This window comes from Aedes albopictus, chromosome 2 (assembly GCF_035046485.1).
Source record: "Aedes albopictus strain Foshan chromosome 2, AalbF5, whole genome shotgun sequence".
NCBI classification, from domain to species: domain Eukaryota; kingdom Metazoa; phylum Arthropoda; class Insecta; order Diptera; family Culicidae; genus Aedes; species Aedes albopictus.
The window spans coordinates 493036593-493324950 of record NC_085137.1 but is presented as its reverse complement, the minus strand read 5'-3'; the positions used below and the strand labels follow the sequence as shown (position 1 = coordinate 493324950).

At 38.6% G+C, this 288358-nt stretch overlaps 3 protein-coding genes and 1 pseudogene across 9 annotated transcripts; all 4 read right to left on the bottom strand.

Annotated features, from left to right (window-relative positions):
• Positions 1-14757: 14757 nt before the first annotated feature.
• On the bottom strand, positions 14758-30454 carry LOC109423345 (DCN1-like protein 3). 6 transcript variants are annotated; one of them, XM_019698292.3, is made up of 4 exons: positions 30210-30454; positions 29174-29741; positions 28970-29107; positions 14758-17194 (listed from the first exon to the last, which is right to left on the bottom strand). In XM_019698292.3, exons 2-4 carry the CDS (start codon positions 29295-29297, stop codon positions 16488-16490), a joined length of 969 nt encoding a protein of 322 aa, XP_019553837.2. In that variant the 5' UTR covers positions 29298-29741; positions 30210-30454; the 3' UTR covers positions 14758-16487. The 6 variants fall into 6 exon arrangements, with proteins under 6 accessions (XP_019553837.2, XP_019553841.2, XP_019553843.2 ...); XM_019698296.3 differs by having other exon boundaries at positions 30258-30454; XM_019698298.3 differs by having other exon boundaries at positions 30285-30454.
• Positions 30455-50348: 19894 nt separating this feature from the next.
• Positions 50349-208698, bottom strand: LOC109423344 (syndecan). Of its 2 annotated transcripts, none has more exons than XM_019698290.3 (5): positions 207491-208698; positions 108864-108983; positions 89030-89357; positions 80770-80991; positions 50349-54501 (listed from the first exon to the last, which is right to left on the bottom strand). In XM_019698290.3, the coding sequence occupies exons 1-5, from the start codon at positions 207581-207583 to the stop codon at positions 54329-54331; spliced, it is 936 nt and encodes a 311-aa protein (XP_019553835.3). In that variant the 5' UTR covers positions 207584-208698; the 3' UTR covers positions 50349-54328. The 2 variants fall into 2 exon arrangements, with proteins under 2 accessions (XP_019553835.3, XP_019553836.3); XM_019698291.3 differs by having other exon boundaries at positions 89135-89357; positions 207491-208665.
• Positions 142104-144428, bottom strand: LOC134288940 (basic proline-rich protein-like; annotated as a pseudogene).
• Positions 208699-221350: 12652 nt separating the features above from the next.
• LOC115265439 (uncharacterized) lies at positions 221351-259856 on the bottom strand. The gene is made up of 4 exons (XM_029870560.2): positions 258620-259856; positions 231563-232136; positions 222900-223161; positions 221351-222773 (listed from the first exon to the last, which is right to left on the bottom strand). Exons 2-4 carry the CDS (start codon positions 231816-231818, stop codon positions 222038-222040), a joined length of 1254 nt encoding a protein of 417 aa, XP_029726420.2. The 5' UTR covers positions 231819-232136; positions 258620-259856; the 3' UTR covers positions 221351-222037.
• Between the last annotated feature and the right edge of the window lie 28502 nt (positions 259857-288358).

The following is a 288358-nucleotide window of genomic DNA, read 5'->3' as shown; positions in this document are numbered from 1 at the left end:
AAAATCAGATAACTGGAACGCCTGGCAATACCAACAAATCATCAACTGACGTTAAATGAACGTGAACTTCATCCGTCTTTTCATTTGGGCTAACATGGCGCACCATTTTGACATTTGGAGGGGCTTGCAGTTAAAAAGCATTGCAGTTATACCGCTTGCACTGACCGAACGTCTACTGTAATGACCTTACTGAAAGTAATCGTTTCCGCGATACTCGGAATTTAACTCCATGAGTCTCTCAATATGTAAGAAGATGCGCTATTTTCATAAGTTATTCGATGCTCCATCAACAACATTATGTTATTTCCAACATATTTGTATATTGGTATCACTCACACTCACACTCACAATCACTCACTTGATTGGACGAACAGTTCAAAAGTCATAGGAAGATTGTGAACTTCATTTTGTAGAAAAGATTGAAGTTTCTAACGTGAAATGATGATAATGGGTTGTTTTTATCGATAAACTCTAAGCAAGAGTAAAGAATTACAACTTTGGAATAAGTGTATTCTCAGTTTGTAAATCAACCATACGTTTTATTGTTTTAAACAAGCGTCATTTCTGCGTGAGCATTCCTATCAACCAGATTTGGATTTTCTTTATAGTGCTTTACTGCCCTTCTAAGCATATCTGTCCCATGTTGTTTTGCATTCTTACCGTGTTTTTCTCAGTAACAGAGCCATTTGAAGTTAATTTAATATTTTTTTCATTTTCCATCACAAATAAATATTCCACGATAACGACAAGCATCTTTCTGACATTGATTTTTAGTTGTCACTTAAGGGCGGACGGGACGATCGGGGAAATATCCGCCATTGCTCTGTTGCTACTAAGATGGTAATCTCAGATTCTACTTCATATTTTGCAACAAAAACCTATCACTGTGTATGCTCACTTGCAGTGCATATGCTGATTGTTTTTCAGCATCTTCAGTGCGATAGAACTCGAGATTACCATCTTCAAAATCGCGAGGCAAATTGTTAGAAAGAGAGGCAAGATAGGAAAAATAACACGGCGTCCCGTTTCACCTTAAGTTAGAGCGGTGGGACAGTATGCGTAGAAAAACAACATGGTACAGATATGCTTAGAACGGCAGTTTATCTGACGATAGTATTCGCCATCGATTCAATACAAATCGATATCTATCGATATCGAAAATCTCTCACTGGTTGACCGGCAATTTGGCCGATAAAACCCTTAAGACGAATAGAACAATCCTGTTGATAATACCCAAAGTCATCCTATCTAAAACGACGGATATTGCATGTGATGCAATTTACGACCGGACGAACGTTTCCGATACATGGAACTACGTTTTGTATACCATCCAATATTACTTTTGAGTTGAATTTTACACAAATGACGTATATTTACACGCGAAAACATTAGATCGATTACAATAAATATCTAAACAGTACTACTATTTCGCCAAAAAGTATACCAAGTAGTGAATGTTATTGAACATGGAGAAAGCAAAAGTGGAACTAAATAATTATAACACGGAATTTGTTTATTCTGCCTATTTTGCTTCGACCTTAGGGAGCTAGGGGCAAGACAATGTGCAAACGAGAGTAACTCTGAGAAATTCTGAGTAACTCTTTTCACCAATGATCGACGAAATTTGTTGAAAAACACCCCTAAAACTGCAAGAAGGGTGAGATATCGGGCAATATTGTTTTGATTTTGAGATGAATCAGGCAACACCCAAATAAAAACGGCAGCAATCCGGAGGAATTGTGAGTAACTCTGTGAAGGAAAATGTACTCTCCAGCACAGTGTCTTGCCCCAAGTTAGGGAGCATCTATTAAGTACGTCACGATAAAATTGGAAATTTTCAACCCTCCCTGCCTCCTCCAAAAGTGACGATAAATTTAATGGATGACCCCTTATGTGATAGATTCCATTTCATTGCATAAAATAAATAAAAAGTGGAATATAACTAAATTATATCTACAGCTGTTATCATATCTGTATATGATATAATTGTGATAGATTAAAACAAAATCACTAATGACAAATCAAGTCTATTACGTCACCGGGCTCAATGTGACGTCATACTACCCCGCTCGTGTCCGTCTGACAAACAAGGATTTGAATAAGGAAACTGGAAATACGTAGAACCAGTACAGCTTCTATCACCGCCCTCTTCTAGTGTTGTGATGGCCTCATTGGCAAAGGCGTCAGATTGCTACCGATGGTAGGTATCTTGGTTCAAATCCCGTTCGGATCCGAACATTTTATAACGTTCTGGAAACTATTTTTTTATGTTACCTACTTTTTCTAAAAATAGAATAACACACTTAAAAATACTTGCCCAAAAAATGAGTATAAAAATTAGTTTTTACCCTGAAAGGTTGCCAAGGAATTATAACACAATTTGTTATAATTTTGTTAAATTCTGTCATATTTCATGAAACAAGTTTTGTAATATTTTTGTTATGATCATAACAAAAGTTATTACATGTTTGTTCTTTTCTTGTGGGAACTTTGTTAGAATTTTTGTTATTTTAACTACTAGCGGTACATGTTTTATAACAACCCTTGTTATAAAAAATTATTGTAACAAAATAACACAGCTTGTTATAATTTTGTAATGTCCATCTAGTCGGGTTCTAATTACAAGTTTTTCGGCTGTTCGAGTCCGTATGAAGTTGATCATCAATATTAACTTCTTTTCTCGATCAGCCTAGATAGCTGTGTAGTGTCGGTAGCGATTGTCTCAATTGGCAAAGAATAACACTACGGACCGCCTGTTCCGGTGGTAAGAATCCACCAACAGGTGACCCCTAATTCATGGTGTGATGCGGCTTTATGCTTACCGTGCCTAGGAATGAATGGCTAGGGGGGTCTAATAAAAACCTAACCGCTAACGGAGCCTGTGGAGTACCAGGGCGCCCTCCACAGTATGTAGCCCTTACTGCGCTAACCGGAGCAATGGTGCAGTGGACCTTGTGTTTCTCCGAGACAATCAGCTGCCCTTCTTTAGTCTCACTTGAGGCTAAATAAGGGCGGGATTATGAAGATGTTGTTAATTAGTTTAAATTTTCACCTATATGGTTTCGCATTATGCGATTTACACAGTGTATTCTGTGTATCCTCGCCTTTGGCGTTTTCCAATCGATACCGATTTGGTTTTATTGTTGCTGTTCTTTGTTGTGCTGCTGTTGCGAAGAGTTTAATCTTACCTAGTTTGGGTAGTGGCTACGGTTAGGATAGTTCAGATCAATCTTCAGCATAAAAGAACAGCAACGATCAATCTTTGCAGACTTATGCAAAATGGTACAGCCCAAGTGGCCTTGATACAAGAACCTTACTTTCGTAAGGGAAATTTCTATCTAGGAAACCTTGTGAACCCGGTGTTTGCCACTTTCAGTAAACATGAAATGGCAAACTCACGTGTCATGCCTCGAGCCTGTGTGCTTGTCAACAACGCAATAGTTGCTACACTCATCTCTGAACTAACCACCAGAGATGTATGTGCTATCACAATTGATGTATCTGTTGGAAACCTCAACAGGAAATACGTCTATTGTTCTGTGTATTTACCACATGATGAACCATCCCCTACGGATGCTTTCAAACAAGTCATCGCATACTGCACTTCACAAGGCCTTCCGCTAATTGTTGGCAGTGATGCTAATGCTCACCATATCATCTGGGGCAGCTCAGACATTAACTTGAGAGGTTCCAGTTTGATGGAGTAGTTAAGTAGTACAGATCTTGCATTACTTAACATAGGCAACCGCCCAACCTTCATGGTATCTGCTAGAGAGGAAGTGTTAGATATAACGCTTTGCTCTAGCAGAATTAGTCACGAGCTGACCAATTGGTATGTGTCAGATGAAGAATCTTTATCTGACCATCGCTATATCTTTTTTGAACATTTAAATGTTACTTCGCAAACATTGCGTTTCAGGAATCCTCGGTCAACAAACTGGGATCTTTATACTGATTTGGTTGCAGCCAAATTTCATGGATATTCACCATCCATTGACACTCCAAGTGATTTAGATGATGCCGTTGATACTACAACGACCTTCATCATGGAAGCTTTTGAAGAAGCATGCCCTCTACGGTCTGTGAAGATCACAAGAGGAACCCCTTGGTGGAACTCTGATCTGGCGAAACTCAGGAAACAATGTAGAAAGAGTTGGAACAGACGACGTTCGGCTGGTTCGGAGGCTTTCAGGTCGGCTCGCAAGGCCTACAGGAAAGCTCTCCAGTCTGCTGAACGATCCGGCTGGAAAAACCTTTGTACAAATGTTTCCAGCTTGAGTGAAGTCAGTCGGTTAAACAAAATCCTTGCGAAATCTAAGGATTTCCGGGTGAACGAACTTCGTTTGCCAAATGGCGATCTGACTTCCTCTGATGAGGAAGTTCTGGAAAGCTTATTCAGCACACACTTCCCTGGATGTGTGGATATTACATCTTCGGGTGATCCTGATGTCTTTTCTTGTAGTTATGATTCTTTAGCTTCGGCTCGGAGTATTGTAACTATAGAATCGATGAAGTGGGCTCTTAATAGCTTTGCTCCTTTCAAATCTCCTGGGGCAGATGGGATTTATCCTATTTTGCTTCAGAAGGGATTTGATTATTTCAAACATGTTTTGAAAAAACTACTTGTTTGCAGTTTTGCTACAGGGTATATTCCCAAATCCTGGAGGGATATTACTGTAAAGTTTATTCCGAAAGTGGGTCGTGCGTCGTATGAAGAAGCAAAGAGTTTCAGACCTATCAGTTTGACCTCTTTTCTTCTGAAATGCTTAGAACGCATTGTGGATCATCATATCCGTGATGTTCATCTGGCCAACGTGCCTCTTCATGTGAACCAACATGCCTACCAATCTGGTAAGTCCACTGTGACTCTTTTACACAAGGTTGTTTACGATATCGAGAAAGCATTCGCTCAAAAGCAATCTTGTTTGGGTGTTTTCTTAGATATCGAGGGTGCCTTTGACAACGTGCCTTTCGATGCCATATTGGAAGCCGCACGGAGTCATGGTATATCTCCAATGATTTCCAATTGGATTCACCAAATGCTCAAAAACCGATATCTCTTCTCGACATTGCGTCTAGCAGGGATTAGGAAATTGAGTGTTTGTGTATGCCCCCAAGGGGGAGTCTTATCATCGCTTTTGTGGAATCTCGTAGCAGATACGCTATTGAGGCAACTCAATAATAGCGGTTTTCCTACTTATGGTTTTGCCGACGACTACCTAACATTGTTAGTTGGTATGTGCATCAGCACCCTTTTCGACCTGATGCAAAGCGCTCTTCAGGTAGTTGAGGGTTGGTGTCGCCAATATGGCCTTTCGGGTCATCCGAGTAAAACATCTATTGTTCTTTTCACGGAAAGGCGAAACCGTAATGGCGTTCGACCTTTGCGTCTCTTTGATTCTGAAATCGATGTGACTGAACAGGTAAAGTACGTTGGAGTCATTCTTGATTCCAAGCTTTCCTGGACACCTCACATTGAGTTCAGAATCAAGAAAGCTTGTATGGCCTTCGGGCAATGCCGGCGTGCTTTTGGTACAACTTGGGGTCTAAAACCCAAGTATATCAAATGGATTTACACAACTGTGGTTCGGCCAATATTGGCTTATGGATGTTTTGTGTGGTGGCAAAAGGGTGAAGTGAGAACTGTCCAATCAAAATTAGGCCATCTCCAAAGGATGTGCTTAATGGCGATGTCTGGAGCGTTCTCTTCAACTCCTACGGCAGCGCTAGAAGTTCTCTTTGACGTTGCCCCACTACACATTCATCTCAAACAAGAAGCCCTTTCTTGCACTTACCGGTTACGGGTACTCGGTCTACTAGAGGAAACTCCTGTGAACCGCAGTTCAACACACACCTCGTTGTTTCCACTTTTGGTGAATTGGGACAAAATTGTCCTTGCTCCAAGTGATCTTACAATTGCTTGTAATTTTCCATATAGGACATTTTCCACGAAATTCCCTTCCCGGGAAGAGTGGACATCTGGTTATCTGGAAAGAAGTATTTCAGACGGCATCGTATGTTACACTGATGGCTCCCTTCTCGAAGGTCGAGCAGGTGCTGGTGTTTATTCTCGTGAGCTAAGGCTGTATCAGTCTTATTCACTTGGTAGACACTGTACCGTTTTTCAGGCCGAAATCTTTGCTCTTATGTGCGGAGTGCAATCAGCACTTCAGCAGCACGTTATGGGCAAAGTAATATACTTCTGTTCAGATAGCCAGGCTGCTATTAAAGCACTTGCTTCGGCCAACTCCAGGTTGAAGATAGTTATCGCTTGTCGAACTCAAATCGAGGAGCTGAATTCAGCAAACGCTGTTCACCTTCTATGGGTACCTGGTCATTCTTCCATCGCTGGAAATGAATTGGCTGATGAGTTAGCTCGCTCTGGAGCATCACATGACTTCATTGGCCCTGAGCCAGCTATTCCGATATCGAAGTGTTGGATTAAGCTTCAGATTCACACCTGGGCTGTCACTCAACACAGACAATATTGGAATAGTTTGGAGTCATGTCGTCAAACCAAATTGTATAGTGCTGAGCCATCTCTACGGGTGGCGAAGTATCTAACTAATCTGTCTAAGCAGAATTGCAGCATGCTGGTCAAAGCATTGACTGGCCACTGCCGACTCAGCTATCACATGGCGAATATTCAGCAAGCTGATTCATTTGCCTGTGATAGCTGTGAATCCGATTATGGAACTTCGTATCATTTGATATGTAACTGTCCAGTTTTCGCGCAACTGCGTTTCCGAGTATTCGGTAAACACTTATTAAGTGAAACTGATTTCAGAAACCTGAATCTTCAGGATATTCTGTTGTTCTTAACCCGCTGTGGTAAAGAGCTATAGGCTCTCTTTCGCTTTATGCGTTATTACAGTGCCCTTTTCAGGGCGCTGTTTGAACCCATTGTGGTACGCTTGTGCGTTAGTACCCTCTTCCAGGGTATTTTTCCTATTTCCCTACCTGTCCCTATCCCCATCCAAATCCTTTTTCCTTCCTTTTCCCTCAGGTAGATGATGAAATAGGCTGTTATTTTGGCGATGGCACAAATGTCCCAAATGGAGGATAACGTGCCTCTGGAGCCGGCCTTCTGATACCTGATACCATTACCTGTTCTGTGGCTTAGTTGGTTAAAGCGCCGGTCTAGCGATTACGGAGTCGTGGGTTCGAATCCCACCAGAACGCGATTTTTTTTCACAAATTTCATCTCTCAATTTGCCAATTAGCAACATTTCGTGCCTTCTAATTACAAGTTTTTCCAGTAGTTATCATCGAACTTTTACAATAGTTTTTAAAAAATGAAATGTTTTGTAGTTCGTGACAGAAAAATAAAAACAATCGAGATATGGCTGTTGGCGCGAGTTTCTTCCAGAATAATGAACCACATCCTGAGAGCAGCGTATTTCACGGCAGCTTCAATGCTATATTAAAAATAATCCAATTTAGTGATTTTACATTGTGTTTTTTTCCTATAAATAACTTACATGATAGTTTCTTAATCTCTATCGAACTCTCCAACTCAACGCACAACTAAACATTAAATCGTATTACATGTGTTGTCCGTTGTCGAATGTTTGAAGTGTTCAGTCTGTAGAGGCCGCAAGGTCGAAGACGGTGTAATTGTCTTTCTAAAAAAATTGCCGTCGCAACAATGGCAATCTAAAGTTAACTAGATCTAGCATAACATGTGAAAAGGAAAGAAGTGCTTTTTGTGAACAAACATGCTTGGCGCTGTAGGGCCCAACTGCATCCACCCACGAACATCAGCACCCTTAACAGATAGCTCGAAGATTGTTCTTTCTCAAAAGGGAGTTTAGGTAGGGGAACTGCGGCCATAACGCCCATAGGGGCAAGATGCGCCACCCTTGTTTTAGCAAACCACGTTATTTTTTATACTTTTTTCAACTGGAACCGTTAACATAAGAATAAAAATGATTCTTAACATTTGAGTTTACATATTTTTACCATAAAAATTGTACAAAAATACCAAAAAATGTTTTTTTTTGTTTTTTAATGTAATTTTGACCTACCAAACTTTAACACGTTTTTACATAACTTAAAAGAAATTTCTTCTCGCTATCCCCATACATTGTTTTGTGTTTCAGGCGAAAAAAGTATGGAATTTGATCCTTGTAAGTTTTTTACAAGGGTCCAAACTTCTGAGACATATGCCCACCCCTAGTTTATTACATTAAAATAGCCACTTAAGTTCAAATTTAAGCATAAATTGTGTAGAACACAAACAAAAACCTAACAATAGCACATCCACGTTATAAATAAGTTCTCTAATCACACATCCGTGGGTCATTTTGTCGAAATTGTTGATAAAACAGCTCTTTGTGCATTTAAATGGACAAAGGTGATCCATAATTATGTAATGACTGTACCGTTCTCGAATAATGACACTTGACACGCACGCAAGTATATGTGCACAATTTGGCATCCTGGCGTTAGCTGTAACTAGTGGCGCGTATTACCCCGCATTAAAACTAAAATGCCGAAAAACAAACTTTTTTTTTCAAATTTAAATTTTTGAGTAGTTGAACATAAAACTGGTTGATGGTTTCTTCCATTTGGAAGGAAACATGTTGATGCTTCATATTTGTGTCAAAAAAGTGTGTATTATGAAGTGTTTCGTGGTCAAAATTGGACTCTTCCTTAACGTGGGCGTCTATCCCCCAGTTCCCCTACGTGGGTGGATGCAGTTGGGCCTTACAGTGACCAAAACATGTTTGTTTACAAAAAGCACTTAGGCCATTTTCACATATTATGCTAGAGTTTATATGGGAAAACGGCTTTGGTGCATTTCCAATGTCCGATACTGTACATGATGGTTTATGTGGGTCATTCGTTGCTATCGTAGATTGGATGTTTTCAGGCAATTCATTATCGTGAAACTTTAATCAAAAACTTCCACAGATCAACTTTAATCAACCCCTAATGATTTATTGTTGAGAAATTGTTGTTGTTTTTTTGCAGAAGAAAGCCACTGTCTACCAGGTATTTCATGAACTGTGTACTAGACTACTCACCTACCCCATTTACGGCTCGCTCGGGCTCGTTTACAAGTTGACCATCAATGTTAACTTCTTTTCCCGATCAGCTGGAAAGCTGTGTAGTGTCGGTAGCGGTTGTCTCAATTGGCTAAGAATAACACTACGGACTGCATGATCCAGTGGTAGCAGTCCACTAAACAGTTGACCCCTAATTCATGGTGTAATGCGGTTTATGCATACCGTGCTAAGGAATGAATGGTTAGGGGGGTCTAATAAAAACCCAACCAGAGAATTGGGGCGTCCACAGTATTACGCCCTTACTGCGCTAACCGGAGCAATAGTGCAGTGGACCTTGTGTTTCTCCGAGATAATCAGTTGTCCTTCTTAGGTCTCAAATTTGAGGCTAAATAAGAGCGAGATTATTCAAATGTTGTAAATTAGCTTACATTACTACCTGGTTGGACGGCCTCATGTGCCCAATCTACAGAGGTATAACCCTTTTAAATTCGGCGTATAAGATACTGTCGCGTGTCCTGTTTAACAGCCTGCGACCTTTTGAGGAGTCCTTCATTGGCGAATACCAGGCTGGTTTTCGTGAGGGCCGATCAACGACGGATCAAATGTTTGTCCTGCGGATGATCCTAGATAAATTTCGGAAATATAACTTGCAGATTCACCATCTGTTCATTGATTTTAAAGCAGCGTACGATTCAATAAAAAGAAATGAGCTTTGGCAGATAATGTCAGAACATGGTTTTCTGGCGAAACTAATTAGACTGATACGCGCAACGCTGGATGGATCAAAATCAAGTATTCGGATCGCGGACGAAGTGTCTACGTCGTTTATGACCTTGGATGGATTGAAGCAGGGGGATGCTCTTTCAAATTTATTGTTCAACATTGCACTCGAAGGAGCGATTAGGAGGTCAGGCGTGCAGAGAAATGGTTCTATCATCACACGGTCGCACATGCTCCTCGGTTTTGCGGACGATATTGATCTCATCGGCATCGATCGTAGGGCAATGGAGGAAGCTTATGCTCCTTTGAAGAGAGAGACAGCGAGGATAGGCTTGACGATTAACTCTACCAAGACGAAGTACATGATAGCGGGTAGAGACAGAAGCAGGCCTGGTGGCGTTAGTGCTGAGGTAGTGATTGATGGGGAAGTTGTTGAAGAATTTGCTTATCTTGGAACACTTGAGACATGTGACAATGACGTTTCCCGTGAAGTGAAAAGGCGTATTGCAGCTGCGAATAGGGCCTTTTACGGATTGCGTAGCCAGCTTAGGTCCCGTAACTTGCAAACGCAAACAAAATTCGCTCTGTATAAGACGCTGATTCTTCCGGTTGCCCTCCACGGTCATGAAGCGTGGACGTTAAAGGATGTGGATCGAAAAGCTTTTGGAGTTTTTGAGCGCAAAAAATGGAAAATGGAGTGTGGCGCAGACGCATGAATCACGAGTTGTACCAAGTGTACGAAGACACGAATATTGTGAAACGTATAAAATACGGCAGACTTCAGTGGGCTGGACACATAGTGCGAATGTCGGAAGAAAGAATAGCGAAAACAACATCCAGCAGAGAACCCGGTAGAGGTAGGCGACTTCGTGGGCGGCCGCGAACTCGCTGGCTGCACGCGGTTGAAGAAGATCTACGATCCCTACACGTTTGGGTAAACTGGAGGAACATCGCCCAAGACCGACGAAGATGGTGCTCTACTATACGCTCGGCGTTGGAGTAAAGTTACTTTGTAGCCAACAAGGTAAGGTAGGTACTACCTATATGGGTTCGCTTAAGGAGAAACATCAGAAAATACAAATATGGCTGCCACAATGGCCGACTTGGTCCCCTACACACGGTTTTAAGAGCACCAATCTTGAAAATTCGTAAACAAATGCTCTCGATTTGGAAAAGCTGCTTCTTTTTGCAAGTGAGCAAAGCCAGGATAAACTAGTGTGGCTTAGTTCGATGCTTGGTTCGTCAGATTTGTGCCTTTTAAGTTTGTATCGTGGTGGTTTGACAAAAATAAAACTGTATTTATGTTATTTTGGTACAAAATAACATAAATAGTGTTTTATTTTTGTCAAGACTGACAAGCCACCACGAAACAATTTCGTAAAACAGTCGAACACACCAACGGTTTTAAGTTTGTATGCAAAATTGCAATACGATTTGTTGATGTTTCACCTTAATGCGTTTTCGCCAATGGCGTTTTTCGATTGACATCGATTTGTTTTGTCGTTGATGTTTCCTTTTTGTGCTGTAATTGTGAAGAGTGTAATCCTGTCTAGTTTGGGTAGCGGCTACGGCTAGGAAGCCTCAGATCAATTTTCAGCGTAAAAATCGTGTGTAGCCTAAGTGGCTCTACTTCAGTAAGTTCATTTTCGTGGGGTAACTTCTGTATAGGTTACCTTGTGAACCTAATTTTGCATATTTCATTATAAATGAATTGTCGTGCCTTGAGCATGCTTTATTTTAGAATAAAGTAAACAGTATGTTTCAACCTTTCCTTATGGATGCCTTCAAGCAAGCTCTTGTTTTCAGCATCTTTTCGCTGATATTTGGCAGTATTGTCTCGATGATTATATCATCTGAAGTGGAGCGCCTGGTGTGATGGTTAAAGCACGTGACTATCACGCCGAGTACCTGGGATAAAATCCCACTCCCGACAAACTCACAAAATGTGAGATCTTTCTCCGGAAGGGAAGAAAAGCGTGGGACCCGAGATGAACTAGCCTAGGGATAAGAATCTCGTTAATACAGATCAAAAAAAATCTTCTTAAGTAGCTCAAACATTAATTAGAGATGCTTCAGTTTGATACAATGCTTAGGTAGTATAGTTTATGGATAACTTAACATAAGCTGTTTGTACACAAGGTTAAATATGTATTTGTCCGAAAAAATACCAATGCTCAAACATCTTGTTTGACTCGATCGAATTTTTATTAGTGTCAAACTGATGTTGTTTCTTGAGTTCTTTCGTTGTCAAATATTTGACTGTGTACTACTGGCCATGTGCACCTAACCCAACTCTGCATGAACAGAATTTGTCATGAGTTGACTGATTGGCAAGTATCAGATGAGGAGTCTCCATTTGAGTTCACTTTTGAGTTCTTTTTTTCCGCAAACTTTGCGTATTTAGGCGTCCCTGCTCAACACACTTGGGAACCTGTACTAATTGGTTGCTACTCCAAGAGAGTTTCATTGTGGTTTTGTTACTACAACACCCTGGCTGGCGTGGGCGAATTGGTTTTAGGTGGGATGGGGTGGTTTTAGTCTCTCACGTGTGCAAGTTAACGAAAAGCCTACTCATAAATTGTAATAAATTGTAATTATCATAAACTAGTTTATTTGTGGACGCAGTAGCGCCCGTGGTAAGTTTTTTTTAAATATAAACGGTTTATCTGTAATTCACGCTTGTAGATTTTAAATAAGAAAAACATTACCTTTTTCTACGTTTTGAATAGAGTTTTTTGTTGAATTCAATGCAGCTTATATTTACATCTGAAAATACTTCGGTGAAGTCACCGGACAGACAAACAGCGCTATCTGTGTTATTTCCAGTAACTGCTGCATTCGGTTGTCTAAGAGTGACAGATTATTTTCTGCATTAAAAAAAATCAAAATTTTCAGCGTCTGTTGTCTGTGTGTTTTTTTCTTCATCAAATGCTGTGTCTGGTTGTCAAAGGTTGTCACTGGTTTTGTTTTATGCATCCGATAGTAAGAAAGAATTAAAATGTCAAATATATAAAAACAAATAAAAAATTCCAACGTCTATTGTCTGTGATTTTTTAATGCTGTGTCTAGTTGTCACTGGTTTTGTTTTCTTCATCTGACAGTAAAAAAGCATTAAAGTGTCAAATTAAAAAAAAATTCAACGTCTGTTGTCTGTGATTTTTTTTTCATCAAATGCTGTGTGTGGTTGTCTTTGGATGTCACTGGTTTTGTTTTCTTCATCTGACAGTTAAAAAGCATAAAAGCGTCAAATTTAAAAAGAAAATCAAAAATGTCAACGTCTGTTGTCTGTGATTTTTTTCATCAAATGCTGTGTCTCGTTGTCTATGGTTGTCACTGGTTTTGTTTTCTTCATCTGACAGTAAAAAAGCATTAAAATGTCAAATTAAAAAAAAAATAAAAAATTTCAACGTCTGTTGTCTGTGGTTTTTTCATTAAATGCTGTGTCTGGTTGTCTTTAGTTGTCACTGATTTTGTTTTCTGGATCTGATAGTAAAAAAGGATTAAAATGCCAAGTATTAAAAAAAACAAAATTTCCAACGTCTATTGTCTGTGATTTTTTCCATCAAATGCTGTGTCTGGTTGTCTATGGTTGTCACTGGTTGGTATGGGTCCGGATAAGAGTTGAAGAGTCAAATATTTTATTTTTTGTGAGAATTTTGTGAGAATTTCCCCGCGTGCTGCGTCTGGTTTGCTAGTCACCGGACAGACAAACAGGGCTATTATATATATGACTAGTTTATTTGTGGACGCAGTAGCGCCCGTGGCAAGTGTTTTTTTACAATATAAATGGTTCATGTGTTATTCAAGCTTGTAGATTTTAAATAAGAAGAGCATTACATTTTTCTACGTTTTGAATAGAGTATTTTATTCGATGAATTCAATGCAGCTTATATTTACATCTGAAAAACTTCGGTCAAGACCACATTGAGTGTAAACTGATGATCATTCCTCAATAGGTCTCCTTGCTGTGAATTAGGTTCGATGGGAACTTTTACCTGATTAGGGCTCCGAGATCGTGACAAAGTAACGTATAGTTGCCCATTAAGCCGTCCCTATTTTTGCAAAAGTTGGAAATGTTAAAAGTTCAATATTGCAAAACGATCGTTTTAGCTAAAAAAGCATCATGCCAAAATTTGTAGTCCGTGTCTCAAGGCTAAGTGTTTCTCCAAGGGGGCCAAAGTTCTCAAAAATTGTATGGGGTCGGAAAAATCATGAAATTTTTTCGACGAAAAAATGTACTATTCTACTAAAATCGATGATTTTAGGACACTGAAGAGCCAAAAATGTGCTCAGAATTGCGATATTTTTGCGCGTCATGGGCAGAAGGAGCCACGTAAAGATGATAGGGAAGTGGATCTATCCCGGCAGGAATCCTATTTTGGGCATTTTTCTGCAATAACTCAGCCAATTCTGAACCAATTGACACAATATTTGGAACGCGATGAGATACGTGTAGTATCTAGCCGTGTACAAAATTTCAAGTCAATTGGTTTGGAATAGACTGAGTTATAGCAAAGAGTGCCCAAAATACCGGCCGCAGCCCAAGTGGTTCGCTACCCTAATCGTCCCTTAGTGAACCATGAATCATTTTACGTTGTCGTCGTCAGTATAACATTCTGAGAAGCTTATTATCTGCAATTTAGTTTATAACATTGTCATTGAGTTAATTTCCCTTTAAAAGACCTCATTGAAATAATCGATTTGAGTCTCTTCAGAACCGAACATCGACGAATAAAACGCTCACTAACGGTGACTTTCGGCAAAGAGCCCTATAATTTAAATCGAAAGCCCAATTGCAACGAACCCTGACAAAAGTTAGACGAATTATCGTTTCCAATATCCAATCTTTTGAAACGGTACGGTCCGTTCCATGCACATGTCTTGATTGATTTCACGAATAAAATTGATATGTCATCGGATGGATTTGCCGATTGCTCATCGCCATTCGTCATGTTCACTGCTCCGACGACGGAACTGATCAGGTTGCAGAGGAAGAAATGAATGAAACAACAGACCACGTGCTGAATTCTTTTGACATTTTTCGACTTTATTCATCCACTTTTTTTTTTGTCTAGAATAATCTTAAATAGAGGTTCAGTAGTGTTTTTTGTTGTTGTTGTTCGTTTTTCTCTCAATTTAGCCTAGTTGTTTTATCTTTTTTTGCGTTCACTGCTAGTTGTGTCTTCTTCATCTAACTAAGACATTCATCACACATTATCGAAAAATAAGGAGCGTTCTCGAGTATGTGTTCTATTCGATTAATTAGCTTAAATTTGTTTTACAATTTTATTTATTATACATTTGAGCTAAAATGTGAAAAGAAAATCTATCTGTTGATTTATTTAAAGTCGAATAATTAATTTCGATTCTTCGCCCGGAGTCCGGTTCGGTTCGAGCTGCGATGAGGAGCGCAGGAATCGAGTTTTTATTTAGTTGCCGAAAAGCTTGTACATAAATTTCTCTCGTAGAATTTTAAACGCTTCAGCGACTTGCTCCTTATCAGGTTAAGCATACGATCACATAAAATCTCCTCTTCTCTTATCGTCTTCATCAGTTGGCTGATATAAAGTTCATTTTTCTACAGAATGTAGAATAATTCCCGCTAAAATCAGGGCACGATCCACATAAAGCCTTCGAATGCAATTTTCATATACAATCTGTGTACGTCGCTAAACGAAAGAATTTTTTCGATTAATTTTTTTTAAAGAGTCCTAGCTTTTCCATGATTTGAATTATTTACCCTCTCCCGCATTGCCAACAATTTTCATTAGTTTTTCCTAAATTTCTTTGGTTTTCTTCTTCTGTTTGAAAAATGTGAACTAAAATTCTCTGTTTGAATTTACCAAGGTGGTCTGTCTAATGGTACAGGGGATGGAGAAAATGCGCCTCCCTTAAAAATGCAGTATTTTCGTTTTTGTCAAAAAAAACTTTAACTAATTTTAACTTTTGTTAAGAAGCACTGAAAATCTGTAAATATGTTTTGTTTGAAAAAATGAATTTTTTTTTGTCTATTCCTTGTATTCATTTTCAGTAACGTGCTACATTTTCACTAACTTTTAGACTCTTTGCGAGACAGGGGTTTCTATGTTTGATATTTTGAAAATTGGTTCCGTCCCTATTGTGCTTTTATCGAGTAGGCAGACAAATCTACCTACGTACTATTCGAAGTCTTCATGTAGATGCTAGACTCTGTTTCAGCGAGAATAACTCATAGCAAAACTTGGCTGTACTTGGAACGAACGCAGAAAAAATGCATGCTTTCTGCTGCTTTTAGCGATAAATGTTCATCGTTTTCTTTTATTCCAATTGTTACTGTGGATTACACTAAATTTCGATATCTATATGAGTATAAAAACAAATATAATAGTGTTAAATTTATTCATACTGCTTAAAAGTAGTAAAATTCGTTTCGTCGAACAACTGATCAACGTGCATTGCGGCTTTTTCATTATCTTCCTCTTCTTCGTCTGATTAAAAAAAAACTAAGGAACAGACTTTCTAAGCGACTTAAGTGTGTTCCAAATGCGACGGACTTGGGTGCGGAAAGAAAAACTTCAACTCAAGGCAGGTGAGAACATAAACAAGGATACACGATTATTGAATGCGCGCGCGAACACTACAAACTTTCAGCAAAAGGTAATAAATATTTTAAAACATGTGTGTGTGTTTGTGTCTGTGTGAGAGAGTTCGCCTGAATTGGAGCGTTGCGAGTCATCGTCGCTACCAGTCGGAAGGCACTGCTCTCGATTCGCAATACTATGAATTATTGTTGTCGTCCTCTAGGACCCCTACACCAGCGGTCGCTTCCTCGGAACCTTCCACTCCCCCATCACCCCCTTCCGATTCCCCTTTCAATCCAGCCTGCTTCAACCGTTCCTGCTCGTACTCGACAAAGTCGTCGAATAAGCTGGGCCACGCCTCGGTATCGTCGTACTGTGTAATATCACAGGTCTCCACAAAGTTCAGAAACATGTTCCAGGTGTCCTTCGGAATGCCCCGGATGTTCTGGTGCTGCTCGAGGAAGTGCAACCACCGTGGCAGGATGTCCGGGGTGTGCACCGTGAACACCAACCGCCACAGGCTAATGGCCATGTCGAGCGACAGGATCCGATGGCCCGGTTCCAGCCCGAACCGGAATGTGAATCTGTACAGCAGCTTGAACTCCTCCGAGTCGGTTTTGAGCTTCTCCACGATCTGCTCCAGCCGGAGCTTGATGTCGTCGATGCTGGCGGCGTTCATCTGCTGCAGACCCTGGATGAACTCCGACTTGGTGAACTGACACATCTGGGACGCGTCCAGACGCCAGGCCAGCACCAGGATGGCGAAGTCGTCCGGCTTATAACCTAGATCACAGCACAGCCGCTCGATGCCTTCGGAGAGAATTGCGTCCTCCTGGCCGTCCTTGTACTCCTCGAACAGTTTGTTCAGATCGTTGTCGGAGATTTGCGTCGCGAGATCTTTACCTATATGAAATACAAAAATGAAATACGTCAGTTAATATTTATTTTCTTGAGAAGTAATTTTGGTTGTCTCTCCAGATTTATAAGAGTTTTATAAAGGTTTTTCCAAGTACGTCCAAGAGTACGTCACTGAAATTCTTTTTAAGAGCCAGGGATATTTATTTATATCAAAAATTTTCCGACAATTTCGTTTTGTTCCATCACCAGTTATTCAAACGGTTTTTCCGTTACTGCATAAATACCATTTAGGTCATCTATCTAGGTATGTTTCTCTGATTGCAGCATACTCAGAATCACTTCCCCACATAATTTTTAACAAATCCCTTTAATTTATATAGAACTTTTAAAAATGTTATACACACTGGCGTATGCAGCTTTTCCTTTGCTTTCTCACTCATTCTCCTTGATAAAGAGCGAGATAAAAAAGGAGGCAAGTATCCCCACTTCCATCTTTATCTTTCTCGTGTTTATTCAGGAGAGTGAGTAAAGAAAAACAACAAGCTGACTACTAGGCTGCGGCTTATTTTTCAAAAGTTGTTGAAACCTGGAATTCGTAAGCTCTTTTGGATTCAAATGACACAAAAAGAGAAACCTCTGAGTTTAGGTCAAAAATATTGAGATTTAGAGGTCGCGCAATCGGTTCAAAGTTGAATTTTCGGGTAATAGAAAGGTGTTTTCACTTCAAGTGCCATAACTTTCTCAATTTTCATCCGATTTTTAATGTTTTTTTTTATTAATATCTCATAAATTAAATTTCGAATAAACTCGTAGAACATCTCTTTTTTCCAAAGTCACGCAAAATATGAGTTTTTGAAGATTTAATATATTTTTTTCTTCTTTTTACAAAAATTTTTAACTTTAAAGTTCTATGACTTTTTGACCGTTTGACCAATTTTAAATTTTTTTACTTGCTTTTGTAGATATTTTTGTTGCCTGAGAATGCTGTGAATAAACTGTACCTTTAAAAAACGTTTCAAAATAGATAAATACCAAAAACTGTTAAGAAAAACGTATTTTATTGGAAAAATCGGAAATTTTAACTGTTTTCATGCTTAATTTCGGGCTCAAAGTGAAAAATTTATTCTCAATAATAATATGGAAGCTTTAAACTGCAATTTTTGGAGTGTTCTGAATCAAAAAATATTTTCATGTTCGAAATGCGAGAAAAAAAATTTGAAAAAAAAAATCCTCCAATGTGTTCCACATCCCTAAATATGATGCTAAGTATCTGGTTTGGAGTGAAAAATTGCAAATAATCGTCAAAAACTCCATAAAAAAATCAAGTTTGGCATGTTTTGGCAGTTTTTGGTGAAAAGTATCATAAAAATGACTACTTTGATGAAAAGTTTGTTTAGGACAAAGATAGGCAACAAAAATATCTACAAAAGCAAGCTAAAAAATTTAACATTGGTCAAATGGTTGAAAAATTATATGACTTTAAAATAAACAATTTTGTAAAAAGAAGAAAAAAAAATCTTCAAAAACTCATATTTTGCGTGGAAAAAAACGATATTCTACGAGTTTATTTGAAATTTAATTTGTGAGAAATTCATAAAAAAGATTGAAAATCGGTTGAAAATTGAGAAAGTTATGACACTTGAAGTGAAAACACCTTTATGCAATTCAGTATCATAATTTACATTTTATATAACTCGTTTTGGTATCATAATGGTCAATTTTTCCGCACTGGCTCATTATGCAACTGAAATGAGTTGCATAATAAAAATAGTTGTATAATGTTCATAATGCAACTCATTTGAGTTGCATTATGAACATTATGCATTTCAAATGGGTTGCATAATGAAAAAAATCATGGCATAAAATTTTGTATGGAACTTGTTGCAAAACTCGATTTTTTCAGCACTCTTCGTATTTATCCAACTCGGCAAGCCTCGTTGGATAAATGTACGACTTGTGCTGAAAAAATCAACTTTTTGCAACTCGTTACATAAATAACTATTTCATTACTCGAAAATTCAACTTTGAAGCGATTGCACGACCTCTAAATCTCAATATGTTTGGCTTAAACTCAGAGGTTTCTCTTTTTGTGTCATTTGAATCCAAAAGAGCTTACGAATTTCAGGTTTCAACAAATTTTGAAAAATAAGCCGCAGCCTACTGACTACGCTAGTGGTTAACTGCCTGAGTCAATAGAGTTATTGATAACTAAATTACAATAAAACAAAGTGAAGAGGTGAGGTCAATATAGATAACATCGTAGCGTGTTCTGAATGGTTTTATTGAGAAACTGATTTCTAACTAAGGTACAACTGATGATCAACTCTCTGATACCAATCTCTCTGATACATCTGTACATTTGTACTCGATTCGGCATTGCCAGTGACCTCGCACGAAAAGCTTTGCGTCTGCTATTTTAAATAAGACACGTAAACAAATAGAAAAATATGGTCAAACAAAAAAATTCCCAAGTAGGTAACTAAAAGTTTAAATAAGATGGCACTTTATGAGCCCAGCTTGTTAGAAGTTTCTCATGACCGTTTTAGGCAACTTTATTTTTAAGCAGTTTTGCAATTTCAAAATATACACAAGGCAGTCGGACATCCTTTAAGCAGCTTATGATAAAGCTTTTTCAAAATGAGTGTAGATACCAAAATGTATTTTTTAAGTTTATCACAATCTGCTGGGTATTATGAAATCATACCCGAAATCGCTACCATTTTGTTAAACTTACACAAACTCCAACACTATTTTGTAGATTTGAACCGCTTCCTTCTGCGTGATGGCCTGCTGACTTGCCACTGTGGTACTGAAGATCATCATTTCTTAAACTTCTTTATCGCCGCGTGTATTTCTTATGGTCGCAACCCATAGTTTGAGAAAGGCGGTTGTAGATACTTGATAAACGCCAAGTCAACTTGATTCAAATAAGATCCACCCACTATGCACTTCTTTGTAGTGGTGGTGTTGTGGTAGAGCGTTGCGTTTTCACGCAACGGCTGCCGGTTCGATTCCGAAAGGTGACATTTTTTTTATTTAACCTTATTTTAATTGATTTTGTAACTTCAGATTTGTTTTCTATTCGAGTTTGCCCTCAAAGTTATATTTATATAAAAATGACAGTTCATCAAATGACAGTCTTCATCAGAACACCAAGCTACTGGAATAAACTTCTATTATATTGATATATTGAGAGTTCATACAAAGTTCTGCGTATCATCTTGAGCAGCTTTCAAGCTTAATGAATGCTAGGAAGAATATCAGAAGAATGAAATCGATATACCTCTGTAAATAATCCAAGAAAAAATACTTGAGAAATCAGGCCAAACATGTCCAAAGGTCCAATCTGCAGAAGAGAGGCTCTCTTTGGTTTCCCTCTCTTTCGCTGATATATTAAGCTGTTTATTTGCATTATGATTGTCTCCTTGCATTGAACAATGGTCAAAACAATCGTCTTTTGATTTGTACTGCAAAAATTGTTGAAAAGTGTACCATTACATTGCAATAATTTAAAGAGAAATTGAACAAAGAGAGCCTCTCAATTGCAAATAGGCCATATTGAAATGTTTGGCCTGAAACACCCAAAGGAACTCCAGTAGAAATTCCAAAAACAAATCTTTGGAAAAAGAATCGTAATCAATTCTCGAAATAATTTGTGCAGGAATTCGTGGAGATATCCTGGGAGGAATCCTAGAAGAACTCCTGCACAATTAGTTTCAGCTGGAGCTACTGAGAAAAACCCAGATTAATCCACCTAGTGGTGATAGTGCCTTTCTCGTCGAATATGCACTCAAAATTTTTCCGTCGCCATAACCCGAAGACCCGAAGTGTTCCTGAATCCTGAGAATTCTCTAGAACGGAATAAACCTCATTTTCTTCTTTTGTCACAGTGCTCGTTGACTCTTCAATTAAGGGGGGGGGGGGGTTGTAGTTGAGAAATAGTACATGTATTTGATGAAAAAATACTCAAACAATTAAGCAAAACCGCTTAACTCGTCGGATTTGATTAGAAATCTTCCGGAAGACTATAATTTCATCTTAACATTAAAAAAATATTGGTTTATTCAATTGTGCCCTTCCTCCAAAGGTTAAATTCCGACCAAAATTTCCAAGGGGGGACCCCTTTTGACTTGAGAGAAAATCGAAACTTGTGTCAGCCTTATTCAGAAATGCAAGAATTTTATCAAATCCATAATCGAATTTGGAAACTTATTGATGGCTCATAATCCGACGCTATGTTAAACGTATAGGCAGAGCTGAAAAATATCAAACCTCTCAGTTGACTGCTTGACCAGCTTCACTCACGGAGAAAAAACACTGTAGTTTGAAACAACAAACATGTTTGTTGAATGATGATCTAATAAAATAGCTAGCTAGCACTGGATGCCGATCATTATCGGCGATTTTTTTTCTGCACACTTTAGCCGATATTTTATTATCATTGATTATAAGATTCATGTAAAATTTGACAAAAAAAAGTGCAAGCAAGCGAAATTTCCCATACCCATTCAAATTTCAACCGTGTTACAGAGCGCGAGGGCTTAATCTGTTGCATCAAAATTGTTCTCAGTAATTTTAGACGCAAAAGGGGATTGGTGCTATAAAATTTAAATTGTATGTAAACACATTGATCCATCCTACTGTATAATGACGTCTCAGGAATCTAAAATGGTGTGATTTGACAAGATCGCTTAAATGTTTATCAAGATTTTGTTCTTTTACGCATATTAATTGCTTGCATCGATTTTGTTCATCTTAGTAATTTCAGCGATGCATCCAATCCTGATTCTGCAACACTGCCGGTTATCTTAGATGTGGTCAGAGTTTATTTTCTTGCTGCCCGTTTAGCTGGTTATCGAACATTTTTGATGATTAGATGTTTCGCATGCACGGGTTTGGTTCACTTTTTTAATTGGCATGTTCATCTGGTTATCGAAAAAGCCGCTCTTTGATGTGTAACATGCCTGGGTTTGGTCCACTTTTTTAATTGGCCACTTCCGGCACGACATCCGGAACCGGTTCCGGAACACAACCGGTCCAGATACGGTCTGATACTATTTTCCTGCTTACCGTTCATCTGGTTATCGAAAAAGCCGCTCTTTAATGTGTAACATGCCTGGGTTTGGTCCACTTTTTTAATTGGCCACTTCCGGCAGGACATCCGGAACCGGTTCCGGAACACAACCGGTCCAGATACGGTCTGATACTATTTTCCTGCTTACCGTTCATCTGGTTATCGAAAAAGCCGCTCTTTAATGTGTCGCATGCCGGGGTTTGGTTCACTTTTTTAATTGGCCACTTCCGGCAGGACATCCGGAACAGGTTCCGGAACACAACCGGTCCAGATACGGTCTGATACTATTTTCCTGCTTACCGTTCATCTGGTTATCGAAAAAGCCGCTCTTTAATGTGTCGCATGCCAGGGTTTGGTTCACTTTTTTTATTGGCCTCTTCCGACGGTACACCCGGAACCGGTTCCGGAACACTACCGGTTCAGATATAGTCTGAAACTATTTTCCTACTTCCCGTTCATCAGAAAATCAAAAATGCCGTGGTTTGATGGGTCGCATGCATGGGTTTGTTGCATTTTCATATCTGGCCCCTTCCTGGGGTACCGGTCCGGAACACCTAAATGGCCATAACTCCGGAACGGCTGGACCGATCTGAACCATTTTCAATAGGAAACAATGGGACAATGTACCCCGTCGAATGAACCATCGGTCGTTGAAATCGGTTCATATTTACTATCTAAAAATGAGGTGACCTTTTTGTACACATACACACACACATACATACATACACACACACACACACATACATACACACAGACATTATCTCAACTCGTCGAGCTGAGTCGATTGGTATATAACACTTGACCCCTCCGGGGGCTCTATCAGCTTTTCGTTTTTGGAGTGAACATATAGCCTTTCGGTACACCTTGGTGTACGAGAAAGGCAAAAAGATGCCAACATCTGTAGATGAGTTCTTAAAGAAATCCTGAGAACACTCCCACAGGAATTCACAATGACAGCTTTGAATAAATTCCTTAAGGATGCCTGTAGACGTTCACGAAATAATACCCAAAGAATTTCAGAAGATGAGTTTGGATAAATTTCCAGAATAAAAAAAAACTTTTAAGGAATAACTCGAAAACAATTTAAGACAATTTCTGGCAGAATTTCGGGAGACACCCGAGAGGAATTTTAGTAGTTTCAGAGTAGTTTCTAAGGAAATCCGTGTAAGAATTTTTGAAAAATCATAGAGAGCACCGCAAACGATGAGGCTCTTTCAACTATTATACAATTTGACTGTCGTTTGTGAGTGATACTTTCGGTTGGAGAGATAATTTTTCGGCAACAGCAGTCTGAGTGGTTGTTCACAAAAATACAAACTCTTATCCCCTTGAAGAGAAGATGGTTCAATATGGGAACCGAAACGTCGGACGTAGGAGCTACAACTGTGTTTGCTTACCACTCAGACTGCTGTTGCCGAAACAGTGGGCCTTTCAATTTTAGTAGCCGATCGTATCCAAAATGTGTCATGTGGAGTATCACAGTCCAGGATACCAGATGTCAAGACATGTCTTCAATTTGAGAACATTTGACGTTCTTTGAAGACATTTGACATTTTTCAAGGATCTTTCAAGAATATCCTTCAGAAATATCCACAAGGATTCTTTTATTTTTTATAGTGATTTATTAAGAAATTCTGCAATGGTTTCTTCAAGAAATCCTATAGACTCTTTTTTAGAAATTCCTCCAAGAATTCCTTTAGTAAATAATCCATGAATTTCTTTCCATATAGACTTGTTTAAAAAATCCTTTCAATTCGTTCCAGAAACTTACACGTTTTTCTTTTAGATTTTCGCCGGATTACTCTAGAAACTCTTTTTGAACTTTCTTCCGAAATTTCTCTAGATAATTCTAGGAAACCTTTCAAAAATCTTCTAGGAATTCCTTAACCTGGTCAGCACAACGCCAATGATGAGTACAAAAAGCGAGATTTTTTCAACGTGTTGTACAAAATACAACAGTGCAATGGCACGAGGGTTAATAAAAACCTGCAAAAAATCACTCAAAAATTCCCATTTAGTTATCTTCAGAAAACTTTTCAGAAATTTCTCCATGGATTCCCTCAGAAATTTAAGAAATTCCTGCAGTGGTTTCTCCAAAAATTCTTCCACGAAATTACTTAAGGAGTTGGTACGGATATGCCTGCACGAACTTTTTCCATCCCATTGTGATTACTCCAGAATGTTTCCGTAAGGTGAGTCTGGATGCATTTTCCTCATTTATTGATTTTGAATTTTGAATTAGGGAACAATATTTTAAAAATCGCATTATGTAAACATTTAGAGAAAGTTTCAATGTAACTTCTGAGTTTTTTTTTTCTGCTGGAAAATATTTTCCGTTTTTATATAAATCATATTCGTACAAAATAATGAAACAAAAACATTCTCAAAAAAAAAAAAAAAATATCCACAAGAAAAAAAAAATGGAGACACCTCAACCCTCTAATACCCAACCCCACCTTTAGACGGGGTATAGTTTGAGCATTTTTGTAATTTTTGTTTCCTGGGCAATCAAAATTTTTACATTTTTGGCGGATATTCAGGACTGTTATGTATACCTCACAATGGTTTTGGTGTCTTAAGCGTTGTTGCGGTCAGTTACCGACACGGAACCTCGGACTCTCTGTACAGCAAACTCGAATTAGGTGGAGAATGCTTTAAGCTATAATTAAGTTTCATTTAGTGTTGTGAACAGTCGTATTATTCTGTTGAAAATGCTTTGACATCCATGTGCACAACAGAACATGTGCTCGATGAACAAATTGAGATTTGAAATTATGAAAAGAAATCCACGTACTCCGGTGAGACTCGAACTCACGACTCCCAATTCGCTAGACGGGCGCTTCTATTCCTTCAAGCTACGGAGTCACTCGACTATCTCCGTCGCCAGCAGGCCTAGAACTGAACTCGATTCCACAATCGCACATGGTTATCTTCTTTTCACAATCCAAACCCCCTTCGGATGGGATTAGATGAACATCTAACACATTGTCTGTTGTGCACATGTATGTCAAAGCGGGAGTTCAGTTCTAGGCCTGCTGGCGACGGAGATAGTCGAGTGACTCCGTAGCTTGAAGGAATAGAAGCGCCCGTCTAGCGAATTGGGAGTCGTGAGTTCGAGTCTCACCGGAGTACGTGGATTTCTTTTCATAATTTCAAATCTCAATTTGTTCATCGAGCACATGTTCTGTTGTGCACATGGATGTCAAAGCATTTTCAACAGTGTAATTTCCCACATGGCTTGGTCAGCCAAAGCAAAATCAAGAAATTGACAGTCGTATTATTGTCTAGTTTACTTACAATTCTAAGTCCTTTTTTGTATACTGTCCGTGTCAAACTTGTCCTGCAACTTTGTCACTGTCCTGTAGTAATGAGTGTTTTATTTATTAAATTTGCATGAAGTTTAGGGTAATGTACTTACAAAGTGAAATTTTTGTATAATGGGCAAAATATGTGTATACACTTCATCCTTTTTTACGTCCATGCTTGGCTGATCGACAAAAAATTTTACCGCTAAGACAATGAGCAAACTCAACAGTTTTATATTTTTTTAAACATCTTGGTGATTGGGAGAAGTATACAAAAATATAAAAATGTGTATTTTGATCATTATTTTGCCAGTAGACATTTTTTTCGCTAAGCCAATAGTGGACGTAAAATAAGGTTTGGGTGTCATTCAATAAACTAATTCTTCGTTTGTCACGTGTGGTATGAATTCAATAGTACGTGTTTAACAATCAATTTGTTATCGTTTCGTGTAGTGTAGATAGTGTGTCTTTTTTTTTCCTCTCCTGTTGGGGAAATTAAGCCACTGCGTCCAATAGGCTGAACTATGTGTGTGTCTTACTGTATGTCAAACGTCTGTCACCGTGACGTTCTACAATGATGTCGAGTCCGGTCTGTCATCTGGGTTCAGTGTTGCCAGGTGATCAGTATCTTCAACAAGCGTATTTACATTTTGTATAAATCATTGAAAAATTGATGTTTTAGTCCCCTCTCAGAAGTCAATATAAAATGAATCGCTAAAATTAACAACTTTTTTTTCTAAATCATTCTATTGTAGTTAAATAGTTTAGAAGCGTCGAACGCACTCTAATTTTCTTTTCTTTAAACTACATAGAAAATAAAATTTCACATGTAAAACATTAAAAATAAAAATATTTCAACAATAACCATGAAATCTCGAGGAAAAATATAAAATTGTTGAAATGCTCAAAAAAAAAATAAAAACCAAAATTCACAAAATCGCGAATCCAGCAGAATTTTATATCGAATTCAAAGCGAATCCAAACATGTTTAAATCGAATTCAGAGAAAAGAAAAATGATATTTAGATCAAAATCATAAATTTGGGTATTAGAGGGTTAATCATTCCTCAAAATGCGTATGAAAACCGAATAAAAATATTTTCCCGTTATCTAATAAAAAATATCAAAAGTCAAAAAATTAGGAAATGCATACAGTTTCACTTCAATGTGGTTTATCAGAAATTCCTCCTTGATTTTCTTCAAGGATACCTTTATGAATTTCTATATATATACTTTCAGAAATTTTCCCAAGAATATTTTCTAGAGATTTCATCAGACATTCCTCGAGTATTATTTTTTCTGGATATTAGCAGAGGTTTATCCAGACATTACATATTTCTATACTTTTCACAAAAATCTGCCAATACGCACTTTAAAACTTGATTTTTCCATGCGAAATTGAAATTGAAAACGATTTTTGACAGTTTTTACTTTAGGAACATAGAATACAGTGGAAGATTTAAAAAATCTTGCAATTCAATCATGAGAATATTTTTCAACTCAGAACACTCCAAAAAAATGAAGTTTAAGGCTTTGATATAATTATATAGAATAATTTCACTTTAAACCCAAAACTTTGCATAAAAACAATAATTTTTTTCCAAATTTTTATTTGTTTTTGATGTGTGTCTATGTTGATACCAGTTTTTGAAGGTGCAGAGTATTCTTAATCTAAAGCAACAAAAATATCTAAAATAGCACGGTAAAAGATTTAAAATTGATCATGCGGTTTAAAAATTATCGGCCCCCAAAGTTATTTTTGTTTTGTTGAAAGAAGAAGAAATCTACGGAATTTTGTAAGAACTCATATTTTGCCTGACTTTGGAAAAAATGATGCTCTACAAGTTTATTCGAAACCAAACTTAACAGAGATTCATAAAAAAGATTGAAATTCGATGTAAATTAAAAAAGTTACGACACCTTTTTATCGTTGTAAGTTTCTCTTTTTATGTCATGTGAATCTAGAAACGCTTTCAAATGCCAGGTTTCAATTTTTTTTTTTTTGAAAAAATAAGTCGGAACCTAATGTGCACTATTTATTAGCATGGGACAGAAAAAGACACATCACTCCTGTACACTTTTTGAATTCCATTTTGGCCCCATATCAACTGTGCAAAAATTCAGCTCGATTGGAGAAACTATATTTTAGCGCCAGCCGTTTTTAGTTTTCATACAATTAACAGTGAGGGAAATCACGTTTTTAAAGAAAAATCGCCACAGGTTGCCCCTTAAGCCCTAACAATCAATCGATGAATGATTTCCGTTGGAAATTTTACGAGGAACCAACTCTCCGAAGATCGCGATCTAAGATATGTGGAAAAAGTTATTGACTGAAAACCGAATAGCATTACCCGAGCAGAAGAGAATACCTTGCACATACCATACAAAAAAACAGCCTGTTCTCTAATACCTAACATTGTTATTATTATATTATTCTTCAAAATGTTATGAGAACATATCAATAACAGTTGGAGATATTTGAGCAGATTTTGGTATTGATGTGGTATTTGTTGCTTTAGAAATGAAATAACTGAAGAATATGTTTTGCTATTACATCATGGAGCTATCGAATAAATGGGCAACTTTATAACAAAAAATGTTTTTACTTTGTTATTCAATACCTTTTGGATAACACATACACCACTTAAAATTTTAGATATGCATTCATTATTAAAATAACAGTACTTGTTATTATCTAGGTGTTATCTATACAACATTATGGTATTCGTTTTTGTTATTTTGCCTTTTATGTCCACCTAATGAAGGACATATCAAGGTAAGATAGTACTTAACATTAATACCTTGATATGTTATTCAGTAGCTATTTTCTTCTGCTCGGGTACAACGCTGATTAACATGTAAAGAATAACAATAAATAATAAAATATCGTAATTATCAGCCTGAAGTTCACAGGGTCAAATATTTGACAAGGAAAGAACTCAAGAAACAACATCAGTTTGACAATAATATGAAAATTCGATCGAGTCAGCCAAGATACCCTGTGCACCAACGGCTTAAGGCTTAATAACATTTTCCATGAACGTCGCATTGGTCTTTGAAGGTCTGATTCTAAGTTTAATGGAGAGACGAACCAGCCAAGGGATGAAAGTTTCTTAAATAAAGACAAATCAATCAATCAATAAGTTTAATGTGATTTTATTGCGTTCCAATACCTTTGTTTTGATGAGTAAATAAACAAAGCAGTTTTAATTTCCGTGGATATATAGAATGACAGTTCAATCAATTAAATGACAATTCGCCCCGAGCAAAAAAAAAACTATACAAACTTTAAATGCATTTTGAAAATAGTTCCCGGGCATCAATTATGAAATTCAGCATTAAAATTAAATTTTAACTAATTTTTAGACGGAGATCCCGACAAGAAAATAATCTGGATACCCCTAAGGAACCCAATTAAATGATCTAAGCTTATTTTACTCACCTGGCAAACTGCCACCATCCGGCAGTGCATTAATGTTCCCATTAAGTAATCCAGGCGTCTTCCTAAAACTACCACTTTTTCTCTCTGAGCCCAGCGAGGTCACCCTGGTCGGACTGGCCGCCAGCAGGTCGTCCGTTTCTAGCAAGTTAATAAAACACAAAATTATCCAATAGGAACTTATGTACCCAGCAAAACACCCCATACCATGTATAGCCGCTTCCGTATCTGTGATGGCCGTTTCTGGCCCAGTCACCATCCCGTCGATCGCCTCAACGTTATTCACCGTCGCATTCGGTGGCGATTTGAAGCACGTCAGACAACTTCCCATTCTACTGCCTGTTATGTCGTTCTAGTTTCCTCCAACCTCCGTTTCTGCGTCTACCCGGGGCCAGTGGCCCTCCCCCGTCTCCCGTCTTCGCGATTATCTCCTCCAAAACCGAATTGCACAGACTGTCCTCCAATTGGGCCCACCGTCGATAGAGCTCATTCTCTTGAGCCTACTGCGGAAACAACGTTCGGACATTTGACCGATCCGACTGTTTGGCAACCATTAGCAGCCCTCTGAATCGATCTGCACTATCCAGCTGGGATCATTGCAGTTCTTTTTTGGGTGTTTGGCACTGTGACGAACCTTGTACTGCTCAAGCAGTAGCCGCGGTTGATTCGTAATGTATGTGTGTGATTGGCACTTGAACAGTTATGATGGATTTAGGTATCGTTCTTCCTTTTCACTTTTGGTTATTGATGGTGTTGCTTCTCCTCTGTACGGTACCTAAAATGAAGAGAGATTCAGAACGATGTTAACATTGTTATTGTTGTTGTTGGTGCAGTTGTTAATGTGTTCTTCTATGCTCTTGCTCGTCTTTTTTCTAGCTTCTGAGTCATTGACACCTTCCATTGAACACTTTCTAAAATTTATTGAATTATAATTCAATTTCAAGGCAACATGTTACACTTTCGAACAGACTCGATTAGATTAACTTATGAACTGGTAAACATCACAAATATGGGAAATATTTATTTATTTTCACAACCCCCAGGAACAGGATTGTGCTTGCATGCACTAGTTTGACAGATGTTTTCGATCGAGTCGAATACAAAATATTGAAACATTTTCCAAACTTAAAACATCAATTACGCACGTATTACAACTCACGCGAACAATCGCACCCAAACCGATCAATTTATGCCCAAGTCAGGTACATCGTCGCCATAAAACCACACAAAATTTTCACTCTACCTTCCTGGCCAAATGCACCAGCTTCCAAAAAATCACTTCTTCCTATACCTCCTCTATCGAACTGCAGACACCTACTTCTTCTTTCTTCGTCTCTTCTCTCGGCACTCGGCTCGGTTCTCTACTTCGCATATAAATACACGAACAAACTGTTCGGTTGTTGGTTCATGGGTTAAATTGCGATGATTACAACAACTTTTGTTGAAGTTGGGTTCATCTCTTTTGACACAAGCTGAGCTGAGCTGACTGACAGGGTTTTTTGACTGACAGAACCAACCTCTTTCACACAGGCATGAGCTGATGGGTAAATACCTGCACATCGGTAAGCAACGTTTACGATGCATTTTATGAACATGTTGTTGTGTAAAAGCTATGAGCGAGGTATGACTTGCTATAGAAAAGTCTTCCACGATATTGTACGTGTTGGTATAGGTAGCCTAGAGACAGAAAATGCTTAAGGGAAAGGTTTTTTTTTTCATTAAATCTGATCTAATTTGAAGAAAAGTAATTTTATAATCAATCTTTTAATTACTTTTTCCATAATTTCCTTATTTCACGCCCTCGTACTTTCATAATCTGACAAATTTCGCAGATGTTAGCGGCCAAATTCGTTTTCACAGGTTCCAACTATGCAATAACAGTTCTGAGTCATTTTGCCGAAGTTCAGTTTGGCCGAATGTCGTTTGGCCGAAAAAGTTATGATGAACTTAAGTGCAAGGATGGGAACACTCACTTGGGGGCTGTCCATTAATTACGTAAGGGTTTATGGTGGGAGGGGGGCTTTGAAAAATCTTACGCGCCATACAAAAAATGTTGGGTTCTCATACAAAAAATCTTTCAAGGGGGGGGGGGGGAGGTGGTATCGAAAAATCGCTAAAATTCCCTTACGTAATTAATGGACAGCCCCTTGACATTATCACAGCTCAGGAGCATGCTTTCAACAAACAGTGTATGGAGCATTTTTACCTTGTGGTTTTATCTAAAATAATAATAACTTAACTTAAGATTCGTACACGCATACCAAAGTTGTGACGGAGCTAGCAATTCCCATCCCTGCCACAGATTCCTATATCAGTATAACTCGAAAGTACAGCCTATGATTCGAAAAAAATAAAAATCTAACAAAAAACATTCGCAACTTCTACGCCAACTAATCTCTGAATAGTAAAACTAGAAAGAAAAGCCTATGACTAAAAGAAAAAAAGTATTTCTGATGAACACATTGTCAGCTAGAATGTTGTCCAGAGTTTGTCTACGCCTCTACAGTCTACATTCTTTGATCATCTCTCTCTCTCTCTTCTTGGCGTAACGTCCTCACTGGGACAAAGCCTGCTTCTCAGCTTAGTGTTCTATGAGCACTTCCACAGTTTTTAACTGAGAGCTTCCTCTGCCAATGACCATTTTGCATGTGTATATCGTGTGGCAGGCACGAAGATACTCTATCCCCAAGGAAGTCAAGGAAATTTCCTTTACGAAAAGATCCTGGACCGACCGGGAATCGAACCCGTCACCCTCAGCATGGTCATGCTGAATACCCGTGCGTTTACCGCCTCGGCTATATGGGCCCTGATCATAATTGATCATAATTCGGCCTTACAGACAATTGACCAACTTTTCTGGGCATCAATATGCACATCATCTGCTAAGTTTTCCTCATCAACTAGGGTATTGGTTCCCTTTCCTATCATCTCATTCCTTTTTTCAACCTTCTAAAAAGAAAGAACTGAAGCGCTATTTGTTTTGTTTATTATTTTTGTATTTTTTGTTAGAAGTGAGCACCTATGAAAACAAAAAGAACGTAATTAATTGGTGCCGCTATCGCTCGAATAGGACGAATTTGGGAGCGTGAGATTACTGATGACACTCAAGCTCTACTTTGTTGTTTTTGAGCTAGTGTTGACGTTGTGTTTTCCGCCGTCATCTCAGTCATCCGTGCTTAAGTTCTCCGTGTTATTCAAATGTTCATTGAAGTACTGCTTCCACCTTTCAATCAACTGAAATCCATCCGTCAAGAGGCCGGCCGTGCATATTTTGGCTTCCTGTATGAAGTCGTTGCATCACATTGAGGTTCTGGTAGAACTTTTTTAATTCTTGAGACTGTCACAGAAGCTGTATTTACTCGCACTACTGCGTTTTTTCAGGATTTTTTTTTCTGATGAGAGATCCGAGTCTACTGATTCAGATACGTAGAGGGTTTGTCCATAAGCCACGTTGTCATTTTTTGGATATTCTGAACCTCCCCCTCCCCCCCTGCGTGAGCTTTGGTCCACACGAAAAAAAATGTATGGACTATGGTCCTTGGACGGCCCCATAGTTTATATACCTACTGCTGGATTCCATATTGTAGCGATGCACTACTTTCTTCTCCTAAAAAAAAATATGATTTATAACTGAATCCATTTCATTAAAATCTCAGAAGATTATTTTACAAAATTGCCATCAAAACCAATCCTGTGACATATTTTGCTGAATTATGTCGAACTTTTATTTAAAAAAATAGTAACAGTTTCGTTTATGTGGAGTTGATTTTACTGATGAATAAGGTTTGAAAAGTATTATGAAATGCCTGAAAAGGTGCTGTGTTTTTCTAAATAACACTTTAAAACATTCTTACGTAGCTACCAAGGAAATTTCTGACAAACAACCTGGCAGGATTGTAGAATTTGATTTTGATTTCTGAATAAATCCTATATATTTATAATTCCCACGGTCTTGCAGCGGTGGATTTTTAAAAGAAAATTCAGGTGGGAATGGTAAATTAGTTGCAAAGAGAATTTAGACCTTTGCGGTGAAACTTCATCAATACTTTTGAAGCAAGTTTTGTTTCAATTGCTTATCATAAAACTGAACTTCAGAACTTCAGAATATGGGATTTTTTAGAAATAAGCTTATTAGCATTTTAAGAAATTAAAAATTGGTATTCATTAACATTTCAGTCATTTTTGCCTTTCTCGTACACCAAGGTGTACCGAAAGGCTATATGTTCACTCCAAAAATGAAATTTTGATAGAACCCCCAGAGGGCCAAGTCTTATATACCAATCGACTCAGCTCGACGAGTTGAGATGATGTCTGTATGTATGTATGTGTGTGTGTATGTATGTGTGTGCGTGTGTATGTGTGTATGTGTACAAAAAGGTCACCTCACTTTTGGATAGTAAATATCATCCGATTTCAACGCTTTTATGTTCAATCGACGCGGAATATTGTCCCATTGTTTCCTATTGAAAATGGTTTGAATCGGTCCAGCCGTTCCGGAGTTATGGCCATTTAGGTGTTCCGGACCGGTACCCCAGGAAGGGGCCAGATATGAAATTGCAACAAACCCATGCATGCGACCCATCTAACCACGGCATTTTCGATTATCTGACGAACGGTAAGCAGGAAAATAGTCGCAGATTATATCTGAACCGGTAGTGTTCCGGAACCAGTTCTGTGTGTCCCGCCGGAAGTGGCCAAATATAAAAGTGAACCAAACCCATGCATGCGACACATCAAATTGCAGCTTTTTGTATAACCTGATGAACGGTAGACAGAAAAATAGTCTCGGACCATATCTAAACCGGTAGCATACCGGAACCTGTTCCGGGTGTCCCATTGTAAGTGGCCAAATGTAAAAGTGAAACAAACCCATGCATACGACACATCAAATCACCGCTTTTTATGTAACCTGATGAATGGTTAACAGGAAAATAGTCTCAGACCATATCTGATCCGGTAGTGTACCGGAACCGGTTCCGGGTATCCCGCCGGAAGTGACCAAATATAAAAGTGAACCAAACCCATGCATGCGACACATAAAATCGCAGCTTTTTCTATAACCTGATGAACGATAAATTGGAAAATAGTCGCAGACTATATCTGTACCGGTAGTGTTGCAGAACCGGTTCCGGGTGTCTCACCGGAAGTGGCCAAATATAAAAGTGAAACAAACCCATGCATGCGACACATCAAATCACCGCTTTTTATGTAACCTGATGAATGGAAAACAGGAAAATAGTCGCAGACCATATCTGATCCGGTAGAGTTCCGGAACTGGTTCCGGGTATCCCGCCGGAAGTGGCCAAATATAAAAGTGAACCAAACCCATGCATGTGATACATCAAATCGCTGCTTTTTCTATAACCTGAGGAACGGTAAGCAGGAAAATAGTCTCAGATCATATCTGAACCGGTAGCATCCCGGAACCGGCTCCTGGTGTCCCGCCGGAAGTGGCCTAATTCATACATGCGACACATCAAATCATGGCCTTTTCGATAACTTGTACGATCAGCAAGAAAATAAGCTATGCCCACATTAGAAACTACTGATAGTGTTCCGGAATCGATTTGAGGTATTTCGCTGAAAGTAGCCGAATGTAAAAGAGAACCAAAGAAATATTCGCGACACATCAAATGGCTTTTAAGGTATCCTGATGAACGGTTACCAAGAAAAAATATCTCAGATCATGCTTGGGAAAACTAGTAGTGTCCCGGAATCGGTTCCCGGTGTCCCTCTGGATGTGGTCAAATGTAGAAGGGAACCCAACTCCATGCATGCGCTTCATCAAACCGCGGTTTTTTCGATAAGCTGATGAAAGGTTTTCAGGAAAACCAGCTCAGATTACGTTAGAGACCACCGATAGTATTCCACAACCGGTTTCAGGTGTCCCGCCGGAATTGGTCAAATGTAAAAATGAGCCATGTTAATTTTCCGGAACCGGTTAAGGGCGTCCCACTGGAAGTGGACATACATAAAAGTGAATCAAACCCATGCTTGCGGTACATCAAATCGCTTTTTTGTCAGTAACCTGATGCATGGATGATAAGAAAATAGGCACAGTCCACAGAAGCTACTACCGGTAGTGTTTTTAGTTCCGGGTAACCTGATTAACAGTTTTCATAAATTCAGATCACATTTGAATATACCGGTAGTGTTACGAAATCAATTCCGGGGGTCTCGCCGGAAGCTACCGGTGGTGTTGCAGAAGCAGCGTTGGGTGCTTTAGCGAAATTACGAAAGTGAACCAAATGAATGCAAGCGATAGATATGTGTAAGAGAACCAAAAACCTAAAAAAAAAACTAAAGCGATCTCATCAAATCACACCATTTTAGATTCCTGAGGCGTAAATTTACAGTAGGATGGATCAACGTCATATGGAAAAATTAAAATTTAAGCGCATCAGCCCGGAACATTCTTTTAAATCTTTATTTGCGTCTAAAATTACTACGCAAAATTTTGATGTGGCTGGAGGGCGAGCTCTGTAATGTGGTTGATATTTGAATGTGATATAGCATTGGCAATTCAAATTACTACATTACAAATTCTACATGAATTTTGCAACCAATGATAATAAAATATAGCATTAAATGTGCAGATAAAACTTTGTCAAAGTGTTCTGTGGAAAAAGTTTAATCCTGGCTAGTAATTGTCATCTTGGTATGAATCAGCCTCCAGTGAAGGTGGTCAAGCAGTCAACTGAAAGGACTGATACTTTCAGCTCTGCCCATACGTTGAATATAACGTCGGAATAAGTGCCCCAATTCGATGATGACCTTGATAAAATTCTTGATTATCTAAATAAAGTATTCTCATGATTCAGAAATTCGTAGATGGTACAGTCCCAGATCGCTGTTATGAGCATTTCCCCCTTCTCGTCCATTACCAAAGCACAGAGATTTGGGGCTGATCACTGACTCTAAGGCAAGATTGATTGCGTCGACGGAAAGATCATGAGTACATATTTAACGAGAAAGGCACTATCACCACTAGGTGGATAAATCTGGGTTTTTTAATATTCAAATGAGTTTTAATTTCGCTTCTGCCTACATTTTCGAAAATTTTTCTAGCGGAATACGATTTTTAAGAATTACATACAAAAATTGTTATTATTATTCCAAAAATTATTATCCAGCATTTTTTTTTTCAAGAATTCCAAAAATGTATGCAGCAATCGTTTCAAAAATTTCCTGCAAGAATTCGATCAAAGTATTCTGTATTTCACCTTCTCATATTCTTTTAGAAATCTCATCAAGAACTTCTATATAAGCTCAACCATGTATTTTTTTTCCAAAATATCCTAAAAATTTCATAGATTCTGCAAAATTTCCCAAGGATTACCCTAGCAATATTTCTAGGAAGGCAAACTTGCAGAGGATCTCCCATAAAAAGTCGTATTCAGAAATCAATAAGAAAATTCTGAAAACTACACGTGACGTAAAAATTAGAACGCTAAAGTTTCCATTTCATTTCATTTGATTTTATAGACCAATTAACTAAAAAATCATAAAATTAATGAAATCGCTATAACTTTTTCTCTTGTTAATAATTTCAAGTTAAGTCAAAAGTTTTTCAAAGCTCATTATATAAGTCATAAATGGTCAAAATTTCCTCGCATTCGGTTCATTGAATCCGGAGATATAACAGCTCAATGTTGGCTATCGGATAATTACACCTTTTTCTAGAATCTTTATAACTTCGTGCAGAATAGTCCGATCTTTTTCCAAATTTTGCCCACTAATGCACAACCAATTGAACAGTGAAAATTTGATAATATTTAATGCACTTTTCGAAAAGTTACAACTATTTGAATTTTTTTTGGGAAGGGAAAATTTGGCCTGTCCCGATCATTTTGTCTATCCCCTATACTGCCGTTCTACGCATAGTTGTCCCATGTTGAAAAACTTGAAACTGAGAAAATCGCGATTGAAGTTTCAAACAGGTTTTTCATGTTTTTTGGCCAAATGGTACAACAAATCGGATTTAAGTTTTCATATTATCGTTAGAAATCTCTGATATTTTCATGCCTGAAGTATTTCCAATCAAATATTTTTAAAAATATAGTGTTTTAAGCAAAAAAAATGATTAGTGGGACTGTTATGCCTAGAAATGTGGTCCTGTTGGCGAAATTTCTACGCATATCAGTCCCACGATAATTAGTCGTCTCTTTTCACGCTCGATGTGGTCTGTTCTGTACTTTTTTGTTTTATTTTTTAATAACAAACAATGTTAACTTCTCTTATAACATTTTAAGACTCTCTTGCACAAGGCTCAAATGTCTCAAGGCAAAACGGAGCCGACAGACCACATAAGAGTGACATCACATTTTAACACTTTCTTAATAATCGGGTAAGTAGGAACTAGGTGAGTGAGTTGGTGAATAAGAAGTTGATTAAAGATTTGATGTGTGATTAGTGAATTAGTGAATGTGAGGTGCTCCAAGTTTAAGTGAGTTGGTGATTAAGTCAGTTACGAATTAGGAAAGTTACAGTTTATAGGGAGTTGCCCCGTTAATTTTAATGTGTTGGTAAGAGAATTGTTAAATTGGTGAGTGTGTGGAATAGTAAGTAAATGAGTTAGTGAGCACGGACAGAAAAGCGTTCACATTGAAACTAAAATAACGTTTGTTGAATTTGCACATTGAAATTCGTTTGAAAATATGTGAATTATTACAGTTTCAAACAGATTTGCTAATTTAAAATCCATGTGAAATTCTGTTTGATTTAACAATCCAGTGTTTTATGGCGACTCTTGTGGAAATTAACATATTTCTACTTTGTATCTAAGTCAATATAACTGACCGATCCCTCGGCGTCGAATAGGATTGTAAAAACCACAATATTGAACATGAAATCAAGCAGAGTATTTTGATGCAAATGTTTTACTGATGAATCCCTCGGTCATTTCTGTCAAACCTAGCAGAATGTTTTGTTTTGCAAAACATTCACTTCTTTGCTAATGCTGGAAAAGGGATAGTTTTCAAGTTAGCTGTTGTTAATGAAAAGCATAATTGAAAATTTCCTTTAATTAGGCGGCATGCGGAATACAAGGTAAGATTTTTTGAAAAGTTGTAAATTTGATTAATCAGGAGATTCCCTGATTTTTCTGTAAGCTTTTTTTTTCTTTTTTTTATAAATAAAAACAACCCAGAGAAAAAAACAAGCATGTTGTTTTCCAATGAATATATTTTTGAAAGTAAAAGAAAACTATTTTTGAAACTACCATAATATTGTAGATGTCAAGCTTGACAACCCACGTCAAAAGCCTGAAACTATTGTTATTTCAATCAGATTTCCGATTGAGGAACAAAAATACAGGATTGTAAAAACAATCATACCGGATTGTAGAAACAATCATACATTCTCATTGCGGCCAAATCAATGTCAAATTTCGTTTGATTTCACGTCGAATATGGTTATTTTTACCGTAGATTTTTCTGCGTGAGTCAGTGAGTGACATAGTGAATAAGTGAGTTTGTTGGTTTATGAGTATGTGAGATCTATTCCGTAGGAGTGAGTGTATTAGTAAGTGAATTAGTGAGTTAGTAAGTGAGTTATAAAGTATGGGTTTTGTGGCCGTGCGGTTAGCAGCGCCAGCCATTTAGGCGTATTGATATCCACCTAGTGTGACTTCGATTTTCACTCCAGTCTGAGGAAACTTTTCATCAAACGAAGAATTCTTTATTGGGCCACTGGGTGTCGTACACTCAAATCTCCATTAAATAAATAAGTCGGGGATATTTAAATGTATTCATTACGTAAATGGATCCATTTTTTTTAACTTAAATAGCTCTTTCATCGCAGTTTACGTCGAAATATATACAGTATTATCGAAATAAGCGATTAGAACGTAAGCCAAAAACGTTATAAGGTTGGGAAGGTCTTTAGCCGAAAAGGTCTTTAGGCCGAAAAGGTCTTTAGGCCGAAAAGATCTTTAGGCCGAAAAGGTCTTTAGGCCGAAAAGGTCTTTAGGCCGAAAAGGTCTTTAGGCCGAAAAGGTCTTTCGGCCGAAAAGGTCTTTAGGCCGAAAAGGTCTTTAGGCCGAAAAGGTCTTTAGGCCGAAAAGGTCTTTAGGCCGAAAAGGTCTTTAGGCCGAAAAGGTCTTTAGGCCGAAAAGGTCTTTAGGCCGAAAAGGTCTTTAGGCCGAAAAGGTCTTTAGGCCGAAAAGGTCTTTAGGCCGAAAAGGTCTTTAGGCCGAAAAGGTCTTTAGGCCGAAAAGGTCTTTAGGCCGAAAAGGTCTTTAGGCCGAAAAGGTCTTTAGGCCGAAAAGGTCTTTAGGCCGAAAAGGTCTTTAGGCCGAAAAGGTCTTTAGGCCGAAAAGGTCTTTAGGCCGAAAAGGTCTTTAGGCCGAAAAGGTCTTTAGGCCGAAAAGGTCTTTAGGCCGAAAAGGTCTTTAGGCCGAAAAGGTCTTTAGGCCGAAAAGGTCTTTAGGCCGAAAAGGTCTTTAGGCCGAAAAGGTCTTTAGGCCGAAAAGGTCTTTAGGCCGAAAAGGTCTTTAGGCCGAAAAGGTCTTTAGGCCGAAAAGGTCTTTAGGCCGAAAAGGTCTTTAGGCCGATAAGGTCTTTAGGCCGAAAAGGTCTTTAGGCCGAAAAGGTATTTTGGCCAGGTCTTGGCGAAATGACCTTGTTCAATACCTGAATTATTCGACCCTTACGTCCTTTTCGGCCTAATTACCTATTCGGCCTAATGAATTTTTCGGCCTAATGACCTTTTCGACCTAATGGCCTGTTTTGCTTAATGACCAACAAAGCATACAACTGATTAAGCTTTTGTATAAATTTTAAATGACAAGAAATATGTACATATTGCCCGTTGCGAAGATTTATAGATTCCAATGCAAAAAAATGATTAGGCCCATTTTCAGCGTAGGTGCATTATAAATGTTTGTTTAGAATGCAAAACTATTATTAAATGTGTACTTAACAACGTAGCGTAATATATTCACCAGGACGTGGTCTGTTTATAAATCTGTGGGCCCACGCAAGAAAAATCCACGCAACTAATTTTCGCGCAGGAGTCTGAACAGGTGGAATCTCCGCAATATCATTGAAATATGTACATCAACTTAAGTTTCAAAACATTCTCCACCATGCCTTCCTCTGCTTGTATGGGTCATATGAATAGGAACCCCTGTAAAGATTGGGAGTGATTTGCCATTAGAGGCTTCATGCTTTATGTATCTTTATTTGAATATGAAGGGTCAGAATGCCGTTGGTAATGGTACGGTTCCATATTCATCCTATTCGAAAACAAGCGGTTACGGTACTATGTTCACTTTTAATACAAATACAATAATAAGAATACAGGTCGGACTCGATTATCCGGAGTCGGGTTCTGATGCTTCCCACAATAATATCTCGCAAACGAAATGCTGTAAAAAGCTGAAATTTTGATTGATCAATAATCAAAGTTGGATTAACAAAATGTCAAAATTTCAGCTTTAAAGATCATTCCGTTCCCCAGATATAGGTTTGAGAAGCATCCGAACCCGACTCCGGATAATCGAGTCCGGCCTGTATAATGCTTTTGGGCTCTCTCATTTCTTTTGCATATACACAGAAAGCCGCTTCTCTACGACACAACTTACTAACAACAGTTTACTCAAAAATACACATACTCATCAAGTCTCTGAGCGTCTAGGTCACTTGTTTATAAAGTTACTCAATAACTCATTAACACATTCATTCAAAGCAGTCACTCACATACCCATCAACCCATTAATAAACCAACTCACTTATCAAATCACTCGCTTATCATCTTGCTCATTTACTCATCAACCCACACATTTACAAAATCTCGCTCACCAAGTCACTCACTTACTCTTCAATTCACTTACTCGGTTGATCTCTCATTATTTGATATATTGATTGCTTGTTCAGTACCTCCAGCAGTTCGTCTTCGATTTGGGTTTAACCCAAAAGTGTTCATTTTGTTTTCTAAATAGGCGATAACTAAGCCGATCACTTACCGACACACTAATTCAATCAAATTATTGGAATAACATATTGAAATAAAAAAGTGAAACTCATCAACTCACTTACCAACAATATTTTAAGCTTGCTTAAATTCTGAAAATTTTCACATACACCAGTCATTCAATTCAGCAACCTCTTTGTCATTATATTGGATCGGCTTCGTCATGCTTTACGACATTTGAGCCTCTTAATTAAGTTAAAATGTTTATGTTTGGTTTATGAGCTCAACACGCATTGCAGCAATATTTGAGTTTAGATTGAAACTGCAAGTTGCGAAGATATAACAGTTTTTGTTTAACTGAAAAACAAGTTTGGTTCCAGCTGGAGCGTAATGCCCACATAAAAGAAGAGTTTATACCATGCAGTATTGAAATAGCCATGCTATAAGGTGAAGTAAGTTACTAGAAATGCTTAATGTATCGGTTTTACGTAGAAATTTTATAGTGGGACTGTTATGCGTAGAATTTCAGTTATGGGACAGACATGCGTAGAAATTCAACAGTGGGACAATTTGACTTGACATGCTTTTTATTGAGTTTTCGAACAAAGTATGTTATTTTTTAATGTTATATGAAAATATACGTATAAATAAATTGCCTGGTGCAAAAAAGTCAAAATCGTAAAAAAGTAACATGGGACAACTATGCTTATAACGGCAGTAATAGTTCAAATACATTTTTAGAATAGCGGCTACAAAGCTTTGGTAAGAAGATCTTCTCAGGGATCTGCCAAAAGGAATTTTACAAGGAACTCCTCCAATAGCTGCAATATCCGCTGGAATCTATTCTTTCAACAAAACTCAAGTGGCATGTCATGGAGTTTTTTGTAAAACGCGAAACAAATGCTTGAAATTGGTAATTTGTTTCGAAAAAATATAATCGTTCTGATTCCCTAGAAAAACATAGCATGTATCCCTAAGAATCCAAATATCAACTTCTAGCTTTTGTTTCACGTTTTGCAAAAAACTCGTGTATGGAAAAGTTGTAGGTTTGGTAAAAACCTACTTTTTTTCCGAAGACAGTTTGACTCTGTCTTAAAAGTTTTATGAGTTATATGTAGTTTATTGATTTTTTCAATGAGATCTTTGGAGTATATTTATTCCTATTTAAAAAATTACGTTCTCGTAACTTTTGCTCCATATTTGGCTTTATATATAACCTTCCAAATGCCGCTTAAAGAACTTCTTTATCTTACCAACTCCATGAGATATGTGCATTTCCAGACATCGTTGTTTTAAGTCAAAACTGCCGAAAACATGTGAATGACAAGACATAGCAACATGTAATATTCAGAACAAATATGCGTCATTATCTGCTCTTCAAATACTCTGCATCTTCGAAAAAAAAATCAAGAAAAAAAAGGTATTGCAAAAAAAAAACCGTTTATGCAGGGGTCACCTCAAGTCAAAACTTAAAATTCACCTACAACGTTCAAATTAAGAGCTAGATAAAAGGTGTCTTCGGGCAAGTTGCTCATAATTGCATTGCCTACAACTTTGCTGAAGAAGTCGATCGCATATGACTCAAAATTAAAAAGTTGTATTCCAAATTCGAGTTAAGACGTGGATTACCCTAATCAATTTTGCTGGAAGAAAAATGCAGCTAACAAATGCAAACAACTTCTCTGAAGACACGAAACGCTTAAAATTAATGCAAACAGAGATCGGGATTTTTTTCCTGCTTGTCTAGTTACCATTTTTCGACTACCGACTTCGGACATCTCCATACAAAACATACCCCGTAACCTTAGCTTCGTAAAAATGTCACCATCTTTAGTTTTTGGCCGCCAACTTGACAGTTGGGCCGCCATATTGGACTTAACGGTCACCATTTATGGACTACAAACATTTTCTTCATACCTAATATACGATGCTGGGTCATTAGGCCAAAGGTCATTAGGCCGAATGGTCTTCAGGACGAATTGAAAGTAAACCGCTGTTTTTACCTTTTCCAACCATTTTTGCCAAAAACTAGTTTAACAATGAAACTAGAAAGAATAGCCTATGTTTTAAAGAAGGAAAAATTTATGAACTGAATATCAGCAGTTTTAGCGCCAAAAACTATTTTAGCAATGATACTAGAAAGAACAGCCTATATTTAAAAGAAGGAAAAATTCATAGGTAAAATATCAGTAGATTCAGCATCAATCAAGTATCTTCGTGCCTGTCACACGATACACACATGCAAAATGGTCATTTGCAGAGGAATCTCTCAGTTAATAACTGTGGAAGTGTTCATAGAACACTAAGCTGAGAAGCAGGCTTTGTCTCAGTGGGGACGTAACGGCAAGAAGAAGACCCAATGACCATTCGGCCTTATGACCTTCGGCCGAATGGCCTGACACCCTAATATACACATATTGCATAGCTTAGTTGATATTTTCGAATTGAACAGCTGCCATTTTGAACTTTTTCCATGAAACAGAAATCTTCAATTTTCGCCTTCCATCTTGGATTTCGAATCGCCATAACAAATATACATATTAAATTTATAGCACCGTTCGCTACGGTAAGTTGTAGTTATTGTATAATTTAGATCCTATTAAGATTCCTGCTCTTAGAGGAGCAACTCCTACCCCTACCTCGTGGCTCCTGGGAACATTCATGGGGCTGATCGTTTACCAAACCCCAGTGGAAATTTCGACCGTAGGCTGACAGAGAAGAGCCTTTTTATGCCTGATTTCAGTCTTTTCACTCAAGGGAAAGTCATAATACAAGGTATATGCGGTTTGCGATATAGGCTGGGGTGATCCAATCAGTGTACAATTTGTACAACAATGGCAACAATGGATCGATCGTTGGACACATGAAGAATTCCATGAGGTTACCTCTTTTCCCTTTTGTCAAAAGGTATCAACAGAATGTTCTTTCTGACGTGTGAAAAGAGCCCAGGCTCCACTCCCTCCGGCTCGTTTGTAGGCGTGGATTTTTTTTTACCACTTCATGTCAAGGTCAGAAGGAGTCGACGGGCTTGGTAGTCTAGTGGCTACCACTTCGGATTCGTATGCATAAGGTCCTGGGTACAATCCCTGGCCTGTCCCTTTCCTCATACTTTCTATAGTTCTATATACTTTCTCTTTCCTCTCTACATGTACAACTTATTTATAATATATATAATTGAAAACCCGTTTCTCTTTCTTTCACAGTACAGTATTTATCTATCAGATAACGCCTACGAGTTATGCAATCAAATCGAACTGTGCCGCATTAGCTTCACAAATCTATCACCTTACGCCTGGCATCCACGCACCAATGTGTGAACCCTGTGCCAACCATATCCCACCAACACTCCGACATCCGCATGAATTTGTGCAGACGCAGAAGTATATTCGGTCTGATGTGGATACAAACGATTGCGATCACTTTCTTCCACTGCCCCATACTGACCTGCAACCTGACGTGGCAGGCGGCATTGTCGCTTACAAATAGAAGATCACCAACCCTCACACACTGAAGATGTCTGCTAGTCCCCGGTAGAGATTTCATTGGTTCCTTTTGTGGTTGTAGCTGGTCTGGCGATACTGGAGTTGCATCCACGGGTGGTCAATCAAGCTCAAGCTCAAGCTTTATGTCAAAGTCAGAAGGAGTGAAATAAAGCGCTGGGTAGTAATAGTTACAACAGTATTGACTTACCTAACAGTGGAGCGGTGCAACATGAGCTTTTGTATAGCCTCTTCATCAGATCATGCAACACGGCCGTTCGCCGATTTGTCACACGCCGTGGTCCTCCAGCTAAAATCTACAGCGATAATGGTACGTGCTTCCAGGATGCTAAGACAAACAATGCCCTTCTATCGACCTTCACGAGTGCCCATACCAAATGATTGCCAAGTAACACAACTTGTTACATTAGTGTACGAAATACACGTTTCATACAAGAGCCTTTGTTATATTGCACATGTGCATAACTCATATTTATACACTTACAGGGGATGGCCAAAATGTTTGGGATAGGCAACTTTTTTTTCCCACAAAAAAAAAATCAACATGCTGTAACTTTTTATAGAGTGCATAAAAAAATCTCAAATTTTGAACGCTTGTCAACCTATTATATGTGCATCATTGGTACAAATTTGGGCTTGATTGATTAATGATTCGCAAAGTTAGAGCCGTTCGAGTAAAACACTATTTTTAAGACAACTCATTTTTGAGCTGTCATATCTCGGATACCAGTGAACCGAATTAAATGATTTTTTTAACGTTTATCAACAATATATTGATACTTAATACGACGTTATAAAATGTAATATTTTCTCACGGCGAATTAAGTTATACCGGGTTGGAATTTTGACCCATATAGAAGAAAATAGGTCAAATTTACAATACCACACAAAAATTACGAAATGTGTTCTTCCTTCAATCTAAATAGGCTCCAATATACACTACCCGTCATAAGTACGGACTCACAAAAAGTATTGCAACAATATTGCATCACCCTGACTCACCTCGATATCTCCAAAACCTGAGGACTTACAAAGATGCTGTCTTCAGGAAAGTTATTCAGAAGACCAAAAGCAACAACTTTTCTGAAGGCGGCATTTTTGTAGGTGTTTTGGTTTTAGAGATATCGAGGTGAGTCAGGGTGATGCAATATTGTTGCAATACTTTTTGTGAGTCCGTACTTATGACGGGTAGTGTATCTGATTAGTGATAGCTTGAGAACAGAAGTGAAAAATCTGTGGATATCAACACTAAAATTTAATGACATTGATGTAAAAAAATACATTATTTCGAGAAAAATCCAAAAATTGTCAATCCATGATAACTTTTTTCAACGTTTAAAAAGTACCTATGTTTAAATAGTTTGTGAAGCATTTGCATATTGTTAGTGTACGTTCAAAATTTAATTCAATTCGGTTCACTGGTTTCCGAGATATGACAGCTCAAAAATGAGTTGTCTAAAAAATAGTGTTTTACCCGAACGGTTCTAACTTTGCGAAACATTAATCAATCGAGCCCAAATTTGTACCAATGATGCACATATAATAGGTTGACAAGCAGTCAAAATTTGAGATTTTTTGATGCACTCTATGAAAAGTTATAGCATGTTGAAATTATTTGCGAGAGAAAAAAAAAAGTTGCCTATCCCAAACATTTTGGCCATCCCCTGTATATCACTGAAAAAGCGCAAAAAATGGCGGCTTGTGAAACATCATTGATGTTATAAAAGATGTTTTTCAATACAATAGTAGAATAAACGATGATGTATTCAAGATGTTTTCTCTAACATTCCAAATACAAAACCCGTTATAGCCAAGCTAGCATAAATCCTTCGCAAAATTGATTTTTTTTCACATCCATGTGATGACTAAAAATAATTTTCAATGATTGAATTTGCATAATAGGTAGTTAAAAATGTCCATGTTCGTTGATATGAAATTCATGTGCCGTTCCAAATTTATGGTGAAATGAGCACAATCAGTCTACAAAAATTCATGCGCTTCACCTCCGAATGGAGATGAGAATGGAAGTTGAATCATTTTTTGATGTTTCTGAAAGTTCCCCATGTTTTCCAAAATCCAAAATCCGGTCTAATACAGAGTCGTTAAAAAAAATGGGAATCTTCTTCAAAATCAAATGATATTCTTATTTTAAAAAACGATTGGCGTAGAAAAAAAAGCCTAAAATGGAAAATTAAACCAATTTGATTCGTTGAAATTCCATATTTTTTATGTGAGAACTAACACATTTTAAACACAACATGAAAGATTTTTTTTTGGAAATTGTACGGCATAATCAAATAGATGTGTTCGTACACATTTACGTACACAGTTTATGGTTGATGTTATATCTAACATATATTGATTTCTCTTTAAGTGACTAAAATATCTGATATTAGTTTTTGGATCCTCATAAAATATTGAGATGTATCAATAATTTTAGAAAACACTGTAATTTCTTCGGTCTGGAAAAGGAACTAACAGTTCAAACATACAGGGGATAGACAAAATGATCGGGACAGGCAAAATTTTCACTCTTCAAAAAATGTTCAACTAGCTGTAACTTTTCGAAAAGTGCATCAAATATTCTCAAATTTTTACTGTAAGTTCATCAACTGGTTGTATAGCAGTGGTTTAAATTTGGAAAAGATCGGGCCATTCTCCACGAAGTTATAAAGATTCTTGGAAAAGGTAAAATTATCCGATAGCCAACTTTGAGCTGTTATATCACCGGATTCAATGAACTAAATGCAATGAAATTTTGACCATTTATGACTTATATTATGAGCTATGAAAAACCGTTTACTTAACATAAAATTTTTAATACGGAAGAAAATTATAACGATTAGATTATTTTTCTAATAAAACACCAAATTATCCAAAACTTCAACATCGCTTCAAAATTCAAGATGCAAATTATAATTCATTTAATTTCCCTCTAATTGACTCATATATAAATGTGTTTTGAAGGAAAGTAACAACATAGCCGCCAATAAATTGGAAAAGCAAAGGAAATCATATTGAAAATAGACCAATTTGTTAAAAAATCGTGAAAAAAATAAAAACGCTATAACTTCTTCTCTTGTTAAAAATTTTAAGTAAGGTCAAATGTTTTCCAGGGTTCATTACATAAGTCATAAATGGTCAAAATTTCATTGCAATCGGTTCATTGAATCCGGAGATACAACCGCTCAAAGTTGGCTATCGGATAATTTTACCTTTGTCAAGAATCTTTATATTTTCGTGTAAAATGGTCCGATCTTTTCCAAATTTGGACCACTGATACACAACTAGTTGATGAATTTACAGTAAATATTTGAGAATATTCGATGCCCTTTTCGAAAAGTTACAGCTAGTTGAACATTTTTGAAAAGTGAAAATTTTACCCGTCCCGATCATTTTGTCTATCCCCTGTATATGTGTGCTATATTTCATATTTTGTGCATCTCATTAACATGTCTGCAGAACATAATTTCAATTGATAAAAATACATTGAAAAAAACATTACAGTAACGTATTTTGAACAACCTCTTGCGGGACAATTTACAATGTTGTGCCTTGGTTTGTTTTTGAATACCAGATTTCCACATCAGTAAAACAATAACAAATATTGCAGACGAGTGCGAGCTGCGCGTTCAAAAATTTTTTTTCTTCATTTCATGTGGTATAAATTGAAAAGAAGAGATTGCCACAGGTAAGTAAATGAGTTGCGTAACAATGTGAGATGAATATTACACCCGAGCTACCAGATCATTTTAAGGGTTGATTTAAACTAAACTAAATTATGGATCAATGAACTTTAAAACCAAAAAAAATGACCTGTTTCAAACATGTTTTAACATATTGGTGATAATTTTGTATTACTGGATGTTTACATAACATCTGTATCTGAAGGAAGATGAATATGTAAATAACTTGTTTTGTCGACGTCAATAATACATCATAAAATTGCCATATTACTGCTCAGTTTTTTTGCAGTTTGTTATCACCATACATTGCTTAAACAAAGATTCAACTAAAGATGTTTACATTTTCATTAATAATACTATACTATAACATCTTTTTGAACTTTCATTTCTGAAGATGTTTTCTGTGTTACTTGGGTTGTTCATTCCTCCCACGCATTCCACATAGACGAATCGTGGGACCATTTAGTACGGTCTTCAAGGTTACCATTAAAGCAGTATAGTATCAGACACTCCTAGAAAACCATATGATGAGACTCTGGAATCTATTCTAGTCGAGACCTCTCTTCCCTGGAGTCGGCAGACCAAGAATCACTAACACCTAACCATTTTCTCTTGAGTAACTCGAGCAAATAAAAAATTTCACCGTCTCCACCGATACCATAGCAAGGGGCTCTACGAAATAATCGGAAATAAGCGCAATCGATCACCGATTAGTTTTGGTATAGATAAGTGAAAGTACACCAACCAGTGCACCGGGTTTGCGAAAATGCGGGATCTAAAAGTGAATCAGAATCCATAGCCGTGTAGAGAAAACAGCAAAAGGAAGAGATGGACGAGTTTGTTAAGCGCTAGTAGGGACAAAAGTTTTCAGTAGACCCGTGGTAAATCTGGGCATCGCGTAGAGCAGTGAACCTGATGACACTTAACATGGTGGCTCCAGAGAGGATCCAAGACTTCATCCAGGTTCTCGGATGGGGGATGTTATGATACATTCTTACTTGAATTTTAAGGTGGGTAGATTCTGCACATATATCATTATGTATAAAACATTCAGTCAATTGCTATAAAGCTGTACCGAGGCCCGTGGTACAGTGGTTACACGTTTACTTCATAAGCGGGTGGTTTTATGGGTTCAATCCCAGTCCGGTACTTAGAATTCGTCAGTTGCTCTCCCCTGAATGCGTCTGACACTTGACCCTCAGCCTATAGCTCGTCGCTTACCAGTCTGTTGTCACCCCACTCTTCGTAGAACAATCGCAGCGTGATTGCAAGCAGTTGGGGGGTCGCGAAACGAAGGTTGGGAAACCATGCTATAGCTCTAACGGACCGAAAAACATGGATATCGGTGAACGGCAACTCATAATGGACAACCTACAATCGGACTGGAAAAGGAACAACGGCCACACGCCACACATCAACATCATTATGCTCATCATTCTACCATGGACAGGGTAAAAAAGTGACAGCATCACAAAGGCAATCTATATCTATATAGATATAGATATAGTTTGGAATTGCATAGTTCGATTAGCTTTCACAGCGGCTGTGTTAATATATAGAAAAAGTTAAGAAAATCATCTAAAAATACATGAAAATTGTGAAAATACTGAAATTATTATGAGCAGAACAGGAGTTCAACACGATCGCAGTAAAACCAATCTAGAGTGTGGTGCTTAAATGAACTCAAATTGTAAGCCACCCCAACAACGGCAGTACAAAGTTTTCCGGGACAGCTAGTTAGTTTGATAAAATAGGATAAAAACATTAAGGCGTTGTACAAAGTGAAGTGCGGCTGCCAATTGGAATCGCTCACGTAGTGCCCTAGTGGACAAAAGAGCTGTAAATTAGGTTTAGTGGTTAACCCTTTCCTTCCCACGACTTTGAACGACTATTTCTATGCCAAGAAAGCGTTTCCGAAAAAAGTGCTTGAACAAAAATTATTGCAAATTGGCCAAATTTTTCGAAATCAACATAAAAATTTTTAGTTGTAAATCAATAGCATTTCGATTGTTTATCAATAGTTGCACTATTGAAACAAGTAGTTGGGAGTTGGGTTTACCTAATGAGATTACAATCATATTTTAAAAACTATTGCATCATATTCATCTAATTTCGTTTGTCTCGAGTTCGTCGAAAATTGATGGTGCTCTAGAGCAACCATGGGAAGTAGAGGGTTAAGAATAAAAAAATGAGAATTGTTGTAGAATTGAATCAATTGCTGTAAAATTAACTAAGCTGTAAGTATGGCTTTCTTTCATCGTTTCCAAGTTACAAAAACGCAACTTTTTTTATTACACTGTAAAGACTTCTTTATTTACATTTGTCCCTTACATATGTGTGTCTGTGTGTTCGTCGGCGTCCAATGTTCTGTTTCTTCTCGTTCATATTTCGGTCTGTGAGTCTTCAGTATCTGTGTCCGTATTTCTGTGATGTAACTGTTTGTTTTTCTTTCTTGTATATTAAACTTATTCTTTAGATAATATTTCTAATGATTTCTGTTTTGCATCTTTCCTCTTCTGATTTGCAATAATTATCCTCTCTTCAATTATCGAGTTTTCCTCTTCTGAACTATCTTAATACATTCGATACAATTCTTGTATTTTTATTTTGTTTCTTCTTGTTTCCGATCATTCCGATCTTTTGTTCGCCTATTCGATATACTCTCTGTGTATCTATTTATTGTTTTGCTTTTACAATTTATACCGCACTTCTGATAGGGTTGCTAGTAGTTCCGGGTGCGGCATGAGCGCACTTTTGCATTTTAGATTTTTTCCAATAAATTTCTTGTCTATAATTCTATCGAAATCTTTCCAAACACTGAGAAGAGAAATGATAGCTGCAGTTTGGAAAATGAGTCGAGTTAGTGAGTGGAAACTGAATTTGAGAAAGAGTTTTGAAAATGTATTCATTCACCTTCGTTCGGAATGTTTTTATTTTTTCTCGCGGCTCTGATTTGTTTCGTTTGCTGATTTTGAAGCGATGCGAAAATAATAAATGCAATAATTCTATGAACTTCTTTGTTTTGCTGTTGCTACCGGGAGATTCCAAGCTGTTGGGATGTTGTTGGCGATTTTGCGTTCGCCGCTTGCTGTGGCGGAAGGAAGAGGGAAGTGTTACCAGCTAAACTTAAATCTTTCCCAATGGCACAAAAATAATAAATCGAGAGGGAAGGGATTAATATTAAATTAAAGATTTTCTTTCGAATTATCCTTTTCCTACAATCAGTCTCTAGTTAGCGCATGAAATTATATCAAGGAAAGGGAGATGTGTCAACGTAAAAAGTGAATTTTGAAAGAAATAGGAAAGAACATTGGAGGTTGCATTTCCTCAGTTTGTGGGAGTTCAGCTTTAGGCCTTAGAATCGTCGTTTACTCATCCTATTAGTGCGTTAGTTTGAGAGGGGTTAGTTTTTTGGTTTTTGTTTATTTTGCAATCATTTTCATCACTGGTTTAAGTTTGATTTGCAGCTTGAATCTATGTGATGGTTAGTGGAGTTTTTGGAGGTTACTGTGATTGGACGTGTCTGTGGGAGAAGCTGTCGTAACGGGTAGCTTCGGTAAGCTGCCGCAGCACCGATAGATGGCACTGCTGTGCGGGCGTTGGGTTTGCTCTTTGTTGTGGCGAGTTGCAATACAAAGCACATGTTAGTTGTAAGTGATCCATTTCCGAGTGATAAATTGTCCATCCAAATACGGCTTGTTTTCGGCGTATCTTACTAGTCAGCAGTATATAGGTTCGTTTGCTTGATATTACTCTATATATAGGATACATTTGCTTTTTCTCATCTGTAAGCGATATCTAAATAACGGGCAAAACAACGAAAACTGAGCATGGTTACAGATTTTCCTAAATATGAGTACATTTTTTCTTATTCTCGGGCACGTGCAAGGTTTGGCTGATCAAACAAGTAAAAATATAATCCTCTCTCGTTCTGATTGAGAGATTTTTTATCTGGTTACTATGGTAATACTTGTTTTCATTTTGGGAGCTTGCATGGTGAACACGCCTATTTTGATGGGTGAACATTAGGTTGGATCCATGGCGTCACATCTTGTTTTTTTTTTGTTGGTTTACTATGCTAATTACAATGATAATCATAATAGTAAATTTTGCGACCACTGGATTTATACATACGTTTTATTTGCAATAGTTCTGTTAATAATTTAGTAAAAAGCTAGTGTGTATGTGTGATATCAGTTCGATACATCTTTCACTTAATAGTGTTAAAAAACAAGTTGTCTTCCTCAAAGTCATCGAATCGCCCGATGTCTCCTGAGAAAGAGCCACCCAAAATCTTATTTCGTTTACCATTCCACACTGACGAAAAAACATCCCAAAAATAAAAAAAATATAACTTTCTAGTCATTATGCACTGATTCTCAGCCCATACCTTTTTCGAAAGGATATCGAATACCTTCAAACAATCCCACGAATTCTTCCGAATAAACCATTGATATTCTAGTGGGCCTCGTTACGAGAAAGTTAGTTTTTTTCACTTTTGGAATGTTTCCAATGTGCCAATTTTAACTCATTCAACCAAAATCAAAACGCCACGTTCTCTGCTGACGAATGGTGTCTACCTACAATGTACGAATTTTTAAAATCCAATCCATTTCAGCTTACGATTCCTCATGCCTATTTGGTTCAGTGTATTTGAATCTTCCTCAGATGGCTCAATTCCGTTGCATAACTTTAACCAACATAGGACTGTAACCGATCTTTGCTGAATTGGCAAATGTATTCCAAACCATTTTGTCCGAATTCACCCTAACTTATTCGCTTTGTTTGCACTTTTACCCGAGCTGAGACACACTGAAAAATATCTGTTGATCAATTCACCGTTAGTGTTTAAGTTGCACATTTCGCTAAAATCGTTCCTCCTCAAACCTGGATTTCCACGTTCTAAACAAAAAGGACGAGCCGAATAAAAACTCTGCTAGATCGAGCGTTATTGCTATCAGGATTAATTTGAACCGATCCTATTTCGTTTTCATTAGACTGTTTACTGATTTTAACTGTTTCTTATTGAGTGTTAAAAAAGTGTTATAAGTAATTGTATAAATAATAATAGTTTTATATATACTTTTGTCCTATACAAAGATTTCTCATTTTTCTCCGATACTTTTTTTTTGCATTTTAATTGCCATACTTTAACAATAAAGTATCAATTGTTTTCCTCCGTATACGGATGAAAAGTTCAGTGTTTTAGATTTTCCTATATGTGATTCTCAAAATTTTGTTCGAAAATAAAATTGCCGTGACGCTAGAACAGAAAAGAAGGCGACCAGAATCAAAAAAAAATAAAATAAACTTTATTTCCTCTCTATAGTGCCTCCCACTTCTCCATCGCTAAGCATTCCATTATAAATATGTAACATCTATTTACTCCTATATAAACGATTTTAGCCTTTTCCTTACACGTTAAAACTTTGCCTGTTTTCAATCTTCAGCGTTATTCCACTGCGTATGAGAATGAGTAAATATGCCTGCCATCCGTAATAAATGCTGCAACGTTACACTTTTAATCTTTATGTTACTCGCTAAAAAGAATTGAAAAAAAAACAGTTGCCACGATTCCTACTAAAGGTATTTGTTTGAAAATAAACCGAAACGTAAAATAAAAATATTTATAATCGCGCTCCCGAGTAGGCGCTGGGTGCACTGCACCCGCGCCTACTGCGGTTTCCTCCTCTGTCTCGCTCTCTCTCGCTGTTTATCTGTTCCCAAAAAAGTAAACAACCAATCAATCGCCTACCAATAAAACATCGAATATCGCACCGTTAAAAATCCTCCACTGAAATTCTCCGTCGACACGACTCTACAGTTCGGTTGTAACTCGCCCCGTTTGTGTAGTTTTATATGCCGCCGTCACTCTCAGCTTCAATACGTTTCCCTTAAAGAATTCTCTCGGAAAGTTTTGTTTTGTTCTTAAACGTCTTAAAAAGCAATCTACCCGCAGCTTTCTGTTTTTTTTTGAGTTATTTGATTTCATCTACATTCTAACGCACGCGCCTCTCGCTAGTTGTTTCCGATCGTTAAGCCTTAAATTCCTCTACCGATATGGCCATCCCCGCTGTGAACCGCTCTCAAATCAGACAGAATTAGCATGCTGTTCTTTTCTCTGCTTCGATGCCTTTTGAGGAGATTGTGTTTGTGTGTGTGTGTAAGAGAGTGAGAGAGCAACGTCGATGCACACGATTCTACTCGTACACGAAACGCGCAGCAGCTTACAAATCACCGTCACTGGAGTCGATCGAGTAGTCTCAGGCGTAGAATTCCCGATTGTTGGCGTTCTTGGCGTAGGTGTTGGCCGTTGGGGACCGCTTGGGTTCGTCCAGGGCGTAGCTGCCTTCGTCCTTTTTCCGCATTCGGTACACGATGAACATCACGACCAGGATGGCGCAGAGTAGGCCGACTACGGCACCTCCAATCACAGCTGCGAATGGAAGAGATTGAGAAAAAGGAGGATTAATTAATTGTGTTATGTGTTACTCATAGAAACTTTTAAAATACGGTAAACGAATAACCCAGGTGATTTTTTTATGCGTGTTAAGATGATGACAGACAACACCTGGAGGAATATAGAGGAAGAAAAGTTCGCTGAAGTCGCGTCTAAGCGAGCAAAAAGTACAAAAGAGCGTGGGCGAACTACCTAGCAAACAAAAGCGAGAAATACGGAAATACCGGAGAGAGGGAACTCCTGGACGGATTCCCCAGAGGCAACTCCTAAAGGAATTCCCCAGAGTGAACTCCTGGGGGGATTCCTCACAAGGAACTCCTGAAGGTTTTCAACAGAGAGGACTCTTGGAGAGATTCCCCAAAGGGAATTCCTAAAGGGTTTCCCCAGAAAGAACTCCTGAAGGAATTCCCCAGAGGGAACTCCTGGATGGATTCCCCAGAGAGAACACATGGAGGGATTCCCCAGAGAGAACTTCTGGAGATTCGGAGATTTATCAAAGGGAACTCTCGGAGAGATTCCTCAGAGGAAACTTCTGGGGTGGTTCCCCAGAGAGAACTCATGAAGGGATTCCCCAGAGAGAACTCCTGGAGGGATTCCCCAAAGAAACTCCTGGAGGGTTTCCCCAGAGGGAACTCCTGCAGGGTTTCCCCAGAAGGAACTCCTGGAGGGGTTCCTCAGAGAGATCTTCTGAAGGGATTCCCCAGAGAGAACTCTAGAAGAGATTCCCCATAAAGAACTCCTGGAGATATTCCCAGAGGGAACTCCTGGATGGATTCCCCAGAGAGAACTCCTGAAGGGATTCCCCAAAGGAAACTTCTGGAGAGATTTCCCAAAGAAACTCCTGGAGGGATTCCCCAGAGATTTATCAGAGGGAACTCTCAGAAGGATTCCTCAGAGCAAACTTCTGGAGTGGTTCCCCAGAGAGAACTCCTGGAGGGATTCCCAAAAAGTAAATCCTGCAGGGTTTCCCGATAGAAACTCCAGGAGGGATTCCCCAGAGAGAACTCCTGGAGGGATTCTCCAAAAAAAAAACTCCTGGAGGGATTCCCCAAAGAAACTCCTGGAGGAATTCCCCAAAGAGGACTTCTGTAAAGTTTCTGGAGTGATTCCCCAGAGATTTATCAGAGGGAACTCCTGGAGGGATTCCCCAGAGGTAACTCATGGAGGGATTCCCCAGAGGGAAAACCTGGAGGGATTGCTCAAAGAAACTCCTGGAGGAATTCCCTAGAGATGCATCAGAGGAAACTCTCGGAGGGATTCCCCAGAAGTAACTCCTGCAGGGTTTCCTCAGAGGGCACTCCTGGAAGGATTCCCCAGGGAAAACTTCTGCAGGGATTCCCCGAAGAAACTCCTGGAGGGATTTCCCAAAGAAACTCCTGGAGGGATGCCCCAATAGGAATTCTTGGAGGGACTTCCCAGAGATAACTTCTGGAGTGATTTCCCAGAGATTCATTAGAGGAAACTCCTGGAGGAATTCCCCAGAAGTAATTCCTGCAGGGTTTCCCCAGAGGAAACTCCTGGAAGGATTCCCCAGAGAGAACTCCTGGAGAGATTCCCTAAAGAAACTCCAGGAGGACTTGCCCAGAGATTCATCAGAGGGAACTCTTGGAGGGATTTCCCAGAAGTAACTCCTGCGGGGTTTCCCCAAAGGGAACTCCTGGAAGGATTTCCCAGAGGGAACTTCTGAAGGGATCCCCCAGAAATTCCCCAGAGAGAACTTCTGGAGGGATTCCCCAAAGAAACTTCTGGAGGGATTCCCCAGAGATTCATAAGAGGGAACTCCTGAAGGGATTTTCCAGAGAGAACTCCTGGAGGGGTTCTCCAGAAGTAACTCCTACAGGGTTCGCCCAGGGCCCAGAGGAAACTCCTGAAGGGATTTCCCAGAGAGATCTTCTGGAGGTATCCCCAAAAAAACTTCTGGAGGGATTCCCCAGAAATTCATCAGAGGGAACACGGCGTGTGTATGGGAAAGGTTTATAACAAAAAAATAGGCATCGTCAAATTTTTCGTTATTCAAAAATAGAGGCTTTCAGCTTTCATTTGCACGGTCCCTCAAAAAAATCCACCGAGGGATCTCGAACAACTTTTTCAGAGTACTGTTTTTCCCCATACAAAATGAACGGTTCCAAATTAATCCCTATTTCTACTTAACAAACATTCCCAATTTTTGTATGAAAAAGTTCCCCCGATGGAATATTTCGATGTTGGGCTTGAATGAAAGCTAGAAGCGTCAACTTTCACGTAACGTAAAAATAAGCGATGCCTATTTTTTTGTAATAAATTTCTTCTACCAGACACACCGTGGGAACTCCTGGAAGGATTGCCCAGAAGGAACTCCTGCAGGGTTTTCCCAGTGGGAACTCCTGAAGGGATTTCTCAGAGAGAGCTCCTGGAGGGATACGCCAAAGAAACTCCTGAAGGGATTACCCAGAAATTCATCAGAGGGAACTCCAGGAAGGATTCCCCAGAAGGAACTCCTGGAATAATTCCCCAGAGGGAACTCCTGGAGGGATTGCCCAGACGAAGTTCATTTGAAAGGTTTTCCAGAAGTTCCTTGAGAAGTTCTTTGCGGAGTAATTCTGGCAAATCTTTCAGGATTTTTTTCAAAATATATTTCCTGAAAATTTGATTTTATCAGAAAATTGTCCCGAGAGCTCCTCCAATAAATCTTCCAGATCTTTTTTTCCTTCTACAACTTCTTCTGCAACTCCTTTTCGGATTTTTTTTTTAATTTTCATAGATGTCGCCGCGGAATCCTTCAAGAAGTTCCTCCACAGTTTTTCTGCGATTTTTCCAGAAGTTCCACAAAACTTTAATAAAGTTCCTATGGGTTTTTTTGTCGGCTGTTCGAGTCCGTATGAAGTTGATCATCAATATTAACTTCTTTTCTCGATCAGCCTAGATAGCTGTGTAGTGTCGGTAGCGATTGTCTCAATTGGCTAAGAATAACACTACGGACCGCCTGTTCCGGTGGTAAGAATCCACCAACAGGTGACCCCTAATTCATGGTGTGATGCGGCTTTATGCTTACCGTGCCTAGGAATGAATGGCTAGGGGGGTCTAATAAAAACCTAACCGCTAACGGAGCCTGTGGAGTACCAGGGCGCTCTCCACAGTATGTAGCCCTTACTGCGCTAACCGGAGCAATGGTGCAGTGGACCTTGTGTTTCTCCGAGACAATCAGCTGCCCTTCTTTAGTCTCACTTGAGGCTAAATAAGGGCGGGATTATGAAGATGTTGTTAATTAGTTTAAATTTTCACCTATATGGTTTCGCATTATGCGATTTACACAGTGTATTCTGTGTATCCTCGCCTTTGGCGTTTTCCAATCGATACCGATTTGGTTTTATTGTTGCTGTTCTTTGTTGTGCTGCTGTTGCGAAGAGTTCAATCTTACCTAGTTTGGGTAGTGGCTACGGTTAGGATAGCTCAGATCAATCTTCAGCATAAAAGAACAGCAACGATCAATCTTTGCAGACTTATGCAAAATGGTACAGCCCAAGTGGCCTTGGTACAAGAACCTTACTTTCGTAAGGGAAATTTCTATCTAGGTAACCTTGTGAACCCGGTGTTTGCCACTTTCAGTAAACATGAAATGGCAAACTCGCGTGTCATGCCTCGAGCCTGTGTGCTTGTCAACAACGCAATAGTTGCTACACTCATCTCTGAACTAACCACCAGAGATGTATGTGCTATCACAATTGATGTATCTGTTGGAAACCTCAACAGGAAATACGTCTATTGTTCTGTGTATTTACCACATGATGAACCATCCCCTACGGATGCTTTCAAACAAGTCATCGCATACTGCACTTCAAAAGGCGTTCCGCTAATTGTTGGCAGTGATGCTAATGCTCACCATATCATCTGGGGCAGCTCAGACATTAACTTGAGAGGCTCCAGTTTGATGGAGTATTTAAGTAGTACAGATCTTGCATTACTTAACATAGGCAACCGCCCAACCTTCATGGTATCTGCTAGAGAGGAAGTGTTAGATATAACGCTTTGCTCTAGCAGAATTAGTCACGAGCTGACCAATTGGCATGTGTCAGATGAAGAATCTTTATCTGACCATCGCTATATCTTTTTTGAACATTTAAATGTTACTTCGCAAACATTGCGTTTCAGGAATCCTCGGTCAACAAACTGGGATCTTTATACTGATTTGGTTGCAGCCAAATTTCATGGATATTCACCATCCATTGACACTCCAAGTGATTTAGATGATGCCGTTGATACTACAACGACCTTCATCATGGAAGCTTTTGAAGAAGCATGCCCTCTACGGTCTGTGAAGATCACAAGAGGAACCCCTTGGTGGAACTCTGATCTGGCGAAACTCAGGAAACAATGTAGAAAGAGTTGGAACAGACGACGTTCGGCTGGTTCGGAAGCTTTCAGGTCGGCTCGCAAGGCCTACAGGAAAGCTCTCCGGTCTGCTGAACGATCCGGCTGGAAAAACCTTTGTACAAATGTTTCCAGCTTGAGTGAAGTCAGTCGGTTAAACAAAATCCTTGCGAAATCTAAGGATTTCCGGGTGAACGAACTTCGTTTGCCAAATGGCGATCTGACTTCCTCTGATGAGGAAGTTCTGGAATGCTTATTCAGCACACACTTCCCTGGATGTGTGGATATTACATCTTCGGATGATCCTGATGTCTTTTCTTGTAGTTATGATTCTTTAGCTTCGGCTCGGAGTATTGTAACTATAGAATCGATTGAGTGGGCTCTTAATAGCTTTGCTCCTTTCAAATCTCCTGGGGCAGATGGGATTTATCCTATTTTGCTTCAGAAGGGATTTGATTATTTCAAACATGTTTTGAAAAAACTACTTGTTTGCAGTTTTGCTAGAGGGTATATTCCCAAATCCTGGAGGGATATTACTGTAAAGTTTATTCCGAAAGTGGGTCGTGCGTCGTATGAAGAAGCAAAGAGTTTCAGACCTATCAGTTTGACCTCTTTTCTTCTGAAATGCTTAGAACGCATTGTGGATCATCATATCCGTGATGTTCATCTGGCCAACGTGCCTCTTCATGTGAACCAACATGCCTACCAATCTGGTAAGTCCACTGTGACTCTTTTACACAAGGTTGTTTACGATATCGAGAAAGCATTCGCTCAAAAGCAATCTTGTTTGGGTGTTTTCTTAGATATCGAGGGTGCCTTTGACAACGTGCCTTTCGATGCCATATTGGAAGCCGCACGGAGTCATGGTATATCTCCAATGATTTCCAATTGGATTCACCAAATGCTCAAAAACCGATATCTCTTCTCGACATTGCGTCTAGCAGGGATTAGGAAATTGAGTGTTTGTGGATGCCCCCAAGGGGGAGTCTTATCACCGCTTTTGTGGAATCTCGTAGCAGATACGCTATTGAGGCAACTCAATAATAGCGGTTTTCCTACTTATGGTTTTGCCGACGACTACCTAACATTGTTAGTTGGTATGTGCATCAGCACCCTTTTCGACCTGATGCAAAACGCCCTTCAGGTAGTTGAGGGTTGGTGTCGCCAATATGGCCTTTCGGTTAATCCGAGTAAAACATCTATTGTTCTTTTCACGGAAAGGCGAAACCGTAATGGCGTTCGACCTTTGCGTCTCTTTGATTCTGAAATCGATGTGACTGAACAGGTAAAGTACGTTGGAGTCATTCTTGATTCCAAGCTTTCCTGGACACCTCACATTGAGTTCAGAATCAAGAAAGCTTATATGGCCTTCGGGCAATGCCGGCGTACTTTTGGTACAACTTGGGGTCTAAAACCCAAGTATATCAAATGGATTTACACAACTGTGGTTCGGCCAATATTGGCTTATGGATGTCTTGTGTGGTGGCAAAAGGGTGAAGTGAGAACGGTCCAATCAAAATTAGGCCATCTCCAAAGGATGTGCTTAATGGCGATGTCTGGAGCGTTCTCTTCAACTCCTACGGCAGCGCTAGAAGTTCTCTTTGACGTTGCCCCACTACACATTCATCTCAAACAAGAAGCCCTTTCTTGCACTTACCGGTTACGGGTACTCGGTCTACTAGAGGAAACTCCTGTGAACCGCAGTTCAACACACACCTCGTTGTTTCCACTTTTGGTGAATTGGGACAAAATTGTCCTTGCTCCAAGTGATCTTACAATTGCTTGTAATTTTCCATATAGGACATTTTCCACGAAATTCCCTTCCCGGGAAGAGTGGACATCTGGTTATCTGGAAAGAAGTATTTCAGACGGCATCGTATGTTACACTGATGGCTCCCTTCTCGAAGGTCGAGCAGGTGCTGGTGTTTATTCTCGTGAGCTAAGGCTGTATCAGTCTTATTCACTTGGTAGACACTGCACCGTTTTTCAGGCCGAAAGCTTTGCTCTTATGTGCAGAGTGCAATCAGCACTTCAGCAGCACGTAATGGGCAAAGTAATATACTTCTGTTCAGATAGCCAGGCTGCTATTAAAGCACTTGCTTCGGCCAACTCCAGGTCGAAGATAGTTATCGCTTGTCGAACTCAAATCGAGGAGCTGAATTCAGCAAACGCTGTTCACCTTCTATGGGTACCTGGTCATTCTTCCATCGCTGGAAATGAATTGGCTGATGAGTTAGCTCGCTCTGGAGCATCACATGACTTCATTGGCCCTGAGCCAGCTATTCCGATATCGAAGTGTTGGATTAAGCTTCAGATTCACACCTGGGCTGTCACTCAACACAGACAATATTGGAATAGTTTGGAGTCATGTCGTCAAACCAAATTGTATAGTGCTGAGCCATCTCTACGGGTGGCGAAGTATCTAACTAATCTGTCTAAGCAGAATTGCAGCATGCTGGTCAAAGCATTGACTGGCCACTGCCGACTCAGCTATCACATGGCGAATATTCAGCAAGCTGATTCATTTGCCTGTGATAGCTGTGAATCCGATTATGGAACTTCGTATCATTTGATATGTAACTGTCCAGTTTTCGCGCAACTGCGTTTCCGAGTATTCGGTAAACACTTATTAAGTGAAACTGACTTCAGAAACCTGAATCTTCAGGATATTCTGTTGTTCTTAACCCGCTGTGGTAAAGAGCTATAGGCTTTCTTTCGCTTTATGCGTTATTACAGTGCCCTTTTCAGGGCGCTGTTTGAACCCATTGTGGTACGCTTGTGCGTTAGTACCCTCTTCCAGGGTATTTTTTCCTATTTCCCTACCTGTCCCTATCCCCATCCAAATCCTTTTTCCTTCCTTTTCCCTCAGGTAGATGATGAAATAGGCTGTTATTTTGGCGATGGCACAAATGTCCCAAATGGAGGATAACGTGCCTCTGGAGCCGGCCTTCTGATACCTGATACCTGATCCCCAAAAAAACTTCTGGAGGGATTCCCCAGAAATTCATCAGAGGGAACTCCTGGAAGGATTGCCCAGAAGGAACTCCTGCAGGGTTTTCCCAGTGGGAACTCCTGAAGGGATTTCTCAGAGAGAGCTCCTGGAGGGATACGCCAAAGAAACTCCTGAAGGGATTACCCAGAAATTCATCAGAGGGAACTCCAGGAAGGATTCCCCAGAAGGAACTCCTGGAATAATTCCCCAGAGGGAACTCCTGGAGGGATTGCCCAGACGAAGTTCATTTGAAAGGTTTTCCAGAAGTTCCTTGAGAAGTTCTTTGCGGAGTAATTCTGGCAAATCTTTCAGGATTTTTTTCAAAATATATTTCCTGAAAATTTGATTTTATCAGAAAATTGTCCCGAGAGCTCCTCCAATAAATCTTCCAGATCTTTTTTTCCTTCTACAACTTCTTCTGCAAATCCTTTTCGGATTTTTTTTTTAATTTTCATAGATGTCGCCGCGGAATCCTTCAAGAAGTTCCTCCACAGTTTTTTCTGCGATTTTTCCAGAAGTTCCACAAAACTTTAATAAAGTTCCTATGGGTTTTTTTTTGGCTACATAGATGCTCTACCGAAAGTACTTACAGAAGTTCCGTTGTGCGTTCGTTTGGGAGTTCTTTCTAGAGTACTTCCAGAGGATCCTCGGAAAATATTGTTTTTTTAGTTTTTATTTTTGTGTATTTTAACTTAGATGCTAATTCTACACTCCCTCGGAAAATACTTGAAGAAGATTTTTTGAGAATTTATTCAGTATTTTTGGAGTTCTTCCGAGTATTTCTCTAAAAGTTCTTCCCAAAGTTTATAGGAATATCTTTCTTAAGATGCTTTTTTTTTTCGAAAGTACTATTGGAGATTCTTTCAATTGTTCTTCCAGGTACTGCTCCATGAACTTTGGCAAATCTCTTGCAAAAGTGAAGTTCTACTAGATTTTCTCCAGGAGTTCCTCAAAAATTCGTCCAGGAGTTGCTCGGAAAACCGTCCTGCAGCTCCTCGGCAATTCCTCCAAGAGTTCCTCGATTCTTTTTTCCAGAACTTCCTGGAATCCTCCAGAAGTTCCTCGGCAATTCTCCCTGGAGTTACTCGGAAATTTCTCCAAGAGTTCCTCGGAAATTCCATTAAGAGTACTACTGAAGGATTTGCCGTGGAACTCTTGGAGGACTTCCCGAAGAACTACTGGAGAATTTCCCGAGGAACTGCAGGAGGACTTCCGTAAGAGCCCCTGGTGGATTTTCAGAGGAACTGCTAGAAGATTTGACGAAGAACTACTGGAGAATTTCCCGAGGAACTTCTGGAGGAGTTCTGAAAGAACTTTTGGAGGATTTTCAGAGAAACACCTGGAAGATTTCCCTAGGAATTTCCAAAGAACTCCTGAAGCATTTCCCAAGGAACTCATGCAAGATAACTTGAAGAACTCATTGAGGATTTCCCGAGGAACTTCTAGAAGATTTTTCGAGGAACTCCTGAAGGGTTTCCCCAAAAACTCCTGGCATATATGTCAAGGAACTACTGGAGGGATTCCCGGAGGATTTCCCGAGGAACTCCTGGAGGCCTTTCTGGGGAGCTTCTGGAGAAAATTCAGTAGAATTTCTGGAGAAATACCCGAGAAACTCCTGGATGAATTTTCAAGGAACTCTTGCGAAACTTCTGGAAGGATCACCGACGAACTCCTGGAGGTATTTGTGCGGCGATTCTCACCGAGAACCATCAGCCGAATTCCCACAGTATTCTTGAGGCACTCCTGGAGCAATTCTCGAAGAACTACTGGAGAAATTCCTGTAGAATTCCCAAGATACTGCTCCAGGAATTCCCGAAGATCTCTTGGAGGGAATCTCGAGAAACTTCTGCAGATTTTCCGGAGAACTCGTGCAGGATGTCCCGAGGAGCTTCTGGAGGAATTCCCAAGGAAATTCTGAAGGATTACCCGAGGAACTACTGGAAAATTTCCAGAGGAACTCCTAGAAGATTTCCCGAGGAACACATGAAGGATTTCCCGAGGATCTCTTGCAGAATTACACGAAAAACTCCTGGAGGTTTCCCCGGGGAACCTCTGGAGGATTTTTAGAGGAACTCTTTCGAGTTTCCCCAAGAACTTTTGAAAAAAATGTAGAGGAACTCCTTGTGTAATTCCCGGAGGATTTCCCGAGAAACTCTTGGAGGATTTTCTGAGGAACTCCTGGAGAAATTCCAGTAGAACTCCTGCAGTAATTCCCAAGAAACTCCTAGAAGAATTCTCGAAGAACTACTGGAGGGATTACTGATATTGTAGAATTCATGAGATTTTCCTACAGTAATTCCTTAGGCATTTCTGGAGGAATTCCCAAAAAACTCCTGGAGAAATTCGTAAGGAATTTCCGAGGATCTAATGGAAGAATTCCCGAGGTGCTCCTGAAAAATTCCCATGGAACTTGTGGAGGAATTCCCGAGGAATTCCTGGAGGAACTCCTGAAGAACTTCTGGAGACATTCTCGAGGAACTCCTGCAGCAACTCCTGGGTCCTGAAGGGATTTTCTGGGACCTCTTGGATAAATTTCTCGAGAAATCCTGGAAAAAATGCCGAGGAACCCTGGAGAAATTCTCGAAGAATTCCTGGAGAAAATGTCGAGGAAGTCTTGGAGGATTTCCCAAAGAAATCGTGTAGGAATTCCTAACGAACTTCTCGAGGAATTTTCGAGGGATTCCTTGAGAAATTCCCAATAAAATCCTGGAAAATTCGCGAGTAATTTTTGCAGAAACTACCGGGTCCTGGAGAAGTTTCCTGGAACATCATGGATGAATTCCTCGTGAAATCCTGGAAAAAGGCCGAGGAATCCTGGGGAAATTCGTGAGTAAGTCTTGGAGAAATTTTCGAGGAGCTCCTGAAAAATATATCAAGGAACTCAGGATTTCCAAAGAAATTCTATAGGAACTGCTGGAGAAATTTCCGATGACTTCCTGCAGATATTCCCGGTGATATTCAGTATCGACTTTCAATTGGGATCAATCTCATATATTCCTAGAATATATATGCAAAGTGTCATTATGATAGATCATTCTATGCCTTGATTTATTTGGACATAGAGTATCATCGTGTCACGATATACGAATGCAAAAACGGTCATTTGTCAAAGAAAACTTATGGTTAATAACTGTACCCATAGAACACTATAGGCAGGTTGGCAGCTATTAATGCAGGGCTTCAAACCTAGAAGCAGGAGAGAATGCCAAAGAGCAGTAGTAAAAATCCGAAAGTTGCAATCCTTGTTGATCCGCGAATGACTAAGACAAGCAGTTTTCTGGTAAAAAAAACTTTAAATAACTTTAAGACAAACTTGCCAAAAGAAACTTGTCAGTAGACTAAGAAAATGAAAAATTTAACTTAATCAAAAGTAGCTAGAAACTTATTCGCCCGAATTAATCATTCCCGATTTCCTAACTTCTTATTCCAATAGGTTAATTTATCCCAAGAGAAATCAACAATTCTTCTTTACGCTCAAACTTTCGCAATCCCTCGACAACTTTCATCTTCAACCCATAAAACACTCCAACTGCCGCAGCAAGCAAAGTGCCAACCCAAACAAGCAGCAACCTACCCATTCACGTTCAGGAGAACCATTAGTTATCCCGTGGATTATTAATGCGCAAATAATGTATTATTACCAGCCGAAGGGATTTCGGGATCCGCAGCCTGGCAATGCCGGCTTCAACCAAGCGTTAAACCCCCAAACCGAGTAGCCTCCTCGGGGGTCACGAACAACAAAAATTGGACCTGAATCAATGCTGACCCCCCTTTCTATTCCATCCACCAGCTTCAGTCGTTCTATATTTAGTGAAAACCAACGATTAACCACGCCGACGACGACGGTTGTCAATCCTCATCGGTTCGCTCTAGTTAGAATACGGGTAACCGTCGCGCTCTATGCAAATTCCCCATTCGGATGACTGATCCACACTCCGCAGATACTGTCCTAGGTGGTCCGTCCGAAGACCACACCTAACGAGATAAGTTTGTGCAGCCGGCGGTACCTACCTCTAGTCTAGTGTCTTCTTCGTAATTAATTTTGGGTTCAACCTTTCACCAATGACTGGCGATGCCGCTAATCTCCGGCCACCCGTTGTTCGCAAGGCTTATCGACTGGCATCATTAAAATTTAAATCCAATTTCCCTCCTAAATCAATGCTGGAGATTGGGCTCCATCAATGTCGAAATGTCGATTTTGGTGTGGGGAGCAGGGGTTCCCAAGAACGGGGGTGAATGTGCGCGTTGCTCAAGCCCGCATCCAGCCTGCTGCTCATTTGGAATGCAGTTTGTATTGTAGATTTCCGTTTACGTCGACAATTTACATCACAAGTTTGCCATGTTGAGTCTAGTACTACTTTTAGAAAGGACCTAAGTAAAACATTGTTGAAAAATTTCAAAAAAATATACAGGGGGTGGCCGCAATTCTTCCGAAATGTTTTAAAAGATAATGTTGAAAATATCTTACATGGATTGCTTCGGAAAGTATTCCAAGATTTTATTTCAGAATTTTTTTAGTGATTTCTTCAAAAATCTTTGAGAGATTCCTCCAGAAAATTATCGAAGTATTTACTTCAATCCATTCTTGGATATCTCCCAAAATTCATTCAAAAATCATCCAGGTATTTTTTCAGTAGATTCTCCAGCAATTCCTTCAGAAAATCTTTCAGGGAGTTCTTAAAAAAATCTGCCAGTATTACCTTTCGAGATTTCTTTGAAAATTCTTTAGGGGGCATCCATTAAGTACGTCACGCTCAGTGGGGGGAGGGGGGGGTTCTGGAAAGCGTGACAAGCAATGCATTAAATATACGAAAAACCCGTACGAAGGGGGGAGGGGGGTCGAAAAATCCCAAATTTTGCGTGACGTACTAAATGGATGCCCCCTTAGGAATTCTTCCATGGATTCCGTTAGAAGATTCTTAGTTTCTAGAGATTAATACTCATAGAACGCAATACGAGACAGGACACAAAACTTTATGGCTCTCACAACAAATTTGGTTTGTTGTAAGAACTGTTAGTGTTGTGTCCTGTCTCGCGTCGCGTTCTATGTGTATTGTCGTGGTTCTTACGTTAGCACAAACCTCAAGAATTTGAAGTTCTACGGATTACCTCAGAAATTATTTTAGAATCTATTTTATGAATCCATCCCTGAACTCCATCCGATATTGCTCCATGGATTCCTTTAGAAAACCTTCCACCAATTCCTTTTGGAAAGTTTTCCTTTTCTTTTAGAACATCTTCTATGGATTGCTTCACAATTTCTTATAAAGATTTCTTTATAAATTCTTGCTGAAATATCCCTGAGGATTCCTAATGAGATTCCTCCAAAAATGTGTCCATGGACTTCTATAGATTTCTTCCAATATTAATCAATAAATTAATTCAGAAAGTAGTCCAAGAATTCGGTCTTAAAATCTAACAAAGTTTTTATCAGAACTCCTCCGGCGGTTTTTTTTTTCAGAAATTTTTCTAGGGTTTCTTTAAGAAATTTCTCATTGACTTCCTTCAGATATTTCCTCATAATTTCTCAAGCAATTTCTCTAACAACTCTTTTAGGTAGATTTCTATGGGTTCCTCTCCAAACTTCACCAGGAATTACTTCTATGGATTCTTCTGCATTCTTCTCGGGAATCATTGGAAATTTCTATTCAGATTCTTATAGAAATTCTTCCAAAATTGCTTCCATAATTTCATTCAGTAATTGCTTAACAAAATTTCTTCAAGGATTTATCTAAAAAATTCTGCAAGAATTTCTCTAGACCTTCTTGCGTTTTAACTTTTAGTGATTTAGGCAGGAATTCCTCCACAGATTGCTGCAGAAGTTCATACAGAAAAACCTTGAGGATTCTCCACGGATGCATTTGAAAATAAATCCTAGTCATTTGCACGAATGTTCCTTTAGAAGTAGGGTATTGGTTCCCTTATTAACCCTAAAAGGGATACCTTCATGGCCTCAGTTTCGTCACCTCGCTGAGTGTGTTCCATCAAAGACGAGCTCTGAAAGGCGCCTGGGGTCTAATGGACCCCAGGTATCCCTTTTAGGGTTAAGCATGTGGCTCCCATTTTCATCCTACGAAAAACAAAGGATTGAAGCGCTGTTTGTTTTGTTTCATATTTTTGTATTTTTTTGTTAGAAGTGAGCACCTATGAAAACAAAAAGAACGGAATCAATCGGTGCCGTAATCGCTTGTTTTCGAATAGGAGGAATATGGAAGCGTGTGATTACTGATGGAACACATACCCTATCTCAAGATTTTTTTTTCAAGGATTTTTTCAAACGCTCCCAGCCAGCAGTTTGGTGTCTCTATCGAATTTGCAACTGAAATATGTAGTCACACATATATAGCACTAAAGAAATCGTATACAATGCGCGAAACAGGCATATACATACATACTAAGGTGGAGGCCATATCGAAACATATATACGATTGCTGCGATTCCATTCAACATGATTTACGATTTCTCGAAAAATTTCTACGATTTCGCCGATTATCTCCGTCTAAATATACGATTATGCACGATTGAGTGTACCGATATACGACTCAAGATTTTCAAATTAAAAAAAAAAACAATTTGTGTTCAGTGGGAATCGAACTTAGGTACTTTGATTGAGTACTGCGCGTTATCTCTATTGGCTGTACTGCCAAGTTGGAAGTAGAGAGTTCAAAGTGAATGGGATGAAACGAATTAAAATTAGCATGATACGGTGCGATACTTCTGGTGGGAGCGTTGTTGTTGTGCATTGAGTGGCACCAAAACCCGAGCAGGAATGAATAACTGACTTATAACCAAGGCCAGGTATCATACCAAGACAAGGTATTGGTCGGTTATCCAGGTATTTAAAATAACTTATTTTGGTATTTTTTTAGGTATTGATAAAATACCTCAACGAGTTATTGGTTTGGTGTTGAGGACTGCTTGAGGTATTATTCAATTATGGGAAAAATGCTATTAAGTGATGCTTTGCAAGAGACTCGGAATTCACATCGTTGTTGTAATCTATATACCAATTATTATAAGATATCTGGTAATATATAAATAGTATGAAAACCTACATATCTGGTTACAATTGAGGGAGTTAGAAGCAAAGGGGTGTAAGTGACAAAAACCCACTTTCGAGTAAATGAGATTTAAAGTTTTTGACCAATTTTTTATCCCATACCAAATGTATGGAGCTTCAAAATCAACCAAATTTTCACAGCTTTATTGTAATTTTTCCAAGCATCGTAGAAACAAACTTAAAAAAGTTCCTGAGAGCTTGAAATCTGAAGAATTTTATGATATGTTCAGCTCAAAATCGACAAAATGGTCACTTACACCCTTTGATTCTGGGCCCCTTAATTATTGCTACCTTAGCTGGCATGTGTCAACAAGAAAAAAAAAAACTAATTTTTCCTTTCCTCCATCAAATATGTTAACAAAACCATTTACGATTTCCGAGATTAAAATTCGACTGTTAAAAGTGCAGTAACAATCATATGCGACTGTTAAAATGAATATACGATTTCGTTCACTACGACGCAAGTATGACACAAACGATATACAATATTCTTATCGTTGTATACGATTGCATCGATTTTGATCATACCTCTAGGAAGGCAGCTCGATTTAGCAAATTTATATACGATAAAAACGACAATTTTCACGATGCAAAGGAATGGGCATTTTTTTATTATCGTACAAATTGGGCCGAAGGGTCTCAGATTTTCATGAAACATTTTCCACAGGTAGGGCTCATGGATATATGAACAAAAAAAATTGAGGAAAATTCAGGGACGCCTGTTTTCCCGGAAAACTCAGGTAGATTTTTTTTGTTTTCCCCTGACACTACTTACTTTGAAAAATCATAACTCAAGAACGAAACATCGTAGAAACAAAGTTTTTTTTTATAGAAAATGAAAGCAAATTTTCTCAGAAATAAAAAAAAATATGAACTGGAAAAAGTTTCCCACAAAATTTTCCACAGTTGAGAAATTCGTAAAGAAAAGCCGGAAAAACTATGCCCGAACTCGTGGACAATTTGGGAAAAAATATTTTTGAGAAGGTTATTTTATAAGCTTAAATCGCTGAAATTTTTGGAATGCACTTTTTTTTCGTTTTTTTATGTCTTTATTTATGAGATTTCCAGCCCGAGGCTGATTCATCTCAGTTTTTTCGTTTTTGAGTTAAGGCCAATTTTGTTGAAAAATGTCCAAATGTGCCATAAAAGCCTTTTCTTTGAAAAATCATAACTCAAGAACAAAGCATCGTAGAAACAAAGTTTTTTAATGCAAATGAAAGCAAATTTTCTCAGGAATCCAAAAAAAATATGAAGTGGAAGCCTATATTATACGGTCATTTTTCACAAAATTTGCCATAACTCAGAAACAAAAATCAAGTGCATTCCAAAAGTTTCAGCGATCAAAGCTTATGAAATTACCTTCTCTAAAATATATTTTTAAAAATTTTCCACGAGTTCGGACATAGTTTTTCCGGCTTTTCTTTATGAATTTTCTCAACGGTAAAAAAAATTGTGAAAAACTTTTTCCATTTCATTTTTTTTGGAGTCGGAGAAAACTTTGTTTCTACGATGCTTAGTTCTTGAGTTATGATTTTTCAAAGAAAAGGCTTTTATGGCACATTTGGACATTTTTCAACAAAATTGGCCATAACTCAAAAACGAAAAAAAAATGCATTCCAAAAATTTCAGCGATTACGGCTTATAAAATAACCTTCTCAAAAATAGTTTTTCCAAAATTTTCCACGAGTTCGGGCATAGTTTTTCCGGCTTTTCTTTACGAATTTTCTCAACTGTGGAAAATTTTGTGCGAAACTTTTTCCAGTTCATATTTTTTTTTTATTTCTGAGAAAATTTGCTTTCATTTTCTATAAAAAAAAAACTTTGTTTCTACGATGCTTCGTTCTTGAGTTATGATTTTTCAAAGTAAGTAGTGTCAGGGGAAAACAAAAAAAAATCCGGGAAAATAGGCGACCCTGAATTTCCTCAATTTTTTTGTTCATTTATCCATGAGCCCTGCCTGTGGAAAAAGTTTCATGAAAATCTGAGACCCTTCGGCCCAAACCCGTACGGTAATAAAAAAAAAACCCAAATCACATATACTATGCTACCGAACTTGAAGCTTGACACTCAGAACGTATGTTTTTTTACGATTCTATCCGAATCTATGCGATCCTACCGATAGTATCTAGCACCTTTTATGATCGGATACGACTATATGAAACGAAATCGAAATTAAAATTTCATTTGGCATAAAATGCGATTTTACGCAATCATTGTCAACAAATATATGTACATATTATTATACAATTCCGATTCGATATATGAAAATATACGATTTTTTCCACACAATGATTTACGATATGTGGTTGGCAGGGTTATCCATACGTTTCTCAGCTTGAACGTTTTCAAAAATTCGTCCGAAGATTTCTCCAGGAACACTTTCAAAAATCTTCGAGGATTTTTGTTAAAGGCTATCTCTAGGAGTTTTCTGGAACAAATAAGATATTTTTTAGGGGTTTCTTCGGACTTTTTTTCAGGGTCCTCAAAAAATATTTGAGGAATTTCCAGTAATTCCAGCAGAATTTCCTGCAAGGTTTTATATTCAGAAATTATCTTTGTGGTTTCATCGGGAACATCTCCTGGGATGTGTTTAGAGATTCCTGCGGAATATGTTCAGAAACTTCTCGTGGGATTTTCTGAAATTATTCCAGAAATTGTCAAAAAATACAAAGGATTTCCAGAAGGAATTTTTAAGTAATCCCTGGAGGATTGTCTTAGGAAATTCCTACACTCCTGGAGAGAGTGTAAGGAATTCGAAAATCGTGAAATAAAAGTTTCAATTTAGAATAAATTAAAATTTTCTGAAGGAAGTCCTGGACCAAAATTCCTAAAACAGTTTCTGAAGTTATCCCTGCAGCAATTCCTGGATGAATGCCCAGGATAATATCTAGGAGAACACCTGAAGAAACACCTAAATATACTTCCTCAATTATCAGAAGAAAAAAACATGGGAGACTTCTGGAGGAACTCTGTAAGTAATTCCAAGGGAAAAATTCTTGAGCAACTGTTGGAAAATTTCGAAGATGAATTTGTAAATCAAACTTTTAAAATGTTTGCAGAAATCGCACTCAAAGGTACTGAAGGAATTTTTGAAAAAAATCCTCCAATAAATTTCTCAGGGATCCCTGGAGGGGTTTTCGAAGGAATCGTTGGAAAAACTTCTGGAGATACCTCAGAAAAAAAACATATACAATTTCTGAAGGGATTCACGAACAAAAATCCATTGACTACCTCTTGGAAATCCATCAAAAACAAATAAAAATCCCGAGTAATTCTCTCGAGAGTCCCTGGAAAAAAAAAAATAAGAAAATGAATTTTTAATAGAATATTTGAAATAATTCCTGGAATAACTGAATACCCTCTGGGGGAAGTCATATGAAAATGTCTTGAAAATTTTTGTGAAAATTGCCTAGGAATAGATTCTGGAATAATTTCTGCGGAAATTATTTGAAAATCTTTGGAAAATATTTTATAGACTACCCGGAGGAAGGCCTGAATGAATCCAAAGCAATGCCTGGAGTATACCTGCAGAATCTTTTGGAAAAACCCCTCCTAGAGGAACTTCCGGAAAATCAGTCGAAAATTTTCTAGAGGAATTTTCAAATAAATGCTTAAGAAATCACTGAATAAAAGGAGTAATACCTGAAGTAACCTCTAGAGATACTAAATTTCTTGAGACAATCCTCCAGTAATGCTTCAGTAATTTCAGTGCATTTTCTGAAAGAACTTCTGAAAAATCATTAAAGGAATATTTGAACAAATTCTGTGGCTTCAAAAAAGTGTAATAAGTTTCATACCTTATAATGCCGCCTAGAGGACGGAATTAAAAGGTACAAAACTAATAGCAGTCACTCGGAGAGGGTATTCTGCTTAAAGAGTTCAAAAAGTCAGTACAAAACCCCTAAGGACATCTCAGAAGATATCTCCGATAAAACCGTAGTAGTAATTTCTTAAAAAAACATCGTTATAGGAATTTCTGCAGGAGTTTCTAGAGCAATCTCTCAAAGAATTCCTGGAGAAACCCTGAGAAGACTTTCAGAAGTTTCCCTGTAGAGTTTGAAGAATTTCTAAAAAAAATTCATGGTAGAGTTTTTGTAGAAGTGTCTTGCTGAAATTTCTGAAGAAATCCCTCAAATTCTAAGTCTCCAGAGATAGAAATATCTCCTCAAAGGAATTTCAGATGGAATCAAGGCAGGAATTTCTGAGAGAACGCTGAAGGAATTTCTGAACAAATCTTCTGTAGAATCTCTGTAGAATTCTTGGAAAATACTTCAAAAAAAAAACGCTCGAAGAATGTCTGAAGAAATCCCTGGAAAATTCTAGAACGAATCTCAGGAGGAATTTCTTTTATTTTTTATTTGTTAAAATTTAAGAACTTCTTGGAGAAAAAGCCGGACAAACTCATCAGGAAACCTTTCATCGATTCAACCTAGGTTGAACTTCTAAAAAAATATTTAGAAATTTTTAGGAAAATGCTTGGAGGGTGTTCTGAAAATATTCCTGGAGAAATCTGTAGACGAATTTCTGAACAAATAGGGGAATACGTGGAGAAACGCATAGATAAGCGTTTACAAAGATTCCTAGCAAAAACTCTTGAGAAATTTATAGAGGAATTTCCGTAGAAATTCCTAGGAAACATATTGAAATAAATTTCTTAAGAATTCGTGGTGAAATTATTGGAGTTATCCATAGAGGAAATGCTGGATAATTTTTTTGGGAAGTACATGGAGGAATATCAGGAAAAAAAAGGATCTCTGGAAAGTTTTGTGAAGCAACTACTGCAAAAAAATTGAAAAAATCTTCAAAGCAATCCCTGCAGAAAATTCTGAAAATTGGCAATTCATGGAGAAATTAATGCAGGAACATCTAGGTTTCTCTGGAGAAATGTCTTATAGAACCCCTGGAAGAATTTCTGAAAAAAAAAACACCGGAAGATTTTTTTAAAGAAACCTTCAAGCAATTTTTGGAATAATTTTGGAAGAAATCCATAGAAGATTTTCTTGGACACGGAATCCTTGGAATACCTTATGGAGAAAAGAATCCCCGGAAGAATTTCTGCAGGAATCTTTGTAAGAATTTTTGAAAGTGTTTGTAAATAATTTAAAATGTAAATCATTGGAGAAGTTTCTAGAGGAACCACTGATTTTCTTAAAGAATCCCTGAGAGCGTTTCTGAGAAAACCCGTGGATAATTTTCTCAAAGAATTCTTCAACGGATTCCTGAAAAACAAAACCTATAGAAGAATTTTGAAGGAAACCCATGAAAGCTTTTCCAGAAGAATTATTGAAGAAATGGCTAGGGATACTGTAATAAAAATTCCCAAATAAATTCAAGAGGAATTTCTGAAGTTTTTCATCATTTTCTGGAGGTATCTCTCGAAGCATTTTCAGAAAGGGGTTTCTAAAGTTATTCAAGTTCTAATTTCTTAGGTAGTTAAGGACAGATTCGTTAGAACCCCAAGATGGCCGCCACAATGGCCGACTTTGGCATCTACTCACGATTTCGAGCGCAAAAATATCTTCGTTAACCTCTCAGGACACGCGCTATCAAGCAAACGAAACTGCACCGCGCTCGCGCTGTATAAGACGAGCGAGGTTTTTTGGTAGTTTTGTACTATTTACAACAGCGCGCGTCCTGAAGGGTTCTTGGTGCGCCTGAAGTTCCGATGCACTGTTGAAGCGAGATTTCAAGACGTTTGTCCTTAAAGCATTCCTTAAGAAAAATCATCGTGAAAGGAAATTCTTAAGGAAATCCTTAATAAAATGGTGGAGAATTGCAAGTAACTTCCAGAAAAAATAGAAAAAAAATCCGGAAACATTTCCTAATAAACCACGAATTCTTAAAGGTATTTCAGAGGAATTCACAAAGAAATCGTAGGAAGAACTTCTTAACCCAAATGACTTCTATAGGAATTTCAAAATAAACTCCCTAAAGAACTCCCTGAAAACATTTCAGAAAAGTTTCCAAAATATTTACTTTCAAAGGAGTTGAAGAAATTGCCGTGCATGATAATTCCGAAGAAATTCCTAAGCGAATTTTTGGACAAATTTCATAAAAATGCCAATATTCTCTAAGAAATTTCTCCGAAAAATCCTCAAAGAATTCTCCTGGGAGTTTTTTTTTTTCAGAGATTCCCTCCATAATTTGCTTCGGCAATTCTTTCTGGGAATTTTTGGAAATTGTTTTTTCAAGAAATCTGTCGACATTTTTTTTTCTCCGAGTAAATTCTTCTGGAAATTTCCTTATCACTACTATTTAAGAGTTTTCATACATAAACTTTAAAAATGATCCGAAACTCCTCTTGGAATTTTTGCAGAAATTCTTTTGGCAGTCATCTTAGAAACTCAAGAGAAGATTCTGAAATTTCCTTCAGTAATTACATTACCGGAGGAATTCTCAAAAAAATGACCGGATGTATTCTTAAAGGAATTTTCCGAGTACCCAAATTGTTCCAAAAACAATAGGAAGCAATCAGTGAAGTACTAGATTGAAAGTAGTGAGCTGGATTTTGGTATGGTGAGATGATCAGTTCTCCATTTCTGTAATGAAATAATGCAAACAGCGTGGGTTATATGATTTCTTGACTAATTTGATGCTATTTGAGCAAAAATTTGGGTAACTGTGTTGTTGTATTAGTTATTTCTTGCAACTTCAACAACACAGTTACCCAAAGTTCTGCTCAAATAGCATCAAATTAGGCAAGAAACCATATAACCCACGCTGCTTGCACCATTTCATTGCAGAAATGGAGAACTAATCATCTCACCATACAAAAATCCAGCTCACTACTTTCAATCTAGTACTTCACTGATTGCGTCCTATTGCCGAAGAAAGAATTCTTTAAGAAACTTTAGAAGAAATAGTTCCTTTAGGAGTTATCGGAGAAAATCCTGAAAAATGCTGAGTTGTAAAAGAAATAACTACCGGAAAAATCATTGGAGGAATTGGCAGACACATTTCCTGAGTAATTTCTAATAAAAAAGTAAAAAAAAAATCGCCGTAGAAATTTCTTAATAAATTGCATGATGAATAAGCATACGCTAATGCTGGATTGCATGATGAATTCCAGAAGTAAGTTGGTAAATTTTCGACGTGTTGCTGGAGAAATTAAAAAAAAATGCCGGATAGATTTGCTTCAATATTGCCTAAGGATTTCCTTAATTTGCAAATTTCTAAAACAAAATTGCCTGTAGAATTTCTGAAAAAACAACATGGTCAAAAAATATCCTTAAGGAATTGCTGAACCAACTCATAAAAAAATATCTTAAAATGTTGAAGGATCTCTTGAAAAATTGCAAGAGAATTTCCTTGAAAACCGGAAAAATACCTCTAAAAAATTTCCTAAGGAACTCCTATAGTAAATCAATCAAAAGTTGGGGTATTCGAACGAGCTCCGTGAGAAATTTCTTAATAAATGAGGAATCAGTGGAGACATGTTGGAGGAAGCTATGAAAAATGGTTGAGAAATTCTCGAAGAAATAGACATAAATTCCCTAATAAATTTCCGTAGTTATTAAATTGTCGAATGAATTTTGAAAGAAATAACTAAAGAAATTTTTGTAGGAATCCTAGAGAAGTTGGAGGAATTTCTAAAAAAAAAGCCGTGCATTTTCAAATAGCATTTTTTTTAGAAATTCCATAACAATGCTCCTGAATGAACTTACGGAAGAAGTCCTGAGAAAAGTTACTAGAAGAATTGACGGAGGAAGCATAAAAAAATGTCGGAGGCAATCTTCAATCATTTTCCGGAAGAAAATTTTTAAGATTTTTTTATTTATAAGTAAAACTAACTAGAAGTTTACAAAAAAAAAATGAGTAAATCTCGCTGAGACCGGCCCACTATTTACACCTTATCTTTCAAAATGATTATGGTGGCGATTTTCTGAAAGTCCTCACTAAAAAAGTAAGGAAAATGCATTTGGTTACCCAAAATGATGGACCCCCCGTTAGTTAGAGCCAAGACAATTTTTGCAGACCCCTCGATTTCGGTCAAATGGTGGCTCATTTAAACCGTTATAACTTGAAAGTTTTGCCAAAAACCAGCTTAAAACAAAATGTTATTAAGAAGACGAAAGATACAGCTACCATTTACAATTATAGAAAGTTTGATCGGTCATATTGATTTTGGCCGCCATCTTGGATTTTTATACCAAAACTTTTTTTTCACCATGATGGCAACCACCGATTTTCAAATTTTTTGCATCAATTGAAAGCCAAGACATTTATACATAACAAACCAAAAAATTAGAGATGTTTTTTCTTCTTTAAAAAGTTATTTGCAGTTTTGTACATTTTTTTTATAAAAAAAATTAAACAGGAAGAAAATTACACTGTTGAAAATGCTTTGACATCCATGTGCACAACAGAACATGTGCTCGATGAACAAATTGAGATTTGAAATTATGAAAAGAAATCCACGTACTCCGGTGAGACTCGAACTCACGACTCCCAATTCGCTAGACGGGCGCTTCTATTCCTTCAAGCTACGGAGTCACTCGACTATCTCCGTCGCCAGCAGGCCTAGAACTGAACTCGATTCCACAATCGCACATGGTTATCTTCTTTTCACAATCCAAACCCCCTTCGGATGGGATTAGATGAACATCTAACACATTGTCTGTTGTGCACATGTATGTCAAAGCATTTTCAACAGTGTAATTTCCCACATGGCTTGGTCAGCCAAAGCAAAAATCAAGAAATTGACATTTGTAAGGTGCTACGGTCACCCTTACCGTATTCGGTCGGCCGAGGACCGACCCGTCGAGAGTCCGACTGCACACTAATTGCCATACCAATAAGTGATTGGAAGGCAGTGCCCGAAGCTCTCGACAATTAAAAATAACTTCCTCTCCCGCTTTGACATACATGTGCACAACAGACAATGTGTTAGATGTTCATCTAATCCCATCCGAAGGGGGTTTGGATTGTGAAAAGAAGATAACCATGTGCGATTGTGGAATCGAGTTCAGTTCTAGGCCTGCTGGCGACGGAGATAGTCGAGTGACTCCGTAGCTTGAAGGAATAGAAGCGCCCGTCTAGCGAATTGGGAGTCGTGAGTTCGAGTCTCACCGGAGTACGTGGATTTCTTTTCATAATTTCAAATCTCAATTTGTTCATCGAGCACATGTTCTGTTGTGCACATGGATGTCAAAGCATTTTCAACAGTGTAATTTCCCACATGGCTTGGTCAGCCAAAGCAAAAATCAAGAAATTGACATCAGGAAGAAAATGCCTGAAACTTTCTTGAAGAAAAAACCTGTTTAAATTTCTTTTTATTTGTTAATTTTTACTTAAAGTTTATTTTTCATTTATAAAAAAAAATATTTCATCAATTTAAAAAAAAAATTTCAACAATTTTCATCCCCAAAAATCTTCATCACAAAAAAAAAGAAAAATTTAGATCAAAATTTTAAAAAAATGGGTACTGGAGGGTTACGCAAGACAGGACGTTCTTGAAGGAATATCTGTCCGGGTTCTGAGAAAATAACAAGAGAAATAGGCCAAACACTACAGAAAACAACTCAGATATATTTTAAAGAAAACCTCTGCACCAAGGAACTTAGTATACGAGAAAGACAAAACTTGAAAATTTTGTTCATGTTCAGTTTATTTTCAGCTTATATAAACTTTTCAACGACAACTACATTAGGTACGAAGTATTTTTGTAATTTTTTAATCTTAAAACGGCAAAAGGTTATTGCAACCATACAAAATTGCAAATGCTCCATTGAATATTAAAAAGTGTTCCATAAAGAATGAATAAATGTTCCATAAAAATGTGTTATGATGCCCATAAATTATAGAAAGCGTTTTATACTTTTTGGAAAATGTACCAGTAGACATGAAACTTTCTCATTGAAAGTAATATTTTGTACCAATAAATGATACTGATATGCTCCATAATAATAAACAAATGCTCCGTAATAAATTAGAAATGCTCAATAAAAAAATAAAATTGTACCCATAGAAAATTGAATATTGTTCCATAGAAAAAGTAAATTGCACCATAAAAAATTAAAATTGCGCCATAGAAAATAGATGAACGTACCATAAAATTATCATACTGCACCATAAAAAATATGAATTGCTCCACAAACAATTGAAAATTCTCCAAATCTTTGAACTTCTGCACCACTGAAGTAGTGCAATGTGAAGTAGTATTGAATAGCCGAATTTAAATTATGACGATATGGACACTATGGACAATTTTAATTTTTTTAATGGAACAATTCATATTTAATATGGTGCAGTTTGATAATATTTATGGAACATTTTCCTATTTTCTATGGTGCAATTTTAATTTTTCATGGTGCAATTTGATTTTTCTATGGAGCAATATTCAATTTTCTATGGAAACAATTTTCATGTTTTATGGAACATTTCTAAATTATAATGGAGCATTTGTATGTTATTATGGTACATTTCTGATTTATTTATGGATGCAAAGTAGCGCTTCTAATGAGAAAATGTTATGTTTTACCGGTACGATTTCTATAAAGTATGGATCGTTATCAATTATTTATGGGCAATATTGCACATTTTTATGAAACACATGTTCATTCTTTATGAAGCGCGTTTTATTTTTCTATGGAGCGTTTCTAGCTTGTTATGGGTGCAATAAATAGGCTGCCTCTTAAAACAACTGCTGCAATCGATATGTAGGTATAGCCAAGCAGTCTCCATTTAGTCTAGTGATTAAGGCTATGGATTGCCAATCCGGAGACGGCGGGTTCAATTCCCGTTCCAGTCGGGAAAATTTTCTTGACTCAATGGGTTTTTTTTAATCTGTATTAAAGAGATTTTTAGCCCTAGGCTAGTTCATCCCGGGACCCACGTTTTACTTCCCTTCCGAAGGAAGAATTCACATTTTTTGCGAGTTTATTGGGAGTGGGATTCCATCCCAGGTTCTCGGCGTGATAGTCAAGTGTTCTAACCATCACAACAGGTCCGCTCCACACTGGGAATAGTGTATTATTATCCTTGCCTCACAATCTACAAATTCATGTAATGGCATGCAATGAAAGCCCTTCAATTAATAACTGTGGAAATGTTCAAAGAACACTAAGTTGAAGCGAGGCAGGCCAAGTTCCAGTGGGAACGTAAAGCCATATAGAATAAGAAGAAGAAGAAGTATAGCCAAGCAAAAATACAAAACTAAAATAACCAAAATTTGTTTTGTAATTGTAATAATAGTTGAATGTCATGAATTCGTTCTTACGTTTCTGTAATTTACTGCCAATTTCAACGAAATTCTCACACTCTGTTTACTTTTTACTCTTAACAAGATTCGTTATTCAAATTATTGTTCTGCACAAGTATCATACGATAAACCACAACTGGATAAAAGTACGCATAAATTGGAGAAAGCTGGCAAGTTTTCGTATTTGTTTAGGATTCGCGTTTGAATAATTTAGACCCATTGATTGCGTGAGAACCCATTACGGATGAAAACATCCCGGCAACCCAAATGACAATAACACAAGTTGAGTAAAGGCTATGAATCGGAAACCAAATAATCACCGTCCATTAGGGTAGGCGCTCGTAGAGCATCAATCTTCGGGCATCCGCTTCCCCTCATTATTATTTCAACGAATTAACCCGAACCTTTCTGTTATCTGGCGTTACCCTCCCACTAAGACAGAAGACCTGAGAGTGTTTTCCATTATAAAATATAGCGACCGGGACTCGAACCCGTCACCCTCAGTATAGTTTTGTTGAATTTCCGTGCATTTACCGCTTCAACTAATAGATATTCCTGTGAAAAATTAGCCTATGTTAAAAATATAAAATTAAAAAAAGAAAAATAGATATTCGGTAAAAATATAGTAGGTTCATAAAAGCTTACCTGCGAGAATGCCCGGCTGCGCGAAGAAGCTCGCAGTCCTGTCCTCATTCTTGGCGTTCATGATCAGGACGCCACTGCCGCCGTACGGGTTGTTGCTATCGTGGCCGCCCTCCGTTGGCGGGATGCGCGGCGTGTAGATCTCCGGATCGGTTCCGTCCGGTGCGTGACCGTGACCGTGCGTTACGCTACCGCCACCCGACTGGCTCTTGTCGATTGACACGGCTGAGAGACGGGTAATAATTGTGTTCGGGAGAGACAGAGAGGATTGTTAGTTGAAAAACTGATAACGTGTGATTGCAGGGTTTTTTTGGAGTGTGAATGGGGGGACTTAAACATTACGATATTGGAATGTAAAACTAAACTTAGGGCATGCATGATGATAAGATTAACTTACAAACAAACTAAACTAACTCTGAGATTGATGAGTGGAATGGAAGCAACGACGAAATGGTTTCAAGCAAAACTCTTATGAATGGGCATACAGGGGCTGATAGGTACATTCTCTTCGGCCTAAGCACTCGGAACTTTTCCAATAAATAGCTAGAAACAACCGGTGCATTTATGAATTTCGCCACTAATTAATTGTCACCGCCACTCAACAGCTGCTGAGTGCAAATGAATCGGCAAAAAGCAGCAATAAACTACAGTTCGGTCTCCACCCCGAAAAAAACGCTCATTGTTCTAAATATTAAACCCGCACGTCGTAGGTCATAAAATTGGTCATTTCTGCCTGTATGAGCTAACGGCACCACACCACGGTGCAATAATTGCTAAAGGTCCATACGTGCGGAAGTGAACTTTTCCGAATAAAACGCCGAGTACAATGTGGCGACCGTGGCGCGGCACAATAGGAATTGGACTAGGGAGGTGGGCGGCGGGGCGCCAGGGTTGATAAAAGCGAAACACGCAATACAATATTCTGATTCCGATGAATTGACATAAAACTGGCGCAAATTCTACCGAATAACAGGAGGTACATGAATCATTGATGATGTGTGTGTGTGCTTGTGTGTGCGCCGCGGAACAAGCCGGTGCAGATCGACGAGATAGGAAACAGCATGTTTGTGGCCGTTTCAAAAATCAACTGCTCCGGTTAATATTTGAAGCGGAATGCTCGTGGCTCGTCTGATGGAGAAAAAAGGCAGTGTTTACAATTACGACGAGCGCCAGAAGATGGTGCCCATTGAGTGCATTGGCGTAACTAGGTCCGTGTTACGAACTGGAACTGGAGCAATTATGAACTGGAAGGAATTTCCGGAGCAATTGCTGGAGGAATTTCAAAAGGAACTCCAGAGAAATTCTTAAAGAAATTCACAGAGGAATTCGTGTGGAAATTTCCAGAGGAATCGCTGCAAAAATTCCTGGAGGAATTCCTAGAGAACTTCACAGAGGTATTCCTGGAGAGTTTTCCAGACAAATTCTTGTAGAAATTCCCAAAAGAACTCCTGGAGAAATTCTCAGAGAAAAACCAAGAGAAGTTTCCAAAGGAATACTTGGAAGAATTTCCAGAGGAATTCCCAGAGAAATTAGTAGAGTCATTCTAGATGGAGTTCCCACGCGAATTCCTGGATAATTTCCCAGAGGAGGAATTCCTGAAGGTATTTCAGGAGGAATTCCTGGAGGAATTCCAAGAAAAATTACTGGAGGAATTCTCAGACGAATTCTTGGAGGAATTCCCATACGAACTCCTGGAAGAATTCCCAGTGGAATGCCTGGCAGAATTTCAAAAAGGATTCCAGGAGAAATTCCTGGATGAATTTCTGGAGGAATTCCTGGAGGAATTCCTAAAGAAATTCCCAAAGGATTTCGGGGTGAAATTCACAGAGAAATTACTGGAGAAATTCCCGGAGAAATTCCTGGAGAACATCCCAGTGGAGTTTCTGGAGGATTTTCTGGAGAATTCCCTAGTGAAATTCTGAAGAATTACCTAGACAAATTCTTGTAGAAATTCCCAGAGAATTCCTGGAGAAACTTCCAGAGAAAATTCTCAAAGGAATTCTTGAAAGAATTTCCAAAGAGATTCCCAGATAAATTGCCACTGGAATTTCCGAAAGAATTTTCAGAGTAATTCCCAGAGGAATTTTTGGAGGAATTTCCAATGAAACAAGTAGAGGAATTTTAGATGAAGTTCCCACACGAATTCCTGTATAAATTCCTAGAGTAGGAATTCCTGGAGTTATTTTGGGACAAATTCCTGGAGGAATTCCAGACGAATTCCTTGAGGAATTCTCATACGAATTCCTACAGGATTTCCAGGAGGAATTCCCGGAGGAATTCTTGTAGGAATTTCAAGGAGCATTTCTGGAGGAATTTCTGGAGGAACTCCTGGAGAAAATCTGGAGTTTCTAGGGGAATTCCAGAAGAAATTTCTAAATGAATTTCTGGAAAAATTTCTGAAGGAATTCCCAGAGAAATTTTAAGAATAATTCCCAGAGGAACTCCCAGAAAAATTAGTAGAGGATTGCCCATAGGAATTCCCTGAGGAATTTTCAAGAAAGTTTCTAGAGCAATTGCCAGAAGATTTTCTAAAGAATTTTCCAGAGGAATTCGTGGAGGAATTCGCAGAGGAATTCCTGGAGGAATTTTCAGAGGAATGCCTGGATGAATTTGCGGAGAAATTCCCAGAGGAAATTACCGCAAGAATTCCTAGAGGAATTCCCGGAGAAATTCCTGGAGGAATTTTCAGAGCAATTCTTGAATCAATTCCCAGAGCAATTTCTGAAGGAAAGCCAAGAGGGATTCCTTGAGGAATTCCAAAAAAAAATTTAAGAGAAATTCCTAGAAGAGTTCCCATAGGCATTTCTGATAGAATTCCCTGGGAAATTCCTGGAGAATTTCCGAAGAAAAGAGGGACCACTTGAATTCCTGAAGCAATTTCTGGAGGAATTCCTGGAGAATTTCCCAGAAACTTCTTATAGGATTTTCCAGAGAAATTCTTGTATTCCTGGAGGAATTCCTAGTTGAATTCCTGGAGGAATTTTAAGTGGAATACCTAGAGAAATTTTCTGGAGGAATTTCCGGAGGAATTCCCGGAGGAATTCGTGGAGGAATTTCCGGAGGAATTCCTGGAGAAATTTCCGGAGGAATTCCTGGAGAAATTTCCGGAGGAATTCCTGGAAGAATTTCCTGAGGAATTCCTGGAGGGACCCCTGGAGGAATTTCCGGAGGAATTCCTGGAGGAATTTCCGGAGGAATTACTGGAGGAATTTCCGGAGGAATTCCTGGAGGAATTTCCGGAGGAATTCCTGGAGGAATTTCCGGAGGAATTCCTGGAGGAATTTCCGGAGGAATTCCTGGAGGAATTTCCGGAGGAATTCCTGGAGGAATTTCCGGAGGAATTCCTGGAGGAATTTCCGGAGGAATTCCTGGAGGAATTTCCGGAGGAATTCCTGGAGGAATTTCCGGAGGAATTCCTGGAGGAATTTCCGGAGGAATTCCTGGAGGAATTTCCGGAGGAATTCCTGGAGGAATTTCCGGAGGAATTCCTGGAGGAATTTCCGGAGGAATTCCTGGAGGAATTTCCGGAGGAATTCCTGGAGGAATTTCCGGAGGAATTCCTGGAGGAATTTCCGGAGGAATTCCTGGAGGAATTTCCGGAGGAATTCCTGGAGGAATTTCCGGAGGAATTCCTGGAGGAATTTCCGGAGGAATTCCTGGAGGAATTTCCGGAGGAATTCCTGGAGGAATTTCCGGAGGAATTCCTGGAGGAATTTCCGGAGGAATTCCTGGAGGAATTTCCGGAGGAATTCCTGGAGGAATTTCCGGAGGAATTCCTGGAGGAATTTCCGGAGGAATTCCTGGAGGAATTTCCGGAGGAATTCCTGGAGGAATTTCCGGAGGAATTCCTGGAGGAATTTCCGGAGGAATTCCTGGAGGAATTTCCGGAGGAATTCCTGGAGGAATTTCCGGAGGAATTCCTGGAGGAATTTCCGGAGGAATTCCTGGAGGAATTTCCGGAGGAATTCCTGGAGGAATTTCCGGAGGAATTCCTGGAGGAATTTCCGGAGGAATTCCGGAGGAATTCCTGGAGGAATTTCCGGAGGAATTCCTGGAGGAATTTCCGGAGGAATTCCTGGAGGAATTTCCGGAGGAATTCCTGGAGGAATTTCCGGAGGAATTCCTGGAGGAATTTCCGGAGGAATTCCTGGAGGAATTTCCGGAGGAATTCCTGGAGGAATTTCCGGAGGAATTCCTGGAGGAATTTCCGGAGGAATTCCTGGAGGAATTTCCGGAGGAATTCCTGGAGGAATTTCCGGAGGAATTCCTGGAGGAATTTCCGGAGGAATTCCTGGAGGAATTTCCGGAGGAATTCCTGGAGGAATTTCCGGAGGAATTCCTGGAGGAATTTCCGGAGGAATTCCTGGAGGAATTTCCGGAGGAATTCCTGGAGGAATTTCCGGAGGAATTCCTGGAGGAATTTCCGGAGGAATTCCTGGAGGAATTTCCGGAGGAATTCCTGGAGGAATTTCCGGAGGAATTCCTGGAGGAATTTCTGGAGGAATTCCTGGAGGAATTTCCGGAGGAATTCCTGGAGGAATTTCCGGAGGAATTCCTGGAGGAATTTCCGGAGGAATTCCTGGAGGAATTTCCGGAGGAATTCCTGGAGGAATTTCCGGAGGAATTCCTGGAGGAATTTCCGGAGGAATTCCTGGAGGAATTTCCGGAGGAATTCCTGGAGGAATTTTCGGAGGAATTCCTGGAGGAATTTCCGGAGGAATTCCTGGAGGAATTTCCGGAGGAATTCCTGGAGGAATTTCCGGAGGAATTCCTGGAGGAATTTCCGGAGGAATTCCTGGAGGAATTCCCGGAGTTATTGCTGGAGGAATTTCCGGAGGAATTGCTGGAGGAATTTCCGGAGGAATTCCTGGAGCAATTTCCGGAGGAATTCCTGGAGGAATTTCCGGAGGAATTCCTGGAGGAATTTCCGGAGGAATTCCTGGACGAATTTCCGGAGGAATTCCTGGACGAATTTCCGGAGGAATTCCTGGAGGAATTTCCGGAGGAATTCCTGGAGGAATTTCCGGAGGAATGTAAGAGATGAACCAGCCTAGGGCTGAAAATCTCTATAATAAAGTAATAATAATAATAATAATAATCCGTAAGAATTCCTGGAGGAATTTCGGGAGGAATTCCTGGAGAAATTTTCGGAGGAATTGCTGGAGGAACTTCCGTAGGATTTTCATGAGGATTTCCGTAGGAAATTCCGGAGGATTTCCGTAGGAATTTCCGGAGGAATTCCTGGAGGAATTTCTGGTAGAATTCTCAGATTTGTCCTGAAATACCTCCAGGAATTCCTTCTCTGGAAATTTCTCCAGAAATTTGTAAGGGAACTTCATCTAGAATTCCTCTCATAATTTCTCTGGGAATTCTTCCAAGAATTTCTCTAGGAATTCCTCTTGGGATTCCTCTGGGAATACCTCTGGGAATTCCTCTGGCAATTCGTCTGGGAGTTCCTCTGGGAATTCTTTTGAGAATTTCTCTGGGAATTCCTCTGGGAATTCTTTTGAGAATTCCTCTGGGAAATCCTCTGGGAATAACTCTGGGAATTCCTCTGGAATTAACTATGGGATTTTTTCCAGGAATTCCTCTGGTTTTTTCTCCAGGATTTTTTCTGGGAATTCTACAAGAATTTGTTTGAGAAATCCACCAGGAATTTCTTAGGGAAATTCTCCAAAAATTCCTCCAGGAATTCTTCTGGGATATTCTCTAGGAATTTCTCAAAAAATTCCGCTGGGAATTTCCATTCGATTTTTTTTTGAGATTTCCTCTTGGAGTTCCTCCAGGAATTTCTCTGGAGCTCCTCCGAAAATTACTCCAGGAATTTCTATGGTTATTCCAGTAATAATTGAACTGGAAATTACTCCAGGAATTTCTCCGGAAATTCCTTCAGGAATTTCACTGGGATTTTTTTTAGAAATTCCATTTGGGAATTCCTCCGAGAATCCCTATGGGAATTGCTTTGGAAATACTTCAGAAATGCATCGGGAAATTCCTTCAGGAATGCCTTTTAAAATTCCACCAGGAATTCCCCAGAAATTTCTCCAGGAGTTCCTCCAGGAATTCCTCAGGGAATTCCTCTAGGAATACCTCAGGGAATTCCTCCAGAAATATTTAAGTGAATTCCTCTAGGAATTTCGCTGGAAATTCTTTTAGGATATTGTTGAGAATTTCTCTAGAAATTTCATTTGGAATTCCTCTGGAAATCCCTCAAGGAATTCATACAGGAATTCCTCTGGGAATTCCTTCGGGAATTGTTTTTGAAATTTCTTGAAGAGTTGCTCTGGAATGTCCACCAGAAATTGCTCCGGAAACTCCTCAGCAATTTCTCTGGTAATCTTCGAGGCATTTCTCTGGAATTGCTGATTTCCTGGAGGAATTTCTTAAAGAATTTTAAGAGGAATTCCTGAAGAACTTTCTAGAGAAATTCCTAATAAATTTCTTGAGCATTTTTTGGAAAAATTCCAGAGAAATGCCGGAAGGAATTTCTTTCGAATTTCCAAAGCAATTATTGGAGAAATATCCAGAACAATTCCCGAAGGAATTCCCAGAGGAATTATTGTATAAATTTCCAAGGGAATTCCCGGAGGAATATCCAATGGAATTTATAGAGAGATTGCCATTGAAATTCGTGGAATCCGAGAATAATTGCTGACGCAATTTCTGGATGCTTTTCTGGAAATAAATGAAAAAAGGTTCTGCAAGAATTATTGAAAGAATTCTTAGAAAATCATGAAGAAATCCTATGTAGGATTTAGAATACCGAATTTCCTGGAAAAAAAGTCTAAAAATAAACTTGCTAGAAGGCCCAGAAAATATTTCTGCAGTAATTTTCAGAATAAGTCTGGCACAATTCTCAGAAAAATTCATGAAGAGAATTCCAACGGAACTCTTGAAAGAATTGCTTGAGACATTCCTGGACAAATTTCCGAGAATTCTTTAAAATAAAATCAGGAAATATCCTGGAGGAGTTCTCGGAATATTTCTCTGAACGAATTTCAGGAGAACTTCTGAGAATAAATTAAACAATTTTTGGAGAAATTCCAGAAAAAAATCTAAAAGGAACTCAGACCTTATTGAAGCGTTCCAGAAGAAATAGCCTAAATATCCACATACGATCACATTTGAACAGAAAGACACTTTCTAAAGAATAAATTGTTCCCCTTTAGCCACACCCCTAGCTACGCCAATGACGCTTCGAATCAAGCACACGGTGTGGGTGGATGAAAGGATGAATGAGGTGGAAAACACACTGAAAGGATCGAATATGAATTTTTTAATCAAACAGAACGCGCCATGCCGTGGCAGGAATGCGATCGATGCGGCGGAATACGGACAAAAGCGTCGTCGTGACACGATTGAGGAAAAACTCTGGAAGCTGGAACTAAATTTAGCATCAGTAAAGGCGATGATGATGAACGAGCAGCACTGATTGTTTGTTTGTGCGTTTTCAACGGTGGAATGCAGCTCGATGAGTGATGGTTGATGGGTGATGAAATGAATGAATATCGAAAAACAGACGTAAAAGAGAGCTCATGCAAAAATACGCAACAACGAAAATACGAATTTGAACGGATTGAAGAATGTTTTTTTTTTTGCTCGAGCATGTAGGAACGCGCAAAGAGACAAAGAACATGACAAGAAGACACAGTTTACAAGTTAACCCGGAAAAAAGTAGGTCAGTGCAGTGCGATGAAACCGTATCGTTTTGGTAAGAGTAGATAAACGTTCGATTCAGAAACACGTTTCAACAGTCATCTTCCACCCTAAGCTGTAAAATCATAGAGAGTCAAACGGAGTCATGATCTTAAAAATTAAATCCTCAACCACAGACAAACAGACGTAACACTTCGAACATTTTTCAATTCAAATCATAGTCACGGAAACATATTCACCCAATGGTAAAATGACTGAGTTTGGCCAATCATCAACTAGATGGCGGTAGTGGGCAAATGTCAAACTCGAACAAAAATGATGCGAGCGCCAAAGGTGGGCAGTTGGCCAACTATCAAATAGTCCGTCAAATCGGTCGCGGTGTACGATGGAAATTATCAGAGTGTTATGTCTGTTTGTCTGTGCCTCAACCTTAAGATTCCTTCTAGATACCGCAGAAGGTGGGAAGCGGGAAAGCCTTATTCGGAGGAAGCAAAAGTGACTAGAATATCTCGTGTTTTCCCGATTCTCACCCCCACTCTCAGTCCCTACACCTGAGATTCCCTAATACTTAAAAGATAAATAAAGAAAAAAGCCATGCAAAACTGACTATCTTCGTCGTCGGTCGGGCCCAGGTCAATGGACGGTTTTTTGGTCTCAGTGTAGAGATCATCATCTTCATCGTCATCTTCGCGCCCGTCGAGCTCATGATCACCTGATCCGGCGCCGCCGCCGCCGATGGAACCTGCACCGCCGGATGAGCTTCCGCCGCTTTCGGAGCCGGAGCCCTTTGAGCTGCCGCCACCGCCTAGGCCTATGTTCGAGATACCGGTGTTGCTGTTGCTACGACTGGAACCTCGCGCGGAGGAGTCCTCGTCATCGTCCCCGTACCCGGAGCCGGAAGATTCGTCGTCTTCCTTCTCTAGATCGTCGCGAATCTGCAGAAGGAGAGAGAAGATAGAACGAAGAAACGGAATTAGAAAAGGCTAATACATTGGTGATCCACTTTTGTCAGATTTTCTCGATCAAGAATAACATATTTTTATGTCAGATTTATCTTTCAATACCTAACATTTATTTTAGCTTACTTATATCCTTTGTATGTTACGCAGCAAACAAATCTCATCCTGGCGTTACGCTCCACCTAAGGAAGGACCAGCATTCCTGATAGGATTCCTTCAGGAATTCTTGCTGAGATTCTTTTTGAAATTCCTGCTGAAATCCTTCAAACAGCTTTTGATAGGATCCTCCAGGAGTCTTCCAAGGATTCCTCTAAAGTTTTAATCCAGGGATTCCACAAGAAATTCCTTATAAGAGTTTTTTTTTGGAATTTCTCAAGGAATTACTCTTTGGACTGTTTGCTACGATTGCAACAAGAATTTCTGTTGAGATTTCTGCATATATTCCTACTGAGATTCCGTCAGGAACTCCAGTTGGAATTTTTCAAATAATTCGTGTTGTGGTTACTCCAGCAATTCCTCTTTAGATTCTTGCAGAAATTCTTCTCTAAGGATTGTTCCAGGCATTCGTTCTGAGATTTTTCTAGGAATTCCTTCAGGAACATCTCTATTAATTTCTCGAATGATTTCTCAGGAAATTCATCAAGGAATTCTTTCCGTTTTTCCTCAGGAATACCTGGGATTGTCCAGGTATACTTACTAAGATTCCTCCAGGAATTTCTTTCCCCTTTCGAGGGGCATCCATTAAGTACGTCACGCTCATAGGGGGGAGGGGGGTTCAGGAAAGTGTGACAAGTAATGCATTAGGTATACAAAAAACCCGTACGAAGGGGGGAGGGGGGTCTAAAATTCCCAAATTTTGCATGACGTACTGAATAGATGCCCCCTTGGGATTCTTTTTGAAATCCCTCCTATGATTACTCAAGGAATTATTGTAAGGATTCCTTCAGAATCTACGGATTTCTCCAGAAATTGATATTGCGATTCCTTAAGCGGTTTTTGCTGACACTACTCGAGCAAATCGTGCGGGAAGTTTCAACAGAAACTTATCCTTAGATGCTTCCAGAAATTGCTCCATGAGTTCTTCCAGGAATTCTTCTGTGCATTCTGTTTGGAAAATTCCAGGGATTTCTCTAAATATGTTTACAGATATTTCTCAAAGTTTTCTCCAAAAATACTTCAGGAAATCTCTCTCGAAATTCCTACAGAAATCAATAAAATTCCTCCAGGAATTCCAACTGTGACAGATCTACAAACTTCTGCTGGGATGTTCCCACGAATTTCTGCTGGGATTTCAAGGATATGCAGCAGTGATTCCTTCAGGAACTAATTCTAGGTATGCTCAGAAATTCTTACCGGAATTCCACCATGAAATTCAGTGATGATCCTCGAGAAAATGTAGCCATTTTTCAGAAACAGATAAGACAACCATTTCGCCCTTTGTGAATTTCTTTGGTAATTCCTACACTAATGCACTGGAAATTATTTTCGGCAACATATTTTGGAATTGATCCGGTTATTTGGTTATTGTTGTGAAATTTCCTTCAACGATTCCTTTGGGAATTCATTCGGAAATTTCGTTGGGAATTCCTTGCATAACATTTTGTTTTGTGTTGTCTTCAGCATTGCCTTTGGAAAATTCTTGTCAGCTCATTTGGAAATTTCTTCGTATATGTAAATTTAGAAATGTTTTCGGCAATTCTCTTGGAACTCCATCATCAATTTCTTTGAATATTACTTTGGTTATTTCTTTAGAAAATCTTATGGCAAGTTTTATTTTTTTTTTTTTGAGAATTACTTTGATATTTCCATTGGACTTTGTTCAGCGATTTCTCTGGAATTAATTTTGAAATTTGAACGGCAATCCTTTTTGTAATTCCTTTGAGAGTTTATTCGGCAAATTTGTTGAGATTTCTTCTACAATTCTTTTGGTTTTTACTGTTTTTATTTTTATTCGCCCGAAACCTGCATAGGAATTCCTTTAGAAAGTTTTCCGCCATATTTTTATTATTCTTGCGGAAATTTCTCTGCAAATTCCTTTAACCATTTCTTTTGCGAATTTCATTGGCAATGACTTCCGTGTTCAGCGCTTGCTTCGAAAAAACTTTTGGAGATTTTTTTTAATCCAACCGCAATTAGTTTTTAAATTTTTTTTCCCAAAATTCGATGGACCCTTTTTCGACAATTTATAATACCATGCGTATGAAGATTTTTCAGGAAAACATTTATGGAAACTCTTCCACATCTCATTGGTTATATTCTTCAAGATTTCATTCGCCAATTTCATCGGAAAACAATCATATTTTTTTCAAATTTCCAATTGGAACAGGAGGAATTTTGCAATGAATTTCAAAAGAAACTGCTATTTTCAAAAGAAAATCCGAAGAAATTTTAAAACGGAGTTGCCGAATCAACTACCGAAGGAATTCCTGGGAGCAAACCCGAAAAAATCCCAAAAATCTATCTAAGAAATTTACAACGGAAATTTTTGGATGAAATTTCATAAATATAGGATAAGAAGCTTTCAAAGGATTTACCACAAGAGCCCATGATAAAGTTTTGAAAGCATTTTTGAACAATTGGTCAAATCAATCCCAACAAAAAAAAAAACAAATAAAACATTCCAAAAATGCCGCCAAAGAAATGCCCATAGAAATTCCCGCAAGTTTTCGCAAATAAATTTCCGAATCAATTTAACAAAATATATGCCTAAAATTTTTAGGAAAGAATTTGCAATAGGATTGCTTCAGAAAAAATCCAAGAAATTGTTGAAATTGTTGAAGGCATTCTTCCTACTTTTGAAAATCATGCAGCTCAGAAATTCTCAATTGGAATTGTTGAAGGGATTTTCGAATGAATTTCAAAAGGGATTTCGATTTCAAAAATAATAGCCGAAGGCGTAACAAAACAAAATTGCCGAATCAGTTTCCACAGGAATTCTCGAAAGAATTTTCAAGGGGAAACCTGCCTGAGAAGTTCTCAAATTTTCATAAAAATAATAGATTTGAAGATTTCCCAGTTACCAAAAATCCTATTAGGATTGCCAGAGAAATTCCTGATGAAACTGTGAAAGTTGTTTCAAGACCAAATCAATTAAAAAATACCGAAAAATATTCCACAGCAGTTGCCGAGAACATGTCCACAGAAATTTCCTTAGGTTTTCACAATTGAATTTCCCAAGAAATTCTCAAAGAATATATATACCAAAGGAATTTCGAAAGGAAATGCGAAAACAATTCCTAAAATAACTGCTTTAAGAATTTCCTAAGGATTTACCGCGCGATTTACAGAGAAATTCCCAAAGGAATTGTTGGAGGAATCTTCAAAGGAATTTCTAATAGTATTCTATAAAGATATTCCAAGCTATTTCCGATACACATTTACAGTAGAAGTGTAAAAATAAAATCCAAATATTTCAGAAAAATTTCTAAAAAAATGTGTATTAGGAATTTCTTTAAAAAAAAATTCTCAAGAAGTTCCCACAGTAATAAACGAAGCAGTTTCCAAAAGATTGCCATTTTATTTATTTATTTTACTTTTTTCTCCATCTGACAGAACTGTCGCAATGAAGATTGATAGGGGAAAAGCCAATTCGAGCAGCTATCATGCTGCATTTCTCGAGTTGGCATAAAACCCCATGTCAATTTCTTGATTTTTTGCTTTGGCTGACCAAGCCATGTGGGAAATTACACTGTTGAAAATGCTTTGACATCCATGTGCACAACAGAACATGTGCTCGATGAACAAATTGAGATTTGAAATTATGAAAAGAAATCCACGTACTCCGGTGAGACTCGAACTCACGACTCCCAATTCGCTAGACGGGCGCTTCTATTCCTTCAAGCTACGGAGTCACTCGACTATCTCCGTCGCCAGCAGGCCTAGAACTGAACTCGATTCCACAATCGCACATGGTTATCTTCTTTTCACAATCCAAACCCCCTTCGGATGGGATTAGATGAACATCTAACACATTGTCTGTTGTGCACATGTATGTCAAAGCGGGAGAGGAAGTTATTTTTAATTGTCGAGAGCTTCGGGCACTGCCTTCCAATCACTTATTGGTATGGCAATTAGTGTGCAGTCGGACTCTCGACGGGTCGGTCCTCGGCCGACCGAATACGGTAAGGGTGACCGTAGCACCTTACAAATGTCAATTTCTTGATTTTGCTTTGGCTGACCAAGCCATGTGGGAAATTACACTGTTGAAAATGCTTTGACATCCATGTGCACAACAGAACATGTGCTCGATGAACAAATTGAGATTTGAAATTATGAAAAGAAATCCACGTACTCCGGTGAGACTCGAACTCACGACTCCCAATTCGCTAGCATTTTCAACAGTGTAATTTCCCACATGGCTTGGTCAGCCAAAGCAAAATCAAGAAATTGACATTTGTAAGGTGCTACGGTCACCCTTACCGTATTCGGTCGGCCGAGGACCGACCCGTCGAGAGTCCGACTGCACACTAATTGCCATACCAATAAGTGATTGGAAGGCAGTGCCCGAAGCTCTCGACAATTAAAAATAACTTCCTCTCCCGCTTTGACATACATGTGCACAACAGACAATGTGTTAGATGTTCATCTAATCCCATCCGAAGGGGGTTTGGATTGTGAAAAGAAGATAACCATGTGCGATTGTGGAATCGAGTTCAGTTCTAGGCCTGCTGGCGACGGAGATAGTCGAGTGACTCCGTAGCTTGAAGGAATAGAAGCGCCCGTCTAGCGAATTGGGAGTCGTGAGTTCGAATCTCACCGGAGTACGTGGATTTCTTTTCATAATTTCAAATCTCAATTTGTTCATCGAGCACATGTTCTGTTGTGCACATGGATGTCAAAGCATTTTCAACAGTGTAATTTCCCACATGGCTTGGTCAGCCAAAGCAAAAAATCAAGAAATTGACATTTGTAAGGTGCTACGGTCACCCTTACCGTATTCGGTCGGCCGAGGACCGACCCGTCGAGAGTCCGACTGCACACTAATTACCAATAAGTGATTGGAAGGCAGTGCCCGAAGCTCTCGACAATTAAAAATAACTTCCTCTCCCGCTTTGACATACATGTGCACAACAGACAATGTGTTAGATGTTCATCTAATCCCATCCGAAGGGGGTTTGGATTGTGAAAAGAAGATAACCATGTGCGATTGTGGAATCGAGTTCAGTTCTAGGCCTGCTGGCGACGGAGATAGTCGAGTGACTCCGTAGCTTGAAGGAATAGAAGCGCCCGTCTAGCGAATTGGGAGTCGTGAGTTCGAGTCTCACCGGAGTACGTGGATTTCTTTTCATAATTTCAAATCTCAATTTGTTCATCGAGCACATGTTCTGTTGTGCACATGGATGTCAAAGCATTTTCAACAGTATAAAACCCCATATCTTTTCAACAGCATTTACAAATAAATACATAACATTTAAATAAAGTAATATCACCTTACACGACATAAAGGAATTACGAATGAAATTCTAAAAAAAAAATCGAAGCAAACTGCCGAAGGCATTCCGAAAGAATCTGCTGCATGAATACCAATAAGAATTCATGAACAAATGTTCTAAATAAATCTTTCGGAGTTGAAGAAAGGATTCACAAATAAATTGGTGAAAGTTAAAAATTCAGGAAATTTCTTTGTGATTTTTTCAGGTAATTCTGGGGAAACTACCCATTTATTTTTTGCAAATTCAGAAATTCCCAAATGAAAATTCTGAAGTAACATGAAAATATGTTTTTAAAAATCTGCAATTTTCAAAAGAAAAGCCTTATGAATTTTAAAACGGAGTTGCCAAATCAATTACCAAAGGAATTCTGGAAACAATTTTCACATGAAAGCCCGAAGAAATTCCCAAAAACAACTACCAGAGAAATTTTCAAAGGAATTGCCGGAAAAAACTTTCATAAAAATAACCTTAGAAGCATCCAAAGAACTGCCGAATGAATTCCTGATGAAATTTTGAAAGCATCTATAAACAATTGACCAAATCAATTCCAAAACAGAACTGAAAAATATTACAAAGATGCTACCGAAGAAATGTCCATGGAAATTCCCACATCTTTGCACAAATAAATTTCCGAAGAAATTTTTGAAATAAATATGCCGAAATGATTTCGGAAAGTATTCTCAAAAGAAATGCTTGAGGAATGTTCAAGAGATTTACCGAAAGATCAAGGGAATTGTTGAAACTATTGGAGCAATTGTTCCTGCTATTCCTTTTGAAAATCCTGCTACAGTTCTTTTGAAAGTTTGATTTCGAATAATTTTCCAAAGGAATTCTTGAAAGAATTTTCAGTGCAAAACCTGAAGGAATTCCCTGAGAAATTTTCAAATTTTCTTAAAAATAGCTTTAAAAGTTTCCAAGTTGCCAAAAAATCGTATAAGAATTGCTAAAGGAATATCTGATGAAATTGTGAAAGTATTTCCAAAGCAATTGCACAAATCAACTTCAACACAGTGGAAAATATTCCGAAAATGCCTATTGATATTTCCTTAAGCTTTCACCAATAAATTCCAGAAGAAATGTTCAAAGAGCACACCAAAGGAATTTCAGAAATAATAAAAAAAAAACTGCTTCAGTAATTTCCAAAGGATTTACCGAACGATTTTCCAAAACTAATACCAGAAAAAATCCAATTAAATTGTTGGAGGAATCTTTAACGGAACTTTTGGAAAAATTCTCGGAATAATTACTTAGAGAATTGGCTGAAAAAATTGCCAGGCTATACCGAAGACATTTCCAGTAAAATTCAAGAAAAAAAAATCAAAAAGCTTTGATTATTCTTTGAATGAATTTTCTGGCCTCTCTTCTACTGGACTGCCATCCACAACCTTCCCAATTTTGTAATCAAGAACAAAAACATCGTGTAGCCTAGGCAAACAGTTTGCACGGCAAGCACACAGAAAACTTAATAATTTTCCATTAACGAAGGAGCTCCTAATTATGAATAATACATAAACCGGTGAGCCTGCTGCTGTATGCACGCAGAGAGCTTTACGCTTCCCGTTCTACCTTGGCTCCGCCGTTAACTCGAAAAGAACCTTCCACAACTCGACATAACAAGACGAAAAAAACAGCTCCATTTGGTTTCAGGAACAAAATGAAGTAAGTATTTTCCCCGCGCCATAATGTACCCCTGAAGAATACGAACCGAGCGAGCATTGGGCAAAAATTTATGAATCACGTCCATTGTTTATCATCACTCACGAGGCCGTGATCCATTACCGGGTTTCCCCAAACAGTTTTCCCCTCCAGGGTTTCACCCATTTTCACGCGTTGTTTCAGTCAAACCGAGTGAAGAAAACCAGCAGGTATAGGTAGGTATCGGCCGACGCTTCGACCCCATTATTTCACGATCCCACCACCAAACGCTTGAAATATTCAGATATTGCTGCTTCCGAAAAATATGTTTCAAACCTCACGCTGGCGCTACTGGCTGAGGCTGTTTTCGCTCTCGCCAGTCACGGTAGGCAGGCAGATACAAGCACTTGCTTCTTGCACACTCGAGAAGAAGTGCAGCGAAGCAAAAAATTCACTCACTTCGCTTCTATGCATGTCTAGTGGAAGAAAGCAACACCACTAAATTATGCATAAAACTTGTTCTGAAAGTGTAGAGGCGTGTTAAGTTCTCACCCAAGAATAATAAAGAACGAGGTGCCTAGTGGAGAAAATAGGTGAGCAGCTCTGGAGAATATCTTAGTGAAAGGCAATCTAAGGAAAAACAAACTTTATTGCATGGAAATGGGTTATCCTCGGTGATGTTATCAACAAACTTCATAGGAAAATTTTAACTTGACATTTCAAAGCTGTAATGAATTTCTGTGGAGTTGCTTTAGCAAAAATGTAGCAATTTTACGAAAGAACTCCTGGCATTTTTTTTCCGTGCATTCCCTCCGGGATTCCTTCATGAGTTCCTTCTGTTATTTCTCCAGGAAGTCCTTCCAAGATTTGCCCCAAAATTCCTTCCAAGATCTCCCCATAAAATCCATCTGCCTTCTGGGATTCCTGCAGGAATTTCTTCTGAAACTCTTCTAAGAACTCCCTCTGAGATTCCTCCAGGATTTCCTTCTGGGATTCTTCCAGAGTTTCCACCAGGAATTCCTTCACAGATTAATCTAGGAGTTCTATTTTAAATTTCTCCAAGAATTCCTTCCGGAGTTCCTCCAAGAATACTTCAGGGGAATTCATGTAGGAATTCCTGAAGGGATTGCTGGAGGAATTTCCGCAAAAATTTCAAAAAGAATTCCCAGAGGAATTCCCAAAGAAATTGTTGTAGGAATTCCTGAAGGAATTCTTGGAAGAAATTCCGAAGAAATTCCAGAATTTCCTGGAGGAGTTTCCGAAAGAGTTTCTGGAGGAATTTCCGAAGGAGATCCTGGAAGAATCCGCGAAGGAATTCCTGAAGAAATTTCCGAAAAAAATCCTGGAGGAATTTCCGGAGGAATCCCATTTCCCATTTCTTTATTAATTTCTTCAAGATTTTGTTTCGGAAATTCCTCCAGTAATTTCTTTCGGAATTGCTCCATGAATTTCTTCGAAAGTTCGTCCAAGAATTTCTTAGGAAATTCCTTCCGGAATTTCTTTGGAAATTTCTCCAGGAATTTCTTCGGAAATTCCAAAGAAATTCCGGAAGGAATTTGCTAAGAAATTCTTGGACGAATTTTCGAAGTAATTCATGGAGCAATTCCGAAAGAAATTGCTGGAGGAATTTCCGAGAAAAAAATCTTGAAGGAATTATTTAAGAAATTCCTGGAGGAATTTTCAAAGAAATTCCTGAAGAAATTTCCAAAGAAACTCTCAAAGGGATTTCTGGATAAATTTACGAAGGAATTTCTGTAGGAATCCCTAAAAAAACTCCTGGAGGAATCCCCACAGAAATTCCCAGAAAAATCCCCGAAGGATGTCCTGGAGAAGCCCCTAAAGGAATTCTTTAAGGAATCTCCGAAAGAATTTCTGAAGGAATCCCCGGAGGAATTCCTTGAAGAATTTCTAATGGAATTCCTGAAGGAATTTCCGAAGAGATTCCTGGAGGAATTTTCGAAGAGATTACTGAAGGAGTTCCCGAAGGAATTGCTAGAAAAATCCCCGAAGGAATTCCTAGAGAAGTCCCAAAAGGAATTTCTGAAGGAATTCCCGAAAGAACTTTTGAAGGAATTTACGAAACAATTCCCGAAGGATTTCCTAGAGATATCCCCGAAAGAATTCCTGAAGGATACCTTTAACGTTACTTAGAAGGATTTTTTCAACACTTTCACCGTCATGGCATAAATCAATTACACCCACTGCCTTTGAGGCAAAAACAGAATAGTTGTATTTTCGGATCAAACAAAATAACATGTTATAACATTTTCAGAAAATTATGAATAATAAACCAATCCTTAGGGAAATTATCCGGCGGTTACTTTGGAAATTCATTTGCTTCATTTGTTTCCCAGTTTATTTATGATTTATTTCGGTTGTTTCTTCGGCAAATCCCTCAAATATTTCTTTACAAATTATAGGAGCTGTGACTTTGAGAATGTCTTTGTAAATTTCTTCGACAATTCCTTTCAACTCCTTTCGGCAATTTCTTTCAAAATGTGGATGGTGAGATTTGATTTTGGTATTCAAAAATCTTTCAGGACGACCTTTGAAAATTTAATCCGTAATCACTTTGGACACTTTTTTTGTCAATTTCTTTGGAAACAGTTTTGACGATTCCTTCATGAGTTTATTTGGCAATTATTTTGAAAATTTTATCAGCACTATCTTTGAATTTTTTTTTTTGAAAATTTCTTCGCCAATCATTTATGAAGTTTCCCAAGTATTTTTATTGTTGTTTGTTTATTATTATTTTCAATCTTTGTACATACCGACTTTTCGAACCCTCTAAGCGGAATACCCTCTTCGAATGAGTGTAATCAGTTTCGTAACTTTTAATTCCGCCCTATTTTGCATATCCTTTGACAGATACGCGTATTTAAAAGGTACGAAATTGATTCAAAATTTCTCCAGCAATGCTTCCGACAATTCCTTTAGTAACGTCTTCGATAATGCAGCCGGCAATAATTCTGGGAAATTTGTTTTGCATTTTTTTGGTAATGTCTTCGGCAATTCCTACTGCATTTTTTCAGAAATGCCTTTGGTAATATGCTTAAAAAATCTTTAGCAATTTCATCACAACTTCCTTGAAAATTTCTCAGGCAATTGTTTTGCAAACAACTTTAGTAATGACTGTGGGAACTGCTCCGATAGTTCCTTAGAAAGTTCATTTGTTTTATTTTCGAAAATCTTCGGAAATTAATTTGAAATTCTTCTGGAAATTTCTTCGGAAGTTTTTAAAACAATGGCGCGGTCTCGTAACCATGCATATCACACGTCTGCTTTGCATGTGCAAGGTCATGGGTTCAATTCCCAGCCATGCCACCAACAAGTTCTGTATTGCGACCCTAGCATTCGAAAGATGGCAAAAGCTAGAAGGATACGATGGGCATGGTATGTTGTGAGAATGCCGAAGAACAACGCTGCAATACTAGTGTTCAAGCTGCATACAAGGTGGGCCAATCAGATGATAACAGATCTGGTAAGCGTTGGTCATGGCCGAGGTTGGAGATGGGGAATTGGAGAAATTTTGTTGATTAAATTTTGTCTGGAAAAAAAATAATCCAGAAAAGCTCCTTCACAAATTTCCAGAGCAATTCTCGGAGGAATTTCCAGAGAAATTGCTCGAGGAATTTCCAGAGGATTTTCTGGAGGAATTTCCAGAACAATTCCTGGAGGGATTTCCAGACGAATTCCTGGAGGAATTTTCATAGGATTTTTTGGAGGAATTTCTGTAGAAATTTCCAGAAGAGTTCCTGGAGGAATTTCCAGAGGAGATGCTGGAGGAAATTCCAGAGAAATTCCTGGAGGAATTTCCGGAGGATTTCTCAGAATAATTCTTGGAGGAATTCTCAGAAGAACTCCTGGAGGAATTCCTGAAGGAATTTCCAGAGGAAATCCTGACGAAATTCCCAGAGCAATTAATGGAGGAGTTAACAGTGGAATTCCTGTAAGAATCTCTAGAGGAACTCCAGGAGCAATTTCTGGAAAAAATTGCAGAGGAGTTCCTGGGCGAGTTTCCAGAGGAATTCCTGGAGGAATTTACAGAGGATTTTTCAAACGAATTTCCATAAAAGTTACTGGAGGCATTTCCAGAGGTATTCCTGAAGAAATTGCAAGAGGAATTTCGAGAGGAGTTCCTGGTTTTCCAGAAAAATTCATAGAGGAATTTCTTAGCAATTTCTGGGTGCATTTTCAGATGATTTTCTGGAGAAACTTTCAGAAGAATTCCTGGAAAAAAATCCAGAGAACTTTCTAAAGGAATTTCTGGAGGAATTTCTGGAAGAATTTCCAGCGGAATTCCTGGAAGAATTTCCGGAGAAACTCCTGTAGGGATTTCCGGAAAAATTCCTGCAGGAATTTCACCGTAGGCATATCTTTGGGAATTTCTAGAGTAATTATTGTGGGTACTTTTCACGTCCCCTCTTTATGTTAAGACCGTCAATCATACAACATTATTCAATTATTCCAGTGAAATATGCATTTGAAAATACGCATCGATGTTGCCTATAATGGACACCACCAGGGTCCATTATCGGATTATTTACAAATATCTTGGTGCCTATAGTGGACCCCCCATTTGATTTCCATGTTAGCTGTCACGCCGCCGACGGTGCTTATAGTGGACCCTCCCTGAGTGTGCGTACAGTGGACCCTTTTGAGAACTCGAACGGAATGAACAAAAACTCGTGGGTGATGCCACGATAAGTGCGGCATTTAATGAATATTGTTGCTCCATTGGATCCGACCTAGCCTCCAGAATTAAACCTGATAGGGACATCTTGAAGTTCAACTCTATAAAAGTAAATAGTGCATCTATGTTTTTAAGACCAGCGTCTACATCCGAGGTGATACTTCTTATAAACCTACTTAAATCAAATAAAGCGCGAGGCCCAGATGACTTTCCAGCAGACTTGGTAAAATATCATCACCAATACTTTGCCCAGTTACTACGAGATGTTTTCAACGAATCTATCGAAATAGGCGTTTATCCAGAATTTCTGAAGGTGGCCAGAGTAGTTCCAATATTCAAAAAGGGAGATAGGAAGAATGCTGAAAATTATTGTCTGATTGCTGTGCTGATAATTTTTAACAAAATAATAGAGCAGCTCCTGGTTACCCGTATTAATGACTTTTTCGATCATCATAACATCTTATATAACATGCAGTACGGGTTTAGATCCGGTTCCAGTACAGTGACCGGCACAAAAAAAGATCCACCATATAGTGATTTCAGTTTCTAATGAAAACTACATGCAAAAATGATAAAATATATCTTTCAATAAATGCACTACATCCATTTTACATTGTTTTAGTAATCTATGTTGAAAAATATTCAGTTTTTGAGGAATACAGCGAACTCAGATAAGATTGGGAAAATTACTTAAAAATTGGGTATGATAGAAAAAAAGATCCACTTAGCAATTAATTCTGAAACTTCAAAATTTCGCCAAATTTTCACACAATTTGCTTCTTGGTTTATGCTATTGTGATGTTTTTGACATGTCAAAATAATTTTGACATGAGTTTTATCAATTTTAGGGTGATATGGGGCGAGTTTATTTTTCATGATTAATATAATAGGTAAAATTTTCCCTAAACTACAGAAAATATCTGTAAGCAAGAACGAATACTATTAATCTACAATACAACAATAACGCAGCTTGCAGACATACAGAAATGTACTTTTTTGAACAATTTTTATGAGTTTTGGTCGACAAATGCAAAGAAATGCACATGTTGTGTAGATTATTAAGAATTATTTCATATTTATTTATATTTTCTGATAACTCAAAACACTCTCACGTTTGTGTATCGCAATGATCACCTCCATCTGCTTGTACTAAAGCTAGTTGGAGGTATATTCCATCATATACACTTTGATAATTACAAAATTTCAATGTATTGTAAGTGGTACACACGGGTGTTCAATCATAATGTTAACTTTTAACATCAAATTCCACTGTCGCTTCAATACACCCATTCTCAGAATCAACAGTTTACAAAAAATAAAACGTCAGATCATTTAGCTGTCTTCTGCAATATTTTTCGTTGGAATGCAAGTAATATATGTGCTGAAGACTCCAACATGATTTGACGTTAGTCTCTCTTGCAATCACTCATATCATGTGTTCGCATAATTTAACACCAGTGTGATTTTATTTTGCAAGTTAACATTATAAGTGCGCACCATGTGTACCACTTGTCATACATTGAAAATTTGCAATTATCCTTGTGTATATGATAGAATATATCTCCAGCAAGCTTTAGTACAAGCAGATGGAGGTGATCATTGCGATATACAAACGTGAGAGTGTTTTGAGTTATCACATTATATCAAATAATCCTTAATAATCGTCACAACATGTGCATTTCTTTGCATTAGTCGATCAAAACTCATAAAAATTGTTCAAAAAAGTACATTCCTGTATGTCTGCAAGCTGAATTATCGTCGTATTGGAGATTAAAAGCATTCATTCTTGCTTACAGATAGCTTCTGTAGTTTGGGGAAAATTTTACCTATTATATTAACCCCCCCCCCCCCCTACACCTACAATCAATTTATTATAGTTTTTGCCATCTAAGCCCCCTTGAAAGAGCTTAAAGCTCACTGGGGTTAATGTCAATGTATGTATGTTGAATATTGTGTAAAAAAAAATAAGGAATTCTAAAAGGGATTTTTTGATCAATTCTAGGAGAAATTCATGGATAAATTCTTAGAGCAATCCCAGTAAGAATATTTAGAGGAATCTAAGGTATTCCTGGAGGAAAACGGAAAGAAACTCCTCGAGAAATCTTTGTAGACATGCCTGAATGAATACCTAGAGAAATCCCTCGAATAATCAATAGAGGTGTTTCAGGAGGAATTCCAGTAAAAATCTCAGCACGAATCCCTGAAGCAATCTCTAGAGAAGAAGAAGCCATTTTCTTTGAAAAATAATAACTTATGTAAGAACGAAGCATCGTTGACACATTTATTTATTTATTTATTTATTTTTAACTTTTAATTTTGTAAGAGGGGAAAAGCCCCTTTGAGTGATTTCCAAATTTACATGTTGAAATCGTTGACACAATGTTTAACTGTCAAATTGTTAGCAATTCAAAAAAAAAAGTACAAAATAAAAACTGTTTTCCACAAAGTTTTCCACTGTTAAGGAAAATCGGTTGGAAAAGTCGGAATATTTTTTAACAAGTCCGAAAAAATTCCCATAAAAATATTTTTGGAAGGGAATTACATAAGCTATATCCTGTAAAATTTTCAAGAAGTGGTTTTTCTCCGTTCTTGAGTTATGACCAATTTTGTGCAAATTAATACACTCTACTCATAACTCAAAATAAAATTCCCTGTGTTTTCCAGGTTTTTTCAGATGAAATTTTGCAAGTTTATAATTAAAAAATAACCAAAATTTTCTAAAAATTATAAAGGGTGACTTAGAGTATCATCGGCAGGTTTGTTCTCTTCATCATGAGGGATTTATGCAGGCCAAATTGCCTGAAACTTGATCATATTCAGCTTGGTTGGGAAGGATTTGATGCCAACTTTGAGTTCAACAGGTTTCAAAAAACCCCCCACGACGAAGAGAACAAAACTGCCGAAAATACGTAAGTTCCCCTACTCTTCAAAAATTCTTTCAAGATTTCTGAGCATAATTTCTGGAATTTCTTCCAAAGTTTCTTCCTGGCTTTCCGCAGGATTCTTTCACACGAGATATCTGTTTGAGTACGTCCCGATATTTCTTGCAAAGGTTTTCCGATATACTTCTAGAGATTCTCGTTGGATTCCTCCTGAAGATCTATCCAAAACTATTCAAAGTTTCTTCAAGATTGTCATTGGTTAAACCTCGTAGCCATGCGGTTAGAGCCCGGGTGGATGAGGGTTCGATTTCCACTCCGAGCGATGAAATTTTTCACGAGAATAGCTTCGTATCCGTAGCCACTCCGTGTTAAGTTTCGTTCAATCGGTGCAGCCGCCGACTGAAGCCAGTGTCCATGTCTTTTTTAGTGGTTTTCCGGGACAGCTAGCCATAAACTATTGAATTTATACCGATTGTTTTCCAATATTCCTCTTGTTTTCCTCGCGGAACTTCGTCCGCAGCTGCTTTCAGGATTCCATGAGGTTTTCAGAATTCCACCTTGGATGTCCTTAATAATTCTTCTCGGGATTACTATTACCTAGAACTTTTTTCGAGATGTCTCATTATTCCGCAGGTTTTTCCTGAAGTTCCTGTCGAGATTTCTTCAATAACACTTAGCGGAGTTTCTCGCAAGATTTTATTTGAATTCCCTCGAATATTTTTCCATGAATTTCCTATAAGGTATTTCGTAAGTTATCTCAGGAGACATTCTGAGAAAAACCCGTAGAAGAATCCCTGCAATTACTTTGGGAGAAATCCTTAAAGGAGTATCCAGAATCTCGGGACAATTTCTGGTAAAGATTCCGGGAAGAATTTTAGGAATAATGCACAGAATATCTGTAAAAACTCTCAGGTGGAGCACTGCAAGAAATCCGGTACAACTACAAGAAACAGCCTGGCTCTGAAAGAATGCAAGAGAAGAATTCAATGAGAAATATCAGCAATAACTCTTGTGGGAATCCCAGAAGGCACTCTGGAAAAAAATCTTAGGAGAAAATCCAGGGTAAATTAAGAAAAACTCTGAGAGACATCTCATGACCAACATCGGAAGGAATCTTCTGAGAGAAGTTCCAGGAGATACTCCGAGAAAAATCTCAGGAAAACTTCAAAATAAACCTCGCGAAAACTTTTAACATATTCCTGTAGGAAACCAGGAAGAACATCTCGAAGAAAGCACAAAGCAAGGGTTTGAAGATATCACAGGAAAAAATGAAAGAAATCTCTTGAGGACTTCTTGCAGTAAATTCGTGAAAACTCCTTCAGAAACCCTTGGAGGAACTTTAGTAGAAACCCCAGGAATAACTGCTTTAGCAACTCTGAAAGACATTCTGTGAAGATCTCTCGGAAAGTCCCAAGAGGAACACCGGAAGGAATCGGGTAAAATTTCCGTGAGGAGTGCCGAAAGAAATTCCACGATTTATCCCGACAGATATTCTTGTAAAGTATTCGGGATAAATTCTGGTAGAAATCCTACGAAGATTTCTTTGAGCAAAACACTGGAGGAACTCTGGGAAGAAATAGCATCCCCGTGAAAAACTCCAGGAGAAACCGGTTGGAATTCAGGAATCCTGGAAGGAATCCGGAAGTATACCTTTCCGGAAAAAAAAAAATCAAAAAAGAATACCAAGAAAAATAGCGTGAAAAATGCGGAAGGAATATTATAAGAAATCCTGGGAGACATTCCAGTAGGAATTTTTAAAGAAGTTCCAGAAAGAAATTCTGACGGAATTTCTGGAAAAAATCCTTGTAGCGAAATTTCTAAATTGATTTTTACTACCAGGTTCATACGACCCAATATTTTTTTTTATCGGAGTAAAATTTCCCTGAGTACTCAAGAAATACCCTGAGTATTTCAGGTTTTTTCCAGTTAAATAAAATTCCCTGAGGATTCCCGGTTTTCCAGGTTTTTCCAGGTAGTAGACACCCTGTAATAATAGAGACGGTCGTAAATCAACCAACATCTGGACAATTTTCCCAAAATTGGTCTCAAGAACAGAAAAAAAACACTATTGACCATTTTATAGAATATAACTTATAAAATTACCTTTCAAAAATATTTTTTTTGGGGAATTTTCCAATCTTCGAATATATTTTATCCGACTTTTCCAACCGATTTTCCTCAACAGTGGAAAACAATTTTTATTTTGTATTTTTTTTTTTTTGAATTGGTGAGAAAGTTTGCTTATGATTTCACAAAAAAATGTGTCTACGATGCTTCGTTCTTGAGTTATGATTTTTCAAAGTAGGTGGTGGCTGTGGAAAATGTTTGCTATCCGCTGGAGTATTAAAATTAAGCGACCCTGATTTTTTTCAATTTACTTTTTGTTCATATATATATGAACCCTACCTGTGCACTATGGGCCAGAAATGAAAATTTCGCGACAAAATTCAAAAAAGTTGTTTTTTTTTCTGATATCAATCAATTTTCATATATGTATGATTGTTTGGGCTATGTTTGATTGTATTCCGACTGATTTTTTTTTTGTTTTGTAACAAAATTGTATCGTTTTTTGTATGGAGAAACTTCTTATAAGCGAAAATTCTCGATTTTAACCAATATTGAGGAAAATGTGATTTGTGGTGAAAAGTGTGCCTAACAAATATAACACATACATTTCCTAACAGTGAATTTAGTATATTTTGCATATTTGGTGCACAAATTGCGATATCTTTAATTTTAAATTAAAATTTTACAATATTTACTCAAATTTTACGGTTTATTTGCCAATTTGTTCAAAAAGTAGGAGTACTCGACCGTGTTCGACATGCAACTGCTCTAGAAAGCTAGTTGAGACTCTTTTTTTTCGGATGCTACCGGACTTTTTTACGGGAATTTGCGAGAAACCAAGATAGAGCACAGAGAACAGACATCCGAAATTGTGCAAGGAATTTAATGACCATTTGAAATCGGCAACACAAGTGGCAACCTCGTGGTACTGCAATCGGTTAGTTTCCCATACTAATTTAATTCACCACTTGAAATGTTTCAATTCACCACTGACTGTGGCAGCAACAAACTACTATTATTCTGGAAGATTTCGTTTCAGGTGATATTCAGACTGTGATTGTAGTCGTTTAAATCAATACCACACACTCAAAGTGCAAAGTTTCGGTACATCAATTTGTGTCAATTATGATTTTTTATAAGCTCAATTTATGTATATATGGATAAGTTTTTGGTGAAAAAATCCGCTGCTCAGATGTTTCAGATGTCCGGCATTTGGCCGAATGCCGCTTGGCCGAATAATGTTCAAAATAATTCAGAGACCCCTTTTCACATTATAGCTGCCAATTTGATCATCATTTATTTTTTCCCTCTTCCTTCCTCCAACCATTGACTATTCTTTCTTGTTTTACAATTCAGGGATTAGTTGGCGTTGAATCTGTCAAAATTTTATCAGAGATTTTTCCTGCTTTTAATCATGGGCGATTATTTTGAGTTATACTGACGTGGAGAACAGTGGCACGAACGTTTCTTCTTCAGTCAATCGGCATTCAGCCAAATGGCGTTCGGCCAAATGACCCTTTCGGCCAAATGGCGTTTGGCCAAGCGGCAATCACCCAAATGACAGTTGGCCAAATGACTCGGAGCCGGTATTTGAACAATAAATAAATTACGCTCGCTCTTAGTACATATGTACAAGTGGGATGAATATATTTGCGATAAATGGAAATATTTGATTTTACTTGTAATATTTAAAATGCCCTGTCATTGATTGGCTCGGTAGCTAAGTTGGTAAAGCACTTGTGTAGCATATAAGGGTCGTGAGTTAAAATCTCACTTGAGCTGTGGATTTGTTCCTAATTTCATTAATAATGTATCCATCTGTGCATATGTATGTACGTTGAGTTAATTTAAAATTCTAATTGATCACACGGGTTGATACATCGAAACTTTGCACTTTGAGTAAGTGTGTGGTCTTGATTTAAAAGCTTATAATCACATTTATATCTGAAACCAAATCTTCCAGAATGATAGTTGTTTGTTGCTATGTACATTGTTTCGCAAGTCATAAAGTCATTGCGTCGTAATGGCAAAAGTGGATGATTATTAAAGCAGAGCGTGAAATATTGTAAAATTAAAGCAAGCACTAAAATCACTCTAACTTGGTTTCCCGCAAATTCCCGCAAAAAAGTCCGGAAGCATTCGAAAAAGAAGAGTCTAAACTAGCATTCTAGATCGGTTGCATGTCGAATACGGTCGAATACTCCTACTTTTTGAACACATTGGCAAATAAACCGTAAAATTTGAGTAAATATTGTAAAATTTATTTTTAAACTTAAAAGAATTGCAATTTGTGCACCAAATATGCAAAATATACTAAGTTTACTTTTAGGAAATGTATGCGTTATATTTGTTGGGTACATTTTTCATTACAAATCACATTTTTCTTAATATTGGTTAAAATCGAGAATTTTCGCTTATAAGAAGTTTCTCCATACAATAAACCGTACAATTATGTTACAAATCGAAAAAAATAAGTCGGTATATAATCAAACATAGCCCAAACAATCATCTAAATATGAAAATTAATTGATATCAGAAAAACAACTTTTTTGGATTTTGTCGCGAAATTTTGATTTCTGGCCCATAGTGCTGTGAATAAAAAAATCATTAAATTCTGAGAACCATCGTACAAATTTGTACAATAATAAAAAAAAATCCCTATTTCTAATATTAAGAATCTCAATCTACGAGCACACAGCTCGATACCCATGGTTTCTAGATTAATACGGTCTTAATTGATCACAGGTTTCAATGCAACTCCCCAAGCACTTACCTCTCCTCTGCTTCCGGAACCCTCGAGGCCTTCGTCGTCGATGTAGATGTCATTATTCGGACTGGAACCACCCGCACCGAACGATGCCGACAGCGACTGACTGTTGCGGTTATTTGATTTCTGCAATTAAAACCAAACACAAGAGAGGGCGAGAGAGAAAAGGAAACGGTTAGGCGGAGTGATTATGAAAAAAAGCGTATGGAAGCATTTATGAATTACGACGAGATGGCTGGGTTTTCACTGAAATGGATCGGTCGCTCTGTCTAGGTAGGTATCAAAACGGTATGGCTGGCGAGGGATTCTTTTCATTGGGTCGCGCTTTCAAAGCAGGACCAACAATCGCGTCGAGGGAGGCAAAATGTGCGCTCCGCAGCAGCAATGGGGCAAAACCCCCGTCGTCGTCGTCGTCGCTGAATGGGAGAAGGAGAGTGCATTGCAAACCGTTTGAGGCACTTCCTTTTGAAACTGTGTCACCTTTGGGGATTTCGCAACCATCACAGCAATGCCGACTGCTGCTACTGCTGCTGCCATGTCAAGCGAGAAAAGGAAAAGTATGAAAAGCGATGAAGCTCGTTGTCCGCAAGCATTGGAGTGGCATGGCAGTGGCAGACGATTTGTGCCTAGAGTTTTTTTACTTCTTGTAAAAGAATGATGGCTTTCAGCGACTGCTGCTGCTGCTGCTGTATGTAACATGCGAGTAATGGAATTAATTAGAGCTGGGCGAATAACGAAGAGAGCTCAAAATTGTTTGAGAGCAAAGCTGTGTTGCGAAAGGAAACCCCAAAGTTCGTTATTCTATATCCGTGAAAAGCGCACTGGATTACATTGGGTTCTTTGGCTGGAAATTGACTGCATCATGAACTGCAATGTAGCATTATTAGTTTTGAATCGAGTAACTGTAACCAACGCAACGGTCCGACTGAAATTGATTGGCTTCCAATCATGATAACCTTTCGGGGCAAAACATCCGAAGATTGAAACTAGATGATAAGAAATATGAGTTAAGTGTTTGTGAAATGTCAAGTAATTGGGTCGGCATCTATCGATTTGTTTACTGATACTGGAAATGAGCTCTTGATGAATTGATCGAAACACGAATTTATTGAAACTACACTCTTAGAAAAAATCATGTAAATTTTAGTTCACTTGGATGCACATGAAAGGAGCGGCCCGTTTGACACAAATTACGTCTTCTTTCACAAATAAAGTCGAGAGATAAAACATATGTCAGTAAAACATTGAACTGGATTCGAACTCTGTTCCGCTGATTGAGTGTGCCACCTCTCGGCTGTAGCACCGAGTTGTGAGACAAACGATAAATGTAAAACTGTTTCTACCTATCCGGTAAGATAGATTTGTTGACATCTTGTGCAACCAACTCGAACTTACACGATGGATGTAAAATTGAGTCAAAATTTAATTTGCCATTCAGTCATGAAATGTTTGCGTACGTTGATGGTTTACATCACGTGTAAATTCCTATTTTTTTAAGAGTGTAGAAAATCTTTTAATAATTACAATACTTGAAATCAGTTACCGGGATGGATTTTCTCTTGGGTTTATAATTATAGATTTTCAAGAAATTGACAAAGAAATTCTCAGAAAATCCTCATAGATGCTAGACCACATTGTACAAAATTTAAAAGGTGATACATTCCGGATAACTGACACTTGGTGATGATGTAGGTTATATTCACAGACAAACAGACGTAACACCTTGAACGATTTTCATGGAAATCCATCGCCCAGTTCACACTACCATCACCTGGTGGAAAAGTTGCACGAATCTCTGTGTTGTTCAATATCGTTAACAGAAGGCGCTAGTGTGAAACGTCAAACGCATAGAAAAACGATGCACGCGCCTCTGGTTGTGAAAGCCACAACTATGAAAATTTAAAATGATCGTTAAAAGCGTGGTCGATGGAAATTTCGCAGGTGTTACGTCTGTTTGTATCGTTGATCGAACGAGGGCAAGAGAAAACATAGCTTGGTCGTAGCCAGAGGGGTTGAAGGGGGGGGGGGAGGATGGGACCCCCCTGGCCGCCAGATTTTTTTTTTAAATTCGAGCCAACTTAAAGATTATCAATAATTAAGAGTACCAGGAAAAAAAATTAAAAAAACTATTATAATAATTGAGGTTTTAATCCACAATTATCAAACCTTTTTTTCATGGGAACCACAGGAAATTTTGCCAAGTATTTCTCCAAGAGAATCACTTCAATCTTATCATAGAGTTTTACCAAATAACAAGCTTGGTTGAATGGTAAAATTTTGTGATGTTTATTCATGAAATACAAAAACAGCATGCCAAATGTCCAAGATATGCTGGAACCGGTTCCGGTAGGGAAAAATAAGGACTTCGTAGAATCATATGCTGCTATAGAGTGCAGTTATGTGCTACGGTGCTTCTGCTACACGAATTTTCACTTGTATTCAATTCAAGTAAACGCCATGCTAAGAGCAAAATACCTATGATTTCTTTACAAATTCTTTCAAGGAAACCTCCAGAAATTCCTTTAGGCATTTATTCAGGAACTTCTCCAGGGATTCTTTAAAAATCTTCTCAAGGGACTTTTCCAGGAGTTTCTCCTTCGTGAATTCTTCCATGGGCATCTTACATGATTCAGATAGTTTTTGCCTTTCTCGTACACTAAGTGTACTGGAAAGGCTATATGTTCACTCCAAAAACGACTTTTTGATAGAAGGCTCGGAGAGTCAAGTCACATATACCAATCAACTCAGCTCGACGAATTAAGGTGATGTCTGTGTGTGTGTATGTGTGTGTGTGTGTGTATGTGTGTGTGTGTATGTGTGTGTACAAATAAACTCACATCACTTTTTGGCAGTAAACCTCAACCGATTTTAATGACCGACGATTCATTCGACGCGGAATCTGGTCCCATTGTTTCCTATTGAAAATGGTTCGGATCGGTCCAGCCGTTCCGGAGTTATGGCCATTTACGTGTTCCGGACCAGTACCCTTGGAAGGGGCCATACATAAAAATGTAACAAACACATCCATGCGACACATCAAACTGCGGCATTTTGGATAACCTGATGAACAGTCAGCAAGAAAACAGTCTCAGACAATATCTGAACCGGTAGTGTTCCGGAACCGGTTCCGGGAGTCTCACCAGAAGTGGCCAAATATAAAAGTGAACCAAATCCATGCATGCGACACATCAAATTGCGGCATTTTGGATAACCTGATGAACAATCAGCAAGAAAATAGTCTCAGACCATATCTGAACCGGTAATGTTCCGGAACCGGTTCCGGGAGTCCCGCCGACAGTGGCCAAATATAAAAGTGAACCAAATCCATGCATGCGATACCTCAAATTGCGGCATTTTAGATAACCTGATGAACAGTCAGCAAGAAAACAGTCTCAGACCATCTGAACCGGTAGTGTTCCAGAACCGATTCCGGGAGTCCCGCAGGAAGTGGCCAAATATAAAAGTGAACCAAATCCATGCATGCGATATATCAAAGCGCGACTTTTTTGATAACCCAATGAAAGATTGGCATAAAAAAAGACTCAGACCATATCTGAACCGGCAGTGTATCGGAACCGGTTCCGGATGTCCCGCTGGAAGTGGTCATATATAAAAGTGATCCAAACCCATGCACGCGGCACATCAAACTACGGCATTTTCGATAACCTGATGAGCAGTTAGCAAGAAAACAGTCTCAGACCTTATATGAACCGGTAGTGTTTCAGAACCGGTTCCGGGTGTTCCGCCGGAAGTGACCGTATATAAAAGTTGACGAAACTCTTGCATGCGGTAAATCAAATCACGGCTTTTTCGACAACTTGATGACCGGTTATTGAGGAAGTAGGCTAAGAACACATTATGGACTGCCAGTAGTGCCGAAACTAGTTCCCTCCGAAAGCGGCTAAATATAAATTTGAACCAAACCCATGGCTTTTTTGATAACCTAATATACTTTAGCAAGCAAATAGGCTCAGACTATTTAAGAGACTATCGGTAGTGTTTCGCAACCGGTTCCGGGCCGGAAGTGACACCAAACCCATGCATGCGATACCTTAAATCACGGCTTTTTAGGTAACATGATGAACAGTTGCAAGAAAATAGACGCAAGCCCTATCAGTGTGTTACGGAACTGATTACGGGTGTCCCGCCAGAAATGATCAAATGTAAAAGAGAACCAATACATGCGACATATCGATGACTTATTCAGTAACAAGATAAACGGTTAACCAACAAATAATCTCAGACCATATTTGGGAGAACCGTAGTGTTCCAGAACTGGTGACAAGACGAGTAACGCGTCGGAAGTGGCAAAATATAGAAAGGTACTAAACCATAGCGGCGTTTTTAATAATCTGATGAACGGTCAACAAGAAAATAGTCTCAGGCCACAGTAGTTCGGAATCGGTTGCGGGTGTGATTTGATAGAAGTGAACCAAAACCATGCATGCGATACATAAAATCGCGGCATTTTCAAAAATTTGCCGAACGGTTAGCAAGAAAATAGCCTCAAATCACATCATTTTCCGGCTTTTCAGGTCACGTGATGAACAGTTGACAAAAACATAGTCTAAGACCATATTTGAGACAACCGGAATCCTGGAACTGTCCCGCCGGAAGTAGTCAAACGTAAAATTTAACCAAACCCATGCAAGCTGCACATCAAATAGCGGAATTATAAAGGTTAACAAAATAAATGTCAAAGCGATAAATCAAATTGTGGCTTTTTTGATAGCATGTTAACGTTGGGTAAGATTATAAATTTAGAAATGATCAAAGTCTTCATATATGCGAGAGAACGAAATCGTGACCAAAGCGATCTCTTCAAATCACACCATTTCAGATTCCTGCGGTGTAAATGTATAGTAGGATGGATCAACGTTTTATATAAAAATATAATTTAATCGCATCAACCTTATACAGTTTTTCAATCTCCAATCTCCTTATGCTTCTAAAATTACTGCTCACAATTTGGGTGCGGCTGGTTGAGCCCTCACTCTTCTCATTGCGATTGAAATTTTAATGGAAAATCTACATTTTCTGCATTTTCCTCGTAGGAAGGTCAAATTTTACATGAATCGTGTTACCAATGATAATAAAATATAGCCTAAAGTGTGCTGAAATAAACATTGGCGAAGATCACAAAGTGATCTGTGATTGTGAATAAAGTTAACCTTCTTCAAGCATTAGCTGACGCTCACCCCGCTGCCGTAGTGGATGGAATGGGGTCACAATGACCCCAATACACGACTAGGGTCTGTCCATAAACTACGTAGACTCTAAGGGGGGACGGGGAGGTCTGGCCAAAGTCTACGCTCCATACAAATTTCGAAAATTTTGTATGAACAAAAGTCTACGAGGGGGGAGGGGGGGTCTGAGATGGCCAAAAAAAAGTCTACGTAGTTTATGGACAGCGCCCTAGGGTTAAGGTGGTCAAGCAGTCAACTGAGAGGTCTGATCTTTTTCTGCTCTGTTTTGTTGTTGAACATAACATCGGAATATGTATCATCAATAAGTTTCGAAAATCGATGATGGCTTTGTTAAAATTGTTGCTAGTGTAAAGTGTTTTCAGGATTCAGGAACATTTTGGCTAACGTCGAAGAAAAGTTTATGAGTACATATCCGACGAGAAAGGCACTATCACCACTAGGTGGATTAATCTGGGTTTTTTAGAGTTTGTTCCAAGAAATGTTTCAAGAATTCCTCCCACGATTCCTTCAGGATTTTTTTACAAATACTTCTGCATGGATGCATCGACGAATTCCTTCAAGAATTTATCCATAGATTCCTTTAAAATTTTTGTTCTACAGAAATTCTTCCAGAAATTTGTTAAGAAAGCTTTCCTGGAATTTCCTAAGGAGTTCCTCATGGGATTGCTTCCGGGATTCCTCCAGGTTTTCCTTCAAGAATTCCTCCAGGAATTCACCCGGGAATATTCTCTGTGTTTCTTTCAGGATCAACTCCATGGATTATTATAAGAAATCCTCCAAGGATACCCCCAGGAACACTTTTTAGAATTCCTTCAGGAGTTCCTCTTGGAGTTCTTTCAGGAACTCCTCCAGGAATTGATCCCGTATTTTCTCCAGGGACTGTTTAGGGATTCCCTTAGGAATGCCCCTAGAAATTGCTTCCGGGATTCCTCCTGTTGAATTTATTGAATAAAACAGGTATTGCAACAGTAAATTTGCTTTATTGTTTACTTCTCACGAGCAAGAACGGAATGACAATTTCCTCGCTGGCTATAGCGCGCCTGCTGCGATGCTCCAAAAATCTACAACCTTAACTAATACAGTTCTACTATTTCTTGCATATGCCAACACTGCTCCTCAAGAAATACAAAGCACTCCTCCTATTTCACAATCATACGTTAATGGTATCAATCCGATAATATACCCCTTCTTTGACTCCTGTTACAACCAGCCTTCCATCTTTCGAGATTTTACACCCATCTGCATCAAACGACACTACGAACCCTTTTCGTGTAATAGCTGGTACGGAAATCAAGTTAACCGACAATCCATCAACGACCATTACTTTGTCTAACCTGATCTGAACTGTGGTACCATCGCCCTTAGCTGCTTTCATGTCCCTTATACCTAATCGACTTGAATGCAGACTTTTCCATCAGCGAGAATAACCTTCTGCGGTTCCACTTCTGCGTGCCAGTCCAAGTTTGCTGCCTGACCTGTCATGTGCTGAGATGCTCCGGAATCAAGGTACCAAACGTCCTCCGTTGTTCGTGGAATTGTTGCAAAGCAAACATGCCCCTTTGTTTCCTCCACTGCTGATCTAGCCGAATTTGTGTTTCGCTTACCTTCATGTGACTGGGAAGATTCTCTCCTCAGGTTGCTCAAAATACTGCAGTTTCTCATCAGATGATCAGCGCTTCCACAAGCAAAACACAAGCGCTTGAAATTTTGGCTCTTTCGTGCTGCTTTTACAACCATGGCGGTCTGGTCAGATGTCTGCTCTTCCGTTTTCACCTTTTCCCTACGCCGATCGAACTCTTCCAAAAGCTTGGTTTTGACGAAGTTGACTCGAAACACTTCCATTCGGCCCTGAATCACAGTCACTGTATTCTCATACGAACTCGGTAAGCTGGCCAGCATAAACGCTCCTTTTACGTCCTCATCTAGTCGACACCCAACATTTTCAATTCGCTCGAATAAGGTCTCCAATTCCATCAAATGCCTACACATGCCTCCTCCTTCCGGAAGCTCCATCTTCGAAAGCTTTTTAATCAGCGCGACTTTGTTGACGGAAGAATCCTTCACGTAATAGCTTCTCAACATTTCGCACGCATCCCTTGCTGTCTCAGCATCTTGGATTATACGCAACTGCGAGTCTTCCATCAAATATCCAATGGTCTGCAATGCCAGCTCGTTCTTCGTTGCCCATTCTGTTGTAATTTGCCTCTCGGGTGGCAGCTCATCACTTACCAGTGACCAGAGTCCATCTCTAGTCAAAAACTGCCTAGCACGAATCCTCCAAATCTCGTAGTTGTCGTTTGAAGTTCAGCTTCGTGGGATCCATCATTCTTCACCAAAACTTCAATTCGCTCTTCAACAAGTCCACGTTTCACTTCACTTATTTACCAGTGCAATTTACCTGTCGCTGGGCCCACAACCTGTTGGATTTATTGAATAAAACAGGTATTGCAACAGTAAATTTGCTTTATTGTTCACTTCTCACGAGCAAGAACGGAATGACAATTTCCTCGATTGCTATAGCGCGCCTGCTGCGATCCTCCAAAAATCTACAACCTTAACTAATACAGTTCTACTATTTCTTGCATATGCCAACACCTCCTGGGTTTTTTTTTTATCCTCCAGGAATTCTTCCAAGAACTTTTGCAGGGCTTAACTCGGACTTCCTTCTGTGATTCTTTCTGGAACAACTTATTTAAAAAAAATCCTCCAAAGATTCTCCCAGGAACTCTTTTTAAGGTTTCTCCAGGAATTGATTCAGTTGTTCCTCCAGAATGTGTTTAGGGATTCTCTTAGTAATTCCTCTTGAAATTGCTTCCGGAATTCCTTCCGGAGTTTCTTCAGAAACTCTTATTAGGATTCCTCCCGAATTTGTCCGAGATTCCATTTGCGATTTCTTCAGGGATTATTTCTGGTATTCCTCTACGAATTCCTTAAGAGATTCTTCCTGAAATTCCGCTAGAAATTCGTCTAGAGATTCACCAGAAATTCCTCTGGAGATTCCTTTAAAAATTCTCACAAGCATTCCTCTAGAATTTCCTCCAGGGATTTATTCAGTTTGCTCAAGTTTTATTCAGAGATTCCTCCAAGAAATCAATGCATTCCTTCAGGACTTCCTCCAGGCATTCATCAAGAGATTCCTCCAGAAACTGCTTCCGGGATTCTTCCAAGAATTCCTGCAGAAATTCATCCAGGAATTCAAAAAATTCCTCCAAGGATATTTTCCAGAGACTCCTACAAGAATCCCTCCAAAGATTTCTCCAGGAATTACTTCAGGGGATCCTCCAAGAACTCCACCAGGAATTCTTCTAGGAATTCTTCCAGGAAATTTTCCAGGCATACTTCCAGGGATTCCTCCTTGGATTCTTGCAGAAATTTCTCCAGTAATTTCTTCAGGGATTCCTCCAGGAATTATTCCATCATAAATTTTGTCAGCAATTCCTTTAGGGATTCCTCCAGAAATTCTTCAAGGATTTTCTCTTTGAATACCTTCGGGAATTTTTCCAGGAATTCCACCAAGAATTCTTCGATTTTTTCCTCCAGAAATGGCCACAGGGATTCCTTATCCAAGAATTTCTTCAAGAACTCCTTTAGAAAATTCTTCAGGAATTACCCCAAGATTTTTTCAGGAATTCCTCCAGCAATTTCTTAAGGATTTGTTCCAGGAATTGCACCTGGACATCCTTCAGAAATTATGTCAACAATTTCTCCATGAATTTTTCTAGAAAATCTTCTGGGGATTTTTTCAGAAATTCTTCCGGAAATACAATCAGGAATTTTTCTGGAATTCCTCCAGGATTTTCCCAGGGATTCCTCCAGGAAATCCTCCGAAGATTTCTCCAGTAAATCCATCAGAAGTTCCTTTAAGGATTCTCCCTGACAATCCTCTCGGTATTCCTTCATAAAATCTTCCAGGAAATTCCAGGTTTTTTTTTCAGGGATTCCTCCAGAAACTTATTTACAAACTTCTTTCAGGATTTCCCCAGGGATTCTTTCAACAATTCTTTTGAGCATTTATCCAGGAATTCCTCCAGAAATTCCGCTAGACATTTCTCCAGGATTTTCTCAAGGGGTTTTTTTTAGAAATGGCAAATTAGAGAATAGAAATAGAAATCTTCCAGAATTCCTCTGGAAATTTCAAAATGGGAAAGTAAAGTTGGCCACCTGCCTTCAATGGTCAACGGCCAGGATCTGGAAAACCGAAAATCTACCAAACGAGTGAAAGGAAGGGGTAGTCTATTCCATGCACAAAAAGGCGACTATTTGGAATGGAAGACCTTCAGAGATTCTGATGTCACCTACAAAGTACTATTACAGTGTTCGTGTGAAGTTATTTATTCGACTACATCACCGGCCTGTCGATTACGGACCAGATCTTTACCTCCAGAAATACCGTGAGGTCGACTTGAAGGTGACTTTCCTGGAAAGTTGACAAAACTGGCTAGAAAGATAATGGACGGTGCGCATAAAAGGCAAGCGTTTCGGGTGAACTATCCAGTACATGCGGAAATCGCTGAGAACTGCGACAAGCTGATGCCATCACCCTGAAAGGTTTCTCACGAAAAGCTACACGCAAACAAATCCGTTCCGATATACGTGCACTCTCAGTCACGGCAACGGGAACAAACGGGAACTATGCATAGCAACGATAACAACAATAAGAAATGTACACCGTGAACTAGATGTCACGGTTTCTAGAACGCCCATATTAACAGCTAGAAATAGTTCCAGTTCACGGTGTATATTTATTTGCTTGTTCTCATATTTGCGTTTGTTTGTTCACGTTTATCAGAACGTATTTTTTCTCGTGTGGGTTTAATAGTAGGTACACAGAGGGTAGCAGAGGGGAATATCAAACTAATAATTATCAAATCACATAATCTGTTTTTATATCTTATTTTGTTATTATTGACTTATCAAGGCATTAGTTTTCCATAACATGTTTTGTTTGACAATCTTATTTTGTTATGATCAAGCTATTGGTATACACCCATACAATAATATGGCAATCATATATTTTGTTATGGAACAAATTTAGCTATTTTTATACTATTGAGAGTGAACAAATATTTAATAAACAATAGCACAACAATAACAAGTTTTGAACTTGAAATTACATCATTCGAGATTTTGTTTACCATTCATACCATTGCATGCCGTGTGTATGATCTATTTAGTTAGTTCCTCTAATTGGGACTGAAAGAGCTTTTCAGTTTATTATTTTATAAACACTTCGATAATTGTTATCTGTTTTATGTTCCTTTTTTAGTATTTAGTATATTCAAAATAGTGGACCTCATAATGTTATTTTTCTTGATGAGTTTGTAATTACTCACAAATACTTAGACTCATATTTTTTTATTTCGTCTCACAGTGAGCAAGCCATGCTTTGTACATCTTGAATTATTAGATATTTTTTCATCTTGTTTTTTTCGTTGTGTAATTTTCAATTGATTTTGTTCTGTAATTTTTAGCAATGATTTTTTATGTGCTCTAAACGCTTATTTTGTTATTCGTATAGGGCCTTGTACCATTTAGGCAGGTGTACCTATTTTGGGCACTTGAAGCTATAACTAAGCCAAATTCAAACCAATTGATTTAAATTTTTTTATAGGATTAGATACTGTACGTAACTCATCGTGTGCCAATTAGGTATAAAATTGATCAAGTCACCGCGGCAAGTACCAAAATTAGGTACACCTGCCGAAATGGAAAAAGACCATAGCATTATTATTTACTTTGTTATTAGTTTGATATCATAACTAATTTTGCTTTCGGTTTGTTATCAATAACTTTAAAATAACAAAATTTGTTATTGAAATATTTCCCAAATTCATTGTTATTATGTTGTTATCGAACTAACAGAACATGTTATCAAACTGGTCTCCCAGGAACATTTTTTTGTTATGATTTTTGTTATTTTTCCGCTTATGACAGTCAAGTTTATATCATAATTTGTTATGTTAATAACATGAAAATAACTTTTTCCATTACTCAGTTATTTTGTCAAAATAACACATTTTTGTATGCTGTTGTTATTTCCTTCTGCTTGGGAAGAAATCTGCTCAATTTGTTACCCGCCATAAACGCTTAGCAACAAAAGCCTGGTGGTTATTGTGAAGCCTCGGATTCTCGCAAACGACTGTCAACAACCTGTGTCGTAAAAATCGATGGCGCTTTATCAATGGAAACAGTACGTTAATACGACCTGCGATCCGGCATGACCTTAGAGTATATATGAGACTTGATCCATGCTCGATAAGGATTCATCCACAAGCAGTTGTAGAGTGTTCAAGAAATACATGCTGAGAACCATATCTAGGCGGTATGAAGTAGAGCAATGTGTTTCGGACGAAGATGAATCACAAGCTCGCAGCGCTCTACAGCGAGCCCAGCATCCCGATGGTAACATAATACGGAAGGATATAACGGATATAATGATCAGGACATGTTCCGAGAACGTCTAACAGCAACATTTCGACGCTTGTTTTTGCTACCGTTCTAATTTGTGCAAGACCCCTCAAGCTTTTTCCAAACGTTTTCCCAACAATCAATTGTTTGGATAACAACAGAAAGAGAGCAATTGTCCTTTTCGTTCCAATTAGAGCAAACAGATCAGTGCACACTCCACTCTACACCCTCCGGAGGGGATTCTTTGGAAAAGATTTCCACTCGCAAAACAACTGGAAAAAATCTTCCACTAGAAACAACGGCACATGGTTCAGACTAACCCCCTTTCGAGGAAAAGATAAGAGAAGTGCAAAACAAGTGAGGAAGGAGTGACCTCTCTCCGAGACGATGGCGGACGGACGCCGTCTTAGCACCGACTGCGACACATATCCTCGTCAAACAAATGTGCGAAACTTTTTTCTCCACTGCCATTCAGTTGGTTATTTGTGTGAGTTTCGGGAAAATTAAATATAGGGGAGGAAGGGGTAACCCCGTCACCTTAAGCACTGGGACTATTCAAAATTAATGTAAGAGTTAATTTGATATTTTGACTACGCAGAATGTTTGATTCATTAGTATTTTATAAGGTTTGTGCATTAAAATTTTCAAAATATGTTTATTCTACCGAATTATGTACATAACACAAACATATAAAATATTGATGTTGTAAATGCAGTGCGGGTAAGACCGTCACCCTTATGGGGTAAGTCCGTCATACCTTTATTTCAAGATACTTTTGAAGATTTTAATTTGAAAATGTTTCCAACATGTTTTTGATGAGTTGTGATGGTTTACCAATTATTCTAACCAGTCGTTTTTTATATGAAACAGCTTCCCTATAATCGTTAATTTTACAGTATATGCGACACATACAATATTTCCAGAAGTCATTCGTTATATAGTAATTTTTCTTAAATGAGAATTTTCATTCTGTGCCATTTGGCCGAATGTCAATTGGCCGAATGCCGATTGGCCAAAATCCATTTGACAAAAAGGGTCATTTTTCGGTTTGGCCGAATGCCAAATAAGGATAAATCTACTTAAGCGATCATGCCGTTGTTCTCCATGTACATCAGTGTAACTGGAAAGAACAGCCTATGATTTAACCTTTTGTACCGTTGTAAAAAGTACATACTATTAAAAAATCTCGCACGTTCTCTTCTTCTTTTTCTTCTTGGCATTACGTTCCAACTGAAAAAAGCCTGTTGTTATTGTTGTGCTATGAGCAGTTCCACAGTTATTAACTGAGAGCTGTCTCAGCCAATGACATTTGTATTGTGTATATCGTGTGACAGGCACGAAGATATTCTATAGTATATGCCCAAGAAAGCCAAGGAAATTTCCTTTACCAAAAGATCCTGGACCGACTGGAAATCGAACCCATCACACACGGTCATACATCGATATATCGTAACTTTTAGCTTGATATAACGTTCGGCTCCGTAAAGCGTTAAACGTCATTGCGCCTCGATTAACTGAACTAGATAAAAATAATCATGATTCTATTTTGCCAGCCCTCAGGTGATTCCTTGAAGAATCCCTGGAGGAATACCCGAAAAAATCCCAAAAAGAGTTCCTGAAATGATCCTCGCCGATGAGTGACGGGCTTACCCGAAAAGCAAACTTTTCCTAAATTGCACCGTAATTTCCGAAAAATTGTTAAAACTGACCGTTCGATGAATCTTGGCACTAAAGAATAGTACAGTTGAGAATACATGATTGATTAAAATAAATTTCTGTACTTGTTTTGTAATCCAGAGGCTAAATTCTACCGACGAAAAATTACATCCACCGTTGGTGCAACAACGTATGCGTTTGTTTTGTTTATTTTCTTCGCGTTTGACAGGTCAATATTGGTATCAAGTGTCTCAAAAGAGTAAAAATGGTAAAAACAAATAAGGTGTGTGGCCAAAAAGCTGCTAAATAACTATTTTCTGGTAGAATCATTGGGGTGACGGGCTTACCCACCCTGACGGGGTTACCCGCTTTTCCCCTACGTCCTTCTATCTGCTTTTCCCACACCGCAAGTTTGGTTTGCATTGAGAGAAAAACAAATTGGGCCAATTCGATCAGAAACAGCAGCGGCGGCAGCGGCAGAACCCTCAGAGACGATTGACGTCAGGCGTACAAAACGTACCTACGTGCGGTGGTTAAATGGCGGCGGGGGTCAACCGAGGAGCAAGGAGCTTTCCCGGAAATTGTGCCAGAATGGTTCTTGTTCGGAAGTTGCTAGATTGTGAAGCGAAGAGCGATTGTGGGGTGTGTGCTTTTGCTACTTATGCTTAGATAGGTTGATACGCACGACACACTCTCCGTTGTTGCGAGTGTCGTTGTCAGGCGGAAGGCTTTTATGGGCACGTGGTTCGAAATGCATCAATGGGGTAAATGACCAAACGCAGAACATTTCTGGAAGTACACTACTGGTACAATCATTGGTAAATGGTAAAAAATACCTTATCATCTCATGTTCTTATGTAAAGTAACATCATGTGTTACCAAGGATCATAAAATAAATGGAGAGTGGAGACGCTTGGTTGTTAAATATCGTTTCACCATGCCCCTTCTAGGTGGAAACACAACGCAATTATCTTGCGGGGAGAGAATCTTCGTTCTAGGAAGTGAAATTTATCGGCTGACGTAAGCAGGTTGTTTCTGCTTCGGTAGACTTTTTCCATCTTCTGATGGAATGGTCGACTGGGACGGAGGTGATGTGAGCTGCAAACTGTAAGGAGCTATTATTCATTCAAGTGTCAGTGTATGTCTTCAGGTATTTTAGTATTACCACTTATTTTCTTTTCTAGCAAGAGAATGAATCACTAAAATAACTAAAACGGCCGCTATGAAATGATCAGATAGCGCCACAGTAGCCGTAGGATCAAGTTTGCTTCATTGATCCATTGTTAATCGAAACCACGGCTCATATTATAAAACGCGCAATTAAAATAAACGAATATCACACTGAAGGCATTTTTCCTTGTCCCAGGATCCGGGATAAACAATCGAACATAACAGTGATGTCATGGTAAAATCAATGCTTGTTACTCATGTTTATAAATTTCAGCATCCTCTACCAATACGTCCTTACTCCTCCATTGGGGGGTGTACATTGGCAATCTATTCAAGGACTTCCTTTTACGAAATTTCTTTAGAAATTTCATCAGGAGTTTTTCCGTTGCATCATTTCAAAAATTATCTCCTTCTCCTCCTATTTCTAGAATAACCTCCTAAACATATATCTAAGGGAATTCCTTCAGGTATACCCTAAGGATAATTCCAGGAATTCCTCCAGACACAACTTCAGTTGTTGCTTCAGCAGGGATTTTAGTCCAGGAATAATTCCAGAACTTTTCAAGAATTTCTTTTAGGAATCTCCACAGGTATCTGGTTCCAGGCCGAACGCCATTTGGTCGAAAATGAATGATGAACTTAAGGCGAAACTAGACGCATATCCTCATTTTTTTTAGTTTTCGATTTTTTATTAAATAACGAAGCAATATTTTCAAAATTGTTTCATACACAGTTAGAGGAATCGTGTGAAGAATTAGCTTTAGTTAAAATTCACAAATACAAAGAAATTAAAAAAAAAAATTTAGAGGAAGGATCGAGCTACAGGGGGTGGTCAAAATGTTTGGGATAGGCAACTTTTTTTTCTCTCACATAAAAAGTTCAAAGCGCTGTAACTTTTCATAGAGTGCATCAAAAATTCTCATTTTTACTGTTTGTTCACCTACTATACAGGGGATAGACAAAATGATCGGGACAGGCAAAATTTTCGCTTTTCAAAAAATGTTCAACTAGCTGTAACTTTTCGAAAAGTGCATCGAATATTCTCAAATTTTTACTGTAAGTTCACCAACTAGTTGTGTATCAGTGGTCCAAATTTGGGAAAGATCGGCCCATTTTCCGCGGAGTTATAAAGATTCTTGAAAAAGGTAAAATTATCCGATAGCCAACTTGGAGCTGCTACATCTCCGGATTCAATGAACCGATTGCAATGAAATTTTGACCATTCATGACTTGTATAATGATCTCTGAAAAACAATTAACTTAACTTGAAATTTTTAACAAGAGAAAAAGTTATAGCGTTTTTATTTTTTTCACGATTTTTTAGCAAATTGGTCTATTTTAAATATGTATTCCATTACTTTTTCAATTTATTGGCGGCTATGTTGTTACTTTCCTTCAAAACACATTTATATATAAGTCAATTAGAGGGAAACTAAATGAACTATAATTTGCATCCTGAATTTTGAAATGACATTGAAATTTTGGATAATTTGGTGTTTTATTAGAAAAATATTCTAATCGTTATAATTTTCTTCTGTGTTAAGAATTTTAGGTTGTGTCAACGGTTTTTCATAGCTCATTATACAAGTCATAAATGGACAAAATTTCATTGCATTCGGTTCATTGAATCCGGAGATATAACAGCTCAAAGTTGGCTATCGGATAATTTTACCTTTTCCAAGAATCTTTATTACTTCGTGGAGAATGGCCCGATCTTTCCCAAATTTGGACCACTGATACACAAATAGTTGATGAACTTACAGTAAAAATTTGAGAATATTTGATGCACTTTTTGAAAAGTTACAGCTAGTTGAACATTTTTTTAAAAGTGAAAATTTTGCCTGTCCCGATCATTTTGTCTATCCCCTGTATGTGCATCATTGGTACAATTTTGAGCTCGATTGGTTAATTTTCCGCGAAGCTAGAATGGTTCTCGTAAAACACTATTTTTTAGACAACTTATTTTTGAACTGTCATATCTCAAACACCAGTGAACCGAATTTAATGAACTTTTGAACGTTTATCAACAATACATTGATGTTTCTCATGTCATTAAAACATAGGTACTTTTTGAACGTTGAAAAAAGTTATCATGGATTGAAAGTTTTTGGATCATTCTTGAAAAAATGTAAATTTTTTACATCAATGTCATTAAATTTTAGTGTTGATACCCAAAGATTTTCTGCTTCTGTGCTTAAGATATCTCTGATTAGAAGTATTAGAGCCTATTAGGATTGAAAGAATAACACATTAAATAATTTTTGTATGATATTGTAAATTTGACTTATTTTCCTCTATATGGGTAAAATTGTCAAACCGATATAACTTTATTCATCGTGAGAAAAAAATACATTTTATAGCATCGTATCAAGTATCAATATATTTATGATAAACGTTGAAAATTCCATTCAATTCGGTTCACTGGTTTCCGAGATATGACAGTTCAAAAATTAGTTGTCTAAAAAATAATGTTTTACCAGAACGATTCTTACTTAGTTAAAGATTAACCAATCGAATTCAAATTTATACCAATCGTGCACATATAATAGGTGAACAAACAGTAGAAATTTGAGAATTTTTGATGCACTCTATGAAAAGTTACAGCATGTTGAACATTTTTATGCGAGAAAAAAAAGTTGCCTATCCCAAACATTTTGGCCATCCCCTGTATCTCCTTGATTTTTTTTTCAGATATAAAACTTTTACCAATTTTTTAAAAACCATATTTTTTGAAATTTCATTCAAAAATGAATTCCTTAAAATCAAGTGTAGAATTAGCGTTATGTTAAAATATACACAAATAAAATAATAAAATAAAAATGATAATAAATAAAATAATAAAATAAAAAAAAATCGTTAAGACTGAAAAACATTTTCCAGCTGAAATAAAATTAGGAGATAACTTGATCCTTCCTCTAACTGTATACGAAAACCGATTTTGAAAATATTGCTTCGTTATTTAATAAAAAATCAAGAACCAAAAAGTGAGGAAATGCTTCCAGTTTCGTCTTAGCCTATGATTCAAAAAAGGAAAAATATTTGATAAAACATTGGCAGTTTCAACGCCAGCTAATCCCAAAATGTCAAAACTAGAAAGAATAGCCTATGATTAAAAGAAGGAAATATTTGTTATGATCATAATGGTAGTTAGACTGTCAAAAATTGCCTCTCAATTGTTTTGTTTTGATCATAATTCGGCCAGATGGCATTCGGCTAAATGGCGTTCGGCCAAACGGCATTCGGCCAAACGACATTCGGCCAAATGGCCGGATACCGTATCTTCTGGAGGGATTCCTTTAGAAAATCCAATATTCCACTAGTAATATTTTGTACAATTTCCGCAAGAACAGTTGAAAAAATCTCAGTTGATAAATATCGCACTTTCTTACGTTTAACAAAATAACTTTTCATGACACCAATAATCATATCGTTTATCTGGCTTTTGATGTTTGAGCTTTGAACTGTTATAAAAAATCCGCAACTTTGAATTTTGAGCCGCCATTTTGGTTTTTAGTTCACCGTCTTAAAAATTCTGGTCGCCATTTATGGACACCAGACTTCTTCCCCATATCAGATATACACATATTGAATGGTTTAGAGCCTATAACTTCATTGCATTCGGTTCATTGAATCCGGAGATATAACAGCTCAAAGTTGGCTATCGGATAATTATACCTTTTTCTAGAATATTCATAACTTCGTGTAGAATGGCCTGATCTTTTCCAAATTTGAGCCACTGATACACAACTAGTTGATGAACTTACAGTAAAAATTTCAGAATATTTGATGCCCTTTTCGAAGTTACAACGAGTTGAACATTTTTTGAAAGTGAAAATTTTACCTGTCCCAGTTATTTTGAGTACCCCCTGTATGTTTACCCATATTTCATTGTTTAGAGCCTAAAACTTAAACAACTTAAGGTGAATATATAACAAAGCCACACCTCAAATTTACAAGAGCACAAATCTAAGGAACCAAAAGAGGGAATGCGCTGAAAAGTTGATCGATTGGTGACCCGCTGGTGATGACCAATCGATCAACTTTCGGTTCTTCAGATTTGTGCTTTTGAAAATTCGAAGTGTGGTTTCGTTATATATTCACCTCAAAAAACCACCATATTCAGAGCCACCATATAAGATTTTGAACCGCTATCTTGCATAATGCGGTCACTATTTTTTGACTCGGGACATCTTCCACATATCAAATATACCCATATTCAATGAGAGCTTAAAACTCCATCAAACTGCCGCCATATTGTATTTTGAGACACCATCTTGGATATTCTAGTCGCCTTTTTTGAACTACGGTCATCTGTCCCATGCCAAATATACCCATATTCAATGATTTTAGGGCCAAAAACTTTATTAAACAGCCGTCATTTTGAATTTAAAGCAACCGTTTTGGATTTTAGACCGCTATCTTGGATATTTTGGTCGCCATTTTTGGACTTCGGATATCATTCCCATAGCAAATATAACCATATTGCATGGTTTTGGAGCCCAATACTCAATTAAACAGCCGCCATCTTGCATTTTGGATTTTAGGCCGCCATCTTGTATATTCGCTATTTTTGGAGTCTAGATTTCTTCCCCATACCAAATATGTCCATATTTCATTGTTTTAGAGCTTAAAACACAATATTAAAAATTAAAAAAAAAACAATTAAACAGACGCCATCTTGAATTTGGAGCCGCCATCTTGGATTTTATACCACCATCTTGTATTTTAGGCCGCCATCTTGTATATTCGCTATTTTTGGAGTCTAGATTTCTTCCCCATACCAAATATGTCCATATTTCATTGTTTTATCGCCTAAAACACAATATTAAAAATTAAAAAAAAAACAATTAAACAGACGCCATCTTGAATTTGGAGCCGCCATCTTGTATTTTAGGGCTCCATCTTAGTTACTATTTTAGGAGTGCAGACTTTTTCCTACACCAAATATACCAATATTCAATGACTTTAGCCTAAAACTCAATTAAACAGCCACCATCTTGAATTTGAAGGCGCCATCTTGAATATTAGGTTGGCATCTTGAGTTTTGGACCAACATCGTGGAATTTCTGGCAAGCTTGCTATATGGTGAAAACATTCGCGAAATGATGCGATTCGGTTTCGACAACGAATACGTTTTCACCCTTCCTCGCTTTATCAAACCAACCTCCCGTACAAATAGCACACGAACCGACTCGACGCTGATCAACATTGTTGGCTGCTCCTTTTCGCCGTTGAGCTGTTGCGTTCCAGCCAAGCCTGTCTTTTCATTGCTTCCGATGCTTTTCGATCAGCTTATAGCGAAGCATCGTAGGCTGGAAACGTTATTGGTGTGGTGTCGGTACATGCGAATGTTGCTGCTGTGTGCGTGTCGAGCATTCGTGCCGTAGCTTCTGAAACTAGCCCATTCGGTGTTGTTCGTCTATTCGGGTGAGCATGTGGCGGCACTGACAGATGTGTGCAAAATCGTTTGTGAGTTACATCATGTTCGTTTTGCCACCTCTTTACCTCTGGTCATCGCTGCGCAGTGTACAGTTCAATCTCAAGACTGTTAGGTCGTCTTGAAGTCGTTGATGTCGAAAAGGATGCAAAATCTTAGTGGCGTTAAAAGGAACATTACTTAACCCGATTTTCTTCTATTCCACTAACACGCCCAAATTCACCACCATCACAGAATAACTTTTAAAGAAATTCCTTCGCTAAAATTCACAAAAAAAAAAACTAAAACACTATAAGAGTCCCTGAAGAAATCTATGGAGGAATTACTAAAAGAATATCTGAAGGTATTCTCCGCCTTAGTCTCTGTTAAAATCCCTGAAGATATTTTTTAATGAACCCAAGGAAAATTCCTGAAGACCATATGAATAATTAAATTTGTTTTTGTTTGGGAAATACTTCATCAGAATTTTTTAAGAAGCTGTAGAAGAATTCTTCGAGAGATTCTTCAACAGAGTATCAGAAGGATTTTCTTTGAAAAAATCGTAGAGGAACCCGAAGATTCTCTTGAGAAACGTTTAATTAAATTTATGAGAAATTTATGGGAAACATTCTTGGAGAACTTTCTGAAGCAGTGGAAAAAATCCAACAGGTAGCCTTGAGGAAAACGCTGGTACAATTTCTGGAGAAATATACGGACGAATACTGCTAGAATCACAAAAAGTAAAAAAAATAATTCCTGGAGGAGGTCTTGCTGTTTTTTTCTGCATGAAAATCTGAATTCTTGGAACAATCTTTGAAGGAACTTCTGAACGTGAAGATGAAGCAGATTAGGGCTGAAATTTTCAATAATAAAGGTACATCAAAATTCTAGATCCGTACAGAAAATTTTGAAAGAATCCCAGGAGAAACTTCTGATTCTAGAAGCATTTCTATTTGATCTCAGAGAAAACATTGGAAGATATTCTAATCATATCCTTCTCGAAGTTTATGGAGGACTTCAAAACTTTTGATTTTCTAAAAGACATCACTGGAAAAATATTGATAAGCAATCTCAGGAGATATTTCTAAAAAAAAATCCTTGATTTCTTAAAAAGAAGGAACTCTGGACGAATTTTGGTAGTAATATATGGATGGTTTTATAAAAGAATCCCTGAAAATAGTTTTGATTGATTGATTGATTTATCTTTATTTGAGAGACTTTCAGCCCTTGGCTGGTTCGTCTCTTGAATAGTTTTGAGAGAATACCGCATAAATTCTTGAAGGAATCACAGGAGTAATTTCTAAAGAAATTCTTGTAGGAATACTAGGGGAAACTTCTTGGGCAACACTTGATTGTATTGCAACAGAATGTATTAGAAAACTTTAGGAAAATCCATGGAGAAATCCTTCAACAGAGTTTCAGCAGAATTTCTTCAAAAAATTCTGGAAGAATTCAAACAATCTTCTGATAAATTTCAAGGTTGCAACCATTCATTTGCAAAGATTTACATTCATTTGCTATTATCTCAGTTCAGAAGCATGCCATCGAAAAACAATGTATGGATGAATTTAACCTTGTAGTTTTATCTGAAAGTTTGCCGAATATCATTGGGGTCCCACACACACTCTAAAGTCGTGAGCGAGCTGTGAAGGCAACTTTCCACAGCGTGAATGAAATTTACATTCACCGCGTGAAGAGTTGCCTTCACAGCTCGCTCACGACTTTAGAGTGTGTGTGGGACCCCAATGATATTCGGCAAACTTTCAGATAAAACTACAAGGTTAAATTCATCCATACAATGTTTTTCGATAGCATGCTTCTGAACTGAGATAATAGCAAATGAATGTAAATCTTTGCAAATGAATGATTGCAACCTTGATAAATTTCCAATAGAATTGCTGTAGAAATATTTGGGAAATATTTCTGGAGAAATTTCAGAACCCCCTTGCAAAAATCCAATCGGTATCGGTGGAGGAAAATCTGTAGAAATTTCTGGGGCAATAAACGGAGGAATACTGCAACAATCACTGAAAGTAATAAGCAAAAATACAAGAAGGAGTTCTTGGTGCAATTTCTGTACGAATTCCGAAATTCCTGGAGATATTCAAGTGGATATTTCCAATGGAATTCCTGGAGAAATTTCCGAGGAAATCTCTGGAGGTGTTTGTGCGGAAATACCTGTACGAACTACTGAAGGAACCACCGGGATATTAAAAAAAAAACGCGAGCTGGAAATATTTCTGAAACAATTTTTGAAAGAACTTCTGAATGCGGAGATATACCAGCCTAGGGCTAAAAATCTCAATAATAAAGAAATATATAACTTCTGGATCTCGGGAGAAAATTAATTATGAAAGAATTCCTAGAGAATTTTCTGATTCTGAGGACATCCTAGAAGACTTTCTGAAGTAATCACAGGGGAACTTTCAAAAGGAATCCGTGAAAAACTTCTTAAACGGTTGAAGAATGGCTCTAGAGAAATTTCTCAAAGATTCCCTGGGAGAATGGTTCAAAGAGATGCTTGAAAGATTTTATGGATATTTACCTGAAGTAGTTTCTGCAGATATTCATTGTGTAATTTTGTCAGGAATCCATAGTAGAATTCTGAAGGAATGCCTGGCAGATTTTCTAAATCAAACATTGGTGATTTTTTAATAATTCCCATGAAGCTTATTTTTAGGTAACCCATAAGAATTATCATCAGGTAACTCTGAAAAAAATTTTGGAGGAGACTTTGGAAAACGTTTTAAAGAAATACTTTTCAACATTTCTGAAGGACTTTGGAACTTTTGATTTTCTTAAATAAATCGCTACAAGAGTTTTTAATAAAAATCTGAGGAGAAATTTCTATAAAAAAAATCCATTGAGCCATTTCTGGGGAAAATCATGGAACGCTGAAGAAATGTATGTAGCACTACAAAGATGATTTTACAAAAAAATCCCTAGAGAACCTTCTGGAGGAAGCCGTCCAATATTTTCTGAAAGCTACGTCTGGAGGATTTTGATTTTCTGGATGAATCTTTATGGAACAAGAGAAGAGTTCATGAATGATGCTATGGGTTTGTTTTAATCTCTTAAATAATTCTTTATGGAGTTCTTAACGAAATTTCAGAAGAAATCCCTGGCAAAATTTCTTGGAAATTTCATGAAAGACTCTCTAAAGGAATCACTGAAGGAATTTTCTCAAAAAAATCAATGGGGGAATTATTGAAGAAATCTGCGAATGTGAACTCTTCGAGTAATTTCTGGAGGAATTTCTCGAAATATTTCTGAGGCTTTTCCTTAACGATTTCTGAAAAAAATCTTTGGAGAAATTTCTGAAGCAATCCAGCAAGATTTTCAAAAATCTACTTTTGAGATATTGTTTGAGGAATATCTTATGAAGTTTCCGAAGATAATTTCTAAAAAATGTCTTGATGGATTTTAAAAGAATATGTAAATGAATTTCTTATTGTAGGTGTCCGGCCATTTGGCCGAATGCCGTTTGGCCGAATGTCGTCTGGCCGAACGCCATTTGGCCGAATGCCATCTGGCCGAATGGTCGTTTGGCCGAATGCTGTTTGGCCGAATCATGATCAAAAGAATTCATGGGATTTTTTTGACATTCTAACTATCAATTTGATCATAAAAAATATTTCCTTCTTTTAATCTTTCTAGTTTTGACATTGAGGGGTTAGTTGGCATTAAAACAGCCAATATTTTATCAAAGACTATTCCTTCTTTGAATCATAGGCTGTTCTTCCGAGTTATGCTGATGCGGGAAACAGTGGCATGGTCACTTAAGTTCATCATTCATATTCGGCCAAATGGCGTTCGGCCAAATGGCATTCGGCAAAATGGCGTTCGGCCACATGGTTATTTTTCTCCAAAGAGCTTGTTACTCTACTTAACCTGGGAACGATTAAGGGTCCCTCTACCATAGGGAAAAATGTATGAAAATTTAGTATCGCAACGTCACCCACTAAACGAAAGCGTAAAGCCTCCCCTTTCATTTGATCCAAAGAGCGAAGTTATATTATTATAAACATTTTAGGTGAAGTGAACCCCAGAAAATGGGTATTTCTTGACAGTTTGTTCTCAAATAAAATGGAGTACCCTAAGCTTTCATTTGATGGGATACATAGAGATACCAAGGTTGCGACCATTCATTTGCAAAGATTTACATTCATTTGCTATTATCTCAGTTCAGAAGCATGCTATCGAAAAACAATGTATGGATGAATTTAACCTTGTAGTTTTATCTGAAAGTTTGCCGAATAACATTGGGGTCGCAAACGTATACCAAAGTCGTGAGCGAGCTGTGAAGGCAACTCTCCACGCGGTGAATGTAAATTTCATTCACGCTGTGGAAAGTTGCCTTCACAGCTCGCTCACGACTTTGGAATGCGTGTGCGACCCCGGTGTTATTCGGCAAACTTTCAGATAAAACTACAAGGTTAAATTCATCCATACATTGTTTTTCGATAGCATGCTTCTGAATTGAGATAATAGCAAATGAATGTAAATCTTTGCAAATGAATGGTTGCAACCTTGAGAGATACTATTTTTTTAAGATAATGTTTTTCGAAATGAGACACCGTGCAAAATCACGGGTTCCAGAACTTTGTTGGATTTAAATTAAAAAATAAAAAACATAGGTTATCGACTGGATGATTTATGTTATGTTGCTGACTTTTCAGTATTCTGGGCAAGGATGTTAGCACTCTCACACCGTATATATGAGATTTAGGATATGGCGTCCTTGGTGATAATTGTAGGAAAAACACGTGTCTACAAGTACCGAGCATATCATTTCAATATAAAGCTTCTTAGCAGAGTTATGGATAAATGAGTCAAATGTTTGTCAGGTGATCGAAACCATCCTTGCATCTGGGAGATTCAAAACAACTATTATTATTTGTTTAATCAAAGAGGCTTTTTTCAAGGATCAGAAAGTGTAGTTGTTTTTCGTGCCATTGTGTTCATTTGAACTTATAACCGTGTTTAGCTTTCTCCATACGTTTTGCTCTATGAAAACCGGTTAAAAATTATTATCGGAATACGTCCCACTTTTCGTTCATTTTTTTTAAATGGCATCCTATATTGATTTCAAGAAATTTTATACACATCTTCCTACTCTGCAACGATATTTTGAATACAAAATACATTCATGAATTGTACACACATGTTAAGAACCACCTTTTCTGCCAAAACGACGGATGTCAATTTTAAATGACCCAAGACTACATGACTTCAGTTTTACCGTCTTTTTTTAACTTTTTCCCTAATTTTGTTTTACTGAAGTGAAATTTCAATCAATTTTAGTAAAAGTAATGAAAAGTGCTCAGATATCCGACTTTTTTTCTTTAATCAAGGTTAACAAGACCGAGGAAATTCTTGTGGCATTTTTTTTTTTATATTTTCAAAAGAAATTCCCAAAGAAAATGTTCAAAAACCTGAAAAATCAGTTCGTGGAGAAAACGATAGGAAACATTCGTGGAATAATACATTGAGACATTTGTGAGGAATTTCAAGCATGCCAGGAAGAAACCCAGAAGCATTTCCAGCAGGAATTCTAGGAGCAGTTCTAGTGAAAAAAAAAAACACCAGGAAGGGATTCTCTGAAAAAAATTCTGAAAAACTTCTTGGACGTGCTTAGGCATCTGAACATCTGATAAAAATAAAAACAAGAACTCCGGCAATGTCTTGGAGGAATATGTGGAGAATTGCTTGGAAAAATTACAGGAGGAATTTTTGGAGAAATCCTTGATGGGATTTTTTGAGGAATTCTTAACAGAATTCTTGGAGTAATTCATAGAGAAATTCTTGAAGGAATTCCAGGAAGAAAACTCGTAGCAGATCTTGTAGATTTCCCAAAAGGAATTCTCGAAAGAATCCCTAGAGTTGTCCCCGGAGTATTTTGTTGTTCTGGAGGTTTCCTGAAAAATCTTGGAGGTATTAATGAAGGAATTTCTGAAGGATTTTTTTGGGTGAATTCTTGAAGGAATTTCTTTAAAAAATCCTGGAGGTATTTCTGGCGACATTTCTGAAGGGGTTCTTGGAGGATTTCTTGGCACAAGTCATAGAGGGACTCCTGGTGGAATTCTTGGGGAAATTTCCGTCGGAATTTTTTGAGGAATTACTGGAGGGATTCTTGGAGGAATTCTAGGCAGATACCTTGGAGAAATTCTTAGAGAAATTCCTTGTGGAATTCTTGGTGGAATTCTTGGAGATATTATAAGGAGAATGTTTTGGAGCAATTGCCTGATGAATTCCTGAAGGAATTTCGGAAGTAATTTCTGGGGGAATTTCTGTAGGATTTCCTGGTGTTATTAAAAAAAATAATATTTTAAGGAATTCCTGGAGGAATTCCTTGAGTAATTTCGGGAGGAATTGTTGATGTAATTCCCCAAAAATTTGTTGGATGATTTTCCGAAGAAATCCCTGAAGGATGATTTCTTAGAGTAATCCCAGGAGCATTTTTTGAAGGTTTCTTAAAGGATCCTGGAGGTATCCATGGAGGAATTTCTGAAGGAATACTTCAAAACAATTCTTTTAAAATCCCTGTGGACATTTCTTGAAGTTTTTATTTGAGGAATTCCTAAAGAATTTCCTGCAGGAGTTCTTGACGTAACTTCCGTAGATAGTTTTACCACTTCCGTAGGAATTCAATGAAAAAATTCTTGATGAACTCCTGGAAGAATTTCTGAAGAAATCACTGAAGAAAATTTTGAAGGAATCCCAGGAGTAATTTTTGGAAGAATTTCTGTAGGATTTCCTGCAGGTTTCAGAAGAAATTCTTCGAGGAATTTCTGGAGAAATTCTTGGAGGAATTTCATGTAGGATGCTTAAAGAGTTCCTTGGCAGAATTCTTGGATGACATCCAGGTAAAAAGGTACAAGTGTACAGCTTGCACAGCTTGAAGGTTTCTATTCCAGAATAGTTTGGATAACCTAGATCACCAAGTGAATGTTGATAATTTATCAGAATTGCATTCTGAGGCTCTAAGAGTAGCCCAGATTATATTCTGCGTGCATTCGCTGCAATTAACATATCCAAAGATTTACAGATATTGCGACCCATGCTTCAAAATACATTGGAGTCCATTTATATGCCAGTGGACACCGCAGTAGCAACACATAAAGATGACTATGATACTATGAGGTGCAACAGACGCAATCGTGAAAGGTTTATGCCGATAGAGTGAAGAGAATCAAGAGTAGATCCTGTAGACCTTGAAGGTAATAATTCCAAAATAGTTTGAAAAACTTTGAATAACCCATGAATGGACAAAAAGTATTACAGTTGTGCACTGAGGCTCATCAGCAGTATAGACTACTATGTTCCACGAACATTTTTTTTTACAATTGAAGCATGATACAGTATGTAGATATTGCAACCCAAACTTCGAAGTGTGTTGCAGGAAATGGTTGTATTTCACGGAATGTCCAACTACCTCAACATCGAGTTGCTCGTGCCATTGTGTGGTCTAATGGACATCAACGTGACTGAATTTCTTGAACAGAGTGAACCCAAAAGATGGTAGATCCAGTAGGTCTTAAGAAAATGAATCCCAGATTAGTTTGGACGATCTAGATCAACCAATTCACGTACCATGAATTTTCTAGTGGTGCTGTGAGTGTCGTAGACTATTTGTGATCATTCATCCCAAAAAACAGAACTAGCTGAATAACAGTTTCTTAAACTATAGTTTCAATAATGGTGATCGCGCACGGGTGGGACATTTCTTTCCTACGTTGTGTATTATAAATTAAATCGATCTTTATGTGACCGTCCGGCCATGGCGGAGGTATGGATACAACTAATCTTTATTTGTTGCGCTACACTTGGGACACAATACATAGATATATGAGCACAGTATGTACATCATTGGGGCAACACATTTGCACGAACAAATGGTTTGTTCCACTCTTGTACAGCAAAAATATTTGTTGGGTCGTGTATAAAATTTGGTGTAGAATGGATATGTGACACAAACTTCTGAGTACTTTGGAGGCCTTAGAATAGCTCTAGGATGAAAACTTCAACAGACTATGATGGATAGTATGTAATACATTGATACCAGAGTCAAATGTTTTAAAACGAAGACGATATTGCACTTCTACCAAAAGAATCTCTTGCAAGAACTTCTAGAGAAATTTCTAATGGAATACTGGATGACACCTAATTGATATAGAAGCATATTCAAGTGTTTTTGTCGAATTATTTTGAACAATGTTGTTTGTCATTGGAATCGAAAAAGAAATTCTTAAATAAATTTTGAACAATGATCTGATTATGATTCATGAATTACGAAGTAAGCTTTCAGAAGCTCAAGTACTGACCGCTGAAAAAAGCATTTTCTAACCGCACCCAGCTTGTATCCAACTTCACTCACAGTTCGCATCCCCTCAGTCTGTGCTTCAAAATGCTAACGTCATCAATTCATCCCTGGATGTGCCTGCCGGAGTATTTACTCAAACTACTGCGCCGCACCACTTGTGCATCACTAACTACCCGCCACATATATCGCCCTTCACCCGTAAGAACAACAACAGCAGCATCCCGTCGCTAGTCTGATGATGATGCTGATGCTGCTAGAAATGCAATATGAACCAACCCAACTCGACCCACCCCACCAATTAGCACCCAGCCAGCGCCAGGCATTCTGCTTAGCGTTAGTATCCTTCCTGGTAGATATCTAGATCTACACAGCTTCGAAGTGGCGAGTGAGAGCGAGGCATCTTCCGGTTTTCCGATAATATTGATTTTTTCGCTTGAATTCAAAATTGCATAACACGCACAACACGGCGCGGCATGGCACGACACTGACTGGCTGCGTTCGCCAGCACCGGGAAATCCAAAGCGAAATACCTTTGCATAGCAGAAGCAGAACGGGCGAAGTACACACCTCGTTCTCCAAACGGTAGCCTGCTTCGATTTCGGCTAATCCACTACATAAAAACACACCACACGCGCCTACTATGTACGGCTGCTCTCCTGAAACCGACCAACGACGTAACTGCAGGCACGCGAGAAAAATAACAACAAGAGTTTTTTTTTTAGTCCTTTTCAACAATTCCAGAAGTTTTCCAGGCTTTTCTTCCGTCGCCGTCCTTTCGTTGTAAACTTTTACGACCTCGACGACGTCGACTCGCACTAAAACTTCGACTTTATGGAAAATCCTGTATACAATTCCTTCGTTGGAGAGAGTTCTGCAAATTGACAATTTGTATCCACGTTTCCTTCGATCGGTCACACGCACACCAACACCATTAAAAAACACACAGTTCTACAAAATTTGCCTAGAAAGATTCAACAATGTTGTACACACAGGAAAAAACAAGGAAACCAGAACTAGCACCAGGGAGTCCTTCCACAGCTCACACACTGCGTGGTGTTTTGTCGTCCTTTCGCCGTGACGGAATGTGAAACTCTGATCGGTGTCGACCAGGACGAAATTCACTGCGGCAGTTTCCGTCCTTTCGAGAAGTCAGTGGGTCAGTTGATGGGGAGGAGGGCGTTCTCGAGGACACACCATCATCCCAAGCTGAGCAGGATATTCGCAAGAGAACGTTGCTCTCGAGTGAGATTCATCTCAGTAAGGCTAGGCTGCGTGGGGTGGGGCGAGCCGTCCTTTTGGATACTCTTAGCTCACGGAGCTCTGATTCGCTCGCAGGATCCACTCACAAAACAATTGTGGATATCCTTGTGATATGATTTCAGACGTTACCAAATTGGTTTTGAAGGACCAGAATGAGAACTTTCTACCAGGATAAATTCCAGGAGTAGTCCTTGGAAGAATTTCAGAAGAAATGCAAGAAACAGTTTCGAAAAGAATTCCTGAAGAAGTCCTATCGAAATTTCAAAAGCAAAGCTGAGAGGGATTTCGGAAAAATATATCAATAAATTACAGAAATAATTCCAGAAGCAAACCCATTCAAAATTTCTAGAGAAACTTTGGCAGAAACTCCAGAAGTAATTCAAAGAGAATTCTTGAAGAAATTGCAGAAGCTGTCCTGGGAGTAATTTAAAAAAAAAATCATGGTGGACCTCTGATGGAATACTTCTAGAAGAGAAGAAAATCCAGCAGGAATTCCAAAAGGATTTCGAAAAAGAAGGAATTGCAGGTGGTATTCAAGGATAAATTCCAATAAGAGTTCTAGGAGAATTCGTGGAATCCTAAGGGAACTTCGGGAGGAATTCTAGGATGAACTTCAAGAGGAATTGCAGAAGAAATTGCAGGATGAAGTTCAGAAGGAATTCCAGAGAAAATAAATTGCAGGACGAATTCTAGAACAAATTCCAGGAGAAATTTCAGGTGGAGTAAGAGAACTCCAGAACGAATTACTGGAAGAATTTCAGAAGGAATTTCAAGAGGAATTCAAGGAAAAAATCCAGACGAAATTGTAGTGGGATTCCAGAAGGAATTTTAGGAACAATTCCAGGAGAAACTCCAGGAGAAACTCCAGGAGAAATTCCGGGAGGAATTCGAGGAGCACTCCAGGAGGAATTTCAGTAGGAATTGCAGAAGGAATTCCAGGAAATATTCCACAAGGGATTCCAAGAGAAATTCAAGAAGAAATTGCAAGAAGAATTCTAGGAGAAATTCCAGATGGACTTCTAGGAGGAATTCCAAGAGGAATTCCAGGATACATGCCAAGAGAAAATTGAATAGCACTTCCCGAAGAAATTCCATAAGGAACTCCGGAAGGTATTCCAGGAGGAATTCAAGGAAGAATTCTAGAAGCAATTACAGGAAGAATTTCAGGAGGAATTCCAGAAATAATTTAAGAGGAACTCCAGGTGAAATTACAGGAGCACTTCCAGGAGAAATTCCATGAGGAATTCCAGAAGAAACTCCAGGAGGAGTTCCAAGAGAAATTCCAGGATGTATTCTAGGAGGAATTCCAGGTGAAATTCCAGAAGGAAATCCAGTATAAATTCCAGAACACACTCCAGAAAGAACTCCATGAATAATTCCAGAAGGAATTCCAAGAGGATTTCAAGAAGAAGATCCAGGAGGAATTCCAGAAGAAATTCCAGGAGAAATTCCATAAGGAATTCAAGGACGAATTTCAAAACAAATTCTAGGAGGAATTCCGAAAATAATTTCGGAAGGAGTTTAAAAAAAAAGAACTCCAGAACGAATTACAGGAGAAATTCCAGAATTAATTTCAGCAGGATATCCAAGTGAAAATTCCAGAAGAAATTCCAGGAAAAACTCCACGAGAAATTCCAGGAAACACTTTAGGAGAAATTCCCAAATATTCTAGGAAGAATATTTGAATGAATGAGAATATTCCAGGAGAAATTTCAGGAGGCATTCTTTAAGGAATTCCAGCTAGAATTGCGTGAGAAATCTCAGTAACCATTTCAGTAGCAATTCCAGGAGCGATTCCAGGAGCAATTCTAGGAGAAATAGCATGAGGAATGGCTTGAGAAATTTGAGGTGGAATTCCAGAAAAAAAAATTCAATCTGAAATTCAGAAGAAATTCCAAGAGGAGTTCATGAAGGAATTTCTACAGAATTGCAGGGGGAATTCTAGTAGGAATTCCATGAGGAAATTTTTAAAGGAATTCCAGGAGAAATTCCTGGAAGAATTTTTGGAAAAATTTCTGGAGGAATTCCTACGGGAATGGCTGGAGGAATTCCGGAAGGAATTCCTGTAGGAATTCAGGAAGGAATTCCAGGAGAAATTCCGGAAGAGAAATTCCGGAAGGAATTCATGGAGAAATTCCAGAAGGAATTCAAGGAGGAATTGCGAGAGGAAATCCTGAAAGAATTTCAGAAGGAAATTCTGGAGGAATTCGAGGAAGAAATCATGGAGGAATTGCAGCAGGAATTTCAAGACGAACTACAGAAGGAATTCCAAGACGAATTTCAGGTGGAATTCCGAGAGAAATTACAAGAAGAATTTCAAAAGGAATTCCAGGAAGAAGACGAATTCCAGCAGGAATTCCAGGAGGAACTCCATGAGGAATTCAATGAGGAAATCCAGGAGGAATTCCAAGGGGAACTCCAGGAGGAATTCCAAAAGGAATCCTAGGTGGAGTTCAAGAAGGAATTTCAAGAGGGTTTCCAGAAGGAATTCATAAAGGAATTCCAAAAGGAATTTCAAGAGGAATTCCCAATGGATTTCCAGGAAGAATTGCAAGAGGAATTCCAGAAGGATTTCCAGGAGGAATTTCATAAGGAATTCCAGGACAAATTCCATAAGGAATTCCAAAAAAGAATTCCAGGAAGAATTTCCAGAAATTCTAGAGGGAATTTCAGGAAAAATTTCAAAGGGTTTTCCAGGAGAAATTCCAGGAGAAATAGCATATGGAATTACATGAGGTATTCCAAAAGAAAATCCGGAGGGAATTCTAAGAGGAATTCCAGAAGGAATTCCAGAAGGAATTCCAACAAAAATTCCAGGAGGGATGCCAGTGAGAATTTCTCAAGAAAATAAAGGAGAAATTCTATGAATAACTACAAGAGGATTATTGGGTAAATTCCAGGAGAAATTCCGGGTTGAATTTGACAAAAGCAATCCGGGTTAAATTTGCAGGAGCAATTCCAGGAAGAATACCAGAAAAAATAATCCAGGAGGAATTCCAAAAGCAATCAAGTAGGAAATTTAGAAAGAAATCCAAAAGAAATTCTTAGACGAACTTCAGAAGGATTTCAGAAGAGATTCCTGAAGAAATACCAAAACAAATTTCAGGAGGAATTCCAGGAGGAATTCCAGGAGGAATTCCAAAAGGAATTCCAGGAGGAATTCCAGGAGGAATTCCAGGAGGAATTCCAAGAGGAATTCCAGGAGGAATTCCAAGAGGAATTCCGGGAGGAATTCCAAGAGGAATTCCGGGAGGAATTCCAAGAGGAATTCCGGGAGGAATTCCAAGAGGAATTCCTGGAGGAATTCCAAGAGGAATTCCGGGAGGAATTCCAAGAAGAATTCCGGGAGGAATTCCAAGAAGAATTCCGGGAGGAATTCCAAGAAGAATTCCGGGAGGAATTCCAAGAAGAATTCCGGGAGGAATTCCAAGAAGAATTCCGGGAGGAATTCCAAGAAGAATTCCGGGAGAAATTCCAAGAAGAATTCCGGGAGGAATTCCAAGAAGAATTCCGGGAGGAATTCCAAGAAGAATTCCGGGAGGAATTCCAAGAAGAATTCCGGGAGGAATTCCAAGAAGAATTCCGGGAGGAATTCCAAGAAGAATTCCGGGAGGAATTCCAAGAAGAATTCCGGGAGGAATTCCAAGAAGAATTCCGGGAGGAATTCCAGGAGGAATTCCAGAAGGAATTCCAGGAGGAATTCCAGAAGGAATTCCAGGAGGAATTCCAGAAAGGATTCCAGGAGGAATTCCGAGAGGGATTCCAGGAGAAATTCCAGGAGGAATTCCAGGAGGAATTCCAGGAGGAATTCCAGGAGGAATTCCAGGAGGAATTCCAGGAGGAATTCCAGGAGGAATTCCAGGAGGAATTCCAGGAGGAATTCCAGGAGGAATTCCAGGAGGAATTCCAGGAGGAATTCCAGGAGGAATTCCAGGAGGAATTCCAGAAGGAATTCCAGAAGGAATTCCAGGAGGAATTCCAGAAGGAATTCCAGGAGGAATTCCAGAAGGAATTCCAGGAGGAATTCCAGGAGGAATTCCAGGAGGAATTCCAGGAGGAATTCCAGGAGGAATTCCAGGAGGAATTCCAGGAGGAATTCCAGGAGGAATTCCAGGAGGAATTCCAGGAGGAATTCCAGGAGGAATTCCAGGAGGAATTCCAGGAGGAATTCCAGGAGGAATTCCAGGAGGAATTCCAGGAGGAATTCCAGGAGGAATTCCAGGAGGAATTCCAGGAGGAATTCCAGGAGGAATTCCAGGAGGAATTCCAGGAGGAATTCCAGGAGGAATTCCAGGAGGAATTCCAGGAGGAATTCCAGGAGGAATTCCTGGAGGAATTCCAGGAGGAATTCCTGGAGGAATTCCAGGAGGAATTCCAGGAGGAATTCCAGGAGGAATTCCAGGAGGAATTCCAGGAGGAATTCCAGGAGGAATTCCAGGAGGAATTCCAGGAGGAATTCCAGGAGGAATTCCAGGAGGAATTCCAGGAGGAATTCCAGGAGGAATTCCAGGAGGAATTCCAGGAGGAATTCCAGGAGGAATTCCAGGAGGAATTCCAGGAGGAATTCCAGGAGGAATTCCAGGAGGAATTCCAGGAGGAATTCCAGGAGGAATTCCAGGAGGAATTCCAGGAGGAATTCCAGGGGGAATTCCAGGAGGAATTCCAGGAGGAATTCCAGGAGGAATTCCAGGAGGAATTCCAGGAGGAATTCAAGGAGGAATTCCAGGAGGAATTCCAGGAGGAATTCCAGGAGGAATTCCAGGCGGAATTCCAGGAGGAATTCCAGGCGGAATTCCAGGAGGAATTGCAGGAGGAATTCCAGGAGGAATTCCAGAAGGAATTTCAGGTGGAATTCCAGAAGGAATTCCAGGAGGAATTCCAGAAGGAATTCCAGAAGGAATTCCAGAAGGAATTCCAGTAGAAACACCAAGAGGAATTCCAGAAAGAAATGCAGAAGGAATTCGAGGAGGAATTCCAGGAGGAATTCCAGGAGGAATTCCAGGCGGAATTCCAGGAGGAATTCCAGGAGGAATTCCAGGAGGAATTCCAGGAGGAATTCCAGGAGGAATTCCAGGAGGAATTCCAGGGGGAATTCCAGGAGGAATTCCAGGAGGAATTCCAGGAGGAATTCCAGGAGGAATTCCAGGAGGAATTCAAGGAGGAATTCCAGGAGGAATTCCAGGAGGAATTCCAGGAGGAATTCCAGGCGGAATTCCAGGAGGAATTCCAGGCGGAATTCCAGGAGGAATTGCAGGAGGAATTCCAGGAGGAATTCCAGAAGGAATTTCAGGTGGAATTCCAGAAGGAATTCCAGGAGGAATTCCAGAAGGAATTCCAGTAGAAACACCAAGAGGAATTCCAGAAAGAAATGCAGAAGGAATTCGAGGAGGAATTCCAGGAGGAATTCCAGGAGGAATTCCAGGCGGAATTCCAGGAGGAATTCCAGGTGGAATTCCAGGAGGAATTCCAGGAGGAATTCCAGGAGGAATTCCAGGAGGAATTCCAGAAGGAATTCCAGGCGGAATTCCAGGAGGAATTCCAGGCGGTATTCCAGGAGGAATTCCAGGCGGAATTCCAGGAGGAATTCCAGGCGGAATTCCAGGAGGAATTCCAGGCTGAATTCCAGGAGGAATTCCAGGCGGAATTCCAGGAGGAATTCCAGGCGGAATTCCAGGAGGAATTCCAGGCGGAATTCCAGGAGGAATTCCAGGCGGAATTCCAGGAGGAATTCCAGGCGGAATTCCAGGAGGAATTCCAGGCGGAATTCCAGGAGGAATTCCAGGCGGAATTCCAGGAGGAATTCCAGGCGGAATTCCAGGAGGAATTCCAGGCGGAATTCCAGGAGGAATTCCAGGCGGAATTCCAGGAGGAATTCCAGGCGGAATTCCAGGAGGAATTCCAGGAGGTCCAGGAGGAATTCCAGGAGGAATTCCAGGAGGAATTCCAGGAGGAATTCCAGGAGGAATTCCAGGAGGAATTCCAGGAGGAATTCCAGGAGGAATTCCAGGAGGAATTCCAGGAGGAATTCCAGGAGGAATTCCAGGAGGAATTCCAGGAGGAATTCCAGGAGGAATTCCAGGAGGAATTCCAGGAGGAATTCCAGGAGGAATTCCAGGAGGAATTCCAGGAGGAATTCCAGGAGGAATTCCAGGAGGAATTCCAGGAGGAATTCCAGGAGGAATTCCAGGAGGAATTCCAGGAGGAATTCCAGGAGGAATTCCAGGAGGAATTCCAGGAGGAATTCCAGGAGGAATTCCAGGAGGAATTCCAGGAGGAATTCCAGGAGGAATTCCAGGAGGAATTCCAGGAGGAATTCCAGGAGGAATTCCAGGCGGAATTCCAGGAGGAATTCCAAGCGGAATTCCAGGAGGAATTCCAGGCGGAATTCCAGGAGGAATTCCAGGAGGAATTCCAGGAGGAGTTCCAGGAGGAATTCCAGGAGGAATTCCAGAAGGAATTTCAGGTGGAATTCCAGAAGGAATTCCAGGAGAAACACCAAGAGGAATTCCAGTAGAAACACCAAGAGGAATTCCAGAAAGAAATGCAGAAGGAATTCGAGGAGATATTTCAGATAGAATTTTAGGAGGATTTCAAGGAGGAATTCCAAGCGGAATTCCAGGAGGAATTCCAGATGAAATTCCAGGAGGAATACCAGGAGGAATTCCAGAAGAAATTTCAGGTGGGATTCCAGGAGGAATTCCAGGTGGAATTCCAGGAGGAGTTCCAGGTGGAATTCCAGGAGGATTTCCAGGAGGAATTCAAGGAGGAATTCCAGGAGGAATTCTAGGATGGATTCCAGGAGAAATTTCGGGAGGAATTCCAGAAGGAATTGCAGAAGGGATTCGAGAAGATATTTCAGATAGAATTTCAGGAGGATTTCCAAAAGGAATTCCAGGACAGGAGAAGTTCTATAAGGCTTACCAGATGGGATTCCAGAAGGAATTTCAGAAGAACTTCCAGGAGGAATTCCAAAAGTAATAACAGGAGGAATTCCAGGGGATATTCCAAAAGGAATTCCAGGAGAAACTTCAGAATTAATTCCAGGATGTATTCCACAAGGAATTACAGGAGAAATTTCAAAGTGTAATTCCATTAGGAATTCTTGAAGGATGTCCTTGAAGAATTCCCAAAGGAAGTCAAGTAGGAATTCCAGGATGAATTCCAGAAGGAATTGCAGAAGGAATTCGAGGACATATTTCAGATAGAATTTCAGGAGGAATTCCTGAAGGAATTGCAGGAATAATTCCAAGAGGAATTTCAGCATGAACATTGGGCGAAATGTCATGAAATACTTTCAGATATTTCTGGAAGAATTTCCGGATTAAGTGGAGGAGTATATCAAGTGGGTATTCGAAGCGGATTTCCAGGAGGAGTTTTAGGTGAAATACGAGGAGGAATTCCAGAGTGAGTTCCATTAGTAATTCCAAGAAGAAATCTAAAAATAATTCTTGGAAGTAATTTTTGGAATAATTTTAGGAATAGCTTGAGAAGGGATTTCTGGAGAGATTTTTGAACTTCCTGAAGACATTTTAAGAGAAATATCGGTGGTTGTTTCTGAAGCGATTTTTTGGAAAAACCAGAAGGAAGCTTTAGAAATATTCTGGAAATAGTATTTTTGCAGACAAATTTTAACCTTTTTTATGATGAAGAAATTTTCCAATGCATTGCTGAATTAGATAATAGAGAAATTGGCTACAAACATTACTGAAGATTTTTTTTAATTCATGTACAAATGGTTAAAATTTAAAAAAATAGTTAAAATTATAAAAAAAAAACAATCCCATATTACTGTAGTTTACAGAAGAAAAATTAAAAAATGAAACTTTCAAGGAAAAACTATAAAAGGACGAGAAGATTCCCTTTAGTTGCACTACTTTGCTTATCTTCGAACCGATAATCCTATTTCGTCTGCGACTTACAGACTTCTTCAGTTTCGAGAGCTCGACAAGAAAGTTAAGACATTCCTGGAAGAATTTCTGGAGAAATTGCCAATGAAGAAATTCAAGAAATTGCTGGAGAAATTCATTGAGAAATTTTTAAACGATTGCCTACAAAAAAATGTTATGTAACTAATACATAATGCTACAAAGCTTTCAATTTGATCTGTGGTAAACGTTTTTGAAGCATCTCAGATGTGACACTTGCAGATAACGATTTGATAAAATTATGGACTTATTCTTGGAAATATTCCTGGTAACACTCCTAATAACTAAACTGTTTCTTGGAAAAACCTTGTTGTCAAAGTTGCTCAACAAATCCTTGCCAAAAAAATTTCTGTCCTGATTAATGAAATCATTCCTAAAAATTTCTAGAGACAGACCTTAAGGAATACATGAAGAAATTTCAAAGAGGATTGATTTTTTGCCGAAATTTATAAATAAGCTCCTGGAAGTCATGAAATTCATGAAAAATCTTGTAGAAATTCTTGACAAAAATCTAAGCTGCATTTTTTGACAAATTCTTGGAAAAATCCAGGAATCTCAAAATTTGTCATTTCGGTATTTGTTGAGTATTAACAAGATAAACATATGAAGAAACCCCTGGACAACTTTTGGAGATATATAGTTTTTTTTTGGTGTTTTCGGAAAAAAAATGATGGAGGAATTTCTGGGATAATTTTCAGAGAAGTTCATGGAAAGCTTTCCGAAGAATTTCCTAGAATTAGGAAACATTTCTGAAGGATTTTCATTCAGAAACCATCTAATGATTTTGTTTTTTTCTGAGAGATTCTTAGGAAAAATTCCTGAGTTAACTCGTGAGCAAATTCCTAGACAACTACTGTGGATATTTGTGGAAACATTTTCCTAAGAAACTTCAAGAAAAAAATTAAAGGACTTTTTTCGTTTCACTTAAAAAGTTTGAAGAATTTGTGGAGGCACAGCACGCACACCATCTTAATAAATAAAAAAGCGCGTGGGTTGTAAGCCCACAAATGCTTACCAACCCCTGTTAATCGTAACCAAAGCAACGGAGAAACAAGAGAGTTTTCTCCCCGCAATAAATAAATATCTCACCAATCTAGGGCGAAAAATCGCTAAAGAGATTTTCATCGTTGATAAACATCAACGAGGAGCTCTGCTGCAATCAATCGTCATCGTCATCGTACTCCGCACCACCCAGCATGTACACCGTCATCAGCCAGCGAGTGACAACAATCATCGTCACTGTAAAAGAATTTCTACTGTGTGTGGTGGAAGACAAATTACTCGTCCCAAGCTCCCTCGAGCTCCGGTCCAACTTTGTCAAGGTTGCTACTACCAAAAAGTTCTCTCCCCGTTTGCGAGTAGAACGTAGAACCGTTTCCGGACCAACCAACCGTCGTCGTCGGTCCGGCATGACTGTGCATAAATGATAACGTGGATCGTTATCCTTTCATTGCGCTCGCTGTGCGTTATCTGGCTCCAAGCTCCAAGCTCTCGGGATGGCTCCACGCCGTCTCTCTAATGGCACCCCTAATGATAAATCGATTACGGGCAATCAATTGCAAGCTTTTTCGCTGGGGGTTCGTCCTCGTTTTGTTCGGGTCGCGCTTTCACCAGTTGGCAGTTTATTATCCTCCTTTCTCGGGTGAGATTCTTTGCTGTGGTTTGTTTGCGTTTGATCAAAGGGCAGGAAGGTTGGGACCACGGGCGCCATTTGAGGTGAACTATGAAGATTGGATTTTGATGGTGGTTGTCGCCGGTTTGCGGGCTTATTATGGCTATTTGTCGGGACTGCTTCCGGTGATAAAAATGAAATCTAAAAGAACTGAATTTTGATGCAACTAAACAGTAAAATATTTTTCTTTTGCTTTCATATAGTCAGGCAATGCATGCATGCTTACTTTTTCTTTCTGCGATTATTTTACACACTTGAACATCAGCTTTATGTTTCATGAGTAATTCCACTGGTTCAGGTTGAAAGGATACTTTTTTTTTATTCTTAATCACTTAACCTAATTTACAGCTCTATTGTCCACTGGGGCACTACGTGAGCAATTTCAATTGACAGCTGCACTTACATTTTGTACAGTGCCTAGATTCCATTCTAGTTTATCGAACTGGTTGCCTTTCTGCTGCTTTCACTTTTTCTACTTTATACCTAGTAGAATGATGAGCACAATGATGATGATGGATGGCAGTTGTAGTTGTTCCTTTCCAGTCCGATTGGGGGTCCATTATGAGTAGCAGTTCGCCGATGTCCAGGTATCCGGGTTCGTTTGAGCCATGGGGCTCAGAAGAGGGTCAGTGTCAGTTGCTCTCGGGGGAAAAGCAACTGACGAAAAATTGCAAGTGCCGGGGCTGGGAATCAAACCCATGACCATCCGCATATGAAGCGAACGTGTGACCAACTACGCCACGGGCCCCGGCCAAAAAGGATACTTATATGCTTTGGGAATAAGTTTTAATGGATAATAAAACAATTTTGTTTGATCAAAGATTATTTAGAGGAAAACCGGAAGACCGATTTCCTTCTAGAGTTTTCCCTAAAACCCTTCTGGAATTTCTCTTGAAATTTCTTCTAGTATTACTCCTAGAATTTCTTCTGGAATTCTGCTGAAATCACTTCTTCAATTCCACCAAAAATAACATCAGGAGATGCTCTTTGAAATCCTTCTGGAATTCCTTCTGGAATTCCTTCTGGAATTCCTTCTGGAATTCCATCTGGAATTCCTTCTGGAATTCCCTCCGGAATTCCTTCTGGAATTCCTTCTGGAATTCTTTCTGGAATTCCCTCTGGAATTCCTTCTGCAATTCCCTCTGGAATTCCTTCTGAAATTCCCTTTGGAATTCCTTCTAGAATTCCTCCTAAAATACCTTCTGGAATTCCTCCTGATATTCCTTCTGGAATTCCCTCTGGAATTCCTTCTGGAATTCCATCTGGAATTCCTTCTGGAATTCCATCTGGAATTCCTTCTGGAATTCCTTCTGGAATTCCATCTGGAATTCCTTCTGGAATTCCTTCTGGAATTCCCTCTGGAATTCCTTCTGGAATTCCCTCTGGAATTCCTTCTGGAATTCCTTCTGGAATTCCTTCAGGAATTCTCCTGGGATTCCTTCTGGAATTCCCTCTGGAATTCCTTCTGGAATTCCCTCTGGAATTCCTTCTGGAATTTCCTCTGGAATTCCTTCTGGAATTCCCTCTGGAATTCCTTCTGGAATTCCCTCTGGAATTCCTTCTGGAATTCCCTCTGGAATTCCTTCTGGAATTCCCTCTGGAATTCCTTCTGGAATTCCCTCTGGAATTCCTTCTGGAATTCCCTCTGGAATTCCTTCTGGAATTCCCTCTGGAATTCCTTCAGGAATTCTCCTGGGATTCCTTCTGGAATTCCCTCTGGAATTCCTTCTGGTATTCCTCCTGGAATTCCTTCTGGAATTCCTCCTTGAATTCCTTCTGGAATTTCTTCCTGGAATTCCTTCCGGAATTCCTCCTGGAATTCCTTCTGGAATTTCTTCTGGAATTCCTCCTGGAATTCCTTCTGGAATTCCTCCTGGAATTCCTTCTGGAATTCCTCCTGGAATTCCTTCTGGAATTCCTCCTGGAATTCCTTCTGGAATTCCTCCTGGAATTCCTTCTGGAATTCCTCCTGGAATTCCTTCTGGAATTCCTCCTGGAATTCCTTCTGGAATTCCTCCTGGAATTCCTTCTGGAATTCCTCCTGGAATTCCTTCTGGAATTCCTCCTGGAATTCCTCCTGGAATTCCTCTTGGAATTCCTTCTGGAATTCCTCCAAGAATTCCTTCTGGAATTCCTCCAAGAATTCCTTCTGGAATTCCTTCTGGAAATCCCTCTGGAATTCCTTTTGCAATTTCCTCTGGAATTCTTTCTGCAATTCCCTCTGGAATTCCTTCTGGAATTCCCTCTGGAATTCCTTCTGGAATTCCCTCTGGAATTCCTTCTGGAATTCCCTCTGGAATTCCTTCTAGAATTCCTCCTGAAATACATTCTGGAATTTCTCCTGATATTCCTTCTGGAATTCCTTCTGGAATTCCCTCTGGAATTCCTTCTGGAATTCCTTCTGGAATTCCTCCTGGAATTCCTTCTGGAATTCCTTCTGGAATTCCCTCTGGAATTCCTTCTGGAATTCCCTCCGGAATTCCTTCTGGAATTCCCTCCGGAATTCCTTCTGGAATTCCCTCCGGAATTCCTTCTGGAATTCCCTACGGAATTCCTTCTGGAATTCCCTCCGGAATTCCTTCTGGAATTCCCTCCGGAATTCCTTCTGGAATTCCCTCCGGAATTCCTTCTGGAAATCCCTCCGGAATTCCTTCTGGAATTCCCTCTGGAATTCCTGCTAGAATTCCTCCTAAAATACCTTCTGGAATTCCTCCTGATATTCCTTCTGAAATTCCTTCTGGAATTCCCTCCGGAATTCCTTCTGGAATTCCCTCTGGAATTCCTTCTGGAATTCCTTCTGGAATTCCTTCTGGAATTTCCTCTGGAATTCCTTCTGGAATTCCCTCTGGAATTGCTTCTGGAATTCCTTCTGGAATTCCTTCAGGAATTCTCCTGGGATTCCTTCTGGAATTCCTTCTGGAATTCCCTCTGGAATTCCTTCTGGAATTCCCTCTGGAATTCCTTCTGGAATTCCCTCTGGAATTCCTTCTGGAATTCCCTCTGGAATTCCTTCTGAAATTCCCTCTGGAATTCCCTCTGGAATTCCTTCTGGAATTCCCTCTGGAATTCCTTCTGGAATTCCCTCTGGAATTCCTTCTGGAATTCCCTCTGGAATTCCTTCTGGAATTCCCTCTGGAATTCCTTCTGGTATTCCTCCTGGAATTCATTCTGGAATTCCTCCTGGAATTCCTTCTGGAATTGCTCCTGGAATTCCTTCTGGAATTGCTCCTGGAATTCCTTCTGGAATTCCTCCTGGAATTCCTTCTGGAATTCCTCCTGGAATTCCTTCTGGAATTCCTCCTGGAATTCCTTCTGGAATTCCTCCTGGAATTCCTTCTGGAATTCCTCCTGGAATTCCTTCTGGAATTCCTCCTGGAATTCCTTCTGGAATTCCTCCTGGAATTCCTTCTGGAATTCCTCCTGGAATTCCTTCTGGAATTCCTCCTGGAATTCCTTCTGGAATTCCTCCTGGAATTCCTTCTGGAATTCCTCCTGGAATTCCTTCTGGAATTCCTCCTGGAATTCCTTCTGGAATTCCTCCTGGAATTCCTTCTGGAATTCCTCCTGGAATTCCTTCTGGAATTCCTCCTGGAATTTCTCCTGGAATTCCTTCTGGAATTCCTCCTAGAATTCCTTCTGGAATTCCTCCTGGAATTCCTTCTGGAATTCCTCCTGGAATTCCTTCTGGAATTCCTCCTGGAATTCCTTCTGGAATTCCTCCTGGAATTCCTTCTGGAATTCCTCCTGGAATTCCTTCTGGAATTCCTCCTGGAATTCCTTCTGGAATTCCTCCTGGAATTCCTTCTGGTATTCCTCCTGGAATTCCTTCTGGTATTCCTCCTGGAATTCCTTCTGGTATTCCTCCTGGAATTCCTTCTAGAATTCCTCCTGGAATTCCTTCTGGAATTCCTCCTGGAATTCCTTCTGGAATTCCTCCTGGAATTCCTTCTGGAATTCCTCCTGGAATTCCTTCTGGAATTCCTCCTGGAATTTCTTCTGGAAATCCTCCTGGAATTTCTTCTGGAAATCCTCCTGGAATTCCTTCTGGAATTCCTCCTGGAATTCCTTCTGGAATTCCTCCTGGAATTCCTTCTGGAATTCCTCCTGGAATTCCTTCTGGAATTTTTCCTGGAATTCCTTCTGGAATTCCTCCTGGAATTCCTTCTGGAATTCTTCCTGGAATTCCTTCTGGAATTCCTTCTAGAATTCCTCCTGGAATTCCTTCTGGAATTCCTTCTGGAATTTCTTCTGGAATTCTTCCTGGAATTCCTTCTGGAATTCCTCCTGGAATTCCTTCTGGAATTCCTCCTGGAATTCCTCCTGGAATTTCTTCTGGAATTCCTCCAGGAATTCCTTCTGGAATTCCTCCTGGAATTCCTTCTGGAATTCCTCCTGGAATTCCTTCTGGAATTCCCTCTGGAATTCCTTCTGGAATTCCTTCTGGAATTCCCTCTGGAATTCCTTCTGGAATTCCCTCTAGAATTCCTTCTGGAATTCCCTCTGAAATTCCTTCTAGAATTCCCTCTAGAATTCCTCCTGGAATTCCTTCTGGAGTTCCTCCTGGAATTCCTTGAGCATTTTGCTCAAGTACTGAGCATGAGCATAAGCATAGATGACCGCACAATTCGTAGTTGCTACTCCGTGATTGCCAGAGCAATCAAAATTGCACAAGGAATCAATGAATAGGGCTTGGGACTAGCTTACTATTCTCAATGTGCACAGTTCGAGAACTCACAATTTTAATTATGTCAATAACGGTGCTGGCCACGTCCTTACGGTCATCGAGGAGGGAAGGGAATGTTAGTAAGACAACCGTTGTTATAGACGGGGAATCCCAGTGCCTCCACGATTGTCTTGGGAAGAAATTTTTGTTAGTAGGGTAGAGTACATTGTTATTCTAGGAGTTACCTATGGATGGTGATGTGATCTGATCAATAAACACTAAGTTTCGCGCACAACCGGCCACTTTTCCATACGAAAACATGTCTAATAAATAAAATTCTGTCACGCGTCTCCACCTAATTAGGGAGCAGAAGCTTTAAGCCCATTCCACGCAGAAATGAACTGAACGCGAAAAAGGACAAACCAATTATCCAAACCACATGCATTCACAACAAGAACAACACAATACTCAATTTTTAATTTTGCTCATGTACTGTTCAAAAACAAAGAAAAACTTTTTTGCTCATCGCATGTGTATCTCCGAGGGGCCTCCACGTCCGCTCCGGCCCCAGCCCGCCACAATCCTTAATCCGGCCCTGAAGATATGCAAAGGTTTATGCAACTGCCATTTGTGCATATCCCAAGACTGCGCAAGTGCTGGTAATGCGCAATGACTGCTGGTATTCCACAAGAAATTCCTAAGGGAATCCTTGGAGAAATAACAGAAGCGATTTGTAAAGGAATGCTTGGAGAAACCTCTGGAGCAATCTCAGCAAGAATTTCTTGAGAAAACCTATCAGGCATTCCTCCAAAGATTTCTTAATGGATTCTTCCAAGAGTTCATATTGGCATTGCTCCCCGGATTCCTTCGGGAATTCCTCTAGGAATCCTGCAGACGTGCCTTCAGAGATTTTTCAAAAGATTCCTCCACAAATTTCTCATGTTTTCCCGAGATTACCGGCAGGATTTCCTCCAGGAATTTCTCTTGGAGTTTATCCAAAAACAATTGTAGGAAGAGCAATCCTACTTCTCAATGAATTCCTCCAGAAATTCAACCAGAGATTTTTGTTCCTATAATTCCTCTTCAGATTTCTTTGAGAAATTATGTTGAAATTGTTCTTGGAAAACTGCTGAAATTTCTCTAGGAATTCATGGAGGGAAGTCCTAATTCCTGCTGAAAATATTCCAGGAATCATCTGGAAATACTTGAGATATCCCAGCAAAAATGCTTGGAGGATCCTGATAAAAGTTCCTGAAGAAATCCCATACAAAATTCTGGTGGTATTCCGAGAGGAATGCTGAAATTCCTAAAGTAATAATCGGAGCCATTTGTGGGAAAATCCTTGGAGACATCCATGGAGGAAGCCCGGCAGAAATTCCTGGAGGAATTCCAAGAGGATTACTCAAAAGATGTCTGCAGAAATTTCTCTTTGAATTCATCTATGTTCCATGCCTGCTGGAGTTCTTCAAAAAATCATCTTAAGATTTTCTCCTGGCATTCCTCGAGGGAGACATCTTGAAGCTGTTCCAAAAATTCCTGCTATGATTATTTCAAAGATTTCTTTCGCTTGCTTCCCCCTCAAATGCCTGATACAATTCCTCTAAAAATCCTTGTTGAAATTGCTTCAAAGATTTCTGTCAGGTTTGTTTGCATGCCCCTTTAGATTCTTCCAAATGTTTCCTCCTCTTTCAGCTCACTATTTCTCGTGTTTATCATTGAGTGAGAAAAACAAAAAGCTGCCAAAGCTAGGGGCTGTAATTGCACAAGGTATTCAAAAAAAAAGTTTCTGCGGGAATCCTTGGATTCCTGATTTCTCCTAGGATTCTCGGTTCCTCTTGAAACGTTATTCCAGTATGAATAAAAGAAGCAGAAAGAAGTTTATTTCATCTCAAAGAACGATTTTGTCGAACACACAAAAATTCCCAAAAGTCACAAGACATTTCGTTGCAATTGTAAAGAAAAAAAAAACTATTTTGAGGAGTCGTGCAAAACTCTAAAATAAATAAAAACTTGCCGTGTGAATCAGTTAAACCAGTCCAAAACCCAACATTTCCTCCTCTTACTGGCTCCAAAGCAAAAACGTTGTGATATCGGATGCTGTGGTTGTGGCTGATCTCGTCCCTCCTACCTCATCTCTATTACTATTAGGTAGTTGTTTATGTGATGATATAGCTGACTGACTGAAATGCGTTTCGAATATCCTCAGCTGCGATGTGATTCACTAGCCGCGAAGCCGTGAGAGTTGCTCCGTTGCCGCCAGCCAGCCACCACCAATAGAAACGAGGATGATGCACGCGCGTAGGTGTGATGAACATTATAATTCGATATCCCCCCGAAAATAGACGAATAATATGTGCTGCTGCCGCTCCGCTGCTAGTCGTCATTTCAGCGAATTAATGTATACAAAATATCTCGCCTCTTTCGGAGGTTTCAGCGACTGACTTGGCGCTTGTGTGCGCCGTTATTAATCCCATCGACTGTTTCCACATGAAATAGCGCGAATGGTTGCAGGATTTCATCACACACAGGCTTAATCGCGCGCAAACTTCAGCTGAGCGTGAATTGACGATGATGATGATCGAGCTATGGCCGGTGGGAATTCAGGAGGAATGGGATTCTTGGGGAACCCCACGAATGATGAAATGTGCAAACATTTTGAAGGCCATGGCTAATTAAAAACATCACATATTTGGAATTTTATTTGAAACCAAATGATTGTAAATACCCAGGGATAACAAAAGTTTACAAAATAAAACGGAAGTAAACATCTTGTGCTGATTTCGAAATCGTGTTCTAAAAATTCGTAATGCTGCATCATATGAATTTCGGGCATCCTATCAAATAATTGTACAATCGATTATCTAAAAAAATCATAATTTTTTCACAAAGATTTCTTTTAGCGTTTTCTTTGTTTTTTTTGTCACGAACTGTAACAGAGATTCCTGCAGGAACCCAGGAACCTGAGTTAAATTTCGCAATAACATCAAATATCAAATATTTTCGAACGTTTACTATAAAAATTGGCCAATTATTGAACACTACACAAATCTTAAAAAGTTTTTGAATATCGTTTTTTAAATCGAACTTAGAGTTGATTTCTTCACCTCGGCTGAAGAGGCTTAACTATATGGTTGGGCCAGGCTTATCGGTTAAGCCGAGGTGTAGAAATTGAACCTTAGGTTATTCTCGCCTAATTTATACGGCTGATATAGAAACGTATACATGAATGCCACGACATTGCATCGATTTATTCTCAAAATTATAAAAGTAGCAATTTATAAAATTACAAAATTAGAAAATTAAAAACAATGTTTTAAAAATTTGAGTCGCTGAAGGCGGAAACAGCACAATTTTAAAAATTAAACTGTTACAAAATAAGCTTTGCTGGTAAACCAATAATGAGCATCAAGGTAGCACTATCTACATTGTTGAAACTTATCGGGATTATGCATCCATGATTGGATTGTTGAACACTGGCGTGCTCCAAACTGTTTTCATGACTGCTAGATTGTTTTTAGATTTCTGGGGCGTCCCAAGGGTTTTCAGGGGCGTCCCAAGTGTGTTCCAGGACATTTGCAGGGTGCTCCAGAGAGATTCAGGAGACTTCAGAAGTGTTCGTGGTGTTTTCACAGGGTTTTTGGTTTGTTCCAGGGGCTTTTAGGGGGTTGTGGATAGAGGGTCTTGCCCGGGATTTCCCGGGACAAATATCCCGGGATATCCCGGGATCTGAAAAATCCCGAATCCCGGGATATTTTCCCGAATTTCCCGGGATTTCCCGAAAATCAAAAAATGGCAATAATATGTTCTACTAGAACATATCTTTTCACTTTAAATCTTATTTATCAATGTTACCTTTTTTTCATCCAATTGTATACTATCTGACAGGTATAGTTTATTTTATTTCTACTTAAATCAGGATTTTTTTTATTAAAGTGTAGCTTGTTTATGTGGCGTTACATTACAATTATATCAGAACCTAATCAACAGGGAGAATATCGGAATGTGAAATTGAATTATTTATTTTGAGGCCTAACTAGACTGTTCTGGTAGTATTCCTGGAATTGATGGCCATGCTCATGGCCATGTTCAACAGAACGAATAAACTATTCTCACTTCTGCACTGCCCCCACTCGCATAACAGTCCCATCTTTGCTGGGATGCCTATTCATATGGGACAGTTATGCGAGTGGGGGCAGTGCAGGACTTTAATAATCTCTGGATTTTTTTTTTGCGGTTTCGTAAAGATATTTCCGATAGAATAAAGTCTAGGCAAAATTGTCTGCGGAACTCATTTGATTATTTTGGGCAAGAATCAATAAAGATAATGTTGACGAAATTTCTAAGACAATCTCAGGATTTATTTACAGGAAAAAAACAGCACACCGTTTTAAGATTTTCTGCAGAAATTTCTTCGATGGTTTATAGTGGAAACAGAGCAATGTGTATAATATTGTCGAGGTGAAAGCACAACCTAGCAGGGATATCACAACTTTCAGATGTTTAGAAGTTTTTCAGCACCTTAGAGAATCGTGCAATATCGAATTGAAAAAAAAAATGAGATTAGTGCAATAAAATCGAAGAATTTAATGTAATACTATAGAATAGGAATAATAAAAATATCTAAATTGTTGTAAAACCACCAAAAAATATGGATAGTTTGTAAGAGGTTGTTACATTGCCAAATGAATAAAAAAAGATCAATGGAGTTTCGGGATAGAAATGTTGGGATGGAAATCATTAGGAATTTTTGACAGAATTTATGGGATTTTTTAAAGATATTCATATCAATTTTACAAGAAGTTTGTTGAGAGGGTCTGCCTTGAATTACTCTGGATTTTTCTTCCACAGTTTCTTTAATATACTTCACCTAAACGGAATTCCAAAATTTAAACATGAATTTATTTCCAAATATAATTGAAATGATTCACACATTTGATTAAAAATGCGGTCAAATAATATCTTAAGACATTGCCGTTTAAAACCTTCAAATCACCATTCTAACCTTTCTCCATCCAAACTCTGTCAGAAAAGTCTCAAATTTGCTCCCAAAAATAACATAAGAAAAACCCCAGTGCTGCAGAAATTCTATTAAATCTGTATCTATCTGTATTCCCTCTTGTACCGATTTTTCGAACCCTCTAAGCAGAATACCCTCTTCGAATGAGTGTAATCAGTTTGTATCTTTTAATTTCGCCTTCAGAGGATAAGCAAAATAAGGCGGAATTATAAGGTACAAACTGATTACACTCATTCTTCATTTATTAATTCATCTAGGAATGTAAATATAGTTTGAAACGAGTTGTAAAATCCAATCAAAACTTATCTTGGATTTTCACACAATATTTATTCACGTATCTAGAAATATCATCAAGTTCTGTCAAAAGCTTCGATAGAAGAAACATGGCAGAATAGCCCAAGTTAACCTATTCCGGAAGAAGATGAGTACTTTTTTTGAAAATCAAATATCTTTGAATGTTTTCAACTGCCCTCACACAATCAAATGTCTATAAATTATGTATTTGATTTCGCATATAATAATTATTAGCTGATCGAATTTGATTAAAAGTGTTAAGAAAATCGTTCTATTAGTTTTTTTTTCAACGTTTTTTGGAAAATTTTAATTTTTCCCGGGATCCCGGGAAATCCCGGGATTTAGAAAATAAAAATCCCGAATCCCGGGATTTTTTTCAGTCCGGGAAACAAGACCCTCTAGTTGTGGAGAGTTCAGGGGCGTTACAGGTGCATTCCAAGAGATTTGAGTTCTGTTCTAGAGATTTTAGGAATGTTTTAGGGGCGTTGCAGTGAATTTCAGGGGTTTTCCAGGGAGTTTCAGGAGCGTTCCAGAAGGCTTGCAAATGTTGGTTACTGTTTAGATGATTTTTTTTTCTTGCAACACCGGTTCCAGAGGTTTTCAGTGCGTTTCGGGGGTGTTCCGGATGTTTCACAGCGTTTCAAGAATGTTCCAGAGGATCTTAAAATTCCAGAAGGGTCGAGGATGTTCCGGTTTAAAGCGCTTTAGTGTTTCAGGGAGTTTCAGTGAGTTTCAGAGGGTTCCAGATAAATTTCAGGGACATTTAATATGCTGCCGTTTTACGCATAATTGTTCCGTGCTGTATTTAAATCCCTATCTATAAAGGGCACTTAACGCCAATAGGGGCCACAGGGGCTTACAGGGGCATTAGGGGGTTTCAGAGGTGTCCCCTCAATCCAACGGTAATCTCTTCGGGATCCTCCTGAAATTCCCTGAAAAGCCTTGATACGCCTCTGATACATGCCTAAAACCCCCATCGGATGGTCCATGGGACCCCCGAAAATCCTTCTGAACCTCACAAGAAATCTTAAAACGAAAATCTGACATATGTATGTGTAACTAGCTGTCCCCGGCAACCCAAGTGGCACCTGCAACTAAAATGAAAATGATCATCGCTGCAAACATGTTGCAACTGAGTTTTCATGAAACAAACAAAGTTAAAGCCTATTAAAATCCTGTTGTTCATGCAAACCTGAGGTATAACATTTTTATAACAACTAGCAAAATGAAAACCAACATCATCATTAATCGAAACTTGCGAAACCAATTTGTAACTGAAGTATAATCTGATTGTTTCAACGAATCTTAGTTACAACCGTTTACAAACCAAATCAACCAAAACATAGATTGTGATGGTTATAAACATGTTGCACCTGGAACTTATTTAGAACATAACGAACAATTTTGACAGATGAGGTAGAAGTTCCGAAATGTGCAGCTAAATGTTTTTGTGATCATGAAAAATATAAAATGCACTATAAAAAAAACAAAATGCTTTAAAAATAATGAAATCATGTACAAATAAATATAACCTTTTCTTCATAAATTTATCGACATATTCCAAATTTTATAATGTTAAAGTGATAAAAAAAGAAAAAAAAATCTAATTGGAAGTATAATATTGACCCAATGAAAAAAAATCTGCCTCATTTTCGCAAAGCTGAACGACTGGTACCTACCACTGGGAAGATTTGAATATATGGGGGTTTGAAAATCAATCTTAACGTACAATAATATTAGGAGTTTCCCACGAAAAAATTTACAATGGGTTAACATTTTTTACAAAAAACGTGAAATTTTCCTTACGTAATAAATGGACAGTCTTTTGTCGACGTAAATGAGAAGTACACGTCCAAGTGTCTGCTTTTTTGGTGATTTATGTCCTACACGGAACATTTAAACTACCTTATTTTGGGTTGATTTTACCCTAAAAAGAGTATATCAAATTTATAAGTTACCCAAAATTAGGTTGTTTTTCCTCTCTTCCCACCGATGTTGTCGTAAATAAACAGAGATGCGTCTATCCAACGGGAGTCCTTGCAGCCAATAAGCCAATTTTAGGTAAATGCAGATTTACCCAAATTTGGGTTGAGTAGAGGGGGTTTTGGGTTGAATATGCCAGAGAATTTGTAATAGAGATGCGCGAAGACTGAAACCAATGGTTCCAATTGAACCGTCAAACGCGGTCCCAATCGAGCAAATTCAAGGAAATAGAACAACATGTGAAACAAAGCGCAACATGAAAGCACATTGTTACGTTTGTAAATTAGTTGTGACGTATGTGAAGTAGTTTTAAGAATTTTCCATGAATTGGAGAATGCAATTCATGGAAAATTCTTCGATTGTTGCATGGAGTGTGTTACGTTTGTAAATTGTTGTGAACATTTTGTCAGTTTATTTTGTATGTTATACTAAGGTTTGTACATCTGTCCCCCCAAGTAACACCGAAAACATAATCCGAAATAGCAAAATATTAACTTTGTCCTACAGCAGACGAATTTCGCCCCAAATCGTATTCGGAGTTGGCAGCACCCTCTCAGATTACAATGAAACTTTCTGGGTATGTACACCAAGACTAGATAAGCCACTTTGCATACTTAGTTTCTTCAAAATTTATCTGGACTGACTTTTGAAAAGGGCTAAACTTTTTTTATGGATTTTTTAAAAATGTTTTTAATCAAAAAATGACTACTCCTACAAAAAAGTGTTGTATGGGTGATTATCACAAAATAAGTCAAATTTTAAGAAAAAAATACTGAAAAAAATCCAAAATGAGCCCTACACTGAAAAAAATCATTTCTAAAAAATCAAAGTTGATTTAAAAAAAAACGCCATTTTTGATTTTGATGAAATTTTGTCTCAAGACAGGTAATTATGTTCCCTACCAACCGTCCATACATCACAAGATGGGCACTTTTAAGGAAAAAAAGTTTTTCTAACAAAAACTTTTTCATGTCCAAATTATTATTTTTTCAGTGTCTTTTTTTTAAAAACAAACTAAACCAATGAAGGTTATCTAGTAATCTCAAAATGCAATGAAACTTATTGTGTCATATGCGACAATGCAATGCACCCATATTCACGCAGCAGCACTCTAGAAGTACGAAACAATATACAATTAGAACACGCATTTCATACGTGCTGCTGTAATTTCTACCCAAACGTTTCTACCCCATGTTCTTACCTAATATTAGGTAAGGCTATTTATTAGATTCGAACTACCTAATCGAAAAAAAAACAAATCAAGAGTTGTACCTAAAGCAAATATGAACAAAACAAGAAAATGAATCGGTATCATTCAACGTGTTACTTCTCTTTGGTTATTAAAGGCAGTTCTGAAAAGTAATGGATCAATCGTATAAATCAAAATTCAACAAATTCAAGTGCAGTGCAAAAATAAACAATCCAAAGTGCAACCGTCATAATCTACGGGACATGTCATTAAGATTGATAGATAAAATTCATTCCATGGGATATACACATGAAATCGACGAATCGATGAGTATTTGTGAGTCATGTCGTGGATTGATAAGTCACAACAGAAGCCCGAATACGAAAAAACGCCGATCGGATGGAAACGACGAAACTATGCAACCATCATTTAGTGGGCAGCAACATCATGATGTTCCAGAACCAGAACCGTCAACGAGTGGTCAACAAATCGAACATGAGCTGGGTAAGTAAGCCTTCAACGTGTTAGCTTCTTTTATATAACTCATTTTGCAGCTCGTTGCAAAACTACATTTTTCAGTATTCTTCGTATTTATCCAACCCGGCAAGCCTCGTTGGATAAATGTACTACTTGTGCGAAAAAAAATCATTTTTGCAACTCGTTGCATAAATAACTATCATTAACTTTCCACTGCATTCATTATTATATTGTTAACCTTAACTTTTATCTTACAGATATGGTACCATCTATTCCATCATTGGAGTCAATTCCGTCAACAGATCAACTACAGGGTCCCCATAATATTGAGAAGTTTAATACCATTGCTGAAACATTGAGTTTATCGCCAATCTCATCTAGAAACATGAGAAGTATGGAATATCGCATAAACAAATCATTGCAGATTACGAAAGCAGTTCGAAAAAATATCTTCGGAATAGATTCAACGGATGTTGGCAAAGTGGAGGCGTATGACGAGATAATTATGCAGTTAAAGGATAAGTTCAATCACCCTACAACTGACAGAAGCGAACAGATTAAAATACTATCTGTACTTCCTAAGTCTTGGTCGGTAAATAAAATCACAAGAGAGTTTAACGCACCAATGTATATGGCGAGGCAGGTGAAGGATCTTGTTTATGAACAGGGTATTCTTTGTACCACCGAAAAAATAAGGGGGCATGGTATTGATGACGATACAAAACAAATAGTAAGAGAATTTTTTGATGATAATGATATCAGCAGGCCAATGCCAGGAAAAAAACAACAAGTTCAAAAACGACTTTTGATGATGTCGCTCAAAGAGGCTTATATGATTTTTGTAGATATGTACAAAACTGTGAATATTGGTTTCACAGTATTTACACAGTTGCGACCAAAGCATTGTATTTTACTTGATTCTACTGGTATACATAATGTATGCATATGTACTATTCATGAAAATGTAAATTTAATATTCAACAGTATAAGAATTGTGTCACAAGATGAAATAATACAAAAAATGCTTTGCGATATTTCCACCAGAACAGATAATTGCTTTTTCCGTGCTTGTGAAAAGTGTGCTTGTAATGAACACATTGAAGAGGAACTTACATTGATATTAGAATGAAATGACAAAGAAGAGATTATATTTCAGCAGTGGTTGAATACTGATCGCTGTAATTTAGAAACGATTATTAAACCTGTTGACGAATTTGTTCCGTATCTTGTTGATAAAATTGACAAACTTATAACACACGACTTTATTCATAAACAACAATCATCATTTCTCAGAAATAAAAAAGATACATTAAAGGATGATGAAATTCTTGCGATTTGTGATTTCTCTGAAAACTATTCATTCATAATTCAAAACGCTGCTCAAGGATATCATTGGAACAACTCGCAAGCAACAATACACCCATTTGAAATTTACTATATGAAAGATAATAAACTTGTAAATGTTAGCTCATTATCATATCGGAAGTAATGGCTCACGATACAGTTGCGGTCCAGTTGTTCATCTCAAAAATGATAGATTTTATGAAACAATTAACGAACTTTTCTAAAATTTATTTTATGTCTGATGGGGCAGCATCACAATACAAAAATAAGAAGAACTTTGCTAGTCTATGTAGATTCCAGTCAAAGCATGCATTAAGAGCAGAATGGCATTTTTTTGCAACGTCCCACGGTAAAGGTCCATGTGATGCTATTGGTGGCACTCTCAAGCGAATGGCAAAGAGAGCAAGTCTTGCTCGAGATTATGGAAATACCATAACAACTCCACGAGAGTTATATAACTGGGCAGTTGTACAGACAGATAAAAATATAACTAAATTAAATTTCTGTTACGTATCCACTGAACAGTACATTAAAATGTCAGAAGATCTCGAAGAAATATATAGTAACGCCAAAACAATACCAGGCACTCAGAAATTCCATAGTTTTTTGCCTATTCCTGGCGACAAAGTAAAGGCAAACAGGTATTCTAATTCAGATGATGAACCAAAAACATTTAGAAATAGAAAAGAACATGTTTGAAATTGGCTCTAAGACATATATATATATATATATTTGAAAAATTCATAATTATAAATAATTGTATATTTAAAAGTGCACTTCAATACATATTGCGATCAAACATTACATTTCCTAAGAAAATACATTTGTAATATTTTGAAGTTTTTTATGTATAGGAAAACCCTTCCAAATGATTGAATAAATAACACAAAATCTCCTAGAAAATTGAGTTTCATTGGATTCTGAGATTGTTATGGCCTTAACTAGTTTTATTGTTGATAACAAAATACACTGAAAAAAAAAATCATTCGAACAAGAAAAAGTTTTTGTTAGGGTTGGTAGGGAACATAATTACCTGTCTTGAGACAAAATTTCATCAAAATCAAAAATGGTGTTTTTTTTAATCAACTTTGAATTTTTAGAAATGATTTTTTTCAGTGTAGGGCTCATTTTGGATTTTTTTCAGTATTTTTTTTCTTAAAATTTGACTTATTTTGTGATAGTCACCCATACAACACTTTTTTGTAGGAGTAGTCATTTTTTGATTAAAAACATTTTTAAAAAATTCATAAAAAAAGTTTAGCCCTTTTCAAAAGTCAGTCGAGAAAAACAATTAGAAAAATGAGTATGCAAAGTGGCTTATCTGGGCAAGGTCTACACACCAAGAAAGTTTCGTTGTAATCTGAGAGGGTGCTGCCAACATTTGTTCGAGTTGGCGCGAAATCCGTCAAATATCACAAGGCAGGCTAGTAACCTATGTAAACATACATTTTGAATGTAAACATGTGACGTCATTCTAATCGTTCTTCACATGATCAAATTGATGTGGAGTACTAGATCGCCTCTGAACGCTTTGAATTACGTCATCAAAAAACTGTCAGTTTTCCGGAAGATATTGCGGATTTTTAGAAAATTTTCCACTCTGCGGTAGCCGCCGAGTTCTACCGCAGCTGTCAAAGTCCTACCGCAGCCATGAAAATGATCGTATCATTGAAAAGTTTGGTCAAATCAAAGCATGCTTGCAAAGTGAAATGTTCTGAAAAGCAACAACAAACAATGGTCATCGGCGTCGTATCCAAGGCTCGATCTAAGGTATCCTTGGACTGATTGATGATACATTGGTGAAAATCATCAGTCTGACAGCTGCGGTAGCTTTTCAATCTTCCGTAAAGTGGAAAATTTTCTCTAAATTAGCAATATCACCTTCTAAATGCTGTACACCGTGGGTTCAAGGTATACTGTCATTTTTCAGTGTCATGGATTACTTAGATACTACAGCAGATAATGACAAAAATCGTTCCCGAGTTAGTTTGCAACAAAAACGGTAGGAATATTTGTCTCGTTTTGTTCACATCGTGATTTTCGCATTTTTTTTCAACTGAAATTCGACTTTAAGGTTTGCAAAAGTTCTAATTCATCCAAATACTTATGAATTCGATGATGTGGATCGAAAATTTAAGCAGAAAAACCGGAATATCAGCACACGCACGGCAAGCGATGTTTGTTTTATTGCTCTCATCGCCTGACATGCGTTTGTTGCGGAGCGCCTTTGTTACCAACATGCACCGCTTAGGACAAAGCGTTTGTTTTTTGGCGTGATCCGTTTTTGGTACCCTGCTTTGGCTTTTTAACAAGGGGCATTTGACGTTTCAAAACGTTTTTCAAAAACGTTCCAGATTTTGCCGTTTCAAAACAACCGCGGTCAAATAAAAAAAAAAGTCCAGCCTCATGATAAAACTGTCACAGGGGGTAATTCTAGGTGGGTCTTTTAGCAACTGTTTAACGACATAAAAGCTGCAAAATAGCACAAGGAAACAGAGCTAGCTTCGTTTACAGTGAAGTCTGCTTGCGTGAGGCAGAATATTACGTCAAAATCCTCGTTTTCAGATTTTTTTTGATTTGTATTTCTATTGTTTTTCGATACCAATCAACGAACGGATCAGCTTGATGATATTTATTCTTTAATATTTAAGATTTGAAATCGATTACGCACGCGAAAAGCGCTCAAATCACTGGAAAACGAATGGGGCGTTTTGCCCCGATGGGTCACATTATACCCATTTTCCCTAAGACGAAGTTCGAACAGCAGTTTTATTGCAGACTTTTTTTGGACTTTTTTACAGACATTCCAAATTGGATTATCACACTTTTTTGATACGACTAAAAAGTGACTTTTTAGTCGTATCAAAAAAGTGTGATAATCCAATTTGGAATGTCTGTAAAAAAGTCCAAAAAAAGTCTGCAATAAAACTGCTGTTCGAACTTCGTCTTAGGGAAAATGGGTATAATGTGACCCATCGGGGCAAAACGCCCCATTCGTTTTCCAGTGATTTGAGCGCTTTTCGCGTGCGTAATCGATTTCAAATCTTAAATATTAAAGAATAAATGTCATCAAGCTGATCCGTTCGTTGATTGGTATCGAAAAACAATAGAAATACAAATCAAAAAAAATCTGAAAACGAGGATTTTGACGTAATATTCTGCCTCACGTAAGCAGACTTCACTGTAAACGAAGCTAGCTCTGTTTCCTTGTGCTATTTTGCTGCTTTTATGTCGTTAAACAGTTGCTAAAAGACCCACCTAGAATTACCCCCTGTGACAGTTTTATCATGAGGCTAGACTTTTTTTTTTATTTGACCGCGGTTGTTTTGAAACGGCAAAATCTGGAACGTTTTTGAAAAACGTTTTGAAACGTCAAATGCCCCTTGTTAAAAAGCCAAAGCTATCATGCAACACTTCATTAACTTTGAGAGCAACTATTTGCAGAGGACAATAGGTGGAATAAAGCGCTAGGTTCAGAGCAATTTCCGTTTCTACCTAGGGGGGCATATAATACTTGCTTACCCTACTTGTTACACTGAGAGTGATCCAGTTCATATATCTCCCGATTGGCCACGGTTAAGTTGCATACCTGAAATGGAAGAAAAATAAATATTTTAATATGATTGAAACTCATCGTAAATGATTGGATGTTTCACGATATCAAAATGAACTTATGTTTGAGCTCAAGTGGAACTGCATTTACATTAGAGTGAGTTTGAGTGATCCTTTATCCACAACTCTAGTACTAGGGTATGTCAGTAATCTCACGCTCCCACATTCATTCTATTCGAAAACAAGCGATTACGGCACCGATGGATTCCGTTCTTCTTGTTTTCTTGGGTGCTCACTTCTAACAAAAAATACAAAAATAAGAAACAACATAAACAGCGCTTCAATCCTTTGTTTTTTTTTTGTAGGATGACAATGGGAGCCACACAAGGAGCCACATGCTTAATAAGGGAACCAATACCCTACATAAAAATTACATGCATAATCAAGAATCGATCAGTGTAAAAGAAATAGATAATTTTGCTGATGTGCCAGAGAAAGCAAATGTGCAGTTTTATCACAGCGGTTTCGCTGTTCAACTCAGTTCCAAAAGGAGTAAATTGTACACACTTAATTGCAACTTTGGCGTATTGATTATCAAAATTGTACAAAGGCATTTTTTAGGAAATCAGTTTGTGCAAATCCAGTTGGTACTCAGATACCTACAATTCCATAGAGTAAAACAGAATGAATATTGCACACTTTGAAGATTTACTTCCTAAAAACTCTTTGTACCTGCTGATGCATGTGATGTAGAACAATATAAGGATTGCAATGGTCTTTATAGAGCGGTTTGGCATCGCTCGTTCCAGTGAAAATATAGACAGAGTAGACAGATTGACACTATTGAAAGTATACAGATACACCTTCTTGTCAGTACCATAGTTCGATCCAGATAAAGGTTGAATTCTTTGTTCAAGGTGTTCATTAGGAATTTTTAAAAAGGATTATCGTTACCTAGACTTCCACTTCAATGAATAGTTGAGAATGAATAAATGAAACAAAAGGATTCAATAATAATGGATGGCACAGTAAGATATGCTGCTGACAACAAAAAAGAAACAGACAAGTTGTCTCTTGGCAAGTTCGAATTGAAATACAGGTAATCTTCGATATAACGTACCCTCGATATAACGAATTCGATATAACGTACATTTTGCCTCAATATAACGTACAACGTTGAATTTTTTAATTTTTCCCAGGAATAACCCTCAGATAAACTACGTAATCACTCAAATCCAGGTTTTGTTGCAGCATTAGCCTTGTTACCCAGAATTAGCGCAAATTGGGGAAAAAATTAGTGTACGTTATATCGAAGCAAAATGTACGTTATATCGAAGCACAAAAAACGAAATTACTTTTTGTTAAAACTAAAGTTTTTTATTATTGGTTTTGTGAGTTTCACCGAATTCATTATTTGGGGTTAATTTCACGTCTAATTCATCAACACTAGCAGTTAGCCTAGTGGTTAAGGCTATGGATCGCCAATCCGGAGACGGCGGGATCGATTCCCGTTCCAGTCGGGAAAATTTTCTGCACTCCCTGGGCATAATGTATCATTGAACTTGCCTCACAATATACAAATTCATGCAATGGCAGGCAAAGACAGCCATTCAATTAACAATTGTGGAAGTGCTCAAAGAACACTAAGTTGAAGCGAGGCAGGCCAAGTCCCAGTGGGGACGTAGAGCCACAAAGAAGAAGAAGAAGAAGCATGAAAAATATTGTTTTCTCTGCTTCGATATAACGTACACTTCGATATAACGTACAAAGAGAAAATTATTTTGTACGTTATATCGAAGAGTACCTGTATAGGAATCGATATAGTAAAGGCGGAAAGCATGCTAGTCTGAGGTTACGATGGTTCTTTTCCCAATGGGGTATCGTTATCGAAATTTACTTGACATTCCTTAATACCGTGTATCTTCGCACCTGCCGCATGCTATACGAATACGAATCTTCAATTGGAAATTGATCTTCGGTAATAATTGCGTAAATTGAATTTGAAAAGCAGGTTCTGTTACAGTAGTGACGTAGCATCAGAAAGAAAACTAAGCCTACTAAAGTGATTCATGCTGGTTGATATAATATAGAAAAGGTAAGCTAGAAATACTTTAGCAGATTAAGTGAAAAGTTGAAGGCCACAGAAATAGGACACGATCTACGAAGTACTAGATTTGTAGTAATGAGCTGAATTTGTGTATGTTGAGAAGGTAAATTTTCCGTTTCTGCTATGAAATGGTGCAGAACCATGAATATCACATCAATCAAGCAAACCTCTGGAACCTACTGCATACGATATATTGCAGTCTGAAGAATAACTATGCCTGGGAAATCTGCCATTCCGTTGTTTTTGTTTACAAGAGTAAAGCATGACCGCAATGAGTAATTTTCTAATTTCAGCCAACTCAAGCTTGGAATGTGACACTTGCGTCCTCGAAGAAAACAATTATTTTTCCTGGGACCTTATGGCCTTTCGCTGCACCAAGGTGTACGTACCTACGACAAATACAAAAACACATCGTAATACATGCTCACATTTCTTTCCAAGACAAACGACCTAAAGATTTGCTGTTGCTCAAGTAAGAAAAGTATACGCATTCATATCGGTTGGCCAGACACCACCGTGTCGTATACGTAGCTTAGCTATAATACAATCACACCAACGTTTCTTGCACCGCACCCGGTTGCTTTCGCTCTTCCGTTCTTTAGCTCCGAGCTTCCACTCCCTTCGGTTTCTAAGTTGGTAGAGTGAGTCAAGTTAAAATGCTCCTATAGGATGGAACTATCCACCGAAAATTTTAATTCACTCAATCTAATCCTATGCCTTAAAATGATACAGTTAGAGATTACCAGTTAACTTTCCATATCTGAATGTTTTCTCTTATGTTAGCGACCAGAATTTTTGAAGCATAACAACTTAACGCATTCCACGCGTCATCATCAGTTTTCATATGAATTGGTGAGCTCGTATTATACTACTTATACCGTTAACATAAATGCAGATCCAGAACTCCCATATAGCCACAGCTGTAAAGGCGTCGGTATTTAGCATGACCATGCTGAGGGTGACCGGTTCGATTCCCGGTCGGTCCAAGATTTCTGTGTACGCGCTAAAGGTAAATCATCCGATCAGACCACTAAGATAGAAAATGAATTAGGAAGCTATCCCAATTTGGATGTCACGCCAGAACAAGGAAAATGTTATCAACGATATTTCAAACTCTTTGGTGATCCTGTTTAAAATCAAAACTCAAATCTGAAATGAAATACATACTTTCAAAACGCTCGGAAGCAATTTACTCCACCATCCCCTAGGTAACCTGTAAGCATTTATAGCAGTGCAGTTCAACTCACATGTGCACGTAGGTATACCTTTGGATTATGTTTACAGTGCCACCCGCCACACCACACCAGATCGCCCGCACCGGTCCAACTAAACCAAATGACGACGACGGCGTCGTCGTTTTTTGCGTTTCGTTAACTTGCCAGACAGCGTATCGGAAATGAAATGGAATGGAGAAAAAACCTCCCTATAATTCACTTGATACGATGACGGCTATAGCTACTCATTCGTGTTCTGAATGTCGTCTGTTCCAGGGAGGTGTGGGTGATGCCAACTGTGCCGAGTGGGAGGGAAATGGTGCTTTTAGTTTTGTATTAATTACATTTACTAGTGAGGTAGCATGGATTAGAGTCTGATTGATTGGAAAAAAATACATTGATACGTTTTTGTTATCGTTGTCGTCAAACTAGCACTAATTTATAATTGAAATATTCAAACTAACGAATGGCACGAAGCAACAAAAACTAAACCTCTAAACTAATACAACATGGACTGACTCTATCTCTACCTGCAATCATGTACTTCACCTTAGTTATTCTTAACGTTCTGTCTGTCCTTGCTGTCTCCCTTTCCAGAGGAGCAGAAACTTTTTTCACTGTCCTACGATCAATGCCGATGAGATCAATATCGCCACAAAGCCAAGGAGCATGTGCGACCGTATGACAATAGCACCATTTCACCGCACGCCAGACCTCATAATCGCTCCTTCGAGTAAAATTTCGAGCAGTAAACTTCCGATTGCACAACTCTGCTGTAACCCATCTAAAGTTACAAGTGGAGTATCGACGCTTCGTCTGCGGTCAGAAGACTTAAATTTGATTCATCAGGCTTTACATGTAACAACCTAACTAATTTCGCCGTTAAACCATATACTGTAGTTATCTGCCAAAGCACATTTAAATTCGTATGCTTCCTTATTTTCCTCATTTTTGATCCATACCGGATGTTGAATCTGCAAGTTAGTCCCGGAATTCGTTTAAGACCATCTATTCAGTCATTGATCGGCCCTCGTCCATTCCAGTCCAGTGAGGTTATGTTGAACCACTTTCGACCCACTTCTGTGTCGCATACTAGAACTCGATTCTGGAATTAACTTCCGGGAATCTTGTACAAGAAACCGGATATCCCAAGAAGCAGGAGCGCATCGACAGTAGCCGCCCAACTAGGACTATTGAACGCGTTCCTTACATCCAGGGTCGATACTGCACAATAGCGCATTCCCCTCCTCTTACGCTGGAGAGCTATCTCGGTAGTCCTTTTAACCGACAAGGTAGCGTCTACGGTCGACCTCCCCTTCCGGAAGTGGAACTAGTTATTCGAGAGAACATCTACTCCCTCGGTATACCTCAACAGCCTTCTCGAGCACTTTCACCGTTTTGTCGTTCCAGAGTATTGGACCAGGCTCTGACGATTCCAAACCTCTGGGGTGACTCCATCGCACAGTGGGACGAATGACCCAAAACGTGAACTTTTTTCAGTAGCGTCTTTAAACATGATTTTATCGGCATGGTGTCTTCGGATGAAAATTTTATAAAAATAGAGCGCGTCGAACGGCGTTTAATTTTAGTTCGCAACTTTGCCACAGGCGGCGCTGTAAATCCAACTTTTTTGTTTGACGTTTTTTCAATATGGTGTCTTCGGCAAAGTTGTAGATATGCTCAATACAAATATCTTTGCCGAAGACACCAACCCTCTATCTCTACATTGCTTCAAGATACAGACGTATTTTATGAATGACCCCCCAAAAATCGTTTTATTCATATATTTCGAAAACGCGCAGTTTTAGAAAGTTGCAATGTTCTACAAAGTTGTGTAAAATGTCAAAAGAAACAACTTTGTAGGAGTGAATAGGGTTCTAAAATGGCAATAGGATTAGTTATGGCTATTTTTTAGTTAAAAATAGCCGTTTTTTAAGGCTCAATAACTATCTTGGATGCAAATGGATGCAAATCAAACCCCACTAGGTTCAATATGTATTACTATTAGTTGAATATCCTGATGTTTTCAGTTGTATTCTCGAGTATCCTTAGCAGGGGTTCTTAATCTTTCTAGAGCCTATTTTTGACGCTAAAAAAATAATATCAGTTTTTGTATGTCATTTAGAACCCCATTATCTTCTGTGAAGTGATAAATATTAACTATTCGCATAATTGTATGCTTTATTGCGCCTACAAAAATCAATTATTATCGAGTTATTATCATATTATTCAAAAAACACTGAATAGAAGTGAGCTAAACCAGACGGTCATATGTATCCAAGTGATCTCACCAGCAAGCAAATTTTATTCGTGTGTTCAAAACATAAATGTAAATCTGGCTTTCGATTTGAATAGGTCGAATCAGGGTAGGAACCACAGTCAACATACGACCTATTCAAAACGAACGCCAGAAATATACATATTCCTTTTCAGCACGTATAGTAACCGAGCAAACAGCAAGTCTAGAAAACCTGAAATCATTTGCGTATCCATTTTCCCAACCTTCAAACATAGCTACAAATTGATTTGTGGAAATGAAGCATTTTCAGCTATCGGAAACAACATGAATTTGACAGGTGCCGAACAAGCGGGAGAGTGTGTGTATTTATACGGGAAGGTCAATGAACACATGGCACAAGTAACTCTCGATTAAGCCAGTAAAAGGGTGAAACAGCTTCTCTAAATTAGTTCTAATATTCCAACACATACCCAAAACAACTTTTATGATTTTTGATTAGAGGAACCTTTACTTTTCATCAAAGATGTTGTGCATATCCACAACTTTTTTGATAACTAGAAATCATTAAAACATTTTGTATACAAAAGCTTATTTGCATTCATGCAGGATTTATTTAGATCATTCTCACAGCGATCGAAAAATCTCATGCCTGTTGACGCCTTTAAGACCAAGCCCACTCATGGGCTCAATCAAGCGTTTTAACGTTAAGTTGAGCTTCGAACAAAGAAGTGAACCGCACCGGTCGCTGCTAAGTAGGGCTCGAAAGCGAAAAGTTTACGTACGGTTCGTAGCTGGGCTTAGAATATAGAGACATGCAAAGTACGGTCTCTATCCGTAGGCTCGTGCGCTCTCTCGCGTTTAGCTCTCTGGGTAGCGTAAAGAGGAGACGAAAGAATATGAGTATGGATTTGTTGCCAGGTATATAGTTTCTAGAGAATGATTTTCTTGTTTTGTATAGGTAGGAATTTATTTTAGTTTGCATCAATTATTTAAAATTTTTATTTTTACTTGCTTTGAAATTTTCAACCAAACAATATCATAGATCGTTACACGAATAACACAACAAATTGTCTGACATACAATTGTGATAGAGTGACAATACAAATGCAAAAAAATAATAGGTTTAAATTGACAAGCTTTGCTTAACTATGTTATGGATAAAGTTTTCCCTTCTTCGCCAATTTTAGGATCATGCATAACGAAAATGTATTGATTTTCTTATAAAAATAGTTACGATTGTTCATAATCACACCTTTAGTTTTTGATTCGACCGATCGTTTCGAAACTAATTTTTGAAGAAATGTATAGTGATTCAGTGAGTTTTGCTATTTTGGCACGTACATGTTTGAGCCGGGGTTGCTACGCAGCAATTAAAGTTTGGTTTCGCACATTTAGAAAAATGTCCAAATAAATAACTCGCGAAGTTCGTTCCGACAAGTTCCAAAATTATCGTCATCCGTCGCAGATTCCGGTGAGAAGATGTGCGTATTTTCTAACCCGGAAAGATACCATTTGACGGTAATAAGTGACCACAAGGTTTTCTTTCTTCACTTTCCGGGCTGAGATCCCCCGCTTTGAAAGAGCTGTGCCTCGCCTTTCGTTTTGTCGTGAATATTTCGAAAAAGGCAAAGGAGTTTTGGTTTGATTGCTGTTTTTGAAAATGGTGGTCGTCAGTGGGTGGTTTATTAAATATGAATTTAAAAATATAAATTAAATAAACGATACATTAGGAAGAAAGTGTGCGAAATGGGTAATTTCACCCTAGTAGAAACAATAAGGCAAAGCAGAAAAAAATCTGCGAAGACCTCATGCGAATAACACCGATCATACAGAATAGGAGGTTCGACATTAGATCTATAAAAACAACCCAACAATTGGGCAGATCTTTCCAACATTTATTCACAGCTCTTTTATCCACATTTTCATATATTAAAAACATATTCATCAACATGTTATCTGGATCGTTTGGTACAATATGTCCACGCATCCTTCCTCCCCTGTAAATTTGAGAAGTACCTTGCCGAAAGAAAATATTCTGTACTCCAAGTATTTCGAAGAATCATCTTTGCGCGTAAATACAACGCAGTAGACCTGGCCGCTCTGATGCATGTGTCATATCTATGATATGCTGCAAGCATCAATATTGACAAGAAAAGTAACACGATTGCTTTCCTGGGTGATTTCAGGGTGATTCCGTACTGGCTGCGTATGTATAAGATTAGATAAGAGTAATTACGATTTTTCAAAGATGCTTTGCCTGTACCTAACTCAATTCAGATATCATAGAAACACTTCAGTTTTTTTTTTTTTGTAAAAACAAACTTTAATCATACCGATAATAATCTAAAAAAAATGTAGTCGAGCTGCCGAGTTTCATCAATTAAAATAGGCGGTGAGAGTGAGCTCATTATGTACTTTGACAAATACGCAGTCTACTTTAAGCGCATAGAATCTGCTTCCAACAAAATATTCATATATCAGCATCCAAAGGATCGCAATATATATTAAGATTTCCGATTGATGCTTTGTAACTAAAAGGTTGTGACTGAGTATAGAATAAGCTGAAGTTAAAATACACGTTAATGAAAAAAGGTTACGCAAACTTATCGCAGACTGTTAGAAGACAGCTTCTACTATGACCTGGATTCAAAAATCTTGACCTACGCGAAGTTGTAAAGGAGACAACTACGTTATAAATGTGTTGGAAATGCAAGGGATGTAATTATTCAATAACCTAGTTATTAAAAAGATGCTCAAAATCTCAAATTCAGATAAATTTCTTGCGAGAAAGGCAACATGGATATCGAAGAGATGGATATTATTTTAGATAAAAATTAAACCTACAAGTCATACAGTAAGCAACACACACATAATTTAAAAAAAGATTGCTTGAATTCCGAGATTAAATATAATTATTGAGAAAATAATATCTTTAAACGCACCAAAACTGGTACAAATCTCCAAGGGAATTATTTATTTGAGTTCAATTCTTACTAACTGTTTTCAGTCTTATCCAAAACCCCTTCTTCCAAAATATGAGCACCGATTATTATACTGAATAAGATTTGCAATAACACCATAGAAATACACAAAATATAGCGATGATTTACAGAAGTGCAAAAAACCGATGGTACGGATAGAATAGAGACCACCGGTGCGCAAAGGCGACCGATCATTATTTTACTCACATGGAAACGAACGACCGGTGCGAAAATGGGTGGATAACGAAATTAAAAATCGTTAACGACGTGCTGTTGCGTGTGTAGTATTAAGCCCACGAGTGGGCTTGGTCTAAGTGAATTAGAAAATTTGTAATTGGGTATTCGACATAAGAAACGTAGTGATTTAATATGAGTTGACTTTCTGCTTGTTCGGTTACTATACGTGTTGAAAATAATATGTGTATTTGCTTGCTGGTGAGATTACTTGGATACATATGACCGACTAGTTTAGCTCACTTCTATGCATTGTTTTTAAAATAATATGATAATAATTCGATAATAATTGATTTTTATAGGCGCAATAAAGCATACAATTATGCGAATAGTTAATATTTATCACTTCACAGAAGATAATGGGGTTCTAAATGACATACAAAAACTGATATTATTGTTTTAGCGTCAAAAATAGGCTCTAGTAAGATTAAGAACCCCTGCTAAGGATACTCGAGGATACAACCGAAAACATCAGGATATTCAACTAATAGTAATACATATTGAACCTAGTGGGGTTTGATTTGCATCCATTTGCATCAAAGATAGTTATTGAACCTTGAAAAACGGATATTTTTAACTAAAAAATAGCCATAACTAACCCTATTGCCATTTTAGAACCCTATTCACTTCTACAAAGTTGTTTCTTTTGACATTTTACACAACTTTGTAGAACATTGCAACTTTCTAAAACTGCGCGTTTTCGAAATATATGAATAAAACGATTTTTGGGGGTCATTCAAAAAATACGTCTGTATCTTGAAGCAATGTAGAGATAGAGGGTTGGTATCTTCGGCAAAGATATTTGTATTGAGCATATCTACAACTTTGCCGAAGACACCATATTGAAAAAAAGTCAAACAAAAAAGTTGGATTTTACAGCGCCGCCTGTGGCAAAGTTGCGAACTAAAACTAAACGCCATTCGACGCGCTCTATTTTTATAAAATTTTCATCCGAAGACACTATGCCGATAAAATCACGTTTAAAGACGCAACTGAAAAAAGTTCACGTTTTTGGCCATTCATCCCACCGTGCATCGTCCAGACATTTCTACATGGTAGAGCCTCTGCAATAGCTATTTTTAGGACAGGTTTGGAGCTCCGTCCGAATTAGGGGCTTAAAGGATTTTGCAATCCCCACCCCACAAGTTACTCATCGGTGACCTACCGTACGAAAATAGTCCAATGACTCGGATCATGACGCAGAAAGAGCCACTCGTTGATTCTCTCCAGCATCTAGCTAGAGACTGATTTGTGAGAGCTATCATACCTCGAAACTTATTAATCACGACCTTCGTGGTGGAACTCCGACACTGGCCTTCATAGCAGGCCTTTTTGATTGCCCTTGTCTCAGTCGTAAGCGCGACTTTGGAAGCCGCGAACGTCATTCATTTCGCTCCTCATCAGTACGTGCTCGTTGTATTCGTCGCCTAGCCCATAGACAAGCACGGCGCAGGTTCGCAATAGCTTGAGTAAAGGGCGGAGGGTCAGATGAATTTCATAAAGAATTTTAAAGCGAGGTGGTCAACGGCATTTTCAGGTGTTTCAGGGCGTTTCAGGAAACTTCAGAAGGCTTCTAGGAGGCTTTATAGGCCATCAGGGGAGCTTCGCGATGATTCCAGATGGGTTTCAGTGTCGTTCTGAAGCGTTTCCATGCATTTCAGGGCATTTCAGGACATTTGAGAGGTGTTTTATGGGACTTCGGAGGGTCTCAGGTTAGTGTCAAAGAGGTTTCATTGGGGTTTCAATGCGTTTCAAGCCGTTCCAGGAGGTTTCAGAGGTATTTCAAAAGGTTTCAGGGGCACTCAGGTGAATTCCATAGATGTCATGGGGTTTCAAATGTGTTTCATGGCGTTTCTAGGCGTCCCAAGGCATTTCAGGATTTCAGAGAGGATTGAAGAGGTCTAAGAAGCTCTCAGGTGAGTTTCACGGAGGTTTTATGAGGAATTTCTGAGGCGTTTCAAGGCGGGGCCCGGATCACAATGTCCGAGGCCATACTGTCCTGGTCTTTAGGTCGCGTTTTTTTTGCGAAATAACGTCCAACAGTTTGGATGCGTCATAACATCCTGTGTGCCTTCTTTCCTTGGACTTCGTGACACTCCTGCACGTTTGGACGTTATGCCCCGGAAAAATGCGCCATAAAGTCCTGGGACATTATGGCCTCTGACGTTAAGATACTGCGCCTTCAAGGCGGTTAAAGAAATTTCGATGCGTTTCAGGGCGTTTCTGAAGCATTTTGGGTAACTTCAGAGGCTTCAGCGGGGTTTAGAGGAGCTTAGAGGCTTGTAACTGAATTTCACGGAGGTTTCGTGGGGTTGCAGAGGGATTTAGAAGCGTTTCAGTGCGTTTCAGAACATTTCCGAAGGTATCAGAGAAGTTCTAGGGAACTCAGAGGGTCTCAGGTGAATTTCACGGAGGTTTCATGGGGGTTTCAGAGGCATTTCAAAGCGTTTTAAAGCTTTTCGAGGCGTTTCAGGAAGTTTACGGGATGTTAGAGGGGATTTAACAGGCTCGTAGGTGGATTTCGTGGAGGTTTTAGGGGGATTCAGAGACGTTTTAAAACGTTTCAAGGCGTTTCAAGGCATTACTAGTCGTTTTAGGAGGTTTCAGAGGAGTCAGAGGTGCGTCAGAGATTCTCTAGTGGATTCCACGAGCTTTAATAAGGGTTTCAGAGGCATTTCATAGCGTTTCAATGCGTTTCGTGGCATTTCCGGAGTTTTAAGGGGCTTCAGAGGCTCTCAGGTGTATTTCATGGAGATTTCATTAGGGTTTAAGAGATGTTTAAAACGTTTCAATGTTTTTCAAGGCGTTCAACGCATTTCAGGGCGTTGATTGACGTTTCCGGAGGGTTTAAGGGGGCTGCGGAGGCTCATAGGTGAATTTCCCAGAGGATTGATGGGGGTTTAGGAGGCATTTCAAAGCGTTACAAAGCGTTTCAAAGTGTTTCCAGGCGTTTCTAGGCGTTTCATGGGGTTTCAGGGGACTTAAAAGGCTCGCCGGTGAATTTCACGGAGGTTTCATGGTGGTTTCAGAGGAGTTTCAAGCCTTTAGAAGACCAGATGTCCTAAACTACAGGGATTTCTCGGATACTCTTATATCATCAATCATCATAGAACCCTCTACTTGATAGAACATAGATGCCTGAGGCTGTGTAAGTGTGAACCTCATGCATAATGATTTTAGATACAACTAGTAGCTAGTTGTAGTAAGTAACTCGTAAATTCAAGCAACTTTTTGTTTAACTTAACCTTCCGTAACTCGCGCGTTTGACTACCTGCGTCAGCACCACGCTAATGCTGAGTACAAAAAGCAAGATTTTTTCAACGTGTTGTACAAAATACAGCAGCGCGATCGCTCGAGGGTTAACTCCACGTAGTTCTTGGAGTCCCTTAAAGAATCATCGAACTCATTACTTGATAAATTATAGTTTCCTGAGGCTGTGTAAGTATCAACCTTCAGGTATCAGTAGGTCGGTTCTAGAAGCACGTTCTCCTCCATTTGGGAAATTTGTGCCATAAGTATCAACCTTAGTCGTAAAGTTCTTAGAGACAACCAAATACGTTAGTACATCTGATGGTTTATACTCAAGGAAGTTCTAGAAGACCTTCAACCAGACAATGAACGAATATACTTTCAGAAACTGTTCTCGGTGAGCGTAATTTGTTAGGATACTCTATGAAAAGAGCATCAAGTTAATTTGTCCCATGATCAATTATTTCGGGGTCTCCAGTTAGCCTAGTGGTTAAGGGTATGGATCGCCAATCCGGAGACGGCAGGTTCGATTCCTGTTCCTAGGGCATAGTGTATCATTGTATTTGCTTCACAATATACAAATTCATGCAATGGCAGGCAAAAGAAGCGCTTCAATTAATAACTGTGGAAGTGCTCAAAGAAAACGAAGTTGAAGCTAGGCAGGCCAAGCACCAGTGGGGACGTAGAGCCATAAAGAAGAAGAAGATCAATTGTTTCATCACAAGCTGCCCCACGTTCATTTTTTTCCCTCAAAAGCTATCCAACGTATAAAAACCAACAATAAAAAACTTTCCCACAAATAATGAAGAGCGATAAGTGAACAATTAGGAGTAAGGGGAGAGTAATGAAGAGTGAGGAGTGAGCATCTGTTAGTGAGCAGAAGCAGAATAAGCTGTGAGCAGTAACCAGTGAAGAGTGAGGCAGTGATGAGTGAAGAGTTTGAAGAGAGTAGTGAGGAGGGAGCAGTGAGCAGTGATCAGTTAGAGGTGAACAGTTAATCAGTAGTGAGAAGTGAGTAGCGTGAAGCAGTAAGGAGTGAGCAGGAACCAGTTAAAAGTGAGTAGTAGGAGTGAGAAGTGATTACTGAGTATGTAGCGGTGAAGAGTGAGAAATGAGAAGCGAGTACGGTTCGGACTCGTTTATCTGGGTTACTCCAAAACACTTTCATTCTTTGAATGTTGATGTGCATCAATCAAAAACAGATCAAAAAACATAGATGATAACTTTGATGGTGCTATAGTCATAGACAAACAGACGTAACACTCTTCAAAACAGCTTGCGACTTGCATTTAACGATCAATTCAAATTTCATTCGGTTTTCACGAACCGTCCACCAGAGCCGCTGGTGTTCGATCCCGTTGACGTTTGACAGTGTACACGTTGCTGAATGATGCTAACGACAATTACAGGTGATTTGTGTAGTATTGTGCGTGTTAGACAAACTTTAAATCGAAATCCATCATGGCCGGCAGTGTCTCGCGCGGTTCTACCAACAGGTGGCAGTGTACTCATGAAAAAGACAGCGGGCAAAAGTTTTTGAAGAATTTCCTCTAAGAGTTACGTCTGTTTGTCTGTGTTAAAGTGCTTAATATCAACGGCTGGCATTATTATTACTATATTTTTTGAAAACGGAATTTGAGCTGCAAATTTTGCAAAATATTGATTCTCAAATAGGCTAAATCTTATTTATGGGTGTTGTATTAGACATTTGCTACTCTTTGGACATACTTCCATAAACAATAATGGAAACTTGACAAAAACTTTTTGTTCCAACCTGTATTGAGAAGTGAGGAAAGAGCAGTGAAAAGTGACAGTGAGAAGTGTAGAACGAGGAATAAAAAAAAAAAATGCTCAGTCAGGAATGAGCACTAAGAAGTGTAAAGCATGTAAAAAGTATGCAGTGAAGATTCAGAAGTGAAGAGCGTACAATGAAGGGTGTAAAAAGAATTATAAGGAATGAGGAGAAGTGAAAAGCGTGGAATAAAAAGTGAGTCATAAGAAGTGATTATTTTTGTCCCCGCTATTGAGGAAAATTAAGCCACTGCGTCCAATTAACTGAACTTTTGTTACATATGTCGTTTTTCTATTATTTATATAGTTTGACGTTTGTCTACTACCGCCACCTAGTTAATACTAGTTGGCTAAACTCAGTCCTTTTAGCATTGGGTGAATATGTTTCCGTGACTATGATCTGAATAGGAAAATGTTTGAAGTCTTACGTCTGTATGTCTGTGTAATCACCATTGGTCAAGTAATCAGCATATGCCACGGTGCATCATCTCCCAGTCAGGTACTATGGAATTTATAAACCCCAAGACCTCTCCAGGGTATGCAGACCAGTCCTCACTGAATGGCAAACAAACACTATTTAGAAATCATTGCCTGCACAAATATCAAGTACCACAACTGCAAAGAAGAAGTTCGATGGTTTTTCGTTCCGTGTTACACAAACGAATGAGTGAATAGTTTAGAGAGAAGGATGAGGAGTAATTGGAATGAAAGCAGCGATGAATAAGCATTAACAAACGAGGAGTGTAAATCAGTGAGTAGTAAAAAGTGAGCAGTGATGAGTCAGAAGTAAAAAGTTAACAATGACAAATGATAAATGTAAAAACTAAGATCGATGAGTGTGAACCGGTGAGAAATTAGGAGTGAATAGTTAGAAGTGACCAATGAGGAATGATCAGTGGTAAGAGGGAAAAGAGAAGCGAGAATTGAGTACTGGTGGAGGAGTGACCAGATAACAGTGAAGAGTGAGTAGTGAAAAGTGAGAAGTGAGAAATGAACAGTAAGGATTAAGCAGTAAAAAGTGAGCAAAGACGAATAAGCTGTGAAAAATGACTAGTGAGAAATGAGCACTTTGAGCAATAAGGAGTGAGCAGTACAAAATCGATCGTGAGGAATGTGGAACAGCGAAAAGGGAAAAGTGAGAAGCGAGCGGTAAGTAGAGATAAATAAGGTGTGATTAGTGAGGAGTGAACTGTGAGGAATTAGCAATGAAAAATGAACAGTGAGGAATGAGAAGTGAGGAGTGGTGAATGAGAAGTATGTACGAGTGATTACTGCAATGACAGCGACGTGTGAATCAGTGAGATCTGAGTATTGAGAAGTGAGCAGTGAAGTGTCAGAAGTGAGTAATTAGTAGCAGGAGACGAAAAATGAAACATGAAAAGCGAGGAGTGTGGAGCATTGAGGAGTAAAAAGTGAGAGGTCAGGAATGAGCAATCAGTAACTTAGATGGTGTTCGTGAGTTGCAGAGTGTACGTACACGAGCGCAACAATAAAAATTCATGTGTTTCGTATGTTGAGATTTTGAATGGAACTAGACAGCGATTTCTAACATCTACTCGAAACGAGCTCAGGTTTCTAAAATAACGATATGGATTTTCAAAATTAAATTCTGCAGGAATTCTTCATTAATTCAGGAAGCATCCATGAAATGCATCATGGGACAGCTTATGCTGAAGACCTCGACATGAGACATGGTGATTTCCATGATATGGAGGCAGCTTTTGCCGAGAAAATCCTGAACATCACTAGATTTATCGGCAGCACAGTCCCACCAGAGCTTAAGTAAATTAAATGTTTGTGGGATGTTTCGTACTTCAATGGAAAATACCAATTCTCAAGTTATAACACTTTTGTCCGTAAGTGAAACAGCGTTGAAACTAAAATCCGATTTGTTTTCAATTGAACTTGGGACAACACAACAACACACAGTAGTAAAAGACTATGCCATATCCTCTGGTATTGTATTATAGGAAAATTGTGATAAGTAAACAGGTCAGCTTTGTAAGTGATTGAAGGGCATCGCAGGGTTGGAAAATGTCACAAAATGTCATGGAAAAAACGCTATATTTTTAGTTCCACTATGTACGAATTTCCGTCCGTGAGCACAAACCTGTTTACTTCTGGAAAAATAATGATGTCATTGACAAACATTTCTGGACACGGGCAGTGAAATCGGCAAATAATCAAATGAGATTTTACAACTCTGGAACAATAGACCAAATCTTTCATATATGGAAAATCATAGTTACCGTCCATGGAAGAACCGATGAAATAACAAGGTCTACACAGAAGCATCAGTTTGGCAAAACATAAATTTGGAATTTCAGAGAATATTTTCCAAACTCTAATTTCTGAAAATAATACCAACAAACAGAGAATATTACATACAAATCATTCAAATTTCGGGAAACCAGTTTGTAATTCACTGTCGAGCTAAACCCGCTTCAAGGTAATTTGATATAGGCGCCCAATGCGAGTCGCTACTCAACAATGAAAACCCTCGGCTTCTCATAAATCTATAAATACACAAACTCGATAATTACAAATTAGCGCATCGAATGGCTCTCAATGTCGATTCGATGACAGACAGGCAGATGCTTCGCTCAAATGAAACCCAGCAACTAGAAGGGGAGTGGGTAAGAAGAAAAGAAAAATCGTTCCGTTCTGATTCCAACGATGACGATGAGACAACTTTCGATGCATTTGATTGAATAATTGATGAATCGTCCCACTCACTCACTCACTCGCTCACTCATTCAATTCGAGTGACACAGAGTTGACATTCTTCTTGTTCCAGCCGACGACCGCCGTTCCACCTTCTCCTCACTACTGGTGAGTCTGTGTACCTACCATTAGATTTGCTAATGATGGAATGTTTATTTTCCTTCTCACTTGGGACGAAGCTGATCAGTTGCTTCTCGGAAGTATGGAACAATAACAAAAACAGGAGGTTAATTCAACGTAAAAAAAAGTCACCACAATACCCCAGGACACGCAAGCAAGAAAGGTGCGCAATTCATCATCCTGCTTGTTGACGGGATTCGTTGATGGTCGTCGCGTCATGCGATGATAGTTCGGATCGAAAGAACAGCGACGCAAAAAGGAAAGCGACAATCGACTGTCACGACGACGATGACAATGATCAAGAGAAATTTCCAAGGAAAAGAAATTTTGACAAGGGACAATAAAATCAATATAAAAACATCGAGAGAGCGAGAGGAGGCGAAAACCATCAGCTCTGCTGCGGAACCGATACGCGATATCCGTCTATCTATACATACACTCCGCACAGTCCACAGTCTACACTACATCGAACAGTTGGGATTGTTCTCACGCAAACAACCAAATCGAGCGTGAAGAATGGAGCAGCACACTCTTCTTGTTAGTGAGCGGGTGGTACTTGGGAAGGACAGGGCTGCCAGAAGAAAGTGTAAACAATAAACAAAACCTTGTTTGCGGATTAGGATCGGATAGAGGTGTTTCCACAGTACCTGTTTCTGAGTATAAATCAATACAACTTGCGCACTCTGGATGGTATTGGCAAACACTAAGAATGTAGGTATTGCAATATGTTTAGATTAGACATTATTGTGGCATAATGTACATAGAATTCGTACTTCTCGTACTCGTACTTCTGCTTCTTTTTTGTGGCTCTATGTTCCCACTGGATTATGGCCTGCCTCTCTTCAACTTACTTAGAACTCTTTAAGCACTTTCAAAGTTATTAATTCAAGGGTTTTTTTGCCTGCCACTGCATGAACTTGTATATTTGAAGTAAATACAATGATACACTATGACCAGAGGAGTCGACTCCAGATTGGCGATTCAAAGCCTTATCAAAAAGGTTAACTGGAGACCCCTAGTTCTATCATTCATATATATGTCAAACTAACTCTTTTATACAATAGACATTTAACACGGTAAAGGCTGGGTATGCTGCGCAATTCAGATCCCATTGTGATCCACTTGCCTCTACCCAGCAACCCAGCAACAACGTGGTACCAGCCAGAAACCATGAGCAACTTTAGGGAAGATCGGGTAACCAACCCCAGTGGGAACTTTGGTCGTAGGCTGACAGGGATGAGGGGATTTGCTTCGGCAAACCTGAGCGTTTGTTCTCCAGGAGGAGCGGCTCACAACAGCGTCTGGTCCCCATGTTAGGGGCGGTTGATCTACGTCCGAGTGCCAGGGAAGGACTCTAAGCTCAACTGTACAATATGGTCCTCCGGAAAGTAGAGGATTGGTGTCAGGTCCTACGAGCCAACCTTAAAAAACATTGTAACTGAAAATCAGCAACAGAATAATACGAACCGAGACCAACGGCAACGACCCCAGCAAACAAAAAGGACTTGCGATTGGGAACTCGGAACTGCCGATCTCTCATCTTCATTGGGAGCACCCGCATATTCGCCGATCTAATGAAGGGCCACGGGTTCGGCATCGTAGCGCTGCAGGAGGTCTGTTGGACAGGATCCAGGTGCGAACGTTCAGAAGTAATCATACCATCTACCAGAACTACGGAAACACACGCGAGCTGGGAACAGCTTTCATCGTGATGGGTGACATGCAGAGGCGCTCGATCGACGAAAGAATGTGCAGGTTGAGGATCAAGGGCCGATTCTTCAACTTCAGCATAATAAACGTGCACAGCCCATACTCCGGAAGCACTGATGATGACAAAGATGCATTTTACGCACAGCTCGCACGCGAGTAAGATCGCTGCCCAAGCCACGACGTCAAGATCATCATAGGGGATCTAAACGCTCAGGTAGGCCAGGAGGAGGAATTCAGACCGACGATTGGTAAGTTCAGAGCCCACCAGCAGACGAACGAAAACGGTCTACGACTCATTGATTTCGCCGCCTCCAAAAATATGGCCATACGTAGCACCTTTTTCCAACACAGCCTCCCTTGTCGTTACACCTGGAGATCATCACAGCAGATTGAATCTCAAATTGACCACGTTCTGATTGACGGACGGCACTTCTCCGACATTATCGACGTCAGGACCTATCGTGGCGCCAACATCGACTCCAACCACTATCTGATGATGGTCAAACTGCACCCAAAAATTTTCCGTCATCAACAATCTATGGTACCGGCGACCGCCACGGTACAACCTACTGTACGGTACAAGCGACTGAAACAACCAGATGTCGCCTCAGCATACGCGCAGAATCTCGAGGCCGCGTTGCCAGACGAGGGCGAGCTCGATGAGGCCCCTCTAGAGGGATGCTGGAGTACAGTGAAAGCAGCCATCAACAACGCAGTCAAGAGCACCATCGGGTACGTGGAACGGAATCGACGAAACGAATGGTTCGACGAAGAGTGCAGAACGGTTTTGAAGGAGAAGAACGCAGCGAGGGCAGTAATGCTGCAGCAAGGGACCCGACAGAACGTGGAACGTTACAAACAGAAGCGGAAACAGCAGACCCGCCTCTTTCGGGAGAAAAAGCGGAGTGCCTGAAAGAAGCGGAGTGTGAAGAAATGGAACTGCTGTGCCGTTCCCAAGAAACACGGCTTCGTGCAACGAGCCGAAATATGCAGGGATAAATACGGAGGCCTCTTGACGGACGGACGTGAGGTGATCGAAAGGTGTAAGCAGCACTTCGATCAGCACCTGAATGGCGTGGAGGACGTAGGCGCGGAGACCATGGCAACGTAGGAAACGACGACGCCAGTGCAGCGGAGGATGGAAATGAACCAATTCCCACGCTGAGGGAAGTTAAGGATGCTATTCACCAGCTCAAAACCAACAAAGCAGCTGGTAAGGATGGTATCGCAGCTGAACTCATCAAGATGAGCCCAGAAAAGTTGACCACCTGTCTGCATCGGCTGATAGTCAGGATCTGGGAAACCGAACAGCTACCGGAGGAATGGAAGGAAGGGGTTATCTTCCCCATTCACAAGATAGGCAACCATTTGGAATGTGAGAACTTCTGGACTTTCACGATTTTGAATGCTACCTACAAAGTGCTTTTCCAGATCATCTTCCGTCGCCTGTCACCTAAAACGAATAATTTCGTGGGAAGTTATCAAGCCAGCTTCATCGACGGCCGGTCGACAACGGACCAGATCTTTACCGTACGGCAAATCCTCCAGAAATGCCGTGAATACCAGGTCCTAACGCATCACCTGTTCATCGACATCAAAGCGGTATACGATGGTATCGACCGCGCAGAGTTATGGAGAATCATGGACGAAAACAGCTTTCCTGGGAAGCTGACTAGACTGATTAAAGTAACAATGGACGGTGTGCAAAACTGCGTAAGGGTTTCGGGTGAACTATCCAGTTCATTCGAATCTCGCCGGGGACTGCGACAAGGTGATGAACTCTCATGCCTACTCTTCAACATCGCTCTGGAAGGTGTGATGCGACGAGCCGGGCTCAACAGCCGGGGAACGATTTTCACAAAATCCGGTCAATTTGTGTGCATTGTTTCGTCCGAATCGGTCAAGGCGTTCCGGAATTATGGCCATTTCAGGGATCCGGATCAGCACCGGTAGAACTGGCCGTATATAATACTGAACCAAGCCCCATCATGCGACACATCAAACTTACGGCGTTTTTTGTAACTTTGATCATAGTTTACACACTGGAGATCAGAAATTCCACTATGCCGCCCCAAAAGTCAAGATGGCGGCCTAATATTCAAGATGGAGCCTCAAAATTCTAGATGACGTCTGTTTGATAGAGTTTAATGCTCTAGAACCATATATTTGGTATGGGGAAGATGTCCGGTGTCCGAAAATGGCGACCACATTATCGAAGCTGGCGGCCTTAAACCCAAAATTCAAGATGGCGGCGGTTTAATGGTGTTTTAGGCTCTAAAACCATGTAATATGGGTATATTTGGTACGGGATAGAAGTCTGGACTCCAAAAATGGCAACTAGAATATCCAAAATAGCCGTCTAAAGTCCAAGATGGTGGCTCCAAATTCAAGTTAGCAGCTGTTTAATGTTTTTTTTTTCAGGAAAAATGGCGACCAGAATACACACATGGACTAAATTCCAAGATGGCGGCTTAACATTCAAAATTTCGGCTGTTTATTTGAATTCTAGGCCCCAAATCCATGAAATATGGGTATATTTGGTATTGGGAAGAAGGCCTGACTCCAAAAATGGCTACCAGAATATACAAGATGGGATTGCCGGAGCCCGTGGCACAGTTGGCACATGTTCGCTTCATAAGCGGATGATCATGGGTTCGGCCCCGGCACTTGCAATTTTTCGTCAGTTGCTTTTCCCCTGAGAGCAGCTGACCCCTGACCCTCTTCTGAGCATACCTTTAGTCTAAGAAGGGCCTGCCCATAAACTACGTAGACTCTTTGGGGGGACGAGTGGGGTCTGGACAAAGTCTATGCTCGACACAAATTTCGAAATATTTGTATGAACAAGGGGGAAGGGGGGTTCTGAGTTGGCCAAAGCAAACAGCAACCAGTTCGATATAATGGATCTAATAGAAACATAGAATACATTTAGGCGTTGCACAAAAAGTGTAAGTGCAGCTGCCAATCGGAATCACTCACGTACATAGTGCTCAAGTGGACAAAAGAGCTGTTAATAAGGTTAAGTAGTTAAGAATAAAAACAAATATAAAAGATGGTGGTCTAAAATCCAGGATAACGGCTCCTAATTCAAGACGGCGGCTATTTATTGGTGTTTTGAGCTCTTAAACCATGCAATATGGGTATATTTGGTATGGGGAAGATGACTGGAATCCAAAAATGACGACCAAATGATCCAAAATGGTGGTCCAAAATCCAAGATGGCGGCTCCAAATTCAAAATGGAGATTTTTCAATGGAGTTTTAGGCCTTAAAACTATGTAATATGGGTATTGGGTATATACAATATGGAGAATATGTCCGGAGTCCAAAAATGCCGGCCAGAATATTCATGATGGCGAACTAAATTCTAAGATGGCCTCTCAAAACTCAAGATGCTTCTGATGAACCTTTCTCAAAATGAATGTAAAAACAAAACCCAAATTAATCCACCTAGCGGTGATGACGCCTTTCTCGTGCCTTCGAAAACCCCATTTAAGTCCGCCATCTAGGAAATTATGGTCGCCATTTTGATCTCCAGACTTCTTCCTCATACCAGATTCTTATATTGAATAGTTTTAGAACCTGGAACTTCATTAAACAGCCGCCATCTTAAATATTAGGCTGCCATCTTGATTATTTTGGTTGCTATACTTAGATTCCGGAAATCCTCCCTAAACCAAATATACCCTCATTGAATGATTTATTAGTCCAAAACCCCATTGAATAGCCACCTTGAGCTCCTAGAAGGTTTTTTTTTTAAGATTCCATAGACAATGTTTGAAGGAATCGCTGGACGTATTTCCGTAGGTATCTGTGGAACACTTCTTAAAAGAATCCCAGGATGGATTTTTGGAGAAATCCTTAAGTATTGAAGGATTTTCTAGAGAAAATGGTTAAATTATTGAAGAAATGTAGGTACGACTTTCTTAACCCTCCTAAGATGTTAAGCTAGGCGCACCACGATAACGTGGTGCATATTCAGCGAGCCTGCCTGAATCATATTGACCCCAACATCTTACTAGGGCTAAGGAATCCAAGGGAAAAATTCTATATAAATCTATAGAGAAATTTCCGAAAAAAAAAACTCTGAAGATGCTTATGAAAAACTTATTAAACAAAGTCGATAGACTATTCGATAGCCCTATATATAGGAACTTCCGAAGGAATCCCCGTACAAAATTGCATAACGAATTCAAGAAATACTTTATGGAAGTATTTCAAAAAGGAATGTCTAAAGCAATTCATGCAAGATTTTGCAAAAAATATATTTGAGAACATTTTTGGAGAAATCTCTGGTGAAACGTCTGAGGGAATTCCTATCCCAGTTTTCAAATATCTGGAGGTATTCTTGGGGAAATTTTAAAGGAATTCCCAAAATACTTTCCCAAAAGGAATTTTTAAAGATTTTTTGAAAGGGTTTTCTAAAGGAACGTATAGCATAGCATAGCATAGCATGAATACTTGCACAAATCTTGGATGGAGTTGCAAAGTTGAATATTCACTCAGCTCCACACACCTGGCCAAGTCCTTGCAAGCATTTATAAATCCCTTCATCAACTTAGAAAGAGCCCAGAACTGAAGCATCTTCCAATAGATGAAAGGATATTGAAAATAGCGAATTTTCAACTTATATGCAGTTATAAAGTAAATATACTGACATAGAATTATTTATAAATAAATAATATTGGAAAGATCTCACCAATTGTTGTGGGGTTTTTGTGGTTCAATGCCGATCATCTAATTGTCTTGATTGATGTTCTTCTCTGTAAAGAACAACACAATACTCCGCAAAGAACAACACAATACTGAACACTAAACACCCGCGCATCTATTGTTTTGATTTTCACTCGAGACAATAGCGAACGCGATCGATTATGCTGCGATACTCACCCCTTACAGGAGCGATGCATGCACAGCAAAGAACAACACAATACTCAGGGTTTTCTAAAGGAACGTCTGGAGAAACTAGAGAACTCTGAATCTAAGGGAACTTAAAATTAAGTCCTTGTTTTGGCCAGTTTCTAAGCTTTGAAAAAATTGTTTCACTGTTGAGTTTTCCATTTTTTGTTTTTAATCACACAAACCGGTGCTGTGCACATTCTTTAGTGAAACTTGTAGTTACTATTGGCCCTCCCTCTATGTTTTCCCATACAAATTGAGGCCGTTCAATCAAGGGTTCAATTGAGGGTAGTTTACTGCAAAAGTTCATCTAAATTGTTTTGACTACTATATATTTGCGATAGGTGAAAAGTAGGTGACAAAACGTTATCAAAAGCACAATTATACTTTTTTTTTATTTCAGTAAATTAAGTAGATGATTACCAAATTTAGGAATGATCATTGGCACAGAAAGCTCTCAGTTGATAACTGTGGAAGTGCTCATAGATCACTAGGCTGAGAAGCAGGCTTTCCGGTTGAGAAGGTTCCAGTTACACAGGTTACGCGAAGAAAAAGAGATTAGCCGAAGTGGTAAAAGCGCGGATATTTAGCAAGGCCATGCTGACGAGTCTTTCTTGGAAACAAAAAGAGGAATATGAATACTGGTGCTTAAAGTTTCTGAAGGAGCATGAGCTATTCCAAGTTTCCATTCAAACGGGTCCTCAACGGGTCCATCTTATAACAAGTGCTAATTCACTATCTCCGACCTTCATCCCGGTAAACACTACCCCGTGGAATGCGACAGAAACCACTACGAACGAGCGACGGCATTCCTTTTACCCAAGAATCCTTCAGCGCAACGGTCCAACACTACCCGCAGCCAAGTGGGGGCGCCGAGATACCGCACCAAAGTGATAATAAACAACACTAATGATGTCACACCCTCTTACTCTCTTTCTTTTGCCCGGCCCGGACGGTCGGTCGGTCGTTCAGTCGGTCGAGAGGCGCTGTGTTTACTTCACATTACCTACCACTATTCATGTTGTATACGAATGAATGGGTGGGTATAGGCCAACCGACCGACCAAACCCAGGCACCATAAAAGTGACATCATTAGCGGAACAGCCTCCGGCACCGAAATAATGCACCGAACGACGACGACGACGGAGCCTATCGGTTGTGAATTCGCCAGCCATAAAAGCTGGCAACATTGATAAAAAAAAGCGAGCCGAGTGATTCGTGTTTGGCTTTTGCTGGCTGGTACTAGCACACCACACTGCCTGCATCAGCGGATTCTTTTTCTTCCACGTTCCTCCAGCCAGTCAGGTTCTCGTGTTAATGTTATTGTTATTGGCATTCTTACCACCCCTAAAGTTTCCTCCACGGCGGAACCAGCCGCCGTCGCCGATGGTCCTACAGTCTACAGACCAGTCAGTTGTTGGTTCTCTCGTCTCGTTATATGTAGGGTCAAGTGGGGTAAAATGCCATTTTTCAAACTTTCATTGTTTTCAATGATAATTAGCCTCATTTGTTAGGCTTCCAAAGTGGTAACAGCAACTAGACAATATTTTCTCGATACCTCAGCAAAAATATTCACAAAACTATTGCATTTTCATCGATTTTCAGCGATTTTAAAAACTGATTCGTAAAACGGAAGTGGTGCAAAACGACCATCTGCCATGGGGTAAGATGCCACTTCATGAAAACATTCAAAAATTACGTCCATCAGTTTTCGGGCATTTCCGACTCATTTTCCCCCCTCTGTCCCGCTTTCTTCGTATACTCAATAAATGGAGTGTTACCCCCCTCCCCGCAAAACGATAATCGTAATATTTGAATGACCCCTAACATGGAAAGCTTAGACATCAACAACCATGCGTCTCCATGCGTGCCTCAATCTCGTTGGAAACACATGGCTGGTAATAAAATCACCAGAAAACCTTAATTGCAAGCACGAAAAACCGGAAGTTGCCAATTTTCATTGGGAAATCAAAGGATTTTTCGTGGGTTTGGTGGCCTAGCTTCTAGAAGAATGTTTGATGCAAACATATCTTGACACCATTTACCTATAGCAATGATCAAGTCCCATCCAGGAATGATTTTATGAGTTGGGCCATTTTACCCCATCTTGGCATTTTGGGCTTTGTTCCCCTACCAGCTACAGCCACTAGTCGAGGAGCTTCCTAGTATACTGGATGGGGTTTTACTGCCAATGCCCACGGAGCACTTAGCGCTAAGATAAGGGGACATCCATATACATACCTCGTGGACAGGAAAAAATCATGATCACCTTTTGCCTCTCTATGTACAAGCGTGGACTTTTATTTTAACCCTCGAGTGATCGCACTGATGTATTTTGTTGAACACGTTTGAAAAAAAAATCGCTTTTTGTACTCAGCATTATCGTGGTGCTGGCGGTAATATCAAACCTCGCGAGTGACGAAAGGTTAAACCCGTTTTTGAGATTTTTTTTCCTTTGTAGGTAAATAATGTCCACCATAATTATTCATTTATGGCACGAATGCCACAATAATGGTAAAGTGTCGTTAATAAATAGTCATAATAATAATAATTATTCATTTGGGGACGATATGCTTATGAGATTCTCGAGAAATTCTTGAAAAGATTCTTCAAGAGGTTAATTTAGGACTGCTCCCTCTGTGATTCTTCCAATAGTTTCGTCTGAAATCCCTTTAAGAGCTCTTATCAAGATTCCTCCTGGAAGTACTCCTGAGATTCTTCCAGAGAATTTCAATGGAATTTCTTTTTGGAATTTTCCTGAGTTCCCTCTGGGATCCTTTCTTGGATTCCTCAAAGATTCCTCCTAGAACTCCTGCCAGGATTGATTCGTAAATTCTTTTCGGGACTTCAAGGGATTCCTTCCAGGAATTCCATACTAGATTCCTCCTGGCGCTCCTTTTGGGATTTCCTTATGAATTCTTTCTAAGATCCTTACAGGAATGCTCCAGAAGCTCCTTTTTTCTTCCAGATGCTCCTCCAAAATTATTTCTGAAACTCCTTCCTGAATTCCTCCGGGGATTTATTCTGGGCTACTGTCAGGAATTGCTTCTAAAATTTCTTCAAGAACTTCTTCGTAGATTCTTTCGGGAACTTTTTCCTGGATTTCTCTTGGAATTTATTCAGGATTTTTTTGGGAAATCTATCCGGGATTCCACTTTGAACTTCTTCCGGGAAGTTCTTAAAGAATTCTTTCAGAAACTGCTTCCGGGATTTCTTCAGGAACTCTTTCCACAATTCATCTAGGAACTCTTTTCTGGTTCCGTTCAAGAATCCTGTTCAACATTGCTGCAGATCCTTTTGAAATTCCTCCAGAAGTTCATTCTGGAATTCTTTCTGGTGTTCCGAATAGGAATTTTCCAGGAGCTCATTAGGGACCCGACCAGAAGCTCCTAACAGGATAATAACAAAATTACAACAACCGTTGTTAGAAATAACAGAATTTGATACAATTTTGTTGTAAGGACTCTTATAGGTGCATAATCATAACATAATTGTAACAGAATTTGTTATTATTTCAAAAACAAAACTATAACAAAACTTGCTTTATTCATTCAATGAGATATATAACAGCATTTGTTACATTATGCATATTAAAATAATTGTCCGTAACACATTTATCATAATATTTGCTATATTTTTCGTAACAAAATAATTTAAAAATTTGTTAGATTTTTTTTGTATTTACGAGAAAAAGTTTGATCATCTTTGTTATATTGATTACTTGTGCCAAATGACTTGAAACAAAGCTTATGGCATAGATAGCATTCATTTATAATGCAACGCTAAAATCGTCGTGTTTTAACATCCCCTCCTCTTCCGTTACACTTTTTTGTATTAAAGTCTCAAAATTTGTGTATTGGCCGTAACAATAAATTGTACACTAAAACCCCAATTTACGCTCAAAACGGGGGGAGCGTAAATTGGGGGAGCGTAACTTGGGGGGAGCGCTATTTGGGAATTAGTGCGTAAATCGGGGGAGCGCTATTTGGGAATTAGTGCGTAAATCGGGGGAGTGTTTTTTTTTCAGTTTTATAATTAGTTTGTGAAGATCGAAATCACAAAGTTCCTAACCTATGAAAAGGTTATAAGTTATTCAATTACAATTAATAATTTAGCAGTTTTGCTAATTTCAGTGGTTCCCAACCTACGGTCACGGGCCACGTGAATATCTCAAGAACCGAAAGTGCTAGGAAGAAGAGCAAACGTTTTACGGATTGATCATCTCAAGGATCAGTATCTCTGATATAGATATATTGGAAAATCAGTGGTTTCCAATCCATGGTCACGGGCCACGTGAATATCTCCAGAACCGGAAGTGCTAGGAAGAAGAGCAAATGTTTTTCGGATTGATCATCTCAAGTATCAGTATCTCTGATATATTGATACATATTGAAAAATCAGTGGTTTCCAATCTATGGTCACGGGCCACGTGAATATCTCAAGAACCGAAAGTGCTAGGAAGAAGAGCAAATGTTTTTCGGATTGATCATCTCAAGGATCAGTATCTCTGATATATTGATACATATTGAAAAATCAGTGGTTTCCAATCTATGGTCACGGGCCACGTGGATATCTCAAGAACCGAAAGTGCTAGGAAGAAGAGCAAACGTTTTACGGATTGATCATCTCAAGGATCAGTATCTCTGATATAGATAAATTGAAAAATCAGTGGTTTCCAATCTATGGTCACGGGCCACGTGAATATCTCAAGAACCGAAAGTGCTAGGAAGAAGAGCAAACGTTTTACGGATTGATCATCTCAAGGATCAGTATCTCTGATATAGATAAATTGAAAAATCAGTGGTTTCCAATCTATGGTCACGGGCCACGTGAATATCTCAAGAACCGGAAGTGCTAGGAAGAAGAGCAAATGTTTTTCGGATTGATCATCTCAAGGATCAGTATCTCTGATATAGATATGTTGTAAAATCAGTGGTTCCCAACCTATGGTCACGGGCCGCGTGAATATCTCAAGAACCGGAAGTGCTAGGAAGAAGAGCAAATGTTTTTCGGATTGATCATCTCAAGGGTCAGTATCTCTAATATAGATATGTTGAAAAATCAGTGGTTTCCAAACTATGGTCACGGGCCACGTGAATATCTCAAGAACCAAAAGTGCTAGGTATAAGAGCAAATGTTTTACGGATTGATCATCTTAAGGATCAAGATCCCTAATATAGATTGGTTTCCAATCTATGGTCACGGGCCACGCACGCTATGTCCAAAGGGAAGTATTATGAAAAGTGAATGTACCTCCAATTTTTTTCGCTTGAACCGCATTTTTGGACCTCTAGATTCAGAATATGTGCGATTTAAAATCATCCATCTTGGGTTTTTTTTCCATTCATTTTTATATGGGACGAAATTGGCCTAAAATGACTTTTTTCGACATTTGTATGGGGAAATAGGAAAAAATCAAAAATATCAAAAAACCCAAGATGAAATATTTTAAGCCGCACAGATTCTGAAACTAGAGGTCCAAACCTATGATCCTAGGAAATAACATTTGAGGTACATTCGATTTTCATAATACTTCCCTTTGGACATAGCGTGCCACTGCAGGGAGTATGTACTTATCACAATGTACCTGTATTGCAACAATCAGTGGTTTCCAACCTATGGTCACGGGCCACGTGAATATCTCAAGAACCGAAAGTGCTAGGAAGAAGAGCAAACGTTTTACGGATTGATCATCTCAAGGATCAGTATCTCTGATATAGATATATTGAAAAATCAGTGGTTTCCAATCTATGGTCACGGGCCACGTGAATATCTCCAGAACCGGAAGTGCTAGGAAGAAGAGCAAATGTTTTTCGGATTGATCATCTCAAGTATCAGTATCTCTGATATATTGATACATATTGAAAAATCAGTGGTTTCCAATCTATGGTCACGGGCCACGTGAATATCTCAAGAACCGAAAGTGCTAGGAAGAAGAGCAAATGTTTTTCGGATTGATCATCTCAAGGATCAGTATCTCTGATATATTGATACATATTGAAAAATCAGTGGTTTCCAATCTATGGTCACGGGCCACGTGAATATCTCAAGAACCGAAAGTGCTAGGAAGAAGAGCAAACGTTTTACGGATTGATCATCTCAAGGATCAGTATCTCTGATATAGATAAATTGAAAAATCAGTGGTTTCCAATCTATGGTCACGGGCCACGTGAATATCTCAAGAACCGAAAGTGCTAGGAAGAAGAGCAAACGTTTTACGGATTGATCATCTCAAGGATCAGTATCTCTGATATAGATAAATTGAAAAATCAGTGGTTTCCAATCTATGGTCACGGGCCACGTGAATATCTCAAGAACCGAAAGTGCTAGGAAGAAGAGCAAATGTTTTTCGGATTGATCATCTCAAGGGTCAGTATCTCTAATATAGATATGTTGAAAAATCAGTGGTTTCCAAACTATGGTCACGGGCCACGTGAATATCTCAAGAACCGAAAGTGCTAGGTATAAGAGCAAATGTTTTACGGATTGATCATCTTAAGGATCAAGATCCCTAATATAGATTGGTTTCCAATCTATGGTCACGGGCCACGCACGCTATGTCCAAAGGGAAGTATTATGAAAAGTGAATGTACCTCCAATTTTTTTCGCTTGAACCGCATTTTTGGACCTCTAGATTCAGAATATGTGTGATTTAAAATCATCCATCTTGGGTTTTTTCCCATTCATTTTTATATGGGACGAAATTGGCCTAAAATGACTTTTTTCGACATTTGTATGGGAAAATAGGAAAAAATCAAAAATATCAAAAAACCCAAGATGAAATATTTTAAGCCGCACAGATTCTGAAACTAGAGGTCCAAACCTATGATCCTAGGAAATAACATTTGAGGTACATTCGATTTTCATAATACTTCCCTTTGGACATAGCGTGCCACGTGAATATCTCATGAACCGAAAGTGCTAGGAAGAAGAGCAAAGTTTAAGTTTAAGTTCGTTTGGCCAAATGTCGTTTGGCCAAATGCCATCTATTTATTTATTTGACGTCAATCATTCGTAGACCGTTAGTTACATAAGTAAGCTTAGTTGTACATTTTATATTGCACTATTCCACTTAACAATATTTATTAAGTTCCTTGGTTTTGAGTATCATAAAAGTATTTTTTCAATTTTGTCCGCGTCATGGTAAGATCAATCCTTTCACAATGTTGATTATAAGTGGACATCATCTGATTTAGTGGACCGAATTTAGCGTAATTACTACGGTGAAAATCTACAGCAAATAAGTTTCTACTACGCAGTTGGCGAGTTGGAGCATATAAATTTAATTTTGACAACATACTAGACGAATCAATGCGTTGAGTGGCAACATCATTGATAAACGACACCATCGCGCACTCTCGGCGCCTTTTCAATGTTTGGAGATTAATTAACAAGCAACGTGATTCAAACGATGGCAGAGGCATTACAGACCAACCTAAGTTACGTAATGCATATAGTAAAAACTGACGTTGAATTGACTCTATACGTTCTTCATATATTTTAGTATAAGGCGACCAAACAACACAACAGTATTCTAAAATTGAACGTACATAAGAAACATAAAGTGTTTTGAGTGTATAAGGATCTTGAAAATGATAGCTAAAACGTTTTATAAAATTAAGCATGTTGCCTGCTCTATGAGTAATTGCATTATAATGATCCACAAATGTTAGTTTGGAGTCTAAAACAATCCCTAGATCTTTTATTTTCTCACAACGTGTAACATATTCGCTTCCTAATACTACTGGAAAACTTGGTGTGTTTTGTTTCCTACTGTAACTTATAATATTACATTTTTTTACATTAAGCTCCAATAAACTTTTGCAGCACCACGTATGAAAAACGTTTATTTCATTCTGAAAAACTATGTAGTCATCGTCATTATTGATCTCCAAGAATAGCTTCATATCATCAGCGTATATAAGAATCCTTAATTTATTTAAAACAAAAGAAATGTCATTAACATATAAAATAAAAAGAAGAGGACCTAAATGTGAGCCTTGGGGTACTCCCGAAGTAACCTGAATTGGATTAGATTTTTGCTCTTTGAATTTTACTATTTGCTGACGATCAGTTAAATATGACTTAATCCAGGTAAGGAGACTTATTTCAATCCCCATTTTTTTCAAGCTTGTGAATCAACATAGGAATGTCAAGTTTATCGAAGGCTTTACTAAAGTCAGTGTAGAGTGCCTCAACATGATTACCGTTATCCATTACATTCAATGAGTAATTTACAAATTCCAAAAGGTTGGTAGTAGTTGAACGACCCTTAAAAAAGCCGTGTTGAGCGTTTGTTATCCGATTTTTCATTTGGCCAAACATAGTTTTATTAATGATTGATTCGAAAAGTTTTGGAATACATGAAATAATTGCAATGCCACGATAGTTGCGGACATCAGCTTTTTTGCCTGACTTATAAATTGGTATTAGGAAGGATTTTTTGCATTCCCTAGGAAAAACACCAGAATCGAGTGACATCTGGCCGATAGGGTCGTTTTTCCGAATGCCGTTTGGCCGAATCACGATCAAAAGAATTCAGAGGAAGTTTTTGACATTCTAACTGCCAATATGACCATCAGAAGTATTTCCTTCTTTCAATCATAGGCTATTCTTTCTAGTATTGATTTTCATTGATTAGTTGGCGTTGAAACTACCGATATTATATCAAAGCTTTTTCGTTCTTTGAATTATGGGCTGTTCTTAAGAGATATACTGAAACGGGAAACAATGCCATGGTCACTTTATTTCATCATGCATTTTTCTGCCAAACGGCATTCGGCCAAACGACCTTTTCGGCCAAATGGAGTTTGACCAAACGGCATTCGGCAAAATGACCCGGAAACCTATTGTATAATGCTGCTTGAGATGCATAATTTGAAAAGCCGATTTCACTTTCTCATCGCTTTTAAGATCAGGGTGTCTACTCATAACTCAAAATAAAATTCCCTGAGTTTTCCAGGTTTTTCCAGATGAAATTTTGATAGTTTATAATTCAAAAAATAACTCAAATTTTGTAAAAATTATAAAGGGTGACTTAGGGTATCATCGGCAGATTTTTTCTCTTCGTCATGGGGGATTTATGCCGGCCAAATTGCCTGAAACTTGATCATATTCAGCTTGGTTAGGAAGGATTTGATGCCAACTCTGAGTTCAACAGGTTTCGAAAAACCCCTCATGACGAAGAGAACAAAACTGCCGAAAATACGTAAGTTCCCCTACTCAAGATTTCTGAGCATAATTCCTGGAATTTCTTCCAAAGTTTCTTCCTAGCTTTCCGCATGATTCTTTCACATGAGATATCTGTTTGAGTACGTCCCGATATTTCTTGCAAAAGTTTTCCGATAAACTTCTAGAGGTTCTCGCTGGATTCCTCCCGAAGATCCATCCAAAACTATTCAAAGTCTTTTCAAGCATGTCGTTGGTAGAGCCTCATAGCCATGCGGTTAGTGTACGGATGGATGAGGGTTCGATTCCCGCTCCTAGAGATGAAATTTTTCACGAGAATAGCTTCTTATCCGTAGCAACTCCGTATTTAATTTCGTTCAATCGGTACAGCCGCCGCCTGAAGCCAGTGTCCGTGTCTTTTTAGTGGTTTTCCGGGATATCTATCCAATAGTTTATGTGGTGATTTTTACCGATAGTTTTCCGATATTTCTCTTGTTTTTCTCGCGGAACTTCGTCCGTAGCTGCTTTCAGTATTCCATGAGGTTTTCAAAATTCCTCCTTGGATGTCCTTAATATTTCTTCTCGGGATTACTATTACCTAGAACTTTTTTCGAGATGTCTCATTTTTCTCAGGTTTTTCCTGAAGTACCTGTCGTGATTTCTTCAATAACACTTTGCGGAGTTTCTCGCAAGATTTTATTTGAATTCTCTCGAATATTTCTCCAGGAATTTCCTATAAGGTAGTTATCTCATTCTGAGGAAAACCCGTAGAATCCCTGCAATAACTTTGAGAGAAATCCCTAAAGGAGTATCCAGAATCTCAGGACAATTTTTGGTAAAGATTCCGGGAAGAATTTTGGGAATAATGCAGAGAATATCTGTAAAAAAAAACTCAGGTGGATCACTGCAAGAAATCCGGAACAACTACAAGGAACAGCCTGGCTCTGAAATGCAAGAGAAGAATTCAATGAGAAATATCAGCAATAACTGCTGTGGAAATCCCAGAAGGCACTCTGGAAAAAAATCTTAGGGGAAAGTCCAGGGTAAATTAAGAAAAACTCTGAGAGACATCTCATGACCAACATCGGAAGGAATGTTCTGAGAAAAGTTCCTGGAGATACTCCGAGAGAAATGTCAGGTAATACTTAAAAAAACTCGCGAAAACTTTTAAGAAATTCCTGTAGGAGACCAGGAAGAACATCTTGAAGAAAGCCCAAAGAAATCTCTTGATGAACTCTTGCAGTTAATTCTCAAAAACGGGGAACGGAATAGCATCCTCGTGAAAAACTCCAGGAGAAATCGTTTGGAATTCAGGAATCCTGGAAGGAATCAAAAAGGAATATCATGAAAAATAGCGTCAAAAATGCGGAAGGAATTTTATAAGAAATCCTGGGAGACATTCCAGGAGGTATTTCTAAAAAAGTTCCAGAAAGAAACCCTGACGGAATTTCTGGAAAAAATCCTTGTGGCGAAATTTCAATATGGATTTTTACTACCAGGTTTTTATTCATACGACTCAATGTTTTTTTTTATCGGAGTAAGATTTCCCTGAGTACTCAAGATATTCCCTGAGTATTCCAGGTTTTTCCCTGTTAAATAAAATTCCCTGAGGATTCCCGGTTTTCCAGGTTTTTCCAGGTAGTAGACACCCTGAAGATTCTTGAGGAATTCGCATGGCCCGTAACTCCAGCTTGAAAACCCCTGATGTTTACAACACCAGAGCATTGTGATAAATACCCCTTGAGATGCATAATCACTCTTTCCCCTCGGTCTTAAGGTTCTTGCGAAAACAGCATGGCCCGTGACCCCAGCTTGAGAACCACTGTATCGCATCTCTCATCTAATCTCTCATCTCATCTCTCATATCATCGCTCATCTCATCTCTCATCTCATCTCTCATCTCATCTCTCATCTCATCTCTCATCTCATCTCTCATCTCATCTCTCATCTCATCTCTCATCTCATCTCTCATCTCATCTCTCATCTCATCTCTCATCTCATTTCTCATCTCTCATCTCATCTCTCATCTCATCTCTCATCTCATCTCTCATCTCATCTCTCATCTCATCTCTCATCTCATCTCTCATCTCATCTCTCATCTCATCTCTCATCTCATCTCTCATCTCATCTCTCATCTCATCTCTCATCTCATCTCTCATCTCATCTCTCATCTCATCTCTCATCTCATCTCTCATCTCTTATCTCTCATCTCTCATCTCTCATCTCTCATCTCTCATCTCTCATCTCTCATCTCTCATCTCTCATCTCTCATCTCTCATCTCTCATCTCTCATCTCTCATCTCTCATCTCTCATCTCTCATCTCTCATCTCTCATCTCTCATCTCTCATCTCTCATCTCTCATCTCTCATCTCTCATCTCTCATCTCTCATCTCTCATCTCTCATCTCTCATCTCTCATCTCTCATCTCTCATCTCTCATCTCTCATCTCTCATCTCTCATCTCTCATCTCTCATCTCTCATCTCTCATCTCTCATCTCTCATCTCTCATCTCTCATCTCTCATCTCTCATCTCTCATCTCTCATCTCTCATCTCTCATCTCTCATCTCTCATCTCTCATCTCTCATCTCTCATCTCTCATCTCTCATCTCTCATCTCTCATCTCTCATCTCTCATCTCTCATCTCTCATCTCTCATCTCTCATCTCTCATCTCTCATCTCTCATCTCTCATCTCTCATCTCTCATCTCTCATCTCTCATCTCTCATCTCTCATCTCTCATCTCTCATCTCTCATCTCTCATCTCTCATCTCTCATCTCTCATCTCTCATCTCTCATCTCTCATCTCTCATCTCTCATCTCTCATCTCTCATCTCTCATCTCTCATCTCTCATCTCTCATCTCTCATCTCTCATCTCTCATCTCTCATCTCTCATCTCTCATCTCTCATCTCTCATCTCTCATCTCTCATCTCTCATCTCTCATCTCTCATCTCTCATCTCTCATCTCTCATCCTTCCCTAACCCTCCATCCTATCCTCTACTCTCCTCTCTACCCTACCCTCTACCCTAACCCTCTACCCTATTCTCCACTTTAACCCTCTACCCTAACCCTCAACCCTACCCTCTACTCAAACCCTCTATCCTATTTTCTACTCTATCCTCTACAATAAGCCTCTACCCTACCCTCTACGCCAGTAATCAACCCTACCCTCTACCCTACCTTCTCTTCTACCCTCTACCCTAACTTCTACCCTACCTTCTACCCTAACCCTCTAACCTACCTTTTACCCTACCCTCTTTTCTTTTACTCTACCCTCTCTACCGTACCCTCTACCCTACCTTATATCCTATCTTCTATCCTAACCCTCTACCCTACCCTCTACCCTACCTTTTGCCCTACCCTCTACCCTACCTTCTACTTCTACCCCACCCTCTAACATAACTTTTCACCATACCTTCTACCCACCTTCTACCCTAATCATCTACCCTACCCTCTACCCTAACCTTCTATCATAGTCTCTACCCTACCCTCTACCCTAACCCTCTAGCCTACCTTCTACGCTAATCATCTACCCTTAACTCTACCCTCTATCCTACCTTCTACCCTAATCCTCTACCCTACCCTCTACCTTGCCTTTTACCCTACCCTCTACCCTACCTTCTACCCTACCATCTAACATTACCCTCTACCCTAACCATCTACCCTACCCTCTACCCTAACCCTCTATGTATCATATGTATCACATGTTACTTGTTCCCGAATACCTAAAACCCCAATTTACGCCTAAGGAGCGTAAATTGGGGGAGCGCTATTTGGGAATTAGTGCGTAAATGGGGGGAGCGTTATTTGGGAATTAGTGCGTAAATCGGGGGGCGCAAATTGAGTTTGGCGCAAAAGAAGTGAGCGTAAATTGGGGTTTTAGTGTACTTCCCCCTCTTTCTTAAGCGATACGTAATTTGTGTATGGCGTCATATTTGTTTTAAAAAATGTAACAGAGTTTGTTATCATTTAGTTATAATCTGTTAGAAGCTGTAATTTAAAAAAAACTGTTGGAATCAGTCTTGTGCATTATCACCATCATAACACAAAAAAGCCGCAATATCAACATTGCCTTTCTTCCTCCATCAACGCTACAGCTGACCGTCTCTATGTTGCTAACGTACACATTCGAGACGAACGCATTGATGCGGTGGCTACCGCCGCCACGCTCTTTCTTTGCAAATCTCCTGAGATGCCGAACGCTTGTTAACATTCGTTCCGACGCAGAGCTATGTCACTCACTGCTGGGTGACTCTCATTGTGTGTGTGTATTTGATTTTTAGAGGGACTTTAACCTTTCGGTCATTCGTCCCTAGAGGTGACTCTCATCTGAAAGGCCCAGGTTGAAGATCACCCCGTAGTATTGCATGGCGCACCAAACACAAACATAGCACGCCCTATGAATAGAATGCAAGGCGTAGAACAAAAACTAGCTTCGGTGTTTCATCGTGTGGTTCGAAAACAAGAGACGATCGCTGCTGCTGGATGTGGTTGACTCTGCATTGAACGAGGGTTGGCTTGAGTGGCTTTTGAGTGAATCGATTATATTTTGATGGACCGCGTTTGTCGTATGAAGTGATGGTTAAAGCGAGTGTCGTTCGACATTAACCATCCTGAAACTGCACAACCCTGGTTGGATATCAACATGGTTTGTCGGATATGAACAATATTATCAATACAAACTGTAAACTGGATATATAATTAGCTGCAAATCAAATACAGTATGACCCATAAAAAATGCGACTATTTTTTTGCGGTATTTGATGATTTTTATTGAAATAATCCTAATGAATTAAACTTTTTTGGATTAGGATACAATAAGAAGGTCATTGTCATACAGGATCTTTAAAATTTTTGTCAAAATATTCATTGGTTACGTTTATGGGATACCTTATAATTGTTAACAATTTCTTAATAAAATCAAGTTTTCCTCTAATTTTCAGCGCAAAATGAACTAAGATAAAAACTTTAAAACACATGGAAACCATGAAGAAATAAGTACTCTTTAATACGCTTATGTTTTAAAAATATTTTAAAAATAATTTAAAATGTTTAGGAAACAAATACTAAAAAAGGTGCAACATATTAAAAACCGTATTTAAGATAAATTAATAAAAAAGCTTAACACTGTTTGAACATTTTTCAAAACAATTTTTTGTCGATGAAGGCATATAAACCTACCTTTATGATAGGTACAAATACTAAGTACTTTAAAACAAATTCATGCTTAAAACATAATAGGGGGATTCACTAAACAGCGTAAACTGATTAAACTGATTAAACGTCGCGATCACCAAGGCAATCTTTGATTATTTCACTCGCAAAATCAGGAAACATTTCAAATAACCAGAAAATCATGGCTTACGCAGCAATTTAATCTGTTTAGAGAGTACCCCTAATATTTTCTAAAAATTATCATTAGTTAAAAATTAAATTTTCAGAAAATGTCCCTTCATTTATAAGGTAATATTTTTTTTCGTTCTTGTCCGACGAACCAACGAACTCCTGAAGACCTTATCCAGCCATAAAAGTACTATTTTGAAAATAAAATTTGATTGAATGTGATTGAAAGCAATTGAAAGAAAATTATATCCTTAAAAAACGGCCTCTGGCGCGTGGACGATTTCGACATCCATATGTTCAACGTTATATTTCCAAAGGTATGTGCATGAAATCAGTCTCTGTTCCTTTGCCATTATCGGATTAGTGGCTCTACTATACTATCCAATAGATATATGCAAGGTTAATCAGTTCAAAGTAGGGGAACGATGACTTTGAAAACTGTCGCATTTTTTTATGGGTCTTACTGTACTTCACAGTTATCTGTTTTCTAAGTTTTTGGGGTACTTTCATTGCACTCAAATCCAAATCCGGACTAGTTCACACAGTTTTTTGAGCTATGAAAAATTATTATTAAAAAAGTTTTCTCAATAGTAACTTTGGGCGGATTGTAGAAAAAAAACCACTTGTTAATAAAAAAAAACATGTTTCAATACCAGAATATGCTTCTACAAAAAAAAATCGAATCTAAATGCCTTTAATAATAATCTTTCTTACAGTAACCCGATCAGAAGCTCCTAACAATATTATAACAAAATTATTACAACCGTTGTTAGAAACAACACAATTTGATATAATTTTGTTGGAAGGATTCGTTTATGTGAATAACCATAACAAAATTTGTTATTATTTTAAGAAATTCCTCCGGCAGTTTTCATTTATGGCATTTATCATGAAGTTCCTACAGGACTTCTGAGAGGAAATCAACAGTTTTTTTTTTCGGGATTCTATTTTCCAGAAATATTTTCTGGACGTAAAAAAAATAGAAGACATTCCAAAAGAAGCTGTTAGGAAAGTCTGGGATGGAATTCTTGGAGGATTTCCGGAGCTCCATGAGAATTCCCGGAAGAATTCCCTTGAACAGAAGGAATCTCAGAAGAAATTGTAGAATAAGATCCTGAAGGAATCTCAGATGGAACCTTTTAAGAATCTCAGAAGGAACTCCTGGAAGGAACCCAGAGAGAAAATTCCTAAGAAACCCCGAAAATTATCTCAGATATAGCTCGCTGAGGAATAACATAAGGATATCAAAGAATAAAAATACCTTGTCGTTGAAATATGATGTCTTTTACCTTCGAGGGCTTGACTTTGGTCTAATCACCCTTTTCTCTATCCGCTGCGTACTGTTATTGTAGTTGATTTTGCAACGAACCACCAGGTGGTCACAATAAGTGTAGGCATCATCTACCTTCCAGTTCAAACTACTTGTTAAGCCAGGTGTACAAAAAGTAATGAAGCCTTCGTAAGATGAAGACACCAACTCTTGGATTGGGTATTTCCCCGTTATCCATATAGCCGTCCATTTAGACCCATCCGCGATTCATTTGCCGTTACCGGTGGACCTCCCGTCGGGTACTTGCTATTTACGGATTTTCCGGAACAAATCAAGCACGTGAAAAAATGTGTGCAGCTTTGCGCCTTATGGCCTTTACATTCACATCGCCTACACAGCTTGCTCCAATCAGGGCCACGACTTGTGTCCCAGGGTTCAAGACACTTAAAGCAAACTTTTGATGGGTCGTATATCCCCAGTGGACATACCGACCAGTCCATCTCGAGATTTCCTATCTACTGGGGTTCATTTTTAACAAATGGGCTATCTTGGTTAACACGGGATCGAATGTCAGCTTATTTAGAGGCCTAGTCAAGAGAGTTCATAGTTTTGCTTGTCTGGTAGCACTCCACGTGCAGGTCAATTCTTTGTCAAATTTCAGATGGCTCTTTTAGTTTCTTAAAGATCTTGAAGACAGTTGAGTTACAGGGGATTGACGAAATGATCGGGACAGGCACAATTTTCACTTCTCAAAAAATGTTCAACTAGCTGTAACTTTTTGAAAAGTGCATCGAATATTCTCAAATTTTTACTGTAAGTTCATCAACTAGTTGTGTATCAGTGGTACAAATTTGGAAAAGATCGGGCCATTTTCCACGAAGTTATAAAGATTCTAGAAAAAGGTAGAATCATCCGATAGCCAACTTTGAGCTATTATATCTCCGGATTTAATGAACCGATTGCAATGAAATTTTGACCATTTATGACTTATATAAAGAACTCTAAAAAACATTTGACTAAACTTGAATTTTTCAACAAAAGAAAAAGTTATGGCGATTTTATTTGTTTCACGTTTTTTGAGCAAATTGGACTGTTTTAAATATGTATTCCATTACTTTTTCAATTTGTTGGAGGATTTGTTGTTACTTTCCTTCAAAACACATTCGTATATATGTCAATTAGAGGGAAGTTAAATTATCTATAATTTGCATCTTGAATTTTGAAACGATGTTGAAGTTTTGGATAATTTGGTGTTTTATTAGAAAAATAATCTAATCATTGTAATTTTCTTCCGTGTTAAGAATTTTAAGTTAAGTCAACAGTTTTTCATAGCTCATTATATAAGTCATAAATAGTCAAAATTTCATTGCATTCGGTTCATTGACTCCGGAGATATAACAGCCCAAAGTTGGCTATCGGATAATTTCACCTTTTCCAAGAATCTTTATAACTTCGTGGAGAATGGCCCGATTTTTCCCAAATTTGGACCACTGATACACAACTAGTTGGTGAACTTACAGTAAAAATTTGAATAATATTTGATGCACTTTTTTAAAAACTACAGCCAGTTGAACATTTTTCGAAAAGTGAAAATTTTGCCTGCCCCGATCATTTTGTCTATCCCCTGTAGATAGCAGCGGTTAGATTCAGTATACCAAACCACCTTCTTCCTTCAGATGCATCAAGCTGCACTCGAAGCAAAACTAATGCATGTATTTTAAGACAATACCAATCTACTCCAACCCAGCATACCCAAGACTGCTTTAAGTTTTGACGAGCGAATAATTTGCCCAATCCTTCGACTTTCAAGGGTTAAACGTCTTCTTCAAAACGACAAAATATTCAACAGGTTTTCAAAATGTTCAAATGTATCTGCTCCGCTGTACCACAATTTTGAAAACCTCTGCAGCTTACTGCATCTCCACTGTCACTTTGCATGATTTGTGGAGAGAATCTTTTTTTGTATTAATGAAGGAGATAAAACAAAAACTAATTCTAGTGAACGGAGACCAGTGCTTCCATGACACATACCTGTTCATCCTGTGCCAAGGCGCTAGACCACGGCGCTGTCAGCATGAAACATGCCAACACTATCGTCGATATGTGAATTCTTCTGAGATACATCCTGTTTTTTGCTGGCCCCTGCTACCGCCGCAACTCCCTCTCGTGTATCGGTTCCTCGTCTCTCTGCTTCGTTCACCTGTACGTACCAACACTACAGCGCTTCTGCCTTGAGATTTTCTTCCTAGGATTAATTAAATCTATCCTATGCAGTTCACTGTACACTCCAGTAAATGGGCAATTCTTTTCGCGCTATCCACGGCTGCTATTCACTGACACGGTCTACACTTCGGGCGGAATCTTTTCGCTAAAACTATTCCAAATCACGAAGCACTTTTCCTGTGCGTTTCTTTTTTATGGATTCGGAAATCGAATTCCAAAACCTGCGATGTATATTATTTTGCTTGCCTCGTCGTATGTGCCCTGTTCACCAACCAGCACACGCACCACTACACACGCGTGTACGCACTAAACATACATACACACACTATTCTTTGCCCCGTACTGAATGGGAAAAAAGTAAAATAACACACAGCCCACAACCGTACGCGGGGGCGGACGCGCGCGGAGGAACCGACTTATCGAAAGAAAAGATCCCGACCAAGTCCCGTACGCCAGAACGAAACGGCACCACCGCACAAAAACCACAAATACCAACACAGAGGAGATCCAACCAGCACAGCACACAGCACAGAGAGGAACGTAAATCTTTCACACAATTTTCACGCTCGGATTTTCGGCCCTGGACACGGCCTGGACTTTTGGCCACTCGGAACTGCACCAACTAAAGCCTATCCGGCCGCATTCGGACGGTTAACGATTGCAGTGATGCGCAAAATATCCACCCAACTCGCGAATACCGTAATTTTCCTCCGGAATATCGCCCAAATTCACAAATATTCCAACCGAAGATCGAAACGCACAACTCCTCCTTCGCACACGCTCTGTATTCGTCTGCTCACTGTCAGCACGGACTGACTGGACTGGCTCTGGCTGTTTCGTTCACCAACAACGGCAATGATCAATGAAAATCATCGAGCCAGCAAGAAATTCTCGACGGACGGCTCTCGACTTGCGCTTTCAAAATGTCTTCCCCCTATACGAATCGGAAGGGTCTGGTCTACTACAGTCTCTGCTGGCTCGCTCTCACTCGCTTCTCACTTCCCATCAACATATAAACATGTCTAGCAATATTGTAGTAAAGGCCAAGAGGCAAGGCAAGTTTTGTATAAAAATATGCTCTCCGGTCTCGGTCTGTGAATGAATGTGCGGGAAGAGTGTAGGCACCGAATGCGCAGGGTTGTGATTCCAGACTCTGATGCGGCATGACAGACGCTGCAAACGAGGGGCTTGTATGGAAGATTGCGATATGACTGCGCAACGTGGTTGCGTGTCGAAAATATACCAACGATAGGTCCCTCGGCGGTAATAAATGGCTGCGCACCGTCCAATTTATTCTGGATTTCATTATGAACTAATTTAAAATATCTATTCATATGTTGATTGAACATTATTTCTGTTGCGACGGCAATTTGGTGTTTGGTCAAACTGGTATCTTACTTACTTACCGATCAGGCTAAGGCCCGGGGTGGCCTCTACTAGTACATAGTAGCCGTCTCCATTCCACTCGGTCCATGGCTGTTTGTCTCCATTTCCGCACTCTGCGTAGGGTCCGCAGATCGTCCTCCACTTGGTCGACCCACCTAGCTTGCTGCGCTCCACGTCTTCTTGTACCTGTCGGATGACTCACCACGAGAACCATTTTAGTCGGGTTGCTATCTGATATCCTGATGACGTGACCCGCCCACCATAGCTTTCCGATTTTCGCAGTGTGGACGATTGTTGAATCTCTCAGCAGCTGATGCAGCTCGTGGTTCATTCGCCTTCTCCAAGTCCCGTCTTCCATTTGCACTCCGCCGTAGATGGTACGCAACACCTTCCATTCGAAAACTTCTAGGGCGCGTTGGTCCTCTGCACGTAGAATCCATCTTTCGTGCCCATAGAGGACGACCGGTCTAATCAGCGTTTTGTAGATAATTAATTTCGTGTGACGGCGAACTTTGTTCGATCGTATAGTTCTGCGGAGTCCAAAGTTGATCGATTTCCTGCCACAATGCGTCTCTGAATATCTCTGCTGGTGTCGTTGTCAGCGGTCACCAATGAGCCCAAGTACAGGAATTCTTCAACCGCCTCGATTTCATCATCGTCGATAGAAATTCGGGGTGGCGGGCGCGGTGATTCCTCCCTGGAGCCCTTTGCCATCATGTACTTTGTCTTCGACACATTAATGACTAATCCGATTCGCCTAGCTTCACTCTTTAGTCGGATGTACGTTTCCGCCATCGCCTCAAAATTACGAGCTAACGAGCTATAATATCAATATCATCAGCGAAACCAAGCAGCTGAACGGACTTCGTGAAAAACGTTCCACTCGTGTTTATCCCCACTTTCCTTATTACACCCTCTAACGCTATGTTGAACAGCAAGCACGAAATACCATCACCTTGCCGTAACCCTCTGCGAGATTCGAAGGGACTCGAGGGTGTCCCTGATACTCGAACTACGCACATCACTCGATCCATCGTCGCCTTGATCAACCGTATCAGTTTATCCGGGAATCCGTATTCGTGCATAATCTGCCACAGTTGGTCTCAAACGATTGTATCATACGCTGATTTGAAATCGACGAACAAGTGATGTGTGGGCACGTTGTATTCGCGGCATTTCTGCAACACCTGGCGGATGGAGAGCATCTGGTCCGTTGAAGCGCGTTCACCCATGAATCCAGCCTGATATTGCCCCACGAACTCTCTTGCAATCGGTGATAGACAGCGGATTAAAATGAGAGAGTGTATCTTGTAGGCAGCGCTCAGTAGTGTGATCGCGCGTTAGTTCCCGCAATCCATAAAAAAAATGAAAATGCACCATAGAAAATAGATGAATTCTCCATTAGTATTATCAAACTGCACCATAGAAAATATGAAATGCTCCATGAAAAATTGAAAATCCTCCATAGATAGCGTATTCTCATAATTTAATTCGACAGGGCTGAATTGATTTACATTGCACTGCTTTAGTGGTGCAAATGTTTAAAGTTATGGAGAATTTTCATTTTTTTATGGAGCAAATTGTATTTTATGTGGTACAGTTTACTGTGCAGTTGTATTTTACTTATGAAGCATTTGTCTTTTTTCTATGGTGCAATTTCAATTTTTTATGGTGCAATTTATTTTTTCTATGGAGCAATATTCAATTTTCTATGGGTACAATTTTAATTTTCTATGAAGTATTTGCATTTTTCTATGGAGCATTTGTATTTTATTATGGAACATTTCAGTATTATTTATTGAAGCAAAATTTCACTTTTAATGAGAAAATTTTATGTTTTACTGGTACATTTTTTATAAAGTATGTAACGTTTTCAATTATTTATGGGTAACGTTGCACATTTTCATGAAACATATGTTCATTCTTTATGGAGCGCTTTTTGATTTTCTATGGAGCATTTGCAATTTCTTATGGTTGCAATAACCCTTTGCCTAGCCATATATCCATATTAATGTTGTGAACTTATTTTGATTGCTTTTATTGCATTCGAATCCAACTCTGAAAGAGTTTCCGAAAGGTGTGCAAATCGAATTAGAATCCCAACCAATAAAACAGCTGCTTTTATAAGTACAGGGGATAGACAAAATTTTCATTTTTCAAAAAAATGTTCAACTAGCTGTAACGAAAAATGCATCAAATATTCTCAAATTTTCACTGTCAGTTCCTCAACTGGATATGTATCAGTAATCCAAATTCGGAGAAGATCGAGCTATTTTCCACTAAGTTATAAAGATTCTAGAAAAAGATATAATTATCCGATAGTTAATTTTGAGCTGTTATATCTCCGGATTCAATGAACCGAATGCAATGAAATTTTGATCATTTATGACTTACACTCAAACCTCCATTTAAGTCGAATCCATTAATGCAAATACCATTAAAGTCCCTCCATTTACGTAACGCAACTTAAATGGAATTAGACTGTATTCCTAGCAAAACAAATCAGGCCGAACATTTCAATAGGTCCTATCTGCATTTGAGAGGCTCTCTTTGTTCACTTTCTCTTTCAATTATTGCAAAGTAATGGTACACTTTTCAACTATTTTTGCAGTACAGATCAAAAGACGATTGTTTTGACCATCGTTCAATGCAAGGAGACAATGATGATACAAATAAACAGCAGAGATATTAACGAAAGAGAGGGGAACCAAAGAGAGCCTCTCTTCTGCAGATTGGACCTTTAGACATGTTTGGCCTGAAATGTAAATATGCTACGGTTTCGAAAACATCTGTTCTTCGAAAAGGTCATTCGGCTTAATACGCCGAATAGGGACCTTTTCGGCCCAATCATGGGGCTGAATACGTCATACGGCCGAACAGGTCAATTGGCCGAATAGGTCATTAGGCTGAATACGTCATTGGGGCGCAAAAATCGTTAGGCCGCAAAGATCATTAGACTGCAAAGGGCTTTAGGCCGAAACGGTCTTTATGCTGAAAAGGTCTTTATATCGAAAAGGTCCTTAGGCTGAAAAGGTCTTTAGGCCGAAAAGGTCTTCAGGCCGAAAAGGTCTTTAGACCGAAAAGGTCTTTATATCGAAAAGGTCCTTAGGCTGAAAAGGTCTTTAGGCCGAAAAGGTCTTTAGGCGCCTGATTGATCTCAAAACTGCACCACGCTCACACTGAATACAACGACCAAAGTTTTTTAGTAGTATAGTACATACATACTTGTTGGGGAGGATATTCATTTTCGGCACGACGCACCAACTATCGAGAGCAGCTTCCGTGGTTGCAGCTTCAATGCTGAAATTCATTTTATTAACTTAATTACATGTGAAACAGTTCATAGTGCACGAAGAGATACCAAATTGTATGTATTGTATCATTAGAAGTTAGCACCAGGGTTCCTGATTTCCACTTTTCATCTTCTTCCACACTCGAATACAGTCAGCAGCGAACGGTTGTCGCTTTAGTTTGTGTGTTTGCTTGTCAGCGACGACAGTAAACACCGGCGAACGGTGGGAAGCCATACATGGAATTTAAACATTCGTCCACATTCGCATCGCAAGCGATCGAGCGGTGGTGCGATTCGTGAGTGATATTGCGCGTACGAATATTTTAAGTTTTCAAAAAATGTTTAGTATTTTCTTTGCTAATCTAGCATTTCAACAACAATACACTAAAAACGTATGCATTACATGCAGAAATTCTCTTCTAGTTATGATAATAGCCGCTTCGATCGCTCACCAGTATTCGTCACCATTCGCCGTTCATTCATTCGCTTGCGATCCAAACTGCGACGATCGGCCACGAATATCCATGTCAACCAGCTTGCGCATCGCTTCCCACTGGTGATGGGGTTGCGTGTTTGATCACGACTATCCGTTTGCTGCATCTTTCTCGATTCGCTTCAGCAAAGAGGAGTGAATATGAATGGAGTGAGGCGAATTTACCGATCCTTGGTTAGCACAAATGTATATATGTAATTAAGTTAATAAAATGAATTTCAGCATTGAAGCTGCAACCACGGAAGCTGCTCTCGATAGTTGGTGCGTCGTGCCGAAAATGAATATCCTCCCCAACAAACTTCAATGAATTTGAAGCTCAATATACTCGAAAAGCGCCATGGAGACTACAATACTTGCTCTCCAACAGTTGGAGGAGCGTAGCAAGCATTGGCGAAAGCATTACGAGGATGAAGAGAAAAGGATAGAAGCTGAATATGAACGTGAGCTAGAAGCTCACAGCTGAAATTGAGCGTGAATATAAAGAAGCTGCACGCAAAATTCGGATGGACTTTCATGCTAGAAGAGAAGCTGTAAAAAGGCAACATAATGGTGAAGATGTTCGTGAAAAACAACCCGTTAAATCTTCTCAAAAAATCGCCTGCAATACTGCCCATCACTGCAGAGAAGGTCCGCCTCATCGACAGTTATTAGCGCCCCGAACAGATTCAATCGATGTATCTGTTGAACAAATTGATTGATTGATTTGTCTTTATTAGAGAGACTTTCAGCCCTTGGCTGGTTCGTCTCTTCTGTTGAACAAAGAGGGTCCCAAACAATACCATCGAAGGCGACACGACTCGCCGCATCATCATATATACCGCCAATTTCTAGTGTGTTAATTATATCCACTAGGAATGGCAATTACAGAAGCAGCGATAATCAAAAACTGCGCACCGACAAGTATATGGCTTTGGAAACCGTATCAAACCTTGGACAATACGGGATGAGTAATGCAAGTGGATTTTTCAAAACAAAAATGTTAACAACGACAAACGTACTTGTGGTCTTCGATCCCGGTGGCACCCGTTTGAATGGACCGTACATTGAGACAATGCACAATGTGAATAGATGTGGTATCCGTCGATGTAGGCTATTCCATGGGAAAACGGCAAACAGAATTATTCGACCTCGTTACCAGTTTCACGGGCGGGGGTATGTTGTGGTGATATAGCATGTATGTGAAACTGGCAACACGGGTACATCTGCCTCTGAAACTATAGTGATTGCTCAACCAGCAATCACTATAGTTTCAGAGGCAGATGTACCCGTGTTGCCAGTTTCACATACATGCTATATCACCACAACATACTTTTTATGAGCTATTCGGCCTAATGACCTATTCGGCCTAATTACACAGCGTAACAAAAAATAACTTTTTGTCTGTCTCAAGAGCAAACTTATGTGTCTCCGAAGGATTTTGGGCCGCTGAATCCGAATCCGGGCTCAGATTTGCTCTGACACGTCACCATTTTGAGCTATACCTCAATTTATAGGGCAAAATATGCGATTTTAGGCTTTTTTGACTGCAAGCCATTAAGCGAGGAAATATTTTTTTAAGCAATCAAACACACTTAGAAAAAATGACGGATTACGGTAAAATTTTACCGTAATCTCAACAGCTGAACGTACGGTAAAAAGTTCGGTGATTTTTCAAACCACCGAACGTACTGTGAATCTCAGAAAAATGCATCTGTCAAAATTACCGGAACGTTCGGTACTTTTTACAAATTTACCGTAAAAATCGCAGAACGTTCGGTGTGTTTGTTTACAAATGAATTCTCAATATCACTGAACTTACGGTAAATTTTACAAATTTACGGCGATTTTATGCGAGCACAAAAAAACAATATTTTCGTAAAAAAAAACGTCGATGATGGGATTGAATACATGCCCTTCTGATCAGGAACCACACTTGCTGCCACTGTTCAAGAGAGTCTTGCTTGCAGATGATGCGCAAATTCTAATAGAACAGATGCTCAAAGCTGCCGGCGTGGCTGTCAAACGCATTTTACAGTAGTGCGGTAAAATAGTCCCATCACTGATCTGTTCTAATCTAATCTAATCTAATCTAATACATACGCAGCCAGTACAAGAAAGCATCCTGGAAAATAATCAAGTTAGATTAAGCTCGATTATTTTTCTTGTCAATATTGAAGCTTGTGGCATATCAAGGATATGACACAAGCGTCAAAGTGGCCAGGCCTACTGCGCAGTATTTGCCGCAAAGATGATTCTTGGAAATGGCTCGACTTTTAAATGTCAAATCAAGCATCGAAACAATTCTAGAATCTACAGGGGTGGAGGGATGCGTGGACATACCGTACCAAACGCTCCGTATGTGCAGTTGAATATGTGTGAAATATAAATATAATTGCAAATATAATTGAGCAATCTATGCTGGAACAATCTCACCCATCTGTTGAGCAATGCTTGTTGTCCTAAGGTATGTCAACGAGCCGGAGACTTGGTGTCTGTATTTGCCGAGGTCAAAAGGGATTACTTCCGGTTCTTGCTACGAACAGCGCACAGTAATCACTGGTCACACATTTTGCACTGCACGGTCTCTGAATATTCACCCTTTTCATCGAAGGTAGAGCGATCTCACTACTGTTCACTTATCACGCTTTTCGCTGTGATCACGCTTCACGGGCACACCACCGACCGACCGACGGGTAAATATGGTTTTATTATCCCGCTTAGAATCGGTTTCGGATCACTATGAAATTGGATTATTTTCTTCTTTGTCACGCCACTTTATAGCACCACACCGATGAAAACTTTCCCAGACAAGTACGTCCGTGGTGGCGTAGCACAAGCCGAATCACCATCAAAACCGTGGAAACGAGAAGCACAAAAATAAATGTGACAAGCGAAACCAAACACGTCTATCCGCGGCGATGCCTACTTCGATTCTCATAGTCCCATCACTGATCTGTTCGGTAAAATATTCACAGGTTTCCTGTAAATTTGTCTGTCTTCACCGGTTCTTCGGTGATTTCTTAGATTTCACCGATTTTCTCCTGCAGTTTCATCGATTTCGCCGTAATACTGTAGTTTGCTTATTTACAGACCAGTTTCGGTGATTTTTTTCACCGAATACTGTAGTTTATTCTGAGTGTGAAAAGTTAATTGGTCAATTAACATCTAAATTAACGACTCATGCAAAATATTTCGTTTTACCAAATCGAATTTGATAGTTTTAAGCGATTTATGGTAGGTACGATATTTCCCATACAAGTCACCCTCCAAAAGGTGCATGCAAGTTTTCATGCTAACATAAAATGCTTAAATCTATTAAATTTGATTAGGTAAAACGAAATATTTTGCATGAGTCGTTAATTTAGATGCTTAAAAAAAATATTTCCTTGCTTAATAGCTTGCAGTCAAAAAAGCCCAAAACCGCATATTTTGCCCTATAAATTGAGGTATAGCTCAAAATTGTGACGTGTTGGAGCAAATCTGAGCCCGGATTCGGATTCAGCGGCCCAAAATCCTTCGGAGATACATAAGTTTGCTCTTGAGACAAAAAAATGTTGAGCTGTGTTACCAATTCGGCCTAATGACCTATTCGGCCAAATGACCTATTCGGCCTAATTACCTATTCGGCCACACGACCTTATTTCGATCAAACGATATATCGCCCTGATACCTCTTCGACCTAACAACATTTTTGGACTAATGGCCTTTCGACCTAATAACTTTGGCTTATTTCGATAATACTGTAAATATTTTGACGTAAACTGCAATGGAAGAGCATGAACTCTATATAAGTCAAAAACAGAATCCATTTACGTAATGAATCCATTTACGTAATGGATCCATTTAAGTATCCCCGACTCATTACTCAAATGGAGGTTTGAGTGTATATAGTGAGCTTTGGAAACTCTTTAGCATAACTTCAAACTCTTAACACGGAAGAAAATTATAACGATTAGATTATTTTTCAAATAAAACACCAAATTATTCTAAACTTCAACATCGCTTCTAAATTCAAGATGCAAATTAAAGTTAATTTTATTTCCCTCTAATTAACTTATATATAAATGTGTTTTGAATGAAAGTAACAACATAGCCGCCAATAAATTAAAAAAGAAATGGAATGAATTTTAAAAATAGACCAATTTACTAAAAAATCGTGAAATAAATGAAATTGTTATAACTTTTTCTCTTGTGAATAATTTTAAGTTGAGTCAAACGTTTTCAAGAGCTCATTATATAAGTCGAAAATGGTCAAAATTTCATTGCATTCGGTTCATTGAATCCAAAGATATAACAGCTCAAAGTTGGCTATCGGATAAATATACATTTGTCTAGAATCTGTATAACTTCGTGCAGAATGGCCCGATCTTTTTCAAACTTTGTCCACTGATACACAACTAGTTGATCCACTTACATTAAAAATTTGAGAATATTTGATGCACTCTTGGATGCACTTTTCGAAAAGTTACAGCTATTTGAATATTTTTTGAGAAGGGAAAATTTTGCCTGTCCCGATCATTTTGTCTATCCCCTGTACATGTTGTAATGTTGCTAAATGCACAAATCAGCAGTACCTCGTAGCTTTTTTTGAAACGTTCTCTCTGATAGAAGCTGTGATGAAGAACCTGTTGGCACGACCACACAGTTTGCTCAATGTAAACATTACTGCGTTCCACAAGTTTTGCATCAAGATGAAGTTGGGTAAGGTTTCTTGTGGCACAATTATACAGATTTGTCTGGAGTAAAACAAAAACGGGCTATTTTCTATGCTATTTATATATAGCAGTGCGGCAGCGAGGACAGGGCATCATCGGGACCAGTGGATACGGAGATCGGGAGATCAATTCCAAGTAGTAGCAAGTTCTTTAATTATTTTCTTTTAAAATCGATAGTTTCAGTTTGACGTGTATTGCGTCCCGGAAGGAATCCATAACCTAACTATATTTAATCGATTAATTTGGGGATGCCATGGGGGATGCCGTATAACTATCATTTAGCAACTGTTAAAAGACTAAAAAAGCGCCTTCTCACGATATTATTCAGTTAGTGGTTAGATGGGAGCCGAGTAAAGAGCTATGATTTAGTGGAATAGAAGCTGATAGCACAACACATACAAGTGGATTAAGTTTGCCGGATTCATTGGTATTGGGCTTGCATAAAAGCTTCCGTCCATATGATCAACACTAACTCAGTATCAGTCGTATTGAGGACGCTTTGTTGGCGTTTACATTTAAAATAAAGGTTAGTTGGAACATCTGCCCAAGATTTTCCTTTTTTATTGCGAATACAGTAGCGCTTATAATCTTAATTTGAAATCAAATTAAAAAAGGGGAAAATTGGCTGCGAAATCCTGTTACATGTAATCGCAAAAAAAAAATCATTACAGCTCTAAACTTTACATTGCACCGGAAAACCCATTTACAACCGCCGTGGAGCGGACCTGGTGTGGTGGGGCGCTGTCCATAAACTACGTAGACATATTTTTGCCCATCTCAGAACCCCCCTCCCCCCTCGTGGACTTTTGTCCATACAAAAATTTCGAAATTTGTATGAAGCGTAGACTTTGGCCAGACCCCCCCGTCCCCCCCCTCAGAGTCGACGTAGTTTATGGTCAGGCCCTGGTTAGAAAACAAGTCTATCACGCCGAGGACTTGGGATCGAATCCCACTCCCGATGTACTCACACAATGTGAGTTCTTCCTTCGGAAGGGAAGTAAAGCGTGGGTCCCGAGATGAACTAGCCTGGGGTTAAAAATCTCGTTAATACAGACAAAAAAAAATATAACCGTGCGAGGTAGACCTAAAGTAGAATCCGCCACATCAACTTGATTATTGATCATCATTATGCTTCGTGTTTTTAGTTGACTAAATGACTTGGGAGAAAAAATCATCGGTTGATCGAGTTGCTATACTGTATTGGAAATCAACATCTAGTGTGTCATGTCTTATCGACGCAGCGGATTTGAATATTGATAGTTGTTGATGATTTCAAAACAAGCTGGCAAGACGCCAGATTTCAACGAGGAAAACCTGAGTTCTAGTCTCATAGTTACTTAAAGGGTTGTTTCCAGTACAAAAGGAATTTATCGGCCTATCTTGATGCATGAGAAATTCCTTATCTGAATCGCCCAAGAAATCGTTTTTCTTCGATCGCAGTACGCAGTTGCGAAGAAATGATAATTCAAATGACAGTCACTGTAGACACTTTGTGCCAGGAATCGATCATACAACTTCTTGAACGATTCCTTTTGAACACGAAACTGGGATTAAATACATAAAAATGTAATTCATGAAATTGATCAATTAGAATTCCTCAGGTGCTAAGTAATATCTCATTAACAATTAATCAATTTTGTAGGCAAATTACATTTTTTTTGTTTTATCGAAGTTTATGTTTCAGCTGAATAGCCTTCCGTACAGCGGCACAAATGTACTTTTTGTGAACTCAAGTTCAGTTAAGTGGGCTGCGAGATCGCAGCAGTCTGTAAGCGCGCGCGGACGTATTTTTTTTTCGGCTGTCATTTTTGCATCCTATAATTTTCCAAAATTCGGTTGATTTTAAACTTAAATTTTAATAATTTAATAGTGATTTAGCAAATTAAAGTAGTGTAACAGTGTGACCACAGGTTAAAACCAAAGTTTTCAAACAGCTGAAAAAAATCGGTGTCGCGTGGTTCGAATAAAAGTGTTCAAATTTCTTGTGAAAACCGTTCCGTTGTGGGCCAAAATAACCATAGTATTTGTTAGCAATCAATCTTGGAAGAAGACAACGGCAGGTGTAATAATGTCTCTCAAGTAGCACCAATCCTGGTTTACGGGTCTCAGCGGATTGCCATTATCTGCTATGCTCATTGGATTGATGATGAACCCGATGAATAGCGTCCACCAGCGGTGCTTGTCGAAATTGGAAAACCACCGTCAATGCTTTGAATGCATCTTCAGACGGGCCACACGATTGCCAAGAAATCGTTAATTTGAAGATCTCGACAATCTAACGCCAAGTTTCTCAATCTTCCCAACAAATTCGGTGAGATCTATCCAAAATTAATTATTTTTGTGTTTATTTTTTTAAATTAATGGATTGGGTTGATTGACATTATATTATAATTAAGTCTATTAACTAAGGCGAACATTTTTAATCCAGTTGAATAACTTAATCATACTGAACTCCAGACCATTCCCGTACCAAAATCCCACATCCTTTCTGTTTACGAGGGCGTCGGTGAGTCGCTGGCATCTCGATAAACAGATATTATCCCTTCCTTACTATTCCTTCCCATCCACATAACGTATTTCTTATCGTTTCAGAGAGCGATCAATGGCGCTTAAGCCTAGGCTTTTTAGCTAGGACACAGTGAAAATGCTTGTGCCCCATCCCTGGAGCGAAAAGGCCCATGGAGTGACAAAATCTTTTAACTACGTCACTCCCAACGTTGGTGTTTGAAAAAATTAAAATACCTACACTCACATCAATACATCTACGTGATATACACAAGAAATAAACAAATAAACAAATAAACAAATACACTTACACAATCTGAATCTTGTCTCATCACTCGCTTATAGTGACTTCCAAATCAACCCATTCCCAATATCCAACTCCTTGCCACCTATGGGAGTGTCGGTGAGTCGCTGACCTCTTGTAAAGTAGGTGTCATATCATCACATCCTTTCCTATCCTCGTAACGGAGAAGATGGGCGTGGCCAGCAATGGAAGTTTTCATGTCTTTTTTACTTCAACCTCTGATTGGATAGCTGTTCCTTTCCAAATAGCATTCCATAAGCAATTAGAATAGGAGTCTTAAAGTTTAAACATGAAAACTTCCAGTATGCAATCTACGAATTACTCCGTTACCACGCAACGCAACTCAAGTTCAGTTAAGTGGGCTGCATAGAATTCTATTCATATTCCTTCGAATAGCTGACTAAGCCCGAACAGCCGTTTTATCCGAACTTTCGTTTGCTTGGGTAATAAACGGTAGGATGAGATAGACTAATAGAGCCACACTGGTGGCGAGTGTATCGATTTAGACAAATCTGATGATGGCTAAATAAGAGTAAGCCGAAACGTAATAAATCGAGGCAATAGTGTGTAATATTCACCGAAAAATATCAACAACCAGCAAATATAACAATCGGCGATGACTACAGAACGGTAGGATGCGATGGGCTGGTTCCATCGCACGGATGCCGGCAGAACAGCAGGTGAAGTTCGTATTCAGCCAAAACAAGCCAAAAAAAGAATTGTAACGCACCAAGTTTCCCATATTACGGTCTTAGAAAACAATTCATCAAATGGCAATGATTTCACCATAATGACACCAACTGCAATAGCTCCAGCTAAAAGTAGCATCTCTAACTAGCCATGGTTAATTAACACATTTGTCCATGATGTACCTACTCACCAGCGGCACCATGTCATTATCATTAGCCATACTCAGCCAGTGCCAATCACCACAGGCATGTACGACGGAATGGTCATCATGTGAGTGAGAAATTTCGGAAGAACTCACGCCAAATACATTACAGTTACATAGATTTGTTTTTATTCAGTTATACCTTTATATAAGTTCATATTTATTATTACTTCGATGTGAGATACATTAAATTAAATATTACAAGTGTGGGTATGTGTATGTGCTGTGTGCAGTTGAGTGCTGGGTGTGCTTTCATTGAAACAATGCAGCACTTTCTTTCTTCTACACCTTATCCCGTAGTCGCTGTTTTTGGACGGGTGATTTGGTTTTAATTAATTTGTTCTACAAAAAACGAAGAGTGGGTATAATTATACCTTTTTCTTCTCGAACGAAAAAAAATAAAAGACTAAAACTCCAAAGGAAAAAGCCAAAAATAATAATAATAATAACAGAAAGGCATGGACAAGGTGCGAAGCGCCTAGTTTCAGTTTAAGCACTTCGCGCAATTTGCAGTGGCTAGTGGCTCAGACCGCCCTCTGCTGAGGTAGCTACAATCAAGTTTGCACAGCATCTTCTTTGTCTACTTCTCATTCACGCACTCTCACTCTCTCTCTATATCTACTTCGTCGCAAGATTAGGCTGCTTTGATCAACTTGGCGCGCTCGCCGGTCCTGCCCCTGTAGTAGGTTGCTTGGATCGGGTTCAAATTATTGTATTATGTCTACTATTAGCACTAAGTACTGCATCTGGTGCGCGCGCTTCGACTCTGGCTAAGACGTGATTATTATTTCAACTGTTCAGACTGTTTAACTTTTGGAGTGCAATTTGTCGGTTGATTTCAGCGGTTTCTTTATTGATTTTGGCTGTCTCGAGATCGGTTTTTAATATCTCCATCCGTAATTCATGCTCGGTCTGTTGGTGCTGTTCGGCCACTTTGCTGGTCGTTGCATTTTGCTGACTGTGGCTGCTGGTGGCGCTCGCACTGGCCGGAATTGGGGAACTGGGTTGCTGGAGTTCCCTCTGCACTGGGGCCGGTAGAGGAAGAGGCTGATGCGACGGATGTGGTGACTGATGCGGATGATGCTCGTTGTGACTGTTGTTGGAGTTGGTGCTGAGATTCTGCGCCTCGTGGAAGGCGTTCTTCCACTGGCCGAGCTCGTTGAGTCGGTTGAATCGGCTCTTCAGGATGTTCAGCGCTTCCAGCGTATTGCTCAGATCGGTCTGAGACATGTTGACAGGTACATCGGATACATTTGAATCGTTACCGAAAGTTCTACTGTAGCTATCGACTTCGATTTTGTTGTTATTGTTGTTGTTGGCCAGATGTTCGTTCAGTCGACTGGCGAAACTGCTTGCCAACAGCTCGTTGAATTTGGTATGTGCGTTTTCTGCCGAATATGGAGACGAACTCGGCAGGGACCCTAGCCGGGGGAATTTGGCCGGTCGGCTTTTATCGTAGTCGTCTCCTTCCTCCATGGAGTCCTCTTTGATCTGAACCTCACAGAGGTTCTGTGAATTCTTTTCCCTGAAATAAAATTGTAAATTAGCATCTATAAGGGTTTGTTGAACAACATCATCTAAGGTTGAGCATCATTTCTCTCTGAAAATTCCCCACAAAACCCAACCCCACCCCCGAAAAAGGAAAACTTACCACACGGACGAACTTTCGTCGTCATTTTCATCGCTGATCGAGTCCTTGATCGACACCCCCTGCGGTAGGTTTTCCTCGAGCGAGAGCTTCATCTTCGAGTAGTCCACGTCGTCCATCAGTTCGTTTTTGCACACCTTCTTCGCCTCTTGCATAAACTCCCAGATTTCGAAGGTGAACTGGCTGGGCTTTTTGCGGTCCGCCACCTCTTGGCCGTATCGCTGGATGCGCTGCTGGTAATCGAGCATCTCGGCACGTGTGCAGGCTGGGTGAGAGAAATGGAGGAAAGGAACGATGAAATTGATGGTAATCGGCGTGCCGGGGCTAAATGCTGTATTATTTGGACGCGCAGCACGGTTTGATAGGGCACGCACATGGTTGTTACTTCGGCTTTATTGCTGCTGAATGGTTGAGCGTCGGGGGCTGGGCACTAATGAAGGTCGTAAATCGGCGTTGAGAATTGAGAGTGAATAGTCAATGAGAAGCGATGCTTTGAGTGCGGACTCCGTGAAGTATAGTGCGTCTCCATGGGAAATAAGCTTCCTAGATGCGCATCAAAGTGTAGGGGAACTGAGGGCATAACGCTCCCCGGGGGCAAAACGCCTTCAGGCTATTATATTGTAGATGGTTTTGTAAGATACAGGGTGCGGCAGGAAAAAATGCAAAAAGTTCAAGGCGCTATCACACGCTGAATATGGGATATATATGACTATTTTTTCATGACAGTGTATCAGTCAACGTCCATATTCTAGCACTACAAAATAAAAATGAACATATTTGATTTTTAACATGTGATAATGTAAGCCTAAAAAGTTGATATCAATAAACTGCGCGTCCAATGGTCATCAGACAAAATGACTAAAACGGTAAAAAAATTAGCTTAAATTCGATGAAAAACCAGGCCATACTAATCCAGAGCCATGTAGTTTTGCATACCAAATAAAATAAACACATATGTATGATGATATTGTAAAGAAAATTAAAAATTTTGTTTTATCAGATATGGAATTTAGCGACCTGTGTACTTTTCAGTGGTTTGAAAATTTTGATTGTCTTCAACTTCAGGCGCCTAAAGGTTTGTGACCAAAAAGGGATTTTTTTTAAACAACACTTCAGGAAATTAGCCTGTTAGAGATCATGGAACGTTGAAATATAGATTGGTTAACGTCAAATGGAAGAAAATGAGGTTTGAAGTTGAAACACACTTTCGCATTTTTTCCTGCCGCATACTGTACAAACAAACTAGATCCAAAATTGAGCAGGTTAAGCCCGAGAATGACTAATATATTCGGAAGAAAAGCGTGGAAAACGATGGTTTTCCACATTTGGAAAGATTCCCCAATTTACAGCGCACAGAAATTAAGACATTGCGCGCTGATTATATGGAATTAACCCATTAAACTACCATGCGTCTCCAACTCCTGCATTTGCTGCTGGAAAGATTTCGATCGAGCCCCTTGGTATTTCACGACAAGTCAAAGCGACAAGGTCAAACACTTAGATCTTCTTCTTCTTCTTTTTGGCGTAACTTCCCAATTGGGCAAAGTCTGCTTTCCAGCTTAGTGTTCTACGAGAATTTCTACAGTAATTAACTGAGAGCTTCCTCTGCCAATGACCATTTTGCATACGTCAAGGAATTTTCCTTTAAGAATTAATGCTGAACCGACCGGGAATCAAACTCGTCACCCTCAAAACTGTATAAACTTCAGGTATGTAGTGCAATTCTGGTGTACTATTTTCACGAAATCCGGTCAGTTTGCTTTGCAATAGACATTATCGCTGTAATTTTTGGAACGATAAGAGAGTTGTTGTTTGTTTATTACCAGAGATTTTAACCTTTTATGGGTCATTCATCCCGTCGATAAGAGAGTTGTACAGTGTACAATGTACACCCGTCTAAAACGCGAAGCAGCAAAGGTTGAACTGGGAATGAGTGTGTCAAAAGAAAAGCAAATGCTAGTAGGCGAAACCAGGCGGAACCAAGCACAACAAGATTCGTCTAGAAAGTAATGTCACGATAGACGGAGATACATAATTTCGAGGTGGTGGAAGGATTCGTGGACTTCGGATTCTTTTTATCGACTGAAAACTATGTGAGTCGTGCTACTACGGGCTCCAGAAGAAACTATTGTCAAAAATGAGTAACCCTCGCACCAATTGAATCATAAACAAAACGCTAATATGGTCAGAGCAGACATTGTAAAACACGTGACTATCACACCGAAAACCTGGGATCTAATCCAATACACAACGAACATTCAAAATGTGAGCTTTCCCTTCACGCGAAAAAATCCGTTCTGATAAACGTGAACAAACAAATATACACCGTGAACTGGAACTAGTTCCAGCTGTCAATATGGGCGTTCTAGAGAACGTGACACCTAGTTCACGGTGTACATTTCTTATTGTTGTTATGGTTGCTATGCATAGTTCCCGCAGCCGTGACTGGAAGTGCACGTATATCGGAACGGATTTTTTTGCGTGTTAAAAGGAAACCACTGAGCCTCACGATACGAATAATTGTGTATTTTGCTCCTAGAATGATGCTGTCTTCGTCTAAATTGTTCAATAGAACTAGGACAATCTTGCGATGAACAAATTGAATCGGAATTAAATCGGGTTCGAAAACATATCACAAGATCCTTTCCAGGATTTTTTCAGTGATTTTTCCGAAAATTCTACTGGAATCTTGGAATTTCTTCAGGATTTCCTCAGGGACTCTTCAAGGATCTTCCAGTGATTGCTTCAGGGATTCTACAGAAATTCTACCCACAATTTCATTAAAGATTGCTCCAGGGATTCCTATATAAATTTCTCCATAAATTTTTCCCCAGATTTCCAAAGAAAATCCTTGAAAGATTCTTTCAGAAATTCTTTCGGGAATTACTCCCGAGATTCAAGAATTCAACTAGAAATTGGTATAAGGATGCTTCCAGGAATTCCTCCCGGGATTACTTCAGGTAATTACACTAGTTTACAAAATAAAACGAAAGTCGTGAACTTCTGTCAACGACCAAAATTTTTGAAGACCAATTCAGTGCTGATCTCGAAACCGAGCTTCAAAAAAAAAATTAAGTAGAACAGTTTTTGAGTTTTCCCTCCATATTGAATTTTACAACTTTTTAAAACATGGAATTTACTAAAATACAATTATCTTGCGTTTTGTTCAACCAATTTTAAATCTTTTTCCATAAATTAAAAGCTGAATATAATACCATTCGATCATCTGAATGCAGGATTTGCGTCAGATTGATGAAATTCAAGATATTGGCAAGTTTTAGGAACAATCTGCTTAAATTTTAGCAAAATTTCCAAAAATATATGAAAAAATGTATTTTTTTCAATAAAAAAACAATTTAATAATTCTTTCTCAACGTTTAATTGGCATATCATATGTAGGCGAGTTACAGTAAAAAATTCAGCTCAATCGGAGCATTGACTACGAAGAATGGGATTACTTCAAGAATTTTTCCCGGGATTTTTCCTTGAATTCCTCCCAGAAACCCTCCAAAAATTTCTCCAGGGATTCCTCCAAGAATCCCTTTCAGAATTCCTCCAGGGTTTCCTCTCGAGATTCCACCATGAATTCCTCCCGGGATTCCTCCAAAAAATTCTCTTGGGATTCCTTCAGGAATTCCTCCAGGGATTCTTTTCGGGATTCCTCCAGGGTTTCCTCTCGGGATTCCTTCTAGAATTTTTCTAGGGATTCCTTTCGGAATACCTCCAGGGTATTCTCTTGGGATTCCTCCATGAATTCCTGCCAGAATTCCTCTAGTACATAATTTCTCCAGGAATTCCTCTTGGGATTCGTCCAGGAATTCCTCTCAGAATTCTTCCAAGATTTCCTGTCGGGATTCCTCCAAGAATTTCTTTTCGGGATTCCTCCAGAATTTCTTCTCGGGATTCCTCCAGGAATTCCTTTCCAGATTTCTCCAAAATTACTTCTCGAGATTTCTCCAGGAATTTCTCTTGGGATTCCTATAGAAATTCCTGTCGGGATTCCTTCTGAAATTCCTGCCAGGATTCCTCCAGGAATGCCTCCTGAGATTCTTCCCGGGATTCCTCTAGAGATTCCTTTCGGAATTCCTCCAGAATTTCTTCTCGAGATTCCTCCATGAATTTCTCTTGGTATTCCTACAGAAATTCCTCCTCGGATCTCTCCAGGAATTTCTCCCGGGATTCCTCAAGGAATTCCTCTCAGGAGCTCCTTCCGGGACTCCTCCAGGAATTCTTTTCGGTGGATTCCTCCAGAATTCCCTTTCGGAATTCCTCCATGAACTCCTCCCGGGATTCTTCCAAGAATCCTGGGATTTTTTCATGAATTTCACGCACATTTCTCAAGGAATTCTTTTTGGAAACTTTTCGTAGTGGAATTAGGCATTACTTTATAAATTTTACAGTGACTCCTCCAAGAATTCTATCAATGATTCCTCTAGGAATTGCTTCAAAGATTAATTAGGGATTCCTCCTGCGATTATTTCCGAATTGCCTCCAGGAAAATATTTAGAATTAAGGGAGAAATTGCAGAACAAAGTATACGCTATAGAGAGTCACTTTTCGTCAAGCTGACACAAACCGCCGACACTCGGTCTCTTCTGAGCATCTGTTCTAATGAAACGATTATCCGGATAACGACAATGGGCTCTAGGGAGGATGGTGACCACCGACTACGACACCAGCAGAGAAATTCAGAGACACATCGTGGCAAGAAAGTCAGCTCACTTTGGACTCCTTAGAACAAGGTTTGCCGTAACACGAAGATAACTATCTACAAAATGCTGATTAGACCGGCAGTCCTCTATGGGTACAAAACATGGACCATACGTGCAGAGGACCAACGCGCCCTTGGAGTTATCGATTTAGATTTCGGTTTTAATTGGACCTTTTTCAAGTATTCGAAAATGCATTAGTTTTTCGTTATCGTGTTTGTATGAGCCGTTATCCGTCATTTGTGTTAAGTTTTCAAAGCATCAGAATCCGTCCCACTGCGTGTCGTACTGCAACTTTTTATTGCATGAAAAGAAGAAGAGCTATTCAGGCGTTTATACGGAAGAGCAAAGGGAGGTTGTAGAGGTCATTTCAGAGGATCCCAAGGAGTTTCAGTGGGGTACCAGAAGATCTCAGGAGTGTTTTAATAGGATCCCTGATAGTTTCTGAAGGTTCCAGTAGGTCTCAGTGGCGTTTAATGAGGTCTCAGGTTTGTCTCAAGAGGATCCAGGGGTGTCAGGGGCGCTTCAGTTAGTTTCAAAAACGATTCAGGGCATCGCGGGGGGTTTCTGGGGACCTTAGGATCACTTCAAGGGGCTCAAAGGGTTTCAGCGTAGTTGCAGAGTATCTCAGGAACCATTCAGGAGGTCTTAGGTAAGTTAAGGGGGTCCCAATGTGTTTCAGGAGGGTATCAATTGGTCTCATGGGCACTTAAGTGGGTCTCAGGGGTATTCTAGGGGGTTCCAGAGGACGTCAAAAGGGGACCTGTAGATCACAGGAGTGTTTTAGAAGGTCTCAGGGGATATCTAGACTAGAGGTATCAGATGCGTTTCAGGGAGTCTCAGGGGATTCCAGGGGATTTTAGGCTGGCTTCTGGGGTTTCAGGGGCTTTCCAGAGGGTCTCTGAGGTGCTTCATACTATTGAAACGCTCTTGAAAACCCCCTAATGTCTTTAAAATGCCACTGAACTGCCCTTCTAAGCCGTGTTTTTTCTATACAACAGTGCCATTTGAAGTTAAAATCATATTTTTTTTATTTTGCATCACAAAAAAATATTTCTGGATAACGTTGAGCACCTTTCTGATATTGATTTTAAGATGTATTTTAAGTTGGAGTGGAGGGACAGTATGCGTCTAAAAACAACATGATACAGATGTGCTTAGAACGGCAGTAAACGTCATTAAACTTCTCCAGAAAAAAAAACCTTGAAACAGCCCCAAAATGTCTATAAACAGCCCTGAAGCGATCGTTTTGCAATATTGAACTTTTAATATTTCCAGCTTTTGCAGAGTTGCGGCAACACACGTAAGCTGGGAACAGCTTTCATCGTGATGGGCGATATGTGGAGGCGCATGATCGGTTGGTGGGCGATTGACGAAAGAATGTGCAGGTTGAGAATCAAGGCCAACTTCTGCATAATAAAAGCTCATAGCGCTAACTCCGGAAGCAATGATGATAACAAAGACGCATTACGCGCAGCTCGAACGTGAGCACGACTGCTGCCCAAGCCACGACGTCAAGATCATCATAGGAGATTCAAACGCTCTGGTAGGCCAGGAGGAGGAATTCAGATCGACGATTGGAAAGTTCAGCGCCCACCAGCAGACGAATGGAAACGGCCTACGACTCTTTGATTTCGCTGCCTTCAAAAACATGGCGCCTTTTTCCAATACAGCCTCCCTTATCGTTACACCTGGAGATCACTACAGCAGACGGAATCACAAATCGTCCACGTTCTGATTGACGGACGGCACTTCTCCGACATTATCGACGTCAGGACCTATCGTGGCGTCAACATCGACTTCGACCACTATCTGGTGGTGGTCAAACTGTGGCAAAAACTTTCCGTCATCAACAATGTACGGTACCAGCGGCCGCAACGGTACAAGCTAGAGCGACAAAAACAACCAGTTGTCGCCTCTACATACGCGCAGAATCTCGAGGCCGCGTTGCCAGACGAGGGCCAGCTCGATGAGGTCCCTTTAGAGGACTGCTGGAGAAAAGTAAAAGCAGCCAGTTCGACGAGGAGTGTAGAGCGAGTTTGGAGGAAACGAACGCAGCACGGGCGGTAATTGCTGCAGCAAGGGACCCGACAGAACGTGGAACGTTACAAACAGAAGCGGAGCAGGAGACCCGCCTCTTTCGGGAGAAAACGTGCCGCCTGGAAGTAGCGAAGGGCGAGGAAATGGAACTGCTATACCGTTCCAATGAAGCACGGAAGTCCTACGAGAAGCTCAACGTATCCCGCAATAGTTTCGTGCCACCAGCCGAAATATGCAAGGATAAGGACGGACGCCTCTTGATGGACGGACGTGAGGTGATCGAAAGGTGGAAGCAGCACTTTGACGAGCACCTGAATGGTTGGAGGACGTAGGCACGGGAGATCATGACAATGGAGAAAACGACTACGCCAATGCAGCAGAAGATGGAAATGAGCCAACTCCCACGCTGAAGGAAGTTAAGGATGCCATTCACTAGCTCAAAAACAATAAAGCAGCTGGTAAGGATGGTTTCGCCACTGAACTTATCAAGATGCGCCCAGAAAAGTTGGACACCTGTCTGCCCCGATTGATAGTCAGGATCTGGGAAACCAAACAGCTACCGAAAGAGTGGAAGAAAGGGAGAATTGGAATGTGAGAACTTCAGAGCGATCATCATTTTAAATGCTGCCTACAAAGTGCTATCCCAGATCATCTTCCGTCGTCTGTCACCTAAAACGAATGAGTTCGTGGGAAGTTATCAAGCCAGCTCCATCGACGGCCGGTCGACAACGGACCAGATCTTTACCGTACGGCAAATCCTCCAGAAATGCCGTGAATACCAGGTCCCAACGCATCACCTGTTCATCGACTTCAAAGCGGCATACGACAGTATCGACCGCGCAGAGCTATGGAGAATCATGGACGAAAACGGCTTTCCTGGGAAGCTGACTAGACTGATTAAAGCAACGATGGACGGTGTGCAAAACTGCGTAAGGATTTCGGGTGAACTATCCAGTTCATTCGAATCTCGCCGGGGACTGCGACAAAGTGACGGACTCTCATGTCTACTCTTCAACATCGCTCTGGAAGGTATGATGCGACGAGCCGGGCTCAACAGCTGGGGAACGATTTTCACAAAATCCGGTCATTTTATATGCTTTGCGGACGATATGGAAATTATCGCCAGAACATTTGAAACGGTGGCAGAACTGTACACCCGCCTGAAACGCGAAGCAAAGGTCGGGCTGGCGGTGAATGCTTCAAAAACAAAGTACATGCTGGTAGGCGGAACCGAACACGACCGGATCCGTCTGGGTAGTAATGTTACGATAGACGGGGATACCTTCGAGGTGGTAGAGGAATTCGTCTACCTCGGATCCTTATGAGTCGTGAAATTTGAAGGCGCATCATCAGCGGAAGTCGGACCTTCTACGGGCTCCTCCAGGAGAAGCTGCGGTCTAAAAAGATTCATCCATGCACCAAATGCACCAAGTACAAAACGCTAATAAGACCGGTAGTCCTCTACGGACACGAGATGGACCAGTCTCGAGGAGGACCTGCAAGCACTCGGAGTTTTCGAGCATCGCGTGCTAAGAACGATCTCCAACGGTGTGCAAGAGAACGGTTTGTAGCGGAGAACGATAAACCCCGAGCTCACTGCACTCTACGGCGAACCCAGCATCCAGAAGGTGGCCAAAACTGGAAGGATACGGTGGGTAGGGCATGTTGCAAGAATGCCGGACAACAACCTTGCAAAGTTGATATTTGCTACAGATCCGGTAGGTACAAGAGAGCCAGAAGCGCAACGGGAAAGATGGTTGGATCATATAGAACGTGATATGTCGAGCATTAGGCGTAATCGAAGATGGAGCATGGCAGCCACGAACCGTTTAATGTGGCGTATTGATAGTGATTATATGTTATCTTAAATGTGTAATAAAATGAAACGTAAAAGTATGACACTTAACAACCACTCACCTTTCATCCTTCGCCACTGCTCCTTCAGCCTGTTGCAGTTCCGGTCCGTCCCGAAGGCGATCGCGAACTGCTGGTGGATGATCTTCCACGCTCGGTTCTTCAGCGAGGTGAGCGCACTGTCCAGCCGCTTATTCTCGATAATGTGCATATCCTTCCGGCATAGTTCCAGCAAAAAATGCTTCTCCTCATAGGCCCAGTTTTGCGTCCGCTCGCGCTTTTTAAACCGCTGTGCTGACCCCAGCGTGCTTTGCAGCATATCGACGATCGTTTGCGATTCCAGATTGATGGCTTTTCTGTCTACAGTTTGCTTATTTCACTTTCAACGGCGGCGCTGCGCTGCCGTGCCTGAACCGATTAATTCGGTTTGTTGTAAAGCTTACTATTTTCTTCCGTTCCTTCTACCGTCGCGTCTGCGTTTCGTGTTTGTTTTCTTCTGCTTCAATTGATGCTATTTGGTGCTCTTTGGTAGTTTTACTTCGATCGGGTTCCGACTGCTTCTGCTATCTGCTCATCGATTGACTATGTGTTTCTTTGAGTTGGAAGCCGATTGGGATCACATTTTGTGGAAAATAGCCTGTTTGGTGATAAAAATTGAGAAGAAAAGAGAGCAAAAATGAACTACTTTTCCCACTGTGATGCTGATCGATGGCAAAATGATGGATGATGATGTTTTGGGATTTATTTCATATTTTAAGCACTGTCGAAAATTGCTTTGGTTGGATCCTACTGGGTGGGGCAGCACAATGGGCCAGGAATTGAAATCTCGTACATTAAAATGCAAAGTTTATTTTTTTCATCTACTTGGAGTAACGATCAAACTGGGATAAATCCTGCTTCTCAGCTTCCACAGTTTTAAGCTGAGAGCTTCCTCCGCTAAATTTTTGAATTCGTATACTGTATGGCATTCACGAAAATGCTCTCTGTTCAAAGAAGTTAGTGAAATTGTCATTACAAAAAAGTTCTTGAATCAATCTGGAGTTGAAAACGTCACAAATTGCTGAACCCCCGCTCGCTTATTGCTGCGGCTATAGGGGCTGTCCATAAACCACGTGGTCATGAGGGGGGGGGGGGGGGGGGTGGGGTTCGGCCTATGAGCATTTTGTATGGACGAATAAAATTTTTTGTATGGACAAATGACCACGCGGGGGGGGGGGGGGGGGGGTTGAGAAGTCTAAAAAAAAATGACCACGTGGTTTATGGACAGCCCCATATGGGCCCGGTTATTAACATAACATTCGCAGATTCGTATAAATATTGTGCATTTCGTTGCAAACTTCCGATTCCCAGCTCATTGTGCGGTGGAAGGTGAAACAAGCCGTGAAAGACAGAGGAAGAGAGAGACCAGGCGCTAAAAATCAACCCCACAAAAAAAATCGATTTGAATGCCTACTGAACGCACAGACAGACGTTCGGGCGATACGTGCAATTCACTGGCTGAAGCGGATGATTGGCTCGGTGTGTGCGCAAGTGCGCGGAAAATGAGAAGGCAATTGAATCGATCATAAAAGCTCGATCGGAACTGACCGAAACAAAAAAAAAACGCTGCTTAAAAGATGCGCCTAAGACTATCAATTAATAAATGTGCGTGTAGATTCCGCAGTCAGTAGTGTGTTCAACGATCTGTAATTAATTGAGCTGCTAAACCATGGATGGGTCCGGCTTGGGACTGCTTGGGAGTTTTTGCGCCATCACCGTTTAGCACTTACGGAAAAATTGGGCAGATGAACTCGTTACTATATGCGGAACCTCACCGGAGCTGGAGGAGAGCTGCCGCCGCGAGGTGATGAGCGTGAAAACATTTTGACTGCCCGTTATGAAAATGATGGCCCGTCTAGTAAAACCGATGGGGATGATTGCCGCCATTATAACTGGCTGATATGCGAGGAGATGCTAAATGATGGAGTCTATTTATGGGAGCCAATTATGGATCCGCATCGTTTCGCAATAGAAATTTAGGTGACTCTTAGTGATGCATGAATCATTGTTTTTGATTTAAAAAAAAAAAAACAAATATGAGAAATGCAACTTTATATAAATGTTTCCCTCTACGAGGACTTATCTTGTTATTTAGAACTGTAGATAACATTTAAAATCGAACACAAAAATGTAAGTTCATTCTTCAGAAGGAGTGTAAAACCATTGCTTGACGTCCAGGACCCAGATTAACGAGGAAAGATGCATTTAGCGCCTTCAAATGATTTATTAGACAAATATGGTCTTCTACAAAGTTGTTCCAATATTCATAAAAATTAGAGAGGTCCATATTTACAAAGAAATTGGAAACCAAACTTTTTCACTTGCAAGAATAACTATATACATTTTTGGGAAACGTTGTAGATCTATCAATTTTGAGCAAGTTTGCTGAAGACAGTTTTTATGTAGCTTAAAATTTTAATAATATAGAGATATTGTTCAGAAACAACTTCGTAACAGACTAATCTATATATATAAAAATGCAGTGGCATACGTGGGACCGCGCATAACTTGCGAACGGATGGTCCGATTTGGGTCGCCTTAGTTTTGTTCTGTTAGTTTTTACCCAAGGAAGGTTTATGAGGCAAAAAACATGAGAAAATTGAGAGTTTTTAAAATTGATCTTCCATACATTTTGATCGGGGACATGGTCTTGGCTAGAAACTTGAAATGTCAAAAAACGCATTAGGCAAGACAAAGTTTGCCGGGTACAGCTAGTTTCTCATAAAAATCATTTGAAGGCGCTGAATGCATCTTTCCTCGTAAATTTACATTGGCTTCGAGATAAACCAGCCTCAGGATGAAAATCCCTTTGATACATCATTTTAAAAGTTTTTTCGACAGGGATGCATGGCTCCTGCGTGGAGTGATTATCATGATGGAATAAACTGCTAATCGTGTTTGGTCATAAAAATACAACAAAATATAACATTACCTGGATGGCCTTGTTCAGAAGGGCGGCGTTTTGGGGTTTGGAACCGAAACCTTCCTCCCCTTCTTCGCACGGGACTGCACCTGCTATAGGTGTATCCTACTCTTCCATACCCTAGTTAACATATATTTCATTTAGAAGCAGTTGTCAAGATGAAGTGTATTCCACAGACTCAAGTAAAGTTTCACAGAGCGTTACCAGGAAGACCGAAATAGATTGGCGGAGAATATCAAACGCAACTACGCCAAAATAGACAAGCTAACACTTAAGCACTATTCCCTGCATTTAATGTTGAACGATTGACACACTTCAATAAGGGGCTGTGGAATCAGATGCGGAACAGATCATCTTAGACATAGAGAAGACTATTACGCAAAATGTTGCTTTCAAAGACCAACATACAACATGAAATATCGTAACCGACGCCATTAAACAAGACAACATTCCAGTAATGATGAAATCAGTATTCTACTGATCTATTCAGGCAGTCAAAGGCATCGGTCATTATTATTGACCATGAACTTCAGATGGAAAATACCATACGAAAGACCATACAGATATTTACGGCCAACTCGACCACTATCCGGACCAATAACACTGGCAGACATAACCCTGAAAGGCTTCCCTACCCACAAATTTGCTAAATGTTTGGTAAAAGAGTTCTAAAGTATGCCGAAATCCATCCCTACCAGATTTGTCAAGAACACATAGGAGTTTAATCAAAATGTGCTTCAAAAATATAGGGTCAAGTAAGAATGCCTGTTTTGAGAGTCTCTGTCAGAGAATCAATTCGACCTAGGTGTAGCCTACACTGTGTAGGTGTAATGGCTCCTACAGAGCAATCTCCAGAGATATTGGAGGGGATCATCGGGGCGTTTCCACGTCATGATCCTAGTCCTTGGTCTCCTTTCGTAGGACCAATGGCGACTGAGGCTGACAATGAGGGGAGGATCACCGATGAGGAATTCACGGGAATTTTAAAATGTTTTAGCGTAGATAAGGCCTCATAAACAGGAGCAGGACTAATAGTTAGCATTCATAGCTACTTTATCGATCAAAATAGTAAAAATCTACTTTACCGACACCGTCAGCAATTGAAAAAAGTTTCTTATAATCTACAACCAATGTTTTCAACTATTGCGCCCAGGCGGGTCTCGAACCTTGATCAAGTGAGTGTCGGTCGCAGCCGAAAGCCTCTATACCAATGGTACTCAGTGAGGGTGAGAGTAATTGAAGGCTACGCTTTCGTACTACAGTCGCATTGAAGGTGGAAAGCGGAATCTATTTTTAGATTCGAGATTCATCAGACCCTAAGTTTTGGAAAAGCTTTGAAATACTCAAAACGCGTATTTACAGGTAACAGGCAACATATTTTGTTATCATTTATTATTTTCATGTTATCGCGATAGACCAAAAACTAAATTTGTTATCATCAATTGAAAAAGATGATAACAAAAAGAACAAAATGATAACACCGATAACACAGTTTATTATCAAAGTCACTTTGTTATCCGTCTTTGCTCAGGATCCTTGTTTAGTTACAGAAGTGGCGCCAAGGGAGGGGGTTTTCCCAATTGCGGCAAAAGGCGGAGTGGCGCCTAGTGTATGGAGCATCGGTAATGGGGAGGGTTTAACAAACAAACCCCCCCCCCCTTGTGCATGGGCTTGATTTACAAATCTATGTAGGGTGATTTTGGTTTTTATCGGTGGTTTTGTTTTCATCGTTATGAGGGGGTTTCGTCGGTCAAATTGATTTCAGTTTGAAAGGAAGGTTTTGAGGCTAGCTTTGAAGACAACAGGTTTTAGAAAAAAAAAAACCATGATGCAAAGAGCAGAACTGCTATACCTTCATAAGTACCTACTATTGATTGTTTTAATAATCTTTGAGTTGTCGTATAGTGATACACTGGGCTAATTACTGTAAATGGGTTAGAAGGGCATCTTCCCTTTTTTTAGTTTCAGAGACAAATGGCGCATAAGCCTAGGCACTAGGGCTAGGACATGGACTAAATACCTGTGTTCCATCCCAGGAAGCACCAAGGCCCAAGGGGTGACATTAACCGTCTTAGCATCGTCACCCCTACCGATTTTCACAGTCCTCAGATATATCTCCACTCATTGTTTTTATTGTTTATAGCACAGTAGGCCTGGCCGCTTTAAGGCTCAAGCATCCGTCATCAGTTTTCGGAAAATAAAAAGCAGTTTTCTCGCTGTAAATCACAACATCGACCATGAAAATATATTCATTGCGTTCTATTCTTCATGTGGAATACAGTGAATATATTTTCATAGTAAAGACTTTTGTTTTGAACGAAAAAACTGCTTTCGAATGTTTGAAGATGACGATGATTTCAATGACGAATTGTTCAACGTTAATGCTTGTAATGCATCTCCGATGTACTGCAATCATTAATAATGGCAAGAAAAATGATGGAAGTAGTCGTTTCTATAATTTTTCAGGATTCTTTCATTGATTTGCTGTGTATGTGTAGACTAGACTAGTGGATGGCAGTACCCACAGCAAAGAGTGACATAGCTCTGCGTCGGAAGGACTGGTAACATGCGTTGAGCTACTCAGGAGATTTCAAAGAGCGTGGTGGGAGCTGTAACCGTGTTAATCCGTTCGTCGCGAATGTGTTTGTTTGCAACATTGAGACGGTCGGCTGTAGGGTTGATGGAGGAAGAAGGGCAATGTTGATGTTACGGCTTTTTTGTTTTATGGAGGTGATGATGCACAAGACTGGTTTCCACAATAGCTTTCCATATCGCTGCACGGTAGGCCTGGCCGCTTAAATGTTAGTAATACATTACAAACTAGAAGTTAATAACGATGACAAAAAAATTATAGGAATAGTCGATCCAATCATTTTCCAGGATTGTTTCAATGAATGGCTGTATATATGTAGACAACACTAGCCTACAATATGCTTGAAATTTGTATGGATTGTAGAGTTTGGTCAGAACCGCCCTCTTCCTCCTCAAAGTCTACATAGCTCATGGACAGGCCCTATGGTGAATCGATCGAAGAATTGACTGATCCCACTCGTTCGCAGTTGTGGAAGAGTGAATAAGCTTCAGGGAACAGTAATTGGCTCACCGCAAAACAGAGGTGGTGGTTGTGCACAACCAATAGAGTTAAAAAACTATAGAGGACGAATGTCGCTGCTGTTCCCTATTTTTCTCGTTCGGAACCAAGTCGGGTATCTATCTGTCATACTGCATATTTTTTCGCTTTGACACTTATATCCTTGCCCATTTCCGCCAGCAAGAGATGTTGTTTCAGCGACGCCAGCGACATTCTTCCTCTATGGTTTATTACCTCTATTGAACAACCGGAAGTCAGAGCAGTAAGCGGAATGAGTATGAGATTGTAAAAATTTTACAAAAATATTTATATGTTAACTTAATTGAAGGTTGCCAAATTTTCTTAAGAATGAATGTTAACTTACGGCAGAGTCGCTGGAAATTGGGTCTACCGAATTAAAAGATAGGAGCGGTAATATAACCTATTTTCTATTAGACTTCTACAGGTTTTTGCCGATCTTGGCTAAAAAATCTAGGAAAAAAAGTTATTAAGTAAATTAACTCTTGATGACATCGACCAAAAGATTGGGATCACCCCTCAATATGATGTATCAGCCAAAAGTTTGACGTATTCAACGATTTTTTTTATATAAAAATGTTATGTGAATTAAATACATATCATCACATTTAAAAAAATAAAGCAATTTTTGTTTTAATATGTTTTAGTATGTAATTTTCAACAAATATGTGTGGTACAATGTCTATGCAGCAAGTGCCATTCATTATGATTAAAAAAATCCAAGAAGAATTAAAATTGAATGAAAGATGACACAGATATCAACAAATCACTAGATTTTTAGCCAAGTTCGGTAAAAAAAGCAGATGAAAGCTAATAGAAAATAGGTTATATTACCGCTCCTATCTTTAAATTTGGTTGACTCAAGATCCAGCGACACTGCCGTAAGTTTGCATTCATTTTTAAGAAAATTTGGCAAATTTAGCTTGAGTTTACATACAAACTTTTTTGAAACAAAATCATTTCAAACACGTTTAACCTTTCTTTGACTTATTATCTTTTGAATGAAATCTACACGCAACCGGAGATTGGCAGATTCTAATACAATGCGGTTTGAAACATATACAAATATTGTATTAAGGCTTTGCAAATACAAAAATTGGCAGGTGGCAGTATACCAAAAATTGTATTGGCTTCCTGGAATCTGGAAAAGGAAAATTTTGCATGTGTGCGTGTGCTCTGTCGCATTGGTTTCTCTTTATTTGTTCTATTTTTAGACTGGTCATGGCAGCAGCGGCGGCATCAATTACCAAAACATGTTTAAAAAGAAATACGGGCGGCGACGGGAATCGAACCGAGACACTATAATGGTGATTCACAGTACCCTGCGCTCTAACCAGCACGGCTTCAACTGCACATGGATAGACGAGAGGCTGAAAGCCATCATTAACAACACAAACGTGGCTTGGCGATGGAAGTGATACAGCCACCACACTGCACAATGGGCCCAGAGCCGTATTTACGAAGACAAAACTGTTTAAGTTTTTAGACACATATTGTGCTTTAGAAAGTTTATTTTTAATTGTTGATCCTTTTCCCCATTATTGGTATGTCAAACATCTGGTTAAACTGATTCAAAAATCTGCTCTCTAATAATTTTATTTACGATTCCATGATGGATGGTGATGGATCGTTTAATTGGAAATTCCACCAATAAGCTGCGCCAGAGATCAAGCATATTTTAAATTTCATATATCTCAGGACTCTCACCACTTAGAAAGATGATGTCTTCGGCAATGTTATTCAGTTAGTCAAGAGCTTACAGTTAATGGTCCACTTGTTTCGAAACTTCGTCACTAAGTGGCACTAGTTACACATTTGCAAAATCATTCAAACGATTGATTTTTTTCGTGAAGTAATCAACAAGCTGTAAATTTTGTTTTCTTTGAACGTGTCTAAGTCAAGTCAAAGGTTTTTCAAAGAGCTATGTATTAGTCATAATTGTGCGACATTTCATTTCATTCGGTTCACTTAATCCAGAGATATAGCAATTTTACGAAGAACACTCAAATATGAAACATTTTACTAGAGTTGCTCCAACTTCATGTAAAGTTATCCAATCGAGTCCAAATTTGTACCGTTTATAGCTAACTAGTTGTGCAACTGGCAGGTAAAATTTGAGAATATTTGGTTTACCTTAGAAAAAATTACAGCTTGCTGAATATATTCAAAATATTAAATAAAAGTTGCATGCTTCAATTGATTTGCAACTAGCGCCGCCTACTGGCAGAACCTTGAACCAATCAGTTAATCAACTGAGAGGCCTTAACTAAGTTAACAACATCACCGAAGACATCAACTTTCTAAGTGATCAGAGTCCTGAGATATATGGAACATAAGATTTGTATGCTCACTAGCGCCGTCTTGTGGTGGAATTTTGAAACAAACGGTCCATCATTTGTTAGTTCTTGACCAGCCAAATAATATTGCCAAAGACACCAACTCTCCAAGTAATTAGGATCATGAGATATTTGGTATAAACATTTCATCAGTGTTACGTCTGTTTGTCTCTGGCATGACAGATATCACAGACAGCAAGACGTAGCACTTGCAAAATTTCCATACCGTATATCTTAGCACCATGATCACTTAAATATTCGGTGTATTTGGCAAAGTTGTTAGGTCAGCCAAGGTCTTACTTTTGATGGGCCGTTTGATTCAAAATTCCACCACTAGGTAGCGCTGACGATAAATCAATTTTTGTATTCCATATATCTCAGGACTCTGATCACTTAGAAAGTTGGTTTCTTCGGCAATGTTGTTTGGTTTATTAAGGCCTTTCAGTTGATTAGCTGATTGGTTTAAGATTCTGCCAGTAGACGGCGCTAGTTGCAAATTAGTAGAAGCATGCAACTTTTACTTATTATCTCGAAAACATTCAGCAAGCTGTAAGTTTTTAGATGCTGGGTCATTAGGCCGAAGGCCATTAGGCCGAAGGTCATTAGGCCTAATGGTCATTAGGCCGAATGGTCATTAGGCCGAATGGTCATTAGGCCGAATGGTCATTAGGCCGAATGGTCATTAGGCCGAATGGTCATCAGGACGAATTGAAAGTTAGCCGTTGTTTTTACCTTTTCCAACAATTTTTGACAAAAACTAGTTTAACAATGGAACTAGAAAGAATAGCCTATGTTTTAAAGAAGGAAAAATTTATGAATTGAATATCAGCAGTTTCAGCGCCAAAAACTATTTCAGCAATGATACTAGAAAGAACAGCCTATATTTAAAAGAAGGAAAAATTCATGGGTAAAATATCAGTAGATTCAGCATCAATAAAGTATCTTCGTGCCTGTCACACGATACACACATGCAAAATGGTCATTTGCAGAGGAAGCTCTCAGTTAATAAGCTGAGAAGCAGGCTTTGTCTCAGTGGGGACGTAACGGCAAGAAGAAGACCCAATGACCATTCGGCCTGATGACCATTCGGCCTAATGACCATTCGGCCTAATGACCATTCGGCCTAATGACCATTCGGCCTAATGACCTTCGGCCGAATGGCCTGACACCAAGTTTTTATAAAGTGTAGGGAAAATTCTCAAATTTTATCTGCTAGTTGCACAACTAATTAGCTATGAATGATACAAATTTGAGCTCGATTGGATAGTTTTACATGAAGTTAGGGCAACTCTAGTAAAATGTTTCATATTTGAGTGTTCTTCGTTAAACTGATATATCTCATGATTAAGTGAACCGAATGAAATGAATTTTTGCACATTTATGACTAATATTTAGCTCATTGAAAAACCATGAACTTGACTTAAATACGTTCAAAGAAAACAAAATTACAGCTTTTTGATTACCCGAGCAGGAGAAAATAGCTGAAGAATACCAAACTCAGGTATGGAAAACCGAATACCTACAACCTGAATGAGGTATTAAGTAGCTCTGCATAAGAGGTAAAATACCTAAAATAATAACTGGTGAATATTCTGTGCATAACACGTGAATAATGACATCAGGTATGGCAATACCTAAATAATAATCGGCGATGTTTCCATACAAATATTGATTTTTCCATAACTGAATATTACCTCAAACAGTCCTCAACACCAAACCAATAACTCGTTGAGGTATTCTATCAATATCTACAAAATACCAAAATAAGTTATTTCCAATACCTGGATAACCAACCAATACCTTGTCTTGGTATGATACCTGACTTTGGTATGCTCTAGTTATGTGTCAGTTATTCGTTCCTGCTCAGGTACTTTACGAAAAAAATCGTTCATTTGCATAATTTTGGAAATGTGTAACTAGCGCTTCTTAGTGGCGGAATTTCGAAACAAGTGGGCTATTAACTGTAACCCCTTGGCCTACCAAACAACATTGTCAAAGACACCAACTTTGTAAGTGACCAGAGTTCTGAAATATATGAAATTTAAAATTTGCTTGATCTCTAGCGCCGCCTAGTGGTATATTCAAAAGCATGCCAAGTTTGATAAATTGCCTAAAACATTTTTAGCAAGTTGTTACCTTTTATAAAGTACAACAAAACTATTCAAATTTTATTTACTTGTTCCTCAACGAATTAGATATAATTGGTACAAATTTGGTCTTGATTGATTAACTCTACACGAAATTAGAGCCCTTCTAGTAGAATACCTATTATTTGACTTCCGTTTATCAAATTACTGTTCCTTAGGATTAAGCGAACCGAATTAAATTAAATTTTGAAAGTTTATGACTAATGTATTGGTCTTCATGTACCGTTGGTCTCGACTAAAATATGTCTAAAGGGAAAAAAAAGTTGCAATTTATTGAAAACTTTTCGAAAGGTTTAAATCATTTGAAAGTTTTTTTTTGTAAACTTGCTATAACTTTGTAGAACATTTTGAAATTGTATAGAGAATAATTATTCAGCAGATTTTAGGAAAAGCCACACTAGAGTATCCGTACTCTTTTCACAATAATGCAAAAAAAAATGACGGGACTTGACAGGAACATTTTTGTCTTCGTAAATAAATACGACTCTAAACCCATAGTACACTGAAAAGTTTTTAATACATTAAATGGTAGAAAATGCATATCTCAATTTTTGGTTGCCTTTCTTGTTTTGCGTGTAGGGTTTTGAAATCGGACGCAAATTGGCGAAGAAATGGGTCTAGAAAAATGACATGTTTTCGAGAGGGTGACCCCAAAATTTTGATCGGGAGTGTACACGCATTATTTTGACTATCACTTGTAATCTTCCTCAGTGACAAAGTGGATAACTGACACTGGGGAAGATTACATATTGTAGTCTAAATACGCGTATCTGTCAAAGGATAAGCAAAAGAAAGCGGAATTAAAGGGTACAATACTGATTACACTCATTCGAAGAGAGTATTCTGCTTAGAGGGTCTGAAAAGTCGGTACAAGATAAGCTTTCTGGATGATTCGGGATGTTTTCGTAATATAAAACTTTTCAATTTCGTGGGGCATGGAGTATCATCGTGTCGACAATTGATAAGAAAAAGATCTCAGTTAATAATTGTACATGTGCTAATAGAAAATAGTTAGCCAAAAAAGCAGGCTATATTTCAGCTAGGTTTGGAACGCCATGAAGAATAAGAACAGTCCAACTGATTAGAATAAGCCTTTCGTCATCCCAATTCCACATCAAGTATCACTGCTTAAGTTATTCATCGTGAAAAAAAAACTCACTCTACCACGCTATTGCCCATACATTGAAAACGTACAACACACTCGCGCCCTCATACAGCACCTCGCCTCGAACCGTATTTCACACCACACTAATCACCCATCGATCGGTGCTGTCCGACGCACGAGCGGGCGTCGTCGTCGTTATGCGATCATCGAAATTCGTCCGTCACTTTTAGCAGCCACCATCTCGCACGATTATTATTATTACTTCATTTACTCTCTATGTTTAACAAGTCATAAACGCTTGAGTTCTCCGTTTCTTATTGCCAAGCAATATGCTAGCTAGAGCGTGCGCGCGCGACCCCATCCTTTTCGTCCACCACCATCGCACCGCGCGCGCTGCTTAGTATAATGTGCGCGCTTGAATTATCATCCACGATTCACCAATCGGAGGGATCGTCGATTATCATCGGTTTCAATATAGTTTGGAGGCACTCGCGGTTCGTTTAACTTTTTGCTCTGCCCCATCTCGTCGATCAAGTGTAATGATGGGGGGGTTAGTCTAGGCTCCGGGAGCCCCGGCTCCCTCGATAGGGGTAATGCGGACTTGTTTTTTTTCTTGACGAAGACGACAAAGCCAATCGCGAGTGTTAATCGTTTTGGGTATTTACGGGACAGATCACCCTGTTGTGGAAGATGGCATGCATGGACGATGACGACGATGATGCTGTAGTTTTGCTGTGTACTTTTTGTTGTTATCTCTATATCGTATTTATCAAAAACGAATGAATAATTTTGTTCGGATTAAGGAGATATTAACCCTTTGGAGTCCATATTTTTCATAGCGTTATTATCAAGTTATCCCGGTGTATTTAAAAAAGTTTTGATGCTCAATAACAAAAATATACAAAATGTCATGACGTTTTGCAGAGATTGGGATGTTATAGACCATCCAATTATTCTTGACCTCAGAGAATAAAGGGAAAACGATTTAAAATGTTCCTGTTTACATCTAATAGATGTTCCGTTTCTGTAATGGTTTTTTGGGTTTCGGAAACAGTTGGTTGTTGGCCTAAGGTCCCCTATCCACCATGGTAGGGCTACCACTTTGGATTTAGTTGGGCGTAATGCAGCATTTCTTACTCAGCCGCTGGATGCCAGAACAGACGCTGTTTGAGCCGCACCTCCTTGGTGAACAGACGCTCGGGTCGTACCTCCTCAATCTAGCTGAAGTCAGAAGGACAACAGTGCCCAGGATGCACTACCAACTAAGCACACAACTCTTAGCTAGCGGTCTTTGTCATCGCTTGACCCGTGAAAGCATGAGGTAGGAACTTGTGTGGACCAGAGCTATGTTGGACGCTCTCCTTTTCGACTCACCGTATTGCGCCCAGATGTGCCTGGGTGAAACCAATTTAAGTGTTACCCATTTTTGGTGCAACGACCCCACTGGTACAAAGCCTGCTTCTCAGCTTATAAGTACTTCCACAGTAATTAACTGAGACCTTCCTCTGACAATGACAATTTTACATGTGTATATCGTGGAACAGGCATGAAGATACACTATGCCCAACGAAGTCAATGAAATTTTCATTACGAAATGTTCCTGGACCAACCAGGACCCCTTAACAGTTGTAGATATAGGGGCCCTTGTGTTAGCCATATCCAGGCCCGGATTAAGGATTGTGGGGGCCCGGGGCCAGAGTGGATGTGGAGGCCCCTCGGAGGTACAAATTCCATGAGCAAATAAGCTTTTCTTTGTTTTTGTTAATGTTTAGCAAGCAAAAAGGTTCTTGTGGGGGCCCCTAAAATGTGGGGCCCGGGAAAATGGTATTTGGCAAAGTTAACATTCAGTGCTTTTTTACAGCAGAATTATTAAACCTTTTGTTTCTTTTTATTTTATAACAGAAGACAGTTGACACTGGTTAGCGCAGTTTAAATCATAAGATCTAACTTTAGGTGTCAACGAATGAAAATGAACCAACATTTGATTGACAAGTATAGACACTCATACTGTCCAAATTAGCTACATTTCCGCTGCCTTTCCACTTTAATTTCCAGAGCCTTATCTCTAAAGAATCTCTGGAAAAATCTTTGAAGAAATGTACGGGGAAATCTTGAGAGAAACTACCCGAGGATATACGGAACGTAAATGTCAAGACATTCCCGAAGGGATCCCGTAAGTAGCTTCTGCAAAAACCTTTACAGGAGCTCCGGATAAATCCCTTAAGTAATTTATGAAAGAATCCTTACTGCAATCTCCGTAGAAATCACTAAAGGGAATTTCTTTAGCATCCCTACGGCAATCTTTGAAGAAATCACCTTGAGAAATCCATTGAGGAATTCCTGGAAAAAAGTACTGGGGAAATATCTGAAGCAATTTCAGAAGAAACCATAGCAGACATGAATTGTTAAATTCTAGCACGAATTCCAGAAGAGTTTCCAAAAAAATTTCTAAAGGAATATCATAAGCAAGGGATTTTCGTAAAAAAATACCGAGAGGTAACCCTGGAAAAATCTGAAGCGGGACCCCCGGAAAATCCATAGAGTATGCCTAATTGGGAAATCTAACAGAGGAATCATAGTGAGATCTCTAGAGAAATTCTTGTATGAGTAACTGAAGGCATCAATAGAGGAACATTTTACGAAATTCTTAGAAGGATCCCTGAAGGAATCCTAAGAGGAATTCTTGAAAAAAATCCTAGGAAAATCGCTAGATTTATTCATCAGTAGGTTGGCTCCAGGGGCACGTTCTCTTCCATTTGAGAAATTTGTTCCTTCCGTAGATTTATGCATGGACTAAAGCACGCAGTAAATTATCTAGGAATTATTGCAAAAGTATCTACAGAATTCTCTAAATACATCACTAGAGGAGTTTCTGTAGAAATTACTGAATAAAGTCCTACAGGAATACCAGCAAGAATTTCTGAAGGAATCTCAACAGGAGTTCGTCAACCTGGGGGTATCATAGTAAGAATGCATGAACAATTATTAGCGAAATATCGGAAAAGGTTCTTATTCAAATTTCCAGCAAATTTCTTGGAGGAACTCCAGCAGAAGTTCCAGGACTATCCAAACAGATATCTATCAACAGATAAACTATCCAAACAGATATGTATGAAGAAATGCCAGCAGGATGTCTTGAACGAATCGCTAGGATAATCCCTGGATAAATCCACGTAGCAATTGTAGGAGGAATTATTGGAAAAATCCTTGGAAAAACCCCTGGATAACATCGTTGTACGATTTCATGTAGGAAATTTTTGAGAAAAAATGCTGTCAAAATATCAGCAAAACTTTTGGAGGAATCCTAGCAGCAGTTCAAGAACAAGTCTCAAGAAAAGCTTCTGGGGAAATCATAGGAGGAATGCCTGAGAAAATCTTAAAGAGACAAACTTTGATGAATCGTAATAAAAATCCCGGAAGAATTCCTTTAAACATGTCCGGCGGAATTCTTGGAGAAATTCTTACAAGAAACCACGCAAAAGTTCTTGAAGGAATCGCAGCAAGAATTTTTGGGGGAATCCCATCTCGAATTCCTTAAGGGTTTCTAATGAATACAATTCTCACAGCATTTTTTTAAGCAATTCAAGCAGGAAATCTACAATACAAATCTCATAATAAATCTAGACCAACATGTAAAAAAGAACGGAACATCCATTGCATGTATCAACTTCTTCCATCCCGTCTAAGCGTATTTAATTTATTTATGCAAACTTATCCCGTTGTCAGATAGAAGGGAGTCTGCTCTATCTGTTACTGGTCAAAGATTACATAAAAATGGGCCATGCGCTCAGAAGGAAGGGAGAAGCAAAAACTTTGGTGCGCCCTTTTCAAATGTTAGCCTATCTGTATCAATCCAAACAAGTGAGCCTAGAGAAATCCCAGAGATGCCGAAAAGAAGTAAATGGATTGACTTGTAATCACAACAACAGGCAGCGTTTATTGTTTGTTCTGTTCCAGAGGAAATTAAGAAGAATAGTCTTTAAGCCCATATAGCCGATGTGGTAAGCGCACGTGCAATCAGCAAAACCATGCTGAGGGTGACGAGTTTGATTCCCGGTTAGCTCAGAATCCATTTCATAATCGACATTTCCTTAACTACCTTGTGTATAAAATATCTTCATGCCTACCACACGAAAATGAACATTGGCTGAGGGGGATCATAGTTAAAAATTGTAAAAGTTCTCATGAAATACTAAGCTGAGGAGCAGGCTGTGTCCCAGTTGGAACGTTACGCCAAGAAGAGAGAGAGCTAGAATCTTTTAGCAATATAAAACAATATTGGTTTAAAACATTGGCGAGGGTTGGGTGCTTAAATTGCCTCAATGTGTTAGTTTACAAAAAAAAAGTTTGGCCGTTTTTAAAAGTTACACGAGTTTTGTTCATTGCGTAATGTTTCTATAACGCCTGAAGACATCAACTGCATTAATAATGATTATAAAATGGAAATTCTGAATGAAATACAAATTTATTTTTTACTTCAAAAAGGCTGACAAAATCGGGGGCTGACAAAATCGGGTCCCCACTGTAGTATCCATGATGCTCTCGTTTCTCGTATCAACTTTTAATAGGAAATCACGCCACTTGGGCGGTGGCTTCTATATTCGTCTGTTTTCCACTATAACTCATTCAAATTAGAACCAATTGACACAACTTTTGGAATGTGGTGAGATAGGTATAGTACCCGAGCAAAGTCTGATAGCAAATTGAAAACTAATTTTGATGTTGTGATATTGCAAATTTTGATAACTCAGGTTGTTGTCGTTTTGGTCGTTTTAACGGTTAAAACATCAAAAATGAGAGTAGAAAAATGTTCCTGTGACAGCAAATTGAAAACAATTCCTGCTATCGATGATAACAAATTGATAACTGTTTTTGTTATCAGCGCAAGAAAATTGAAAAATCGTTAAAGGTAGAGTTTTTCGGTTGATATCAAAGCATAAATGCAATAATACAAATGCACTTATGATATATCCCCAGAATTACTTTACATAGTTTACTAAAAAATTCAAAAACTATTGTAACACTTAATATTTACATTAATTTAAAATGACAGCTAACCGAAAGCAAAATTTGAAATCAAATTAAAAAGAGATAAAATGATATCAAAATGTGATATCAATTTGTTGCTGAATACAAATCAAGTTTTCGATTTGCTGTAATTTTGTTGTTGGACTTTGCTCGGGTATCTACCCGTGTACAACATTTCAAGTCAATTGGTTCAAAATTGAATGAGTTATAGTGGAAAACAGACGAATATAGAAGCCACCGCCCAAGTGGCGCTAATACTATATTGACGACAACTGTTTTTTTTTTGGCATTTCAGTATTTCAGGGATTTAACATAACTATATGTTTTCTACTTCCAGTCAGTGTTTCGATCCTTGTTGAATTATCTTCAGGAATTGTTTCCCTGGAGAAGATTCTATAAGGATCGATATATTGTGGACAACACATAGTTCATTTTGAGCTCTGAAAAGACTGAAATGCCAAGAAGCTATCAGAAAGTCTTTTTAACAGTTGTCGTTAATACAGCACTTCGTGATATGTATCAAAGGTTGGTAGGAAAAACAAGAGCATGATGGAAAATATATGCATTGACATCCAAGCGTCTCCATGTGTAACTAAATTTTAAATGATTGATAACAAAACTATCAGAAAAGCTTGCAAGCAAGCAAATAAAAAAAAACGGAAGCTACCCGAAAAAAAAACTATAAAAATGCATTAGTTTTGAAAATGTTGTCTCTGCAGTATTAAGCAAATATAGTTTAGTTGCTTCTAACTTTTGGAATACCCTTGAAATACATAACACAGCTCATACGAACACAAAGAAAGTTTGAAAAAATAGCATCCAGCCATACGTCTCAGCCAACCCAAACAAGAATGCAGTGTTTAACAAATTGAGACTAATCGTGGGTCGTGGAAGGTACAATCGTCAAAGAAAAATAACGATTCTTACAATATCCTTTCCCATCAGCAGCTTTCCGCATGTACACACCTCCGCATTCTAATATTTAATACCACTGCACAACTAAGCCCAAGCCTAAAACCACCTACTTGAAAAGGAGCTCTGGGACGCTAGAGAAGTAAAAAAACGAAGCCAGTGTACCTTTTCGGAGAACGATTAGGAGGAGCAAACACATCACAACAAAACATCACAATTTTTTTTCCTCGCCCTCCCATCCATCGTCGTTATATTTGCCGTCCCGTCGGTTGGTTGTCCGTCCGTCATCGTTTGTCGACTGATCTCTGCAGCTCAGCAGCGTGGTGCGTGGTAGACAAACGGGCATGGGCTGAGGCTGAGATGTGAGACTGCTGAAACATTTTCCATGGATGAACAGGTAGCGAGACGAGGAGGTAAGCTTGGATGGGCAGGTAGGCAATTGAACAACAACTAAACGAATCTGTGCTGCTAGTGAAGTGACAAGAAGATTTGGGAGGGACTGGGGTGAAATGTATCTGTTGAGGAAAATTCGGAGATGGAGGGTTAACTTATTCAAAGCTATACATACACGATTAGCAACATGTTTGGTCTAACCAGTGAAATGGCATTCCTTAGTGAAAATTTGTACCCCAAGGGTTTTATTGCCCATCTTCTGCTCCTAAGCGTAACATGACAACGACAACTGAAACAAAGCCTCCTTCCAGCTTTGCTGTATGAGCACTTCCACAGTTATTAACTGAGGGCTTTCTCTGCCAATGGCCATTTTGCATGTGTATATCGGGCAGGCACATAGATACTCTATTCCCAACGAAGTCAAGAAAATTTCCCTTACCAAAAAATCCTGCACCGACCGGGAATCGAACTCATCAGACTGGTCCTGCTGAATACCCACTAGTGTGGGTCATCGGAACCGTTTTCTCAGATCAAAGCTTTTTTGTTTCGGGTCCTGAGTATCTGTGCAAAATTTGAGCACGATCGGTTGCGTCTACACTTTGCGCATTGCAATTGAAATTTGTATGGGATTTTGTATGGGAAAACATACTTTTTTGCATTTTTGCCAAAGTTGAAAATGTTTGTCTGAAACTTTTTAACCGATACGGTAAAATGGTAGCCTAGGATGTTCTGGAAAACTTTGTTGAAGACCGCAAAGCGATCCGATGCTTGTAAAAATCGTTATAACCAACGAACCGCATGCATGTGTTTATGTTTTAACATGTAAAGGAATAACAATAGCAACAAAATCATGCTGTTTCGCCAAGCAATGCCAACAATATAACTTTTTTCGTAAGCATCAGATCACTTCGCGGTCTTCGACAAAGTTTTTCAGGACACCCTAGGCTATGTTTTCACTTGATCGGTTACATGGTTTTAAAATAATTTGAGAGAAATGCAAAAAAGTGTGTTTTCCCATGTAAAATCCCATACAAACTTCAAACGCGATGCGCAAAACGTAGACATAACCGATCGTGCCCAAATTTTGCACACTTATTTGGTCCTGAAATGGGATCAAAAAAGCTTTGATCTGATGGAATACCATTGAATTTTTCATGTTTCCATATAAACGATGACCCATTCTAATACCCACGTCTTAACAGGTGTGGCCACATGGGCTCTGATATAGTTAGGTTTCATTTTCCATACAATTTCCATAAAGAAAATTTATAGGGATTTCAGTCAAATTTTCCATATTCAATACAGCTTAACGTTCGGTAAATAGTTCATTAATTTATAATGCGAAGCTGGGTTTCTTGAGAGCATACTACCGATGGGTTCATTTTTTTCTCTGTGGCGTAAGATTCAGTACAAGGAAACGAGTTGTGGCTGATAATGGTAGAAACTTTTAAACTTGTTGTTCAATGCCAATCGGGCAGTCTGAAAAAGACGTAAAAACTTGAAGAATTTGAAGTGATTAAACACACTTTTTTGATTGACAAATTGAGAGATACATATGTAAAAATAGTACTACTTGTTTTGATGGGATTGGAACCAACGACTCCTTATAGTTGGCCCGGCGCACTAACCAACATTCTGAAATGGAAACGTAGGCCGTGAGAGTGCGGGATATTGGAATCAAGGAGCCGAAGGTGAGACAAAGTTGTAAAAGACGGACACGGTTAGGGTGCGCTTCGAATCCCATATTCCCATATTAGACACTTTTTTTATTTAAATTTGATTATATTTTTAATTCTTAATAAACTATGACTACAAAAACACCAGATATCACTCAAGAATGCAATACAATGCATAGTTTTATGCGCATTTACAATATACATAATACACTTTAAGAGTTGCTAGTATCGCATATCACTCCCATCTTTGCTGGGTTTCCTATTTTTTTTTTTTAATAAAAAGTTACGTTTATTTGTCGATATTGCTTATAAAAATTATTCACATAATTACTTAAATTCATATGGGACAGTTATGCGATCATAGGCAGTGTAGTTCCTTCAAAAAAGTGCAATTAGTGTAGCTGAAACGTCGGATGAAAACGCGAAATCAATTTTGAGCATAAAGCGATTACCCCGAAATATAGAGATTACTATGAGAAATGTCAGTATTCTAAGGCGGTGGTAGTATGAGTTGTTATGACCAAAATTTGCACTTCTAAAGATCTCTGAGAATCTTGCCAAGAGTGCTCCGAAAGGGCGTACAGATTCATTCAATATAAACCACAGTCATGGACGTTTGGAAGCTTATTTAGCAGCCCTAGGCTAGTTCATTTTGGGACACACGCTTTACTTTCCTTCGGAGGGCAGAACTCACATTTTGAGTTTGTTGGGAGTGAGATTCGATCCCAGGTCTTCGGCGTGATAGTCACGTGCTTTAACCATCCGTTTCATATTCTGGATATTTCTTTGGTTATTTTTTGAGATTCCTATTGGCATTTTGGAAATATTAGAGAAATATCCAAAAATCCACAGTTCAATTTATTAACTAACTAAGGAATTTTCGAAGCAACTGTCAAAGTATCACATTATATGAATTGCTTACTAAACTACAAATGATTGAAAATTGTTCCAATCTCACCCCTTAGAGGGGGTGAGAATGGGTCAAAGTATTTGAAATTGCCTATTTGAGAATATAAGTTAATTTTATTGATCATATCTAGTAAGCTTACTTAAAATACAATGTAACCGAATAAAGACTTAAGTAATTTTAAAAGATGATTAATCCACCTAAAAGAGCTAATACAACCGAAAAAATAGTTGAAATTTGATAAAATAACGTTTGTATTTTGTATCACTATTTTTAGATACCACAATCATCCTCATTTAAAGTATCAACTCCCTACAATGAGGGAGGGGCGCAATGAAAGATTGATTTAAAAAACATGATATTTTTAGTATACTGCATAAGAAATGTTTATCCAAACCCTCCGTTATAAACTCTTATGTACATGATAATTGGCCCCTGTATTGCCAAAGCAAATCACTCCATCTCAAGATAGAGGGTCGTTCAAATGTTATGTTACACAGCATTTCACATGATTAGACCATCTCCCGCAATAACATTTAAACGGATTTTTAAATAAATTTTGTATGAGTCCTAGTACAACGGTAGACTTATTTTTCGTTCTTTGGTATTTTTATGTATTTTATGAATGATCCTTATATGCCACTCTTAATTAATAAAATTCAAGTTTAATACTCAATAAGTAATCATGTAGGGTCTTGTACCATTTGGGCAGGTGTACCAATTGACTAAAAATTTTGTATAGAGCTAGGCACGTACAGTATCAAACTCTGTACAAAAATTCAAGTCAATCGGTTTGAAATTGACTTAGTTATAGCGGCAAGTGCCCAAAATAGGTACACCTGCTTAAATAGTACAAGACCCTATGCTTACTGACATTGAACACCGAAATAAAAACCAAAAAAAAAAACTTTCCGACATTGTGCTATGTTACCGGTTTTATAGCCCCAGTATTTCCTGGGTCCCACTACCGTCTGGTAGTTTCACGATATTTCCTTAAAATTTCAAAAGTATGTGGAGAAGAAGAACGCTATTAAGTCTATTTTGTGAGTTCACGATATTGCAGTACACTAAAGATTAGTTAATGATTAGAGGAGCTGTCCAAACACATGGGTTTATTGTTATACATTATTTTAGGCACTAAATGTAGGAACACACTCGCTTGACACTTCTTCGACATATTTTCGAAAAAAGTGCTTTTTTGAAGATACGGTAAACATGGCACCACTCTAACGTCAAATGGGGATTGTATAATAAGTTGAATTTTTAGTTAAGGTTATGTGCACTCAATAACTTGCTTGACCCAAGCTCACCCCCATTCTTAATATTTTGACATAGGGTCGAAAATATTGAATTTTCAGATAAAAAGTGCAATGACAGCCTGCTTTTTTTGTTGCATCAACTAGGAAATACCTACAGCTAACCACTTATAAGAAAATTTATGGTTAGGTACTTGTGTGAAACATTAAGAAGGAGAAATTTTTTCAGAGTGATTTACTAGCAGTTTTATCATATAAGTTTAGCCACAAACTTAACAAAAAACGATTATTGCTACATCTCATTCTGCATCATGACGTGTTAAAACATCTCCTCTTTAAAATAATATAAAGTTTTCAATATGAATTAACGATAGTTGATGAGCTATTTCAAATTTTATGTTTCTCCGTTTTAACCCAATCTCACCCCCCAGACCTGTTGTCACCCCCATCGACGGAATATTTGATATATATTTAAATGACGCAAAAAAATGCTTTGTCTACTACTAGGTCTACTTCAGGATGTTCTGGGGATATTACGAATCGCAATATATGTCGTAGATCGCTTCCCGTGGCATTGCGAATATCTACGGATAGAGCCGGGGGCAGGTATCACACGAGTAGAATGAATACTGATCACTGTAGAGCCTGCAGATCGTGAAGTTCTTGATTTCAGGGTTTTTTTGAGGACTTTGACCATCTGTAAATTTTCTAAAATTCACTCAGTTGCTTTCTGAAGTTCATCCCAAGTAATAAAATTATTTTTATAATGCTTTTGAAGTATTCATCAACACCTATTCTTTAAAACCATGCATAAACCAAATTGCTCTGCAAAACGACATCAACTCAACCATAAACCCGCCATAAGACCAAAGGGGCCCATTCTAAGATGCTCTTAGAGAGTTGTTTTTAAATTTCTCTTAAAACTTGTTGTACTTTCCAAGTTGTCCTCAAGGCGAATTGCTCTCTCCTTGTAGAATTCTTCAAGTGCACGATAAAACGATAATAAATTCCCGGATACTTTTTCAAAACGACGTATCAACATAGGATTTGTGTGTATTATACGTCGTTTTGAAAAAGTATCAGAGAATTTGTCAGTGTTGTTGCTGATGCAGTTTTTATGTCGACAGAAAAGTTTGGTGAATTAAATTGAAAAAAAAAAACACAATGAAAATGACACATTATTGTAATCGGGATTAACTTATTACACAAATTGGAAATATTTCCGTGGTGTAACAAGGATGCCAAATGCCAAGCAAAATTCACCGTATATATGTTGCAAGATACTTCCGAAAATTGCAACGCGCTTCCATTATAATGCACTAATAAAATATTTAAAAATAATATTCCAGGTTATGAGAACATTGTTAATGAGTTTTCTCAACATGGCTTCCATTGGAATCCAGGTCGGTGGTCGGTCCATTATCGGTGGTTTCAATCAGCATCACCATAAGATCGTCTTAAATTTCTTTCATCTCATGCCAGAGTTTAAGGCATAACTCAAGAGTACTAGGATTTATAGCGTTCTCAATGCAGCCATATTGGCCTCCATCAAGAACGTCTTAAATTTTTTCCAACTTAAACAAGGGTAAAAAGTATTACTCCAGAGTACTCAGGTTTATAACGTTCTTGATGAAGGTTTATGCAAACTCCGCCGAGAACGTCATAAATCGAGTATGCCAAGTTGTAAACAAACAATAAATTATCGCACCGCGGTGGATTTTGTGAACCACCCGTTCAATTTAATCATCCCCGGTACCATTTCTAACCAGGTAGACCTTCTCCGAGAACCGGCCTCAAGGCGGCGCAGCGCCTCATTTCTCCGGTCAGCATTTCCAACAGGTAAGTAGTTTGTTGATTTTGCAGGTCGATAATTTGACCCCCGATTGCACGGGAATCAACGTCCTAGATGACCGAACAACAAATCGGATACTATAACCGGAGGAATTTGGTACTGCACCGCGTCGAGGTTGGTTTCCCGGATAGGTGTTCTTGATTGATAATCGCTGTTAAATGAAACGATGAAAATAAAAAAAAAACGGATGCTTGGGTTTTTTTTATAATTTCTCATGTATCAAACTGTTTTTATGCGAGAACAGTTGCACTTGCTCAAGATTGGTTGATTGAAGATAACTACGAGAGCCTTATAGAACTGAAAATAAGTTCAACTGTTCTTGTAGTGTTTCTGGTTTTATGGATTGAATCTCAAGTATTCTTGGAGGTGTTCTTAAAACCACAAATTGATGAAGAATAGTTATGCTCAGATGAAACTTCGATAAGATCAACTAGAATATGTAATGTTCCAATAAAACTGCCATAAAAACAAATTAAACCAAATAGAATCAAAATTGTTACTTGGGATGTGGATACAGGACAAAAAAATACACCAATCGTGCCTTAAACCCTATTCCAAGCGCACAGAGAATATGACTCAAACATGGAAATGTTTTGAAGACCTTCGAAAAGTTCTACGCTAGTTCTGTACTTCTTAACCCCCTGGATCGACTTATTGTACAAAAATACAGCCACTTTTCAGATGAAATCATTTCAATTCCAACTAATTCAGCCTTTCTAAAAGTAAAGTTATGCAAATTTTAGCCTTTCTGACTCAGATGCCACCGGAATAAAACTGTCTACGAGGCTCCATTTTTTGGGTTCTTAACATTATTGAAACTTCAACTAAACATGAAGTAAACCTCAGAATTTCAATAAATACATTGATTTTTTGCGCTTTTGCCAACGGCTTGAAATTTTTCAGTAAGCCCCGTAGTTTACGTGTTATGCAGAAGCGCCTTATTCATAGGATATTGCAAACAATATGTTAACATGCTTTTATCAGAAATCCCGGAAAATATCTATAATTAGAGTTCTCGGAATGAACAAAGGGATTCGCATCCAAATTGCAAGAGGAGTTATCGTGCTAATTGCAGAATAAGGAAACTTATCTGCTCGCTAATGGAAAATTTATATTTTTGAGATTTTATTTTTATTTGGCGTTTCATTATGTTTAAAAACTAAGTTGAACAGTACAACCATGATTAAAGCGATGAAGTTTGATTTCACATGAAATTTAACCCTAGTAGGATATTGGGGTGAAAATGACCCTCACCTTGCTGAACGAGGACTTCACCATCGTGGTGCGCCTAGCGTAACATCTTGGAAGGGTTAAAATAAATTTTGTTTGGCAATGTTGAAAAAAAAAATAAAAATGATTTTAAGAGAACGTGTGACGAATTCCACAAGTAATTGTTGCAGAGATATAATTGGAAAAATAAATCTCAAATCGCCCATAACTCCGGCAGAACTTCCGCCAGCTAATAATTTAGGATATGCAAAAAAATATATTTCAAATAATAATTTACTTCTTATGGTTCCGGCTTGCAGTCACATAAATAAGCGTTGATTATTTCAATTCATCGCCGACGTTCCGATCCTCCGGTTTGAAACTTCTTCAGGGCTCGAAGATAAACAACTTGTTACCTCGAGCCCTGAAGAAGATCCAAATCCAAAGATCGAAACGTCGGCAATGCATTAACATAATCAACGCTTATTTATGTGACTGCAAGCCGAAACCATTAGAAGTTCCACCAAAATTAGTCATTTAGTAAATTTAAAAAAATATTTAAAAGAATAAATCATCCTAGATAAGGATCATTTTTTTTTAGTTTTTATTTATGTGTTTTTTAACATAACGCTAATTCTACACTTAGATAAGGATTAAGTCACATGGTTAAGCAATGAAATGTTATATTTTAGGAAACTTTTCCCGAGTATTTGCTTGCTAGTCTTTTTCGAATTTCGTTTAAAATACATTCAGGAATATCATAGACATCATTCCAATAGGACACAATCAGTGATGTACTAGAATTGAAGTAATGAGCTGAATTTTTGAATGGTGAGGAGTTCAATTCTTCGTTTCTGCAATGAAATAGTTCAAAAAGCGTGGGTGTTATGATTCCTTGCCTAATTTAATGCTGTTTGAGCAAAACTTTGGGTAACTGTGTTGTTTAAGTTGCAAGTTGTGGAAAACAACAACACGGTTACTGAAATTTTTGCTCACGCAGCATTAAATTAGGCAAGGAATCATAATACCCACCACGCTTTTTGAACCATTTCATTACAGAAACGGTGAATTGACCTTCTCATCATACAAAAATTCTGCTCATCACTTCCACTCTAGTACTTCAGTGATTGTGTCCTATTGATGATATAAAATGAACTTGTTATGTTTCTCAAACGTATTCTATTCGTTGACTATTTTGTAATTCAGAATAGTTAAATATATCCACAGTGGTAAGTGATATAACGACTTTTACACAGAAAAAAATAATTTTTATGAAATGGGCTTACATTTAGTAATGCCAATAGTTTCATAAACGAAATAATTATTTAATGTTTAGAAAGTATGTATGAGAATGCGTCTCCGGATCTGGCCCTCGGCATAGTTGTCGTATGTTCTATGGGAATCTCTGTTAACACGGGACAAGCTTGCTGTACACGGCAGGGGCTATATCAAGAAGATCGGATTTTATATTTCTATCAGGAATTGATGGATTGAATGGTGGGCATGAAATACGATCCACAGCCAATATGAAGGTACTGGTTCTAAAATCATTTAATTCAAAGTTTCAAGTTTACAAAGTTACTCTGTTGTGCTACTTTATGGTTTAGGAAGTTGCCTTTGATGTTATCGTCATCAATGAAATTTTGAAAGCAGTTTTCTCGTTCAAAGCTCAAATGTTTGCAATGACAATGTATTCGCTGAATTCCAGGTGGAGAATATATAGTAAATTCATTGCCAACCCAAACATTCGTGTTTTGAACGAGAAACTGCTTTTGAAATGTCAATGATGACGATAATATTAATAACGACATCTTCAACATAAACTCAAACATATATCAGCTGTAATTATTTTGGTATAACTTTTCTACGCATTTAGGCTTGGAATAGGTCATTTCGAGTTTTAAAACTTGTATAAAAGTTCAGTGCATTTTCATACCACCTTAAATTACAGACTGTAAGATTGTACCCGTGATAAGTCATAAAAAGAAGCATAACTTGCCTCTGCTACCGGCTGGCGGACATACTAACTAATTTACTTGCAATGGATACTTTTACCGCAATCACACATTTTACACTAATTTCCCCCCGCAGGCAGAAGGACAGCGTATAGTGTGACCAACCAAACGGAGAGGAGAGCGGGGGCAAAAAAGTTGTCTATTTGAATTAATGACGGGGTATAATAATATGTTCAATAACGCTTTAAGAGTTACCATCAGCGTCATACGCACCCTCGATTCTCGATTGTGTTGCCTGGTGGTGTTTAGTTTAATGACATCACTTTTTTTCGGCGACCGCTATTTATCCACTTTTAAATCCGGCCTTTGGGTCTGGAAGAAGTAACACGTGCTCCTTCTGGAGATCCGTTGAACCGAGGGGTTCGTCGTCGCCGTCGCCGCTGCTATCGGGAACGAGCGTTTAAATCTTTTGTTGTTTTCCACTGGTGTTCTTCTTCTTGCACTCACTTTAATCCGATACTTAATCCGACCCTTGACACTCGACACTCCGGGTACTCGAAATTCCTCGGCCAGCGAGAGCGAGTGTTAATACCTAATCCGGGTACGATCTCTTCTCTTCCACCGTTGGACTAGTCTTCTGAAGCACTTGGATGATGACTGGTACGATTAGGACCGGCAACTAACGCAGCTCAGCACGTGAGCTCTCACTGTGATTTTTTGGCAAGCCGTGTCTTCATCAAACTTCAGCACATTCGCCAAACATACACTCTTCGGCTATTTATCTTAAGAATCACCACTTAAACTCAAAAGGCGCGCGATAATTCTACACGCAGCATCTCTCTTCGACTGACTAGCGCACCCGCGAACCGATCGATCGTAACTTGCTCCGCTCACAACAAGTACATTCGTTCGAATTCAATTGAAGTGCCAAAAAAGAAGGTACCAACATCAGTAAAAAGAACTAACGAGACAAGCCGCTTCGGCTAGCAGAGGTAACAATACACAAAACCAGTCATCAGTCACCAACAAATCTGTGTATTATGTGTGCACATACAGATCCCGACCCAAAAAAAAAATAACTCCGAATCTCCGCAAGTACAGAGATGAGAAGCACGCGCGATCGCACCACCTAATCCGAGTCGACAATGTGCCTGTAGGTACTACAATCGACAAAACCCGAAAAATCCGATCTTTGTTGGCGCGCTCTATTGGCGAGACGAGAGGCTGCCTGCGATTGCGGTGTACTCCGGCCGAGCAATGAATTCCAACTATTTTCGTTACTTGCACGCCTATCGACGATCACAGCAACCCGAAAAGTGCCAAAATATTCAATTCGAAGAAGATGTGTGGTGTGTGTTGCCATAGCAGCACCAGCAGCAGCGCACTAGTCAGCCACCTAGCTCCTCGCCGCCTCTCTTTCTCGCACACTTTTGCCTATTCTCCGCATTCTCCCAGAAACCGGCGTGCGCACTCTCGTAATAAAATATTACTAATGACTAAAATTGATTTTTATTTTTTCGGTATGCCTCCTCTTTTCCCCGAAGAGAAGAAGCTGCGCTGCACATTGGGGAAAACTGTCTCAAAGGTGGAAAAAATCGATAACTTTATCGCCACGAGGCCCTGGTAGAGAAGACCGATAGGTTGTTCATCTGGAAGTTTTATCTAGAAGTAAGTGGCGATAAGTAGTGTCATGTACTGTAGACGTCCCTGGAGTTCTGTTGTCTAGTTCTCCAAATTATCCTTAACATACCGGGAAAATAATGATTATTTGCGCAGTTTTTATCAATTGGAACCTGTCGAGTATATGTAGTCGAACTCCAATTGGAAAGAGTTAAGAATATTTACGTATCTGTTAATAATTTATGATATCTGATCTCTTCTCATCCTTTTAAAGTAAGTAGTACCTCCAAGTATCACCTCAATTTGTAAGCTGATCTGTCAGTCACTTTAAGTTTTAAAAGTCTATCAGTTATACAATATTTTGATTTTGAAAAAAAATTATCTTAAATAATTTGATTTTTAATACAACGTCAATTTCGATTATTCTGACTAAAACGTTTCAAACTACGGTTTCGGAATCAGCATGTTTTTATGCACAACGAGGAATATGTATAAAGACAGAGCCACACACATTCTAGCGATTCGATTGTTATGGAATTTTTACTGCAAACTTAAAATAACTAGAATTTTGGCCAGTAATACATACAGGGTGGCCAAAATGTTTGGGATAAGCAATTTTTTTTCCTCAAAAAAAATCATGATGCTGTAACTTTTTATAGGGTGCATTAAAAAATCTCAAATTTTGACTATTTGTCATCCTATCATATGTGCATCATTGGTACAAATTTGGGCTCAATTGATTAATTTGTTGCAAAGTTAGAACCGTTTGGGTAAAACACCATTATTTAGACAACTAAATTTTGAACTGTTATATCTCGGAAACCAGTGAACCGAATTGAATGAAATTTTGAACGTCTATCAACAATATATTGATAGTTAATAGGACGTAATAAAATGTAATATTGTGTCACGGCAAATTAAGTTATATCAGGTTGAAATTTTTACCGATATAGAGGGGAATAAGTCAGATTTACAACACCACACAAACATTACTAAATGTGTTCTTCCTTTAATCTGAATAGGCTCTAATATATTTGATTAGAGATATCTTGAGAACAGAAGTGGAAAATCTTTGGATATCAAAAATAAAGCTTAATTACAAGATGTGAAAAATTTACATTTTTCGAGAAGGATCCAAAAAGTGTCAATCCATCATAACTTTTATCAACGTTTGAAAAGTACCTATGTTTTAATAATTTGTGAAGCAATAATATATTAATGTACGTTCAAAATTTCATTCAATTCGGTTCACTGTTTTCCGAGATATGACAGCTAAAAAAATAGTTGCCTAAAAATAGTGTTTTACCCGAACGGTTCTTACTTTGCGAAAGAATAATCAATCGAATTTGTACCAATGATGCACATATAACAGGTTGACAAACAGTCAAAATTTGAGATTTTTTGATGCACTCCATGAAAAGTTATAGCATGTTGAAATTTTTTGGGAGAGAAAATAAGTTACCTATCCCAAACATTTTGGCCACCCCCTGTACAAACGTTTATATGGACTTTTCAGATTCGAATAATTTATACTTAGATACTTTTTGTATGGAAATAGTGTCTTTATACTTATTTTAATCTGACAAGTCTATGTAAACGTTTGCATGGATTCTAGTTATTCTTACGTGTAAGTTATTTTAAGGTTGCAGCCAAAATTCCAGCTTGGCCCCCGCCAAGGGCAGAATAATGCTAATGTTTTCTTGAATGTTATCATGATTTCACTATTTTCAGTATTTGGAGTAATATATTTTTTACGTTTTTTTTCCCTATTTTCTAAAATTCAGATTTCTCTAAATTATTTTGAACATTGACTTTGATGTGGCCTGGGAATTTATTTATTGTTTTAGTTTTTATAATGAACAAATCAAAAACATTATGCTTTCAAATACAAGTGAAAGTTTTTTACTAAAAATTCTTAAACATTCTCATTGGGGTATTGTAGAGTCGGTGTCCATTATATGCATGTATCTGAATCCTATTTGAATATTTGTAATCATAGTAGTCATGGAATATATCGGTCTCTTGTTTCGGTTACGTGTTAAATGAAAAGACTTGTTTTATTACAAGATCCGACATTACATTTGGCGACGAAAGTAAAACTCGGGAAAAGTGAAGGAAAATGATGTTATATATATGGTCGTGTTACTGAAATACTGAAATTCGAGCTGTGAGAAATATTTATGCGTGAAAAGATGGGGATTTAGTGCATTTAGTTTGGCGCATTGAGCTGCGGGCGGGCAGAAGAAGTTTGTTATTTTTGCTCATTTTCGTTACCATGGTAGCGATACCGTTTGAGTTGGGCTCAGGAATGTGAAGTGAATGAAACCAATTAGATTTCGGCCAACATAAGGTAGCTTCAGTGGAATGCAGTGTGACGAGCTAATGGTATGTGTATTAACGGTAAACCGATGATTGGATCTCAATAAAAGTTAACTATTTTATGTGCAACATCTTGAAGGTAAGCGATTCAAAACTTCACTAATTTCAATGAGTGTATTTGCATTTTGGCTACAACACATGGGACGGAATCGTTTCTGTTTGTCGGTAGGACATTCAGGTACTTTCCAAGATTTTATTTGTTAAATGAAAACAGCGATTGTCAGCATAGTCAAATGATTCTTGCTCATTATTCGTCATTCATGTCTATTGGAAAATTGCATATGGTTATAAAGCTTAATGAGGTTTTTAAAGATGGGAGAATATCTGTGAAAAATTGCATCGAAATGGAAAAGCGATGGAATTGGATTTAAACATTGATTTGTGTGATTGATGTGTGATTGTTACCGATTGATGAGGAATTTAATAAAGTTATTATGAGGAATAAGATCAAGCATGACAAAGTATAGTTCTTTGTTGTATATCCATCAAATTAGTTGACTGTATTTATCCACAACATACTACATTATGACAACTTTCTGCCTAGAAGGGCAGACAAGGGAGGAACTTGACAGCAACCAGACAGCTGCAAACCTACAGGCTGTTTCAAAATTTTCAAAGTGTGCCTAGATATTTACTTGGTTTCTTTAGTCAAGCGAAAGAAAAAGTCGAGTATGAATATTCAAAAGTGCTTACAATCGGATACTGGAAATGTTTGCAATGTAAACATTAGTGCCAACCTTACTTCTGGAATATGAACTTAGAAACATATAAAAATCTAAACGGGCCTATGGCCCGAATTCAAACGTATAAATGTTCCTATTTCTGTTGTGGATCTGATTAAAATTGTGTGTAGTATAATATGATGTGTATTTAAATGAAAAGACCAAAGTGATTGTGTCCGGAACCCGGAATTCCTTGATTTTTCTTTGACTCACCAAACCACGTGGATGTTAAAGCATTTTCAACAATGTAAAAACTACATGATTATTTAGTTCTGATGATTAGCGATTGAAAAGGCAGCTGTGTGCCGATTGAATATTTATGTATTTTGGATTTCAACTATGCAACTAAAAGGCAGTTATGTTCCGAATACATAATCAAATATTTTTGATTTGTTAACTTAGTTTTAGTTGTTAACTTGGTTATAACAACTATGACAAATGACTGTGGATTAAATGAATAATCTTATATTGTACTTTTGCAACTATGTGTAATTGAAAGGAAGGTGTGTGATATATAATTAATCACGAATGTTCATTTGAAACTGCGTGCAACTAGAAGGCAACTGTGTGCCAAAAGAATGACCTTGCTTCTATGCTTTGCAACTGTGTTAAACTTCAAGGCAACTTTGTGCCGTATGAACAATCAGGTAATTATTTTAGATTTGCACCTGTTTACAACTGATAGGCAACTGTGTGCCGATTGAATACATTTTGAACTTGCAACTGTGTGTAACTGGAGAGCAACTGTGTGCTAATAGAATAATCTTGTACTTTGGACTTGCAACTGTGTGCAACTGTAAGTCAACTGTGTGCCGTATGAATAATCTTGTGTTTCGGATTTGCAACTGTGTGCAACTAGAAGGTAACTGTGTGTCAATAAAATGTCTTGTTTTTGGATCTGCAACTGTGTGCAACTAGAGGGCAACTGTGTGCCAAAAGAATAATCTTGTACTTTGGACTAGCAACTGTGTGCCGTATGAATAATCTTGTGTTTCTGATTTGCAACTGTGTGCAACTAGAAGGCAACTGTGTGCCAATAAAATATCTTGTACTTCGGATCTGCAACTGTGTGCAACTGGAGGGCAACTGTGTGCCAAAAGAATAATCTTGTACTTGGGCTTGCAACTGTGTGCAACTGGAAGGCAACTGTGTGCCGTATGAATAATCTTGTGTTTCGGATTTGCAACTGTGTGCAACTAGAAGGCAACTGTGTGCCAATAAAATATCTTGTACTTTGGATCTGCAACTGTGTGCAACTGGAGGGCAACTGTGTGCCAAAAGAATAATCTTGTACTTGGGCTTGCAACTGTGTGCAACTGGAAGGCAACTGTGTGCCGTATGCATAATCTTGTGTTTCGGATTTGCAACTGTGTGCAACTAGAAGGCAACTGTGTGCCAATAGAACATCTTGTACTTTGGATCTGCAACTGTGAGCAAATGAAAGGCAACTGTGTGCCAATAGAACATCTTATACTTTGGACTTGCAACTGTGTGTAACTGGTAGGCAACTCTTTGCCGTAATAAAATTTGGATCTGCAACTGTGTGCAAATGAAAGGCAACTGTGTGCCAAAACAATAATCTTGTACTTTGGGCAAGCAACTGTGCATAACTGGAAGGCCACTGTATGTCAATTGAATGTATATTTACCCTGTAACTGTGAGCAGTTTAATAGCATCTGTGTGCAACTGGAAAGCATCTATGTGCCAAAATAATAGTCTTGCACGTCGTACTTGCAATTCCGTGCAATTGGGAGACAAAAGAGTGCCGATTGAATGTAATTTGAACTTGCAACTTTGTGCAACTGATTAAATGTAAATATATACCATATATAATCATGTATTTTAAATTCGCAAGTGTGTGCAATTGTGCAAAAAAAAAAAATAAAAATAAATGAATAAATAGATAAATATGTATTTTGGATAAGTAACTGCTAATAATATGAAAAACAAATCTTTGCTTAATGATTTATCAGATATTATGGATTAACAACTGTGTACAAATGAAAAAAATGTGTGCCAAATGAATTGAAATTTAAAATGTTTAACGAAAACATGATCAAAGAGTCTAGGTTTGATTCACAGGTTCTTTTTGTGGAGGAGGTTGGTTTGATTTACTTGCGAGAAGGGTGCCTTTGCGGCTGTTACAGTCAGTGTGTACGAAAGGCAAAGTGGATTCTTGGGCAAGGAGAGCCCTTTGAATTTATCCGTATCTATTATGGAAATGTTCATGCAGCAGTGGGATGAAAGGCAGGTTCAATCTCGGTAGGGACGTTGCGCCGATATTAGAGAAAGTAGGTTTAGCAACGGGGTTTTATAAAAAAAAGGTACAATTGAAGTAGAATTATAATTATTTGTATATGCAAATACAATTAATCTACATCGATTACAATGATGATTCAAGTGTATGTAACTATGACAGCAGGTTTTGTGTCATATAAACTACTGTATAGAGATATAATCTCTATACAGTAAATCTTTATTTTAATGTTAATACACATGCAGAAAATTTGGTTCACTTGGAGAAAATGTTAACTTGAACTCAAAAACAAAATTGAGTTAATCAATATTCATGAATATTAAAATTTATAAAAACATAGTAAAAGTATAAGCATTTTGATGTGTCGATATGGCATGAATTATTTAAAAGAATTATTAAATAATATATAATAAAGGGTTACTTTAAATATAGAATTAGTTTAAATGAAACGCCACATTGTAATAGGGTACACTACACGTGTAGATTATTTGATTCACGTTAGAATATCAGCTACAATTGAATACAGAATATCTAAAATACGTATGAACAGCTATGTTACTGATAATAAGAAAATAATAATAAAAAAAATTGAAATAAAGCGCCAAAAGCTTTATATTGAGCAAAGAATCATTCATGAAATCACACTCTCAAGAAATAGTTAAAGGTTTAAAAGAAAAAAACATGCGGTGATTCATTGGTTAGAGTACTTTGTGACGGAAAAGTTGAATTTAATTTATTTTAAAGCAGGCTTCACATTGTCATGCCATGAGAGTAAAAAAAAACACATCAGGAATAATACAGGACAATTAAACAACACTCTAATTGTTTATATCCTTCTTCTATGTGTGAATCGATGGCGAGCAAGAGTAAATGTGTAATTCTATGCAGATGTTAGAATATCACGTTTAAATGTCCTGCGAACTTACAAGCGAACGATTAAGCGTGTGTAGTGAAGCAGCGTTGATTCACATAATGTTGAGTATTGATTATGTCAGGTGATAAAATTGAAGTGGGTTCTAATCAATTTGAACAGTGGTATGACCGTGTATTAATAAAGTTTGAGAAGCTGTTAAGCACATAGTCCATTATCACATTCGTCAATAGGTCTGAATGTGTTTATGAAGCTGAGGTTCATAAAGTTCCAGTCCGATTGAAACAAAACGAAGGAAGAAGGAAGAAGAGATGACTGTATATGAGAGTGCTGAAGTAATAAGTCTGACTCAATTACACAATAGATATTCTAGTATACACACATAACTTGCTGAACTTTATGTCAGATAAAAGGAGCTTTATGAACAGAGACTGAAGCGGTATGAACGTCAAATAACGACCAATAGAACGAATATAGCCGAGGCGGTAAACGCACGGGTATTCAGCATGACCATGCTGAGGGTGACGGGTTCGATTCCCGGTCGGTCCTTGACTTCCTTGGGCATAGAGTATCTTCGTGCCTGCCACACGATATACACATGCAAAATGGTCATTGGCAGAAAAAGCTCTCAGTTAAAAACTGTGGAAGTGCTCATAGAACACTAAGCTGAGAAGCAGGCTTTGTCCCAGTGAGGACGTTACGCCAAGAAGAGAAGGAGAACGAATAAAAACGACGAAATGAGCAGGATGAAGCCTAGAAACAAAATTAAATTATATAAACAAATCTGTGAGAAAAGGAGGAATGTAGAGTCGGTGTCCATTATATGCATGTATCTGAATCCTATTTGAATATTTGTAATCATAGTAGTCATGGAATATATCGGTCTCTTGTTTCGGTTACGTGTTAAATGAAAAGACTTGTTTTATTACAAGATCCGACATTACAGGTATCTCTTGATGTTACTTCCGATGTCTTTCTTTCTTTTATTTCATTAAAAATTCAAAAAGTTTTCTAGGGATTTATTCAGAAATTGGTCAAAGGATTCCTCTCTAGCTGTGAACATAAAGTGAACATCGGAGGAGATGGCTTTCAAATGTCGATGTTGCTGAACGCAAAAAAATCAAAGAAGTGGATACATCAAATGTGATAAGACGTGGCTCCAATACAGATCCTAAGAATAAAGCTCGTGAAAAACTGTTGTTTTCAGATGTAAATATTTAATAAATACATGTAAGAGAAAGGCCGTATTGAATTAAAGAGTACGTTTCTAAACTTTCATCGACCATATCCCCAGAATAAGACAATATTGGCATTAACAGAACAGGGTTATATGGCACTATGCACTTCAATGACGTTTTGGGCTTGAATGCTACTGCTTGTTACAGATTGTGGTGGGTCTAGCTAATTGGATATTGGCCATCAAAAATGGGTCCAAATGTAAACTCTTGGGATTGTACCACTTGGAATGATCTGTGTGATTTTGAAGATTATAAATACAAACTATTTATAGTTAGATGTATATCTCTTATCCGCGAGCGGCAATGGTGGCGGCGGGCAAAACCGTGGGGAAAACTAACCGGGAACTAACTTGGGGGAAAGTCAAAGCGGTTTCATTTTCCACTTCACCCCATCACTCACTGTTCGGCATAAAAAAAACGTCAAAATGCGAATCGATTAGATGTGTCCGCCGCCGCTTTTTCCGGATAAGTAGATACGAGGTACCGCAGTTCAGCGGCCGTGTCCACCAGCAAACTGAGCTAATTCATAATCACTGTTCTGATAACATTCATTTATACAATCTCAAAGTGATGAAAGCACTCATTTCTTATTGTTGACATTTCGCGTCAATCAAGTTTAATGAGCATGGCTTACTTCGTTCAAATTCGGGTTTCCTTCGGGATTAATATCTCCTAATACTGCCTAATACCGCTAATCAATATTAGAGCTGTCCCGCCCCTAGATTCCTCTCATGATTTCTCTTGATTTTTTTTTTCAAAACATTTGATTAGATTTCAAAGTTTCGTTAAGGAATTTAGGCAGATATTCTTACAAAAAATCATTCAGTGATGATTTTGTAAATTTTCTTCAAGGAGACCTTTAGAAATCCCTCCACAGATTCCTTTAAAAAATTTTGCTTCTATTTCTCAATGCTTCTACACACTCTGTTGAACTCGGCTAATTTTCATTTTTTTGCCGAGATTTGCACAACCGAGCGCTCGGCTATCACAATTGGACTGCACCAGCAAAAAGTCAAGTTTATTAATGGCAGCACCCATGGGTACCGCTAGCATCAAATATTAAACGTCAAGCGCTTATCCAAGATTCCAGCAAATGAACTTTAACCGTTATGTGTCCGACAAACTTTTTGTTTTTTTCTTCACCGTGTATTTTGAATGGGTGCAGGGTACCCGGGTCGGCCACATTAGGGTTAGCCGAGATTTGCACCGCCGATCTCGGCATTCAGTTTTAGGTGTGTAGTTCGCATTTTTTTTTCCTGGGTTTCTCCTGAAAAATCTTCAATGAATTTCTTTAGAAATTTTACAGAGTTTTTATAGAGATTCAAGCAAAATAGCTTTAAGGATTACTTTGAAACCCTTCAATAGATTTCCTCAGTAATTCCATCATGGATACCTTTAGGAAATCTTGCAGAGACTCAATCAGGAAATCTTCTATGAATTCCTTCGGAAATTGTGGCAGATATTTTTTTTAGAAAATCGTCTATAGATTTCTTTAATAATTTTACCAAAGTTTCCTTCAGAAAGTTTTCTATAGATTCTTTTAGAAAAAAGAAAGCTCTAATGTCGCTTAGAAAACCTTCCATTGATTCCTTCCGAAATTGTTCCAAGGTCACTACAGATTGCTCCATTAATTTCTGCTAGAGTTTCCATAGAAATCCTTTCATGAATTTCCTTATAAATCCCTTCAAAAAAATTTTAAATTCCTTCGAAAATTTCTCTAGATATTCCATTGAAAAATCAGCCATTGATTGTATACAAATGTTTTCCAAAGAATTCTTTTGAAAGCCTTTCATCGATTCCTTCAGAAATTTCGTAGGGATATCTTCATAAAACCTTTTGGGGATTTTTTTTTATAATCCTCAAGAGATTCCTTAAGAAACTTTTGCAGGAGTTCCTTCAAAAATTCTTCCAAGTATATTTTTTTCAGAAATTTTTCCAGTAAAATGTCTCCCAAATTTACATATGGACCGGAACTTCCAGCAGAATTTCTGCAAAGATTCCTGCATACTTTCTTCAGTAATTTAAGCAAAAATTCTTCCAAAAGTTAAAAAAAACTCATACAGAAATTTATTCAGGAAATCCTATTGGTATTTACATCAGAGTTGCTCTCTGTCACTATCAATGGTAGGTAAACCGTCGATTTTGATAGGCTGACTGCGATCCAAGTCAGCGTGTGCTCTGTTGAGTCACCGTCATTTTTCTTTTCCCATCACGACTGGACTGATTGCGATGGCGGGTAGATATCACTGATAGGCCATCTTCAGAATTCGATTAAAAATCAAAATAAACACTCATGAACACTATGTAATTTGAATATGTGGTACAGAATAACAAGTTTTGTATGTTGGTCATCACACATTTTGAGTTTTGGATAAAATCGCCAAAATATCAGTTCAGTTGCTATGATAGTGCTCTGGAGTGCGGTTCAGAATCAAGTCTGCAGTAATAGTGACGGTGGTGCAAAATCTGTAGTCAACTGACATGAATGATATCTCGCAGCTCTGACACATGTTTGTACATATATTGCTTGATTACAGAAAAAAAAAATCACAGATCTTTTGGGAAAAAAATTGATCAAACATACGAAGAAGCTTTTTGTAAAGATATCGGAAAATGCTATTGTTTGAGGTAAAATAGATCGTTTGAGGTTTTCTGCAACCCAAATAAATATTTTACAAAACAAAATTAAGTTGAACAAAAAATCCAGAAAATCCTGCAAGATGTCTTGATGAATTTTATGCATCATTTATGTTCTTCTTCTTCTTCTTTATGGCTCTACGTTCCCACTGAAACTTGGCCGGCCTCTCTTCAACTTAGTGTTCTTTGAGCACTTCTACAGTTTTCAATTGAAGGGCTTTCTTTGCCTGCCATTGCATGAATTTGTACATTGTGAGGCAAAGGACAATGATACGATTCTATACCATTACCCGGATGCCATTTACCGGAATGTTCTATTTACCGGAAACATATTTACTAGCGTGGGCCATCGGAACCGTTTTCTCAGATCAAAGCTTTTCTGGTGCCGTTTCGGGTCCTGAGTATCTGTGCAAAATTTGAGCACGATCGGTTGCGTCTACACTTTGCGTATTGCAATTGAAATTTGTATGGGAAAACATACTTTTCAGCATTGTTGCCATAAGTTGAAAAAGTTTGTCTAAAACGTTTCAACCGATAATGTTAAATGATGGTCTAGGATGTTCTGAAAAACTTTGTCGAAGACCGCAAAGCGATCCGATGCTTGTGAAAATAGTTATAACCAACCCGACCAGAATCACCTAACAAGGATTTGAATGAGGGAACTGGTAATATGTAGAACCAGTAAAGCTTTTATCACCGCTCTCTTCAAGTGCTGTGATGACCTCATTGGTAGAAGCGCAAGAAATCTACCGATGGGAGGTGTCTTGGTTCGAATCCCGTTCGGAGTCGAAAATTTTATAATGTAGTGGAAACTTTTTTTTGTGTTACCTACTTTTTCTAAAAATAGAATAACACACTTAAAAATATTTCTCCGAAAATGAGTATAAAAAATAGTTTTTACCCTAAAAAATGTCAAAGACAATTATAACACAATTTGTTTTAATTGTTTAAAAATCTATCATATTTCATGGAACAAGATTTGTAACATTTTTGTTATGATCATAACACAAGTTATTACATTTTTGTTCTTTTCAGTGGGAGTTTTGTTAGGATTTTTGTTATTTTAACTACTAACGGTACATGTTTTACAACAACCTTTGTTATGAAAATTTATTGTAACAAAACAACACAGCTTGTTATAATTTTGTAATGTCCATCTTGTCGGGAACGAACCGCATGCATGTGATTATGTTTTAACATGTAAAGAAATAACAATATGTAGCAACAAAATCATGCTGTTTCGTTTGTTATTCAAACAATTTTGTAACAGGTTTAGTTGAAAGTACAACACATTTAAAAAAAGGAAACATATCAGACAAAGTTAATAGTTTAGCTAATCAAGTTTGGCTCGATGCAACTTGATGCATTAAAAGAGGGGCAAAACTCCTACATAAAAAGCAGCAATTTCCAATAAACAACATGGTAATCAAACAGCTCTATAACAATGTAAATCAAAAGAACAGCCCATTTTTTCAAACAAGGAAAAACACTAGATGGAATTTAATAGATTGGTCGCCAACCAAATATGTAGCGTTACATCGTTAGAAAGAACAGCCTATCAATTGAAGAAGGACAAATCTCCTATATAGTATTCAGTTCGACTGCCTATAAACTTCGTAAATAAACTTTGAAGTACAATATTCGACAAAAAGAAAGAAAATGTCATATGGAAAAGCTACAGTTTCGTTGCCAGTCTAAAAATGTTCATTCAGCTCAACTTTGCTAAGTGAGCTGAACCGAGAATCTAGTTCTAGTTCTTTAATCGTGAAAAAATATATTCCGAATATAGGTTTCAGGCTTGATTTTCTTGAACTTGATTATCAACTGATAAAATTAATCGAAATAGGCAACAACATATCAGATTATGTTTAAAGCCACCAGAACATCTTCTGAGATCTTAGGTTTTCCTATGCTTTTCCGGGAAATGGATCATTTCGGGAAATAAGGCAGTTCTGAAAATGGATTTCTGAGAATTGCATTATTCCAGAAAATGTCTTTTCGGGAAAAAGTTTAAACTGTACGACCATAACAGTAAACCTAGTAAGAACAGCCCATGTTGAAAGAAGGGCAAATATCTGCTGGAAATATTAGCAGATGATGAACCACATGTATGCAACTACATGACAGCTCTATCGGTTAACCAATTTACTGCTAATCATAATTTGGCGAAACTAGCGTTCAGCTAAATGAACGGGTAATGGTTTGGGTCAAAAGATGACCGGCGCAAAAGGCATAGGATCAAATGTCTGGATATCGCTGTGTTCAGGAAAAAATCTTTTCCGATAAATGGTTTTCCGGTAAATGGTACATTCCGGTAAATGGTTCATTCCGGTAAATGGTCTTTCCGGTAAATGGCATTCCGGGTAATGTCGTTGAACCCAATGATACCGACCGGAACGGGAATCGAACCCGCCGTCTCCTGATTGACAATCCTTAGCCTTCCCGACTAGATGGACATTACAAAATTATAACAAGCTGTGTTATATTGTTACAATATTTTTTTTATACCAAGGGTTGTTATAAAACATGTACCGTTAGTGGTTAAAATAACAAAAATTCTAACAAAGCTCCCACATGAAAAGAACAAAAATGTAATAACTTTTGTTATGATCATAACAAAAATGTTACAAAACTTGTTTCATGAAATATGGTAGAATTAAACAAAATTATAACAAATTATGTTATAATTCCTTGGCAACCTTTTAGGGTAAAAACTAAATTTTTATACTCATTTTTTGGGTAAATATTTTTAAGTGTGTTATTCTATTTTTAGAAAAGTAGGTAACATAAAAAAAGTTTCCAGTACGTTACAAAATTTTCGGATCCGAACGGGATTTGAACCAAGACACCTACCATCGGTAGCAATCTGACGCCTCTGCCAATGAGGCCATCACAACACTTGAAGAGGGCGGTGATAGAAGTTTTACTGGTTCTACGTATTGCCAGTTTCCTCATTCAAATCCTTGTTTGTCAGACGCACACGAGCGGGGTAGTATGACGTCACATTGAGCTCGTTGACGTATAATAGACTTGATTTGTCGTTAGAGATTTTGTTTTAATCTATCACAATTATATCATATGCAGATATGATAACAGCTGTAGATATAATTTAGTTATATTTCACATTTTTTTTTAATTTTAAGCAATGAAATGGAATCTACCACATAAGGGGTCATCCATTAACTTTATCGTCACGTTTGGAGGAGGTAGAGAGGGTTGAAAATTTCCAATTTAAGCGTAACGTACTTAATAGATGCTTCTACGGTCGAAGCAAAATAGTAGAATAACAAATTCCATGTTATAATTATTTAGTTCCACTTTTGCTTTCTCCATGTTCAATAACATTCACTACTTGGTATACTTTTTGGCGAAATTAGAGCAGCAGTACTGTTTTGGTATTCATTGTAATCGATCTAATGTTTTCGCGTGTAAAGATACGTCATTTGTGTAAAATTCAACTCAAATATATGGAAGGCATACAAAACGTAGTTCCATGTGATTCCAAATTGCCTGAAACATCCCGGTCAACCAGTGAAAGATTCTCGATATCGATCGATGTCGATTTGTATTGAATCGATGGCGATCGCTATCGTCAGATAAAACACTAGAAAGGAAATACGAATCTGGTTGATACGGATTGTCACGCAGAAATGACAATAAAACGCATGATTGATTTACAAACTGAGAATTTTCCTATTCCAAAGTTGTATTTCTTTGTTCTTACTTAGAGTTTATCAACAAAAACATGCCATTATCATCATTTCACTTTAGAAACTTCATTTGTTTCTACAAAATGAAGTTCACAATCTTCCCATAACTTTCAAGCTGTTCGTCCAATCAAGTGAGTGATTGTTTTTGGGATACACAAATAACACAATGTTGTTGATTGAGCATCGAATAACTTATGCAAATAGCGCATTTTCTTACATATTGAGAGACTCATGAAGTTAATTCCGAATATCTCGGAAACGGTTACTTTCAGAAAGGTTATTACAGTAGACGTTCGGTTAACTGCAATGCTTTTTAACTGCAAGTTCGGTAAGTGCAACAAATTTGCAGTTATCGCACCGCCAAATGTCAAATTAGTGCGCCATGTTAGTAAACATCAACAGACGGATGCAGTTCACGTTCATCTGTGTGAAGAATTAGCATTAAGTTAAAATTCACAAATAAAAAAAAAAAAAAAAAATCACGTTCATTTAACGTCAGTTGATGATTTGTTGATATTGTCAGGCGTTCCGGATTTTTGTTCGCTGAGTGAAACGTAAACATGTTGCAGTTATCGAAAGTCTACTGTATCTTTGACATCCTACCAAAATTTGAAAACGGTCTGATAGAAAGATCCAAACCTTTTTTCATGTTGCTTACCCGACTATCTATCGCGTAAGAAAACAAAACTAAGGTTAACAGAGAAAAAAGAAAAGCTAATGATCTGATGAAGGGGTAGTTTGTCAATGTTTACTTGTTTTGTTTCACACCAGACAAGACAATACAATTGTGCCACAAAACTAACCCAACATCATCTAGAAAATACTGTGCTGTTGCGTTAAGGAGAAACTTCAGAGAAGACAAATATGGCTGCCACAATGGCCGTCTTGGACCCCTACTCACGTTTTCAAAAGCACCAATCTGAAAAATTCGTAAACAAATGCGCTCGATTTGGAAAAGCTGCCTCTTTTTGCAAGTGAGTAAAGCCAGGATAAAGAAGTGTGGCTTGGTTCGATGCTTTGTTCGCCAGATTTGTGCCTCTAAATGAATGCTATAAGTTTTGTTTAATGGCTTTTGGCTCGAGTCGAATGATCAAACTATTTCGCGTCAATACAAAAAAACCCAACAAATTTTGATATTTTTTTGTTACAATAAATGTAGCATAAACTACAATAAATATGTTACGAAATTTTATTATAGACAATTATTTTATTATACATAATGTAACAAATGCTGTTATATATCTGTTTCAATAAATAATACAAGTTTTGTTATAGTTTGTTTTTAAAATTATAACAAATTTTGTTATAATTTTGTTATGGTTATTCACATATACGAATCCTTACAACAAAATTATATCAAATTGTGTTATTTCTAACAACGGTTGTAATAATTTGGTTATAATCTTGTTAGGAGCTTCTGGTCGGGTTACCACTAGGCTAACTGGAGATCCATTTATGTAAGGAATCTGAAATGACATTTCTTCAAATTATTGTGTTGGCCTTAGCGAGATTCTTGAAATGAAAAATGGGTTCGTACTTATACATACTAGTATAAGAAAAACTCATTTTGGAAAATTAATAACTTCTATTGAAATTCCTAAAAGATAACACTATAAGAATATAAAAAACCGGGAGAAATATGTTTCTTCAGAACACCCAAATCCAACTTCAAAAAAAAAACTTTGAAAAAGAAGGAATAACTACAAGTTTTTGCAACTTATTTTTTTTATTTATGTGTGTTTTAACATAACGCTAATTCTACACTTATATTTTTTTTTGCAAATTAGCAATATCCAATTGTCGTGGGGCGCCAATATGGAAGCTTGCCAAGGACGCCATGGGACTACGCTACGGCTCTGTATGAGGATATGTATTATTTTGTAGTATTTCAAGATTCCTAATCTATTTTATTTTAATGGTGTTGTAAATTTCAATGTGACAGCAGGAACTTTCAAAGAAATGAATTTCATCGACAATAAATCGAATGTGTCTTCGTTATTATTACAAAAATAACAATTAATCATTTTATTACCATATTAAGCTCACATTACAGCTATCTGTGGTTTTCGATATTTGTTAAGAGATGGCGCTCAAATCGATCATGAATGACATTAAACTGTGGTGTGTTTTTTCAGCATATTACAATTGATGTTATAAATATGTAATATTTAACCCTTATGTGGCCGACAGGGTACCCGGGTACCCAGCGCCCATTTAAAAAGCACGGTGTAGAAAAAAGCAAAAAGTTTGTCGGACACATAACGGTTAAAAAATGGAGCTTTTTAGAGGATGCCATGGTCGTTTCAGGGATACCGCAGGGATTTAGGTGCGTTCCAAGGGGTCTTTGGGGAGTCTCAAGGGGTCTCAGGGGGTTCCAGGGGGCTTGGAAGGGTCTCAAAGGTGCTTCGGGGGCGTTTCAAGGGGACTCAAGGGGGTTCCAAGGGAGAACCCGGGGGCGCTTCAAGGGGTCTCAGGGGCAATTCAGGGTTCTCAAGGACGTTTCGAAGGGTCATAGAGGTACTCAGGGGAGTTTCAGGAAGTTAGAAGGACTCAGGGTCGCAAGGATGTTCCAGAGGATTTTGGGTGCGTTTTAGGTGCCCCAGAAGATTTCAGAGGGTACATGAATGTCTCAGGGATGTTTCAGGGCGTCTTAGTGGGTTTAAGGAGATCCTAAGGAATTTCAGGAGGCTTCAAAGGTTCTTTGAGGCGCTTCAGGGCATCTCAGTTGTATTCCGTGGGCTCTCAGGGGTGTTTTAGGGAGTTTCAGGGGTGCTTCAAGTGGAGAACCTAAAGGTCTCACGAGCGTTACAGCGGATCTTAGGGGGTACCTGGAACACTTCAGCTGCCCGGATAAAAACTAACCATAGGTTATTTGGTGAAAACCATTCCTGTACCATACAGTGTACCAGCTACAATATAGTGTATTGTAATGGAATGGTTCGCTAAAAGCTTTGCACATTGGTAGCTACTATACATTTACATCCGATCTTTATGTAACAATATATTATACTGTTTTTCTTACGTTTGAACCATTCACTATTCCGAAACAATCTTTTTCCGTGCATTTTTAATTTTTTATTCAGTTTATGATTTTTTCCGTGCTTTGTTTTGTTGATGTTCGTGACATTTTTGTTGCAAAGGAAATGAAAGAGAAAAAAGTGAATAAGTTGAAACATCTATTTGAAGTCAATAAAATGTTTAAATAAAGTGGTAAACCAGGTGTCCTAAGGACTGCATATCCAAGAGATATGGTGGGCTAGGTATGTAGAGTGCGATGAGAGGAATACGAATGTAGATCAACCCGGAAAGACGCAGTCCAGATTACCGTAAATCAGTGGATGAGTTCAACACTAATCTTTCTCTTCTTCTCTCATGTGAAATTGCCTTGTACAACAACCGAATTAAATGCGATTTATCATTGACATTTTTAACATAAGGACTGGACACTGAAAAGACTTCTGATATAAGTTCGTCTTCGCTTTTTAACCTAACTTATAGTTGAATCGAACTTGACAGTTTTCTCATGAGTTGTTATGTACATATTTCATAGTTCAGTCAAACTGGAGCCTCAATATTGCAATAACGATTAAGCACGCTGTAATTGTACTTATGTACCTCGTCACCCACTTCATGCAACTACATTAGTGGTCTAATAACACTTTAGCGCGCTAGGCATAGTTCCATCATGCCGCTCAAAGTGTTGCCACAAATAATGCTTAGTTTGCAAAACCCAGTTATCTGGCTGGTGGGACATGGGAGCTTAAGCTTCAACTGTTAATGCAATCAGAGGCTACTCAGACTTAGACGAGTTTAGGTTAGTTTGGCTAGAACTGCCATTATCGAAGGAACATGACGAGATAATGTAACATTATATGGTTTATCTAATGTAAAACAATACAACATAACAAAAGAGAACCATTTCAAAACCATGATTAAATTTATAACCTGTAGTGAAATTACAATTAAAAACAATATATTTACGGTACATTTTATTGTTTGAAACCATACGTGTACCATACAATGTACGGTATATTAAAGCCCACGTATCAGTATTTCAAACAATTCATTTACAATAAAATGTATGGTTTTGTAAAAAAATATATATGGAGAAAAATATTTTTTTATATTGTTACGATACTTAACAACCCGTATAGTATATTGTAAAAATCTTATTTACAATTCACCATACAGTTGTCTACATTACATCTTATTGTTTTTGTATTTTTTATTTTTACAATGGTGTTTATTGTAACAATATGGTTCTAAATAGTACTGTTACAATACAACATTTGGTTTTTCTACTGTATTTTTTATTCGGGTGGTCTTAGGGGTATTCCAGAGTGTCTTAGCGGTATTTAAGGGGGTCCAAGTGGGTACCAGGGGATCTCAGAGGCGATTCAGGAGTAAGTAGTGTGGCTTCGTGGTCGTGTGGCTAGTGTCATCAAGCACTCAGTCGCATCGTGCTAAGGAGCGTGAATTCGATTCCCGCCGCAGCTGTCAGGAAAAGTTTTCGGCTGTGCCACTGGGCGTTGCATACTAGTCCGTTGTCTAGTGTCGTGCTTCCTTCAAAGAGCGAATAGTTCACGGGAAGCAAAAATAAAATAAAAAATAGTAAATGTAAGTGCTTTATCGACATATCCTTCCCCTATCCCAAGTTACGATAAATATGAGTACTATCGGGGATACTGACATGTATGATTTTGGAATTCTTAATTTATGTTGGACCAAGAAGGTAAGCTCCCCAACCTTGTTTCTAAGAACAGTTTAGAAAAGATTGTCAACAGGATTATGAATGTTGTCATATAGTGCCCAATCTAGGTTCAAAGGGTTCAAAGTATCCAATCTACGAAAGGGTGCAAAGGCGTTTAAAGAGGCATCTGGGGTTTCAGTAAGTTTCTAGGAGTTTCACGGGGTATCAAGGGCTTTATGGATGTTACAGAAGATAAGATCTCAAGGGTTTCAGGAGGTTTTCAAATGTGTTTCATAGACTTCCTATGTAATGTTCTTAAACCCTTTGAAACCCTTGCTGAATATCTTAATATCTGCTTACCTTGAAGGAAAGACCAAGGGAAGGACAGGTATATGCTCAGCATAACCATCTCATCATAAAACAACTCGAGTAAAGCGATCGATCAACAAATTGCTCAAGATCCGCGGCTGCTACGTGCCGCATCAAAAGGGCCCTATCCGCAGCTACGACCCGCAATCGAGCCCAGGGGCGCGACTCGCCTTCGTGGTTTAACCGAGAGCCCAGGACCACACACGAGTGAACTTTCCCTGACCATTCACCAGATAAGATATTTCAAATATTTGTCTACAGAACTTTCACATATGAATGATTCAACCTGATAAAATTTTCATGGTTGAAAAAAAATAAGCCAAGGCCCGTAGCGTAGTGGCTACACGTCCACTTCATAAGTGGATGATCACGGGTTCGACCCAAGCCCCGGCACTTGCAACTTTGCGTCAGCTGCTCTTCCCCCTGAGACCGGCTGACACCTTTTCTAAGCATATGCGCTAACGGACCTGGAAACTTGGATATCGGCTAACGACAACTCATAATAGACCCCCAATCGGAATGGAAAAGGAACAAGACCCAAGTAACAAAGTGACAACTTTTCAGCTTTCATGCTTTTTTACAAGGGTTTTATTGTAACAACATGCTACTTTGCTTAAAGGACGCATTTAATGATGCTATGCAGCCACCATACTACTGGTTGTCTTGAAAACCTTTTGTAGCTAGACAGTTAGATCAAACATTGATTGGTTTTGATAAGAAATTTAACATGACATTCTATGCCTTCTTAAAGCCGTTCGATAAATCTATCGAATTGATTTTTATGGAAGTCATCATAACATAGGGGCTGTCCATAAACCACGTGGTCATGAGGGGGGGGGGGGGTTTCGGCCAATGACCATTTTGTATGGACGAAAAAAAAAATGTGTATGGACTAATGACCACGCGGGGGGAGGGGGGGGGTTGAGAAGTCCCAAAAAAAATGACCACGTGGTTTATGGACAGCCCCATATTGTAAAAAAGTGTTTTGTTTTCATAAATGCCATTACTAAACCAAACCAAGAACTAAACAAAGGACCAGCGCAGCGGCTGTTGCCCTTGGGGATCCCTGTCATCCATGTTTTTTTTATCACTGCGTGGAGTAACGGGTTCAACCAATATATGAATGCTGCAATACTATCGAAATCAGCAATCTCCTAATCGTGGTTCTGCCGGTCGAGGAAAGAAACTTGCATAGACGATCAGATCACAGCACGCGCCGGAAACACCATGTCGGATTGGAGGCTTCAAACACAATCCTGAACGCTGAATCGCCGCAGAAGAAAACTGTTTACATAATCTTATCTGACGCAGTTGTCGATACTCAGCCGTGTTTAATTGTGATGCTCCCGGGTGTGAAATAGCCGCGATGTAGTAGAACTGACGAAATTAATCAAATGAAATGTGAATCATTTACGTGAAATATGAGTTCAATGTAAATAATGAGGCTCAGCTGTAAAAAATATATCAGGTTGCTGTTCGGCCTCCATATAAGCTGAACAAATGTCGGATGGCTTAATACCGGCTTTTAAAACAACTGTTTTGCATCTACAGGGGATCTCAAAATAACTGGGGTAGGTAAAATTTTCACTTTTCAAAAAATGTTCAACTCGCTGTAACTTTTCGAAAAGGGCATCAAGTATTCTCCAATTTTTACTGTAAGTTCATCAACTAGTTTTGTATCAGTGGTCAAAATTTGGAAAAGATCGAGCCATTCTACACGAAGTTATAAAGGTTCTAGAAAAAGGTATAATTATCCGACAGCCAACTTTGAGCTGTTATATCTCCGGATTCAATAAACCGAATGCAATGAAATTTTGATCATTTGTGACTTATATAATGAGCTATTTAAAACTTTTGACTAAACTTAAAATTCTTTACACGAGAGAAAATCATTACGATTAGATTATTTTTCTAATATACCACCAATTTATTCAAAACTTCATCATCGTTTCAAAATTCGAGATAGTAATTATAGTTCATATAAATTCTCTCTAATTGACTTCAATATGAATATGTTTTGAAAGGAAGCAACAAAATAACCGGCATTAAATTGAAAAAGTAATGGGATGCATATGAAAAATAGATAAATTTACTAAAAAAAACATAGAATAAATGAAACCGCCATAACTTTTTTTCTTATTGATAATTTCAAATTAAGTAAACTGTTTTTCAAAAATCATTATATAAGTCATAAATGATCAAAATTTCATTGCATTCGGTTCATTGAATCCGGAGATATAACAGCTCAAAGTTGGCTACCGGATAATTATACCTTTTTCTAGAATCTTTATAACTTCGTGTAGAATGGCCCGACCTTTTCCAAATTTGACCACTGATACACAACTAGTTGATGGACTTACAGTAAAAATTTGAGAATATTTGATGCACTTTTCGAAAAGTTACAGCTAGTTGAACATTTTTTGAGAAGTGAAAATTTTACCTATCCCAGTTATTTTGAGTATCCCCTGTATACTGCTTTCATAAAAGCGATTTCTTATCTATTTGTAGGGTGGGGCGGGGCAAGATGGGTCACCTAAGGATGGATCACCATAACTTTGCAAATACAAATCGTATTGGTTTGTATTCGTCCGCTACTTTTTAATACACTAGTTAACTATGCTAAAAGTCGATAAAAAGTTCATTAAAACAAAATATGATGTTAAACAAGCAGTTTTAAAAAATGATCGATTTTGCGCCGTGAAAAAAGTGCGGGGCAAGATGGGTCACCTTTTAAGTAATTCACATTTTCTCAACGAAAAACGTCAAAATATAAGATTTGTTCCGCATACATATATGCTCCATATCCATACTGAGTAAACAAGAGCTACTATTAAACATTTTACAAATTTTTTTGTCAAATAAAAAACTTTACGATTTGAGTGGTCCTAATGCGACTTGAAAATCGATGTTTTCACTAAAAAAATATCATAATTTTATGTTATAATTTTGAACGATCATTCCGCTTGATTGAATGCTCCAAAAATACGTTCAAAATTGAAGGTGACCCATCTTGCCCCGCGGCCGTTTATATGGAGATTATATGGAATGTATCGCATAAGAAAAATGGCTAAAAACCATTTTATTTTTTATTTCCAATGAGAGTGAATATTTTTTCAATCAATGCCCCAAACTTTTGTATATTCATGCTGGTCATCTAACAAAATTATTACTATAATCAAAACATGAGTAATGCGCCCGAAAATGGCACTGACCCATCTTGCCCCGCCCCACCCTTTTAATAGATTCTTTCATAAAAGCAAAATAGCTATGCTGATAAAAAATGATGTTTTTTGTCTCCGCCTTATTAATTTGAGATGTTTTCGCTAATTGGTGCTGTAAAGTAGAGCGCATATCTATGTGACAATTCGTATAAACCATTACAAATTCTGAACAAAATTAATTTAACCGTTATGTGTCCAACAAACTTTTTGCTTTTTTCTACACCGTGCTTTTTAAATGGGCGCTGGGTACCCGGGTACTCTGTCGGCCACATAAGGGTTAAATGTGTAAGAGAAACCAAAATGGAAACATTTTAGGCAAATTTTGTCAAAAGTACTTTTAAACGAAAATTACAAGTTTTTTTTTTCAAGAAAAAATATTGTAGAATATTACCGATTTGGAAGGGGGCACTTGTTCTATGAATGTTTTACAGCAAATTTCACAGTAAATTTGGCAGGTTCATGGAAACACTGTTTGACAAAAAAAACCTCTCTTGGAATCTGACAATTTTGAAGTTCTACTGATAGATAATTAACGATTTTTTAGGAAGAATTTATCGTAGGCAAGAATAATTTATAAATTCCAAAATGCTACTATAAAGGGTGAGTCGATAATTATTGTGCCATTTTCAAACTAACGTAACTTTTTCCCTACTTCACCAAAATCAACCAAATTTTGCACAGTTTCTCCTTATAGTCTATTGTTTACATATAATGAATTGAGAAATTATCAGTGAGATATAGAATAAATTTAGTTAACAGTTCTAAAAAAGATGTACAATCACATGCTAAAATCAAAAATCATGGTATCGCGCCTTGGAACAATTAATGATTATACATTATCGGATCATCTTAATGTTCGTCAATAGGCTTCAGTAACGGTTGTCAGTGAAACATAAGCTTGGAGCTGGGTGAAAACCAGGCACGATGCATATAAACAAACCAGAGAGCTTCAATTATTTGCTTCAAGTGGAGCCTGAACATGTCCACATGGAGGGCGTTAATTGAAGATGTCTTGAATTTCACTAAAACGCGTCCTAAATTTGAACCTATACCAAAAAGTTGAAATACATACATATACTAAAATACTGTAAACATTTTGTTTCATTTCCTTAACTGTAGACAATTTGCGAATCAGTTGAAGGTAGGGTGGCACAATAATTAACGACTCACCCTTTACATACCCTTGCTACTGTAAGTAGCATCTACTGAGAAGAAGTGGCATGCAACAGGTTATCATAAATGTCAAACTACTTTATTGCAATTGACTTTTAGCACCCTTCACAACCTTCGCAAGGGTGGGCCAACTAGCCGGATTCTAGTCTCCACGAGGTTTTGGTAGAAGCAATGAAGATATTATTGTCTTCTTAGGAGTTTTATTAATGTTGTTTTAGAATCACCTTGTAGTTCAGCATAAAACTTAAAATGTTACTTGGGGAGCCACACATCAACATCCTCGTGCTTATCATTCTACCATGGACAGGGTAGAAAAGTGACAGCAGCACAAAGGCAACCAGTTCGATATAGTAGAATAAGAATAGAATACATTTAGGCGCTATACAAAATGTAAGTGCCAATTGGAATCGCTCACGCAGTGCCCTAGTGGACAAAAAGAGCTTTAAATTAGATTAAGTGATGGAAGAATAAAAAAAATCATACATTTTTGGCGGATTTGGTGGAACAATGCTGAAAAAAATGGTGGCCTCGCTTACATAAGAAAAAACGGTTCTGGGGCCAGTATAAACGGAATATTACTAAAACATAGAAAAATGGTAAATATTATTACAATTGATAGGTTTCATTGTTCACAATAAAACACGCAGTTGATCAATTGTAGCTTTTCACTATAGAAATCAAGTCCATATAGTTCGTACGGCAGTAACGCAGCAGTTATGATGCTTGTTAACCATATCATATCGTGCATTTAAAATGCCACACAACAGCTGTCAGATTTTAAGCGGCATATAAATTGCCAATATAGGGCAATTTAGAAGTCGAACTGGCATGATTCGGCAGCAAGCAGATATAATGCAGTTTTAAAGCTGCAGTATGGCTTATTTGAATGCTTATTTAGATTTAGAGTAATTTGGATGTTCCAATTTAAACATTGAAAAAATATCACGTTCTATCATTTGGCCTAATCCAATGATGTATGAAAAAGTATTATTATTTTTATGGTTACAGGGAAGTATCCTCATATTCAAACCCTCCTGGACTGTCAAGTTCAATTGGCTCTGTTCGAATTGGGGCCGATAGTTCTATTCGCTAAACTGTAAACATAGACACTGTAAGTTTGCCTCGTTCTGGTATAGGTAGTGAGTAGCTCAATATTTTCTTTGAAGTTAAATGAACTCGTAGGTACTGAACGACTCGCAATCGGACACATTGAAAACCATATCGATTATCCCCGGATCAACCAGTGTCTGACCTGAGTAAATCATGCACCACATTTGGAGAATCAAACGTGGAATAAATGAAAACTCGATATTTCGAGCTAAACAGTGCTTTTATTATAGGGCCCTGCCTGGCCAATAACGTTATTTTCCCACCTGTACGAAGACTTTTCCCAATGTGCGCTGTTGAGTCGAGAGCCAAAGGCGTGCTTCGAGGCGTGCGGGTAAAATTTGTCGGAGGAAAAGAAATGCAGAGATCGCCCATTCCAGATCGATTTGTTTACAGTGTGTTGTAGAGCTTCTTCTCTCTGTGTGTAGTGTGTTGTTGATCCGATCGGGTTTTTGAGTGCGCATTGATAGACGTCCAGTCAGGGTGGTTATCTGGTGATCTCTCTTTTCCGCAACCACCTCACCTATATGGTGTGTGTGTGCACCGGAGAAAAAAGGCAGCGTTTAACCCCGAAAATCCTTCCCATTCAGATTTTCAAAATTGTTTACGGTTATGCACACATCGAATGGCGATGATGTTTGGAACGTTTAGGTTATTTGGGAATCAATGTGAGCGATCGATCTGTGATATTGGCATTCACAAGGCCATATTTTTGTTTAATTTACTTACTAGTTTCTTAAAAACCAAGGGATTCTCCCTTCTTACATATTTTTATTTCTTTGGTTAGTAATTTCTTGACTGACTATTTACAGCATCATTATTATTCATTTTAATTTTGTTTGGTAAAAACTGTCATATCAGAATATTTAAATACACCTGATTATTTTTTTGCACGGGTCGTTTTTTTTTGTTAAAACTCGGACAGTTTTGAACCAATTCATATGAAAATTTGAGCACAGGTAGATACTGTTAGTACTATCTGTGTACGAATCAAGTAAATAGGTTCAAAATTGACCGAGTTATTGCAAAAAAAAAAACACCCGAGCAAAAAAAAAAAGAATATGGACTACTCGTTTTTTGCGCGATATTTACAGTTTTCCTGTAAAAATCGCACACTAAAACATTGCTTACTAAAAGGCCATGTTAATGACAAATAACAAAGTGACATTTTCATGGCATTTCATACTAAATCAATAATTAGTGATTTAAATATTTGGTGGAGTAACGCACTCTCACGTAGTTATTTTCGGTTTGTATCCCGTAGGTGATTTTTTCCAGCATTATGGTAAGTTATGTATTCTGAATTTCTGTATAAATTCTGTATAATTATTATTCTGTATAATTTTGCTTAATGCTCTTTAATCTTCGTTTCTTTTGTTTAAATTTAGCTTTTAGTCAACGAATATTCTATTCAAACCCACTTTCTGTTTAAGCATAGTCGTTCACACTGTAGGCCATTTCATCATCAAACTCCTTTTTTCCACAGTAATCCCATTGAGTTTTCAATTTTCGTCATTCCTCGTTTCCAAAAAATGCAGAAAAAGAACAAGGTGATTGATTCTCATGCGATTCTCGGCTATTTCGGTACTCTCCATGCTCGGCTATCCTCATCTCTAAAAGAAGAATCCAAATCAGACAGCCCGGCTCTTCTTCCTGCTCGAGGATGTGCCGAGACCGATCGGTTTCGGGAGCAAAATTATCCACGTTTCAATGGACAATTAAAAATTAAAGTCACCCCTATTGCGGTCATTAACATCCGATAACGATGGAAATTTCCAAAACGATTTGGAAACCATTCACAAAACTAAAGACGTAAACTGTATATCTTTCGCAAGGCGCGCGCGCACACACACACACCCGTTCCAAAACACTGCACTGATAGCAGGCTCAATTGGCACAAATGATCACGGTGTACGCACATTGTATGCTTCAATTACGCACATGCCAGCAGAAGTTATCGCGAGCGCAATCGCAGCACAGATGGCAGAAGGAAAACCGCTGAATAATGCACCTTAGCAGTCTGTGGGCCTCCTCGTAATCAATCAAGACCGTTATCGAATCCTTACTGTGCGTGTGAGATTCTCGTAAATCCTAAACGGTTTTCAAATTAGACCATTGTTATGTTCAGATAGTTTAGGTTGTTTGAATGCTATCAAATCCATTAATTTTAATTTTAAAACGCATCGGTTCATTTTGAAGTTGAAAGAAGAACTATATAATTTACATCTTCAGGGGGGGTTCGTTGGGGTTGAATATCGTTGACAAATTGCTTCATCGGAATATTTTACGGAGTTGAAAAATCATTCGCTGGGATTCTAGTGATAAGGGACGTTGTTGTCATTCCATTTGGCCCATAGTTAATCAAAGTGTATGGTTTTAAAATTTGTTTGTTGGACGAAACTTCATTTGTACATTTTTGAGACTTATGTCTAATCATTATATATTTAACAGTCATTTATATCGTATTGATATAAAATATTCTAATTTATGTGATTATTGACCATTTTGTTTTTCATTATTCTAGATATTGTGTACCTAGAACTAAATTTATTAGTGATATTAGGAAACATCATCACAGAATTCCAGAATCTGTTCGCAATATTTTGGGAAGCAAAAATCTTGGTTTGATGAAAATACTTCATGGATTTTTAAATGACATTTCCTATATAGTAAGATATTCTATTTTTTTTCTAAATCTTTAGTTTCAGAATTCGCAAGATATTTCAGCGATAGTTGACATTTTCATTCAAGACTAGGATTTTTAACCCATTTTCAAGATTTGGCTCTGCTATGGACTAATGCCGTTTGAGCCTTTATTATAAGTTATTATATTATCTTTGTAAATGTTTTTTTAAAGATAAAGAGGTTTTGTGCCTTTTTAAGAACGATTTCATAAAGAGTACAAGGAAATCACTCAAAGAGGATTTTCCCTCTTTCTAAATTTTTGTTTAAAAATAAAAACTAAACTAAACCACAACAAAAATAACAATAATTCAAAATTAATAAATTAACATACCAATAACATATAAAGTATTCTCCATGAAAATATCGACATGTTCCATGATCTTATAAAATTGAAGCGATGAAGCAAAAAAAATACTGTACCAAAAATAAAATCATTTAATCACCATAAACAAAAAGCTTAAATAAGTATAAGGTCGCTTAAACTAAATAACAGCTCCATTATCCACTAGGGTACTACGTCATCAATTACAATTGACAGCTGCACCTTCACTTTAATCCTCCTTTGGCATTAGGTTCATTTTTTGACCCAAACCGAACACTACGTCAGCGAGCTGCTGCCAACGTGATACGAAAGGCAGATTAAACTGCCCCTGAAATTATATTATTCCTCTACCTATATCAAACTGTTTGCATTAGTGATGCTATCACTACTCTACAAGGATGTTGATGTGAGGCTATTGTTCCATTTCTAGTCCGATTGGGTATCAATATTATGAGTTGCGGTTCGCCGATACCCATGCATCCGGTCCTTTGTAAACGTTACAAATTATCTAATTGACAACATAGATGAAAAAAAAAACAGGCTTATTCACCTATAAGTGATAGTGTCTTTCTCGTCTAATACGTATTCATGATCTTTCCATAGATGTAAGCCGAAGTGTTATTGAGTCCTGATAATACTGGATTTGTTGTCACATGCATGGGTTTGGTTCACATTTATATCTGATCAAATCCGGCAGGACACACTGATCCGGTTCCGAAGCACTGCCGGTAATTTCATTTGTGGTATAAGAAAGTTTTCTTGCCAACTGTTCATCAGGCTATCGAAAAAGCCGAGACGTGATGTGGCGCATACATGTGTTTGGTTCCATCTGACAAATTTCAGCGGGACACCCGGAATTGGTTAAGGATCTCTATCGGTAGTTTTAAATGTAGTCTGATACCGTTTTATTGCGAACCGTTCATATATTACCAAAAAATCCGTGGTTTGATGTACCGCATGCATGGGGATTGTTAACTTTTTCATCTGATCACTTCCGACGAGACTCCTGGA

Coding starts and splice junctions, on each gene's coding strand:
- LOC109423345 (XM_019698292.3), bottom strand. CDS start 29,297: ATGGGAAGTTGTCTGACGTGCTTCAAATCGCCACCGAATGCGACGGTG. Junction 29,108..29,173: donor TACGGAAGCGGCTATACATG/GTATGGGGTGTT, acceptor TTAACTTGCTAG/AAACGGACGACCTGCTGGCG. Junction 17,195..28,969: donor GGATGGTGGCAGTTTGCCAG/GTGAGTAAAATA, acceptor TATTTCATATAG/GTAAAGATCTCGCGACGCAA.
- LOC115265439 (XM_029870560.2), bottom strand. CDS start 231,818: ATGCTGCAAAGCACGCTGGGGTCAGCACAGCGGTTTAAAAAGCGCGAG. Junction 223,162..231,562: donor GCAGTGGCGAAGGATGAAAG/GTGAGTGGTTGT, acceptor TCTCTCACCCAG/CCTGCACACGTGCCGAGATG. Junction 222,774..222,899: donor GACGAAAGTTCGTCCGTGTG/GTAAGTTTTCCT, acceptor ATTTTATTTCAG/GGAAAAGAATTCACAGAACC.
- LOC109423344 (XM_019698290.3), bottom strand. CDS start 207,583: ATGTATCTCAGAAGAATTCACATATCGACGATAGTGTTGGCATGTTTC. Junction 89,358..108,863: donor GTTCCGGAAGCAGAGGAGAG/GTAAGTGCTTGG, acceptor CTCCTTCTGCAG/ATTCGCGACGATCTAGAGAA. Junction 80,992..89,029: donor CCCGACCGACGACGAAGATA/GTCAGTTTTGCA, acceptor CCCGTCTCTCAG/CCGTGTCAATCGACAAGAGC.